This window comes from Natator depressus, chromosome 26 (genome assembly GCF_965152275.1).
Source record: "Natator depressus isolate rNatDep1 chromosome 26, rNatDep2.hap1, whole genome shotgun sequence".
Classification (NCBI taxonomy): Eukaryota; Metazoa; Chordata; order Testudines; family Cheloniidae; genus Natator; species Natator depressus.
Genome location: NC_134259.1, coordinates 294,816 through 573,420, shown reverse-complemented (window position 1 = coordinate 573,420; position 278,605 = coordinate 294,816). Strand labels below are relative to the sequence as shown.

Genomic DNA, 278,605 nt, shown 5'->3' with positions numbered 1-278,605 from the left:
GCTGATGATTTCCTGCACAAAGAATAGGTCTAGCACCCACTGCCCCAATAATGGGCTGAAAACCTCCCCCCCCCCCCCGCCCCCATCAAACACAGGATGGGGAGATGTGATCTCCCTGGTATTGCTAAGGTAGCCCATCCCCCTCAATGAATCACATGGAAGTAGAGTTACAGACCCCCTGGCTGCATGGATTGTGTTGTCCCCCAGCTGGGTTACTGCTGGGGAGAGTTGCCTTGCCAGTGTAGGTGGATGATAGGCACAAGCCTGTCTTAGGTTTCCTATCCCGCCCCTGAACAGAGCTCATCCCATTTCACCAAGGGAAGGAGCAATTTTGCAAGCCAGAGACATGGCAACACCTTCCTCCTCATCCCTCCAAGTGCACCTCCTGCTGGGAGCCTCTGGTCACTGCACTGGCTGTAGTCCAGCAGGAACCTCCGAGGGAAGCTCAGCAAGAGCTTTGAATCTTTCCCTGCCCTGCCTCCACCACTGTGCTCAGGGCTGGGTGCTTTGAGGCACGAGGAACTGTGACCAAAATCTCTCTCTCCCTTGCCCTAGGGCTGTGGGAAGAAATGCCAAACCCACACTGCCTCCTGGAGTTTCCCCCCATTGCCACGTGCCAGTAACTTCAATGGTGTGACAGAGTCTAGGGCTGTCCCAGAAGCCTCTTCTCCCTGGCTTTCCTGTGTTGCCTGGCTGCCGGTGCAGCCCCAGGGTCTCTTGCCCCTCTTGTGGGATGTGTGTCTGTTCAGGGTCCCTTTTTCTTATGCCCTTCTCTGCTCCTCACCTTTAGGTAGTAAGCTGCCCCAAGGAGCCAGGATTTCAGGGGCTTGCGTCATGGAACTGAAAGCCCGTTAGCTCCTGCATCCTTTGCCAGTGATTAGCAGGCAGCTGGGATTGGAAGGTGACATAGCAGTGATATCTATAGCTCCTAATTCCTGAGTCCATTACAGCAAAAGCCTCTTTGGTTGGACTGTGGCCCAGTGAGCACTCTGCAGCACCAGCACATAACTCACCCTGGGCCTCGGTAAGTTACAGCTCCAGGCAGGTACCTGGGTCCTAGGTGACTCACCTTGCATGGACCCAGCTCCTACCACCAAATACTGTCCCTTTCAGCTCCTTGCATGCCCCTTTGCAGCTTGCAGTCTTCAAAGAGGCCAGCAGCTGTGGTGCAGTCAGTGACAGGTGCATGCCGGCTCCTACAGCACAGTGCCCCCCAGGTAGGAGTCCCCCCAGGTCTGGCTGCCTGCAGCATATGCTGCTGAGTGCAGTGTTTGGTGTGTGGCTGGTGGAACGCAGAGCACCACCGAAAGCAACCCATCATGCTGTGCCTGTTACAGAACAAGGAGCCCTGGCCCTGATTTCCCCTTGGGCAGGTAGCCCCCATTCTTCTCAACAACTGCCAGAGCTCCCTGTGCCGTTGGGAGGAGCTGAGCAAGTTTAGGTTGATTCAGGCCCTTCCCCTTGGGAGGGGTGGTCAGTGGGGCTACCAGGGCTTGTCTGCACTGACAAGTTTTGTTGCCAAAAACTGCCTTTTGGTGACAAAACAGCAAGAGCGTTGGCCATAAAAAAAAAAAAAAAAAAAAAAACTTCCACCCCTATGAGAGACTTATCTTTTCCCTTCCCTTTATTGTCGACAAAGAGTGTGTACACGCTGCTGATTGTTTTGTCCACAGAACTGGTTTCCGCCAGTATCCCACAATGCCTGCCCTGATTGCTCTGCTCAGTGGTTTGATCTCTGCTGCCCTGCAGGCATGCGCCCCTCCCCTTTCAAAGCTCCGGGAAGTATCTGTGTGCTACTCCCTTTGGGGAACAAAGAAAGAGCAAATTGTGGGAATGCTCCTGTTCTGCCCTGCACTAGGAACACAGACTGCTGTGCTGCTTTCACAGAGCTACTCGTGATGCTGCTCTGGGCAGCTGAGGGGGCTGTGGGAGAACTTGGAGAGAATCCCAAGATGCACCGCGATCGGCTCTTCCTTCTCACAATGCTGCACTGTGGGATACATACCCACCGTGCATTGCTCACCCTGTCGATGACGGTGTCCCCAGTGTGGACACGATCTGTGGACAGAGGGAGCAAGTGTGAACACCCTGTGGCGATTTTTGTTTTGTTGACTTTTGGGTGTTGACGTAAGTTTTGTCAACAAAACTTGGTAGTGTAGACAAGCCCTAGGAAGAGCCTCAGATCTGCCATGACTGCAGCCTAACTAGCACCCCCCTACCATGTTACTCCTGTGTCCCCTGCTCAGGTGGGAAGCCAGACTTTACTGGCAGCTTGGTAAGTAAATTAAAGCACCTCTGCCTGTAATGGCCTTGACCATTATCACAAATCAACAAGCCAGGCTTGGCTGTGTGACTTGCAATCTGCAGGTTAGCAAAGGCAAAGTGTTCAGATGGTGTGTGGCTATCGAGTTAGGCCTAAAACCCTTAAAAGCCCCCAACCTTAACCCCTAGCTGGGAGATGCAAAGAGCAGTAATGTTCTCCTCTCATCATAAACAGCTTCTCCCCTGCCAGGGGTGGGTCCCGGACTGGGGCTCAGGGTTAAAGGGTTTTTGAATGTGTCCTAGGCCATGTTATATAGCTAACAATTGCCCCCTTAGTCTCGCTGCGTTGTCATTAAACCTCTTCCCTCGCCCCCCCATCAGCGCTGTTACAGGCCCGAGGAAGGAAGGGAGGCAGGAGGAAGGGAGATGGCTGGCAGCAGGTCTGGCACCCCGCTCAGTAACGGAAGTGGGGCTTTGTCCTGCACCCTGCACCCGCTACAGGGCCAGACGTAGTTCATCACGGCGTCTTCCCGCTGAAGGGCGTTTGCCTGGCTGGGTGGGGGGCGGGACGGGGTTGCCCAGGGTTGTAGTGACCACAGGAAAGGACCGTGCTCGGGCCGGAAACAGCCCGCGGGCGCCGTCCCCGGGCGGGCAGGGGGGAGCGCGGAAACCCCCCACCTTGGCACTGGGCCAGCGCCGGGCGGGGCGAAGGCCTCGCGGCGGCCAAGGCTCCTGGGAGCGCTCAGCACCTGCCCCTGCCCGAGCCTTGGCTCCCCGCCCGGGTGCTGCGCTGCCCGGCCGGCCCGCTCTCCAGGGGACCCCCCCATTCTGTGCGCTGACCCGCCCAGGCCAGGGCCCCGGCCGCGCGCAGCGCCACGGGCCAGGGCAATGCTGCCGCGCGCGCGCCCCCCGGAGAGCCTCGGCTACAGCGGCGCGTTGCCCGGGGCGGAACCCAGGCGTCCTGGCCCCGCCCCTAGCACGCCCCCGGCGTGTCCCTTTGCCGGGAGGCCGTGGCGCGGCCGCCCTCTGCTGGGCCGGAAGCGTCGCTACAGCGGACAGCTCCTGCCGGACAGGCCGGCACCCGCGGTGGGCGGGGCCGGGGCCCTCGTGCCGCGGGTTGCGGTTCGCCCTGCTTCTCTGACTACGTCACCACGTCGCGGCCATGTGACTGCCGTGACGAGGCTGTGGCGGCCCCGCCCCGCTCCCTCACAGCGGCACCCAGAGGGCGGGGCGCCCGCAGGACACGCCCCCGAGTTGCGCGGCCCGCCCCGCGCAGTCCCTGACGCCAAGGCGGCATGCAGAGTGCTGACTCGTCACCCTGCGGGCCGCGCGATGACGTTTTACGTAACACAGGGCGAAGGGCGGGCACGCGCACGCGCACGGTACGGTACGTGGTGGAGGCGGAGCCCGGGCCCGAGCCCGGCGGTAGCGGCGGCAGGTGAGTGACACTGGCCCGGTTCGGCCTGGCTTTACATACCCTCCCCGATCCCTGCGAGCTCCCTGCCGCCGAGCCCCGGGGAGAGCCCCGCGCGGCCGGGAACCGCCAGTCCCGCCCGGGCGGCGATGGAAAACCGTTATCCCCCACCCCCTGGCCTACAGTGAGTGCGCGCCCCCCCCGGCCGTCCTGCGAGATGGGGCCGGCCGCGCAGCGCCCTCCCCCCCCCCCCCGGCCGTCCTGCGAGATGGGGCCGGCCGCGCAGCGCCCCTCCCCCCCCCCCCCGGCCGTCCTGCGAGATGGGGCCGGCCGCGGAGCGCCCGCCCCCCCCCCCCCGGCCGTCCTGCGAGATGGGGCCGGCCGCGCAGCGCTCCCTCCCCCCCCCCCGATTGGAGACTCCCTCCCCGTGCTCCGTCCTCGCTGCTCCCCACGTGGGCCCTGCACCGCGGCCCCGCTGAGGGGTTCCCGTGTCGCGGTGGGTGCCCGCGCTCTCTGGCCTGTGCAGTGCCCGGCGCTGGGCCATTCTGGGCCACCCCACCCCCATCCCAACACCCCGCAACACTCCTTCCCTACGGCGCCGCCGGCTCCCAGTGCTCTGCGCAGCCCCGGGCTCTGCGTGGGAGATACTGGGGGGTCCCGGTCTGGGCCCATTCAGCCTGGTTCCCCCTCTTCTGCTGCGCTGTGCGGGCCCAGTCGGCTCGCCCAGCCGGCGCTGCATGGATCAGACCAGCAGGGTCACGGCTCCCCCTCCCGCCCCCATGCGGGCGTCCAGCTCGGTGTTACCAGGCGGCACCAGCTCCGCGCCGCCAGATACAGCCCCGCGTCCCATTTCGGGGAACGGACACCTGCACTGGCACTGCTGCCAAGTCCTTGAAACCAGGCTGATGCCCTGGGGCAGGGCCCCTCCTGCCTTTGGCTGTTCTGTTGTGTGTGGTGCAGAGGATGCTGTTACCTGTCCTGTCTCTGGGATGCCTCAGTGATTACACACGCTGCAGGGAATGGCTTGCTAGCACCTGAGTCCACTCTGGGCCGTAGAGTGGTTTCCCCTGATAGCATGGCACTGTTCTAGGAGCCATTGCTGAGGGGAAAGGGATTGCTGATCTCTCCTAGGGCTTCTGGCAGAGTCCCTGTGTTCACAACAATATGTTTCCCTTGTTTAGTGCTTAGAGCAGAGCTCTGAGGCCGGGGACTCCGGGGTAGAACCCCAGCTTTTCACTGACTTGCAGCATGACCTTGGGCTGGTCTCTTTGCCTCGTGCTGCTATTGCCCATGAGTAAAATGGGCAGAATGTGCTTCCCTGACTGGTTCCCAGGGGCTTGTGAGGAGTAACTGTAGTTTGTACAACATTGTACTATGAAAATCTGGTTGTTGAGGTAAAAGTTTTCCTCATCCAACCCTGCTGGTGGTGGAGGACAGGAGCCTGTGCTCTGTGGGTATCAGCATGAGATCCCTGCAGGGTGTGGACCCCTGGAGCTATCTTGGGAAAGCAGCCAGCTGTGCAGCCTGATCTGGGCTGTTCCTGGAGGGCCTCTGAGACAATCATTCCAGCAGTTGGGTTCCACAGGGAGTGTGCGAGGGTGACACCAGCTAGAGATCCCAGTGACAGTGTCACCACCCTGTCTAGAAACTTCTGTGGCTGAAGCTTGTGAGCAAAGCTGAACAGGGTTGCCTCAAATTATGCCTGGTGCTGTTGGTCATTGCCAGGGCATGATCTGAACTGGGCCATTAGGCCAGAACAGGGTGTTACATGGAAGGAATGTGCTAATTAAGTCCTATAATTCTTTCTCTTCTCCACCCAGGCACCTTCTGGTGAGTCAGGACGGTGGTGGGTAGGCTGGCTGGGCTGACTGGTTAGTTTGCCACATGGGATTCCTGGGTTTGGTGCATGAGGGGGCTGACATTCTGGGGAGTTAGGCGACTGATCAGCAAGGCTTGGCCCATAGGAGAGGAAGGCAGCAGCAGGGATAGGCAGAGAGTGTCTTCTTTGGGGAGCAGGGTTTACTGGTGCGGCATTCCATGCAGCACGGAAGATGCTCTTAGTGGTGCTGAGCCAGCAGCCAGAGCCTCCAGTGTGCTGTGGGAAGAAGCGGGAAGCCAAGCGGGGCTGGAGGGTTGTCTGAAAGGGGAAGGGAAGGCTCTCCTGCTTCCCCAGCTGTCCTGTGGTTGGGAATGACTCCTCCTGCAGAGCTGGGCTTGGTGCCCCCACCTATTGCCTGTCACTGTGTATCAGAGGGTCAGGCTAGGGCGGTAGGCGGATGGGAATTGCCCTCTCCCCCCACCCCAGTGATTCAGCAGGAGAAGCTCTCTATGGAGTGGGAATTGAGCCGTGTCCCAGCATGATGCAAAGGATGCTGTGCACCTGGAGGTGCCATCTCTCAGATGAGATGTAACACTGAGACGCTGACCTTGGTTTTAGTCACAGTCACCTGGCAAGTTCCAATTTGGATAATCATATTTAGCCTCCTTTCATTCTCACTGCAGGATTACTTCACTTCCTGTCCTAAAGTCCCTTGTAGTGCTGCCATGTGTCAAACAGCTGCCAAGCCCCACCCCAGAGAGGCTGTGTTCAGTGGTGGAAGAAATGTTTCTGGGTGTAGCTAGTAAAGTGCTCAGGGATCCCTCAGGATAGAGGTGCTGAGTGGTGATGTCCATATCAGTTGGGAGGGGGTCCCTCATTCCATTTGCTGCTCTCCTGCTCTGGAGACTCACCGGCCTTATGCAGTACCTCTGTGAGCCAGGGCAAGGTACAGAAGGCTCCTGCACTGATCTGAATTGCAGACCTAGGCTGAAAATGCAGGGACCAGGAGGGTAGCGAGCCCACTTCCCAGCTCTTTGCGCTGTACCAGTGTGAGGCAGGAGCTGAGGATTCAGATCTGCTGATTCCCAAACCCTGCACTGTGAGCAGTGTGTCCTCAGCTTGAACTCTGCCCTCTCAGATCCAGCGCCTCACTGCTCCTGGGCCTCAGGAGACCCTCTGTGCGTTGACGTCTCGCTACCTGATTTGCCTGACTCTGTTTTTTCTTTCCTCCCCTAGCACTGGTGGCATGTGAGGGGCTCTCTTGCCAAGAAGGCAGCTCACAACTCAGGGGCCCTCACAGGGGCAGAGGCACTGTCCCTTTCCGCAAGGACTCCAGCATGGGTGGATGCCAGAGGTCTCTGGAATGACACTTATTACAGGCGGCAGGAGAGGCCCCGAACTAGTGGTGGCAAAGACAGTAGCTCCGCACGTGGCAGGCTCCTAGAAATACCAATTTTTCCAGAGGTCCTCCAATGCGGGATCAGGAATGGACCCCACCTCACCCCTGTGAAAAGACCTCCTTATTCCTTCCTCAACAAGCCAAAGGGAATTCCACTGTCTGGCCGCGCAGGAGTCACCCTGCAACAAGACTTGTTTGGTGGGCCACAGGGGGAATCCCCGTTCACACAGCTGCCTTGTTATAGTGCCACTCGCAAACCCTCTAAGAACCCACGCTCCATGTTCCAGCCGCGCTGAGCCCCGGAGACCAAGCTGCTCAGTCTCGCCTGACCGTTCTCTTGTCTGGTTCCCTCGCATTCCTCCTCCCGCAGGCTGCTAGGAAAGGATGTGAACTTTGGAATGGAGTCTGTGACCTGCTGGGGACTCGGAGCATGCATGGGACTGTTGCTGTTTAGCAGGAGGACTGGCTGATCGCTGTGGACAGCCCTTCTCTCCTGGCCCCAGGGTCGCAGGGCGTTGGCCTTGCCTGGACCCTCCATCATGTTCCTCCTGCTCCCCTTTGACAGCCTGGTTGTTAACCTGCTGGGGATCTCCCTGACCGTCCTCTTCACACTGCTTCTGGTTTTCATCATTGTGCCAGCCATTTTTGGGGTTTCCTTTGGCATCCGCAGGATTTATATGAAAACACTCTTAAAGATTTTCCGGGTGAGTCATGCTTCCAGGATGTACTGTGCAGGAGCTCGGGTGCCCTGACCACTGTCCATGTGCCTGGGGGAGATCCCTGCCAGGGGCATGTGCCTTCGAATAGAGGGTGTCCCTGGATGGTGGTGGTGTGGGTTGCTGAATGAGAGTTGGGCTGTTGGTGATGCAAGTGTTGGTGCTAGAAACCTCCGGGGGATCCTTGGAGTGGCTCAGGCATCTTAGCCACACTCTGTTATTGAGCCAGCTCCAGCTCCATAGAGCTGTGCTTGTAGGTCATTCCAAAGTGCCCCCATGCTGAGGACAAAGGCCTTGTAAACAAGTGCTCCAGAGACTGTATTGTCACTGGCTGACAGCAGCAGAGCCCCTGTGGAGAGAAAAAAGAACAGGAGGACTTGTGGCACCTTAGAGACTAACCAATGTATGTGAGCATAAGCTCTCGTGAGCTACAGCTCACTTCATCGGATGCTTCATCGGAGCTGTAGCTCACGAAAGCTTATGCTCAAATAAATTGGTTAGTCTCTAAGCTGCCACAAGTCCTCCTTTCCTTTTTGCGGATACAGACTAACATGGCTGCTACTCTGAAACCTCTGGAGAGAGAAGGCCTGAGTCTCACACATGGCAGACCCAAGCAAGGGCAGATTTCAGCACCTCTCAAGAACAGCCCCGTGGTGGGAGGAGACCAAGGCGAACAGGACCTGCGGGCGGGGTGAGGAGCAGGCACCTCGTTCCTGGGGTTGGGGAGGGCTGTTCATCTGGGGCAGCAGAAACAGCATCTCTTCTTTAACACAAGTTTGGGTGAAGGAAGCTGGGTGTCAGCTGGGCTCTCTGCCCTACAGGGTCCCTGGCCACATGCTCTGCCCCTTGTGGTCAGAGTGTTCTGTGCTGCCATCTGCCCATTGACCCAAGGAAACATGCCTGGCACTGGGGCCTGTTGCCAGCTGTAGAGCCAGTGTGGAGCTGGCAGGCTGGGGCTGTTTCCAGAAGCCCTCTCTGGACCTCTGACGGGCAGCCAGGAGCCCTCACGGCGCTTCTTGGCTCAGAAAAGCCAAGTGGAATTTTCCAGTCTCTTCCTGCCGGCCCTTGACAGTCTGATCTCCTGGGCTGCCTTAAAGCTGGGCCTCCCCCGGGACAGGGTCCATGCAGGCCCAGGACTCTGCTGAGTTCCCAGGAGGTGGGGCTGGAGGAGGCCAAGGCCGCAGGAGAGTGATGCTGTGTCCTCTACAATCAGTAGTGAAGTTCCATGCAGGGAACTGAAGTGCAGTGTGACAATGCTCATGCCCAGCCATTGGTGTCTATAATAGGAAGGAGGGTGCTGCCTGGGGTGATGGGTCTCAGGTCTGGCCAGCATGCTTAGCTCTGCAAGCTCTGGGGACAGCTAGGTCATTCTCCCAAGTCAGACTGTCGGTCTGTCCAGGTCCAGCCACTTCTGTACTCGCCTCTGGCAGCAGCGGTGCTCCATGATGTACCTAGCCAGTTGTGTGGGAGGTTTCAGGGGAGACTCCTAGCCCAAGAGGCAGTGTTTCCTCTGACCTCTGGCAAAGCATGGGGCATGGCCAGGATTTAGCTCTTGGAGATTGGAGACTACCCTGGGACATGTCTGCCTGGCTGTGAAGGAGCTCTCATCAGCCTTTCAGGGCACAGGACTGGCTCAGTGCTGCCAGCAAAGCAGGTGTCATCAGAACTCTGCAAGGGCCCTTTCCCCCAAAACCTTGGTAACAGGGACTGACCTCAGACCGGAACCTCTCCAAAGGCTGCCAGGACACCAATTCCGGCCTCGCTCCCCTGCTGGGAGACACTGGGGCTGGAGTAGGTGTGCACATTTTGCTCTCCTTAAGAGTTTGTTTTCAAGGCCCAAATTAAAAAGGCAGGCAAGTTTGATAGAATTCTGGTTTTAATTTCTCTAATTTTGGCAAATGATAACAATGTTTGTTTTTAAGCATTTTTTATTTTTATCCATTTAATTTTTCACTGTTGTGGGAAATTGGGGGGGGTGGGCAGACAGTTATATAATGACAGTAGACATTGAGATTCATAAAGTTCAAGCTTTATAATGGTTAAAACACAAACTTGTCAATATCACAAGTCAGAATTTACAAAGTAAATCTCTGTAAGTTAAACTCTGATAGGTTCTCAAGCAGCCTTTTTCCCTTTGCTTAGCTGTACATTTTGATCGTTATCGATGGAATTATTTTTTTCTGTGGTTTGCATGTGTATGGTGAAATAGACATTTAGAGAAAAATCTAACCCTTCCCAGCCTAGCCATCGAGAAGGTTCCGTGGAGGGCAGGCTGACTGGCTGGAAATCCAACCTGTGTGTTTGTTTATCTGGTGCCCTTGGGGAGCAGCTGAGGGGGGAGATTTCTGTGAATAAGGGTGATCTGGGCATTGATTCTGGCTGTTGCTGCCAGATAGCTGCCTGGAGTCTGCTCAGGGCTGCTGTTTGTGAGCAATAGTGCACAGAGAAGTAGCAGCAGCTGTTAGCCAAGTGGGAGAAGGGAGGGGTCCCAGCCCTTCACACTATTGGCCTGCTGGTTCCATCAGCAACCTTGAAATGCAGCCTCTGATTCCATGAGGGAGGAAAAGAGAATCGGAAAATAGTGCTGGGTTAGTCACCTGATCACCCTGTGCTGGAGCCCCCTGCCAAGGGGTAAGAACAAGTGATCAGGGTCCATATGGAGTCCAGCCAATGGCACCCATGTGAGGGAGCAGCAAAGTGCCATGGGACTGCCTGAAAGCCGCAGAGCGTGCTCTGGGGCTGGGGAGAGGTGTTCCATAACGCCCTCCCCCAGCCCTGGGGTAGTTGTTGCTCTTCTCTGAAGTTCCTCTGCTCTGTCTGTATCTCTCAGGTGACACGGTGCCCAGAATGGAATGCAGATGCCTGCACAACAGTCTCTCCCAGTGGGGCTCTCCCCCCAGCTCCAGCCCATGCACCATCCTCATTAGTAGCCAGGTCCCGCAGCAGACAGCTGTCCTGGCTGGTTGCCTGTGTAGGCTAGTGGACTTTCCCAGCCCAATCCCCATTCTCTCCTTTCCACAGTATGCATCCGATGAAGTGAGCTGTAGCTCACGAAAGCTTATGCTCAAATAAATTGGTTAGTCTCTAAGGTGCCACAAGTACTCCTTTTCTTTTTGTGAATACAGACTAACACGTCTGTTACTCTGAAAACTGATCTCTGTAGGCTCTGACCTCCCGTCAGTGCTGTGCTGAGAACCCCTCTTCGAGCTGCTGGAATGAGCCCTACCTCTGTCCCCACAGCCAGGGACTTGGCGGGGAAGAAGCCCCGGAAGATGAGGGTGCCTAGGGGGTTGGAAGTCCTGCTTATCTAGTGTCTCTTTCAGTGGGCGACGCTGAGGATAGAGCGAGGTGCCAAGGAGAAGAACCACCCACTGTACAAGCCCTATGTAAATGGTGAGAGCCTGCCGTCCCCTCCCATCAGCAGCTCCATGTCTGTGTGTGCATGTGGGAGGTCCCTGTCATGGGTGGGTGGGAATGCCTCATCTCTGGGCAAGGGAGATATGTGGGGCACACCTGGTTTATGGGTGTCCCATGTCTAGGACAGGGCCCAGGGCTGGCCCCACCTGCAGGCAGGAGGAGGGAGGGAGGGACCAGGGCTGGCCCCACCTGCTGGCAGGGGGCGGGCCTGTCAGGCTGCCATCGCTGGAACACGTGGCCTTGTTGCAGGTATCATTGCAAAGGAGCCCACATCCCTGGAGGAGGAGATTAAAGAGATCCGTCGGAGTGGCAGCAGCAAAGCCCTGGACACACCTGAGTTTGAGCTCTCTGACATCTTCTACTTCTGCCGCAAGGGCATTGAGACCATCATGGACGACGAGGTGACCAAGCGGTTCTCAGCTGAGGAGCTGGAGTCTTGGAACCTGCTCAGCCGGACCAATTACAACTTCCAGTACATCAGCCTGCGCCTCACTGTGCTGTGGGGGCTGGGTGTGCTCATCCGGTACTGCTTCCTGCTGCCACTCAGGTGAGGAGCTGCTCCTAGCAACGGCCTCCCTGCCGGGCCCCCCTGGCACTGAACTGGCTGGCGCGTTGGCTGCTTCCAGTCGTCTTGCCTACAACAAGAGAGGGGCCAAGGGCTGATGGTTAGAGCCAGGGGCTGGGACTTGAGGCTCCTGCCTCTGTCTTCGGCCCTGGGAGAAGAGTGTGGTCTGGTGGTTAGATCAATGGCGGGGAGCCAGGGTAGTGTGAGCTGGGGTGGGGGATCCCAAGATGGCCACGTACATTCCCATGGGCCCATCCTCTCTGCAGCAGTCCCAGCTGGCTCAGGGGAGCCAGAGGTGCTGGGTCCTCCTGGCAGCACAAGGACACAGAGAGACACCCACCCTGCAGCAGGGTCCATTGAGAGACTGCTGCCTGGCAGGCAGGAGCAGGGCTTCACACCCACGGGGCTGCATGGAATTTGTTCACTGGCCTGTAACATCCCTCTCCCTCCTGCAGGATTGCCCTGGCCTTCACAGGCATCAGCTTGTTGGTGGTTGGCACCACAGTGGTGGGATATTTGCCCAGTGGAAGGTGAGTTGGCCCTTCACTGACCATGGAGGAGTATGGATGGAGGGGCAGGAAGGGGAGTCTCCCCCTCTACATTCCAGCCACTGTCGAGATGTATGTCTGTGGGTGAGGGGCCAAGGTGACTGGCACCTGCCTCCCTGGGGGGACGGACACAGCAGGATCTATGCCACAACTAAACCCCTGTGGCAAACCTCACAGCCCTGAACTCTACAAAGGAGCAAAACACAAAGCCCAGCTCAGATGAGCAAAGTGTCACTCTCAGTTCATGGGTTTCTCTCTCGGCTTGTGACTAGCTTGGAAAGGGGTCGGGCTGGACTGATGGATGGGATGGCAGCCAGCCTGCATGGTGTCCCATTTGGGCTGGGTTAGTACAGTTACAAACACCTCTGCCCTTCACGTGCTCCATGAGGGGAGGGGAAGTTGTTGTACACTCTTTTGTAGGGTACACAGTCAGGTCAGCCTTGTCACTCCCCCAGCCCAGTATACGTGCCAGCTCACCACGTGGCCCTTGCAGCAGCTCCTGGCTCAGGGTAGGGCGCTCCAGCATGGGTGGCTTGTGGGGCTGTCTGTGGTAACAATCTCTGCTCTGCCTCTGCAGGTGGAAGGAGTTCCTGAGCAAGCACGTTCACCTGATGTGTTACCGGATCTGTGTGCGTGCCCTCACTGCCATCATCACCTACCATGACCAGTAAGGGGCAGCACCGTCTCCCGGCCTGCCTTGCCGTGCTCTTCCCTAGCTCAGGCTGGGCTCCCGCGTCCCTTGTCACCCCATTTTGGTTTTGTGTTATATTTAGGGAAAACAGACCCCGAAATGGAGGCATCTGCGTGGCTAATCACACCTCCCCCATTGACGTGATCATCCTGGCCAGCGATGGCTACTACGCTATGGTAAGGGCCACTCCCTCCATCCCCAGGGAGGCCTTTGCCCTGGGCAGGTCGCTGTGCTGCTGTACGATGGAGCTGATGCTCTTCTGCCTGGGGGGAGGAAGGTGTTCTGAGGCTTAGGGAGTCTGCAAAGTGTGTGGACCTGAATGGGCTTGTCTGGGGCCCCGAGCCTGGATACCCAGCACTGCTTGTGTACACAGCCCCTCTCACATCTGGTTGATTCCCCGCAGTGGTTCAGCAGCCTCTGGGCACCCCAGTTGCAGAGGCCAGTGCTCCTTTGGTGTGGGGACGCAGGACTTCCAGAGGCCCCAGGACATTAGCCATTAGTGCTGTGGGCTTTGCTGGCTGTGGAAAGGGCAGGTCGCAGTCTCAGCCTGGCCACCCTGAGCACAAAGTGTATGATGAGGATCTGGGCTCCTCCCAGACTGTCCCCTCTGGCAACTTTGGCACATCACCCCTCAGGTGTGACCTTCCCCTAACAGCCACCTGGGAGGGGCAGGGCTGTCTCTCCAGCCCTCTGCTGGGAAGGGGGCAGAGGGGGAAATCTGTCTAGTTATGAGGCTAGGAGCTGCCTGGCGACTCCTGCAGGCCAAGGCAAAGACTTTAACCTGCATCTTCCTCTGGCTCAGGTGGGTCAGATCCATGGCGGGCTCATGGGCGTGATCCAGAGGGCCGTGGTGAAGGCGTGTCCCCATGTCTGGTTCGAACGCTCTGAGGTCAAGGATCGCCATCTTGTGGCCAAAAGGTAGGACAGCAGTCAATAGCTTTCTCTCAGGCAGGGGAAGGGAGGGCCTGCTGGAGACAGTGGGTTCTCCTGAACTCCATACAGGCATGGCTGGGGAGGGGGAGCCAGGGCTGTCTGGCTCCAGTGGAGGAGGAACCTGCTTCCTGTCAGGGTTCTGGTTGTCCCAGGTGGCTCTTGGGAGCCTGGGAGCTGTCCCGTCCCAGGGGCATTACATGCACCCAGCGAGTGCACCCTGACTGAAGGTTAATGGGTGCGCACTGTATGTTCAGGGCTGCTGGGTGCAGAACCAGCAGGGCGCCCCAGGGAGCTGTGCCAGTCAGTGACTCTCTCTTCCCTGCAGGCTGACAGAGCATGTCCAGGACAAGAGCAAACTGCCCATCCTCATCTTCCCAGAAGGTGAGCTGCAGGCCAGGCCACACTGACCCATGGCGGGTTGTGAAGTATGCCGTATGGCTGATGCCAGCATGTGTGTCATCCCCTCTCCTCTTGGGCAAGGCAAGGGGGGCCTGCATCCTCAATGTTGCCAGAGCTCTGAGGCTGTTCCTCAGGTCAGGGCTGAGCCAAGTGAGCCCGCAACAGTGCTGAGCACTGACTGCCGTGGTGGGGGGACCCCAGGGCACCTTCCTCGCATTCCCAGCCAGGACTCTGGCATATGCTCACAGGGGGAGGCTGAGGCAGCTGCACTCATCTCTTCACAGGCACCTGCATCAACAACACGTCTGTGATGATGTTCAAGAAGGGAAGCTTTGAAATTGGAGCTACAGTCTACCCGGTAGCCATCAAGGTGCGAGCAGCTCCCAGCCTGGGGCAGACAGCATTGCCCCTCTGGGAGGTTGGCTGCGTTGAGCCCATCCCGCTAGGGCTGCTTATGGAAGGTGGGAACAGGGGTGCTATAGAACAAGGCCCTTCCCAGTGGCCGTGCGGGGAACTGGAGGGGCATAGACCCAGCTTCCCTGCAGCAGGGCCCCAAAGCTGTGAAGCCCCGGTTGGCGTGAGGGGCTGTTCTCCGCTTTGAGTAGTGGGCAGTAGGGAGATGGTCCTGAATCTCTGGAGCTCATCTCATGAACCTGTGCTGTGGGTGTGGGGAAGCCGAGATCTGGCCATGCTTGTAGGCTGGGGAGCCTGACTGAGGCCTTGCCCGTGGTGATGCCCCGGCCAGCCCTGCTGTGGGTCTCAATCTCATGGGCTCTCTCGCCCTCTGCAGTATGACCCGCAGTTTGGAGATGCCTTTTGGAACAGCAGCAAGTACGGAATGGTGACCTACCTGCTGAGGATGATGACCAGCTGGGCCATCGTCTGCAGCGTCTGGTACCTGCCCCCCATGACCAGGGAGGTGAGTGAGGGGGCTGTGCCAGGCCTGTGGAGGAGCTGCCGAGGGCTGGGTCCCTTGCTCGTACTAAACAGCTCTGCTCTCCCACAGCCTGAAGAGGATGCTGTCCAGTTTGCCAACCGGGTGAAGTCAGCAATTGCCAGGCAGGGAGGCCTTGTGGATCTGCTGTGGTGAGTCAGAACCAGAACTTCCCCTCCCAGTGCTGGGTCCAAGGCCTCAGAGGTACCTGGCTTACCCTGCTCCCAGGCTCCAGCCCACAGGAGGGAGGGCCAGCTGCCAGAGCCAGCCTTCTGGCTGCCTGGTTCAGGAGGGCTGTGGTTGTGAGGCAGGCAGCAACTCCTAGGTACATGTCCATAGGCAGAGTGTGGGGGCTGAGGGCACACAAAACCCCATTGAACCGTGCAGGGGCACGGTGGAGTTTTCTAGGGGATCCTGGAAAGGGCAGGGCTGTCGGGTGCTTGGAGCAGTGCACAGAGCCCTGCCTGGAGGTGTGTAGGCCTCAGATCCATGCTGTAGAGAAGCATGTGCTGAGCATGCCCCAGCAGTGCCCTCTGGAGCCTGCAGCTGCATGTGCAGCCTAGACCAGCTGCCTCTTGCTCATGCTGTGTGGGCCTTACTCTCGAATGCCAGCTTGTGGTGGGACACCCTGCTTCTAAACAAATTCTCCCCTGGGTGCTGTCCTGGAATAGCAAGCCAGGCAGGTGTCCTTTCCCGATCACTGGGGCTTCAGAGGCTGAGAATGAAAGTTCATCAGCCAGGCTCCTGTATCACAGCCAATGGCTGAGCAGGTTGGTCCCTCTGCTGCCGGGGGGTCGGGTGGCTGAGCACGGCCAGGAGCCCGGGACTTCTGAGTTCTGGCCCTGGCTCACCAAGTCACGGGAAAATGAGGACAGTGCTCCCATCCCAGGTGTGTGAGAGCTGGTCAGGGCAGCCCGAGCATAACAGGGCTTGGGGAAAGGTACTGTGAGTCCAGGGCAGCCCTCCCCCACAGCCTGTCTGATCACTCGACTCTCCCCAGGGACGGGGGCCTGAAGAGGGAGAAAGTGAAGGACACGTTCAAGGAGGAGCAGCAGAAACTCTACAGCAAGACGATTGTTGGCAACCATGAGGACCGGAGCCGCTCCTGAGCTCTCTGCCTGCACGCTGTCCCCGGGCCCCTTTGGAGCCACGTTGTATCCTGGGACTCAGGCTGCTCCAGAGCTGCTCAGCCCACTCCTCCATCCTCTGGCTCTGCCCCAGAGACACTGTGCTGCCTGGAGCCTGCGGGCCCCGAGTGGCTGCTGGCAAAGATGCCTTCTCGTTACTGTTACAGCTCAGCCCGTTGCAGGGCCAGCATTAAATGGAACACTGACAGCTGTGCCGTGGTCTGTGGGGCCTAGTGGGAGGGGCTGGGGGGGCGAGTTGGTCAGTGCCAGGCTACTGCCAGCAGCCAGGAGAGGGGTCCCTGCTGCCACAGATACCTCAATAGCAGGAAGGGACCTTGTAGGCCCACCCCTCTGTGACTCTTCTGAATAGCACCTCAGAGGTGCACAGCTTGGGCGCGTTGCATTGCCCTGTGCCCCGATGGCTGCAGCGTCGGGGTTCCCTCCCCCGGTGCAGGAATCCCCTATGGCTGGATGTGTCAGCCCCCCAAGCTCTAACCCCTCTTGGGGAAGCCAGGGGATAGAGGGACCCACCTGCACTCAGAGCTGCTATACAGATACGTGCGCCACCCCACCCCAGCTTCTTCCCTGGACAGTGGGGTGGGGACCGTGTGGTGCAGGGAGGCAAGCGGGCCCTGCTGGTGACGCTTGGGCCCTGTGTCAGCATCAGGCCTTGCGGGGAGGGGAGTTCTGTGCAGACACATGCAGCTGTGAGCTCATGAGTGTAATGTCGAATTGCTGCCAGTCTCCTGTATCCCTAGTGACTTCCAGCCCCAGGGTTGCACCCTGCACTCCCTTCTTTTAGCCCCACACATGCAACCAGCTCTGGGGTAGAGGGCATCAGCCATTTCACAGCCCACAGCACCACAAGGAGAGCCTGTGCATGGCAGCACCGCCTCTCCTCACCTCTGGTCGGTGAGTCAGATGGCATAACCACCTCTAGGGTGAGAGGAGAGTTCAGTCTCCAGGGCCCCCGGTGGAGCCTGCCAGGGGCTGAGTGCTCCTTGTGCACTTGCCTCTGGCCTTCCCTGGAACCACCAGCCCCGCAAATCGCTGTCTGAGCAGAGTGCTGTGACCACGGCTGCCAGGGCATGGAGCCATCAGCCTCGCTCAGCTGCAGCCCTTTCTGCTCTGCTCTGGGACATGCATCCTCCAAGCTACAGTCTAGCACTGTCTCCTGCTTTCCTAACTGCAGGGGCCTATCGCCTGACTTAAGGGGGAGAGAGTCAGGGAAGGCTGGGCCAGCCATGGGTTGGAGAGCAGCAGCCAGGGAACGGGAGAGTGAAAAGTGCTGGGCTACTCTCCCTGGCCATTGAGCAGCCAGCCAGCCAGCCCCCTACTGCCCTGGCTCTGCTGCCTAAGCGGGGATTGGCTGGCTGGATTTCTGTGGCTAATTCCTCGGCCATGTGCTCTGAATATGTTCCATGATGGGATGAGGCTGCTGGCGATTATGAATTGGAAGTTAGGTGTCCAGAAGTTCCAGAAGTGCTGATTCAGCTGCAATGGGCCAGTGGGTGCTCACAGGATCAGCACATGGGTGGCATGGGGAATGCTGGCAGTGCAGCCTAGGAGTGGGCCTGGCAGGCTTGTGCATCCCCAGAGCCATGGGCTTAGTCCCATGGGAGCCTTAGAGCCATTCCCACCTGGGTGAGCCATCTGCCCACCAGGAGAGCTTGGTGTGGTCTCTGGCTCTGAGCACGCCCCAGGCCTCTGCTTCGCAGGGGCTGTTCTCCCTTTGTGCTGTGAGCCTGGGCTCAGGCCCACGTTAATCCTAAAGTCACTGCTGTTTCTGGGTGCTATGCTCAAGCCCCCAGATCTCCCTGGGCCAGCTGCAGTGGGTCCTGACTGGAGGTTGCCCACAGCCCCATTCTCCTCCCTCTGGGGCTTGGGCTGGTTTATTGCTCCTCCCACATGGGGCCTGGAGGGCCTGGCTTCTGTTTCCCTCTGCCCCAGTGCTGGGCCACTGGCCAGTCCCCTGCAGCGATACCACCAAATGCTGAGGCCTAGAGCCCCACCGTGAGTCCTTGCTGTGCTGGGTGCCTCCCTCAGGCTCTGCTTCAGCCAGCCTCCCACATAGGGTCTATGGCCCAGCCCCTCCGTACCCTGGCCTTTCTCCTGGAGCTGGGAGTGGGCTCTGCTCCAGCACCCTGGCGTGGGCACTGCACACACCAACATGCCTGCTTAACCCAGGCAAGGGGCTCCAGCGCTGCTCCACTGGGCCCCTCTAACCTGGAGGAAGGAACAGCCACTGGAAGTCACTCCAAGGGGAGTCTTTGCCCCCCATGCCAGGTTCTGGGCTCTCTCTGGGGGATCTCTCTACTCTCCTCATGTTGCGTGGCCCCCGCCTCAAGGCAGAGGCTCTAGCCCCAGCCGCAGCCTAGTTCCAGCTGCATTGCACGGTGTTTTGAAGCACTTCAGGGCCCATGTATGCACAGGGGTTGGTGTGAGCGTCAGGCCCACCCCATCCCAGGATCTGGGTACCCTGGGGGGTTGGGATGAGCACCAGGCTCCCCCACCATGTATGCAGGGGGTCACCATGAGCACCAGGCACCCCTAGCCAGGGCACTTATGTACTCAGAGGGGCCACCAGCAGCCAGGGTGACTGGACAGCAAGTGTGAACAATTGGGGCACTTTTTGTTTTTGGGGGGTGGGGGGAGGGAACTGCCTATATAAGACAAAGCCCCTAATATCGGGCTGTCTGGCCACCTCACCATGAGTGCCAGGCCCCCCATCCAGACTCCTGTGTAGTAGGCGGTTGGCGTAAGCCTGGGGCCCAAGTACTTAAAGGGGTTAGTGCAGATCACCCAGGTGCAAGGGGCAGGGCCCTTGCTGAGCAGCGGGGGCTGCTTGGGACCCCTTTGCTAACAGGTGTGAGCGAGGCCTTTGTCCCACAGAGGCTTCCTTACAAACGCTCAGCTCTCGCTGGCCATGCTGCTGGCTCTTGCTTGAGGCACCCTCCCTTGGCCTCTCACTGTCTACCAGGCTCCCCTGCCTGAGCTGTGAACTGCTGCAGGGATCGGGCCCTCCATGTGCACACCTGGTCATGTCACGCTGTCCGGGCCCCACAGGGGGCGCCCTTTCCCCACACGCCAGAGCCCCTGCCCTGGGGTGGTTGGGGAGGAGAGGGGACTAGCTGATGCAGGGAGAGGAGCATCCTCTGGGGGAGCAGGCACAGAGCCTGCCCTGCCTACGGCAGCACCCCGCATCCTGGCCCAGTCCCCTGCAGCTCCAGCCCTGGTGCCCACCCCCCTGCTGGGCCTCTCCCAGGTCTCTCCACAGCAGATCCCCAGGCCTGCTCCAGGCCTCCTGCAGCTCTCAGGCATTGCTCATGTGTGGGCCTGGGGCTGGGGAGCACAGTGGCTGGATCCTTCCCTCCACGCAGTGGGGCTGGGCTCTGAACACGTGGACAGCCAAAGCCTTCCAGTGCCACCTAAACCAGCGCAGTTACGTGGGCACCAGGGCTCTGGTGCCAGGCCCCAGCTGGGGCTTAGAAGTGCTTGCTCTCAGGGGTGGTAGGGGGCTCTTTACAGACAATGGCCTTGTCCCCGGGAGTGCCTAATCATTCTCCTCACTGTTACAGGGCCCTGGTCCTGCTCCTCCTAGGGTAAGGAGGGGAGACAGGACGCGCTGGTGATGTCTGGGTGTCCCCGCTCCTGCCCTCAGCTCTGAGGTGCTGCAAGTGTCTCTGTGAGTGCCCATGCTGCAGAGCCACACACCATGTCTTCCCCAGGCGGCCAGGCTGGCTGCTCCCTCCTGCTGCCTGGGCAGGCTCCAGCAGGCAAGGTGTGTGCCGGCCAGGTTAACATCCATCTTGCCGCGCTCCCCCTTCCCGTGGCCCCAGTCAATACGTCTCTCTCCGATGGGAAAGTTAATAAATTTAGCTCTAGATTAAAAGTATCGATCATTTCATTTGTAAACGATAAATAAACAGGGGGCGCTCTGGGCAGCCCACAAGGCAGCTGCTGCTGGCTCTGGCTGGTGCAGCAGTGGGGAGATGGGGACGGGGGGCGCTTGGCCCCTCATCTACATTCTGCCCTGCTGCCGGCATTGATTTCCTATTAGTCTCCCTGAACCACCCTGTAGCACATCATTCCAGGAGCTGCTATTAATGGCCTTTTGATAAATAATCACTTGTAAGTCAATAAATTTTTATTAAACAGTTTGGCGCTTTGATTTATGAAAATCCGACGGGGTTTGTCTGGGAGAAAAGGGATGTGGAATTGAAGTGGAGACGCCATCCATCTGCCTGCCAGACCGGCCTGCCTGCCCACACTCACCACCCGCAAACAATCGCCTTTTAACACAAACAGTCCAGCCGGCCAGGGAGCTGGGGGCCAGGGAAACTTTGTCTACGTCAGGGTTCTTTGCTCGGAGCAGCTGCCAGCCTGAGTTTCTGTGAACGCTTAACTTGGGCAGCGTCCGCGTCCCACTGTCCTGCTCTGAGGGCTGCAGGCCCAAGCACAGACAACTGCTGCAGCATTGGATCGGGAGGTAACGGAGGAACTGGCAAACTCAGGGAGAGAAAGGACTGACAGCCTGCTGTGAGCTCCCCCAGCACAGTGCCCAGCTCAGATGCTAGTGCTGTGAGCTTCTCTGCAGCAGTGCCCTGCACTGCCTCACTGGGCCTCCTGTGCTGTGAGCTTCTGCATAGCAGTGCCCTGTCTGTGCCCAGCCAGGCCCCAGTGTTGAGAACGGCAATAGGCTGTCCATGCCAATCTGGGATAGGGTACACCCCCCTCGCCTACCCCAGCAATCTGAGCTCCCTGTGGGTAACCAGTGGATGGTGCAGGAGCTGGGGGCCGAGGGAACCAAAGGGGTGACTAGTTTTTTCAGGGTAGTGGTGTGTCCCCCATTGGGGAGGCCTGCCTGGCTATGGATACTGTCTGAGCCCCATAGCTGGGGGAGAGGCTGGCACCCTGTTGGCCAGGTGTAACCCAGAGCAGGTAGAGCAGCACCCATTCGATGGCTGCGCTTCTAGATCTGAGTGTGTGTGTGTGGAGAGGCTTCTGGCCCCATTGTGTCGCCTGGCTTGGAGACATGAGCATGGCTAGGCCGGAGTGTGATGGGGGAGCCTAGATGGGGGGGGGTGAAGGGAGTGAGCTAGCCCTCCCTGGCAGCACAGGGATCTGTGGGGCAGAGCTGGCCCCCTCTGGAAGGGCTGCTGCAGAGGAGCCGAGTTGGGGCAGGCTGGTTACAGCTGCTATTTGTCACTCTCCCTGGCTGCAGGAGGCCCTTTGCCACCTGCTTTATTTGTCTCCCGGTGCTGACGTGGCAGCAGACAGGTGTTAAACTACTTAATCACTTTAAAATTGTTTTAATTTTCTGTTTTTTATTGATCTCCCCAGCACCAATTAATCAGCTCACTGGACCAGGCAGTTAGTACATTAAAAATTGTCAGCCACACCGGGCAGCTTAGAAAATGTCAAAAAAATATCCCGCCAGCTTCCTCGCAGAGCAGAGCCCAGGCTCCCAGCCAAGCGGCTACCTCTGGGGCTCAGGGCTGCTGAGACCCCCAAGAACCCACTGACCAGAGGAGTTTGCATATTCCTGGGGCCTGGCTTCTCCCACCACCAGCTTACCTGAGTCGCTGGACAGGACCAGGCCTTGATGCTCTTGGCACCCTGGTGTGAGGCCTCCAGCCTGGCCCCTGGCTCTCTTCAGGGCTGCTTCTTTTGCTGGCATTCCTTCATCCCCACCTGCCCCCCAGGAGGAGTCGGGGGGTGGCACAACCTGGGCAGTGTTGCCGCCCCTGGCACCTCTTCGCTCTGTGGGAGAGGGCAGGGGCGGCTGGGCCCAGACACCCAGGGGACCCCACTGAGGGGGTGGGGACTGTGCTCAGAGTGGGGCCAGCCGAGGGGCCTGCGCTTTGCAATGGCAGGGCTGCCAAGAGGCCTGCAGGACAGGGAGGGTCCCACGCTGCCAGGCGCCTGGCTTTGAGCTCAGCCCTCCCTTGAGAGGCTGAGGGAGCCGGGGAGAGGCTGGCAGCAGGGGAGCGAGGTGAATGCAGGTGACAGGGCCCGAGGGCGAGCGGGAGGGCTGCCGGGGCCAGCGGGCAGCCAGGCACTGCGGGCAGGGGGCACTGGCTCCGGGGAGGGGGCAGGCGGCCTGCGGCTCAGGAGATTACGTTGCTGTGGCCCAGCGGAGGGTCACGACTCAGCCGGCCAGGCACCTGCAGGCTCCAGATGGGGCCGTGCGGCCTGTTAGGCTCCGCACTGGGCTAGCCAGCGCGCGCCCGTGTGCCCGGAGCCTGGCGGGGCCGGAGTCCTCCCTGGCACCAGGGCTGGGCAGCCAGCGGCAGCGCCCTGGGGCCCGGGGCTTGGCCCGCGTGTGGCCAGGCTCCAGGCTCATGGGGCCCTGCTAGTCTCCACGCTGCAGGCCTCAGCCTGTCACCGAAGGAGCCCCCTCCCGCAATGGCGTACTCTGGGGCCGCCCCACGGGATCCCGCCCTGCTCCCCCATAGCATCAGGGCAGAGATTTTGCTATAGGTCATCATTCAGCTGGAAGGGCTCTTGTGCTGCCAGGAGCCAGGCTGTGCTGGGGGGGGGGGGGGGGGCCTCACTGTAGGGCCTGGGGCTGTATTGGGGGTTACTGTAGAGTCAGGTTGAGTGGTCAGGGGCTGGATTGCATGGCGGAGCTGGGGGCCAGGCTGTGGCATTGGGGATGGGGGATGGGCAGTGGCACTGGGGGCTGTGCCGTGGCACCAATGGACGGGCTGTGCGGTTGGGTGGGGGGCAGCCATGCCGTGGTGTTGGGGTGGGGACTGGGCAGTGGTGCTGGAGGCCATGCCGTGGCATTGGGGGTGGGAGGGGGCGGGGCAATTACGCTGGGGGAAGCATGCCATGGCATTAGGAGGGGCTGGCGGGGGCTATGCTGTGGCACTGGGGGTGGGCGGGCTGTATGCATGGGGGAGGCATGCCGTGGCGTTGGGAGGGGCTGGGGGGCCATGCTGTGGCATTGGGAGGGGCTGGACTGGGGGGGCCGTACCGTGGTGTCAGCAGACAGGCCGTGCTGTGACCCCGGGGCTGCATTGCATTGGTGATGGTTTCATGACAGTGGGGACTGGCGGACGGTGCAGCGCTGGGCTTTGATGCCAGGCAGGGGCTGCTGGAGGTCTGTTGGGGGTCCAGACCCCAATGGGTCATGGCAGCTGGGCTGGGCTATCTGGTTAAAGGTGCCCCGCCACACTAATCACTCTATGATAGGCCCACACCACCTTATCTCCTATTGATTTCCTCCCCAGGATGCTGCAGCTTGTTTGCTCACAGCTGGCCACCATGTAATTGGCTCTCACCTTTGGTAAGTAGGAGAGCTTATCAGGGGCTGGGTTATTTGCTAGCACACAGTGACGTGCACATGCGTGAGTTCGCACACATGGCTCACAATTGGGGTGCCCAGGCCCATCACATGTGGCCTGGCTAGGGCACCCTGTCCCCGTGCCTTGGCATGGCCAATACAGTGAGGCCCAAACCTCGTACCAAGGTGACCCACCAACTGCAGTTTGTCTTTTTTGCAATCCAACCGCGGGACAAATTTTTTGCAGGGTGGCACCTAAAATCAGGCCAGCGTCCTTCTCCACCATTGCCTCGCCCTCCTGGGAGGGGGCAGTGGCCACCGGCTGCAGCACCTTCTGCCCTGGCACGGCCACCTTAATCCCTCCCGGGCGGTGGAACAGGAGCCTGTCCCACCTCAGCCTGCAGCAGCAGCTCCTGTCCTGTGGGGCTGTGGCCAGCCCGCCAGCGATGCTATTGTGAATGACGGAGGCCAAATCTGAGTAGCTTTGCACCAGTTTGTGATGCCTGGCACTGAGGGGAAAGCCCAGACCCACGGGAAAAGAGCTACAGGGGGACTGGCTTGCACTACAACTGCCTCCCTCTCCCTCCCTCCCCACCCCAAAATACCCGCTCCCCCAGGGCTACCACACCCAGGCAGGGTCAGAGTCTGGCCAGCCCGTGGTTGGTGCAGTAGGAGCAGGAGAACCATGTTTACATGGGAACATGGCATGCGTGCACAAGTGCACACTCATCCCCTAGTGCAGGGGCTGTGCCCGTACTTCAACTGAACACATGTTATGTAGTCCCCCCACCCGGGCGCGTCTCAGAGCAAGCCTGGCTCCGGCTCTGAGCGCAGGCCAGCCCAGCCCAGCCCCTTGGGGGCAGCCCATATGCGCCCTACAGGCAGTGCTGTGCCCAGGAGGGGCTGGGCAAGCCAGCCTGGGGGCCTAGCATTGGCGAGGGCACACACAGGCTGCTCTGGGCACTCTCGCTTGTGACCCACGCATAGGGTGGGCGGAGGGCGTGCGCAGGTTGGAGTGGCAGTAAACACTCCTTTGCTATTGACACAGCATCAATCGTGTGGCTGCGACAGGTGAATGGGCTTTCACTCACCGCCCCAAGATAAATGGTATTTATTTGCTGCTAATAAGTTCCAACAAGAGGCCTAACGAGCGACTTTTGAACTGGTGCCTCATGCAGTAGCTCAGGGTACGCTGAGTACCTGAGAGCTACAAGTTGCAAAGAAACCCAGAGCTCCCCTCCCCCTCCAGGGCGCTGACCCTGCTCCCCACAGCACCCCGGCTAGGAGAGGCTGGCACTGGGGTAGCTTGGTGCTCCTGCTGCATTCAGCACTCTGCTGTATGAGGCGGGTCTACAACCGGGTCTCTGCGGCTGTTGGGCTAACCTCCCACCTGGGACTGGTCACGCTGCTCCTGGCCTGTCTGGACCCCTCCCCCAGCACCCCATGGCCATCGCCCCTTACAGCTGGGCTGGTTCTCCATGGGTCAGGGCAGCAGCCCTCACAGCGTTACTGCCTGTGCGTGAACGGCCAGCAACAGCTGCTGGCTCGGCCTCGAACACTAATGCTTGGACAGAGGGCTCCAAATGCCGCCTGCTGGGGTACCCGCCCTGCATGGAGCCGCGCAGGTCGGCTTCGCCTGGCCCAGGGAGCTGCACGGATCAGGTTCGCCCGGGCAAGTGACCAGCACAGACTCAGGCAGGAGCAGGGTGACAGCACGCAGGCCCTGCTGAGTCCATGGGGCAGAGAGCAGGGCTGGGCTAATGAGGAAAGATGGGGCAACGCCCCAGGTCAAACTTCAAATTAATTAATAAATAATGTACCCGCAGGAATCTAGTGCTGGTGGCTCCAGGACTGTGACCTTTTCCACAGCAGCGCTGTCAAGACTGTGTGCCAGCATCACCATGGCAGTGCCAGCGTCCTTTCAGCTGCTGCCCAGCTCAGCTACTGTCTTTCAGCCCCAGTGAGTGTCCCCAGCGCCTCCCCCTGGTTGCGTGCTGAGCCGAGGCCCAGGCCAGCCAACACTCAGTGCAGGTCCCGCAGGGACCCTTTGTTCAGTGTGGGGTTCAATGGGTTATAGCTTAACCCCCTCACCCCCCACCAGGCAGCTCAGCCATCGACACTCTGCTACCGCCCCAGCCAGCTGCACCCACGGACACGCCGCAGTCAAATAACTGCCCAAATGCAGAGGGGGCTGGGACCTTTATTTCATCACTGCTCATGGCACGGCAGGGTCTGTAACACCAACAGCCCGGGACATACTGGAGCCCGGCTTCCTCCTGCCCAGGGTGGGGGCAGCCCCCTCCCAGCATGGGGCAGGAACAGAGGCAGAGCCCCCCTTTCCCATTTGCAGCCTGGCTCTATGGCCCAAGGCTGCACCAGCAGCTCCTGTTGGGTCAGGGCTGCTCCTGTCCCCTCACGACTCAGCCGGGGAGGAGGCAGGCTCCAGCATCCCTGCTCCAGGACCCTGTACCTCACGGCTCGACCCCTCCCGCTCAGAGCAGCCCCTGCCAGCTCGGGCACTGCTCTGCGTGTCTCTGGCTCCGAGCAGGCTGGTGCAAAGGCATCTCGGGCACGGGGCCAGTGCCAGGCACTGCAGGGGGCCGGGGGCTCAGCCACTGTGGGTGCCCAGGCTGAGCACTGAGAACGCAGCCCGGTGCTTCCTCAGCAGCAGGCGGATCTTCTCGTCGTCTGAGTCAGGGTCCAGGGGCTTGTTGTACTCGTCGTCCTCGGTCTCAGAGGCGGCCCGCTCGCCCGCCACCCGCTGCGAGGAGGACGAGGGCTCCAGCGCGCTCTTCTTCCGCCATTTGGTCCGTCGGTTCTGGAACCACACCTGGCCGGGGATGGGGAGTGTGTTAGGGCTGCACTGAGCTGATGCGCCCCCCTCCCAGCTCCCTGTTCATCCCCACTGCTGCTGAGGGGTGACCAGCCCCCACTGCCCTGGCCAAGCCCCTCAGTGCCCAGTGAACCGGCACCCCCAACAGGCCAGTTTGCCAAAGGATCCAGCCCAGCCCTGAGGAGCTCGGGTCAGTCTCCACTGGCCCCTTTAATAAAACGGCCCTGAGTGGCCCGGCCCCTGAGTCCCAGCGCTGGCCCTGGCCCCTCACTCACCTTCACCTGCGACTCGGTCATGCCGAGGGAATAGGCCAGACGTGCCCGCTCGGGCCCTGCCAGGTACTTGGTCTGCTCAAAGGTTTTCTCCAGCGCAAAGATCTGGTGGCCAGTGAAGGTGGGGCGCGTGTGCTTCTTCTTGTGGATGCTGTCGGCCAGGTGAGCTGGGGCTGGCGGAGGGAGGGGACCGGTCAGTGCAGGGGGTCTGGCGCAGCTTGAGCTGACCAGCCAGGCACCTACTGCCCCAGAGGGCGCAGCTGGGCAGGACGCGCAGAGCCCTAGTGGAGCCCAGTGGGAGCTGTGCCTGCAGCCCCACCCCCCAACCCGCCGAGTGGGTTGTGCCCCACGGTCCCCCCTTTCCCTGGGGTGACAGTTCCCCCCACCCCATGAGCAGGACATGCCTCATGCCCCCCCCTGGGTAAAAGTAACCCCCAGAGGGGAATGTGCCCTGCAGCCTTCCCCAGGGAGCTGGTAACCCCCCCAGAGCAACAGTAACACCCCCCACAGGGTGACAGTAACACCCCCCCCCCAGAGCAGGCCCTCTCCTGCAGAGTGACAGTAACCTCCCCGGAGTGACAGTAACACCTCCCTCCCCCAGAGCAGGACACCCCCCCAGAGCAAGACGTGCCTCCCCAAGGGTGATGGTAACACTGCTTTTGAGTGGGATGCTCCCCACGCCCTGACCAGAGCAATAACTCCCCACCCACAAAGCTGGACATTCCCCACAGCCTCCCCGGGTGACAGTAACTCTCCCCCCACAGTGGGCTGCTCCCTGTGCCCCCCCGCCCCACAGGTGACAGTAACTCCCCCCTCCCAGTGGGCTGCTCCCTGTGCCCCCCCAGCCCCCAGGGTCACAGTAACGCCCTGTATTGGGCACGCTGTTCTGTCCCCTGAGTGGGGTCTGGCACCTGCTGGGCTTGTTTCGGATGCTGTCATCACAGCCACAAGGGATGGGTCCCCCATGCCTCCATCAGGGAAATGGAGGCCCAGCCCCACCCTCACGAGTGACATCAAATGCCCTTGAGAGGCCCAGTGGCCCTTGTGCCACATGGCACCCTGGTGCCCGGCAGCAAGTGGGGCACGCACGCTGCCTTGCCCAGCCAGCCAGGGGCATGGTGCCCATCCCGGCTGCTCCCAAGTCAAGGCCAGCTGCTATGGCCGGCTTAAAGCAGCCACTCGTGGCCCAAGGGCTTGTGCTAGCATGAGCAGTGGGGAAGTGCCCCAGGGCAGCCTGTCCCTCAGGGCCTGGGCTCCCCCCATGTTGGCCACCATGGGGTTCTGGAACAGGGGCTTGTGGCTACAGGGCCAGGCTTTCCAGGGCACCCACATGTCAGGTGTGTTTTGGGTGCTGAGCCCCTAAGGACCCCCACAGGGTTGGGGATCAATCAACTCACTCCTCCCAGCACTCATCCAACACATCCCTTGGAGGGGTGGGCAGGGCAGGCTGACAGGTCCCTGCAGGCTCTGCCCCAGTCCTGCTGTCCCACCCTCTCCCTTGAGCCAGGTGATCCCTGAGCCGGCACCTCTCCCTGCCCCGTGGGCTGAATGTAGCGCGTCCTGGAGCTCGCGCTGCTGGCAAAGAGAGCAGAGTTCCCACTCATGCAGGTGGGTGCCAGAGCAAGGCGCCCAGCTGGGGCAGGGGGATTCTGCCCCCAGCTCGGGATTCTGGGGCTCAGCCCCTCTCCCTGCAGGGGGCTCAGCTCTGTCCCTGCGGGGGTAAGGACGCTGATTTCTGCCCTGCCCTAGAACGGTTCTAACCTCTCGGTTAGAGCACGGGCTATGGGGCGCAGGCGGGCTGGGGCAGTTGGTAGGGGCATGGGGAGCATGGGCTAGTGGGGCCTGCTGAGCCAAACCTCTGTGTCTGGCCTCGTGCTGCTGAGCCCCCTGCCCCCCCCCACCCCCCCAGCTGCGGTGCCAAGCCAGGTACTTACTGCTGCCGCATGGTCGGCCTCCTCGCCAGTCCTGGCTGGTGTCTGCCCAGCAGTCCCTGCCACGGGATGGATAGTCGCTCCCTGCCTTGGAGAAGGGCCCCACCTGGGGTCCGTAGTAGACGGGCTGGGAGCCCAGGCTGTTAAAGCCGCCCGTGTGGGGGTAGGCTGAGAGCAGGCTGCTGTTTGGGCGGCTCAGGATGTCGGTGATGCCGTGCGGCGTGCCGGCTGCCAGCTGGGCGCTGAGTCCTGGCGGGCTGAGTTTGTAGAAGGAGTTCTGCACCGAGTACTGGCACATGGGGGCCTTCGCCTCCGGGAAGGGGGCCAGCGAGGGGCTGTTGAGCAGGAATGTCCCCTGCAGGTTGGTGTCCATGGCGCCGCTTCGCCCCGGCAGAGGCCGGCGAATGCACCAAACCAGCCCCTAGCGCCCCGGCTGCATGCCGCCTGCTAGCAAAGCCATCCCAGGCAGCCTGGCCTCGGTGCGGGGCCGTGCCCGCTGGCCACAGTCCTGCCGCTTCCCGACAGCCCTGCCTGGGCGTCAGCTGCTGGCACCGCCCGGGCAGCGGGCACCACGGCAGCCGCGTGCCCCGGCGGGCTCCCAGGGGGCAGACTGGTCCAGGAGCACCTTGCCAGGTGCTGGCCAGGGCTCAGGCCCAGCCCATGCAATGCCGGGGCCGGCTGACCTGGCTGACCCCAGGTGCCCCCAGAGACGCTGCGCCCAGGCCCCTGCCACAGAAGTTTAACTTCAAGAGAAGCAACATTTCTCTGATAAAGATGTGGGCCATTAGAATACTGGACCCCGATTGGCTGAGCTGCTGGGGCTAAGCTCCCATTGGCTGGGTGACAGGGCAGGCCCTGGATTGGCTCAGCCCAGACAAATTGCAATTTGAAAGATTAGCTGTAAAAAATAATCAGCTGCTTGCTGCGGGGCTCAGAGCCCAGGCCTGGGGCTGCCCCACGCCCCAGCCAGGGACGCTGCGCCAGGAGCCCAGGCTAGGCTGGGCTGGGCTGGGCGGGGCAGGGCCGTGCAGGTGTGTGCAGGGGCCACGGGGTTGGGGACTGCCTGGGCCAGAGGGTGCGAGGCCACGTGTGCGCGGCGGGGCCTGGGTGAGCGTGCAGGTCTGGCTATGTGCACGTATGTACATGCCCGAGAGCGCGGGCTGCCTGTGTATGGAGCGCCCCAGTCCCAGCCGTGGGGGTCCATACCTGTGCGTGCCACTATTTGGCCATGGCTGGCATGGAGACGGTGGTGGGGATGCATGTGATAGAGCGTGTGTGCGGGGGGGGCTATTGTGTGTTGTGCAGATGCGTATGGGGGGTATTGTGTGTATGGGGCAGGAGCGCTCATGTCTGCGGTGCAGTGCCCCGTGGCTGCTGGCTTGTGGTTGGTGGGCTTGCCTGGCCTTAGCCCATGTGGCACCCGGGCCCTGCAGGGGTTCCAGGGCAGAGGCCGCACCGCTCCCTCTGACCCCAGGGCCCATGCAGCCGCCCACACTGATGGACAGCAGCTGTGGGGAGGTGCAAGCAGCCAACAGGCCTGATCCCTTGGGCTGCAGCGCAGGGCTCCTGGTTCGTGTGATGTGTCAGCTCAATGAATGGGGCGGGGCAGGTGTGATTGCCCCAGCCTGGCGGGCTCCATTTTGTAGTATTAATCGTCCCTACTTGTACAAGCAGTGTCCTCCTGCTCCAGCCTGCCAGCCCCCGTGTGATGAAGTGGGACTGTTCTTAATGTTTCCTCTGAATAGTGTGGGGGTGCCTCAGTTTCCCCTATGCAGTTCTTAAGTATCTAGGTGGTGGGGTAAGGGTGTATGATCATTGCAGAGCCCTAGAGGGCAGGTGTGTGCAGGGGTCTGGACACAGAGGATGGCCGACACCCTGTTTCCTGGCACCTGATGGCCTGGGCCCTTCCCCCCTGCAAGGTGAGAGCTAAAGGGTTAGAGAACAAAGGAATCCAGTGACCTCCTGGCCCGGGAAAGGGACAAAGCCCAGAGGAGGAGGGGCTGGAGGGAGTTTCAGTTTGGGGCTGGCTGGAGACATGGAGTGAAGGGCAGACGTGGTTGTCTGGCTCACTGCCCCCCAAAATGGACCCAGCTGAGGGGTCTGGTTCTCTGCACCTACAAGCTCTGTTTTGGACCATATTCGTGTCGTCTAATAAACCTTCTGTTTTACTGGCTGTCTGAGAGTCACGTCTGACTGCGAAGTTGGGGGGCAGGACCCTCTGGCTTCTCCAGGAGCCCCGCCTGGGCGGACTTGCTGTGGGAAGCGCATGGAGGGGCAGAGGATGCTGAATGCTCCGAGGTCAGACCCAGGAAGATGGAAGCTGTGTGAGCTGTGTGTCCTGCAGACAGGCTGCTCACAGGAAGGCGACTGCCCCAGAGTCCTGACTGGCTTCATGGGGAGCAGTTCCAGAGCATCGCCCAGGGATTCCGTGACAACTGGTGGCAGAGGTGGGATGTACTGCACCCCGTGGACGGCACGTCCTGCAGTAAGTGACGGGGGAGCAGTAAAACAAAGGGGGATTGACGAGGACCAGGAATGCTGAAGGCTCAGAGAGGAGTGGTTTCAGGGGGCGGTTAACCCCTGGGAGTGTGTGACCAGCAAGAAGGACTGTGCAGTAATGGGGTCCCCCTGGGGACTGCGGTGAGCAGTCTCAGGGACGGAGGAGCCTGCGGCTTGGCCATGGGAGAGAGAAGGACTTTTGCAGTAACAGAGTTCCCCGGGGGATTGCAGCGAGCAGTCCAAGGGGCAGAGGAGTCTGCCGCTCGACCCTGGCAAAGAGGTGGTGACCTCGAGAAGGGCTGGCACATTAGGGGTTCTCCCTGGAAACCGTGGAGAGCTGACAGCACACAGGCCTGTGAGTCCACAACAACTTGGGAAGAGCGGAGTGATGGCCTGTCACCATCACAGGAGAAGAAGGAGAAGAAGAACATTGTAACCCTGTGCAGAAAGAAAGCGTTGAGCGTTGCAAAGTTCACCAAAGCACAGTTAATCGTGCAGCTGGAGGAGGATGACCGCTCTAAGGAGCAGATTCCTGACCCCAAATGGGGCTATAGCAGGATCTGGGAGCAGCTGGAGTGGTAGCCAGGCATCCCCAAGACTCCAGTCCCCGACCAGACGAGGGTCTTCACGATCAGGTTCCCCATCGGGGGATTGGAGACGGATGGGATTGGAGCTGAGTCCGAGAGAGCAAGAGGACTGTGAGAGACAGCGAGAGCCCGAGAAAGAGCTGCGGAAGCAGCAGCAGCATGAACTGGCGATGGTGGAGCGGAGAGGCCTAGGGGACCTCCCAGGGGTGAGTGGGGATAGACCCCGGGGGTGCCAGTTCCACAGGGAACCTCGAGACTAAATTGCTGCCCCTAGGTAAGTGGGGGGGGGATGTGGATGCAACCTCACTGCCTTTGAGCAGGCTGGAGATTTGAACCAGGGGGACCCTGTGAAAAAGCCCCGGTGTCTAGCTCCCTTGCTGGATCCCAAGGCCACAGACTCCGTCAGCCAGATGGGTGGGGAGGTGGACAGGCTCCCACTCCTGACCCCGACCTATATGTCTGTGTGGAGTTTCCTGGGGCCAGGCCCCTTGGACCTCCAGTGGGTGTGGAAGGTGATGGTCAATGAGGAGACATTCCTGGGGTGGCGAGATCCTGGAACAGAGAGAACTGTTGTTAGGACCTGGGTGGTGCAGCCTCAGATGCTGAGGGGCTGTGTGAGCTGGGTGAGGGTTCCAGGGACGAAGCCCCCCGCCCTGCCTATGGCCCAGATCCCTGTGCAGACCCAGGAGGGGTCGGGCTGGCTGGCTGTTGGGGTGCTCCAGGATACCAGCTGCGAGACCCTGTTGTGGGGTGACTCTGTCTCTTTGGGACAGGATCCAGGCCTTGCTCCTGTAACTGCCAAGGGTTTGAATTTGAATCCAGGGAACCAATCGGTGGAGAAGGGGCTCACGCTGGCTCTGATGCAGTGAGGAAAGAAGCGAGCTCGCTGCCTACCCCCACTGGGACAGCAAGGGCAGCGCTGAGCACAGCGGGAGCTGAGACCCCAGCTGAGTGGGGGGAGACACAGGCAGGGCAGGGGATCTGTGGGGAGTGGCAAGGTGCTTGGTAAGGAAAGTCTGGATGAGCCTAGGCAGCCTTGTGAGCTGATGGCTGTGTCTAGTCAGCAGGGTGGGAAGGCGAGGAGAGTGGAAGATGAGTGTCCCTGGACTTTACCTGTTAGCTGGGTGGAGAACTGGGACAGTGAAGGAAACGTGCCTGTGTCTGTCAGGGGTATTGACTTGCCTATGGAGGGAGCTACCCTGATCTCCAAGCAGTTGTCTGTGACCAGCCTTGTGTGCTGGGACAAGGGGAAAGAGATCCCAAGCTGTGTGTCTGGTCAAGGAGAAAGTGTGTCCGGCTCTTCTTTGTCTGTGGAGCAGACAGAAGGGGCCTTTCAGCCTGTGACGGTTGAGGGTCGTGCAGTTGTCTCAGAGTTTGTTCTGGATTCAGCTAAAGCCCAGGAAGGGAATGGCCCTAAGTTTGTGTCTGCTCGGGAGAATGGCCCTGTAACTAGGTCGCATCCAGTTAGTGTCTATGTAAAATCCCAGAGCCCAGACAATTCGGGTGCTTGTATTTTGCCTGTTGCTAGTGTATTGTTGGGAAAGGGTGTCGCAACTCTGATCAGGGTGAGATCCTAGCCAGGGCACAAGGAGAGCATGAAGATGATGTGATTCTGTTACGTACTGAGGGTGTGGAAACCTGTAGCAAGAAGGAAAAGATTCCTGAACTTGTGTGTGGCAAAGGGAAGGAGAATGCTTCTGACCTTTTATCTAGGTCAGTTTTATCTAGGTCAGGTCAGTTTGTCTGAAAGGGGATTGTGTAGGAATCCACCGGATGGGCCAGAGGTGATTCTGGATGTAAGGGAGACCCAGAAAGAGTCTGTTGTTGCTCAGGAAAGTGTTCCTCTAGAGCAAGCCTTAGGTAAAGAGGGTAAGAGCAGAATTTCTGTGAGGGGTGAATTGTTGCATAGAAAAGCCCTAGGGAAAAGAATCCTCATGGAGTCTTTGCAAGCAGTTTACTGCAACTGAAGGGTGTGAAAGTGATTTAATCAAGAAAGTTTCAGTTCCTAACAGCCAGAAATTTTCTGTTGTGACTGGATCCACTGACTTTCCTGTTGAAAGACCCAGTGTGGATAACTTTGAGAAGGTCTCGGATGAAGTGAAAGCTGTTAAGAAAGTTAAACAGTCCTATAACCAAGTGGCTGTGTTTGGCCAGCTTGTTGGGGAGAAGACCCAATCCCAATTTGACCCCCCTGGGGTTCTGGGGTGGCCAAAGGGCACGGGCCGCATAAACCTTCCCACATGCAGCCTGCGAGTGCTATTGACCACCCCCGACCTAAGGGAGGGCGTGAAACTGGAAGGGCTTGGTGTAACTCCTACCAAGGAATGGGAGAGATACTGGGGCATCAGTGGGAACGTTGGTGGCTTCCAACGTCCCCAGGTCACTGGCTAAAGTGACCCCGCTCAGTTCGATCTTGAAGGGGGGAGAGATGTGACGAAGCAGGACTGTTCTTAATGTTTCATCTGAATAGTGTGGGGGTGCCTCAGTTTCCCCTATGCAGTTCTTAAGTATCTAGGTGGTGGGGTAAGGGTGTATGATCATTGCAGAGCCCTAGAGGGCAGGTGTGTGCAGGGGTCTGGACACAGAGGATGGCCAACACCCTGTTTCCTAGCACTTGATGGCCTGGGCCCTTCCCCCCTGCAAGGTGAGAGCTAAAGGGTTGGAGAACAAAGGAATCAGGTGACCTCCTGGCCCGGGGAAAGGGACAAAGCCCAGAGGAGGAGGGGTGGGAGAGAGTTTCAGTTTGGGCATGCTGGGGACATGGAGTGAAGGGCAGACGTGGTTGTCTGGCTCACTGCCCCCCAAAATGGACCCAGCTGAGGGGTCTGGTTCTCTGCACCTACAAGCTCTGTTTTAGACCATGTTTGTGTCGTCTAATAACCCTCTGTTTTACTGGCTGGCTGAGAGTCACGTCTGACTGCGAAGTTGGGGGGCAGGACCTTCTGGCTTCCCCAAGACCCCACCTGAGCGGACTCGCTGTGGGAAGCACACGGAGGGGCAGAGGATGCTGAATGCTCCGAGATCAGACCCAGGAAGGTGGAAGCCGGGTGAGCTGTGTGTCCTGAAGACAGGCTGCTCACAGGAAGGCGACTGCCCCAGAGTCCTGACTGGCTTCATGGGGAGCAGTTCCAGAGCATCGCCCAGGGACTCTGTGACACCCCGCCACACACTTGTCCCTGCACGTGCCCCCCCCAGCCACACACCTGTCCCTGCATGTGCCCCCCCAGCCACACATGCCCCCCCTGCATGCATGCCCCACCACACCTGTCCCTGCATTCCCCCCCCCCCCCCCGCCCCATACATCTGTCCCTGCATGCACAATCATGCGTGCACACATGCAAATATGCCCTTCCCCTGCCCAGGCAGGAGGCAGGAAAACGATTAACAAACAGCACCAACTGGGAAGCTGGTTCCCATCTCCCTCCCTTGAGTCGGTGCTGTTCAATCCAGCCAGACACCTGCTGTGTGTGCAAACGGGGCTCGGTGCCCACATGGCCAAAGCCATGGGCCTTTCCCCACTGTTCTGTGACGGGTCTGGGGGCTGGGAGGCAAAGGTCACAAGCAGCCACAGTGAAAGCAGCCAGTGCACCTGGGTGTGCCTCCGGGTGGCCCTCCCACAAGGGGCAGCGCTCAGCTGTGGCAAGGCAGCAAGTGACACGGGAGAAGCAGGGGCGGTGATGTCATTCCCTGCACAGGGCTGGTGCTGTCCGGCTGGGTATTTCTACCCTGTGTTCCACCAGGATATCAAGCCTCCAGGCCTCGGCACATCCCCAGAGGATGCCACTGCTGGGTCCCACCTTCAAGGGGACAGCCCTGTGCTGGGGCAGCAGACCTGAATCTTTTGCTGCCCTGGGCACCTTTCTGTTTGCAGCTCTCCCTCCCACCCACCCTGGTGAGCAGGGAAGGCAGTGGTGTGCGTTCATGGCAGGACATGGACTTGACCACCAGATCTGCAGCCTTGTTACCCCTCCCTCCATTAGCCTGGGCAATGGGGACCCCAGGGAGGGAGCTGCTGTCTGGCCAGGACATCCCGGCCCCCCGCAGAAAAGCAGAGACAAGGCCCAGCTCTTGTTGGTTTCTTTATTAAGTTGTAGTCTGGTAGCTGGTGTACAGGGAGAATGGTCTATACATCAGCGGCTAAGATGGGGGCAGGGAGAGCCAAAAGGCTCGTCGTCATAACAGTAAAAAAAGGAAATAAAATTATTTTAAAACTTCTAAAAAGCGTCTAGTGCGCAGCCTGCAGCATTCTCTAGGCGTCATGTCGAGCGCGCCCCTGCCCCTACCAGCTCCTACTAGCAATCAGAGCGCGAAGCAACGGCTCCCGCGGGGCCGGTACAGTGCAGTGGAGCATTCCCTACGGAGTATAGAGGCCAAAGCAGGGGGCCTGCACTAGACTCTGCGGAGATGCTATCGAAGTCAGCCATTCTAGGGACATTATGTTACAGAGCGGAGGGTTGTGGATGGACGGTCTGTACCCTACGTGGTTTGCAGTGGTGTCGCTTTGCTCTCCGAGGAGAAGGCTGGCCTAGTCGCGTCTCTGCATCTACTCCACCTCCTCAGCCTGCCGGGGAGCAGAGGGCTTTTCAACGAGACATGCCCACCTGCCAAGGCCTGCTGGGCATGGCGGCTGCAGCCTGGCTCCAGTGGCGGGCTTGGCCTGGGCGTTGCCACCGGGAAACACGTCAGCCCCTTTGAGACGGGGCCATGGCGACGTCCTGGGGAAAGCGCAAGTCCAATTGTTTCTGCCTGGCTCCTTCCTGCACCCTTAAGGGAGGTGAGGGACGTGGCAGCCAGCACCCCCTTCCTGCAACCAGCCCGCCTGGGGTCACATGTCACATAGCCCAGGTAGCTCCCACCCCCCCGCCTCCTGCCAGGACAGAGCTGTTGGCAGGAACAGCTGAGCCAAGGGGCCAGCCTGGGGCAGAGCTCTGCTGTCCCCAGTTAAAGCTCCCGGGACTGGGACTCCAGGTCGCAGCGTGACCCTCTCTGTTCCGGCCAGACTGCAGCAGTAGGGTTTGTGGTGCTGACGCAGTGCAAGAGCCTGGGAGAGCTGCTCTGACGCGCCTCCTTTGCCCTGGGCGCTGGGGGTTGGTCCTGGAAGGGTCGGGGACACTGGAGCTGTGCTGATTTTGGCCTTTCAGAGAGGCCGAGGGACCCTGGAGGGCCTCACAAATGGTGCAGAGGACAGGGGTGCAAACCCCACTGCTGTTTCCTTGCATCTCTCCTGAGCAGCCATTGTGCTGGGTAGAGCCAAGCATGGGCTGAGGCAGGTGCTGGGCTGTACCAGTGCTCACCATCTGCCCATCCCGTGCCAGGGCAGTAGGGCCTGGTGGGAGGCTCTCAGCTCTGCCCTATCTGTAACCAAAGTGGGCAGGGGCTGGCACAGGTGTCCCAGCCCCCTGCCTGGCCCCGGGTGGGTGTCAGGAAATGAACAAGGCCAAGGGGAGTAAAAGTGCCAGCCTGACACTGGGAGGTTTGGCTCTGTCGCCCTCTGACACCACCAGCTTCCCAGCTGCACTGGGCGGAGCTCCTCCCTGGTGGGGGCTGATGAGCCATCCCTGTCCTACAGCCGGCGAGGTATGCGGGCACGGAGCGGGCAGTGCTCTGCACACCGCTGAGTGCCCTTGGGCGTTGCATAGTATTTATTTGTTCATATACACAAGGCTGAGTACTGTACAGTTTACACTTTCAACACAAGCGAGGAGCTCAGTGCTGCTGGGAGCCACACGCTCACACTGGGGGAAGCTCCTGGAGAAACAGGGGCAAGGCAGCCACAATCCAGTCCCCTCCCCCTGCCCTTGCTGGGGCTGCTCCCTCGAGAGCTGCAGTTCTGCCCTCCCCCCACCGCCCCCTTAGGCTCTGACATCCCCCCTCCCGACACACTCCTTGGAAGGGGATGAAGCAGCAAAATCCAGCCAGGAGACAACATGAGGGATAGGTGGGAGCCAACGCCCCCACCCTGGGCAGCCCTTCATAGCCGCAGCCTCCTGTCCGGAGTCAGGGTGTGCGCAGCAGAGTCACGTCCCTGCCAGAGAAACGCTGCCCCGGGTGCTGCTGGCTCCTGGGGTCCCCGTCCGTAGTCATGCGTTGGCAGTCGGTCAATCATGCGAATAGGACAGGAAGTAAGTCTCTTACAGAAATCATGCCATTAGCCTAGAGCAACATGTACAGCCAGCCCTGCTCCCGTCGCCTGTCCGCTTTCGCCTCTCCTTGCGGGGCTGGCCGCACGTGGCTGCAGTCAGTGGTTCGGGGTGGAGGTGAGATCCTGAAGGACAGAGAAGACGGAGCTTGGGTTACAAACAGCGCCCTGCTGGCTCCCCCGCAGGGCAGCAGGCCAGAGCTGGCGGCATGACCCAACGCTCCACTTACAGGCATGGCTACTGGACCAGAGGACAGCAGCTCCGAGGCACTGGCTGATGCTGGGGGCAGGAACAAAGGTAGGAGGCAGCTGGGAAAGCAGAAGCCCTGGTGCTGGATGTAAGACCCTCTGGCACCCAACGCTGCAGCACCCAGCAAAGGGCGAGATGCTGGCTGAAACCAGCCCCCATCTGTTCATTTCCAAGGGTCTGGAGTGAGGAGGGTGCTGGAGCCGCAGCTGTGAACAGCGGGAGTCAGCTGCCTGCTCAGAGGGAACAGGCCCCGGCAATGGCTGTCTGCATTGGAGATGTGCTCAGCCGGGGCGGCCGTCTGGGGGATGCAGAGGCATGAGGCAGAATGCATGGACTGGGGGTTACTGCCCTGTGGTGGTCTGGGAGCGGAGGTGGTCCCTGGGCAGGGTGTGATGACGAATGCACAGGGGGGTGAGTGTCCCCCACCCCATCACCAGAGGTTTAACTGTTACTTGCAGCCTTGTGCAGGGGCCAGATGGGCTCTCTCAGGTTATTTCCCTGCCACACCCGCCCACGAGCGCTCTGTGCAGGAACATACACCCCACCTCAAAGCCATCACTGCAGCCACCAGCCTTTGCCTCTCAGCCTGTGCTGTTCCAGGGAAAGAACCCAGGTGGCTGGGCCAGACTTGCAGCTCGCAGAGCACGGGTGAGGGAGCAGGGAGGCCCCACCCCTGGGGACTGCCAGCCCCAGGACCCCCTCCCCAGAGCACTGCAGAGAAATGAGCTAGGCTGGATACCTGTGTTCCTGCAGTACGGGCCATGCCATGCGTCTCATGCACACGTATGCACAAACGACAGAGACCCGAGGGAGCGCCTGTCCTTATGGGGCAGACACCTATCCCCCTGGCTGCGCTCTAGCAGGATAGAGGCAGCCAGGAAAGGGTTCCTGCTGCAGATCAGCCCCCTGGCCTCTCAGCAGGAACCGCAGCACTGCAGGGCTCCTGGGTGCAAGCGCGTGAGGGACAGCAAGGCACGCCGTGTCCAAGCATGCATCCAGCGCTGTCCGAGGGCCAGGAAACGACCCAACACCCAGTGTCACAGTGTCCAGCGCACAAGCTGCATCGAGGGCAATGTAGGAGGCACCCGTCCTGTGGTCGCCCCATGGCCCTGGCATCCAGCTGCCAATCTGGCTCAGCGCTCTGAGACCCGCGCAGACATCACTGCAGACAGGCCCTGAGCAGCCAGGAGATCCTGGTGGGACTGGAGCCTGGTACTTCCACCCCACCAGCAAAAACAACCATCTCTGTCATAGGCACGCACTGCCCGCTGCCCCATCTGCCCCTTCACCCCCCGGGCACAATGCCCTGGACACCCTGCCATGGGCATGCAGCCCCCCCCACCCCATTGCTATTGCACACATACCTGCCATGGGCACACTGACCTTCCTATTCACTCACTGCTGCCCGCTCCCTACACTCCACCCTGGGCACACGGCCCCCCCAGGCCACGGGCACACTGCCTGCGCCCTCCTCCCACCACGGCTCCCCCATCCCAACCTGCAGCCGCCTGCAAGCTGTAGGTTCTCTGCTGCCCTCTGGTGCCCAGAGCCCCTCATGACCCCACCAAGAAGGCCCTGCATGGCATGTTAGCAGCACTGCCAGGCAGCAATGCCCAAGGGGTGCTGCGGGTGAAAGCGGCTTATGTGGCAGGTGGAGGCGGCTGTGAGTTATGGGTGCCATGAGCAGGGGCTGGCCTCCCGCGGGTGCAATGTGCAGCTCCTTGCAGCACCCAGTCGCTGAGAGGGCGTTTGACGTGAGGCGGCGCCGCCGTGGGTCAGCCCCATGCTCCAGGACACTTGGCACCTCATTCCAGGAAACCCGACCCCAGACCCAGGCTCCAGGACAAGCTCTGGGGCACAGCTGACAGCGCAGGGACTGCCTGACAGGCTGGAATGTCAGCAGCTTGTCACTGGGGCAGCATTCAGGGGCTATTTATAGCTGCGGCACTGGGGCCTCTGCAAGGGGCAAGGTGCGCACGCAGAGAAATGGGGAATGGGGCAGCTGCACTAGGGAATGGGGTCCAGGGCAAAGCTCAGCCCAAGAGCTGGCAGGGAAGGACTGTGCCAAGGGCAATCTCCACAGCACTGCATGCTGTAGCTACTGGTTACAATCCCCTGGAATGCTGTCACTGTGGTAACATCATCGTGGCCACCACGGTACACTGTAACCTGGAGTAACAGTGCCCTTGGCTGTCGTAATTGTGGTGACACCATCGCAGCCCCCACAGTACGCTGTAACCCAGGCTAACAATCCCCCTGGCTGTCGTAGCCGCGGTGACACCGTCGCAGCCCCCATGGTACGCTGTAACCCAGGGTAACAATGTCCTTGGCTGTCATAACCATGGTGACACCACTGTGGTCCCCACGGTGCACTGTAACTCGGGGTAACAAGCCCCCTAGCTGTTGTAACTGCAGTGACACCATCACAGTCCCCACAGTACACTGTAACCCACAGTAACAATCCTCCTGGCTGTCGTAACCGTGGTGACAGCCTGACACCCTCCTCCCCTAGAATGCCATGTGAGCCAGACAGACAGGTGCTACAATGGCAGACTCCCCGGCATGCAGTGTGCAGAGAAGCCAGCCCCCTTCCCCAGGAGCAGCATGGGGCTCGCAGGCTTGGCAGCAGCGGGGAAGAGGCAGCCAGCGCTGGGCTTGTTCTCCAGCATGCCCTAATGGAGCAACCGAGTCTCCCCTCTGGGCAGGGGGAGCGCACAGTTGCTGGGTGGGCTCCACACAGGGCACACAGCACAGAGAGCTGGATCTGTAGTCAGAACAAAGGTGGCATTACCTCGGAAGAGGCCCTGGGAGGGGTCACTGCTTTCCCCTTTTCAGGCTGGCTCGTTTCACTATGTAAGCCCCCATCCTGCCCCCGATCAGCTCCGATTCTGGGATGTGCCCTTGCGCCTCCTCCTGGGGAGAGCAGCAGAGAGAGGAAGCAGGAGGCGTCACACAGACAGACAGACACAGAGAGGACAAGGAGGAGGACGGGAGAGCCGGCTGGCAAGAAGAAGGCTGCAGCGAGGGGGGGGAAGCATGGCCCCTCACAGCCCCAGAGGTACAGCAGAAGAAGAGCACAGGGAAGGAGAGGAGGCCAGGGAGGATCCAGCCAGAGCCCTCTAGGAGCCCTGCCTGGCCGGGCGCATGGCTGTGCTGCCCAGAGCTGGCGAAGGGCCAGGAGAGGAGCAGACACTGTACCTTGCTGCCCAGACTGTCCTGATGCAGGATGGCATATTTCATAAAGTGATCTGCCTCAGCTTCCAGCTCCTGGGGCTCCTGCAGAGAGCCCTCAAGAATCACCTCCTTCTCCTCATCGCCCACGCTGATCCGCCGCACCACCTTCCGGATGATCTGCAGAGAGTGGGCATTAGAGCTGCCTGCCACCAGCCAGGCTAGGCCCCACACACCCCCAGGGACTCAGCCACACCACCCCTCCAGTCCTACTCCCGCTCGGCCCTGCCCTGCCCTGCCCTCGGCACCCCAAGCTGGGGCATGCTGCTCCCCCGAGACAGAACTGGGTGAGGGGTGTTTCCAGGGAAGGCCCCAGAATATCCAGCCCTGGGGGCAAGGAGAGCAGGGAGACTGGGGGGCTCTATGTCTGGCCTGTACTTACCTTCTTGGTGACGATGTTGCCTTGCTCGTCAGTGAATTGCTCCTCGGTCACCTGCTCCCCCGGAATATCCTGAACCTGATTGCCCTGCAGCACCAGGGAGAGAACAGAGCGAGGCAGTGAGGGGGAGGGCAGGGAGCCAAAGCCCCACAGGCAGCCCCTTGTGGTCACTGCAGGGCACCAAGTGGGGCAAAAGCCCCAGCCCCTGCATAAGTGACACCAAATCCGACTTCCCCGCTGACTGCCAACCCCATGCGCCAACCCCCTGCACAACACCCCTGCACCACACCACGCCAGCTCCTAGCCCTGCCAGACCCCTCACTGGGAAGCAGCCATTGCTGGAAGCGCAGGGGCAGGGCCAGCACCAGGGCACACGAGTGCTACACTCCGGGCATGCAGGAACGAGCCAGGCTCAGAGCTCTGCATGGCTCCCCTGGGGCCAGCGACAGCCCCACAGGCAAGGCAGTGCCTGATGCCTCAGGGCTCCCACTCCCCGCCTGCGTTACCTTCACAATGACGCGCCGACGGACCACCCTGGTGGAGATGGACTCCTCATCGTCTGTCAGCCCCTCGCTCTCACCCAGCTCCTTGTCCAGTTCCTGGTGGACGTGCTTGAGCAGGAAGCGTACGGAGCCCTTGACAATGTGCAGGACATTCTGGCAGCTGACCAGGAAGAAGCCCAGCAGCACCAGGGTGATCAGCAGCTGGGTCAGGAAGGCCAACATGGTGCGTCTGCTAGGGCCACAAGCACATGGCCACTTGCCGAGCCCAGCGCCTAGATCCTGGCCATGGCGTCGCTCTGCAGTGGGGCGTGCACCCTGCCTCTGGCTCGGCTGCCCCCTGCTCTGTGCGCAGCCTGGGCAGGCTGCTGTAATTGTAGCCGCTGCATACCAGCCGGCTGCACCACTTGCCGGGCAGGCAGGTGGGTTTGTCCTCTGCACTCGGAGCTCTGTCAACGTCATCTGGCCTCAGACTGACAGCCGCAGCCCCTCCCCCCAGGCAGAGGGGAGCTGCCCCCCCGCAGTGTCTCTGTGGCGGGCTGCGGACGGGGCAGGAGGGCAGCGTGGGCAATATGAGCCAGGACATCTCACCCACAGCAGACTTGTGAGGAGTGTGGAGAAGTCACGCAGCCCCTCAGTGACTCCAGCCAAGGGGCCGCAAGCCGGCCAGCCCCCAGCATCGCTGCATTCACGGCAGGGCTCTTCCTCCCCGTCCTCCACCCTGGGGCTCCTGGGAAGTGCTCTGGGAGGATTGGTCCAGTGCGCCCCGCAGCACCCCAGGGCCTGCTACGCCATGCCCACCCTGCTCCACATGCCATCCTGCACTAGCCCTTCCCTGGCCCTGCCCAGCTCTGCCTGGCCATGGCAGGATTCCCAAAACCCCAGCCCTGCCCCTGGCCATCCGGGCCAGCTCTATTTCTGGACTCTCCATGCCTGGTGCTGGCGACCCGAAGAGGGCAGGCACCCTGGGAGCTACCCAATTAGGAAGCATGCAGGGTGGCTGTCTGGGTTATAAATGAAGAACAGAGGCAGAGGCTGATATGTGAAATCAAACCCTGGGCCTAGTGCAAGCCAGGCTATTCTGGGCCCCTTCCCCCGCAGGAGCCCGGGCAGGGAGGCTGGCATGGGGCAGTGCCCGGAGCTGGGGGCAGGGCAGCAGAAGGCACTTGCCCAGCACTCTGTGCCAAAGCATGGGTTATTCTGCTGAGGGACCCCAGCTGCTGGAGGGGGGGGCAGTGGTGGGCAGGTCACCAGGCTCTGGTGCCTCTGCTCAAGAAGCGGAGGCTCCCAGGCCAGGCTCTTCAGACAGGGCAGCCCGGCATTCACTCCTGTGTGCGCTCTGGCCCCCGGCAAGGGTGCCATTGTCCTCACACACAGCGAGGGGGCTCCAACCAGTGGCTCCATTGCAATGCACAGCCCCCGGGGGCCGGCTCTCGCTGTTACCCTCGTACCCTCGTTTGCCTGAAGAAGCTGCTATCCGCCTCCTCCAGCCGTTGGCTGTAGTCCTGGCTCCTCGTGTGCTGGGGCTGCCAGCCGCTCTCCTCAGGGGGGTCGATTCGCAGATGCTCGGGCGGGGGCCCCAGAACCTGCTCCTGGCCCCTCCCCAGGGGGGCTCCCCCAGGGGCTGCTCTGGGCAGCAGACGTGGGCTTCTGGGAACCCCCTCCTGCCAGGAGCCCTCAGGCAGGTCCTGCAGGCAGGAGACAAAGGAGCCTTCTGCATTCCAGTCCCTCAGCCTGGGCAGCAGAGAGAGGAACAAGGACAGAGAGAGACACGGTCAGTTTCTACCCTCTGGCATGCTGCCCCCTGTGTGGGCCCAGCCTCGCTCTCCTGCCCACACACAGGCTGCCGGCCCCACTGACCGGCCTTTGCACTCGGAGCCCCCCTTTGTAACGTGGATCCCGAACTAGCCCTACATCCCACCCCACCCACGGAGCAACAGAACGCCCTCCGGAGACACCCACGGGCGGCCCGGCCCTGTCTGGGCACAGCAGCAGGCTGATGGCACAAGGAGCGGGTGAGGAAGGGGAGGGAGCTGGCCTAGAGGCCAGCCAGGCCCTTCATGCTCGCCCTGCCCCTGCCTGCCCCAGGCACTATGGCAAGGAGCGGCAGGGACTGCCAGGCAGCCCTCAGCCCCGGCAGAGTACCTTCATCGGGAGCTCAGCTCCCTGCCAACGAGAGCACCACAGCCATCCCCGAGCCTGGAGCTGGGCTGGCACCCCAGGTGGTTGCTGAGGGATTCCCCAAAGCCGTGGGAAGCTCCTTGGCCGATCCAATCCTTCCCCTGGCCAAGCGTGCCCCCAGCTCTCTGGGGCATCATGCTCAAATGGTGGCCTACGGAGCAGCAGCTGCACTGCCGCTCATCCCTCCCCACCCTGCCCTGTGGCGTGGACACCCCAGGGGTCCCTCGGGCTGCCCTGTCCAGCTCCAAGCAGCCTGGCCAGGAAGCATTACCTGCCCTTGCTCCTCTCCATGACCCGGCTCACAGTTGGCGACTCCAGGATCCTGGCCTGCACCCTCTGCTGGCCTGAAACAAAAGAGACTTCATCCTCCGAGCCCTGCTCCCCCGCCAGCCCGGCCTGGCGCTCACACGCTGGCAGCTTCACCTCGGACCTCTGACCTTCCTCCTGCTCCAGCAGGTCGATAAGGCCATTCATGGCATCTGAATCCACTGTGTCGTCCTCAGCCAGATCCAGCGAGCCCAGGTGGTCCAGGCCGTGCACATCATCCAGCAGCTGCCCCGGGAAGCGGCCTTCACTCATGGCGTCCGAGTCCTCAGCCTTGCTGCACTCCAGAGAGGAGTCTTCAGCAGTCACAAGCGAGGGGGTGAGCCCTGAGGACCACACCTGCATGTCGGACAGCTCCAGCAGGGCGTCCTGCTCGGTGGGGGCCATGGGGATGGCATCCAGGATGGCCACCTCGTTCCAGTACTGGTCTGCACGCAGCGGGGACGGCAGCGTGTACTGCAGGGAGGCAGGGGAGAGGAGCTCATCCTGCAGCGAAGTGTAACCTACAGGGGCAGACAGAGGCAACAGCTCCAGCAGCCTTTCTGTGCAGACACGGAGAGGATGGGACAGGCCCACACTGTCTCCAGCCCCTGGGCAGCGCTGCGTTCCCTGCAACCCTGCCCAGGGTGGAGCGGCTCAAGGGAGTCCTTTCCAGGGCAGAGGAGCGCCCCAGAGCAGCCACCACACCAGCGCCCTGCACTGCTCCCCTGGCGGCACTGGGTGCCAGCAGAGCCCGTGCCCCAGTGGAAGGGTCTGAGACAGGAGCACAGGCCTCAGGCAGCACCTGGCGCTGGGCTGGTCCCAGTGAGTTAGACAACAGGACCCCCTTGGCAGGGTGAGCTGCCTCCAGCCGGGTTCCCGGGAGGGGTGGAGACAGCTGCTCATGTTTTACTTCTCTGGAGCCTGAGTGCACGGCGTGGTGCTGTGCCAGTGCCTCCCAGTCCCCTGCTAGCCTTGCCCTGGGCTCCCCTGCCCCACAGCTCTGCCGGTGCCCCTCAGCCCCCTGCTAGCCTGCCTGGCCTCCCCTCCCCTCCACAGCTCTGCCGGTGCCCCCCAACCCCCTGCTAGCCCGCCTGGACTCCCCCGTCCCACAGCTCTGCCAGCGGACCCCAGCCCCCTGCTATCCCCACCCCAGGCTCCCCTGCCCCACAGCTCTGCCAGTGCCCCTCAGCCCCCTGTTAGCCCTGCCCTGGGCTCCCCGCCCACAGCTCTGCCTGTGCCCCCCAGCTCCCTGCTAGCCCTGCCTGGGCTCCCTCCCTGCCTTTGCTGAGATCTCTCAATTCTAACCCACAGTGCCCCTATCATAAATATAAAGGGAACCTTTAAAATCCCTCCTGGCCAGAGGAAAAACCCTTTCACCTGTAAAGGGTTAAGAAGCTAGGATAACCTCGCTGGCACCTGACCAAAATGACCAATGAGGAGACAAGATACTTTCAAAGCTGGAGGGGAGGGACAAAGGGTCTGGGTCTGTCTGTGTGATGCTTTTGCCGGGGACAGAACAGGAATGGAGTCTTAGAACTTAGTAAGTAATCTAGCTAGATATGCCTTAGATTCTGATTTCTTTAAATGGCTGGTAAAATAAGCTGTGCTGAATGGAATGGATATTCCTGTTTTTGTGTCTTTTTGTAACTTAAGGTTTTGCCTAGAGGGATTCTCTATGTTTTGAATCTGATTACCCTGTAAGGGATTTACCATCCTGTTTACAGAGGTGATTCTTTTTTACTTTTTCTTCTATTAAAATTCTCCTTTTAAGAAACTGATTCCTTCTTTTCATTGTTCTTAAGATCCAAGGGTTTGGGTCTGTGGTCACCTATGCAAATTGGTGAGGATTTTTATCAAACCTTCCCCAGAAAAAAGGGGGTAAGATTTGGGAGGATTTTGGGGGGAAAGACGTTTCCAAACGAACTCTTTCCTAATAATAATAATACCGGTGTTAGACATTTGGTGGTGGCAGCGAAAGTCCAAGGGCAAAGGGTAAAATAGTTTGTACCTTAGGGAAGTTTTAACCTAAGCTGGTAAAAGTAAGCTTAGGAGGTTTTCATGCAGGTCCCCACATCAGAGTGGGGAAGGAACCTTGACAGGTGAAAGGGTTTTTCCTCTGGCCAGGAGGGATTTTAAAGGTGTTTACCCTTCCCTTTATATTTAAGACAGCCCCCTTGCCAGTCTTGTGCCTCCACATAGCTAAGCCTCCGGGCTCAACTCCGGTCTGGCTCTGGGAGAGACGGTACAGGATTCCCTTGGACTGCAGCTCCCAAGCAGATTGGGGCAGAGACAGGAGGGTGGGGGCTTCAGGAGCCCCTCAGATCAGGGCTGGCTGGTTTGTGGGCTGCGGGCAGAGCTAGCCAGCCAGGCCCCTCCTGCCCTATAGGCGCAGCGCAGTGCTAAGGGGTGGAGGCATGGAGGAGGCTGGGTGCACAGGGACCCAGCACCCCGGCAGCAGCTGCTCATTTCCCGAGCCACCTGCTGAGGCCCAGGTGGGCATTAAAATGGAGATGCAGCTGGGCAGCGGTGGAGCACGCACGGGCCATGCCCAGAGACCCTACAGGCATTGGAGGGCTCTGGATATCTCTCCTATCCAACAGCCCTGACGGCCAGTGATGGGCATGGGGTGCTGCATGTCCTGGGGACACTTGGGGGCAGGGTAGGGGCATCCCAGTAGCACCTGTGGTGGGCAGGGAGTGGGGCATCCTGGTGGCACCCCTGCTGCCATTTGCACACCCATGGAGAGCATGTCGCGGGCATTTCCACAGGGACCTGTGCCCTGGCGCTGTGGCTGCACCGGCACTTTGCCCTGTAACCAAACCGGCTCACATCCGTGCTGTTTGCACACACAGCCCTGGGGCTCTGGCCCGAAGGGCCCTGTCCTGGTCGCTCTGTGGCTGCGAGTGCTGCCAGGTCCTTGCACCTTGTGGCTGACTGCCCAGGGCAGCTGAAGAGGCAGAGGCAGGAGTGCCAGCCACCACGGCCCTGCACATCATGCCACCTCAGCCTGTTCATGCCCTGCTCTCCCCAGGTGCCAGGGACCCTGGCTCTGATCTGAACACGTGTCTGCAGCACAGAGACGTCTTTACCCTGCAGCAGGGCACTCACCAGCACTAGCCAAGACTTGCCCAATGCTGGGCACACGCTGACCAGACCTCCAGAGCCACAGAATCCCCACTGGTCACCTCTCGCCCAACCCAGGGTCGCTCCCTACAGACTGGCCAGTCTGCAATGGCTCCAGCCTTGGGGCTGCTCCATTCCCATCTCACAGCTCCCCTGAGCCACGCCAACCTCCTCTCCCCCAACGTCAGCACCTGGAGAACGTGTCACCTGCCTCCTCAGCCTGCACAGCCCCTGCGATTCTGCTGCCCACACAAACCCTCGGGCGTCTGCTGGCTGGGCCCAGAGCCGGTGCTGCCCAGGTCTCTGCAGGTAAACTCCCCTCTGAGGGCTCTGCTGCGCTGGCAGCTCACTGCTAACTGAGACACAGTGGTTCCAGGGTGTCCAGCAACACTTCCTTGTAGGGGGCACGACTCCCTATGAGGGGCGTTCGGTTATTAACCCTTCTGTGCCATGGGCTCAGTGCTGGGCACAGGCCATCTCCCTCTGGGCTGGGCACAGAGTGAGTTAGGGCCAGGCCTGGCACAGCACAGCAGCACCCGGGGTTCTTCGCCGGCCAGGTGGCTTTGCTCGCCCGGCTCCCACTCAGAGACACTGTTCCCTGTGCTGGGGTGCCGTGCGGAGCCGGCCCTGGGCATTGCTGGGGGAAGCCCACAGAGGGCCAAGCGGACGCACACAGCCATGAGGTGTTGGCAGTGCATGCACGCGCCCGAGCAGGACGGCCGCTCTCCCAGGGCTCAGCTGAGGTGGAGACAGTGGAGACAGGCCGTGGAGGAGGAGGCGAGAACAAGAGGTCAGGAGGAGGTCAGAGGAGAAAGGTGACAGGATGTGATCAACAGGAGCGGCCTGCACCCGGCAGCCTTGAATGGCATGTGTGAGAGAACAGAACAAAGGAGAGAGCATTCAGCATGCAGAGCTCACGGCCACGCCCCCGGGCAAGGCACAAGGGCCCAAAGGGACTCCTGCTGCCAAGGCTGGCACCCGACCACACACCCCTGCCTGGGCCCAAAGGGACACGGGACCACTACGCTTACTGCAGGCACCTGACCATGCCCCCGGCACCCAGCCCTCCGCGCCTGGACACCCCAGGCTGTCTTTATACATGCTGCTGCCCCGCCCAGGGTTGTCACAGGCTACAAGGGAAGTTGCATGAGCCCGGCTTGCAGCAGAAGGCAGGCAGAGGGCAGAGACCTGTCAGCTGGGTGGGAGGGGTGGGGCCGGCAGGGCACGTCTGCTCACTAGTAACATGCTGCAACCCGGGCTGAGCCTGAAGAGCCGTGCAACCTCGCGGCTGAGGGGCCAGGGAGATTGGGCATGAAGGCTAGAGAGCTGGGGTCAGGCCTTGCAGGGTACAGCATGTCTACACTGGAGCTGGAGGGGTCGTTTCCAGCACGGGCAGACGTATGGGCACATTAAAAGGAGCCATGTGGCGGCTGCAGCCTGGGCGGCGGGAGCGGCTATTCTGAGAGCCTGGTTGGGGCTGGCCTTGGGGCGTTTAGCTCCTTGCAGTTGCACTTTCCCCAGAGCGCTGGCATGGGCACACCCACCCCCCACTGCAGATGTCCCCTGCAGCCGCACTGCTCGCCAAGGCGTGCCTGCAGCATGGGAGGCTACAGACCGTGCAGACGCAGTGGTGCAGACTTCGGTATGGGCTAGCAACCCGGCTATGGACCTAGGGTGCCCGGTTTGGACAGCTCGCGCTGTCGCATTGACACCGCTTTCTTAGCTGTGCTGGGGCAGGTATGTCTACCTGTGTCGCACTCACACCTGGCCACAGCATAGAGCCATGCAGGCCGGGCCCTTGGTCTGAGACTGCTTTCTCTGCCCACAGTCAGCCAGTCTGTGGGCAGCCCAGACAGGCTCAACGTCCTGCCCCAGGCCCCCCAGCCTTTACGTCAGTGGGAACTCGGATTTTCTCTGCACGGCTGGAGCAGAGCAGCCTGGCAGGGCCGTTGGTCTCATTGATGTGTCTTGTCTCTGCTTGGCTGGCGTCCCTCCCCAGGGCAATGTCACGCCCGCCCTGCCGAGGGACTCACGGCTCAGGCTCACCCGCGGGAGCATGGGGTCCCCAGTGGGTTCACAGCCGAGTGCCAGGGACTCACCATTCATCTGGGAGGGCGAGAGGGAATAGTCCTTGTCAGCATAATGCCGGTCGCCTTTCAGGCTGTGGCTCTGCCGACCCGAGCCCTCCAGCATGTTGACAATCTCACAGCGGTCGATGCTCCTCAGGGCCGCGTACAGATTCTCCACTGTCAGGGGGAGCAGCTGGTGTCATCAAAAGGCAGCACAGGCCCACCCCTGCCAGGCAGATCTATCCCTGCTGCCCCCACCCACAACACGCCAGCCTCACCCACCCTCTGGAAAGAGGGCCCAGCCCAATGGACTCAGCCACCCTCAAACTGCGCTGCAAATCCCCCTGGGAACAGACATGCATGCAGACCTGTGACCCAGCGCAGGCCAGCTGTGCATGGGAGCCAACAGCGCCCATCTGCACACGTATGAGCCAGCGTAGCATGGTGTGTGCAAGGAAGCACTGCATGTCTGTGGATGGCCCAGCCTCTTCTGGGGGGAAAGCCTGGATAGGATATAGTGGTCCCCTCTTCCCCAACCAACCATGTGTATCCATGCCTGTCCCGGATCCCCGGCCTGCCCTTCCTACTCACGCCCGGCCTGGCTCTGCGGCCTCATGTGTGTATCCACCCCGTCCCTCCTCCCCGGCCTGCCCTGCCTACCCACGCCCAGCTCAGCTCCCCAACCCACCTTGCCTACCCATGCCTGGCCCGGCTCCCCGGCCTGCCCTGCCTACCCACCCCCGGCTCAGCTCCCCGGCCCACCTTGCCTATCCACCCCCCGCCTGGCATGCCTGCTAGAGCCCCAGGCTGGCGGCACAGACCACCTGTGGAACCCCTGGGGTGCTACCTGTGCCCTCGCCCCTGCAGAAGGTGGCAAATACCCACTCTTGGCATTCTTGCCCTCACGGCTGACCCACAGGTTGAGCAGGGCCACGCTCTGCTCCAGCAGGGAGTTGGGGTTCTCCACCCGGATCCTGTTGATATCGTCCACCCCAAACTGCAGCTCCCGGGCCAGCTCTGTAGGAAACACAGCGCATGCGTTAGGCATAGTCCCAGGCTCCCGTGCAGCAAAGAGAGCAGGGGACAGTACCCGCTCCCCAGCATCACGGGAGCAGCCACCTCTGCTCGAGACACCTCTAGGCAAGTAGCCCTGGGGATGCCACCCAGGTCCAGCTGTCACCCACGTGTCTCCACCCATGTCCACCCAGAGCTTGTACATCCCACCCATGCAACAGAATAATGGGGGGGTGTAAAAGGGCAGAAGGTCCCAGTTTAGTGTCACTGGATGTGAAACAGGGCCCGCTGGGCTCAGCCTGGCTGCCTGCAGCTGGGTCACAACTGCTCTGACCGGGAAGGATGGTTCCGGAGCCTCCTGGTAGCCGTGGCTGTAATATAACAAGCGATATCAGCACTGCCCCTGCTGGGTTGGGCCCCAGTGCCAAAGACCTTGCTGCCCTGCTTCAGGAAGCAGGAAAACTTACAAATGCAGAGCAAAATCCTGTCCTGGCTGGCACAGAGATGGGGTGTGTGTGCATGCTAGCGATGTGCAAGGTGCACCAGTGCATGCCTGTGTGTGTGGAAGAGGGCAGTGCACAACAGTGTACATCCATGCCACAGGGCGGTGCACAGCAGTGTGTGCATGCGAAGGTGTGTGTGCACATCCCCGCAAGGGGGCAGTGCACCAGTGTGCATGGGTACACAAGGTGGTGGTGCAATGGTGTGCATGCATACCAAAAGGTAGTGCACAGGCATGTGGGCATGGGAATGTGCAAGGGGAAGGTGTACTGGTGTGCGGGGTCATGTGAGGGGACGGTGCACCGGCATGCATGCACACTGGCTGGGACTGTACTCTCTTTCCTAGCCCCGCTGTCAGGGAGACAGAGCAGGATGTGGACCCGGTGCTCCCAGTGAACACACCCACCACCTGCTGCAGCAGCCTAGCCAGTGAGCTGCTGTTGGGGTGCACACAGATGTAGGAGGCTGCCCAAGCTCAGCCCCCAACTGCTCCACAGCCCCCAGAGCAGTCCCACCGCCGGACAGGCAGCGTAAACTCGTGCCTGCTGTCAGCCCAGCTACCTGATTCGATGTCAGAGTGAGCTGGGCCGGGCAGTGCCCCACCGGGAGCTGGAAGCAACGCAAGCAAAGCCTGCCCTGGTGCACTGAACTGCAGAGAGCAGGGGTCCGCACCCCCTCGGTGCAGAGAGCGCCAGGCACAGACTCACCAGCCCAGCTGAGGCCCAGTTGCTCCGAGATAACAGCCATCTTCACGTCAGCCTTCTCCGTGCCGCTCAGAGGCCCTAGGGGACATGAGCACGTCACAGCAGCGTCTGCTCAGGCCCTGCTCCTACTCGCAGCCCGGGTGTGGTCGCAGGCAGGGAACCCAGCCAGAACCCAGGGAAAAGGTGAGCTGCAAGCACTGCCCTCCCCTCAGTGTGGGGTAGGGCAGGGCAACCTAGCCACTGGGCCCAGCCCCTCCCTCTTGTGGCTCTTCCCAAGCACCAGTGGGCTGTGGAGGGCCAGGCGTGGATAGGCAGGGCGGGCCGGGAAGCCAGGACGGATGTGGATAGGCAGGGTGGGTGGGGGAGCTGCGCGGCAGGGTGGATAGGCAGGGCAGGCTCAGGGGTGGATAGGCAGGGCAGACTCGGGGGTTGGATAGGCAGGGCGGGCCGGGTGCCTGGCCGGGAGTGGATAGCCAGGGTGGGCTGCATACCCAGAGTGTTCTCACTGAGGATGCTGTATCTCTCTCGCAGAGCCAGCGGTGTCAGAGTCCTCCTTCGCTCCTCGCTGCCAGTCCCCTGGAGGAGAAGCCACCATGGGTCACCAGCCCCACAGGGAATGGAGCCATCCAGCCCCTCAGTCTGGGAGCTCCCTGGCGGGAACTGGCAAGACCCAGGGAGCCCAGCCCACCCCAGGGGTTTGGGTTGGATCCCCCAGTAACGCCCCAGCTGCCCGGGCCCCTGGCCCAGCGCTCACTGACCTTGGTGCATGGCGGCATGGTGATGTTCAAGTGGCACAGGACATGCTGCAAGTCCTCGTACTTCATGGCCTTGCGCAGGAAGGAGAGCGAGCCACCTGCCTCCCGGCTGCTGTCCCTCACCTAGACACCACAACACAGGTGGGCAGCATGGAGCAGAGACGGGCCCGCGGCCCAGCCCGGCCCAGCCGCTCAAACCCTCAGGCGGCTGTTACCTTGACGGGGATGGCCAGCCGGTTCTCCTGGAAGGACTGGAAGTGGAAGCTGCGCTGCTGCGTGGCCTTCTTGACAGGCACCAGGTTCCCTGAGAGCTCGACATGCAGGGGCATCCCCTCCAGCACCTGGCAGAGCGGGGAGGGGTCAGGCTCAGAGCTCCCTTTTCCCCTGCCCCACAGGGCCCCAGCGCGGTGAGGGGCGGGGGCTCAGGCAAAACTGGGTGCAGAAACTTCAGGCATTTTGCGGGGGGGATAGCTCAGTCGTTTGAGCATTGGCCTGCTAAACCCAGGGTTGTGAGTTCAGTCCTTGAGGGGGCCGTTTAGGGATCTGGGGCAAAAATTGGGGATTGGTCCTGCTTTGAGCAGGGGGTTGGACTAGATGACCTCCTGAGGTCCCTTCCAACCCTGATATTCTATGATATTCTGATATTATAGGGATGAGGAGTGATGTGGTTGTCTGGCTCACTGCCCCCCAAAATGGACCCGGCTGAGGGGTCCTGTTCTCTGTACCTACAAGCTCTGTTTGAGACTGTGTTCCTGTCATCTAATAAACCTATTTTACTGGCTGGCTAAGAGTCACGTCTGACTGCGGAGTTGGGGGGCAGGACCCTCTGGCTGCCCCAGGACCCCGCCTGGGCGGACTCGCTGTGATTCTATGACTCCTCCCTGACATCCCTTAGCCAGGGAGCAGGCAGGACCCGGCCCCCCCAAACCCCCAGCACTGAAGCTGGGTAAGTGGGCGGGGGCTGCACAAACCAGGCCTTATTGTGCAGTGAGCAGGGGAGGGCTGGGACACCCCAAGGGCCGTCCACGCACCAGGCGGAGGGAGGGGCGCTACCTCGATGTCCCTGCTGCGGGCCACTTCGCGGAAGTTCTCGTGCTGCTCCAGCGTCTTGTCCACCTTGTCGTCGGTCATGCAGTAGCAGCGCAGTCGCCCCTCCCGTGCATTGTTCATCTTGGCAAACACCACAAACTTGGCCATGTAGGGCACGGCCGTCAGCTCCTTGTACAGCATGGTGGCAAAATGGACGGCCTCGGCTGTGCGCGGGCAATCCGCCAGCCAGAACCTGCAGGGCATGAGCCGCAAGCTGGTCATTACGGCACAGCCGGGGGCCCCTTGAGCCTGACGCACCCACGCCAGGCCTCCCCCAGCACTGAGCACCAGCGGCGCTTGCTGGCTTCCCATAAACCACATCCAAAGAACAAAGATTTCAGCTATTTCGGGCCGTTCTGGGGCACCAGGCCGGCATTGCAGTGCATGGCACACCGGGCACTGGTCAGTCACGAGAGAGCGACAAAGGAAGAGAACAGAAAAATGGGGGAAACCCCATAAAATAAAATGAACTCCAACACAACCCTCCAGCATGACTGCAGGCTCTCCGCTCGCGAGCAGCCCAGAGCAGACTCGCGCTGGGGGACTGCTTGGCCCCTGCTTTTGCCCAGGGCACCCCCTGCTGGACATTGCTGTGTTCACAGAAGACAGGGCAGGCTTGCGTTTGCACGTATGTGATAGTACAAGCGTGCGAGGCTTGCAGTGGCCTAGGCACATGGGAATCTTTGTTCAGACGCCACCGGGGCTTGGTGGCCCAGGGGCTTGAGGTGCCAGAGGAGAACCCTGGGGAATACTGGCACGTTTCCCTTCAGGCAGCAAGAGCTGGCCTTGTGATCCAGGCTCTGGGCTGGGACTCAGGGGTGCTGGGTTCAGGTCCCAGCCCTGCCACAGCTTCCTCTGGGACTGCAGCTGAGTCACTGAATCACCTGCGCCTCAGCCCTGCTCTGTGACCTGGCACCTAGATGGGCTCTGGCCAAGCTCCATATGCCCCACAGCCCCAGCCGGGTCATCAGCCCCCAGACCAGACAAGGCGCCGTGCACCTGTCGCTCACCTGGCGGATACATTAGTGGTGAAGTTGGCACACTCGTTGGCATAGACCAGCTTCGTGGTTCCTGTGATATCCTCCCACTGTGCTTGGGCTGTGCCTCCTATAAGGACACAACAGGACCTGACGCACCGCCCCAGCCCGCAGAATCTGCCCCTGGCCCCTCTGCAGCTTGGGATCTGCCCCTGGCTGCTTCATCCCCTGGGATCTGTCCCGCGCTCCATCACCACCCAGGATTCACCCCCTTGTCCCCCAGGATCCTCCCCAGGCCCCTTTGCTGCCTGTGATCTACCCTGGCCCCTTCCGTCCCCTAGGCTCTGCCCCCTGGCTCCCTCATCAACTGGAATATGACCTCCCAGTGCCCCGTGATCTGCCCCCTACTCTACTGTGATCTACCCCTCAGCACCCTTACTGCCCAGGATGCACCCTGTTTGCCTGCCCCCAGCTTCTTTAGCTCCATCCCAGCCCCTCAGCACCTTCCCCTCACCACCCCCACCAAGCCACTCCCAGAGCCACCTGTCTGCACAGAGACCCCACTGCCCTGGAGACACCGGCTTCCATCCCCCAGCCCCCACCTAGCTGCGGAAGAGTGAACCTCATTTGCAGCAAAGCAGGGGAGCGCACAGGGAGAGGGAAGGACCCTGCGGAGCAGGGAGCAGTGCAGGATGGAAGGGGGAAGGACCCCAGGGAGCAGCGCAGAGGGGAAGGGGGAAGGACCCCAGGGAGCAGGGAGCAGCGCAGAGGGGAAGGGGGAAGGACCCCAGGGAGCAGGGAGCAGCGCAGGGTGGAAGGGGGAAGGACCCCAGGGAGCAGGGAGCAGTGCAGGATGGAAGGGGGAAGGACCCCAGGGAGCAGCGCAGAGGGGAAGGACCCCAGGGAGCAGGGAGCAGCGCAGGGTGGAAGGGAGAAGGGCCCCAGGGAGCAATGCAGAGGGGAAGGGGAGGAGAAGGAGCCCTGGGGCAGGTGGGGGAGCAGTGCCAGGGGAAAGAGCCCCAGCATGGCCACCCTGCACTGCCCTAAGGCAGTTGCAGCAGGGTGGGGCAGGTGCTCTCACCGACAACGCTGCAGAGCAGGCGCAGGCTGGTGGTGTCGCCCTCCCCGCTGTCCCGGGGATTGTCCTTCCAGGAGGGCGGGAGCGGGATGCGGAGCCCTATGGGCCGGTGGAACTTCCTGCGGCGCGGCTCCACAGTGACGATGGGACTGAAGGTCGCCTGGTTCCCCAGCAGCTTTGTCACCAGCTCATCCGGCACGGGCTGCGCCTGCGGGACAGAACAGGCAGGGCCATGAGGGCCAGCCCCCCACCACCCCCAGGTCGGGAGCAGTCACCGGCTGGCACCCCTTGCCCTGGGAGATGATGGAGTACTGCTGCCCAGCACGGCTGGCCTGGAACCAGCACGCTGCCTGGGAAGAGCCCGCCTCATCTTCGTCTGCCCATCCACTCCGGAGGCAGGGATACCCGGTACCGGCACTGCTGGCATAGACCCCATCCCTCTGTCCGTCTGTCTGTCCCCAGGGGCAGGGACACCCGGTACCTGCACAGCCTGCCCAGGCCCCGTCCCTCTGTCCGTCTGTCCGTCCCCAGGGGCAGGGACACCCGGTACCTGCACTGCTGGCATAGACCCTGTCCCTCTGTCCGTCTGTCTGTCCCCAGGGGCAGGGACACCCGGTACCTGCACTGCTGGCCCAGGCCCCATCCCTCTGTCCGTCTGTCGGTCCCCAGGGGCAGGGACACCCGGTACCTGCACTGCTGGCATAGACCCTGTCCCTCTGTCCGTCTGTCTGTCCCCAGGGGCAGGGACACCCGGTACCTGCACTGCTGGCCCAGGCCCCGTCCCTCTGTCCGTCTGTCTGTCCCCAGGGGCAGGGACACCCGGTACCTGCACAGCCTGCCCAGGCCCCGTCCCTCTGTCCGTCTGTCTGTCCCCAGGGGCAGGAACACCCGGTACCTGCACAGCCTGCCCAGGCCCCGTCCCTCTGTCCGTCCCCAGGGGCAGGGACACCCGGTACCTGCACTGCTGGCATAGACCCTGTCCCTCTGTCCGTCTGTCTGTCCCCAGGGGCAGGGACACCCGGTACCTGCACTGCTGGCCCAGGCCCCATCCCTCTGTCCGTCTGTCGGTCCCCAGGGGCAGGGACACCCGGTACCTGCACTGCTGGCATAGACCCTGTCCCTCTGTCCGTCTGTCTGTCCCCAGGGGCAGGGACACCCAGTACCTGCACTGCTGGCCCAGGCCCCGTCCCTCTTTCTGTCTGTCCGTCCCTAGGGGCAGGGACACCTGGTACCTGCACAGCCTGCCCAGGCCCCGTCCCTCTGTCCGTCTGTCTGTCCCCAGGGGCAGGGACACCCGGTACCTGCACTGCTGGCCCAGGCCCCGTCCCTCTGTCCGTCCCCAGGACCATGGAGACTGCTACCTGCAGAGCCAGTTTGACTCTCTTGGTCACGGCTGTCTCTGGGAAGGTGGCCTGCACCGTGGGAACCAGCGTACTCTTCAGACACCCCCCTTCGGGGCCAATCAGGTCACAGTCCTGGCAGACACGGGACATCACCACGAAGTAGAGGGGGAAATTGGTGCTGATGATGCGGCAAATCCTCTTCTTCTCCAGCTCCTCCAGGCTCTCCAGCTCTGTAACAGCAGCCCCACTTTGAGAAAGCAGGGCCCAGCCATGCACTGGCCCTGCCTCCACTTCACCCATCCCCATGTCACCCAGCCCCATGCCAGCCTTGCCAACACTCTGCACCAGCCCCACCACTAACCCACCCCATTTGGCTACCAGCCCCACCCCTACCCACCCTGCCTGGCCATGCCCCATCCCTGCCCCCACTCTGCCCGACCAAGCCTCAGCCCTGCCTGCATGTGCCAGCCCTGCCCAGGCACACTCTGCCTACCGCCTTGGCTGTCACCTGCAGCCAGGCACGGCCGCCCTGCCCCACAGGGAGCTGCTCTGCCGCGGCAGAGCCCCTCCAGCCTGCCCCTGGCCTAGCGCACTCACCTTCGTCCATGCCGTTGAGCACCTGGTCCAGGTAGCTCTCGCTGTAGCGGTTGTGGTGTTCCTTCCAGATGGAGCCGTTCTCACTGCACAGCACCACCAGCTCCCGATCCCGCCGCCCGTAGGACCCAAAGTGTGGGATCTCCACAATCACAGGGCTGCAGGAGAGAGCACGGCGCTGAGAGGGGCCTGGGGCTGAGCTGTGCCGCTGACACAGCAGGGAGCACCACTCAGCAGGGCCTCACCAGGAGGGAATCAAGCCGCCCAGACGGGGGAGGGCAGGGGAGCCTAGTGGGTAAAGCCCAGGAGAGGGAACCAGGACATCTGTGGTCTGGGACTCACCCTGTGGCCTTGGGCTAGTCTCTTTGCACTGATCCTCGGCCTCCCCCCGCCCCAAAGGTGCCAATCCTCCCTAGGGGTCATGGGACTGGCCGCTTGCAAAGGACTCCACAGGTCCCACTGGCCCATTATAATGGGGCCTGCTTGCTTGCGGCACTTGGTATCAGTGTGCTGGGCTCCAAGGGCCAAGCCCCTGCCTACGGGGTGTGACGCTGGCAGGCCAGGTGCCAGCTCGTGCCAAAGGCCCATGTCTCCGCTGCACACTGACAAATACATGGCTGGAACCCGTCCGACTCACCTGGGTGTTAGTATTGTTAAAATGGGCATTAGGATTCTTAGCATGTGTTTAGACTTTAAGAACGCTGGTAAGCGGCTGCCTGCATAGGTCTCATAGCATCTGGATCCCATATTGTACGGTAATATTTGAGCATTTGTTTTGTAAGTGTCTCTGCCACTGCAAAGCACCAGACAGGAGAGAGACATTAACTAGTGTAAAGTGCTGCTCTCCAACAAGAGCTGTTATGACCTGGCCAACAAGGAAGACTCATCGACACCAGACGGACTAAAGAGGGACATTAAAGAGGACAGAAGTGTTTGTAGCTCTGTTCTTCCCCCCATGAAGATGAGTCACACAAGTGGATTTCTCCCAGCAGCTGAGTTCTCAGCTCAGAGCACTGGGGGGAAGGGAATAAAAACCTCTGACAAGAAGGAACTGGATCTCTATGCTGCTTGAACTCTGGAGGCAAGGTTTCTAGGGCTCCCCAGCTGCTCAGCCTGGGTTAGCCCTAAAGGACGTACCGAGCTTGCTTATTATAGAAGCTTCTAATACTTTTTGAAACTTCAGACTGGAACTCTGTATGTGTATATCTATGTGTATCTGCTTTAACTTTGTAAATAACTCTCGTTTCCTTTCCCTGGTAACAAATCTATATATCATTTATTACAGGACTGGCTACAAGCACTGGCTTTGGTGAGAGCTCCAGGTGCAACTGATCTGGGGTAAGAGACTGGCCTTTGGGACTGGGAGTGACCTGCATTGCTGTGATTGGTGCTGTAAGGGACCATCAGCCACAGAGGCAGGCCCCCTTGGATGACAAGAGACCAGTCTGTGACTCATGGTAAGGCTGTTACAGTGCCTGAGGAGTTAACCTTGATAACTGACTGATTCTAAGGGCAGAACTCAGCACCAATGGGGGCTTGCACCCAGGTGCTCTGAGGTCAGAACTCACGCTCCCATGTCACTGAAGGGCAGCTCGACACGGGGTACAGACCAGAAGGTGTAAAATTCCTGGGCCTGACCGTCAGCTGGTGTAAACTGCCACAGTGCCACTGGCCACAGGGTGGTATGGCACCATTGGTCTGGGCAGCGCCTGTGGCTGCAGGGGGCTGTGCCAGTCGACCCCAACGGAGGGCCAGGCCCCTCTCTCTGCCAGTGCTAGCAGCAAAGGGAAGCAGAGGCCTGGCTGTCACCTCCCCTGCTCCCTCCAGGAGGGTAGAGATCGGGGCTCTGACTGGGAACTGACACCTCCCCACCGCTCACCTCAGGAACTGTGCCCCAGCGGGTCCCAGTGCAATGATCCTACTGGCCAGACCCTCCTCCTCAGCCAGGGGCGGTGGTGTTGTCAGTTTCTGCGGCTTTACCAGGCGGCAGGTGATGCGGGTGGGCGCAGCGCAGGTCCGGGGGGGAATGATCACTCGCAGCCCGTTGTGACGGCTGCCCCTCATGGAGCCGCCGCGGGCGTCCACCATGAAGCTCACCAGGAACCTGCAAGGACAGACAAACCCGGGTGTCCCACCGAGACTCACCAACTGCCTGGCATGAGGGTGTGCATAGGAGCTGGGCACTCACCCTGTGTGCACGGGGCTGGCCACAGGGCTGATGTTGTCCGAGGTCTCTGTCGCGGGGCTGCTGGGGATTAAGGAGTCTTCGTCGAACTCCTTGGACGGCTGAGCGAATAGGAAACAGCTCGTTAGACACAGCTTGCTTGCCCTTCCCATCTTGCTATGCTGGGGCTCCTGGCAAAATCCTGGCTCCCGTACGGTGGGCTATCACCACTCCCATGCCAGTTGAGACCTTGCTGGCGATAGGGCCAGGCCCACTGAAGTCCAAGGGGAGAAAATGTCCCTTCTCATTACAGCCCATTACAAAACCTCAGCCAGGGGCTGGTACTGGGACCTGGTGAGGCTCAGAGCCAGCTTGGGAAGGTCCCGAATATTGGAAACCTGAGGAACCAAGAGGCAGTGGCCTTGGACTCCTGCAGGCCCTGTGGCCTGGAACCTCAGCACCTTTATCGCCTCTGCCAGCAGCTCTGCCTCTCGCCACCAGCCAGAGAGGGCCCGGCCTCAGCTCCAGCCTCCTCTGAGGCCCCTGGAACCCAGCATGCACCCAGAGATACAGCTGCAGCACCCCTGTCTGCCAGAGGCCCCTCAAAGCTGCCCCAGCTGACCTCCCAGCCCGGGCCAGCCCTGCCCACAGGCATTGCCAGGGGTGCAGCTCAGGATGGCACCCACTCTGCATGGGTGGGAATAGGGACACAAGAGAGAGGGGGTCTGCCAAGCCCAAGCTGGCTGGGGAAAGCCCCTGCCCAGAGGACAGCTCTGAGCCAGACCCCACAAGAGCTGGATGGCCAGCACAGCATGAGGGCGGAGGTGCAGTGGCTGCAAGCCCCCTTTCCCCAGGGCAGGTGAAGGAGGCGGCTCCTCTGCAGCTCCTGCTCCTCATGTCTCCAGCTGGCTTCTGATTGCCCTCCCCAGCCGTTCTCTCACTAGACAAGGCGTTTGGAATGGACCGGGCCAGACCTCGGTTGTGCCAGGCATTACCCTGCAGTGCAGCCAGCCAGGACTCCCTGGCCCTGGGTGGGGCAGAACCCACCTGCTCAGGCTCCTCTGGTTTGATCACCACAGTCTCAGGTGTGACGCAGGGGATCCGCAGGATGGCTGGAGACTCCACCCTGGGCAGGTGACAAGGGATACGGTCACAAGCAGCCTGTGACAGCAACGCTTGTGTGCTACGATTCCCCTGTGGGCCCCAGGCCCTGGAGCACCCGCCGAGTGTGAGGTGTCCCTGAGAGAGGGCTCTGCACAGACCCCAGGCCCACGAGCACCGACTCTCGCAAAGGACCACGCCACGAGTGACCTGCACTCCCCGGCGCTGGCCTGACCCCACCGCTCTCTGGGGAGTGGGCTCCATGCTCCCAGCACCCCTGGTGTGAGCCACTGGCTTGGGGAGAAGGGGGACAGCATTACCCTGGGGACAGCAGCAGGGAGGTAAAGCTCAGGCTGGAAAGGGCCTTGTAGACTGAGCTAGGCTGAACCCCCTCACCAGCCCCCCCACGCCATGTCTGCCCCACAGCCCCACCATGCCACCTCTGCCCCACAGCCCCATGCCTGCCCCACCATGCCACCTCTGCCCCACAGCACCACACCTGCCCCACCATGTCATGGCCACCCCACAGCACCCACCTGCCCTGCCATGCCAGCTCTGCCCTAGAGCACCCCCGCAGCAACACGACACCTCTGCCTCACAGCATCTGCCCCACTATGCCATGACTGCCACTACACCACCGTGCAGTGCTTCTTACACTTGATCCAGCTTGGGGACAAACTCCATCTCCTTCTCCTCATCCTGCTCCCTGGAATCCTGCTTCTCAGGCCTGGTGTCAGCCAGCTCCTCCCCTGGAACCAAGACATGGCTCAGCCCACCGGGGCAGAATGGCAGAGGGCCAGACGTCAGGTCCTCTCCCTGCCCCGGCCTGGGCTAGCACAGAGCTAAGCTGGTTGTGCCCAGCTCCCCATGGGCTGGCATCTCCACCCCCAAGCCAGGGCTTGTTTCTTGGCTCCTGGTGTCAGCCAGCAACACTGCCCCACTTTTGGCCAGCCTGTCTCCAGGGGATGCTGTCTGCCAGCTGGGCTGCCTTGTCTCTGGGTGCGAGGCCCATGCCGCGGGTTAGCATGACATGAGCTGTGGTTGATGTTACAGCTGCCCAGGCAGCATGCTGGCCCCTCTCCCAGAAGATCCTTACCCTTCCTGCTGACGGGTGCTCTCCTGCCCGGCCTGCTCCCTGAGCGCCCTGCCGAGGGCATGGTGCAGCGGGATGAAGGTTGGTGCATGGGACGGGAGAGACCCGTGCTCCCCGATTACCAGTCCAATTTACACTTGGGGCAGGGGGCTCAGCCCACTCTGACAGGATTCCCCCGGGAACAAAACCCAGCGTTCTGGTGTCGGAGAGGCCAGAACCCCTGGGGCAGGAGGGGCCCGGACACAGCAGGCCAGGAACATCTCGGCATCCAGGCACCCAGATGAAATCAGGAGCGCTGCAGTGGGCAGTCCCTGCTGGGCAAACCTGGGCGCCCATCTCCCACAAAACACAGGCTCAGGCTCCCTTCCTCCAGCGAGCACCCCTTGCCCGGGCGCTTTGCCTGCCCCTGGCTGGCCTGGGAGCCCCTGGGAGTGAGGGGGTGGTTAGTAGGAGACAATGCCCATTCATGCAATCAGCACAAGGACGGCAGCATGGGCACAGACAGATGGGCAGGGCGCAATGGCGTTAGGGCCCCGGCTGGCTCCAGCCCAGCAGCAACCAGGGCCGATGGGAAGGCCCGCGGAGTGGGATGGGTCAGTGAGCGCGTGTGGGTGAAATGGGGTGGTGAAGCGGGGCCACAGTGACACACACAGTCCATACCCATGACAGTGACCTGAGTGGAGCCTGCAAAGCAAGAAGAGTCAGAGTTGAGGAGCGGGCGGGAGAGGCACGTGAGCCACATGTGACGCTCACTGCCCTGTGGATACCAGGCACGGCCCCTGCCACGCTCGTGGGGGCAGCTCACCAGGGCTCGCCGCAGCGGGGAACTGGGAACTGCTACAGCTGGGACCCCGACGGTGTGGCCTGACGGGGGCAGCGGTGTGTGCTGCCAGAGCCCACCCTCCTTGGGCAGCCTCAGCCATGGGTAGCTCTGCACCCATGGTGAGAGCCCCTGGGCCTGGGCAGGGGCTACAGGGGTCTGGGGTGTCTCTCCTTGGTGGCCTTGGGGAAGTGTGCATATCTCTGATGTCACAGACCCCCAAGAGCTGGCCCGGCACAGCTCCCCCCTTGATCCCAGGGAGACCCCGCCTGGCAGAGCTCCCCCCTTCACCCTCAAGGAGACGCCGCCCGGCAGAGCTCCCCCCTCACACCCGAGCGAGACCCCGCCTGACAGAGCTCCCCGCTTCACCCCCAGGGAAACCCTGCCCATCAGAGCTCCCCCCTTCACCACCCCAGGTAGATCCTGCCCAGCAGAGTTCCCCCCTTCACCTCCAGGGAGATCCTGCCTGGCACAGCTCCCCCCTTGATCCCAGGGAGACCCCGCCTGGCAGAGCTCCCCCCTTCACCTCCAGGGAGATCCCTCCTGTCAGAGCTCCCCCTATTTCCACTGGCACATCTCCTCTCTGCCCTCCAGAGACACTGTGCCTGGCAGAGCCCCCAGCCCGGGGGGGTCCCTGGCCTGCAGGAGCTCTGCTGTCCTGCCCTCACCTTCATCCTCGGACACATCCAGGATCTCATCCACCGTCTCAGGGAAGCTCATGCGGTGCTTGTCACTGACCAACTGTGAGAGGGAGAGAGAGTCAGAGCTGGGCAGGCCCCAGAGCCTCAGCCGGGCACACCCAGCCCACCCAGTGCGGCTTGCTGGGCCAGCCTGGAGCTAATGGAGCTGGGCCTTCAGCTCACCCCAGGGACTCAGACCCAGAAGCCTGGGTTCAAACCTCTCCACCAACGACCCACCCAGGGCGTAAGCTGACACCACAGCTGGGCAGCAGGAGCCTCGCCAGCCCGGGCCGCTGTGGGCAGCACCAGGTGGCACCAGAGCTCCCCGTGGCTGAGCCAACCCCCCATGGGATCCTCTCCCCAAGGCCAGGCCCCAGGGATCATCCCAGAGCGTATGCAGGGAGTGCCCCGCGCTGCGAGGGAGGGGCAGGGACTCACCGGGGTGCTGGTTTCTTCTGTAACTAATTTTAGCACGTCCGTGACAGAGATGTAGCCGAGGCGCTTAGCGATGGCCAGGGGCGTGGTGCCATTCTGCACAGGGAGAGAGGGGGCAGGGTTAGCCATGTGGGGCGGGACTGCACTGGTGTGCATGGCAGGATCCCCCAAGCGAGAGGACGCTTGTAAGAGAGAGCGCGTGTGAGCGAGGGGCGGCAGGGCATGAGCTGCAGGGCAGGGCAAGTGTGCAGGGCGAGTGTGAGTGGCACATCTCAGAGAGCAGCCTCGGGGCTGGCATCACCCGCGGTACTCACCGTGCTGACCTCATTGGGGGAGGCGCCGTGCTTCAGCAGCAGTGTGACGATATCCGTGTGACCCTGCTGAGCAGCCTGGTGCAGAGGGGTGTACCCTAGCTGCAAAGGGAGGCAGAGGGCTGTGACAAAGCGACGGGTTGCAATGTTTTTATGATCCCTGAGTGTGCCTCAGATTCCCTTATAAGCTGCACTGTTACCTGGCGGGCGATGGGATGGGGCAGTGGGGGACTGTGCTCTCAAGACAGGACAAGAGACACAGGCAGGAATGTCACCTCCTGGCCTGAAGCCTGAATGGGTCATTCGAAAGGACTGGCTGAGGCTAACCCCAGGTCAATGGAGCATCTATCTGAGAAGACAATGACAAATGCAACCCCCAGGACACTGACACCCAGCAGCCAGTGACCCAGAGGGAAAGGGATTTGTCCACCTCTCCGGGTGCCCGGGGTCAGAGAGGCATAGGGGGCTGGGCCCATTCTCTGGACATGCTGGATGGTCCCCAGGCTGCTCTGCCTTCTCCCACGCTGCCCCTCCCAGTCAGAAACACATGGGCTGCTCAAAGCAGCTGGGCTGTGGGGAGGTGCCCAGCAGAGCCGGCTGCTGGCTCTGGGCTCCCAGGAAGGCTCAGTCAGCCATAGTCTGTGCTGGGCCCGGCCACCACCTGACCCCTGCAAGCAGCAGCCACCCGGCCACGGCATGAGATGGAGCCAAACCCAGGTGCTCAGCCCCCTCCCGCAGCCTGGGGAGGCACTCCACAGAGCAGAGAGGTGGCGGACATGGCTGCCCACTGCAGGCAGGCGTGGCATATGGGCGCAGAGAAGGTTAGAGGGCTCTCTGTACCTTCGTCTTTGCATTGACGTCTGCCTGGTGCTGCAACAAAAATTTCACCAGCTTGATGTTCCCATAATGGCTGGCCACGTGCAGCGGTGTGTAGCCCATCTGAAAAGCAGACCAGGGACCCGGGCTCATACAGCCATCGCACGCCAACCCGCTCCCTCGCCCTGACTCAGGGTGCACCATCCACATGGGGCTGGGGGGCCCACAGTGCAGCAGGCACATCAGATTGGAGCCACTCCTGGCACCAACCTTGTGCCCTGGCAGTGCCATGCCAAGAGCTCAGAGCCATTGCAGAGTACCCCAAGCACCCCGCCCCCTGGCTGTGCCAGGAGCCCCCTCCTATCAGCATCCTTTGGGGCAGGAGGGGAACAGTGGGGCAGGAGCCCTGAGAGGTAAGCCGAGGAGACTGTCAGAAGGAGAAATGCCTTCTGCTGTTGGCTTTCAGGAACTGGGAGCTAGAGAGCAGGGCTGGGCGGGCGGGCGGGGGGGCTAAGCCCCTGCACGTCTGCAGTGAGAGCCTGTGCCTCCCTCTTTACCCGGGTCACTGCATCCATTGTGACGCCATGTCTGATCAGAACATCAGCGACTGGCACGTGCCCCTCTTGGGCTACCAGGTGCAGAGGAGTCAGGCCACTCTGAAAAGAAAGCCAGGTCACATACTATGGTCGGGCCACCCACCTCCATGGGGGTCAGGGCCGTGGCACCCTGCCTCTGTGGAGGGCAGGGCTGTGACGCCCCCCTGTCTCCATTGGGGTCAGGGCTGCGCCACCCCTCCCACCTCCATGGGGGTCAGGGTGACGCGACGCAGAGTCGGTTATTAACATGTCAGACATACACGACCGTGGGCACTGCCGTCCAGCGCAGCACAACACTGGAGGCAGGCGGCAGGCGAGTCCAGCCCCAGCGTAACCCAGAGAAGCTGGCGCAGCGGCTCTGGGGAACGTCAGTTTGAATTTGGCATCCAAATATATGGTTCAAACACAGCTCACCCGGCGACACCTTTAAAGCTCCCCTGGGGCAGGAGCAAGACAGGTCCCCCTGGACACAACCACTGCCCCTGCCCCATGGGAGGGCGACGGGGGAAGTGGGCTCCCCAACGTAGCCAGGTGCCAGGACTTGCCCAGAGCCAGCAGGGCAGTGCAGGGGTCAGGACTTGGGGGCCCTGCCCTCCAGCCACTGGCCCTTGCTGCCTCCTTGGCTCCTTCCCACCCTGGAGGGCTCCCCATGTGCCAGGAAAGCCTGGCGAAGTGGGTTGTTCCCAGCCTTCCAGGCAAGAGCCCATGTCCCTGGCTCCGCTCTGCTCACCTTGTTGCCCAGGTTCCCATTGGCCTGTTTGGAGATGAGCAGTGCCGCCATGTCCGCGTGCCCCTCCTGGGCAGCAAGGTGCAGAGGCATCACACCCTGCATGGACTCAGCGTTAGCAGAGGCCCCGTACTGCAGCAGGCTGCTGGCCACCTCCAGCTGGTTCTGCTTGGCCGCAATGTGCAGGGGGGTGTAACCGTTCTGCAGGGAAAGAGGAGTCACTCACCTGGCAGACGCTGGGCAGCCCTGCTAGGTCCCAACCAGTCCACCCACGGGCCAGGCTCCAGGCAGGACTGCTCCCCCCAGCACATATCCAGAGCTCCGAGGCTTCTCTCTCTCTGCCAGAGCCAACGTCTCCCTGCCGGGCAGCCGAAGTTCAAAGCAGGGCAGGGATCTGAGAGACCACCTGTTTCTACACTGACTGGGGCCAGCCAGGGGCTCCCCAGGACCTGGCAGTTATTGCTCCTGCTTGCTTCTGGCTCAGCCTTTGGCCAGTGTCCCAGGGATGGGGTGCAGACCGGGCCTCCCCGCTCGCTGTCCTGTGCTCTGCCATGTGTGAGCGTGGAGCGGGAGCCCGTCCAGTGCAGCACCCCTCTCGCCGGGGTGTCAGCTGGGCTGTCAGGCCAGGAGGGTACTGGCGTGCAGGCTAGGCGGTGGGAGAGTCAGGCATAGGAGGCCGCGTGCACACTCAGAGAATACTGCTTCTGAAATGACCCTGTCTCTGAAGTGGCTGGACTGGTGTATGGGGCCCCTTCCAGGTCTGGCTAGTGGCTCAGAGCAAGGGCGAGCCTGGCCCAGTGGCTGCCAGCATGGAGGTTTCTAACATTGGTGGTTCCCCAACGCACAGGCCACGTGCGATTCCCAAACTGCCAGACAGCAGCATGTCTAACAGTGGTCGCCATGGAGACCACATCCCTCACTGACGGCCTGCATGGGGCTCTCGTCTGTGGGTGATCCTTCTATGCAGCCAGCTCTCACCTCCCAGCCCGGGAGCCCAGAGCCAGTGAAGGGCTCTGGCCACTGGGGGGAGTGGCAAAGCAGGGAGCCCGGCAGGCTGCAGGGGAAGGAGGGGCAGAGAGCTGGGCAGGCTGTGGATGAAAGGGGAAGGGGGAGGGTGCCACGGGGCTGGCAGAGGGACAGGGCATGTTCAGGGTTAATTGGCTCAGCACCCTTTGCTCCCAAGTGGGCCTGCTGGTCCCTGCTGTGGCTCCGTGCCCAGTCACAGTGGAAGGGCCGTGGGCAGCCGGAGGAGGCCGGTCCTGCACACAACAGGGCTGGACCATGTGGGTTCTCCCAACCACATACAGCCCAAGGCCCCAAGGCCGCCAGCCCCAGCCCCGCCGGTGCCTTACCCAGGCTGAGCTGTGCGGGGAGCTCCCCTTGGGCAGCAGCAGTCTCACGATCTCCAGGTTATTGTGGTGGACAGCCACATGCAGCGGTGTCAGGCCGCTCTGGGGGGAAGCACGGACAGGTCAGTCGCAGCCCAGCCCCCCGGCTCCCTGGCTCCCATGGCCAGGCGGCACTCACCTTCCCTGCTGCATTGGGGTGGGCATCATGCTCCAGCAGCACCCTGGCCACATCCACCTTCCCGTATTTGGCTGCAACGTGGAGAGGGGTAAATCCTTTCTGAGGAGAAACACAGAGCGTCAGGGCCATGCACAGCTGGGGAGGGACCCGAGACGCAGCGTGGAGACTAGCTGGGGTACTAGGGAACCCTCCTCTCTCCCCTCTCAGGAAGGCACTGAGGAGATACATGGCCCAGGCTTCCCCAGCAGCGGCCTGACCCAGCCCCGCCTCAGCCCCACCCAGGGACCCCTGCCTGGACTGTGGGCACAGGCCGCACCAGCCTACCTTGGTCATACAGGCCTGCGAGGCCTCCTTGTCCAGCAGCACTAGGGCGGTGTCCACATGCCCCTCCCGGGCAGTGATGTGCAGGGGTGTGTGCCCAGCTGTGGTGGCCAAGTTGGGGTTGGCATTGTTCTCCAGCAAAAGCTCCACCATGCTTGTGTGGCCAATACGTGCAGCACAGTGCAACGGGGTCTGGTCATCCTGGGAGAGGAGCAGAGAGAGGTTAGGGAGGGACCCACTGCTCTCTCCCAGCCCAGCCAGGGGCATGGAGGGGAGCCCACCCTCCCCGGCCCGGCAGGAGCTGACCCAAGTCAGACCGGACAGGCCACAGGTCTGATCTCCTTCCCAACTGAGCTCTGTGCCTCGGCAGCAGGCAGGGTGGTCCTCGGGGCAGCTCTCGCTCACCCGGCAGGCGTCTCCATCAGGCCAGGAACAGCTGCCTCGGGGACAGATGTGCCCTGTCAGAGTCCGGAGCCCTTCCACTGAGTGACAGCCCTCAGGGCTCAGACCTGCCACTGGGGCATTGCATGGCACTCTGGAGAGAGACCAGCACCCATTGCCCCCAGCTCCCAGCCTGGCCTCAGGGAAAAGGGGAGACCCATAGAGCTGGGGACACCAACCTGCCCAGGGAGGTTGGCCTCAGTGCGCCCTGCCCCACAGGCACCTACTATGTTTGCAGCTCCCCATGGCAAGTGGCAGCTCCAACCACAAGGGGAACCCACAGACTGTTTCCTGCCATTGCACAGCCCTGTGGCCCAGCTCAGCCCCAGGCAGGTGGAAGGAGAGAGGGTACCCAGCTGGCCGGAGCCCCCTCCCTGCCAGACATACCTTGGCTTTTGCATTTACTTTGGCTTTGTTCTGCAGCAGGTACTTGGCCACTTCTGTGTGCCCAGCTCTGGCCGCCATGTGCAGGGGTGTCTCCACCTTCTGCATCCAGGGACAAGGGAGAGGAGAGTGAATCAGGGGTTCCGTGCTCCCCGGGGAGCTGCCCCAGTGCAGCCTGTCAGTCACTGCACGCAGGCTTCACCCCGCGGAGAGCAGCCTCAGGCCGGACACATGCGAGGGAGGGTCCAGGGAGACACCTCGGGAGCCTCTGCAGCTTGGAAGCCCAAATGGGGATGGCAGGACCCCACACGACAAGCCCTCTTGCCCTGATGGGACTCACCACATTAGAGACGTTGGGGGACGCGCCGCGCTGGAGCAAGATCTTGACGATGGACAGGTGCCCCATGAAGGCGGCCACGTGCAGAGGGGTCAGGCCAGACTGCAAGAAAGACAGGCAGGGAGTCAGTATAGCCGGCGCGGTGCCCGCGTATGGGGGACGAGAGAGAGAGGCAGAGAGTCAGTACAGCTGGAGCGGTGCCTACACACGGGGGACAAGAGAGACAGGCAGTGAGTCAGTACAGCTGGAGCGGTGCCCGCACACGGGGGACAAGAGAGACAGGCTGAGTCAGCACAGCTGGTGCGGTGCCCGCACACGGGGGATAAGAGAGACAGGCAGAGTCAGTACAGCCGGCGCGGTTCCCGCACATGGGGGATAAGAGAGACAGGCAGGAAGTCAGCACAGCTGGCGCGGTGCCCGCGTATGGGGGACGAGAGTCCACCTCCACCCCGCATTTCCAGGAGCTGACACCATCACCGACAGACCAGGCTCCTGCTGCCAGCTGAGACAGGCTAGCCCCAGGGAAGGGCTGGGGGGAGGAGTCCCTGCCCCCCTCCGCTCCCCCCGGTGGACTTATCCCCCGTGTGTATCTGATGGCCCTGGGAGGGGATCAGGGGGCTGGGAAGAGCCTGGGCAGAGTGTCTGAGCTCCTGCAAGCAGCTCTGCTCCAGGCCACCAGCAGCCCCTGCTGTGGCATGGGGGGGCCCTTCCCAGCTCTGCAGGGAGCATGGGGAAGCCCCCCGCTGACACAATCAGCAACGATGGCCTTGGCCGTTCCAGGGTTGTCACCTTGGCTCAGTGACGGGGAGTTTCCCACATACCCCAAGATCAGGCCCAGAAGCCCTGGGGTGTCTCATGCTGGTGCCCAAACTCACAGGCCACGGGTGAGGGAGAACGGTGTCCCAGTTCCCAGGTCCGGGAGGTGCCGCAGCCCAGCACACCCAGCCCGGCTACCCGGGGCCCCTGGCCAGGCTGGCAGAGAAGAGCTCCCTGCTCCCTCCCACCATGGGCAGTGAACCTGTGGCACTGCTCCAAGGTGCTGCTAGGCCATGGCCTTTCTGCTCACCGCATCAGAGATGGCAGCGCCACCAGAGCAAGGCACCTGGCAGGGCCGGGGCCACCACCCCATGGACCGCAGCCTCCCCCGGGCTGGCCCATCCTGCCGCATGCCGGCAGCAACACCCTGAACACAGGAAGGGCAGCCAAGGCAAGTGCGTCTCCGCAGCTGGGGCAGAGCCGCACCTCCGTGACAGCATCGATGGAGGCGCCAGTCTTCAGCAGCAGCTCCATCACCCGGATGTGGTTCTTCTTGCAGGCGATGTGCAGTGGCGTAAAGCCATTCTGTGAACAGACAGGGAGGCGTCCGGTCAGACCCTCGGCGCACAGCCCTCCCACCAGGCCCCCTGCCCAGCCCACGCTACTCACCAGTGCTCGGGCATTGGGCTTGGCCCCCTTGTCCAGCAGTATCTTGGCCACGCGGTGGTGCCCGCAGTGCGCGGCCACATGCAGCGGCGTGAGGTGGTCCAGCGTGATGTCGTCGATCTCAGCATTGTATTGCAGCAGCAGCCGCACGCAGTCCAGGTGGTCTCCCTGAGCCGCCATGTGAATGGGCGACAGGCCGTTCTGAGGGCAGGGAACAGCCTGGGCATGAGGGCAGAGCCAGGCAGGACACAGGGGTTTCCCCTGGGCCAATGGGGCACAAATCTGGCCCCTGCCGGAGACCCAGGGCAGGGAGAGGGACTGGGGGCCCTGCACAGGCGTTGAGATCCCTGCAAAGGGGCAGAGGATGCATGGTGCTGGGCTGAGGCCGGGGGACAAGCTGCAGCACTGCTGCCTGGCTGGCTGCGGTATGGGGACTGCACCTTTCTCAGAAGCCTTGTTCCCACTGCAGGGGATGTTCGTGGCCTGGCCCCAGGAGGCAGCAGGCGGGTGTGAGTGAGGGGCACTGCTCGGTGTGGGCTGGGGAAGCCCACACTGCCTTGTGCGTCAAATCAGAGCTCCTCTTCCCCACCCGCAGAGCGCCAGGAGCCCACTCCAGGCTGCTGGGGCAGGCCCAAGCATGCACTACAGCTCAGGGAGCCTCTGTAGTGTGGGGCATTCCCAGGTCTCTGCCCACTGGCAATGCCCAGCTAGCATAGGCCACTCAGAGCCCTAGCTTCCCCAGCACCCAGGGAGCAGGCCCAGCCTCCAAGGCAGAGCCAACCGGCAAGGCAACACTCAGAGCCCCACAGGCCAGGGCCAGGCACCTTGGTTTTTGCTTGGATGGGAGCCCCGTGGTCCAGCAGGATCTCCATGATTCGCATGTGTCCATTCCTGGCTGCACAGTGCAGGGGAGTCAGCTCGTCCTAGAGAACAGAGAGGAAAGTCAGGGTCTCGGGGCGGGCGGGTGTGGCTAGAGACTCTGGGGACCTCAGGGATGTGAAATCAAGCACACAGGGTACAGGAGGCTTGTCCCAGCCTCACACTCCCTGCACGCTCCAGGAGCCAGCCACACCTCTCCATCACGCTGCCCCCTTCCCAGGGCCCGGCAACACACCCGCTCACCAGACCGTCTGCACAGTGCACGCACATGGCCAGTGGCTCCCACTGCACAAGGGCTCTGGTCTGCGGGGGCTCTGCACAGCTCTGCCCCCGGGGGGGGTCTCTGGCCCATGCACGCAAGGTGGGGGGACACAAGCTGGGGACATGGTGAGTCTCACCTTGGTCCTTGTCTCTATCTGGGCCCCTCGGTCCAGCAGCAGCCGCACCATGATGATATTGCCCCGGCGAGAAGCCACATGCAGTGGAGTAATCCCGTTCTAGGGGCAGAGAAATAGCATCAGAGAGCGTCGAGCTGGGAACCCCATGGGCTGTCAGAGCCCACTGCCCCACGGAGCTGGAGGGAGGACAGTCAGCGCCCACTGCCCCACAGAGCTGGGGGAGACAGGTCGGCACCCACTGCCCCACGGAGCAGTCAGAGCTGGGAGACCCCAGGCCAGCGCTTGTCGTGAGGAGACGGGTCATTCGTGCGCTGCATGAAGACGGGGCTATGAGGGGTCAGTTCCCAGCAGAGCCGAGAGAGGCTGGAGGTTCCCAGTGGGGTGAAGGCGGCTGGGAGAGGTGGGAGGGGTTGGGGTAGTAATTGCTGACTGCAATTTGGAGCCCCTGGCAAGGCGGCCATCTGCCCAGCCCATGGGATCTCTGCCCTCCAGTCCGCACACCCCAGAGCAGCCGGGCAGACTCCAGGCGGATCATGCCATCCCGGCAGCACAGTGAGACATCCCCGAGCCCCTGCCCCTTGCTGCCGAGCGTGTGTGGCGCTGGGCTGCCTCTGACCTACCTGTGGGGTGAAGTTGACACTAGCACCGCGGTTCAGGAGGAGCTGGGCCACGTTGAGGTTCTCATAGTGAGCCGCGATGTGCAGGGGGGTAAATCCAGTCTGGGGAGAAAGGGCGGGTCAATGCAGCCCCCCAGACAGACCAACCGACTGCAGACAGGCTCTGACCCTGACTGCAGCCCCACTGTCCCAGGGACCTGGGCCAGCTGCCGATCCCCTGCCCCAGCATGCTCTACGGTGCAGTCTGAGCCAGCCCAGGTCTGGAGGGCCTGGAAGGAAATGGGACTTTCAAACCCTTTGGCACAGAGAGGGGAGCAAGGCGAAAGTGCTGAGCTCTGGGCAGCCTCTGCAGCATGGCTTCCAATGGGAGCGCCAGCTGACACCAGCCCTTGCAGGGGAGCCCATGGTACCTTGGAGAGGACGTCAGCGTTGGGGTCATTCTGCAGGAGCACCGCAGCCGTCCTGGTGTCATCATTGCGGGCAGCGATGTGCAGGGCGGGCAGACGGACCTTCCCCTTTGTCCCATAGTTGATGAGGTGGGCGACCACATTCTCATGCCCCTGCTGCAGAGCAACAGCCAGTGGCGTGAAGCCGTCCTGCCAGAGACAGAGGGGGAGGTAAGATGCAGAGCAAGCGGAAGCCTGTGTACAACATGATAGCCCGACAGCAGCACTGGCCACGGGCTCTGGGCACCACCCCCTGCAGGGTCTCACCTCTGTGGCTACATTTTGGTTGGCGCCGCTCTCCAGCAGGAATTTGACGACTTCCAGGTGATTTTCCTGCGCTGCCATGTAGAGGGGCGTGAAGCCTTTCTGCAAACACAGAGCCATGCATGACCGTCTGTGATGAAGCAGGACTGTTCTTAATGTTTCCTCTGAATATTGTGGGGGTGCCTCAGTTTCCCCTAGGCAGTTCTTAAGTATCTAGGTGGTGGGGTAAGGGTGTATGATAGTTGCAGAGCCCTAGAGGGCAGGTGTGTGCAGGGGTCTGGACACAGAGAATGGCCAACACCCTGTTTCCTGGCAACTGATGGCCTGGCCCTTTCCCCCCCGCAAGGTGAGAGCTAAAGGGTTGGAGAACAAAGGAATCTGGCGACCTCCTGGCCCGGGGAAAGGGACAAAGCCTGGGTGGACTCGCTGCGGGACGCGAAGGGAGGGGCAGAGGATGCTGAATGCTCCAAGGTCAGACCCAGGAAGGTGGAAGCTGTGTGAGCTGTGTGTCCTGCAGACAGGCTGCTCCCAGAGAGGAGACAAAGCCTGGGTGGACTCGCTGCGGGACGCGAAGGGAGGGGCAGAGGATGCTGAATGCTCCAAGGTCAGACCCAGGAAGGTGGAAGCTGTGTGAGCTGTGTGTCCTGCAGACAGGCTGCTCCCAGAGAGGAGACTTCCCCAGAGTCCTGCCTAGCTGCGTAGGGAGCAGTTCCAGAGCATCGCCCAGGGACTCCATGACATCATCACGGACTGCTCCTCACCCTGTAGGACCCAGAGCTCCCTGCAAGCCTGCAGCGACCCCCACCCCACATGGTGAAACACAGCAGGGGTGGGAGGAGGAGTGAAACTCCAGTGGCATTTGGGGAGCAGAATGGATGCTGGGACTGTCCCAGGAAACCTGGCAGGGGTAACACCCCTGCTCTTCAGAAAGTGCCATAGGATCTCTGAGGAGAACAAAGGGTCAAGAGCTTGGTCTGTACAAGATGGGAAAGCGTCTCTATTCGCTAGTGCTAGTAAATATCCACACCCCAGTAGCACCCAGCAGCTCCAGACAGGGCCCTGTTGTGCTGGGCACTGCGCAGACACAGCCAAGTTATGCTATTGCCCGGCAGGGCTCAGTGCCTCGCCAGACAGGTGACCAGTGACAGGGAGGCGATCAAATGGATACCATCTCCCTGTCACATACCCAGTTCCTGGGTGGTTCTGTGCATGAAGTGTGGTAACATGCTTTCCCCATCCCCGCCCCTAGTCATTAGGGGCCGAGTTCAAGCTGCGCTCAGCATGCTGGGTGTACGCTGGAGGCTGAGTACCTGTGGCCACAGAGTTGGGTGCTGAGCCCTCGGAAACCTGGCCCTGGATGTTTCACTTTCCTCCTTTCTACCCTCTCTCTCTCTCTCTCTCTCTCTCCAGCTCTTACTGACCCTCCAGGAGAGCAGCAGCTGCAGTCCACCACTGGTAGCATGGTTGTGTCCCCCTGCCATGACATTTCTAACCCTCCCCAGCCGGACAGAGGCGCCGTGTCTGCTCAGGCACAAGGCTTGCCAATGGCTCATAGGAAAATGGGAAGAGAAAAGCCAGCCAAGGAGTGGCCGTCAGCACTGTGGGGCTGGGAAGCGGGCGGGCTCTGGGGTATGGCTGCTCAGCACTGTCAGAACACCCCAGCTAGGAGCCCGCGCACCTGCCTGGGGGCTGTTTAACACCCAGACCCGGTTCCAGACAGCATGTTTTACCTGTGACTGTGCGTTGACATTTGCCCCATAGTTCACCAGCTCCCGGACCACGTCCTCCTGTCCTGCCAGGGCCGCGATGTGCAGAGCCGTGTTTCCCTTCTGAAACACAGCAGGAGAGGGTGAGTCAGGGCACGCCACAGAGCAGCCTGCAGCATACGGGTCAGGGTCGGAGGGCGGCTGTGCATGGGGAAGCCAGGCAGGTGTGCTTGGAGCTGGTGTTAGAGGTTGCAAGCTATTGGGGAGCATGCACCCTGTCCGCGCAGGCCAAGTCTGCGCTCATGGAAACATGTAATTCAACAAGCCTTAGCTGACACCTAACCAACACGTGCAGACCCCATGTGCAGACAAGCCATGGCATTTCCACACATGTCCCAAGGGAGGGCACATAGACTTAGTTAGCAAACAAGCACTCCAGGGTAGGCAAACCCAGCGTGCACACAGGAAGGCTGTGTGCACTAGCCATGGGCATGGACTCTGTACCAGGGAGGGGGACGAAGTGTGTATGTCTCTGTGTCCCTGGTCCTGGGAGCCGGGAGGCCATGCTGGGGCCACGTGGGCTGGTGGTTGTTTCCATGCTGGAGAGGTGCGTAGGGGGTGACTGGGAGGGATTCACTGTGTGCAGGCGGCTGTGGAGACCCTGCTTCCTGGGGAAGATCAGTGTGGGACAGGGGGCTGCTGAACGCCCATCTCAGGTGCCCCTTGCTGAGCTGGGTTTACCTGAGACCAGGGCTGTCCCTGCTAACTCACCCGGCAGGCTGCTCTCCCTATGCCCCCAGCTGCTCCTGCTGCCCTGACTGCATCTGCTCTGTGAGCAGCTCTGCAGAGCCACAGGCTGCCTGAGTCCCTGGGCCAGCGAGAAGGGCCCCGCTGGACCAGGCCGGCTGGCACCTTGCAGCCAGGGGAAACAGGGCTCGTGTGGGAGCAAGGCTGCAGCAGGGGAGTGGGACACAAGAGCCAAGAGGCAAAGGTGTGACGGGGGTCAGACAGCGCAGGGAGGGATGAAGGCAGTGCAGGGAGGGCAAGGAGCAGAGAAAGGGAGACAATAAACGAGAGAACAAGTGACTGGAGCCAGCCCACCAGCTGGCCACTAGTGACAGAGGAAAGGCAAGAGGGCCCCAAGTCAGCGGACAGAGCCAGCCGCCGTGGCTAGGAGCGAGTACTGGAGCAGGCAGGGCCCAGCCCTGCAGCGCTGGGGTGGGGAGGGGAGAGCAGGGCCTGGCCCCCTTGGGAGCGGATTCTCCTGAACCTGCTGTGCCCCGTGGATCGCCCTGCAGCTCCATGCAGCATGCACAGGATGCTTGGCCCTCACCCTTTTTTTCAGCACAAGGAGGAGGAGGATTTTGTATTCCCCATTAAATCAATGGCTGCGCAGCCAGAAAACCCTGAGTCAGGCTCAACGGGCCTCAACAGCCAGAGCCCTAGCAGGGGGGAGCAGGAGCTTAGCGGATCCATCTCCAGGCTCTGCTGCATCCCCTTTGCGGGTCTCACGCCACGGATGTCAGCGCCCTCCTAACCCCGAAGGGCTGGGAACGCGCCGGCAGGGAGATGCAGACACAGACTGTGCTGGAGGTTGCTCATTCATCAGCCTGTTCGCTAAAGCCTTTGTCCCGCCTGTCACGAGTGAGCACTGCTCTCCTCCGCGGTGACTTTCGGGTGAGGCAAGGTGACAATGACACATTATTGAACTACAACTGCAGGGAGCTGCCTCGGGGCAGCAGGGACCAGGCTGGGCCTGAGCAGCTCAGCCCAGGGCTGGGAGGAAGGGACTGTGGGGTTCTGCTGGACCTGGGATAGGAGATATGGACAGGAGGAAGCTCTCACAGGTTAGGTACCTGCTGCTGCCCTTCTCCTGGATGCGTAGTGACGTGGTCTCCTCTTTCCCAGCGTCAGAAAGCCCCTCGCTGCTCCTGGAGTGGGTTCTCCCCCTGTGCTCCCCTGCAGGCTCTGAACCCAGGCCTGGATTTCTTTTCACCTTGTGAGGATGTGACGCAGCAGGGAGGGGGGAGTGTTGACCTGGGAATGTGCCCTGGGGACGGGAGACCTGAGAGCCTGTCACCTGAGCCAGGAGGGGGAGGGGGAGGTGACACCTCTGCCCAGGAATGTGGAGGGAGGCTGCAGCAGGGAACCTGCTCGGTGGGTTTAGTTTCAGTTTGGGGCTGGGTGGAGGAACACAGGGAACCCCAGGGCTGGGGTCTAAGCTCCCTGCTCCCCCAGAAGGACTTCACTGAGGGGTCCTGGGTGTACCCACAAGCTCTGTTTTGGACTGTGTTCCTGTTGTCCAATAAACCTTCTGTTTTACTGGCTGGCTGAGAGTCTCAGTGAATCCCAGGAAGAGGGGTGCAGGGCCTGGACTCCCCCACACTCCGTGACAACTGGTGGCAGCGGTGGGATCTACTGCACCCCGTGAACGGCGCTTCCTGCAGTAAGTGACTGGGGAACAGTAAAACGAAGGGGGATTGACGGGGACCAGGCGTGCTGAAGATTCAGAGAGAGACGGTTTCAGGGGGCGGTTAACCCCTGGGAGTGTGTGACCAGAGAGAAGGACTTTTGCAGTAACAGGGTCCCCCGGGGGATTGCAGCGAGCGGTCCCAGGGGCAGAGGAGTCTGCAGCTCGACCCTGGCAAAGAGGTGGTGACCTCAAGAAGGACTGGCACACTAGGGGCTTTTCCTGGAAACCGTGGACAGCTGCCCGGCCTGCGAGTGGCCAGCCGGGAGATGTACGCTAAACGCCTCAAGAGCGACCTGGTGGAGCTGTGCAGGCAGAGGGGGCTGCGCGTCGGGAGGTCCACCAAGGAACAGCTGATTGCCCAGCTGGAGGAGAGGGATCGCTTGGATGACCCGATCCCTGTCCCTGAGGGAAGCCGCCCGGCGGACGCAGCGTGGGCCCTGGGGCCTGACCAGGCTGGGAGGGGTCAGACTGCTGCCCAGGACACCCCGAGACCCTTCCTACCTATGCCTGGGGGAGGGGTTGTGGGAAGCCCAGCGAATACCGAGGGCCCCCTGACCCCAGCAGCCAGCAGGGGATCCTCCCAGCGGAGCTCCCCATCCCTGGAGCGGATGCGGCTGGAATGGGAGAGGGAGAGGAAAATGAGGGAGCTGGAGGATCATGAAAAACAACGTCAACATGAGGAGAAACAACGTCAACATGAGCAGGAGGAGAAGGAGAAACAACGTCAACATGAGCAGGAGGAGAAGGAGAGGGAGCGTCAGGAGAAGGAGAGGGAGTGTCAGGAGAAGGAGAGGGAACGTCAACATGAGCAGCAGGAGAAGGAGAAACAAAGACAGCATGAACTGGAGCTGGCCAGGCTGAGGAGCAGTGGGGCCCCGGCTGCGGTGAGTGAGGGGGGACCCAAGACTGCAAGGAGCTTTGATAAGTGCTTCCTGGCCCAGCGGAAGGAGGGGGAGGACATAGATAGCTTCCTGACGGCCTTTGAGAATGCCTGCGAGCTGCACAGGGTTGACCCTGCAGACAGGCTCCAGTTCCTCACCCCCTTACTGGACCCCAAAGCCGTGGAGGTCTACAGCCGGATGACAGGGGCAGAGGCAGGGGACTATGAACTGTTCAAACAGGCCCTGCTCCGTGAGTTTGGGCTGACCCCCGAGATGTACCGGAGAAGGTTCCGGAGTCAGCGTAAAACGCCTGAGGTCACCTACCTACAACTGGTCAACAGGATGCAGGGATGTGCCCGCAAGTGGACAGCGGGGGCCCAAGCTAAAGAGGACCTGCTTGACCTGTTTGTACTGGAGCACCTGTATGAACAGTGCCCTTCCGACCTGAGGCTGTGGCTGGTGGACAAAAAGCTCGCGAACCCCCAGCATGCAGGGCAGCTGGCCGACGAGTTTGTGAACAGTCGGTCAGGGGGTAGCCGGGAGGAGTCCCAAAAGAACAGGCCCCCCCCGATGCAGAGAGAGAGTCACCATGGGGCCTCCCAGTGGGGAAATAGGGAGAACCCCCTCCAAAGGGGAACGCCTGGTGTCGGGCCCCTCCGACCCGTTCGAGGGGACCAACGTGACCTGGGCTGCTATCACTGTGGCCAGAGAGGCCACGTACAGGCCCAGTGCCCCGGGCTCAGGGACAAACTGAGCAGACCCAACCTACCCAGGGTTAACTGGGTAGGGACTCAGCTGGACGAGGGGCAGGCGACCCAGGAAAGGGGGGCTACCAGTTTGCCACCTGCTCAGGAGGGAAGAGTACCCCCAGCCAGCCCCGCCAGAGGGCTGGAGGCTCTGGACTCAGGGTGCTCGGTTTACAGGGTGGGTGCGGGGCTGTCCCTCCGGAGAGAGTGCCTTGTTCCCCTGGAGGTGGATGGGGGGAAGGTCAATGGATACTGGGATACGGGCGCGGAGGTGACGCTGGCCCGGCCCGAGGTGGTGGCCCCAGATCGGGTGGTGCCCAACACCTACCTGACCCTGACGGGGGTGGGCGGGACCCCATTTAAGGTGCCCGTGGCAAGGGTACACCTGAAATGGGGGACCAAGGAGGGCCCCAAGGATGTGGGGGTACACCACCATTTGCCCACTGAAGTTTTGATGGGGGGAGACCTAGAGGACTGGCCAAGCGACCCCCAGACCGCCCTGGTTGTGACCCGTAGCCAGAGCCGGCGAGGGGCACTGCGACCTGACCCTGGGGAGGGTACCACACTGGAGGCGCGAGACCCTACTCGGGTGGGGAGGGAGCGCCGAGGGGCACGGCTCAGAGAGGCTGCGGCCTCAGACCTGGCCACGGAGGGGGAACCGGGCCCCATCCCTTCCCCAGCCGCTGAGTTCCAGGCCGAGTTGAGGAAAGATCCCTCCTTGCAGAAGCTCAGGGACCTGGCCGACCTCAGTGAGGGACGGACCATGAGGAGAGGCTGCCAGGAGAGGTTCCTGTGGGAGAAGGGGTTCCTGTACCGAGAATGGGCTCCCCCAGGGGAAGGGGAGTCCTGTGGGATCAGGAGGCAGCTGGTGGTCCCCCAGAAGTACCGCCGCAAGCTCCTGTCCCTGGCCCATGACATCCCCCTCGCAGGGCACCAGGGAATCCGGCGCACCCGGCAGAGGTTGCTACAGAACTTTTACTGGCCCGGGGTCTTTACCACCGTCCGGCAGTATTGCCGATCCTGTGACCCCTGTCAGAGGGTGGGGAAGGCCCGGGACAAGGGGAAAGCGGCGTTGAGACCTTTGCCCATCATAGAGGAGACTTTCCAGAAGGTGGCCATGGACATCGTGGGGCCTCTCAGCAAGACGACCCGGTCGGGGAAGAAATACATTCTGGTGGTGGTAGATTTCGCCACCCGCTACCCCGAGGCAGTGCCCTTAGCTTCCATTGAAGCAGACACCGTGGCAGATGCGCTCCTGACCATTTTCAGCCGAGTGGGGTTCCCCAGGGAAGTCTTGACAGACCAAGGCTCCAACTTCATGTCGGCCCTGCTCCGGTGCTTGTGGGAGAAATGTGGGGTCCGGCATGACTGGGCCTCAGCGTATCACCCCCAGTCCAATGGGCTGGTGGAGAGGTTTAACGGGACGCTAAAGATGATGCTGAAAACCTTTATGAACCAGCACCCGCAGGATTGGGACAAGTACTTACCTCACCTGCTGTTCGCGTACAGGGAGGTGCCCCAGGAGTCTACCGGATTTTCGCCTTTCGAACTGTTATATGGAAGGAGGGTGAGGGGCCCCCTGGACCTGATGAGAGACGAGTGGGAGGGGAAGGCCACTCCCGATGGAGAGTCAGTGGTGGAGTATGTCCTGACCTTCCGAGAGAGACTGGCTGAACTCATGGGCCTGGCCAGGGAGAATCTGGCCAGAGCCCAGAGGAAGCAGAAGGTCTGGTATGACCGCACGGCGCGGGCCCGTGCCTACGCCACCGGGGATCAGGTGATGGTTCTCATCCCCGTGAGAAAGAACAAATTACAGGCCGCCTGGGAGGGCCCGTTCAAGGTCGTCAAGCAGCTCAATGAGGTAAACTATGTGGTGGAGCTGTCGAACCGGGCCCACCACCGCCGGGTGTACCATGTGAATATGATGAAGCCATATTATGCCAGGGGGAATGTGGTGTTAGCTGTGTGTGGTCAGTGGGAGGAGCAGGGAGATGACCCTTTAGTAGATCTATTCCCTGGGACCAGAGCTGGTTCCCCCCTGGAAACAATCCCCCTCTCGGATCAGCTCACCCCTGCCCAGCAAGCTGAGGTCAGGGGGGTGCTGCATCCGTACCGACAGCTGTTTTCCAACCAGCCTGGACGCACTAATCTGACTGTCCACCGGGTGCAGACAGGGTCGCACCCGCCGATAAGATGCTCCGCCTTCCGAGTCACAGGGAAAACTGCTCAGGACCTGGAAAGAGAGGTCCGGGACATGCTGGCTTTGGGGGTGATCCAGCCATCGGCCAGCCCTTGGGCCTCGCCGGTGGTGCTGGTCCCCAAAAAGGATGGGTCAGTCCGGTTCTGTGTGGACTATCGGAAGCTCAATGCCATCACTGTATCGGATGCCTACCCCATGCCCAGGCCGGACGAGCTCCTAGACAAGCTGGGAGGAGCTCGGTACCTTACCACCATGGACCTTACAAAGGGCTACTGGCAAGTGCCGCTGGATGCAGATGCCCGGCTGAAATCGGCCTTTATCACCCCTCTGGGGCTCTATGAGTTTCTGACCCTGCCTTTCGGCCTCAAGGGAGCGCCGGCCACCTTCCAGCGCCTGGTGGACCAGCTCCTGAGGGGGATGGAGAGTTTTGCCGTGGCGTATATTGACGACATCTGTGTCTTTAGCCAGACCTGGGAGGACCACGTGTCCCAGGTTAGACAAGTGCTGGACCGACTCCAGGGGGCTGGGCTGACTGTCAAAGCGGAGAAGTGCAAGGTGGGGATGGCTGAAGTATCTTACCTGGGCCATCGGGTGGGGAGCGGCCGCCTAAAGCCGGAACCGGCCAAGGTGGAGGTGATCAGAGACTGGCCCGCTCCCCACACCAAAAAGCAGGTCCAAGCCTTTATTGGGATGGCAGGATACTACCGAAGATTTGTGCCCCACTTTAGCGCCATAGCCACCCCCATCACGGAGCTATGCAAGAAGGGGAAGCCAGACAAGGTGGTCTGGACCGAGCAGTGCCAGGAGGCTTTCCGGGCGCTGAAGGAGGCTCTGGTCAGTGGCCCAGTTCTAGCAAACCCAGACTTTGACAAGCCCTTTGTGGTGTTCACCGACGCCTCCGACACGGGACTGGGGGCGGTGTTAATGCAGGAGGATGAAAAGGGGGAGAGACACCCCATCGTGTACCTGAGCAAGAAGTTGCTACCCCGGGAGCAACACTACGCGGCCATCGAGAAGGAGTGCCTGGCCATGGTGTGGGCCCTCAAGAAACTAGAGCCCTATCTCTTCGGGCGACACTTCACCGTCTACACCGACCACTCTCCCCTGACCTGGCTGCACCAGATGAAAGGAGCCAACGCCAAGCTCCTGAGGTGGAGCCTGCTCCTGCAGGATTACGACATGGACGTGGTCCATGTGAAGGGAAGTGCCAACCTGATAGCGGATGCGCTGTCCCGGAGAGGGGGCCCCGAACTTCCCCAGGTCACTGGTCACAGTGACCCCGCTCAGTTCAGTCTCGAAGGGGGGGAGAGAGAGTTGTCACGGAGTGTGGGGGAGTCCAGGCCCTGCACCCCTCTTCCTGGGATTCACTGAGACTCTCAGCCAGCCAGTAAAACAGAAGGTTTATTGGACAACAGGAACACAGTCCAAAACAGAGCTTGTGGGTACACCCAGGACCCCTCAGTGAAGTCCTTCTGGGGGAGCAGGGAGCTTAGACCCCAGCCCTGGGGTTCCCTGTGTTCCTCCACCCAGCCCCAAACTGAAACTAAACCCACCGAGCAGGTTCCCTGCTGCAGCCTCCCTCCACATTCCTGGGCAGAGGTGTTACCTCCCCCTCCCCCTCCTGGCTCAGGTGACAGGCTCTCAGGTCTCCCGTCCCCAGGGCACATTCCCAGGTCAACACTCCCCCCTCCCTGCTGCGTCACATCGTCACACACCTACTCACCCAGGGATGTCTCCATGGTCGTGCTTTGAGCAGGGGATTGGACTAGATGACCTCCTGAGGTCTCTTCCAACCCTAATCTTCTATGATTCTATGATTCCTCTAGCCCTGTCATCCAACTGGGAGTCCCATTTTGCTTTACACACGACATGGAGAAGGCCCCTGCGCTCCGGGAGGCAGGTCAGTATCACTCACCCCGGTTTATAGAGCAGAGAGGGGAAGGAACCTGCCCAAGGCTGCAGAGAGAGGCTGTGGCAGAGACAGAAACAGAACCCAAATCTCCTGCGCGTCAGCCCAGTGCCATTGCTACAAGCCGAGCCTCTCCCGAGTACAATGTGGGCAAAGGATGTGCTGAGCCCCCATTTCCTGCCAGGGCCAGCCCTTACCTTGGTTGTTGTTTCTAAAACGATTTCCTTGTGCAGCAGCTCAGCCACCATCTTCACGTGGCCTTCCTTGGAGGCCAGATGCAGGGCGTTCAGCCCGTTCTGGAAAGAGCAGAGTGGCGGGCTGGTTAGCCAGGTTGGGGAACACACTTGTGGAAGCTGTGAGCAGCAGAGGGGAACCCCACTGCCATGGAGCCAGGGCTGCAAACACAAAGCCCACGAGGCTGCACAGAGCAGAGCGAAGCCCTGGGCCACCAGCTGCTAACAGCATTGAGCCTTTAGATCAGCTACCCCAAACCCAATGCAGATCAATCTCGCTGCCCTATGATACAGATGGGGAAAGAGAGGCAGGTGTAACTTGCTCGAGGCCTCAGAGCTGGGACTATGATTCAGCAGTTGCTGGTGTCCAGCCAGTTCACTCTCCCTGTGAAATGCTCCTCTCTAAGCAGGGACATCAGAATCCCAGAGTGATAAACCCCTGTGAGGAGCTGCTGCCTCAGGAGATCAGCTCACATCAGCATCCAGATGGAGCAGGGAGAATCCGCTGGCAGGGAGAATCCGCTGGCTGCTGGTGTTTTGGTGCCCGCCATCTGCCCACCCACAGAGCTCCTGTGCCAGACAAACCCACCAGCATCTGGCAGCAGCATCACCACCCCCAGCATCGTTCTTCCAGCAATGCCCCAGTGCCAACGCTCTGCACAGCAGGCTGCTAGGTTTAGCACAAAACCCCACCAGCCAAGCCAACACCGGGACTCCCAGCGACACCCGCCACCCCAGTTGGGACGAACACCTTGTGGTGCTGCTCTGAGTAGCACAGCACACGGCTGCCTGTTCTGCTCACACACACCCTGCTGCCCGTCAGGTTCCCCCGGCCCCTGGCGTCTGGGATGCCACTGGCTGCTGCAGGGTGAACACAAGCGCCCCGACTGTTTTCCCATTGCCAGCACAATGCTCCCCTCCTCCAGGCATTCGCTCTTAGTATCAGCGCAGCAGCAGCACCCAGAGGCCACGCTCAGAGACCAGGAACCCTCGGGCTAGGCACAGTACAAACCCCAACCCACTCCCAGTACTCTGGACCCAGAGCTGTGGGCTCCAAAGCCTCAGCTGGGAGCAGCCCTCCCTATCCTGGGGAGCCCTGCCGAGAGCCCCTTCCCAGAGGGTGTCTTTACAAGGCAGGCCAAGGGCTGGTGCCGCAGCAGGCTCCTGCTGGGGAAGCAACGGGAGTGTTTGCCCTGCTATCAGAGCCCGATGCCGAGGCACCACACAGCAGCTCCTGATGCAGTCTTCTCCCTGCACCTTGCACTGGAGGATGAAGGCTGTGACGAAGTGGGACTGTTCTTAATGTTTCCTCTGAACACCGTAGGGGTGCCTCAGTTTCCCCTATGCATTTCTTAAGTCTCTAGGTGGTGGAATAAGGGCGTGTAATTGTTGCAGAGCAAAGGGCCAGTGTACATAAATGGCCGACACTCTGTCTCCTGGCAACTGATGGCCTGGGCCCTTCCCCCCTGCAAGGTGAGAGCTAAAGGGTTGGAGAACAAAGGAATCCGGTGACCTCCTGGCCCGGGGAAAGGGACAAAGCCCAGAGGAGGAGGGGGCGGAGAGTGAGTCAGTTGGGGGCTGGCTGGGGACGAGGAGTGAAGTGCAGACGTGGTTGTCTGGCTCACTGACCCCCAAAATGGACCCGGCTGAGGGATCCTGTTCTCTGTACCTACAAGCTCTGTGTTAGACCATGTTCCTGTCATCTAATAAACCTTCTGTTTTCCTGGCTGGCTAAGAGTCACGTCTGACTGCAGAGTTGTGGGGCAGGACCCTCTGGCTGCCCCAGGAGCCCGCCTGGGCGGACTCGCTGGGGGAAGGGCACGGAGGGGCAGAGGAGGCTGAAGGCTCCGAGGTCAGACCCAGGAAGGTGGAAGCTGTGTGAGCTGTGTGTCCTGCAGTCAGTCTGCTCCCAGAAAGGAGACTTCCCCAGAGTCCTGCCTGGCTCCGTAGGGAGCAGTTCCAGAGCACCATGAGGGGGCTCAACGAACGCCGGGAGCCATCAGCAGCCCTGTGAGAAAGAGAACGACTCTGCCACAATGCAGCTCTCCCTGCCCAGGGCTTATCTGCTCACTTCGGCGGTCCTGGCAAATTCCCACTCTGGCACAATGACATTAATACAATGGGCTCAGCTCAGTCCCCACAGCACACAATGGGGAATGACTTCCTGCCCCTGCTGAAGAGGACCCAGCATTAGGTGCTGCAGGTCAGCTTTACAGTGCATTGGCAGAGCGAAGGTGGGTGGCACGCGCCCACAGCTCGGCTAGCCGGGGGCTGCAGATCAGGACTGAGCTGCATCAGACCAGCCGGATAGGACAAGACTGCAGAAGCCCTAACATTCATCAACATTTAAATAAAAACTTAAAATGTAGCTTGGCACTCTGTCTGGGCCACCGATCGTATCAGAAACAGCAGCTGCCTTTAACCTTGGCTCCAGACACAGGCACACAAAACCCACCAGGTATTAGAGAAAATGCCCCAGGGGAACATTTTTCACTGAAGTTACTGTATAAAACATTAGGTGCAAATATTAGGTCATTTTTTTCATCAGCAGAAGAACCAGTTGCAGAGGCCTATGTCCAATGGCAAATGACTTTTACACGTCTCTGTTACCCTGCAGTGCCCGACACGATGTGCAGCTCATTCACCTTCCCCTTTGATACTGTTTGTTCTGCCCTTCACTCAGCTGAGCCCATTCCGAGCCAACCTTGCCTTGTGGTTCCCATGCACCCTCCCACACCCCCACACCCCCACACACCCCCACAGCGCTGCACTACTGGGGCTGCAAACTCTGCAAGGGGAGGCCAAAACCCAAACAAGCTGCTGGTTTCTTCCTTGCTTTGCAAGCTGCACAGGGAGGGCCCAGGCATGCTGCTCTCACTCAGTTACAGCTTCCATTGTCTTCACTGGTAGTGAGGAGTGCAGGGTCAGGAGGAGACTGTGCGGCTGTTAAGCTGCACACACTCCAGGAAACTGTGTCATCAATAAAACAAAACCCCCATGGACATTTCTATTAGTGCTCGGTTTGGCATTTCTCCTACACACAGCCTCGGTATGCAGCTAGCATTTCACCACATCCAGCTGTCAGCACAGTCAGCACCCAAGAGGCCACTGAGGCAGCTTCTGCTCTTATTTCTGGTGCCCAGTTCAGTATCCCAGGGGTGACCAACAGGGCTGAGGCGGCAGGTGGGGAGGGGCTTAAACCCTCATAGGCCGTTTCAACTGGGACTTCTGCCCCCAGAGAATGCCTCCCGCACGTGGGTGCTTCCTTGTTCCTGCAGCGGGGTGTGTGGAGCCCATCTGAGCTGTGAGCATCCCCTGTGGGGACACACTCCTGCCTGGTGCATCACACGTGCTGGCTGTCTGCTGGTGCTTCTCTAAAGCAGTAAAAGGTCACTTTAGGGCATTGATTTGTCTCCACTGAAATCCGGCTTGCGCGGGAAACACAAGGAAGGGCTCCCAGCAGCATCCCTGGGGTTCCAGCTCCATCCAGCTTCCGGGAAACACTCAACATTAACATTCAACTTAAAAAACCCCTCATGGTTGAGTAATTTTACTACAGAGTCTTTCCTTCTATCTCCTGCTAGAAAAGCCCCTTGCAAAGTACCAGAGCCAAGAGATGAATTTATTCCTTGTAAAATATTCTTCTGTTGATCTCTGGAGACAGCCCCAATCGTACCAGAGTAAAACCTACAAATCCACACACATCTGCTGAAAATTGACTCAAAAGACTTTCAGATCCCATGAGGGGAGAGGCATCATGCCAAGTGGAAATGCACCTAGCCTGGGAGGACGCAAAGCTCCTAAAAAACAAGCTGAAATGGAGAGACGGATATTGTGCAGTGAAAGCAGGTTCTGTAACACACACACAGCCATAGACACACTCATTCTGTAACTAACACACACACACAGCACATGGCTATAGACACACATTCTGAACGATTGCATACCAGACACATGAACATAGACACATAGGCACTCTGTCTGTGACACACACACATGGCAATAAACACACTCAGATTCTCTCTCTGTAACACACACATCCTGTCACGTTCAGGGTCAGTAAATATAGATTCATAGAGTCATAGATATCAAGGTCAGAAGGGACCATTATGATCATCTAGTCTGACCTCCTGCACAACGTAGGCCACAGAATCTCACCCACCCACTCCTGCGATAATCCTCTCACCTATGTCTGAGCTACTGAAGTCCTCAAATCATGGTTTTAAGACTTCAAGGTGCAGAGAATCCTCCAGCAAGTGACCCGTGCCCCATGCTACAGAGGAAGGCGAAAAACCCCCAGGGCCTCTTCCAATCTGCCCTGGAGGAAAATTCCTTCCCGACCCCAAATATGGTGATCAGCTGAACCCTGAGCATGTGGGCAAGATTCACCAGCCAGATATCCAGGAAAGAATTCTCTGTAGTAACTCAGATCCCACCCCATCTAACATCCCATCACAGGCCATTGGGCCTATTTACCATGAATATTTAAAGATCAATTAATTGCCAAAATCATGTTATCCCATCATACCAGCTCCTCCATAAACTTATCGAGCTTAATCTTGAAGCCAGACAGGTCTTTTGCCCCCACTGCTTCCCTTGGAAGGCTATTCCAGAACTTCACTCCTCTGATGGTTAGAAACCTTTGTCTAAACTTCCCGATGGCCAGTTTATATCCTCTCAGATGCTGGGAAACCTGTGAAAAATCATTATTCTCCGGCCCCAGAGTGATGAGGCTGTATTCAAGCCTCGAGAACAACGCAGTCTGTTCGAGCATTTGACCCAAACCAATCTGGAGGACCGGAGCCTGTGCAGTGACCTAAACGGAAAGGCATCCTGTTCCCACACCTAACTGCTGAGAACGCTGCCCAGAAATACTCTGGCCAGTGGCTGCATGCACAATACACTCAACCATTCTGAAAACACGAGAGACGGGGCTTTGATCTCCGCAGGGAGCGAGGTACAGGGCCTGGGCGAGGTTACAGATTAGGAGATTGACCTGGCTGCACACCTGGACAGCCCAGATGGCAGGAGGGCAGCAGGTAATGCTAGCTCCTATTGACCAGGAAGCTGGCAGCAACGGGCTTTGCCTGTTCTCAGATCTTGAACTGAAAGCGAGGGCAGTGAAGTGCCCAGGAATCGGACAGACACGTGGAGGAAGGAGATGCACAGTGAAGATGCTGGTACTGGTGCCGACGATGATGATGGAATCAGAAGGATGGGGATGAAGATCAGATGGCATGTTAAGGTCTCTGCATTTGTGTAAGAATACAGGGCCTGTGGGATAGGTCTGACCACATATATCCCCTTTATTATATACAGGACATGTGAGGTTGGACCTTTCCCACAGGTCTGATATTCCCCAGGAGGGAAACCCAAAGGTGCCATCTAACCACAGCAAGATGGCACAAAGCAAACGGGAACCAGTTTGAAGACATCACTGATGGAGGCTCCTGACTGCCGCAGTCACACGCTCCCAGGTCCTCCCAGTCCAGGCACTACAGCATCTCACCAGCAGCAGGCTTGGCAGGGCTCCCTGCACATTGCTGAATGGAGACTCTGGCTGATGGGAACCTGCATCCCCCACCGTGCTAGGAAAGGGACGTCCAGAACCAGCCGCGCGAGCTCTGCTCTCTGCCCGCACAGCCTCCTCCAGACCCCAGCATTCCTTCTCTCTGGGAATAAAGCGATGGGGCTGGACACATTCTCAGGTCTCCTCAGGAGCTTTCAGTTATTCTCAAAGGTGAAGTATCAGCATGGTTCAAGGCCCTCTATTCATGACTTCTCACACCTTGGAAGTAGCCACAGCCCCCTCAGCTCACTCTCGCCTGCTACCCCCCAGCCTTGGGGATGCCCAAAGCTGAGCACAGAGCAGGCAGAACTAACAGATCCCAGCTTCCCTTTGCATCCAGCGACACCGTGCTGCACTGGGGGGGAGCTCCAGAACGCATAGGAAAAGAACGTGACTCAGAATTAAATGTCTCTCGCCCCCTTTAAAAAGCCCCCCACACACATTCCCAGTGATCTGAGAGAGCAGCGGGCCTGTTAAATACCCTCACTGAGGAGTGAGTGAATGTACCCAGGAGCAGGGCGAGCGTGCCAAGTAACCAGCCTCATGCCGCAGCTCAATATCAGGGGCTCCGCTCCACCAGGGAGCCCACAGAAGAGAGCAGCAGTTGGGTTTAATGAGCGTGCTGGATTCGGAAACGAAAGCACAGCCGCTCGGAAGATCCTGCCTGGATTCGGTGTAAGTCTCTGATCTACTTAGCATGGAGCCTGGCACAAAGCCCAGGGGCCTGGCACTAAGGTGAGGGTGAACTGTTCAGATCTACAAATCCTTCACATGCCAGAGACTCAATAGCAGCATCCCCATGGAGACTTACACGGTAGCAAAATACACAATCAGTTCCTGCTTTGCGTACCTGCCAGGACCTGGGCAGGGGTCCGAGTCTCTGTCCCAGAGGAAGGAGCCCAGGAAAGGGGAGAGCCCAAGGGAACAGCTCTCATTCAAAGAGTTTAAAGGATCAGCAAAGGTAGAGACTTTCTACAGGTCAACTCTGGGCCAATTCACTTCTGACTTACACCCCTGCAAGCCCAGCGCAGTCACAGGCAGCATGTGAACATGAGCCGGATGGCTAGAGCCTCTCAGATATCATGGTGATGGGCATGAGAATCTGAGCAGACCAGAGCATGGGCTCTAGAAGCCTGTGTGTGTGATGATGGGCCCCGATGTGACTGGCTCACACAGCATAAATTGCAGTGACAATGCTTCCTGGAGATGGGTCCAAGTGTCGAGCTGGGGGCTGCTAATTTGATACTCCCTTGCTGCTGTGAGACAGGTGCCTTCGATGAACTCCCCGCTGCAGGGTCTGGAGCAGTGACGGCACAGACCCCAGCCCTCCACACTCACCCTCCTACAGCCACCGCAACTGGGGAAACCCTCCCCGGCTAACAACATGCCACCAGTCCTAAGCTCCAACGTGTCAGAGCAACAGCCCCCGGGGTGCCCCCTGAGCATGCAGAGATCACAGTTCCAGCCTGGCCCCTTCAACAGCCAGGATACAGCCATTACCACCAAGGAGCCTGATTTCTGGCCTTCTCTTTGCTGGCTTAGGAAACTCCCCTGGGACTGGGACACGAGTGGGGCTCCCTCCAGATACTGTTGGCTTGAGAGCACGTTGCTCTCACCTCCTTCTGCCCCTGCCCCCAGCCTTTTAGCACTTTCCCAGTGAGAATCTCTCCCCCCCCCCGGTTCCTTATATTCCCTGAATTGGTTTGGGCTCCTGTGATCATTGGCTGCTGTCAAGACAGCACCGCCCTGGACTCTGGCTACCAGACACACTGCAGCAGCCTCCTGTGCAGGGCACTGGATCAGACAAGCGCTGAGCAGGACCGCCTGGCAGCTGCCTTCAAACAGCAGCCACAGGGACAGGTCTCAGGCACAGCTGGGGCCAGTGGCAGGGTGCACAGGCACATGGGAGCAGCCAGAGCCCCAGACCTCGGCCCAGCTGAAGAAGCTGCAACCAGGCCACTGCATGGCAGGATCACGAAGCCCCATGTGAAGGCACCGTGGACTGCTGAACCCAGACAGCCCAACCCCCCACGCAAACACACACAGCACCGCACACCCAGCGCTACACACACACAGACACACAGTGCCATACATACACACAGCGACGCGCACACACCCACAGCGCCACACGCACACCCACACAGCACCGTGCACACAGCGCACACACATACACACCCACCGCCACACCCACACACACAGAGCACCATACACACACACACAGAGCACCATGCACACAGCGCACACACATACACACCCACCGCCACACACACGCAGCGCCATACACACACGCAGCGCCACGCACACACACACAGCCCCACACGCACACACACACACAGAGCACCATGCACACAGCGCACACACACCTCCCTAGCACCACACACAAACACACAACTGCGGGGAGCGTGTACATTTGCATGAGCCATGTATGTGTCTGACAGACCGAAGAGAACAGTGGCTCATCCAGCTGCGACAGAGACATTATAACTTTCGCCTTCCTCTGCCCACAGCGACGCTTGCTCTAACCTTCCAGTGGCCACATACCGCCCCTGCACTTGCTGGATGCCGGTCAGCAAAGGTGCTGCAGGGGCCCAGCCCAGAGCCGGATGCTGGGAGCAGAGGAGTTCTCTCCAAGCCGGGAGAGACAGCAGACGCCTGCTCCCCCTTAGGAGCAAACTCTGTTACAGAGAGCTGGGGCTGGGCTGAGGCTGGGCTGGGCTCTCAGTGACAAGAATTACCCCCTGCAGTCAATGGAGTTCCCCCAGTGTCACTGGGAGCAGAGCATGGCCTTTGATGTGCTTCCAGGGGCTCGCTGGAGCCAGGGCACAGCAGTGCTGTACATGTACCCCTCCACCCGGCGGTGTAGAAAAGGCATTGTCAGGTGCAACCTGCCTGTAGCCCCTGCTCCCGTAGCTGCAGTGGCTGGATCAACGGGAGTGGTGAGTATGAATGGGGCGGCTCTGGGGCTCAGCACGAAGCAGGCACACGTACACTGACACTGTCTGCAGAGTCTGTGCGTCAGAGCTCACCCCCCTCTAGCCCAGCCTCCTCTGAGAGCACCCACTGCAGTCTGAGCCATCCCGACCCCTCCCCCCCACCCACCCCCCCGCAGGCGCCTCCCCCTGCTCAGCCCGGGCCCTGCTCTTTGGCAGCTGCCCAGCTGTTGTTGACAATCCCTCTGGAGACTGCAGCTCTCACTGCCTGGACAGAGGAGCCGGGCCTGGCAGTGTGAGTGGCTCCGCCAGTCCAGCACCTCCAGGGAGCCCTAAGGGCCTGGCATTTTGGTAACACCCCTCTCCACCTTCATCTACTGCTGCTGAGAGCCAGGGGACCAAATGCTGGGGGTGGGGGAGGTCCATAAAAGGCCTTGAGGATGGGCCTCCCGGCCCACATACTGCACCCGCCACTGCTGATCTGCCCTCTATCCTGTGACAAGCACTCTGCGCCCCACCCAGCGGCCTCAGTTCCTCACACCCTTCGGGGGAGCCGCCAGCCACGCTCCCTGCCTACCAGTTCGCTCCCCTTGTTACCCAGCAAACACCCCCACTCTGGGGTGGTCATACATGGGCTAAGAGGGCACATAATTATAGGACCTCAGGGGCTGGTACCAGAATCCTAGTGACCTTAACCTACCTGATTGCAGGTGTTAATATCTACCCCATTCCTCAGGTGATCCAAGGCTTTGTCCAGGTTCCCGGATCTTGCAGCCCTCAGAAAGCTGGTTGCAGCATCGGCCTGGGAGAGAAAAGAGAGCACATGAGTCAGCATATACCCTGGCTCCGACCAGCCCAGGGTGCCCATTGCAGGGCTAGGGGCATGAGTCATTCCTAGCACTGGGCACACACTGTAGGGAACAAGTGGCACCAGCCAGCTCCAGGAGACCTAGCAGGGACCTTGCAACAACAGTGGGCTCAATCACCCCATCCCCCCAATTCCTGCTGCCCCCGTCCCACACCAGCACAGGGAACTGTCGCTAGCAGGCGGCCTTTTCAGTGCTGGAGCCTGGCTGGGGGTCTGTGCTGAAGCAGAAGGAGCTGTCTCTGAAATGCCCCGCAGCAAAGCTCCCCTTTATATGCAGACCCAGCTCAGGAACACAAGGGAAACGGCTTCCTTCCCCAATGCTCTCACCCCGCCTGGCTCTTACCGGCGCTGAAAGCCCTGAGCCAGCCACTGGATGTGCAAGAAAAGGGAGAAGGGCTCTCAGTGCTGCAACAACATGCATGCAATGCCCCATTCAAACCCTCCACTGTGCCTGTCCCAGCACCAGCTTCCCCTCCCAGCCCCTGCCAGCAGGGCAGGCTCCCCCTTGCTGTGCTGGGAGGGGATCGCATCAGGTCAATGGAAGGGATGGGAGGAGAGCTCTGTCACGCCCAGTGTGTTTGTGCATGTAGCAGAAAGAGGGCCTGGGGTGCTACTGCAGTGAAAACAATCCACCATCATCACAATCTTGGTGTGAGGGAGTTAAAGAACCAGCACCAGATAGCGGAGCTCCAGCAGCCTGCTCGGGGCTGCACCTCCCAGCAGTGGCGGCTGCACTGGGACCAGGAGGGGAGGGAACGGATGATGGGGCGCCATGAGGGACATGGTCCCTGGCCACTTCCTGGGTGAGGCTCCCAAGGCTGGCCTGACACAAAGCAGCTGGGGAGAGATGGAGAAGCTAGTAACACAGCCAGGCTTTCCACAGCTACAGAGTTTATAACCCAGCCATAGCCCTGCCCACAGCTGGGCACATCTGTCTGGCCCAGGGTCCTGTTCCCCTGGCCAGGAAAAGTCAGTGTGGGCGGGACATGGACTATTTCTCCATCCTTGGCATGGAAATCAATGAAAAATCCCTTGAAATAAAAGTGCCACGAATCTACAATGAACCCAAGCTTGCTACAGAGCCCTCCTTCTCCACACCAGAAATCTCACCAGTTTATCCAGAACCATTTCCAGCCGCTATTGGTCCTGCTTGGCTCTGCGGGGCCCTCTCCCAGCTCTGTGTGCTTGTCTGGGATGCAGCCCCTGGCCTTGGCCCCCAGCCTGAGCAGCAACGTAGTGCCCCTCAGGAAGCAAAGCAGGCAGAGCCCCCGGTGAGACATGGCTAACTGAGACACTTGGGCTATTATTAACCTTGCACTTCCTGTGCAGGGTGATGCTAATATAGTCACAGGTCATAAAGCAGGAGGCGACAGAGCACAGGGCAGGGGGGCAGGGAGAAGCGCTTCGCACACTGATGCAGACCCCGAGCCTCTGACCAGAACCCCCTAGGAGTGCACACATGGTGCTGCGGCTTGCTGCCGTGTCGGCATTTGGAAGAGAGGTGTATTAGCTAACATGAGGGAAAGACAAGAGAGCTGGTGAGCAGGTCAAACCCTTGGCTCATCCCATCCCCAGACCACACGTGGCGGTTTCCCTTGATACTAGAACTGCCTATGCGCATTAGGGTGCGTATTATGGCAGTACCCAGGGGTCTGAGCTCTGCACAGATACACAGTGAGACAGTCCCTGCCCTAAAGAGCTTATGCTGTAGACAGGCCAGACTGGCCGGGTGGAAAGATAACCACCCTTCCATCGCATACGGGGACCAGGCCTAGAGAGATTTGCCCAGAATCACACAGGCAATCTATGGCAGAGCCAGAAACCCAGATCTCCAGTGTTCCAGTCCAGAGCTGTAGGCTCACGGCCATCCTTTCTCTACGGACGAGCACCTATTTCCAGAGCTGGCAGGCCCTAGCCACGGTTCGGTAACATTTTCAAAGCAAATCATGACTTGTTAGCAGCAGAGCAAAGCGAGACTGGGGCGGAGATGCTCAAAGGATGTGAGAAGTGACTTGGGAAGAGCCGGGTCTCTTGGCTCAGAAACTACAACAACTGGTGTGGGTTAAACTACAATTATAATAAAACCAACTCTGCTATCTGGAGAAAACCCTTCAAATGGGTCTAGAAGGGATCACAGTGTCGCAGTGCTAGGCATCCGATGAAGTGAGCTGTAGCCCATGAAAGCTTATGCTCTAATACATTTGTTAGTCTCTAAGGTGCCACAAGAACTCCTGTTCTTTTTGCGGATACGGACTAACACGGCTGCTACTCTGAAACCTGTACTAAAGCAATGGAAGTAATGACAGTAACACACATTTACTGGGCGCCTTGCACCCCGAAGGATCACACAACACTTCACAAACAGGAACTAGGAATCCAGTCACCACTGAAATGCAGCCACCTCTGGGGTGATGCAGCAGCTGTTTAAGTAACACTATGCAACAACTTGGGATAGGAAGTAAAGAACAGTGAATCCAGCTGAAACTATGGGGCAAACACTCTGTGGCAGTAGGTGATGACCCAGGCTGGGATTTGCCCAGGACACCAGAGTTAACACACCTAGGGCCAGATACTCAGGTAAGCATGGCACACTGAGTCTGAGCTCTTAGCAATCTGACTCCTAGAGTCATCTTTCACAAGGTGCCCTGGAATATGTCTGGCAAGTGGGCAGGCCCACTCAGTGGAAAGGCAGCTGCTTCTGCAGCATAGCACCCCTCATGCCAGACAGGGGCACTGCTCTGTTCTGACCCAGCAAGAGGTGGCACATAATCACCAGTGCTGCTTCCTTCAGGGGCCTGGCCCAGCTCAGCCCGGTCCATGAGCTCCGTTGGGTGCTACCCTGAGACTGCAAGGCCCTCAGGGCAGGGACGGTTCCTTCTGGAATGCACAATGCACAGTGTTGGGTGCTGCTACACAAGCCAGTGGTACCATGGCTGCAGGCTGAAGCAGTGTCTGGGCCTGGGGCTCTGTTCTTCTCTCTCTGCAGTAGTTGTGGGTTCGCTCAGTAGAGTGAGGACATCACCCAGCTCTCTCTCCACTCCAACTGCAGCCTCCTGGTCCGATAACCCAGTACCGACTGACCTCTCTGCTCCCGCTCCAGGGAAATGCAGCCAAGCCCCGGCTATTGATCCAATCCCATGCACCAGAGAAACAAGAGTCTGATTACTACTTGGGCGGAGGTCCCGTCAAAGCAGCACTGGCTGCCCCCAGTAGCATCCAGCCCACCAGGCTCATCCAGTCCTTGCCACCATTCAGCCCCAAAAGGATGTGCAGCAAGATCCTCAGCCACATTTCTTGCGGGAGCCACTGGACCTAGCACTGGCTAACAAGGCTCCTGGTGTTAGCATACTTGGCATTACAGGGAAGAGGTGCTGGAGGCAGTGCTGTGGTTTCCGATCACAGCAGAGCAGCCTCCTCATGCTAGGCGAGCGTGTACAGTCTGTGTGAACCCCCCTGCTTGCTGGCTCCCTCCAGCCTTCCGAGGAAGACCCAACTCCAGGGACCGACCCGTTGTTTATGGTGCAGAGTAACGAGGAAGGCATCACGTGGCACAGAGATGCCTTCTGCTCAATCAGGTTTATCTACTGTGATAGACAGGACCTGCAGCCAGAGATGTCCCCGTGCCATGCTCAGCAGTGCACAGTTTGCACGCTGAGCCCGGGGTGCTGAGCTGGAGAGCCCACGATTCACAACAGGGCAGAGCTGAGCATTTTATGTTGCAGCCTCAATGCAGAGGGATTTTCCAGCTCTGAATCCTGCTAGAAGCCTCCTTTGCTCAGTCAGGAGCCATGGAAGGGCAGCTTGGTGTGGGCATTTCAGCCACTGCCCAGAGACCTTGCAGAGAAATCCCCTTGGAAGAGCAGAGCACAGTACAGCTTCCCTGTCCATAACTCACACATAGCGCTGCAAAGATTAAAATGAGATAACTCCACGGGCTCCAACAGCCCATGGCTGCCAAAGCCCCAGCACAGAGCAGAACAGGGAGGTGGCCAGGAATGCAGCTAGAAAGCAAACAGAAAAGCAAAGCAAAGCAGAGCTTGCCTGGTGCACAAAGGAGAGGCATGTTGAATACTCACAGCCGCATCTAGACCGGACCTGCCCTGTCGAACTGCCATAGTCCAGCACTTGAGCTGAAACCCGAACCTGGTCTCCCCTCTCCCCCTCCTTTGCTAGCTACTCCCCAGCTTTGTGCAAGCCAGTGAGTTACTCTGCATTCTGGCTAAAAATACAGGCTCCCTCCTCGCTCCAGCACGGGCCCTGCAGGGCTCGCCAGACACTAATGGAATTGGTTCATTTTCTCTCCATTATTCTGTCAGTTGGGATATTTACTACTGAGCCTCCTCCAGAAAGCAGCTGACTGCTGCCCAGGCCAGGGCGTGGGTCGGAGCTGCAGGTGCCCTCCTGAGAACAGCAGAGAGGATGAGCTCAGAAGACATGCCAAGGAGCCTAGCGTTCAATGGGCAACACATGCCACCAGGGAGGGGGGCTACGGTGTCCTTGTGGCCCCCAACTGCTGGAGGACAGGGCCCTGCAGACCAGGCTGAGGCCTGGGGGAGCCAGGCAAACTGTGGCTTTTCTCCCCACAACCCACATGCATGTCTCAGGGATGCATATCGCATCCTAGGATGTCAGACAGCAGCAGCCAGACAACGCGGACAGCCTGAGAAGAGAGGACAGCTCAGCTTGGATGTGAGTGGCACAGGAAACAGATCTGTGACTCTACTGTCTTCTTGGTGCCACAGCGCATCTGTCTGTCACTTCTGGGTGTCTTTTCATGGCGACTCTCTGCTACGTCAGTGAGTCACCATGTCAGAGGCCAGAGCAGATGAACTAAGCCATTGAAAAAGTACCAAGGGGATGACACAACAGGGCTAATTTCCAACAAAAGGAAATTTAAAATTCTTAAAATAAGGGCAGGCAGGTCGAGAGGAGCTCAGAAAGGTGTCTCTGCCCTCAGCCCTGCACACACACACACACATCTTAGTATGTTTGCTTGCCACTTACACAAGTGCTTGCACGCCCACACACACACACGCACTCACTGTCTCCATACACAGAGAAGCCATTTGTATTTTTCTGTCTTCAAACTGTTTGGACTGAGTCTCTGTCCCTTTCCGTCCCCCGGGCAGTTTTCCGGGACAGTGTAGTCCAATAGGAGGAGATATTCTTCCTGACTCCCTGTCCTGCACCACTTGCACTCTGAAACAGGTACAGAATCCTCCCCAGACGCACTGTGTTCCAGGGGATCATGCGTATGGAGGCCCTGATCCCATGAAATGCTGGGCACGGCATTGCCCACTGAATGCAACGACAAGAGAGACTTGATGGGAGAAGGATCAGACCCAGACTTTGCCAAGGGCTTTGCAACGCCCAGGATGAACGGCCAGAGAGGAGCACTTGACACTACTCTTATTCTACCTGCTTTCTGCTGACGATTTACTCTCACCCTTGTCCCTCCCCTGCGCTTGGCTTTCCCGTCCAGTCCCGAGTGCTGGGCTCTTCCAAGCAGTCCAGCCCAATGCAACACACACATTAGGCTCTCGGTTCAGACTCACTTTGCACTCACTGAACCAGCCTCTGTGGGATTCACCCAAATTGGGAGCCACTTTTGAAACGCAGGCCCAAGTATCTGCCCAAAGCCCGCAGTGAGCAGCTGGAAGAGCCAGTGGGGCAACCTCAGCCCTGGCACCTAGTCCCCTGCAGTAACTGCTGCTCTTGGGCACTGCTGAAGCTATCTGCAAACAGAAAGGCTAGAAACTTCCTGTAGTTAACAAGTCATACGTGAGTGACTGTGCAAGTCCCTAAGCCTGGGCTCAGGCTGGGTTTCCAGGCCCGTGATCAGAGGATGGCTGTCCCAGCTCACTGCTCAGGACACTGGACAGTGACGGAGTCCTGCTCTCATCTCCTCCCCTTCAGTCCTGCCCAGGCAGCTCTGCACAAGGCTGATAAAGGAAGGGAGGTTATTAGTAACTCCACCTTGTTCCATGAAACACAGACACATTTATATCAGCCCAGGGAGCCCGCTGCTGCCTTTGGAGCTCTGAGCAGATAATGTTTTCCAGGCAAACACCCAGCAACGTGAGTTCAGCCCCAGTTGCTAGGAACACTGGAGGCTAAGGCTGCTTTATCAATGTTGCCTCAGCCACTGAGCTAGGCAGGTAGCGCGTAGCGATCACTGCTCCTGACACACTAAAGGATAGGCATGTGTACGACACTTGTGACCCCATTCTCCCTGCCTGCTTGTCTGCTGGACTGTACGCGACTTGGGGCAGGGACTGTCACTTCTGAATGTTTGTACAGCACCAAGCACAAAGCCCCCTCCTCCCCCCGTCTGCCGGACTGCACTGGAAATGCTGAATAACAATGGCATGGTGCACATCTGTCATATTTATCGGTGGACAGCAGCAGCGGAATAATTGTTATAGCTTCCAGTTTGCTGAGGACCTTCCCTGTGAGGGAGGGGAGATGTGCACATAGAGGATCCAGGGAGATGACCTGGCTAGGGACATGGCGGAGAAGAGATCCCAAGGCCTGTGAACCGGGTCAGGGATCCCCCGGCCGTCCAGCACATCTACGCACTGCACTCTTCCCAGGCTGGCAGCCCCAGAGAAAGGTGCCTGAGGAATCCACCAAAAGCAAACCCCAGTGCTGCTTCCCAGTGCTGGGGAAAGCGCTGGCACCTGCCAGATGGCTCCCAGGGCCACTCTCTAGGAAGCAATTCTGCACCCAGATCTGTTTTTCTGGCGCATCCCCATGGGTTTTCTTTTATGACCCCAGTGCTTTGATGCTGCAGAGCTCCCCAGGCCCCTCCACCACCTGCAGTGGAATGGCCAGAGCACAGCAAGCAGCTAGCCAAGCCCGGCTCTGTGGGAAGAAAGAACGAGGAGTACTTGTGGCACCTTTAGACACTAACAAATTTATTTGAGCATAAGCTTTCGTAGGCTAAAACCCACTTCATAGGCTAAAACCCACTTCATCAGATGCATGCAGTGGAAAATACAGTAGGAAGATATATATATACACACAGAGAACATGAAAATATGGATGTTGCCATACACACTATAATGAGAGTGATCAATTAAGGTGAGCTATTATCATCAGGAGAAAAAAACCTTTTGTAGTGATAATCAGGATGGCCCATTTCCAACAGTTGACAAGAAGGTGAGAAGAAAAGGAGTACTTGTGGCACCTTAGAGACTAACCAATTTATTTGAGCTTAAGCTTTCATGAGCTACAGCTCACTTCATCGGATGCATTCAGTGGAAAATACAGTGGGGAGATTTATATACACAGAGAACATGAAACAATGGGTGTTACCATATACACTGTAAGGAGAGTGATCACTTAAGATGAGCTAATACCAGCAGGAGAACGGGCTCATCTTAAGTGATCACTCTCCTTACAGTGTGTATGATAACACCCATTGTTTCATGTTCTCTGTGTATATAAATCTCCCCACTGTATTTTCCACTGAATGCATCCGATGAAGTGAGCTGTAGCTCACGAAAGCTTATGCTCAAATAAATTGGTTAGTCTCTAAGGTGCCACAAGTCCTCCTTTTCTTTTTGCGAATACAGACTAACACGGCTGTTACTCTGAAAGAAGGTGAGAGTAACAGTGGGGGGGGGGGGGAATAAGCAAGGGGAAACAGTTTTCCTTTGTGTAATGACCCATCCACTCCCAGTCTTTATTCAAGCCTCATTTAATGGTGTCCAGTTTGCAAATTAATTCCAATTCAGCAGTCTCTCATTGGAGTCTGGTTTTGAAGTTTTTTTATTGTAATATTGCGACTTTTAGGTCTGTAATCGAGTGACTAGGCAGGTTGAAGTGATCTCCGACTGGTTTTTGAATGTTATCATTCTTGACATCTTATTTGTGTCCATTTATTCTTTTGTGTAGAGACTGTCCAGTTTGGCCAATGTACATGGCAGAGGGGCATTGCTGGCACATGAGGGCATATATCACATTGGTAGATGTGCAGGTGAACGAGCCCCTGATGGTGCGGCTGATGTGATTAGGTCCTATGATGGTGTCCCCTGAATAGATACGTGGACAGAGTTGGCAACGGTGAGCTGAGAGCCAGGTGATTTGCCGTCGATTTGAGCTCCGACTCTGAAAGGGCCTTTATGCTTTTCCCCTCACGGCCAGTGACGTGCAGCACAGCTGGAGCCTGCGCAGAGAGCTCCTGCCGCTGGCATCCCCCCCACACAAACAGAGCTGCCAGCAAGTCCAGCAGCGGCAGCACCAAGGGCTCTGTTCTGGGAATTGAGAAGGAATAAATGGGCTAGAGGTGTTAATACCGTTTAATACTGTTTGATGTTGAATGGTGACTAAATTATACTAATCCTGTAAACACATTTATTCCATCTCAATCAGTACAATTATTATAACAGTTTTCACCCATCTAGCTAAGCCCCTCCTCCTTCCCCCGGCATCTCTGTGATGCATCTTCAGAGACCCCAGCCAGCCACAGTGACAGTGGCAATGGACCCACTGCAACTTAAACATCTCTTCTGATGCTAAATATTCCCCAGACACCACTTCTCGGCCTCTACCCCCATGCCAGCAGACGAATGACCCACAAAACTGCACCCAGCCTTGTCCGCCTTGGGATCCGGGAACCCACTGTGACAGCCCCAGACTACCCTGCAACCTAGCAGAATGGGCAGATGCCTCCACACTCACATGGGGGCTCAGGAAAGGGTGAGTTGTGCAGGTGCCTGTGTGCTAATCCCAATCCCCCGCGAGGCAGTGGCTGCAGACGTGAAGTGGGCTCCACTCTCCCAGGAGTCCTCAAGGACAATGTTGGCACAAGAACAAATGGGTAAAAACTGGCCAGGCAGAAATTCAGATTGGAAATTGGAAGGAGGTTTCTCCCCATCAGAGGGTGAGGTTCTGGAACAGCCTCCCAATAGGAGTGGTGGGGCCAAACAACTAGTTTTAAGAGACAGCTGGATGAACATATGAGTACGATTGTCTGACAAGTCTGTGTGTGATGGAAGGGGCAGGGCTCAGCAGCCCTGGGGCTCACTTCCAGTTTGTCTTATGTTCCTAACAGCTCAAGGATCAGGGCTTCAGCCTGGGTCAGGAAAGGGTTCCCCCTGAGAGGGGGCTGGTCTCCTTCCACTGGAGCATCAGCAATGGTGACAGCTAGAGCTGGGACATTGGGCAGGGTGGGCCAGGGCTCTGTGGACTACCGTGGCACCCAGTATTCTCTGTATCTGGTGTTTGGTTGGCTGGTTCTAGTTCACACTCTCAGGGTCTCACTGACCCCATGTTTAGGGCTGCAAAGGAATTTTCCCCCAGGCCAGACTGGCAGTGACCTTGGGGGGGTTTCCCTTTCCTCTGCAGCATGTTGGTGTGGGTCACTTGCCAGGATTCTACCGTGCAAGTAGATGTACCTCATTTAATCATTTCCCTGCCACTTAGGGGGAAGGCTCAGGCACTGGGGCACCTTGGTCCTCCCTGTTCACTGCCTGTGGTGCACAGCAGTCTAGTCTCCTGTGGGCGGTGACACTTCGGTCTCACAAGTTGTTGGGTTAGTGTGCGGGTGTTGGTGAAATACAGGAGCTCAGACTAGATGACCTGGTGTCCCTTCTGGCCTTGAACTCTCGGGGTATGTCTACACTGCGATAAAAACCCTGCGGCACCAAGTCTCAGAGCCCAGCTCAGCTGACTCGGGCTGGGGCTGCAGGGCTAAAAATAGCAGTGTAGGCATTTGGGCTGGGCCTGGGCTCGGAGACCCTCCCCCCTTGCGGGGTCTGCAAGCCAGGGCAGTCATGGCCAGGCAGCAGTGTAGACACATCCTAGGACTTTGCAGTCCTTGCTGGCAAGGAAGCACACGCAGCAGAGCCGTCTCTATTACAGGGCTTTGCTGAGTGAAGTTTCCCTGGGCTGCTCTCAGGCGGAGAACTTGAAAGCAATTCAACCCAGTTAATCCACTAATGCACGTCTGTCTCTTGAGTTTTACCACTTGTGATAACATTACAGCTTCAAACTCCTGTCTCCTCCACTTCCTTTGGAAAGCCATGTGCTCCTATCAGCAAGGTACTTAGCGGCCCCTGCTCAGCGTCCTGCTGACATCTGCTTGCAAATCCACATGTCTGAGGCTCAGGAGCAGCATGTGCCGTGCTTTATCTCAGCTAAATCAGACACAAGACAGGATGTAAAGCTGCTTCCATCACAGGCATGAGTCAACCTGGAGGAACCAGGTCAGGACAGTCCACTGCCCCAAACTCACCTTGTCCCTGCCAGGTAAGCTGCTTGGCAGACAGACCGTGCATACCAGCGAAGGACGGGGCATGTAACGGAGTGGCCAATCGCAGGGCAGCAGCCCCCTCCCAGAGGCAAGCTGCAGTGCTAAGGGGAAGAGGCAGTTTTGCCTTTGCCTGCACGTGGGTATCCCCACTGCTCAACAGCACCAGGGGTGAGCGATGGCCAGCCACACAGCCAAGGTGCTGGACAGCCAACCCTGTGTGCTGCTGGACAGCGCTGGCCTTGGACACAAAGTGGCCGGAGAAGCCTGTCAATGACGTGAAACAAAGTCAAAGGTTTGCAGACTCGGAGTGAGAAACGGAGCAGGGGTAGGAAAGACTCCTGTCCACTCCCTGGAGACCCGTGCAAGACACTTCCCTCCAGCACATTAGCATGGGCTTCATCCCTTGCAGTATGGTTCATCACTGGCATGCAGCTGTGTTGTACAGAAAACAGACAGAGAAGGCCCCTGCTCCAAGAAGCTGACACCTGCCACTCACTGGAATACTAATTAACACTGGGGTTAAGTGGTCCCAGTAGCCGGGGCTTCCACCGCTTCCCTGGGGTATGACTCTGCCATCAGATAGATGGCTCCAGAGGGAAATGGTTTCTGAGGTTCAGCCCTTTCTTCATTTCCATCCAGTGCTCCTAGCTTCCTCCTAAACAAATCCTCTCCCCGTGTTCACCGCCTTCACCACCTGGCCAGTTATCACAGATCCCTTCGGCTGGGTCTATCAGCCTCTGCCCTCCAGATCGCCAGCACTGCCTCTCACAGTGCAGCTCCACTGCTTGTGGGGGGCTGTGCTGTGTAACTCTGCTCAAAGCAGACCTACAGTGTGGTGAACATGCTGGCAGCATTGGCCTATTGCTCCCTCCTTGGCTTTGGGGGGAGGTGAAGGCTAATGTAGCCATAGTCCCTGTGGTCATTTAGCCAAGTTAGACACAAGTAGCATTTCTAATCTTCTCCATAAATCCATCCCACCTGCTCTCTGACCTCATCACGCTCTTCTGCATGGCCCCTCCCTGCCTTGCTGATACCAAGGTGCCCAGATCAACAACAGAGTCCTTTCCCACCGGGCTGCTTATGCTGAGAAGCTGCATCACCTTAGAACACATGCTGTCTAGCACTCCTGGGAGATATGGGCTGTCAGGTCCTGGCTTGCCCTCTATGATCCCCCAGGGCTACACACAGCCAGCTGACAGAGTGTGAAACAGGTCAGCCCTTGTCTACACTATGCGCTTTGGCAGCTTTTACGGCCTGTTCTAAGGCAATGAAACTTCCCAGCACAGACAAGCCCCCACCGCCACCTCCTGGCTCTCAGTGCCTCCGCACAGGCAGCGCCAAACAAAGAGCATTGTCTTACGTGGCTGCCATATCACCCCAAAAGCTTCTCCCCCGCTGGCGCTCCACTGCTGTCCAGTGCACTGCCTTTCCGAGTGGCATGTCTGCCGTCCGGACAGAGCTTCCCAGATGTTGTAGCTGCACCTCCCTCAGGATGCTATTTTCTTCCCATGTTTCTAAGCCCGCAGTGGGTCCCTTTGTTTTACTTTGGCCTCCCGAGTGTCCACTCCCTCCCCCTGTAAACAGCGCTGAGAGGCTGCTTCGCTCCCTCATCAGGTTCCCTAGTACAGGGGCCTGACACCAACCTCCTTGGTCCAAACCCAGCATTGTGATCTTGACCTGGCACGCAGCACCCGTGCTAACGGGCCCAGGAAGAAATGGCATTAACACTGCTGTACAATGACAGGTTTCAGAGTAGCAGCCATGTTAGTCTGTATTCGCAAAAAGAAAAGGAGGACTTGTGGCACCTTAGAGACTAACCAATTTATTTGAGCATAAGCTTTCATGAGCTACAGCTCACTGCATCCGATGCATTCAGTGTAAATTACAGTGAGGAGATTTATATACACACAGAACATGAAAAAATGGGTGTTATAAATCTCCTCACTGTATTTTCCACTGAATGCATCCGATGAAGTGAGCTGTAGCTCATGAAAGCTTATGCTCAAATAAATTGGTTAGTCTCTAAGGTGCCACAGGTCCTCCTTTTTTACTGCTGTACAATGTATCCATATTGCACTTCCCCAACTATGGAAAATCATTTAGGGTGAAAGGGGAGCTGAAGCTTTTCTCAACCTCCAGACATTTTATTTTGCTGCTTTCGTTACCTTTCCCGCCATTTGTTAGGTTATAGGCAGCTTCTGTATCTGAAACTTTCTAGCCCCACATCTGCAGCCCGGGCGTTTATGCCAGCTGGGATGCCTTTTCATTCCCCTTAAATGCTCCCAGTTTAACCATTTTAATGGGAAATGGTATTTTGAACTGGCCCAGACACTAGCGTAAGGCAGTGAGGCTGGCTGGACTGGGGCATAACCGCTGTGGCCTGTCTGATGTTCCACAGCAAGCAAAGGATCACTGCCATCAGCAGCACTTCTCTGGCCCCCAGCACCCTCCCCTTCACAATCAGAGAGAGACATGTGGCATCAGCTTAATTCCTCTCGCACAGCTCCAGAACCAGAGGCAGCAAGCCGGGGGGAGGGACTGGCACAGAGACCGAGGGAGGCTGCTAGCTGACCCAGCTTGCTGAGGTCTGTGCCAAATAAAACCCAACCAGCTACTAGAGACCCTCTGGAGTGCATGAGCCAGGCTAGCCCCAAGGATTCTGTGTACTCACCAACACAAGAGAAGACCCAGAGCCCCAGATCATCCATTGACCACATTGTTCTCAACTACAAAGGGATTCCATTAATCCTTAGGGCTCCAGGAACCATTTAACAGCCAGCACATAGGTCAAGGATTAAGGCAGACCACAAGTCCTACAGGGATCAGGGATAAACCTTCCCAACTGTCCCGGGTTACAGGGGGAAGATCAAAGATAGAGACATGAAGTGATTTGCTCCAGGTCTCACAGCGGCTCAGTCACAGAGCCAGGAACAGAGCTCAGGACCCCTGACTCCCACTCCACCGTGCTCCCTCTCTCTTGGAACACAGACCCTGGCAGGGATGTGAGAGAGGAAACCATATTTCAAATATTTCATTTTGGGGCCAAATTCTCAGGAACCACCTCTAGTTTGTCACCTCAGTTGTATATGTGTAGTCACTTGCGACCACAAATAACGACACAGACAGCTCTTGGCGACTGCTTTCCAGCCTGCCATTCACCAATGTACGGCGCACTCAGAGCCCGGGTTAGCTAGAGCTCTAGTTAGCCATTTAGGATCTTAAACAGCTGCTGTGGCTGAGGATTAGAAATGATCCTCAGCTCCCCCGTGGGTGGGTCCCACTTGGCTGGCAGCTGCAGCCAGAGCAGCTTTGGGGACACAGAGCAGGAGGGTGCCACAAGCAGGGAACAGCCCACGCCGCAGGCATCAAATCCCTTTGATAAGGGCGTAAATCCTGCTGCTCTGAGCACATTTGTTCCCAGACTACACCCATTTGACACGAATGGGTTTTCTGAGAAGCAGGATTAAGAGTCTGTCCTATTATTCACAAATTCACGATTGCCCTTGATCAACAGCCGGGCAACCAGCACCAGCAGAGGTGTCAATGGAACAGCATCCCATGGTGTTTGGCCAGGGAGCTGCAGACTGGGGAGCCAAGGCTATGGAAGAGTTAACATGGCTGCAGCTCCTGTCAGCATGGGCCATGCACACCCCAGTGAAACCTGTCACTCCCTCTTGAGGCTAGCAGAAGCCCCCGCTCTTTGTGCTCCTGAGCGGGGAATGCTATTTTTATATCACCAGGTTCTGATTTAAGACAAACCTCTAGAGCTTGCTGTTCATGCATTACACCTCTTATTACAACCTACCAGGGCTTACAGCTGGTTAGAGAGACACAGCAGCAACGTGACTACTTGATTTTTTACCTCTTACTCTCCTAATGCACTTTCTTCCTGAACCATGACAGCAAATAAATGTAGCTGAGTCTGCGCAGATGGGGATGTGCAGAGAACACACCAGGAAAACCCAGTGCACAGAAGGTATGTGACAGATTCCACTTGCTGGTAAAAACCAGGGACAAATTCTGGGCCTGCCTGGTGCAGCTCAGAGAGTGGGGGCAGCCTCTCCAGCAAAGGGCACGTATGGTGCACCCAGCCTCATCTATCCCAGACACTGCACATGGCTCCCAGCACTGAGGAGAGGGGCTGGATTCCAGCACCCACCGACAGTGCTCCAGACCCAAATCCGGTTCCTTCCGAACAGATTCATTCTGTGCCCAGGGGAAGGCTTTTAAATGTTGCTTGTGAGCAGCTTCTAATTTCTACAATCTGTTCCCCCTCATTTTTTCTAGCCCTGCTTCAGCAGGACTAATTCGCACCTGCTCTGCCTGGATGCAATGGGCAAAGGCCTGAGCAGAGAACTGTCTGTTAGAATCTGTACAGCTGTGGCTGATCACTGTGCTGAAACTGCGGGAGAGGCAGGCGCTGCGCTGTAGCTGAAACACGCAGGGGCTTCATGCTGTCCCGGCTGCTGTGCGTGTGACGAGCTCTCTAAGCCAGTGGTTCTCAACCTTTTCCTTTCTGAGCCTCCTCCCAACATGCTGTAAAAACTCCACCGCCCAGCTGTGCCACAACAAGGGTTTTTCTGCGTATAAAAGCCAAGGCTGGCGTTAAGGGGTAGCAAACTGGGCAGTTGCCCAGGGCCCTATGCCACAGGGGGCATCGCAAAGCTAAGTTGCTCAGGCTTCGGCTTCAGCCCCAGGTGGGGGGCTCCGAGCCCCAAACTGCAGTCCTGCATGGCAGGGCTTTGGCTTTCTGCCCTGGGCCCTAGCGAATCTAATGCCAGCCATGCTTGGCAGACCCCCTGTAACCTGCTTGCAGTGCCCCAGGGGGCCCCGGACCCCTGGTTGAGAACCACTGCTCTAAGCCATCAAGGGAAGAAGGCCCCAAGGGAGGTTGCCTGCAGCACAGCTCTTAGAAAAGATCCCCCCTTGCACTGGCAAGGGGAGCTGTGCTAGGACCCTGTGAGCAACACCTGCACCTAGTGAAGGGAAGTTGCTGCTAGCCTGGCTCCAAAGGCAGCACAGCTCCCAGTTCATCAGCAAAGGCAGATGGAGCCTGCATGGAAACCCCACCCAGTGCGCCTGACCCAGTGCTTTAGGTGGGCAGGAAAGATGACAACTTGGCCGCTGCTGTTTACCGTTAAAAAAGAAAACTGGCAGCCAATCCCCCTCCCCCCTCAGCTATATCAGCTCAGAATACGCTGGCGTGGAGAGCAGGGATGGTCTTGCTACTAACTCTCCAGCCTGGAAACAAGGGGCTCAGCTCAGTTCCTGGCTCTGCCACTGACTCCCTGTGTGACCTTGGCCAAGTCCCCCATCTGTACAATGATTCATCCTGTGTCTCTCGTCTGTTTGGTCTGCAAGCTCTCTGGGGCAGGGGCTGTCTCACCATGTGCACACACAGGTGCCCAGCACCACGGGGCCCTGATCCCATGCTACCAGTTCCGACAGACACACATGCCAGACAAGATAGGTAAACAGCCTTCCAGCTATCCTTGCCCTAGGAATTGAGTTGCAAAAGCCCCCCGCTGCCTTTAGAGGCTGCCCGAGTACTCACTTTCCGTAGGTGCAGCAGGCCTGGCATCCCTATTGGTGAAAGGGAAGCCCCCATCTCCGTGCTTGGGGTCTGCACAGATGCACAGTGAGCTCTACCTCCAAAACAAGTGCCCAAGATCCCAGCAGGCACAGGGCTTTATCAGCAGCAGCAGACCTCTGCCCTATCGCCCCTCACACGTGCAGATGCCGAGGGGAGGCTCCTGCCTGGGGACTGGAGATTACGGGGGCTGCCCCATGCCAGGGCCCATGGTAAACAGCGGCTGGGCTCTTCTCCGAGCGTTTGAGAGGGCAGGGTGTCTGGAACATGCTTTCTAAACACGTCTGCAGGCAGGTGAATGGGGCTCCAACCTCAGGCACCTGAACCCTGCCTTTCAAACAGGAAAAGTGCAGGGCAGGTCTCGGAAACATGAGACACAGTGAGGACAGAATTCCTCGTCTGAAAGCTGCTCAGGGCCAGGACTGCCTCTGACCTTGTGCGTGTAGCACCATCACAAGGGGACCTGATCCCTACACGTTCCTGCAACACAATGAAACTTCCTTCTCCTAGTCACAGGGCAGATGCCAGCTCCAGCCTTCCCTCCTGGAGATTCCTGCATGCAGGGAGAAGGGAAGTTAGCCCTAAGCTACTTGGAGCAGGAAGCGGGAAGTCACGGCACAGCTCATGAGAACAGACCCCTTGGAAACAGCCCCTCCAGACGGTCTGTGCTCCAATACCATGACAATGGGTGCACTATGAACACTGACGGGGGAGCGTTTACTAGGCACTCCAGGCTGGAAGACCAGATTCTGCTCTCCATTAAAGGGTGCCAGTGGCTTTATTCACCCTGCTCAGGTGCCTGGTGATTAATTAGCTGGTGTTTGCAAAGCGCTAGGTGAACACAAGACAGCACAGTGCTCCATTTCTGTTTTTAGCTCCCATTCATCAGGAACCCATGTGCTGACTGCAGACCTGTGGTGATCTGGATGCCTTGGGGCCATGCCAACAGATGCCTCAGAACCTGACGTGACTACATGTGGGCAGGCCATTGAGCACAAACATGACTGTGGGGTCCTCACACCATTGGTTAGCCAGCTGCACCCACCTGGATGCTTGCAAGTCAGCTGAGCCCGTCCCTGGGAAAGCGCTCATCGCAGCGAGTGCTCTGGGATGTGCTCAGATGCAGGCATGAAAAATGGAGCCTGCCAAATGCTTTGCATGATGGAGAGATGCGGGTTAACCCCAGCAGGGACTGTGCTCCAAGTTACAGCACTGGCAGCAGAGCTCAGGCCTTATTAGAAAAGGTTTCCTTTAAAAAACAATCCCCTTTGGACATGTGCATGCACACGCCACGCCCCCACGGCTCTGATGGAATCACTGGCAGAGCCTTCACTCTAGCAGTAGGTGCCTCAATGCAGCAGGCAGGTTCCTAGAACCAGAATGCAATTCTTGTGTACGTGCCACCCTGACACAGGTATGCAGTCAGCTCAGGAGCTCCAGTTCCTCCATGGTAGGGGGTTTTATTCCCTTCCCCTCTTCTGCTTTGCGCTGCAAACTCAGCTGACGGGAGGGGGAGAGTAAACAAGACCCATTTTCATTGGAGGGGGAGAGTAAACAACAAGGTCTTTTGTCCTCTTTAATGTCCCTCTCTAGTCTGGCTGGCGTTGAGGGGCCTTCCTTGTGGGGCAGGATAGAACACCCTCTGTTGGAGACCAGCATTTCACACTCCTTAATCCCTCGCTCCTGTCCAGTGATTTACACAGCTACCAAGGGTCCCAATGCAAATGCTCAGATATTATCATACAATATGGGATACAGATGCTATGAGATCAGTGTAGGCAGCCACTCACCAGCATTCCATAAAGTCTAAACACTAAACACATTCTTATAATCCTAACATCTATCATAACAATACCAACACACAAGTGAGCCAGACTTGTTCCATCAATGGATTTGTCAGTGTTCACCTGAGACACGGGGACCTTGGCTTGAGCTGGCACCTGGCCTGCCAGCATCACATCATATTCCGTGTTCCTGTCTAGCCAAGACAGATGCCACAGTGCTTGAAATGCTGTCACTCGTGGACCATCTTCCCCCAGCTGCCCTGCATCAGTAACACCAGTGGAGATGAACAGTTGCTAGCAAGGGCAGGACCTGTTTGCATGGTTTCCCTGGTGCCGAATGTCTCCCCCTTTTGGGCCCCCTTTCAGATTTTTATTCCCCTCTTCATTGGCAGCTAATCCTGCTCCACTGACCAGTTCCAATTTCTCCAGAGATTAGCCAGGAATCCTTTGCAGACACTGCCACAGTCTGCAGAAGTTTGCAGACTCTCATGTAGACACAGAGGAGAGAGCAAGAAAGGGCTACAAAAGCCCTTTGTGTTCATTAACTTCCCAGGGTCAAATGAGCAGAAGACACTGCCCAGTTCTGCTGCCCAAGAGAGGTTATTGGGTGGAAGATGCTCTGCCAGATGCGGGCCTGATAGCTCAGGGAGACACAGGGGAAATGCATGAGAACCATTGAGCAAACCTTCAGGGAATGTGGTTCTAGGGAGCCCATTGTGGTCTGGGAGGCCAGAACCAGGGACCTGAAATTAAACCACTTGCCTGCTGCATAACATAACATACGTGCAGCTCTGAATCACAGCCCTGCAGAGTCCCTTCTGATGCACAGCGCTGTCACTGTCACCACACAGGCTGCCGACACCAGTGCAGGCTGGTGACCCCAATCCCTTCCATGGTGTCTAGCGTCCTGCGTCCCACATCAATCAATACAGTCCCACAGTTCAGTGACAATCCCCCACTGTGATACAAGTGCAGGAATATCCACTGTGTGTGAGTGGGGCACAAACAAAACAGTGAGTGGGCCTGTCCCTCAGAACCACGCCTTCCCCTGTATTCCATTCACATTCCTTTTCTTCTGTGAATGACTGGAGTACATTGATCCCTGCACTGACAGGTGCTGTAGAAGAAGCTAGCTAGCCAGCCATCCAGCTGTTACTGAACTGTGGATCTGCGCAGAGTCCTGTCCAAGGATTCAGGGTCAGCCCATTTCCCCACAAAGGTCCTACACCTGCATTTCTGAGTTGTTTGGTGGGAGGAAAAGCAAGAGAGAATATAAAGAGCAAAGGGGGACTGAGCATTCGGGACAGGCTTGTGGGGAAGTCCAGCTTTACCAGTGGCCACTGGCTCTTCTGTATACACACAGAACTTGGTAAGGTACAGACTCCTCCGAATACATAACTAGGTGCTGCTCCATGCTACACCATCCCCACAGTGTCCACCCAATGGAGACTGAAGCATGTTCTCACGTTAACGATGCACAGTGTGTAATTTCCAAGCTGACCGGTTGTGTGCAATGAGCGCTAGAAGAGCAGAGGAAACGATGGGATGCAGAGTGCCAGGAAGAGCGCTGCGGCCATAGCACGCTCCCAGCCCAGGGTGATGCATTGGTTAGTAAGTTAATGTCGGGCTGCTGAAAGATGTTTGCTTGAACGCCTAGGAGCTGAAGACCACTACCTATCCCGGGACAGATACTGAGCAGGCAGCGACACCGTGGGCATCACCCCCTCCCCCAACAGCCTCCCCCCGGGTCTGAGCCAACCACCTCTGGGGGGTGAGGCAGTTTGGGCTCTGTGCTCACTCTGCCAATAGGGATAATTTGTTCCCTAGCACACTTGGCCACCTGCCTTAAAATGCTAGAGAAGTTAAATGTATCCCGGAAAGTCCATGGTTCCTGCCTGGCGGTAGATGCTGCTGCCCCAAACCTAGGAAGCAATATCACAAGTTTATTCAATGCTGCATTTTTTTCTGCATAATTGCATGTCATGAATGTAGATCAGAGTCTGAAGGCTGGTGGCATCTGGGACGGGCCACTCCAAAACACCAGGAGTAGCCCCATGCAGACCACCCTTCTGCAAGGCCATGGCTACATGGACCCATGCAGAACACCCTTCTACAAGGCCAGGGCTACAACTGCATGTGGCTAGCTCTGTAGGCAAGCACAGGGGGTGAATGGCAATGACCTTAGAAACCTGCCATCAGCAGCCTCTCTCCACACAGACAAGTTAAAGCTTACTTTTAAAACATTTTTAAACCAAGTCACTTTAAAATCACTGCTGAAAGGGCCCCAGAGACAGGCACGTGCACATGGCTGGGGCTAACCCACCTGCCTCTAAGGAACACACCGCCAGCCATGCAAACATATCACCTCACACCATCCCTTTGAGCCTGCTCATTGCCTGGCCGCTACTCCATTGGATCCTCTCCTCTTCTCCTTTGCTGTGTCCTTTGAGAATGTGAGCTCCTCAGGGCTGGGGCCAGGCCTTTATCTGGGGTTGGTATAGTACCCGGCACATTATGGCTGCCACCAGAACCACTAACAGTCAGAAGAGCAACTTTTCCGCTGCTGCAGAGAGGCCCACAGAGGACAGGCCATCTCTTGGGTATGATTTCCTTGGTGAGGCAACTCATTCCTTAGCAGGGCACCAGCTGGAGACTGGGACACCAGAATGGGAGCCTGGGTTTTCCTGCTCGCTCAGGAAGTCACTTCCTGCATGATGAAGCACCGTGGCTGTACTGAGCAGAGTCACTGCGCCCTGCAGTTCCTTCAGGCCCAGTGAGCAGCTGGAAGCAGGGAACACCCAGCCTCCTCTCAGAGCCCTTCATCCCCTCGGAATTCTCTTAAAGGCCCACAGCTAGGGCACAGCAGTGAATGGGACGCTCCAGGCCCACAGTGCCCAGAGCAGGAAATAACTGTGGTGACTGTGTGGTATCTTAATGGTGACAACCGGATGGATTTGTAGAAGTCTCTGGAGCAAGCTGTGGCCAAGAGCAAAGTGAGGGTCACTGCTGCTAGCACCACCAGCTCACAAGAGCCTTCCTTGGGCTGCGAAAATGGGGAGGCAGCAGAAATTGGGTCCCACCCAGGGGCATTGGCAGGCTGAAACTCCTCTGAGAAAGCCAAGTGTTTCACCCCCCAGGCTCCGCGCTCACTGGGGCCTGGCATAGGATCGGGAGGCAACTCGAATTCCATCATTTGAATCTTTCATTCACCCCATTAAAAACTGAACCTCTGCCCAGAGCCAGTGCCACGTAACCTGCCACCCAGCCATCCCCAGAACCAGCCCCGTTCAGCATCGCACCCTGTCCTCCCGGGAGTGTGCCCCAGAACCAACCCCGGGCAGCTTGGAACCAGCCCTGCCGCTTCTATTATGTGCTGTGATTGGAGGAGACATTTGCAGACTCTTAGGGCCAAATCCTGCCATTATCTGTACTCCTGCTATCCTATGAAATTCACTAGGCATCTAGTGGTAACGGGTGATGGGCTCTGTCATTTTGTATCTTCCTGGCTCTCTCTTCTCACCAGAGTCAGCTCTGTGGTTCAGCGCATTTAATAAATTAATCCCTAATTGTTTTTGTTGCTATTTGTAGATGAAGCAGGCTCCGCTCCCAGTGGAGCCATTCTCCTTGCTACATTAATTGCATTCCCATTTTAATCACACTTCCTAACACTTCCCACTGATCCTTCAACCCTGTATTACACCTCACCTCACCCACTAGCATGATAGCTGCAACAAACTCCATCTCTAAACTCCTTCCTACCCTCACTGCAGATGGACTACGGCTGCAAGTGGCTAGCTCTGTGGGTAAGCACAGGGGGTGAATGGCAATGAGTCTTAGAAACCTGCCATCAGCACCCTCTCTCCATACAGAAAAGTTAAAAGCTCCAGTGCTGCGGGTTCTGGGGAAGGCTACCGTCCGCACAGGAGAGCAATCCCATCGGGACAGCCAGGGCTGAGAAGGGTTTAAACCTTTCACAATATGAGTGTCCCAATAAAGCTGGGGGTCTGAGCCTGGAAGCAATCTCCACCCCCATTCAACCACCCAACAAAGCCAGTGCTGGTGGCAGGGTGTTTCTCCTCAGAAGATTCACTAACACTGAGGGCGTGTCTACACTGCAGTGAGACCCATGCAACTGGCCCTTATCAGCTGACTCGTACTAAGGAGCTGTTTAATTGCAGTGTAGATGTTTGGGCTCTCGCTGCAGCCTGAGCTCTGGGACCCTCCCCCCACAGGACCCTAGAGCCCGGGCTCCAGCCTGAGCCTGAACGTCTACACAGCAATTAATCAGCCCCTTAGCCTGAGTCAGCTGGCCCAAGCCAACCGCAGGTTTTTACTTGCAGTGTAGACATGCCCTAAGAGGCCTCATCTGTCTATTTCCAGACCCTAAGCCCCATATGGGTCTGTGTGTGAATCCTTCACTAAGCTTCTATACAATGCCTCTATCTCTAGTGACTGAGCACCTGGAGTTCTTTTTACAGAGACCCTCGAGGAGTGTTTGCAAAGGAAAGCCATTTACAATGCGCACAACAAGATGCCCTTTACGGAAGGTCAAACTCGTGGCAGGAACAGAAGTTTAAGAAAACTCACAATTAGTACCAGCTATCATTTCCGGTTTACACTGTCCCCTCTGCCTCCAGACACTTCGCAAACTAGGATACAAACCTGGGCTAGAAAAACATGCAGTTCCCTTAATTCAGCCTTGGTCATCTGATGCTAGGATATAGCCATATTACACACACAGGTTTCAGAGTAGAAGCCACGTTAGTCTGTATTCGCAAAAAGAAAAGGAGTACTTGTGGCACCTTAGAGACTAACCAATTTATTTGAGCATAAGCTTTCGTGAGCTTGCATCCGATGAAGTGAGCTGTAGCTCACAAAAGCTTATGCTCAAATAAATTGGTTAGTCTCTAAGGTGCCACAAGTACTCCTTTTCTTATTACACACACACACAGAGGCCATACAACTTCACCCAAATTCATTTCTTCCCCCACTGAAATGCAGACACATCTGGGCTGAACACCGCAGCCGTTCTGCCACCTTTATGCTGCACTACAGTTTTAGGTAGGAAGTGAGAAGAATACAGTATTCCAGTTGCAACTGCAGGGGGAATATAGGGTAGCAGAAAGCAGTTACCAGATGAGGATTTGGTCAGGACTCCAACAATCAGATCCTGGCTTTTGTGACAGGAGTGAGAAGGAAAAGGTGACCTGCAAAGATAACTTTTTCTTTAGCTACAAAGAGTTTTTTAAAGCTGCAAAGTTCTGTCCCTGAGTTTCTCTTGAGAGACTTTGAAGAAAACCTTCAACTGTGCTCAGATATAGTCCCAAAAGAATGCAAGGCCCCTTCCTCTGACTGTGCTGTTATCGTCCACGTACTGTAACTAGAGCAGAGAAATCTGGCTCACTTTACTCACTTTACTGTTTGTTGCCTGGTGCCAATGTTCAAGACACCCTCCTCAGCTGTTCTTTTTCTTTCACTTAAGGGAATGGGGAGGCCATGCGGCAAAGAGCTCTTAAATACACTGCCTTGGGGAAGAGTAAATGCCTTCCTTTAACAGCTTGCTGTGGTATTTAGGGGAAGCCATGTGTTTTGCTGCACTGAGGGGAACTGGTATGCAGCAGCTTTCTGTATTTACATAAGAATTGCCCTATTGGGTCAGACCAAAGGTCCATCTAGCCCAGTATCCTGTCTTCCGACAGTGGCCAATGCCAGGTGCCCCAGAGGGAATGAACAGAACAGGTAATCATCAAGTGATCCGTCCCCTGTCGCTTGTTCCCAGCTTCTGGCAAACAGGCTAGGGCCACCATCCCTGCCCATCCTGGCTAATAGCCATTGATGAACCTATCCTCCATGAACTTATCTAGTTCTTTTTTGAACTATTATGGTCTTGGTGCAACCACAGCTGTGCAGATCTGAATCACTTGGAAGGTGATTGCACTTTTCCCATCAGGCATTTGCAATGGATCCTGGGTGTTGGGTAAGTTTGGGGCAGGTGACTGCAAAATGTGCATGTATTCACCATGCACCATGCATCAACAGCTACCTGGTCCCTGCACTGTATTACCTCTTCAATCCTGTCTGGTGATAATCCCTGTTTTCCACTCACCCGCCTTTGGCTTCAGGGAGCAACCGGCACCTCAGGTTTTGGCCACCAGGCTGTTACTGTAAGAGACATGCATATTGTTTTAAAGCTGAATCAGCAGCTGATGCTAAATAATTTAAATCCTTAGCAATTCCATTACTGCTGCCTAGCCCTGGATACAGAAAGGTACTCAGCTTGGAGTGCAGAGGGAGCTGGGATGGAAAACAGTGCAGCAGTCATGCAGGCAGGGATGAGCAGATCAGCAATGCCCTGCAGTGCTGCATACAGCCCCTTAATGTAGAACAGGAGGCTCTTTGCAGGCTGCAGGTCCTCTGCAGTTTGGAATAAGGTCCCACAAGCCTTGTCTAGCCACCTGCTTTGCTGCTACATTAGTTAGTCTTGGGAGGTGCTGAGAACGCATAGCTCCAAGGGACCACAATGGGTGTGGCCGCAGCTCTGCCGTTCTGACAACCAGCCCCTCCACTTCCAAAGAGCCGCCCAAGGCAGACTGCTGACAACGCGTATGGGACACCTGGCCCGTTCCACGTCTGTCGGTTAGCTCTGCATTAGTGCAGGCAGGCCAGTAGTCTGATGAACACACACACACACCTGCCAAACACAGGAGAGGCTATAGCTCTTACTACCCCTTCTTCTGGTCTCTTTCCTTTATGGAGAGAAAGCACCATGCAACAAGTGCCTCGGCCAAACCAGGCCGATTTCCAGCTCCCAGAAACGTGGGGCAGGCCACACCTTCCTGGAAAAAGCCTGGGCCAATCTTACTCACCCCAGCAAGTAAGGGGCACTTTCCTCCAGGGCCTGGAAACCTCTCCCCTTCTCCCTTTACCTAACAAACCCTTTTACTGTGCTTACTCCTGAGGGCATTCTGCACCAAAAAATTAAAAATTCTGCGCCAAAAAAAAAAAATTCTGTGCACAATATTTTAAAATTCTACAAAATCCTGAAAGTTTTATTTGTCAATAAATAAATGCAGAGGCTCCAGCATGGAAGTGGGGAGCACAGGCCACTGGCTGCATGAAGGTGGGAGATCACCCTGCAGCCTCCCCAGTGTCCCCATCCCCTACCCCGAGGACACGGACTCAGTGGTGAGGCTGCACCCAACCCTGACACAGCACAAGGCCTGGGCCTGCCCCAGAAACAGCCTGGGGCCTTGCCCCTCTGTGCCAGGTGCACCAGGTGTGGGGCAGGAAGGCTCAACCAGGCAGGATCCAAGTGTGGAGGGGCTCAGTGTGGGGGGATCCAGGTGTGGGGTGAGAGGATTCTGTGTGGGACAATCTGGGTGCAGGCAGCTCAGTGGGGGGTGTAGGTGTGGTGGGCTCTGGATGCACAGAGGCTCGTTGGGGGGGTGTTCCAAGTACAGGGGCAATTGGACTCTGCAGGAGCTTCCAGGTGAAAGTGGTTGGGGCTCAGCGGAGGGGTCTGGGTGCTGGGGGAGTGGGGCTTGGTGGGTGGGGGGTCTGGGTGTATCTAATTGGGGGTCAGTGGCATGGGGGTCTGGATGTGGGGGCTCAGGGTGGTGCAGGGGGTGGGGCTCATCAGGGTGGGGGTTCGAGTGCAGGGAGCTCAGTGGGGAGTGGTCTGGGTGCAGGGATGGGGGTCCAGAGGCAGGAGGTCAGGGGATAGAGGCTTCAGATGCAGGGGTTGAGGTTCAATGAGGTGAGGTTTGAGAATTGGGGGGCTAGAAGGGTTCTCGGTGTATGGGGTGAGGCTTGGCAGAGGTGTTTGGATATTGGAGATGCATGGTGGTTGGGCAGATGTGGGAGCAGCTCCCTGTACAATGACCCCTCGCGTGCAGCTGAAGAGCGATGGGAGCAGGAAGCAGGGGAGGGTGCTGAGCTTCCTGCAGCTGGGGGAGGTTTCTGGGGGTGGGTTTCTGACACAGCCCCAGCCACTCCTTGCAGGGGAAGAGGAAGTCCCATCCTCTCCTGCCTCCAGCCCAGCAGCTGATCCCAGCTCAGGGTAGGAGCCACTGGCTGGGGTGTCCCCAGCCCTGCATTGATTTACCTCTCTACTGGCTGCTCCAGGTTCCTGAAACGATGTACCTGCACTGCTAGGGAGTGGTGCATCACTGCTCTTGCAGCTTCCCTTTCTTCCCTGTCAGAAAGTCATTTTTCTGTGGGGAAGCAAAGAAGTCTGTGGGGGACATGACTGCTGCACACGTGCAGTGGCGCAGAATTCCCCCAGGAGTAAGCTGCTTTACATCCACCTTGAGGTGCTTGTGTGGCTCCCCTCCAAGTCAACCTCCATAAACCCCCTAGGAATCCCCCAGAAATAACCCAGAAGGAAAATCTGAAAGACACTCTGTGATTTGGACTGGTTTTCGGAGCCTCTTGCTGGCAGCTCACCCTGAACAGTGCAACATCCAGTGTGAACGCCCAATGTCAGAAACTACACATGCTGCCCAGCTGCTCTCCTGGGGGTTCTGCACACCCGGCAGATACCAAAGTTACTGCTGTGTTTGTCAGCTGGGCAGGTGGCTTGGTGCAGTGGCTCTCAACCTTTCCAGACAACTGTACCCCTTTCAGGAGTCTGATCTGTCTTGCACACCCCCAGTTGCACCTCACTTAAAAACTACTGTATTTTTATGTCTGATTTTGTAAGCAAGAAGTGCCACAGCACATTATTACTGAAAAATGGCTTACTTTCTCATTTTTGCCATATAATTATAAAATAAATCAATTGGAATATAAATATTGTACTTACATTTCAGTGTATAGTATATAGAGCAGTATAAACCAGTCACTGTCTGTGTGGAATTTTTGTTTGTACGGACTTCTCTAGGACTCTTTATGTAGCCTGTTGTAAAATGACACAAATATCTAGCTGAGGTGATGGACCCCCTGGAAGAGCCCTGCGTCCCCCCAGGAATACACATCCCCCTGGGTGCGAACCATTGGCTTGGAAGACTCAGGCTGACAGACGTTACCCACCTCATGCTGAATGCTCTGGTTACAGCAGAGCCAGCCCAGGAGTGCAAAGCAGAGGGTAAAAGACGGAGCAGGGCACAGCGAGATCTGGGGCTCACTATTCACCAGGAGTTAGCTCAGAGTGGTACCGCAGGGTTACCAGTTTCCCGCTCTATTTAGAATAGCAGATAGCCACGGTAACTGCACAGTCATTATCAGCAAACGCTGCTGTCATAAATATAAAGGGAAGGCTAACCACCTTCAAATCCCTCCTGGCCAGAGGAAAAAACCCTTTCACCTGTAAAGGGTTAAGAAGCTAAAGATAAACTTGCTGGCACCTGACCCAAATGACCAATGAGGAGACAAGATACTTTCAAAGCTGGAGGCGGGGGGAACAAAGGGTTCTCTCTGTCTGTGTGTGTCTTTTGCCGGGACCAGAGCAGGAATGCAGGTCAGAACTCCTGTAAAGGGCTAATAAGCAATCTAGTTAGATATGCATTAGATTCTGTTTTGTTTAAATGGCTGATAAAATAAGTTGTGCTGAATGGAATGGCTATTCCTGTTTTTGTGTCTTTTTGTAGCTTAAGGTTTTGCCTAGAGGGATTCTCTATGTTTTGAATCTGGTTACCCTGTAAGGTATTTACCATCCTGATTTTACAGAGGTGATTCTTTTACTTTTTCTTTAATTAAAATTCTTCTAAGAACCTGATTGCTTTTTCCTTGTTCTTAAGATCCAAGGGTTTGGGTCTGTGTTCACCTGTGCAAATTGGTGAGGATTTTTATCAAGCCTTCCCCAGGAAAGGGGGTGTAGGGCTCGAGGAGATTTTGGGGGGAAAGATGTTTCCAAGCGGGCTCTTTCCTTGTTATATTTGTTAGACGCTTGGTGGTGGCAGCAATAAAATCCAGGCACAAAAGGTAAAATAGTTTGTACCTTGGGGAAGTTTTAACCTAAGCTGGTAAAAATAAGCTTAGGGGGGTCTTTCATGCAGGTCCCCACATCTGTACCCTAGAGTTCAGAGTGGGGAAGGAACCTTGACAGCTGCCTTAATGGCTCTTGCAGTACCAGATCTGACTGTGCCGTGAAGAGTTCCCCAACTGCATAGTTTTTCTTTACAGCTGTGGGAGTAGAGAAGGCCTCTCCGTGAGAATAAGGCAGGCGAAAGGGTGGGAACAGCCCTTCCTAGAAATGGGCCAACCAGGTGCTTTGGGACTTTGGAGCTGATAGCAATTAGCTGGGACAATGCATGAGGAGCTGTGCGAGACATGCTGCACAGACGGAGGCATAACTAGATTGTGACAAGAAAAGGAGTACTGGTGGCACCTTAGAGACTAACCAATTTATTTGAGCATAAGCTTTCGTGAGCTACAGCTCACTTCATCGGATGCATCCGGAGCTTATGCTCAAATAAATTGGTTAGTCTCTAAGGTGCCACCAGTACTCCTTTTCTTTTTGCGAATACAGACTAACACGGCTGTTACTCTGAAACCTGTAGATTGTGACATGAACTCACAGGTTCCTGCACTGACTGATGTCCTGCAGCTAGACATAAAGAGCCAGTGGCAGGGACAGCCATGAAGAGACAAGAGAAATTTGAATAAAGTTTGAGAAATCAATCAGCTTTCACTGAGGTTTACAGCAAACTCTGTATGCAGTAACACAGCCTTAGAACATGAAAGCCAGACTTTTCAACTGTACATATACTGAGTCACCAGATCACATTTGAAAGCCAGAAACACATTACAAAATTATACAGTAGATAAAAGATATTAAAGACAGATAGATAGATATTAAAGACAGATATCTTTAAAGATATTAAAGATAAAAGATATTAAAGTAACAACTGAGAAACTTAAAACTGCAGGGCCTAGCTCAAGGGGTTGTGTTCTGGGTTGGGGTCCCAAGGCACTATCATAACACACGTAACACTAATGCAATATGAACTGATGGAATTAAGTGACATTTGACAGAGCTGAGTGTGGAGCAATTTCAGTGGTAAATCGAATCTTTGCCATTCACAAACCTTTCATTACAGCAAGCACCAAGAGAATAATGTCCCCTCAAGCACAAGATCTAGGGTCTGACCCTGCAAATCACTGTTCACACGAGCATCACTGATTCAGACAAACAGTCCCACTGACTGCAGTGAGTAAGAGCTGCCCTTACTTTCAGGAGTAAGGGTTTGAAGGGGCAAGGAGGTGACATCTCTCCAAGACAAAGGCTAACATGTAACTGTCTCCCATTCTCTGCTGCTGCTGTTTTCTCTCCCTCCATTGGCCTGGAGAGATCTCACCTCCTTAACCCTTCTAAAATCTCAGTAGATTAGTAAATTATGTATAATAAAAAGAACTGCAATAAATCAGACAGACATACAGACAACTGCATTTCCATGTCTGTGGACAACATGCTACTAGGAGGTAACATGCCCAGCACAATGTGCTCCTGATCTTAGCTAGGTCTCCAGGCACTCCTGTAATACACACAATACATGAATGATGATAATGAAACACCACTTGGCCAGGCTAAGCAAAAAGGAGAGTGATGCCTTTTAAATAGCTTTAAATGCTACTGTGATATCAAGGATTTCTCCAGAACTTGAGTGGAGTGAGGGAGGCCATCACCTCACCCCACTTGTGTACCCCAGAAGAGAGAGTGTCTAGGATGGTTAAAAATAATCCCAGCTGAAATACATATGATGGTATTCTTGTAGAACCAGTCAGGAGCAGCTGGGGCTTTAGGAGAGGGAATGTTGTGAGGCCAGTCCCCATTACAGTCTGGCTGACAAAGTCTATAGAAAAGGGACAGACCTCAGTGTGAAATTGACTGATACCAAATACACATGGATTGGAGGTCTGAAGTTTGAATTGTTTTTTAATTATTATTTTTTAAATCTTTTGACCAGTGTGTTTGGCTTCTTTTGGGGACAGTGGGCTCCTCACCAGCACCTGGCTGCTAATACATCATAGCACATTACACCAATTGGGTTGGCTGATATCTCCAGGGCCAAAGGAATTCTCCTAGAACTGAGCAAATAATTCACAACACCCCACTTCCTGGTACATCGCTCCTTTTTGTGCCTGTTCATGAACCAACTACAAGCAGACGGTGAAGTTTTCAAACACATGAAATATTCTATGTTCTCTGTGAATTTCTCTAGTGGATAGTTCTTGGTCTGGGAATTGTACGTACACAGCACATTGAGAATATGCACAGCATTGGCTTGTTACATGACTCACATTGCTATTCTCTTCGTTCCCTGACTGGATGACTTAGCTAACGAAAACTGTCAATTTTACTACTGCACATACCATCTGGGTAACATGGAATTTGTGCAAGTAAAACTCAAGCGCTCACATGTTCATAGAATGCAAACACAAAAGGGGCACAAACCCAGCTGCTGCCTGAGTCAAATGAATATTCACGGATAAGCATTTATGCCGCTAGCTCAGCTCTAGAGTCGCCCTGAATGGAGAAGGCAATTTTTGTAGTTGTAGAGAACTGTGCCCATTGGATCACTCCATCCCCCCATGGCAGGGAGCAGCCCACCCCCAGGTTTAACACCCACTGTTGTTTCCCAGCTAGAGGCCAGGCTAGTCAGAGAGCCGAGTGGCACCTGTCTCAGTCTGAGTCTCTTCTGAAAAATCCCAGCTCTGGGAACTTGCAGAGCTTGGCACTGTGCCCAGCAGCATGGGCCAAGGGCAAACTGCTTCTTAATTACTGCTTACAGTGCAGGTTTATGCTTTTGCTTGAGCAGCCATGAGTCTGAGAGACATGCTGAGCCCTTCATCAGCCTGCAGTTAATTGATCCCAGCTATTGATCCTGGTTGGATCCATTGGTCCTGTTGTAACTGGAGAGATTACAGCTGCACCTGGGTGCTCAGACAGCATGCCTGCCTGGGGAGCTCAAGACGAACGGAAGGCCAGCACCTTGCTCTTGGTGGCCGGGAATACTGTACGCCAGCGTGCAGGGCAGACTGGGAATCCTGAGGGTGCAGAAGGAACATGAGACGCCACTGCACCTGCTCCTCGCGCACTCCTGCAGAAAGGGGAGTGGGAACTCTCCACAGGAGCAATGGAGAACCAGGGTTCAGGACTAGTCCCATAGGTGGGCTCAAGCCCTTCCTAATATTCCTTTACTCTCCACACAGCCTCCTGGATTCTCTAGGCCTGCAACATGCCAGGATGTCGGGTCCTGCAAACCAGGGCCCCTTTATTGGGTCACATGGGCTCAAACAGCTGGAAAGAAGCCATCTTTATAAATATGGTGCTGCTTTGCATTTTGTCAAACCCTTTCCCACCTGGTCGTGCATCGGAGAGCAGGCTGTCGAAGCCCAGCCTCTCCACAGGGCTTTGCCACCTGGGCTGGGCAATCCCCACACACGGAGGGAAATACTTTCTCACACAGCATATAATTTAGCAAGCAGAAATAATTGCCACAGGAAACTCAGGGCAAGATTCACCAGGCTTGAGCCTGTACATGCACATGGATAACAGAAACACCCGGAGTCGTGACAGAAAATATTAAATGGATAAATAAGTGTTTAGAAAGGGCTACAAACTCTCCTATGGCAAGGCGTGCACCCCCTCTACCCACTGGAGATTAGGGAAGAAATGGCCACTGGGGGCAGGTTAGCCCATCACTGCCCCCGCTGAAGCTAGTGCTGGTCACTGCCAGACACAGGCTAACCGGAGCCCTGGTCTGATCCCGTCCAGAAACTTCTATGCTCCTATTGAGTTCGGTGGGTGAAATCTACTCCACTCCCATCCTGAAAAGCCCCAGCGTTGGGCACTGGGTGTGTGGATTGCTCAACATGGAGTCAGTAAGCAGGGCTGCTGTGCAGACCCCTCCCCTGCTACTCCAGGCTAGGAGCTAGAAAGGGGCTGCAGCTGCTCCAAGCCAGCCACATCCCCACCGTGTCCTTCCATGACAGCCCATGCAGGGCCGCTGAGGAGACCCTTTCCACTGTGCACAGCCCCTTGAGTGTCTCCCATGGCAGTGATGCAGAAGCCTAGCCAGGGTCTCAGTCGTGACCCCAGGCTAAAATCGCTCTCTCCCCCTACCCACCCGTACGCCTTCCTCTTGCTACCACCCTTCTATCCTGCCTGCTCCTCAGTCCTCTTCCTTCTAACCATCCGTGAGTGCCAAGGCTCTGTCACTGGGAAGTGGGGTTAGCACCCTTCTCTGTGGAGTGAAGCTGCTCTCTGGAGGTGCGTTGTGGCACGGTCCCTCTGGAGACCATAGCTCTGCCTTTCCACTGCTCGCAGCCACAGAGAACAGCAGTCAAAGAAAACCTGAGTTCGCATTTCCTGCAGGAGTACAGATGGGTGCCACACTTGCCCTCTGCTATAGGAATTGTTTAATGTCTGAGGAAGGGCTCAGATAGCAATACCAGGGCAGGAACGTTCACACCAGAAATTCAATTAATTCTAATCTATATTCAAACCACGGCATCTGCTGCAGCTTATTCAGCTCTTCACTTCTCTGAACGGATGTGACAAGTGGCTGGGCAGATGTAAAAAAATGATGATCTGCAGGAAACATTCTGGAATTGCAAGAGCCGCCTGGCCCTTCAGAGGCAGTGCTGTCAAGCGGCTAGAGCGCTGTGCTGCGCTGGGCATTGGAGGGCAGCTGGCCACAGAATTTCCTTCCTAATAAAAATTTGAGGAAAACAGTCATAAGGAATTTCCATTTTCTGGATAGCTGTAATTGACCCACCCTTCAGGCAGCCCCTGAGGCCAGCCGCACACAGCAATACAAACTGGGTGAATGCCACCAACATCAGAGGAGAACGAACTCCACAACAAACACTGCCCAGGATAGCCACCAAAACAATGAAGTGCCAGGGAAACCCATTTCTCACTGAGACACGCTCCCTAAGGCTTTATTCAAGGAGACTCCTGGAGGTCATTATGTCATATTTATACTGCAGTGGCTCATAGAGCAGGACAGGGCCCTTTTGTTCTCGGTGAGACACAAGCAAAGAGACACAGCCCCTGCACCCAAAAGTTTCCAGTCTTGCCTCTCTTACACCAGTCTCCCTCCTCTCATTAAAGACCAAACCCCTTCATCTCTTACACCCAAAGGGGCATGTTTGAGGGACTGCATGCCAACAAGCCGGCACATACATGCCACGCCGCTGGCACAAGCTTTGGTGCTTTGTAACTAACCATAGGTTCTGTTGTCTAGATTGCAATCTAGTATCTCCTGCCCAGTGCTGTGCTGCTATATGGCCAAATGTAAAGTCATACCCCTAGGAACAGAGACTGTAGGCCATGCTCAGAGGATGGGGGACTCTACCTTGGGAAGCAGGGACTCTGAAAGAGATTTGGGGGATTGTGGTGGATAATCAGCTGAACATGAGCTCCCAGGGCAACACTGTAACCAAAAAGGGCTAATGTGATCCTTGATGTATAAACAGGGGAATATTGAGCAGCAGTCTGTAGTTGTTATGTCGGTATTTGGCACCGGTGCAACTGCTACTGGAATACTGTGTCCAGTTCTGGTGTCCTCAGTTCAAGAAGGATGTTGATAAACAGGAGAGGGTTCAAAGAAGAGCCACGAGAATGATTAAAGGGTTGGGAAATATGCCTTATAGTGATAGGCTCAAGCTCAATCTGTTTAGTTTACAAAGAGAAAGTTAAGGGGTGACTTGATCATAGTCTATAAATACCTACACGGAGAGCACAACTTTGAAAAGCATTTCCAGTGCTTCAATTTAGCAGACAAAGTTATAGCAAAATCCCATGCCTGAAAGTTGAAGCTAGACAAATTCAGACTAGAAAGAAGGTGCAAATTTTTAACAATTAAGGTAATTTACCACTGGAACAATTCACCAAGGGTCATGGTGGATTCTCCATCGCTTGCAGTTTTAAAATCAAAATCGGATGTTTTTTCAAAAGCTTTGCTCAAGTCCAAACAGGAAGGAATTCAGGGCAGTCTTGTGGTCCATGTTATACAAGAAGTCAGGCTAGATGATCACAATGATCTCATTTGGCTTTATAATCTATGTCTATTCATCCCTTCCTTGGCAGCTACATCCAAAAAGAAGGGCAGTCACTTGAGAAGATGTTTCCAAGTCAAACAACCTGATTCTTGTGCTGGGTCACACCAGCAGCAGTGGAGCAATGAAGGGGTCTGGGCTGGGCTCAGGCTTGTGATCGAGGTGAATGGTCTGCTCCTCTTAAGGAAAAGACCAAGTGCCATGTATAAAATGGCATCATCTAGGCAGGATGACTGAAGAGCCATTTTCATCTCACACATACGAGGGGTCCATTCTGAAGCTTCACCCCAACCTACAGGTGCACATCCAAACTGCCTCATATCTGCTGCCTTGGTTGGTAATAACTCCTCTAGCCACAGATTTAGCAAGATGTGCAGGCTATGGTTCTCCCCTGCCTTGCATATTATGGTGTTACACACCCCTGTGCAACACCATTGCCTTCAAATGCTGCTCTTCATTACACCTGTGTCTCCCCCTCACCTACAAGTAGCTCAGCCCAGAATTAGACTCTGCAACTGGAACTCAGTCGGCAGTTCGGCCAATGATGCAACCCCTCGGCAGTTGTATGGTGTGGACAATACTAACAGGAGACCTGGGCTGTTCAGCAGACAGGACACTGCAGACATTGCACGGGGCAGCCTGGAGTAGGGCGGTGTTATTGTTACGGTCACTCTGCAGTGGAGAGCCTCACTTACAAATTAAAAACAAAAAAAGGAAAAACAAGGTAATTACTATGAATGGAAAACTGAAGACTTGCTGTTGACTGAAGCTTGGAGTAGAAACCTACATCTCGGTGGGGTCCTTGTGGGAGCACAAAAGCCAGACCCTGTCATTCCGTGGTCTTTAGAGAGAAATTCCTACCTGAACTGCCATTCTTTCAGTACTGAGGAAGACTCTGTTTCTAGTAATTAGATACAAAAGGAGGATGTGAAAAATTTTACGATTACGAAGTCAACCCCTGAAAAGTAACAAATTGCCAGAATTAAGGTTGTGCATGCAACCACCTTATGTGTGCGCATTATGAAATAATACTGTCTTTAATTACATGATCACACACTGCTCCCCAGCCCCCATGCAGTCCACACAGGATCCTGGTGCTCACTGAATGGGTCGCTATTCAGTATTTCATTTTATCTTCCCCATTCGGCATGCAGTCCTAGGCCTTATTTACCATACACCATCCAAACACTGCACCGACTACCAATTTATTAATTTTGTTGTGGGCTTTCCATGGTGCTCTCACCAGAATATCTGAGTATTCACAAACATTAACAAATGTATCTTCACAACGCCTTTGTGGGGTTAGAGGGCATTATCACCATTTTATAGGCAGGGAACTGAGACCCAGAGAGATTATGGCCTAAATTGTTAGAAGTGTCAGACAATTTTGGGTATCCAACGGGAAACACCTGGAACATCAAGCCCTAGAGAACTTAGCACTTTTATAGTACTTTATGTCTTCAAAGCCAGCGGCGCTGGAACAATTTGCATAGTGGGGGTGCTGAGAGCCATTGATCCCAACTGTAAACCCTGTTTATGATGGAAACCTCTTCAAGCCAGGGGTGTGACAGCACCCCCAGCTCCAGCACCGATATTCAAAGCCCAGCTCCCCTTTCCCTCCATTGTAGTTGTGAGTGCACCGCACTTCTGCAAATCTGGCACCAGGTGTTTCAAGGCAGATAACCAGAAAACAAGGCCTATGCAATTAGTGGCCAGCTACAAACATTTGGATTTAACTCTGTGGCAGAGGCAGGGATGGAATCCAGGTCCCCAGGACAGCTTTCAGCTGCCGTAGACAGATACCCCTCTTCCTGCAATCTCCTGCCTCATTCACGACATGCTTCCCCACTTCTGAAACAATTGAGACAGGGCTTCTAGGGACGACAGCCTCCTTTACCACACAACCCAGAGACAGCAGGGGAAGCATTGAGAACACTCCTGGTATTTCAATGCCCAACACCCCAGCAGTGCCTGTCTGCCAGGAGGAGGAACAATTGCAGAGAAAGTCCTGATCCGCTCCTATACCCTCGTAATGGTGCATGCTCACCACCTCTATGGGGATGGAATATGCTCTGTCTGCTTCTAGGAGCTGGGTGGGGATGGAGAATGCTCAAGGCAGAAAGACGCTTTACAGAATAATACTGCCAGCCTCACAAACCTCTATAAAGCCTGCGCAAATTGCAGTTTTGCAGAGGCTTGTAATTGGACACATTTTGATGGGGGTGGCAAAAGGCAAATTCCTGACACAAGGGCAAAACCTGCCGAATGTTGAGTCCCTTCTCCAAAGCATGAAGATGCTAGAGCTCCTCAACAAAATGGCTGTAAGAAGTTTTTTTTAAACATGGGCAAAACAATGTCTTTTCCCCAATTCTCATTCTTGGAAATGGACAAACTTTTAGTTGAAATTTTAAAATAATTAAATAAAAATCAGCCTGAGGCAGACCAGGCAGAGTGGGAGGTTTCAGCCCAGACCGTTAGAACTGGGCAAAGTACATGTGTCACGGAGACCCTGGGCGATGCTCTGGAACTGCTCCCCATGAAGCCAGTCAGGACTCTGGGGCAGTCGCCTTCCTGTGAGCAGCCTGTCTTCAGGACACACAGCTCACACAGCTTCCACCTTCCTGGGTCTGACCTCGGAGCCTTCAGCATCCTCTGTCCCTCCATGCGCTTCCCACAGCGAGTCCGCTCAGGCGGGGCTCCTGGGGAAGCCAGAGGGTCCTGCACCCCAACTTCGCAGTCAGACGTGACTCTCAGCCAGCCAGTAAAACAGAGGTTTATTAGACGACAGGAACATAGTCTAAAACAGAGCTTGCAGGTGCAAAGAACAGGACCACTCAGCTGGGTCCATTTTGGGGGGCAGTGAGCCAGACAACCACATCTGCACTTCACTCCATGTCCCAGCCAGCCCCAAACTGAAACTCCCTCCAGCCCCACCTCCTCTGGGCTTTGTCCCTTTCCCGGGCCAGGAGGGCACCGGATTCCTTTGTTCTCCAACCCTTTAGCTCTCACCTTGCAGGGGGGAAGGGCCCAGGCCATCAGTTGCCAGGAAACAGGGTGTCGGCCATCCTCTGTGTCCAGACTCCTGCACACACCTGCCCTCTAGGGCTCTGCAGTGATCACACACCCTTACCCCACCACCCAGACACTCAAGAACTGTATAGGGGAAACTGAGGCACCTCCACACTATTCAGAGGAAACATTAAGAACAGTCCCACTTCGTCACAACATGCAACAGAACACACGACTCCTAAAGAGTCCCTGGGAAGACTGGCAATTGGGGAGGGCACAGCGGGGGCGGGGGTGTGGCAGCTTAGGTACATGGAGAGCAAAAGACTCACTTCCCCTGTGAGGACTCCTCCTCAGCAAAGGAGAGAGCCAACCTCATTAACCAAGCAGCACTGACCTCGCACCCTAGTGTCAATGGTTTGACAGCCCCGCTCTATCCAGCCGCATCAAGGAGAAGAGACAGGCAAACACATGCATTTTCTGGGGCAGTCTGTGGAGCACTGGGCAGAGAAGGGGCAGGCTAGGACTCCTGAGCAGGGCCTCAGCCCCCGGACTTCAATGGACGAAAGCGTGCTCTGACCTTTCCTTTTGCTGCCATTCTGGCTCCGACTATTCTGAGGCTGCGTTATTGGGAGCAGCATCCCCAGATTTGCTCTCTGGACGGTTGTTTTTACTCTGACGTGTATTGAAGTTTAGGCATAACCTGAAGAAACCTACCAGAGGGGGCAGGGTACAAAACCATCCTGTTTTCTCCTGCTGGGGGAGCCTTCTCTGGGATGTCATAGGGTGTCACAGCTGGTGGGATTTTAGGATCTATCTGTTGAATTAAGACGCTTTGCAATCTGCAGGAGCAGGTCTCCCCTGCACCCTCACAGGCAATGCAGACAGCCTCTCTGGAAGGAGTGTTCCATGTGCTGGAGTGTTCTGTATTGCAAAGGGTGAAGCTGCTGAAGGATCAGAGCACCTGGCTCTAGGCACCTCAATGCTAAGAAACCGACCTGACAGATGCTGGTTCCCAGGCAGGCCTGCCCTGTGACTGGGTAGCCAGTGGCTGTGCTGTCCCTCACAGCACAGCACAGCACACACAGGTGCACAAGAGCAGGTGCCTTTTGCTTTCTTATTCTGGTAACACAAACCCAAAGGAAACTCTGCTGCTCCCAGTTAGTAAATGGCAGCTTTGGGCTAATTCTCTGGCCTCTCCGTTCTGCACAGGCCTCACTCCCATAAGTGTGTGGCCTGATCCAAAGCACTGAGGAAGGAAGATTCCCACTTGCTGCCCTGCGGTAGCTGCACAACAGGACTTAGCAAAGAGCAGCCACCACTCCCAGTGATCCAGGAGTGGGGAAATCTGTCCAAAATCCTGAGTGCACATGTGTACAGAGGGAGACGAATGTCTTCCTCCTAGAAGCAGACCCACACACCCCCCAAGCACTAATGGTTGTGCACAGCTTCCAAGCTGAATTAACTTTCCCACTGAATGCTGATTTTCCTTTAGCCAGCTCCCCTACCCCCCGGCCTGTGTATCACATGGTATAAACATTACCTCAAGAGCCCAGCCCTGTGTTACCAAATTCCACTTCATTAGACACTAACCTGAGCCCTTCTCCCATTATTGTAACATTCTGGAGGAAAAAGTGGCTCTGATATGGAGAAAATCTACTTTAAATCTGATTAAACCCTACACATTATAAGGCAGGGTAATTAATGAATGATCTGAGAGAGACGTGCACATTTCTGCTGTATACCCACAGCCCTGCTCTCACTGAGCAGCATTTAGGATGATTTCATCTTGTGGTAGCATTTCCTAAGATCTAATTCAGTTACTTAAGATGCCTCCGGATGTGAGCAGCAGAATCCCAGAAATACTCGCATAGACTCTACTTTGGGAAGGGAGCAATTGTGAAGAATAAAAGTGAGCACAAAGCTCTGCTGACCCAGCTGAGCTAATGGGAGCCTTGCTATTGTTCTAAAATGGAAGGAGATCGACTATTTTATTTCCCTCAGTTGACAACTTTTCACTGAGCACATGCAGCACCAGGGCTCTTCTCTGGCCTCAGGAACAAGACCAGAATGCATTCACTTTGGAACCAGAGCCTCTTCTGGAACCTGCCCCTTAACACACTACCAGCTACTGAGCAAGGGGGCAGGGGGCCATGTAGTGCAGGAAATAGTACCTTCCACTGCCAAATGCAAAATGCCACCACAACTGTTCCCATGCCACATGCAAGCACTATCTGAACTGGCATGAAATGGACAGAGGCTAGACTGAAATCTCTCCTTTGAAGCTGCTGCTTATGCTCCCAGATTTTAGCATTTCTGCTTTAAAAAGGAGTGGCACTCTCCCACTGCCATCCCCATCCTGTGCTGTGAATTGGCACCTCGGTTATGAACTTGTGCCAGGCAGCACCCGGGCCACTTCCCTGCACAACTCTTGCAGCTCAACTGCCAGCTAGTCACATGTTAACTCTTGCTCAGACCGTTGAAAACAGAACATTCAGTACAAACTATAATTTCCTATAGACAAAAGGAGAAAGTAAGCTATTTCTCAGTAACAGTGTACATTGACACTTCTGTATTTTTATGTCTGATTCTTTAAACAAGTAGTTTTTAAGTGAAGTGAAACTTGGAGGCCATAAAACAAACCAGACTCCTGAAAGGGGTACTAATCTGGAAAGGTTGAGAACCACTGGTTTAGGGGAGTGGACAGTCCAGGCACTGTACTTAATTTTCACTAGTTTGTGCATTTCACAGATGGGAAAACTGAAGGGCACCAAGGAAAAGAGACTTGCCCAGCAGAAAGTCAGAGGCAGAACTGGGACTAGAGGCCAGGCGTCCTGACCCCCTGCCTCCTGTTCTAACCTCTAGAGAAGGCTTGAACTGAACGCTGATAAAGATTAGAATAGAAGCTCTCTCCCTCTTTCTATTCTCACTTCAGTGCAGGGGCAGTGTTGGTGTGTAGCAGGAACAAATGAGGCTTCCAGCAGAGAGCAATGAAGGACCCAGCAGGGCTCTGATTAAGTCACATTGCATACCCATGGCTGGGTTCTGGTCTCCCCTATGCCTCAAGCAATTCCACTGCAACTAAAACCAGTCCATGCACTGTCACCATTGGGGTAAAGGAGGAGCAAGATGTGGCCCACTGATTTCAAACCAAAACCCATGGTCACAGCTCCATCCCTGCCTACTGCCTCGCTTGCTATGTCCCTGACATGCACTGTGTCTGCGTCTCCTGCCCTCCTGCCCTGCACCATCTGGCCCAAGTCTGCGAGGTAAAAAATGTTGTTTTCCAAGCAAATGCTGCAATATGCTGCAGCCTGGATTTGCCGAGAACTTGACCTTCCCAGGAGCTGGAGGTTATTGAACCTGAAGGATTGGGCCTTTCACAGGAGACTCTGTTGTTGAAAAGTTTCAGAGTAACAGCCGTGTTAGTCTGTATTCGCAAAAAGAAAAGGAGTACTTGTGGCACCTTAGAGACTAACCAATTTATTTGAGCATAAGTTTTTGTGAGCTACAGCTTATTCTCAAATAAATTGGTTAGTCTCTAAGGTGCCACAAGTACTCCTTTCCTTGTTGTTGAAAAGCATCCTCAACAATAGCACAGAAAGGTCTGCAGCCCAGGTTGCTGTGGGGACTGTTCCAGCTGTTGTGGACTCCAAGACCTTTTTGATGTTAGGTACCAGGCCAGGCACATTCCCAGAGGCAGGCGCTGTAGGCACCCTGAGTCATTCCTGTAGGTAACACCGCACTGCTGCTTCCAGGGGCAATCTGTGTCTCTCTGGGTCATTACAGAGCTCTGCTGTAACCACCTGGGCCCTTCGGGACTCCCCTGCACCCCACAGCACAGCACTCCTGCCCGTGCCCCCTGGCTGAGCCGCACCCTGGAGAGAGAAGAGCACAAGGGGAAACTAGAGAAGCAGAACCGGTAAGTGAAACTCCTCTGAAGTGAGGGCAGGTTTGTTCCCTCGCAGCCCCAGAACAGGCTGAGCAGAGACTGAGCAGCTAGGGCTGAGAAAGGGCTGGCAGGGCAGGAAGAGAACGTAAATGTCAACTCCATTAAGCGGAGGCTCTGCAGGGAAACTGGGCTGCAGGTGAAAAGCAGAGCAGCTGCAACCAGGGGCCAGACCCCAGAGCAACAGAAAGGGAGGGGAATCCTCATGGGAGCAGGGAACCAGAAATATTACTTACAGACATAGAAGCCCCAGGAAGGTGAACATGAGTGTGTAAAGGACCAGAGGCACACAGCTAAGGCAATGGGGTGGATGATTCCCATCACCCCTCCAGAAAGCTTTTGCTGGGCCACACACCAGCTGGCGAGGCGTTCTGAACAGCTCGGTGTCGCATTGAGACATGCCAGCGAGAGCCAGAAACACCAGGATGTTCCCTTACACGGCACTGGGGAGGAGGCAGGAGACACACTGAGGCCATCGCTCCAGACCAGGAGGGCTTGTATGGAGCAGCGTCCAGAGGTAGTGATGGCAGTCTCCATGGGAGATGTCCTGTGGACTCAGCAGGGACCTGTGGAGGAGAGAGCTCTGCTTCCCAACTCGAGCAACTCCTACCAGAGTCTGGGAAAGGCAGAAGGAAGGAGGGGAAAGAGCTGATCTGCAGGTGTGAAAACGTGGACAAGGAGAAGCAGTCCGCGGAAAGGCCTGTGCCCGGAGAGCTGCAATCAGCAGCCAGGCTCAAGCATTTACGATGTAGAAAACACAGAAAGAGACATGCCTACAAGCAAAGCCCGGGGACATATGTACACTATAGGCACCACAGCAGCACCATGCAGCTATGCTGCCGTAGCACCAGAGCGTAAATGCTTCCTGCAGCGATGGGAGGGGTTTTCCATTGATGTCGGTGGTCCACCTCCCCAAGCCGGTGGTCTCAAAGTGTCCTGTGTAGGTCTCCTGGCCTGTGTCTGCTTATGCCATCCTATCCCCGTGAGAAGCCCCAGACCAGGCTCATGGCACTAGGTTCCATGCAGCCAGCACCACAGATTAGGCATGTAATTCAGCATCAGAATCTACAATATTTCTGGGTACCCACCGCTGGCAGCAATAGTAGGAGCCCTAGTATAGACAGGACTCCAGGGGGCGCTGGGATTTTACGCACAGTGTTGTCCAGGTCTTCGTAACACAGCGGTTAATATTCCAGCAGCTGCTGACACCTTCTCTCTACTACCGCTTCCTCCATTATGAACCCTAGTGTAAACCAGACCAAAAAGAAACTCCTGAAGAATGGTATGTCTACACCGCGATCAAAGGTGTGACTGCAGCTTGGGTAGGGACACTTGTGCTAGCTTTAATCTAGCTCCAAAGAGAACGTGGAGAGGCAGCGGCATTCAGTGGCATGGCTTCAGAGTGGGCTCTACACACCTGCCCAGGACCTTGAGCACGTACCCGCATTGCTAGCCTGTGCTGGGGCCTGTGCCATCTCGTCTTCACTGCTATTTTTAGCCTTGCTAGCCAGATTAAAGCTAGCACGGATATGCTGCAATCCCACCTCCAGCTGCAGGAGACACACCCAGAAAAAGAAAAAGGACTCATGGAAGAGACTGTAGAATAAAGCAGGGAAGGCAGAGAGGAGAATAACGCTGCAAAAACAAGAGGGGAGCTGAGAAGTGAAGAAGGGTGCCAGGGAAAAGACAGACATAGCCAGTCCCCTCTGGGGAAATGGAAAAAGGCAACAGTCTATATCTGCTAAGGCTGGGAGTTTCAGAGGAGCTGAGAGAGTAAGGCACACAAAGTCAGTTTTGCAAATAGGCACCTAACTGCCTCCTCATTCTTTGCAATTCCAGCCTACAGGAAGCCAGGAATCAAGTTATTTGATTTTTGATAATTTTTAAATGGATATTAGAGTAAACTAAGAATTTGTGCCTCCTGTTTAATATTGATCTGGTCAGTACAGGAGCAGGGGCGGGCAAGAAGTCTTTATTTGTCTGAATTGAAAGCCTGGTCTCTATAAAATAAAGTTTTATATGAATTTGGACCCAGAAACACTTCTCTACAGAAGCATGGGAAGTTAGTATCTTGTGCACACAGTGTCAGTGACGAGCCAGAGCAGACAGGTTTGTAATTAATTCAAGTTATTCACAGAAACTTCATGGTAACTACCCTGTAACTCATGTGAACAATGGTGAGACACATGGTACCTGGTGATACTGCTGTATCTCCCGACAGCCATAAATGATTTCTGACACCAATGTGCCAGCAGATGTAACTGACGGCTGATTACAAGAAACACAGGGAAACAGGAGCTGAACATGGAGCACACCATTGCTCTCCCAAAGAGTGCATCCCACTCAGACTAAAGGGCCTGCTAAGCAGCTCACCACGGCTATCCCAGGGGACGGGTGTACAGGGTTTCTGATTAGGTCAGGTCGGTGTGCATATCCCCATATCCCCTTGGAGGTGATTAGCTATGGGTGCCAGAAGCACCCACAAGAGATTTTGCTAGGGCATATTGAATTCCCAGTGGCAGTTACAACAGAGGAGAGTGAGGGTCTGGAATTGGTCCAAGCAAACACAGAGTTTCAACGAGCTGGAGGTAACAGTAATATCCGTATTGCCAGGAACAGGCATATCAGTATCTCTGCTGTAGTAACGCTAACGTATGGCATGTGCACAGCACCTGTCGCCCCAGGACCTCAAAGGGGCTCACTCAGAAAGCAATTAAAGGCTCTGTCCTCGCACACGGAGCCCTGTCCCCAGCTGGGAGCAGACATGGGAGGAGGGGGAGCCCTGGAGCACACCTCATGATGACAGAGCTCTCCATGCACCAGACACTGCCGAGTGTGCAGTGCATACCAGCTGGAGGCGCCATTGCAACGCAGCTTAGCAGAGATGCTGGCACAGGGCTTGCATGGGGAGGGCAGCCACCCTGCCCCAAGGAGCCAGGCCTACAGAATCCTGCTTGAGAAACATGAAAGTCCTGTGAGCTGCTGTCGCTGTCATGGCAACGCCAGAGCGGGGATTTGCCAGCCTTTGATGTGATGAGCCGTTTAAAGCGTGTCAAATGGCACTGAAGGCTGGCAGCCATGAGGATGCACCTGCCCTTCCTGCTGACAGGGGTGGTCCCCCAGAGCAGCATCTACCTACCCACAGGCAGCCCCTCCCTGCCTACCCGAGCAGGCCCGTTGCATGGAGCACTCTGGGGCCTGCACTCCAGCGCACCCCTCGGCGGGTTAGTATGGAGCACCCGACAAGCTGGGCTTGCAGGCCAACCTGGGTTATTGCTAAAAAATCCACCATTATGTGATTCAGAAATGACAAAACTGTGTTACTTCAAATTCACACTGCGACGGCTGCGCCGCTCCGGGGGTGGGGCTCTGCCAGGGCACCTGCTCCAGAGGAGTCAATGCAAGCCAAGGGGGGCGCCAGCGATGCCAGGCAGCACGTGGTGTGGACCTGCCTCTGTCTCCCATTGCAGCAGGGAGGAGGAGGAAGGATCCCAAGTGACAAACAGGCTCTGAGAGCCCCAGGAAAAGCAGGCAGTTTGATCTCCTCTCCAAAGAGCAAGATACAGCTCTACAGAGAGCCCCCGCGCTACACGAACACCTTCAAGCTTAAAAGGCCTGCACAGCTGCTTGCCTTCAAAGCCAAATTCTCATGTAGCATTTAACTCCAGGATTCCCCAAGGCCCTGCGTGAAACCAAAGCTGTCAGCCCCAAGAAACATTAGCAGACATTGATCCATGCACCACCCTCACCCCTCCCCACTCTAACATGCTGGGTTAGGCTGGGACGATCCATACAGCCTGTGTCGGGGGGCAAGGAGGTGCAATCATTTATTTATTTCAATTTTAAAAATATTCCTAAGCAAGATCCTTATTCTAAATGCAGCCAAAATTAACTTTAAAATATGAGCCACGGAAACCAGAAATGGAGCAAGAGAAAACTCACATATACTAACCTCTGCCATATCTATCGCCGCGTTCATCCACACAGCCTAAAGACTCAGCCCTCTTACAAAGCACAGGCTAAGGATCATTTACCCCGTGCTTGAACTAAAGCAGCCACCTCTGGACTAAGAAGAAATAGCCTTCAAACATCCCACAGAAACACCACACAGCAATTCAATGAACCAGTCTCCAGTGAAAACTCCAGAGGGAATGAAGAAGGCAGAATAGAATTACCTGGGGTGGAGTTTGACCAAAGCAGCAGAGTTAAAAGGGGAAAGCACCACAGGAGCTCTGATAACCCCACTGGGCAGGGCTTTGGTTTCAAAGCTCATCCACACAGCCATAAATCACATTTTAAGCCAAACCCTTTGACCGTGTCTTTTAATGTTTCTGAATAGGAAGGTAACGTTGCCCTTTAACTGAGGACAGGGAAGGGACTGAGCATCCTTGTTATGCAATAAAGGCTGTGGATGTTTATACCTGCAAATAGAATTAACTTACCAATCGAACCCAGTCACTCGACCTTTGCGTTCCTTTGAATTCCTTTTAAAGGAAAGGGGGAAGCCAATCGCTCAGCCCAGCAACCTGGCAGCTCAGGGATGGGACGCACATCTCACTAGGACACGCACACTGAGAAGCGGAGGGGGAAATACACAAGTTTAGTTACTACTGGCATTACTGAGCCTTCTGCTGACCGCGCTTCATGCTTTGGAACAAGATACTCTTGGTAATGCTTCTGTGAAGGAAAGGAGACTGAGAGCTTGTCGATGCCCACAGCGCTGCAGTGGCACAGCTGCACCGGTGCAACAGCAGCACTTACTGAAGACGCCACCAACGCCGGTGGGAGAGCTTCTCGCTTCGTAGGTACGCCGCCTCCCCGAGAGGCAGTAGCTATGTTGATGGGAGCAGCCCTCTGTTGACAGAACTCTCTCTGCAGCGGGGATTGGGTCAGTAGAACTATGTCGCTGAGCGACGCTGCTATCCCTACATAAGTTGGTAGTGGAGACCGAACCTGGGTCTCCTGCTGCTTTGTCATAGGGTTTAGAATCAGAACAGTAGCTAACATCTTGCAGTTTGCAGACACAGCTCTTCAGTTACCACAGAATTAATTTCCCAACTGTTTGATCGGGTTTGCCATCATGGTTTAATGAATACATAGGTTATGGCTGGACAGACAATCCTGTAACCCATAATCTGAGCACACTTATAGGGAGAGTTTTACACATCCGGGGCTCCTGCAGACACTTCAAACATTTTAATATATTCTACATTTTGCTCATTCCTAAACGATACCGGTTATGAGGATCTGAGCCCTTCCATTCAGCACCTGCTCCACGGTTAAAATATGTGCATGTGCTCAGTGTTGATTTCCCTTTCTTTAATTTCTTCCCCTTACCTAGTGATGGCCCTTAGGATAAACCTAAATAATTCCTATCTCTCTTCTCTACACCGTTCAACACACAGCCTCTATAAACACACACATCAGATGCATATACACGAGTGTATAGTTTCCACAGCCTCCACAAACACACACGTTTATATATACACATTTCGGAAGTAGGCTCCTAAAGCCATACTTAGGCACGAACCGAACTGCTCTAAAGCTTGGCACTGACCCAGCAGCTCCCATTGACATCAGTGGTTTTTGTATCTCCTGTATCCATATTTTCATTTAAGCATAAACATGCCAGATGGATATGTTTTGGGAATTTTTGTTTCCCTTGTAATCACTAAGCAAACAGAATTCTATCCTAATAACCCTCTGCTGGCTAGGAGTGGTGCCTCCCAGGAAGCAGCTGCTGGCTAGAAAGGGGCAGGGAGTTAATGGCAGTGGCTGTAGCTATAAGCAAGAGGACAAAAAGCACATTACCCACTTCAGGCTTCTCTCATGTCTGCACAAGAGCATTAAATCGAAAACTCAGGAAGGAGCCCCGAAGCTCTCTCCTCCACCAGCTATCCCCCTTTTTCCCTGTATGATCTATCAGGAGTGGCCTAGTTTAACAAACTATAGACCTATGCCCTAGTGCAGGGCACCCAAACTTTGCCCAACCCAGGGCAACATCATACATTTGTTGACAGCCCACAACCTGCACAGAATTTCCAGATTGCATCTAACCACCATGGAAACACCTCTGAGGTTCAGGGAGATTATAGCTTCATCCCAGCACACGATGCTCCTTGCTGAGCTAGAGACCCAGCCCTGCCAGATGACGAGCTCCTTCGCTGACTTCCATGAGAACGCTCAGTACCTCCCATGAGGCACTGGGCACTTTTCAGGCTCAGGCGCTGACCCCATCAGTGTCATGTACAGAGAGCAGTGCACCACATGCAGCCTACTCTGCCTGGAACTCCTGGCCCAGGGTCTGCTGCAAAACTCCCATTGATCTCGCCCTTCTCTCTGCACACTCGACAGTGCACAGACTGCTGGGAGCAGCATGAGACACGTGTGGAACCAGGCAGCTGCCACCCCGAGGTGGCAAGAGGAGAGCGAGTCTGCTCCAAAGGAACGTGCACTGCACATGTCTGGTGCCTCCATGCCAATTACACTGGCAGCTTCTGAGCACTCCACAGCTCCAGCTGCTTCCTGCCCTCAGACTGGAATCACCCAGGTCTGAACTCCGGTGCTTGGAGAAATGCTAGATTGTGGCTGCCCACAGCAGGAGTCTGCTTTGACCAAGATTCCATCTCTCTGGTTCACTTGCTTGAGCTTCCCTGCCCTGTTCTCTTTTAGAGGTAGGTTATTTTGCTGTCATGGCTGCTGCTCAGGCTAGCTTGTCCCTTCAGCTCCTGTCCAGTCCTCTCTCTCCAGGATGCTATCTCAAGGTGAGTGTCGTGCTAGCAAACGATACCAAGGATCCTCCCTGAAGTCCTCTCTTACCCACACCGCAGGTAGCAGCCCAGGGAGTGGCAGAATGAGTTCCTCACTCTGCCCCCTGTGCTGCTGACATAAGATCCCTTGGCAGGCGCTGATCGAAAGATGGTGAGAACACCTGCCACCATGCTGCCTTGCTAACAGCACTGGCTGGGGGGAATCCTTGTTCATTCCATGTTCCAGCAATGAAAAAAAAGCAGGTAACCATATTAAAGTCAAACATCTTGGCAATAAGGAGGGTTGCTCCCTTGCTTACATGCCTTTGAACCTGCCCTTCCCTATCAAATCACTGCTGTCTTGAAGGCACGGGTTGGTATATTTGAGAAGCGTACTCTGGCTGTTCATGGGGATGAGTCCCAGGTAAATCTGGGTACCAGTGCCCGGCAGGCATTTTACACCTTCCCGCATCCTGTGATACTGCAGCTGCTCCTACTGCAATCTCAGTGCTGCAGAAGTCTGAAAGTGGTGGTAACAACCTGTATGTTTCAGCAGCACACACAGAAAACAGCTCAGTCTGTTGACCACTGTGTTGTTGCTTTATGGGAATGCTGTGTTATGTGCCAGCCTGGAGAGGAGTCCAGTCAGCTTGTGGAGAAAGCAGCCACGCCAGGCATCAGTGAGAAGTTATGGCTTGAACCAGCAAGCCAGTGTCACCGCTGGCAGGACTGAGCCTATTAGGAAGAATCTGAAAGACTTGCTTAGGGGATTATGGACCATGGGCCAAATCCAGCCCTGATACAGGCAGCACAACTCCTACTTATTCTCTTGGGCCACTTACTCCAGAGCTGCATTAAGCCCCACGTCAAAGAAGCTAACACAGAGACAACTCAGTACAGAAGGCTGGGAAGCAGAGCACAGTCCTAGCCAATATCTCTACTGGATCTAAGCAAAGGCCTGCTTCCATTGGGTATTTGTGCTACCCCTCATCAGCTACACAGGATGCCCTTCCAGCATCAGCAGCATGGAAAGGCAGGAGCTCAGACTAGTGCTTGCTGCAGCTCCTGTTCCGCCAGGGGATGCCCTCTAGGGAACCAGGAGAGTTCCCAGTCTCTGTGGCCAATGAAGCATCTGGCCTACGTGTGGCAATTAGTGCCAGTTGTTTGTATGCTGGTGCTGTGGTCACTGGCACGAGGCAGGAGAGGGGATTCTTGTCTGTGCTACAGCCCACATGGAGCCCCTCTCCCTTATGGTCTGGCAGGTTGGGCAGTGACGCTGCAGTTCACTGACTTATTTCTCTTTAATACATTCCCATCTGTAAGAACTTGCACCATGATTTTGACAGGCTTCATAGCCATCTAAACTCTGCAGCCCACCCATACAGCCCCAAACTTACCTATCCACTATAGAAAACGTTCCTCTAACCCACTTTCCCTGCGAGGGAAAGCCTCGGAAGATGAGCCTTGCAAAAGGGACTGATGGTCAGAAAGCCTAGCTCTGTCACAGCATGGGAGCTTTTTCTAGAGTGGCACCCTGCCATTGGCCCCACCCAGTTAAACTGGAATACTTTGCCTTACCAATAGGTTAATCAGGCAGAGACAAGAATGAGCAGAATGGGAGAAACTGAATGACAGAGTTCTGCAAGCTCAGCTAAGGATACTGTTCAAGTTTTGCACCCCAACTAAACCCATGGAACTCACTGCAGAAGGATATTACTGAGGCAAATAGTACAGCATGAACCTAGAAAGGGCTTAGATGTGTATAAGCACAAGACTCTGCAGTGCCCTTAGCCTGAATACAACCAGAGCTCTCAGTCACCAGGCTGCAGGCACCACTGATCCCCAGCAAGGCTGAGAAAGGACACTCCCCATACACTGATAAAGAGATGGGTTATAGGGTTTCCCTGCTCTCTTCTGAAGCACCTCACAAAAACTACTGATAGAAGCATGACATAGCCCAAGCTGGCCCATTAGTCTGCCCCATCATTGTGATCCCTATGTCAGATCTGCAAGAGGAAGCGCATCTCAGTTGTAGGAATTTGCCTCTTGTTGGAACCTGTTCTCACCGTCTTAGTCTAGTGGCAAATTGTGTTTCTAAACATCATTTCCCCCAACCAGTTCAGTCTTTCTCCGGTGTCCAAAAGGCTAGTCATTTCCGAGACTTTGGAACTTGAGTAATTCAGAAACAGCTTCATTTTACACACTGTTGTAAAGGACAACAGGACCAAATGGGAACTAGAGCATGTTCAGGGCTCTGCATTTTAAATGTCTGTGTGATGCTGGCAGAGCAGGTGCCAGCTCCTGACAAGGTCCCTAGGCCTTACTTAACACTGACACATGCATAGCTGGAAGCCAGTCTGACTCACGTGTGTGTTAGTATTGTTAAAATAGTCAGAGTTAGAGAGCTGTATTCAGTGTTTGGCCTTTAGGAAATCTTTGTGAGTCGTTGCAGGCATCAATTACACTTATAATCTCTGTGCCCCTCTGATAAGGTAATGTTTAAGTGTTTGCAATGAAACTGGCAATCCCCACAGTCAGGAGAGAAGCATTGCCAAGTGTGGAATCCTAGTTTACCACAAGAGGTGCCATTTCCTGCCCAACAAAAGAAGGCCTATAGACTCCAGACAAACCATTGTGGAACATAAGTGGACAGAAGACTTTGTTGATTGTTTTCCCCACACCCCTGAAGAGGGGATATGCACAAATGCTCGTTCCTTCATAGCTTGAACTCTGGGGGAAGGGAATAAAAATTCCTGCAAAGAAGAAATTGTCATCACTATGCTGCTTGGAATTTGGAGAGGGAAATATTTCTAAGCATAAGCAAGGGATACCCAGCTGCTTAGCTTAGGGACATATATAGCTTGGACATATACAGCTAAGGACATATACAGCTTGCTCATTACAGCAGTTTCTGTTGTCATTTAGAACCTTAGACTGTTACTCACTGGTGTGTGTATGTTTACCTGCTTTAACCTTAAAAATAACTTGTTTCCTTTTCTTAGTTAGTGAATCTTTAGTTAGTTTATTACAGGATTGGCTACAAACACTGTCTTTGGTGTGTGATCTGATGTGTAACTGACCTGGGGTAAGTGACTGGTCCTTTGGACTGGGAGTTACCCGAACAGCACTGTGATTTTTGGTGTAAGTGACCATCTGTCACAAAGGCAAGGTCACCCTGGTGGAAAGACAGACTGGCGTGCCCAAGAGGCCTGTCTATAACGCCATGTTAAGGCTGTTTTCTAGTGCTTGAGGAGTTCATGCTTGACACTTGGCTGGTGAAATCTAATTAAAGAACAGCAGCCAGTTAGGAGTTTGTGCCCTGGTTTGTAACAGTCTGCCCTGAGATTGGCACCCACGTGCGTGAAGCATTCCAGACAGCCTGGCAAGCTGAGTCAGTCAAGTTTTATATATGGCCACAGAAGCCCCCCAATAACGTATTTCTATGCAAACACCAATATTGCCACGAGAACAGGCCATGCTGCAGGGCAATAGGCTGTCTGTTCCAGTAGCACGGCCAAGGGTTAGCTCGGAAAGTGATAACACAGTCATTCCAAGAGTGCCTTGCTAGAGCTTTACCTGACCGTTCAGAAGGAGCCAGCATCATCTCGCAGGTGAATAACACACTTTAAAAACTGTCCAGCGCCCACTGCGTTAGCACAATGGACTCCAAGGGCTCCATCCTACCAGGCAAATAACAAGACTCAGAGCCACACACTAGCAAGGGAAGGACCCAGTAAGCCTCATGAACCACCAATCCTCCTTCCCCCTTCTTCCCCCTCCCAGCACAGCACCCTGGCTCGAGGCCATCACTGGACAGACTGCAGCACTTCCAAAGAAGGACGGCTTGCTGCAGGCTGTTTGTTTTAAATGGCAATGCATGTGGGCTCAGACTGTTATCCTCAACTGCTGGAGAGCGCACTGCTATCAGCAGAGCCCTCCAGGTCTGCCTCTTCTAGGCCAAGATGTCAGGAGACCTTGTGTGGTGACAGGAGGTGTCAGCCAGTCATGGAGCTAGGGAGAACCACAGGGCCTGCGTTTCTACACAGCTTCCCTGAAATGAGAATGTAGAGGGGACCCCACCCTAGTGAATCACCCAGATAGCTGGCCATGCCTGGGGCCACATCCCATGGAAGAACACACTGAATCCAGGCATCTGTTCGGCTGGGCTGAAGCCCTCAAATACCATGGAACCCCCAGATACTATGGGATAAATGTGGTATAAGAACCTAGAGATACTAATCACAAACCTCTCTGACGTCCAGAGCCTTTAGTGACACAGGTGCATGGCAGAGGGAAGCTGTGCTGCCTCCCAGCATGTACGTCACACAAAGTTCTTAGGGAAGGACGATATATTTTCTTTATAGATCTCCACCATGTCCTTAGCTCACCCCACCATGCCTGCCGACAGATTTGCACTGGGATTTATCCTATTCTTCATTGCTTGTTCTAATCTGCAGGTGCTGAGAAAGATGCAGTGTGCTCCTACGCAGACGTGGCTGCATGGAAGAAATAAAATGATCCCTGGATACACAAATTATCTGAAAAACACCTCAGGGTCCCATTCTTCTGGATGAGAGGCACTGAACAGATGCAAGATTATAATAGTACTAAGAAACACTGTAGGAACCACAGAGCAGTGGGCAACCTACCCCAGCCCATACAGCAATACGCAAGCACAGGAGGTTTCAGCCTTCTGCACTCTGCACTTCCTGGCTAGCATGCGCGTGCAACCCCTCCCCCCAGGCCCTGTGCAAGGCCTGTCACCACACTGCAGCAAAGGACAGTAACCTGCATGCCCACTCACTGCCTTGCTGCAGTACCTTTCTGCTGAAACAGAAGCCTTTTCAATGACCCGGACACACGCTCACTCTCTCTCCCCCCCCATCTCTCTGTATAAATATAGAAACCTTGGCTGTTGTCTAAAGGCTCCCCTGCTGCTATGTTCTTTCCCTCCACCTCCCCAGACTCTTTGCTCAATACCTGGTGTTTTGGTTCTACTGTCGATTGTGTTTCACTAACAATCCCAGGAACGGGACTGTTTGGAAACCCCAGATTTAATAGGCAGTTCCCCTATTCTCCCAGTCTCTGCACAAGCAGACAATGAGATTTATGGGTCTTGCGGGATTATTTCTGCCACTCAGCAAAATCCACCAGCATCCTGGCCCCTGAATGGAAAGGGACTTAGAATTCTGCTGCTCCCAGCTGCATTATGTCTGAAAACGTTATGTGGCTTAGCGGCGGAAAGGGAGCGCGAATCTGCACAATGTTCTGGAGCTTTGTGCAGTCCCATTATACTGAGGTGTTTGTCAGCCCCCAGGATGCCGTGAGCTCCATGGCGAGCATTGAAGCGCTGCAGCTCTGTGCCCACATGAGCTTCTCACATCAATGATCTTACCCAGGGCAGGACATTATCAGGGTCTTGTCAAGAGCTGCAGGCAAGTGCTGCTGCCTAGATGGAAGTGGGGCAGCGAGCCCAGACGCCTGTCTAATAACTGACCCATTCCTGCACCAAGCTCCCTGTGGGGCTCCAGGCTGGCAGAGCGGGTCGGTTTCTGAAGAACCTTGACATACTTAGGCAATTAAACCAAAGTAGCAAAATTCAAACAAAACTTCTAATTTTAGCATTCTGTAAATGCTTCCTCTGAGCTGTACTCTGGCTGCCATGCCTCTGCAGCAGCAGCCGTGACCTGCAGGCAGCTTTCTACAGCAAACGCAGAGTCCTGCACATGCACACATGGGTCCTTCAGAGCACAGCATGTCCCTTTGTCCCCCTTGCAGCACGAGACACCAGGGTCTGCGGGTAGGGCTGGGCTGGTATCCTGGCCCTGCTGACTGGAGTGCAGGATAGGGGCAAGCACCTGGCTGGGATGGGTGCTGCCCATGGACCAGGAATTACTCCGCAATCAGATTCCTGAACTCTGCAAGGTTTTAGACATTTTCCCCCTCGCTGTCCAATCCCCTCATCTCTGGCAGGCTCACCAGGAGCATACTGGAGCCCATTATTACCTGAATAATTTAACAGCCTGCATAGCAGCAATGCAGATTGGCATCACTACCCCTCCTTGGGCCCCCTCCTCCCAAACACTGGCTAAGTCCCAACATCCCTCCCAGTCAGACACCTATTTTCTGCTCAGGTTTTACCTACTAGCTGGTTCCTCTCTCCCCTCCAGCCCCCCATGCCATCCTGTGCACTCTGGCTCACTTCTGACTGGAAATGTCAGGAAAGGACAACGGAGCAGGCTCCTAGTCCTTTCATAGAATCATAGAATCATGGAATATCAGGGCTGGAAGGGACCTCAGGAGGTCATCTAGTCCAACCCCCTGCTCAAAGCAGTCCTTTACTGCTCTCAAATGCCTGGCGAGTGAAGCACGGGACAAGCTGCTCTCCACTTAGAACAGACCTCAGCATTTGCAGACAACTGGTTACAAGGAAAGAGACTGCGCTCCTAAGTAAAACACAGCCGTTACACATGTAGTTTGCATTGTGAGAGCGGTGGTGGCTCTAACGGGCACTTCCCAGGCACCACCCACGCTGTGAAGAGCAGGGCAAGGATGGAGGAGAAAGCAGGCAAACAGCAGTGAGGTTTTGCTACTACATAATTGTCCAGAAGCTGTGTTAATCTTCTGAACAAATGGAGTCTCTGAAAGAGGCCAGTGTCCCATGCACAGCGCAATACTCACAGCACCAAGCATGGGTCCTGAATACCTACGAGCCTCCTTAACCAAAACGGCTGCCGAGGAGGACCGAGCATGGTCTAGTTTCTACACTGCTCTCCCATCCTGCACACACTGATGCCATCCCGTTCTTGGCTATCCATCCCCCACCCCCCGTACTTAATGCAGTCACTGGATATAATACAGACCTTGGGAGCCCAGATGCTTCCATTATAACCAGCATTGCAGCCTAATGAAATGGCCAGAGGGTGACTGTGAACAGCAGTGTGTGAAATCAGAAAAACAGTTTAGTTGAGGGTGAGTTTGAAAGAGTCTCCTCCTGCAAGTCCTGCATCTCAGAGACAGAGCTGGAGACCAGCTGGCTTGGGGGGGCAGGAACCCTTTATAGGCCCCAGCCTGCAGTGGAAGGTAATAAAACTGAGCACCGATGCTGGCTTTACTCCTGACAGCGTCTTCATTTGTACAGGACTCGGCAGATAAACTGCATCACAGCAAGTCGTCATTCCCCACAGAACACAGAGCCCCTTCACTCCCCAGCCCAGCCTGAAACGCAGACTGCATATTTATTAAAAAGAAAAGGAGTACTTGTGGCACCTTAGAGACTAACCAATTTATCTGAGCATAAGCTTGCAGATGCATCCGATGAAGTGAGCTGTAGCTCACGAAAGCTTATGCTCAAATAAATTGGTTAGTCTCTAAGGTGCCACAAGTACTCCTTTCTTTTTGTGAATACAGACTAACACGGCTGTTATTCTGAAACCTGCATATTTATTGAGCCTCCCCAGTCAGAGGGGCTGACCCTTCCTGCTGTGCACCAGCCTACGTCATCCTCAGGAATCCTGATGGGACTCGCTTCACCCAGAAGTTTGAGAGAGGAGCCTGGAGTGTTACCATCACCTTGCATGACTCCTTTGCATGCCTGTCCATCTGAGAAAAGGGCTTGCTTCTCCCCGCAACCCCTCCACCTCTGCATAGCAGCAAGCTCATCCCGCTGCAGCACACACATACACACGCACTAGGCTCACATCCCCTCACCCCTGTTCACCAACACTCTGTGGCTGAAGCCACAGTCAGTCACCTACAGCCAAGCGCTCACTCTTCCAGGGACTGTGTGGTGCTAGCAGCAGTTGCACTGCTGGGTGCTGGTGCTCACACCTAGGTTAGCCAGAAATGATTAAGGATTTCTTAACACAGCCCCTTAGTTTGCAAAGTCCTTTTGAGAATCCAGCTAATGCCTGGGCTCTATCCAAGCTTACACATGATCGTATTCCGCACACGGTCTGAGCAGGATCTGGTCTGGCAGGTTTTGGACTCTGTGCTAGCGAGTGCCACATCTCCCCCAACCCCACCTCTCCACAGGAGGATCGTGGCAGACACCTCATCCTGCCCTCAGAGGTTACCAGGCGCCTCTGTGATACAGAGCTTGCCACATCCCCAACACTCATCACGTCGCACTCACACAGAGCTCAAACCGGGAGCCTTTCTGGGAATGCACCGAGCCCAGAGCACCCAGCTCAATCCCCTCCTCGCATCAAACTAGCAGGTGCCCATCACAGAACTATCCCTTTTTCACAGCCATGCCCTGAGCCTGGCCTGCGCCCAGCACCTCCCAGGCCCACGCCGTGCTCTCACTGGGGCTGTCTCAAGAAGCAGCCCCCAGCCCTGCCCTTCCTGGCGCAGCCCGCTGGTCCCATTCCCCTTCCTGCTTGCTTTCAGCAGCCAGGCTGCTCTTAAGTGCATGCCAGGAAGGCCTCAACCTCAGCTGCAGGCACATGCTGCTCCCTGTGCCAAAGGAGGCAGCCAAACGCAACAGCCAAGGTAGAGAGAACCAGCAAATGGGAGGCGAAGTGCTGGGCCTTGGTGCAGGCAGGGGTCTCTTTCCAGCCCTGGACCCACTACCCTCTCCAGCACCTTATCTTCCTGGGTGCTTGCTAGTTTCTAATTCCTAAGGAGACAAGGACCGTAGCCCTTATTCTTGTATGTGCTGCCAGCAGAACAATCACGGGAGCTGTGCTGCTCCCCAAGTGGGACTCACTTTCCTCCAGCGATGGAGGCAGAAGCTGCTTAATTCACCAGGTAACCAAGAGCAGCCCTTCCACTGGGTCTTTGTCTGGAGCATCTGCAGCTGAGCAACCACACAGTAGTGAGTGAATGCCATCGGTGCCCCAGAGTGGCTGAATACTAAGCCGCATCCGCTCCCTCCTCACGCTGCTGCTTATCCCACTTGGCTCCTGCTCGCCTAGGCTTGGATCACGGCATGTGCCCTGCTTTGCCCCCCAGCACTGTAGTTTAAACCCTTTAAAAGGAAATGCTACTTAAAACAAACCCACAACTCTTGCAGTTACCTGCCAGGACTGGAACATTCACCCTGCTGCAGGCGACTGGCCTCACCAGAACCTGCAGCACAAAGACGCCTTGACCTGTTTGGGACACATCGCACCACGGCACTGCCACAGGAAGAGCAAAGTCTAGTGCCTCCTGGGCATCAGCTGCTCCCAGGCGGAGAAATACAGAGCCCTGAGCACAGGTCTTGGCAGGGAAAAGCCTTTTCACAGCAACCGTCAGAGAAGGAAGGCTGAAGCAAAAAGTAAATATCCAGCCAGTCGGTTACTTCCACCATCCACAAAGCCAGCTTAGGGAACAATGGCTCCTTCATTCACTGGCTGCCACAGGGCTTCTTGCACTGTCCTTTAATGCCTCCACTACGGACAAGAGCGAGGAGACTGGGAAGACGGGCTGCTGTTTGGATCCAGCCTGGCAGCTCCTGTTCACCTCAGAAACACACAGCCCTCGTCAAACCTCCAACCCCAGCAGCAGCCGGAGACTGGCCCCGGGTGATGCTCAGTCCACTCAGGCCTGCAGAGCCTGGGGCAGGTTGTCCTTCCTGGTTTCCCGCTCAGAGTCAGGCTGATTGTTCTCTTATGGGGCCAGGCACGGTGGAGTTTGACTGGCAGCTGGACAGAGGGGAAGGGCAGGGAGGGAGGAAACAGGAGAAAGTGTAAGAAGTTCAGTTCTTTGGACTATTTGCTGTGCGTGTCGGTCTTGTCTACCCGCAAGTGGCGGGGCACATCCTGTCCTCTGTGCTGGTACAGCGCCTAGCGCATGGGGGCCTGCAATACAACGAATGACAACAATACCACTACACTCCAGTCTGCCCTCCTGAGTGCCTTCTGCTTCGGGTGGCGCATTTCGCAGAGAACGGAAAATCTCTCCTACCTCTCCAGTGCACAAGCAGAGGTAAAAGCCAGAGTTGGCATCTGTCCTCACAGCCGCCACCCAGCTGCAGTTCACAAGAGCCCTTGTGCATGGAGGGAGCATTGTGGTTTTGTTGAGCCAGGAACAGGGACTCCAGGGCTGGGACCCAGGCTCTGCACTGGGGGGAGTGCTCCTGAATAGTACGTTTGTTGTGTGGTGGCGGTGGGGGTTGCTGGCAGGAACCCCAGTGCCCTGGCACCCGCACTGCTACATTATCAGCTCAGAGAGGCCTCTCCTGACCTCACCTGCCTCACCATCTGCAGCATCTGATGGTGTCCCATTGGTGCCAGGCCAGAGCGAGTGCAGGAAGGAGTTTAGCCGATGGGAAATCTGAAGATCTCAGCCATGGCCCCCATGGCAGGAGCAGAGGAGAAGGAAGCAAAGCAGCTGCACTCTCTGAAACACACCAGGGAATGCAGCCCTGCTAACCATCACAGCCCCACACATGGCATCAGCACCAGGTGCCTGCGAATAAGATGTCCTCCATGGCAGGATCCGCTGCCACTCGGCGCAAGAACCCAGCCCAGGGGCCGTCTTCACTAGGCCCAACATCCACTAAGGGACACGTAAACTGTCGAAGGCCCAGCCGCACTCTGGGACAGCAGGGTGTGTTCTGAGCAGGGTGCAGCCCCAACTCAGTCATTCCCTCTGGCTTTGGCCACTGCAGCTGCTTCCTCCACAGCCTTCTCTGCCCCAGCACACGCTGACTGCCCTGGGAGATGTCAATCCAGGCACACACAGGAACAGTCCAATGTCATTTTATTGGCAGAGCTCCAGCCACCAGCTTCACGCTCCAGCAACTCGTGCACTCACCAAGTGATCCTGTCGGGGTGTCTGGCTTCTCCTGTTACAGCTGTACGATGGCCAGAAAGGACAACCCCGCCCCCCTATGCAGCTTTTTACATATGCAAAGAATGAGCACCTCTCTGCCTCCTGCTTGGCCTCACAGCTCTCAACTACTGCCTGCACCCCTGGCCTCACCTCAACTTACCTCTCACACCTCAGACTGGTCTTCACTCACCGTTTGACCTCAGGGGGCTTTAACAGCGGTACTACACATGAGGAAAACCATCAGCCCAGTCTCTCTCCCCTCTGCCCCTTTCACTTCATTTATCGAAGACTGGGCTCTGTTCCTTCCTAGAGTCTCATCCTTGGTCATGGAAGAGGCTTCTCCTGCCACATGGAACAGATTATCTCTATCTCTGCCGATTTCAGATCCCAGCTGACAATCTCTGGTCCCCCTTATCTGCTGCGTCCCTCTTTGTTTCTCCTGCTGTGATTTCTTCCAGGTTGTAACTGCATCAGCCACCTCTTGAAAGCATTTATTGCTGCAGCCTGCACGAAGGACACGACACAAAATATGGGGGCCAGCATAGCATGTGCTTAGAACGTGGCCGCAGGCCCCCAAGCTGCACTGCTTGTATCCTGGAAGCAGAAAAGTAGGAGCGTGGGTGCCGTAGATTTTTGTGCAGTAAGCTTCTTTTGAGGCTTTATTAGTAATACCTTGACCTTTGCATCGAGAGCCGCACGGAGACCCAATTGGGCTGGGGGCTGTACAAATCCATGGGCACTGAAGAATTTACCATCTAAGTAGATAAGACAAAGAGCGGGAGGAGAAAAAGAGGCAGAGAGGAGAAGTGACTGGCTCAAGGTCACACAGCAGGTTAGTGGCCAATGTAGGAACAGAACCCAGGGCAATGTCCTATCCACTGGCCCATACTGCTTCCCTTTATGTTCTAAGGGTGGTGTATGTCTCTCCCTTTGCCAGCGATTCCTGGGAATTGCCCATTTCAAAACAGGCGGAAGAGTCTCAGATACCAAGGAGGAATTGTTTGTGTTAACTATCAACTCCTTGCTAACTGGGGGCAAACTTGAAAGCAAACGGGAGAGACAGGGCTGAGGGAATTGCAGGTACAGGATCTTAAATAGAAACTAGGCCAAGCGGGGCAAAATGCAACCAGATGTTACTGAAGTTCCACGGACTTCAAGAGAGCTGTGAGTGCTCAGCACCTCTAAAAAGCAGTCCACTTAGTTAGGGGCCTAGTTTTAGGCACCCACATTTTTAAGCCTCTCTCTAGTTGGAAAAGAAGGTGGGTTGTGTTGCAGAAAGCCTCACAGAGAAACAGGTGATAAAATCAGGATTTGTATAAGGAGGAAATTACAAAATCCCTTTCTGGAGCCCTTGCTCAGAATATTTTACTGCCTGGTACCAGAGTGTATGCAGGATACTGGCCAGTAATGGCTAACCTAATCTTTGTTTCCCACTTTAAGAAAAAAAATTGAGTCAGTTCCACGTTCAGAGAGATTTCAGAATCCCATCGGCTCCCTCTGCTTGACCTCAGTAACCTAGTTGAACACTTACTGTTACTTGACTGGTAACGAAAGGCTCATGTGGGTGACCTGGGAGTCAAAGGGGATCGCTCTTAAATACTGTGATTAAAACAATAATATTTTCTTTGATCTTGTACATTTTATGTCGACACTTCGAACAGAATTTTTGTCTCTGAGGATGTCATTTCTTTTTCTAGCTATATTTTCTGTGGTTACTGAGCAGAAAGTCATCTTTGAAACATGTTTGCAGCACTAAATTCTCTGTAGACTTTATTTTAACATAGTAAGGGGAATAATGTAAGGGGAATGATGTAATATGAATATCATGTAATATAACATGATAACATGTTAACTTCAACCAAACAAAAATTCACTCTGAACATACTGGGTGAATGAAGAAGGTCTTTTACGGTCACCTCCCAACAGCTAATAATGGAGATCATTTAAATATTGATAAAGATTCTCTGGGAAATTCTGTTTTTCCTGATTTCTCTTAGTACAGGGGTTTTCTGCATGTTATTGGCATTGCTGCCCTTACTTTGAAGTGCTATGATTATTATTTATTTTATATCACTCAGAAGGGCACCAGGTGCTTCACGGAAACTGCATCAAAGGCCCTGCCCCAAGGAGCTTACAGGCCCAGCAGCACAATTACTCTCCGTCTTCAGACAAAGCCGTTTCTTTTTGCTCTTTGGATTGAGCCCTCGGCTCCCTCCCCACAGCAATATGGGACTCTGGTGCCAGCAGCATCAGGAACTTTTAACGGGGAGAAAAATTTATTGAAAATATAAATGGAATATTTTAAAAACGAGTCTCAGTTCAAGAAACCCAGAACCATTTATCCATCAGCATGAGGTGCAGGCGCGGCTGGCCCTCTGTCTCCCTGTCGTGTGTTTGATCGCATCACAGCCATTCACAGAGACACACATTAGATAAAGGGCTGACACGCACATCTGGGTCCCAATCTGATTGGAAGAGTTAGTGCAGCGTCATATTACATCATTTGTACCTTTTTACGCACCTAGTTTGCTGAGCACCACATCACCTCTGGGGTGCCCTTGAAAAGAGGGGCCGCTCCATTCATTCTCTTTTTGACATACAGCCACAATAACAAGCCTGCCTGATAACAGTCTGTCGGTACTACGGGTATGGGCTGAACCCACAGATACCAGACTCTGATTCACCAACCATCCCAAAACATTACATTGATTCCACTCTTACAAATGGGTGATTTAAAACAGGCTGCATTTGGGTCATGAGCCATCTCCCATGAGTCACTAGCAGAGGCAGGAGATCTACAAGAGCTATCCCATACTTCCTAAATGCCGTGGTGATTTCATATTTAGAGCTGTTTACCTCTCACGGCATCTCTCCCCGCTGGGCACAGTAAAAATGCAATGAAGGGAAGGAGTCTTTCCATTCACCTCTATCACGGTCCACGCAGAATCCTTGAAAACACCTGTAGAACCGAGTGAGTAGCTGGGAACACAAATCTGCCTGTTAACCCCTTGCCCCATGGCAATCGCCGCCCAAATACAGAGAACGCCCACAGGACCCAGCCACCAGGATCTGACAGACATTTATCTCGATATTCCAGCCCTCCCAATGAGTTTTACAAATACAGAATTGTCGGAAATCTGGATCTGGGGTACGACAGGAGCAGTAGAAAGCTGTCCCAGCCAGCCTGATTAATCCGTGCTTGGTGACTTCTCCAATGGAGATTAATTGATTTTATTATTTAATTGGTACCTTCCCTTGCTCACAGTCTCTCTGTGTCACACCTGTCTGTCAGCAAAGCCGGCAGAAAAGCCACTGGCACTTTGGCTGGACATCAACATGCCTAGTGGTTCAACACGTCAGCTAAATGTGTGAATGGAACACGCTGCTTGGAAATCCAGCTCCCAGGGCCATACTCAGACTCCCAGGAAGATACCAGCCTAAATCCCAAGTCACCAGCTCTGGAATCACCCTCTCAGAGCAGCCCAGCTGTTTAGCAAACAGCTCAGCTAATACCTCTGCTCAGTGCACAGCTGTGGTCAGGGTGTATATAGAATGGGACAGAGAAGAATAGTGAGAATGTTAGAATGCCATTGTATAAATCCCTGGTACGCCCTCTGCAGGCATCACGTGCTCAGAAATGGTCACCCTAACTCCAAAAGGATGTGGAGAGAAGGGCGGGGGGGGGGGGGGGGGAATCCAGGCGGGGTGACAACATTTTTAGAGTTCTGGAGAGACTTTGGTATGAGAAGAAATTGAAAAAATTGGTGGGACTTTTGAGGAGATGAATAAGGGGGCGACACAAGAGAGGTACCCAAAATGATGAATGGGATAGAACAGGTCAGTTGGGCACGCCTATTCACCCTCTCTCATAATACAAAAAGCAAGGAGATAGACAATGAAACTGAGAAGAAAAAAATGTACTGAGAAAAGGAAAAGCTTTTTTCAGACAATGCATGATTGACTTGTGGAACTCATTGCCACTGGATATCAGGGGGGCCAAGAACTTAGCAGGATTCAAACAGGATTAGACACTCATATGGCTAATGAAAATATTCACCAATACATCAGAGAAGGTAAAGAAATTCTAAAGGATTTAAAACCCTCCTGGCTCCAGAGCTTAAAGCAACCTCTGAGAGGGGCTAGGAAGAAACTTCTTCATGGGACATCTGCACCTTCCTCTGAAGTATCAGATGCTGGCCACTGTCAGAACAAGATACTGAAATAGACAAACCATTGGTCTCCCCTACTTCGTCAGTTCCTGTGTTTCCAGTTTGCCTCTCAATTACTAATGCTAACATTAATAACCATGTGTGTATCCAGACACTAAGGCACCACTGCTAGGCCCTCTGCAAACACAGAACAAGACAGTCCCCACCCCAAAGACAAGTGGATACACAGACGGGTGAGCACAGGGACATCAAGAGACGATACTGGTCAGCATAACTGGCACTGGTCACAGCACATCCAATTGTCAACCGTTTTGTAGGCCTGGCTGCAGAAGTGAGTTTGAAGGAGGGCAACGGTGTGGCCTTGCAGAGAGATAGGCTGAAATCCAAGACTCCCAGAAAGCCCAGCACAGACTCAAAAGGCAGGAACCTGATACCCAGACAGACACTGCAAAAACCCCAAGCATGAACCAGAAACCCAGAATGACCCCAGGAGCCTCCAGCCCAGCTCCACTGAGCTGTAATCAGACACCCAGACCTGTGTCTTTGTTCACGCTGCTGCTACAAGAGGCACAATCCTGGTGATGGGGCTGATGGATGTTGTAACATCTGTTATATCAAAATCACCTGACTCCAATTCTCATTTGCACCACGGCCTCTCTCACAGCCCTCTGGCAACGTAAACTGCACTGCCGCCTGTCTATGCACCAAGCAGTTACCACTTAAGAAGGCACAGTACCAGAGGGACACCCCCCACCGACCACAGGGCCCTTGGGTCTCCAGACTGCAAAGATCACGTCTGCTATAAAAGCCTCCATTGACCTCCTAAAAGCTAAGTGCTCCCAGCTGCCCAGGGCTGCCACTCACTGCTTGGCAGATGGACTTGCATTAAGTCCTGCACAGAGAACATCCTTGCACCTGGCCTGGTCTCCAAGAGGACCTAGTGAAGGTAACCAGGGATGCCATTCAGAGGCCTAGCACAGGACTGTAATCACAGATCCGCAGGCCAACCAGTTCCCACCCGCCCGACAGGCATGCACGAGAACTACTGCCTACAGAGAGGTGCCTGGAGAGCCCTTTAACTGCCTGGGCAATGCCAGCTGCTGCAGGGAGCCTCTCACATGATGCTCCAGTACCAGGGCTCTGCTGCTTTCTCCGAGGGGACCCTGCTCGCTGCTTCCCAGGCTGTGCAGGTCTCAAGCAGCCCATTACAAGGCTCTTTTGGAGCCACAGGATCTGACCTGCCCATGGAGCAGAGCTCTCTGCCTACACCTTGCTTGTGTTTATCTAGCGACCTGCTCCAGCTTCTCACCCCACTCCCACCACCTCTCCCTGCAGCCGGGGCAGCTTGTGTCTCTCAACAAGAAGGGTGCTTTGCCCTCAGCTGGCACCTGAGGAGCCCCAGGCATTTTACCGACCTGAGCAGCCCCTGCTGAATCCATCCGGCAGGGCCGAGCGACCTGCCCCTTATAATGGGCAACGCACAGGGGAAGCCACAAGTGAGTCAGTGGCAGATGCAGAAGCAGAACCCAGGAGTCCCAATTCCCAGCAGCCTGTGCTAGCCCCTAGGCAACAACATGCTGCTCATACAGAGTGGGATGGAGGCTGCCCAGCTGGAAGGCCTTTGAAGTCAAGCAGCAGCGCAGGGGAGAGCCGGTTAGCCCAGGCTAGCCCAGGCTGCTCCTTTCATCTCAGCAGGAAAACTGTCAGGAACTGCTGCCTTTCTGGGAGCAATTATTGACAAGCTGCTAGCTGTGGCTCCTCACAAGGGGGGCACAGGGATGTCTCTGAGCCCCAACCTCATGGCACAGGAACTCTCCCTGGGATTTCCCGCCTCAGTTTACCTCTCTCCTCACTGCTGCTCTCTGCGGTTGTGCAGGGTGGACACCCCAGGGCCCTGCTTTAAAAGCTCTGTGCAGCCCCCAAGGTGTCCCATTTAAATATACTTCCAAGGGGCAGCATAGTGCTCGGGCCACATTCCCTCTCCCACAGGAGGCAGGCAGCAAGCAGATTCAGGCAGGCAACTTTTCAAAGAGAAGCTGCATCCAGGCACATCTCCGGGGCTTCCGGGCATGCCTGGTGGAGGCAAAGCTAGAAGTCTGCACTGATCTATGGCCCCATGCACCCCATTGTGCCTGAGGCCAGCGGATGATGGACCCTTGGGTGTGGAATTCCCCCTCCCGCCCCTCGGGTGATGTGAGAAGGAACCCAGTCATATGTGTCACCATCCCTCCCCATCCTTTTCTCCTGGTTTTAGCCATGGGCCCCCTTTTGTTTCTGTCTGGTTGCAGAGTGCTGGCAGCACCCGGAGAGCGGGGGGAAGGTAGGGGTTGGCAGGTTATACATATAGTGCTTACATTGGGAGGGGGTGCGCGTCTCCAGCCCTCTCTGTTCTGCCAACAGATGGCAGTTTTCAGGTGCCTGCATGAAGCTACAAGCCAGAGTTTCTGCCCTGGAGATCAAATCTGTCACTGGCAGATCATGAAAGCCTTGGCTTGGAATGAGACCGAATGTAAATCCCCTGAATTCTCAGGGCAAACACCAAATACCTGCCCTTGAAAGTTGCTCTGTGTCTTGGCAAACGGCTCCCACTGCTGACAACACAGGGATCTGTGCAGAGAGCTGCCTACCCCAGCCCCACTCACCTTTTTCTTCCGGTCCCGGGAGCGATTCCTGCGCTTGCGGTTGGATTCTTCCTTCTCCTTTTGCTCCTGCAGAGCCTGAGCCTCGATATCTTTAATCTTCTTCAGCTGCTTGGCTGCCTGAGCCATGGTGGGTCACAGCTGGAATCCTCCCCAGCGCTCACACCAGCCCTTCCTGCCAGACACCCTCCACTCCCGGACAGAGAAAGTCCCTTCACCTGGCTGGAATGCTGATGACCCAGATGAAAACACCAGTAATGACGGGACGATGAAGAGCAGACTGCAAACCCGAAAGGGCAGCTGATGCCTCCAGCTAGTTACTAGATGAAGTCCAGGGCACCTTTATGAAGCATTAATAATCCTAAATCCAGCTGTTCCAGAGGTTCTGTGCACCATTGCAGCAGAGCCTGACTATACTGGCACATCATTCAGAGTCCTTCTTGTGGGACAGGAAACCTGGCCGGTGGTGTGCTCTCTCCCGCTCACTGTCTCTCCTGCAGCACAAGGGGAGATGCAGGCAGCTGGCTACCGGAAGGAAAATAACTCTCAGCAATTAATGCATGATGAGAATAAAAAGGCAGTGAGAAGAGGAGGCTGGTGCGTTTCATCTTGACTCCTCGGCTCCCTGGAGCAGTGCATTGCAAGCACTAACATGCATATAGCCAGTCAATGGCTTTACCACTGCAATGCTGCTGATGCAGGCACATTCTCCCATCTCTCCCATTCTCTCCCTTTAAGTCACTCTGCCTGCAGCAGCAGCATTGCTCACTCTCTAGGTTACATTCTAGCTCTTTTCAAGGAGAGCGACGGGGAAATCACTGCACACGCTCAGGAGACAGACAGCATCTCTGCCTGGAAAACAGAAGAGACTGCAAGGGATGTGCCAAGTACCAGAGCAGAGTGCGGCTCGGCAGCATCCTTCTTGAGCAGCAAGGGGAGGGGAGGGATCTTGACTTTTGAATGGAAGAGAGAAACCATGGTTTCTATCTGTCTTTGGCTACACAGCCTCAGAAAAGTAAACTGCAGTCCCTTGCTGGCGCCTGCCCTGCCAGCTGCCACCCAGCAAAGCACGAGCCCTGGCAATGAGTGCCGCTGGGAGCTTTCTGGGATCCCTGGGTGAGCACCAAATGGGTCACACCATTCGTACCATTCATAGATTCCAAGGCCAAGAAGGACCACTGTGACCAGCTAGTCGGACCTCCCGCACAACGCAGGCCAGAGAACTGCCCCATAATAATTCCTGCAGCAGACCTTTGAGATAAACATCCACTTGTGACTTCAAAATGGTCAGTGAGAGAGAATCCACCACGACTCTAGGGAAAATATTCCGTGTGCAGTTTTCACCTCTGCTCACCTGCCAAAGCTCGCAGCTGCAAGCATCCCCAGGTAGGGAGATGGGTCACCAAGCCAATCAGCCCCAGGACCTGGGAGCCCCTTAACTCAAGGCCTTGCAAACTTTTCCACAGTCTGGACTCACTTCTTAACAGAGAGAGTGTCTCGCGGACACCTCTGCTCCCAATCACCTGTCACTCCCCTACTCAAAGCTTCCCCATCAGCTCCCCCTTGCCTCTCTGCTGGTTCCCCCATTGCCTCCCGCTCCCCCTATCTCCCCATCCATCGCGTGCCACCCACCCCACTCCTGGCCTCTGCACCCCATGCTGCTCCAACACTACCACCTCCCCTCCTGTTCTCGTCTGCATGCCTGCCTGCCTCTGTTCACTATCACATGGTTATGGAAGAGTTGATGGAATGGAAAGATGCATAGCTAGGAGTTTTCCAGATGGTCTCTGCACTGCATGGGTATCTAGAGCGCACTGACTGACCTCCCAAAGTCCTGCCCCAGCCTGCGCAAGGATCAGTGTAAAACCTGGGATGGACCTTTTGGGGCAGCCTCTTGGGTTAGGAACATGGTGGTGACATTGCATACAGCAATGCACGCTTCAATGGTAGTCAGACACGCCAGCACTGCATACCCTGGTCTCAGTGCATACAGCCCTCCCCAACGCTGCACAAACCTGCTACCGTCATACACAATCACACTGCCCGCATACCTTCCCCATCACTCATTGCCCATTCTGAGAGGAACAGTCTCACCCTACCCTAGTCACAAACAACACTAAGAAGGGAAACAGTTCAAGTGTTTGGAGAGGTACCTTTCCCTGCCAAGGCCCTTGGTAAGTTTGGGTTACTGGCTGTTTCTCAGAGGTTATTTCTGTCAGTTACTCACAGCTTGCTCATGCTGGCAGGAAGCGAATCTGGGAGTCTGCAGAATGATGCTGAGATTCAAACTGCATCGGCTCAGCCTTCTGTGGGGAACTTAATGCCTTGGCAGAATAGATTTTCCTGCATGGAGCTGCACCTTCTGTGAATTTCTCTTCACTTTCAGGTCCAGCTGATTCTTCCCCTCCACACATGGCGGTGAGATAAAAGCAGAAAGAGGGACCCTGCCTCAAGGGTTCTCAGAATGCAGGGGGGGTGACAGTATGAGTTAAGTGGAACCTTTAGGGGCACTTCTAGATTGTGAAGAACAGGAATGTGGCTATCGGTGTATGGAGCTTCCGGAGAACAGCTTGTGTCATTTGCGCAGTGCTCACAAGGATAAAAGATACACTTAAATCTAGATAAAGCTGTGACTCCTTCTATAGCAACACAAAGCAGTATGTACATTGCATACAACATAAAAGTTAATGAAGGCTGCAAAGTCAAGCACTTGAAAGTTAGGAAACTCCAGATGCAGTGTTGTCCAGGCAACCTTAACTCTGCCCCTTGTGCGTTCATCCTATACATTGAATGAGGCAGAGATCCTGTGGGAAAAAACAGTATATGATCACATAATTAAAGACTGCATCATAATACATATGCACATGGAGGTTGAATTAAGTTTTCATGGATAACTGTGTATCTGGTATTTCCTAATTTTTGCATGCTTCATTTTGCAATCTGAAACAACTTTCTTTTAATATATGTCTTGTATGTAATTTCCAAGGTTTTTTAAATGAAATTCTATTATGTACAGTCATAACAACGCCCAGTCACGCATCATCAGCAGGGTTTGAATACTAAACTTTCAGTACTGCAGCACAAACTTCTACTGCTTGAGCTACAAGATCAACTAAATTAATTAGCACTGCAGCAGGAGAAGGCTGTTATCCTAGAGGTGGGAATGGCCAGCAGTGACACATGCTGTGTCCAGTTGTAAGGCAGTGCCCAGCCCCCAACCTGGTTCTCTCTTCCTTCCTAGAAATAGGGGGGCTCCTACCCCATGCGATGTGCGATGCTGGCAGAGCAGGTGCCAGTTTATGCCAAGGTCCCTGTGCCTCAATGGAACACTGACAAATACATGGCTGGAATCCGTCTGGCTCACCTGGGTGTTACTATTGTTAAAATAGTGATTAGAGTTATAAGAATATGTTGAGACATTACGGAATGCTAGTGAGTGGCTGCCTGCATTGATCTCACTTGTAGCATCTCTATCCCATATTGTTCGGTAATCTCTGAGCATTTTGCATTGTGAGCCTTTGTAGCTGTGTAAATCAACAGATGGGAGAGAGATGTTATTCCTATTGCAGTGTCCAGAGCAAGATGCAGGCCCTGGCCATGGCACTCAGGGTATGTCTACACTGCAGTTTAATACCCGTGGCTGGCCTGTGCCAGCTGACTAGGTCTAACAGGCTCAGGCTAAGAGGCTGTTTAATTGTGGTGTAGATGTTCGGGCTCAGGCTGTAGCCCAGGTTTCTAGGATCCTGTGAGGTGGGATGGTCCCAGAGCCAGGGCTACAGCCCAAGCCCGAAGGTCTACACCACAATAAAATAGCCCTGTAGCCCGAGCCAGCTGGCACAGGCCAGTCATGGATTTTTAATTGCAGTGTAGACAGACCCTCACAAGCCCTGCCCCATGACACTAAAAGGCAGGGATTGATTTCTCCATGATGGGCCAGGAAGCATTCAGAGAATTTTTCTGAAGATTTGTTCCTTCCACACACTCTTAGGTAACAGGCAGCATCTTCCCTTATTCCTACATGAGCCACAGAGCTCGGGTGTGAAACCACAGCCTGTGCTCTACAGGGAGCTGCTGGAATCAGCCTTCAGTCCTCAGCTAATGCTGCTGCACAGACACACTCCCCATTGCTAGGCTAGTTAGAGATGCTCTCCAAAGCAATATTCCCCCCTCCACACCCGCAGAGCAGGTCTGAGGCCCATCACAGGGAGTCCCTGTGCCTTCCAGAATGCTGGGATGGAGCGAGAAGGGGGCCAGGAAGGACACAAGGGGCCAGGCTTGGGGAAAAGAGATACGGGAAAGAGGAGAGCTGTGATTTCCCAAGAGCTGTGTTCTCCATTCCATGGCAGCACTCTTGGATTCTACCCCAGTCAGTTAGGCCAGGGGCCATGCAGAAATAAGACACAGCATTGGCACACACTTCTAAAGCTAGTCCTCAGCAGCTGTAATGACCGAGGTCTGAAAGCCCCTCCATGGAGCTGTCTGACCACCTAGGAACCCCACCGCGACACAAAGAAATCACGCTTTTGTCTAAGGGACGAGGTTGCACCAGCAGGGCCAGCTGAGGGGTCTCAGCCACAGGGGCCCTCAGCATGGCAGCAAACTACAATGAATGGGCTCGGTGCCCTTCTGCTTATGTCTCTGCTGCCAGATTGGCAGCGAAGCCAGTTCACCTGCAGACCTTTGCCTTCCCAGCTGTGGGTCCCCCGAGCTATCGCTGCTCTGTGGCACTAAGGACGTTGTGACATTTCACACCTTCTGGTGATGTCAATGGTCACAGGACAATGTCATCCTGATGTCATAGATGATGGATGGGGCAAAAAGGCAGCAGGAGCTAGTGGGAGCTCTTGAGACTTCTCATGATTTCAGGTGTATTTCTTAAAGCCCAAGTTCCTGGAATCAGGGGCTTGTACTAAACGGTTGGCTATCATTTCAAACAGAGTAGGAGTCTAGATCTCATGGTTGCAGAGGAAAGCTTACACGCAGGAAGCAAGTACAACCAAAGGGCTCAGGAACCGGAAGGCAAAGGAAAAGAACCCAATAGTTATTACTATTAAAAACAAAGTTTGTGATTTTTAAGTCAATCTTGTGCTTTTGGGGACTGACTTACAATTTGTGAATGCTGGGGGTTAGCAATGCTGGGTCTGAGGTCCTGGAGCGGACACCTGGGACATCTCTGTTCAGGCTTTTCTTGCCACAGAACCAACGCAGTATCTTAAAAGATTAAACAGAACCACAATAAAGACAGTGGCTGCAGGGAGATGGCTATTTGTGCTAAGGGCCGGGCCAATCTAGTTATGGGTAGTTCTGAGACACTCCCCAAAGCAGAAGCCCTGGGCCCCACAAACCCCAAACAGAGGCAGGTTAAAAGGTGAGCTCCAAGCAGGAGAAATGTTGTTCTTTGCTGCCTCAAAGCTAATTTCTTGTGTTTTCATGAGACTGGCTGGCTGGGCAGTGCCCTAGGGGCTGGAAGTGCATGTTACATCACCTCTGGAGGCTGGAATCTAGGCCCCAGCATTCCCAACACACAGGGGAGAAGCCTCTGTCTATCTCCTCTCTGCATGAACTGCCCCTGAAGGACTCCAGCAGGGGAATCGAGACCTGATCTCAGTCCTACACCACCAACAGGCAGCCCCTGCATGTGCGATTAAACCGGGGGGCCAGCTTCCATCTTTGCCCCCCCAGCAGGGGCTTTTCAGGGACCCTGCTCACTAACCACGGTAAAAGTGACAGATTAACCCTTCCTGGTACAGATCCTTTGCTGCAACTCCTAGATTCGAGCCCCTTTATCCAGTAGGCCTGGGCTCCACTCTTCAGAAGCAGTTCCCCCTCCTGGCTGCTCCCCATGTAGTCTATGCCCATTCACATGTCCCCTTCCCATGCTCTGTGGTGCAGAGGGGCACTGTGGACTGCTCCGAACCATGGGGTCTGCGTGTACTGCACTGAGAGAAGAGGGATCAAGACCTGCAGTCCTTGCACCTGTCTCCTCATTACACTTGGGCACTTCACAGACAAATGACAGGCCCCTGCCCAACCAGGAAACCTCATCCCTGGAGCCCACTGTCCCCCCGGCTAACCCTCCCTCCACACCTGGGTGCTGCCTGGCGCCTTTCCCTACCATCAGGGCACGGGTCACAGTGTCCTCAACCTCACAGCCACTGCCCCTTGAGCAGTCCTGGCCTCTGCAAGCCAGGAACCAATTCACCAGGGTGGGTAGAGTGGAGCCTCCATAGCACCAGCCCACAGTGAAATTACCTATGCAGGGCTCAGGCTTAGAAAGGGGAAGCATCTGCATGTGACTGTAGCTACTAGCAGCTGCAGGAGCAGGATGCTGCAAAGGATGATTTAGGGGCCTTCTGAAGAAGGCAAAGCAGAGCTGATTAACCCCAGACTGATTCAGAGCCTAAGTGTGTGCTGCAAATGGGCTCTGGCACTGTCCCTGCATTAGCAGCAGCTGCTTCCTGGTAACTGTTTAAATGAGAGAGAAAGAGTGAAATTGTCTCTGCAACAGTCACCATCCCCTAGGCCCTGCAGCATGAAGCTGGAGGAGCAGCTGCACCAGTTAGCTGCATTCTCACTTGCTCCCATCTCCTGCTGCAGCTGCCGTTAGCCTATACAGAGTCCAGGACAGGACTCCCTGAGCAGGCGGATGTTAGCAGCGTCGCTGAAAGAGGACAAATGGCCCCAGTGAGGCACCTGCAAGGCTGAATTGCAGTTCCCATCCTGGGCTTCCACAGTCCCTCTCCCCATCAAATGCAAGCAGCAATTCAGAGGGTTGCATTGGTTACAGAACAATCCCACAATGCATCATTCCACAATAACAGAAAGAGAAAGTCACCTGAGGCCAGTTCAGATGGAAACCTCTGAATGCTGGCACTAGTGCATTGGCGCTGGGCTCCTTGCACGTTCAGAGGTGGCCGGGTGAATCGGGGCAGTGGGGGGTTGTGACTGGACAAGGACAGAAATAGAATTCTGGAGACTCAGCAGGAGTCAGGGCTCAAACTGCTGAGGTCAGAAGGCTGAAACTCAAGATTTGTTCTCTGTAGCGCTTGTACTAGGTTTTTCCTTAACTGGCAAATAACCAGCAAATGATGAACGAGGCAGAAGCAGGCAGGCCGTGCGCGCTCACGGCCTCTCCTGGGGCTGGCTCATTATGCACACTCATCACATCCCAACAGCTGCAGAGCTGGCTCCCCTGTCTTGTGATATGCTCCTTGGGCTGCTCCAGAAGAAAAGCCCAATGTTCTCTCCTGGCATGGGGGAAGAAGAGCATCCTCACCCCTTAACTTGGGACAGAACGGGAAGGAGGCCCGCAGCGCCAGACACCTGCTGCAGGCTCTGTACAACCGTGAGAATGGGATCAAAGCAAAGCCAGGCTCAGCTTGATGCTCCTGCCACAGCGAGATGGCAGAGTCTCAGAGAAAGTTGCAGCAGGAGAGCTGAGAACAACCCTGGTCACAAGCTGTTTACTGAGACTGGAAATGTCCTTAAACACTTTTTATGTTTGCGTTTTGTAAGTCTGCTGGCCTCTGGTGGCTCTTGCACCTGGCCCCTGGGGCACCAGAACTTGCTTCCTCAGTCTGTGTCACAAGAGATGTTTGTATGGGAAAGCCACCCTGCTCCTCAGCCAGTCCGCTGCTCTGCTCCCCTCTCAGCAGTCTCACCATGCTCATGCTGCAGGATCCAGAATGCTCCTGGCATTGCAATTAGTGCTATAGCAACCCGGCATGACCCGAGAGGTGCTGAGAACCTGGAGCTCCCTTACACCTTCCCAGCCCCCACCTCTGCCCAGGGCTCAGCTCCGGTAAACCTGCCTCTATCTCTTCTGTGTCCCACCAGCCTCTGGCTCTCGGCTCCCTGCCCCTTCATACTGCCCCCTCCCCATCACCCGCTTGCCTCTCTGCCCATTGGCCTGTTAGAGACAGCTACTTAGCCTCCCTCTCTTCCTGTTCTTGCCATCCTACTGCCTACCTAAGGTGCCAGACACCTTCTCCCAGCAGAGCCCAACAGCTTCTTCTCCAGCCCTGTCCTTCCCACTCCCCCTGCTGCATTCAGTGCTGACAGGTCTCCTCCCCAATTCCCATGACTCCAGGAGCTCCTGATTGTCACCCCCATCATGCTGTCTTCTTCCTGAGGGCCTCTCCATTCGGTCAGAGCCCCTTCCCTCTTCACTCTCTGCCTTGGCAGCTTTATGCATGCCTCGGGCACCAGCAACCAGCTCTGTATAGCTAACATCAAACCCTGCCTCTCAGCCCAGCCTGAGAAGAGTGGGGCTGTTTGGTGCATCGATGTGACAGAGGTAAAGAGAATAGGCACTGGGACAGGGAAGGTCTTATTCACCCTCTCATGATAGATGAATAACAGGGACAGCTAATGCACTTAACACTGAACTTCAAAGGCAGCACATTTAAAACAGATGAAAGGAAGCATTTTAAACTCAGCAGTTACTCTGTGGAACTCATTGCCAGAAAATACCATGGAGGCCAGAGCTCTGTAGGTTCAAGAGCAGACTGGATGTTCACATGGACAATGAGATCACCTGGGGGGACATAACGGGATATTTTATAGAACAGATAAAACGCCTCTTGTTTCAGGGCAGGATTAAACCACTAAGTGACATGGGTTACTGACTGTATGGGCAGGTTCCACCAGCATTCAGAGCATGGGGCATCTTGCACCTGCTCCTGGCCACAGTTAGAAACAAGACCAGCCTGGATGCATCCCTGGTCTGACTGGGATAGCAGCTCCTATATGCGTGCACCTCTGCCCTCTCTCCAGTGTCTCACCTGCAGAGGCCACTGGCCACCTCTTCCTTCGATGCTCAGCTTCCATCGCACTGTCCAAAGGAGAATAAAACATTAACCAAAATAGAAAACAGGAAAGAATTAAACAAATTAAAAGAGAGTTAAAATAGAGCCAGACAAGGGGAACCTCACACACACGCGTGTGTAAGGGGCTAACACGCAGGTACACATGGGATGAGGCCTATAAGCCAATATGAGCTAATGTACTGAAAGGCAAAGGATAATAAAAATAAATGGGAAGAACAGGCATGGAAAGAGGAGAAAGAAGCACTGGAGCAGCTGGAAGCCTGACTGAGAAGTTCCAGGAACACAGCCACAGCTCGCAGGGCACCACCCCACACACTGCCACCTGAGCAAGGGGCTCAGGTTAAGGAGCTGTCCCCTGACCAGCAGTGTCATCAGAACCCTACCTACTTCTGTCACTGCACCCACCTCTACTGGTGGGGAGAGGAGCTTTCGCACTGCACAGCGCTCTCCTTCAGATGCCTGCTCCCCTGGGGGAGCCAGAGAGAGAGCAGTGGAACCAGCAGCCGGAGGAGCCCACACTCTCAGAACCATGATGTCAGTGGAAGAGTTAACTGCACCCGTTAGTGACCTGGGCTGGGGGATTGAGAGCAGCAGCTTGGGTGCATGCGGTGGGGAAGAGGGAGGCAACAGGGATCAACACCCTCGCTCGTGCTGATGGAAAGGGGGAGTGGGGGCAGGGCACAAGGGGGCATGTGAGGTCAGTTACAAAGATCTGACTTTGCAGATGTGCTGTCTGTCTGGCCAGCATATTTAAATTGTAGGTTCCTCCAGGCTGGAGCCATGTTTCCCTGTGCATTAGTGCCACATGGTGCCTTGTTGGGCCTACGGCACTGCTGGAATAAAAATGACAAACCACCCGTGCTCCTGGCCTGCCCCAAAAGCAGATGTCAAGACTCCCATGGAGCCAAGCCTAGGCTGGCATCTGGTGAGGCCCCAGGTAGAGAAAGAGAATGCACCAGCTAATGGCAGTGCACAGACTCTGGCACTGGCCCTGCCCTTTTGGGAGATGCTGGGAAGGTGGAGCATGCTCTCCCTGATCTGTCTGGCTCTACAGGGCCACGATACCACCTGCACCTGGGGCAGGACTGTCACCTCATGAGCCCAAGGAGGCCTCACTCTTCAGGCACTCTTCAGCTGTTGTGCCTGGTCCTTGTGTGGCAAAATGGGAGCGAGAGGGGCTCCTCGTGCTCCCGCAAAGACCTCCTGCCCCTGGGGCCTGGCCCAGTTGGGCCCCTCCCCGAAAAGATTCCCCCCAACCCCACCCAGGCCCAGTCAGGCTCCTCCCCAAAGAGGCCCATGCTGCAGCTGGGCCCAGGACCAGACTCAAACCCAGGTGGCCCTTCCCTCCAGACTCCCCTCAGGGGGCACAGACCCAGTCAGGCCCTTCGCTGTGAAATGAAGAGGAGAAATATCTCAAGGCCCAGTGTCCCCCTTGCAGGCTGATTTGTCAGCACTGAGGACAGAGTATCAACCTCATTCCCCTGCTGGATCACAGCTGTGGGTAGAGGGACTATGGGGCCATGTAGGCAGCCTGTCTCCCTCCCTGAGCCTCACCTGCTCTGGGGACAGGGACCGTATCCTTCCCTTGTGCGATGTGCCCGGCCTTGCATGCGAGAGCAGAGACACTGTCCCGACAGTGCCGTGCCGCCCTCTCTCTCCAGGCGCTTCCTGGAGGCCGCGTTCTCCGTGACCCTAAGCGTTCCCTGACACAAGCCCAAGCCCCTGGGGCACACTCGCTGTGGTAACGCCTGCTCACCTCGGGGCTCAGGATCCGTGGCCCTACGCAGCCGCGAGACCTCCCTGTCAACCTCCTCCTGGTGCTGGGTAAGGTGGCCAGCCATTGCACAGGAGGAGAGGCTGGACGTGGAGGTGCTCTGCGACTGCGGGGCCGACTTCGCTGCTCCCTTCACTCATGCGTCTGGGCCGAGCGCCTCTAGGCCGCGGCCGCTGGCTCCCTAGACACCTTGTGGGAGCAGTGGGTGCTCCTGATTTGCCCGCGGACTGCATGCCTGTCCCTCTTTTTCCTCCGTTGTCCCTTGAACTCGCTTGAGCACTGGGTTCAATAGCTCCTCCCCTTCAGCTGGTGGAGGGCCCTTGAGATGTGGGCAGGCTTGTGCCCTCCCCCTCCCGGATGTCAATGGGGTCTGGGCTCAGTGTCAGAAAACAAACTGTGAAGCTAAGAGGCTGCAAAGTGGCAGGCAACAGGCCATGGGCGACGCTTTGTGTTCCTCCTGCCCTGTTCTCCTGCGGCCAGACAGTCCCAGTCCCATGGGGGGCTGCTGGGCCTGGAAATGGGCCATCAGACGTTCCCTCACACAAGCCCCAGAAGGACAGCGAGGCTCCCACAGCCACCGCATCGCACGGGCTCAGCCCACGCCAGTAGCTGCCAGCGAAGCCACGGCGGCCTGGAACAGCCATTCTGCTGGGGAACGGGCCCCTCGTGGGCACAGTGGGCTGGAGCCCCAGGTGAGGAAATTGGTCGAGTGTTCACAGCTTAGCCCCTCTCAGGTAGAGCTGGGTGGGGTTTCAAGTATGCACACCCACAGCACTTCGCGCCCCCCACCCCAGTGCTTTCGGTCCAACGGGCCCACGCATGCGCTCCCCTCCTCCCCAGGGCTTCGGGTCCAACAGGCCCACGCACGCACCTCCACCCGCCTCCACAGTGCTCCAAGTCCACTGGGCCTACGCACACGCCCCCCACAATGCTCCGGGTAGAAGAGCCCTGCACATGCGCCCCCACCTCAGTGCTCCGGGTCCAATGGGCCTGTGCACGCACGTGCCTGCAGTGCTCCAGGTCCAATGGCCCCACACACACATGTGCCCCCACAGCACTCGAGGTCCAACAGGCCTGTGCAAGCATGTCCCCACAGCACTCTGGGTCCACACGCAGTCCCACAGTGCTCCAGGTTCGACAAGCATGTGCCCCCATAGTGCTCTGGGTCCAACAGGCTGGTGCTGTAAAGTTTGGAGGCCAGTGGTGCATTTGCAGATGGCTCTTTTGAGTCACTGACACTGAAGTGTATTTCTGGAACATCAGGTTTGCATTTTCACACCAAGCCTCAAGTGTCTGTTGTTTGGTGTATGTCTCCATGTCATTGGACAGGGCATTTCCAGAGTCTCTGATGCTGAGGGTTTATGAAATGCAACATCCCAGACACGAAGTAGTGGATAACTAAAATTGTGTTTCTTTTGTGCTCCAGCCTCCTGGTCTGGGAGAAGTGGGCCACAGGGGCTACTGTATGTGAGGGAAGAGGAACCTCTGCATCCTTACTACAGCATCATGGCAAGGATTGAGGAGTGAAAGGGGGTTGGACTTGCAAAGTGTGCTTCCTAGGAGGTCTGTCAGTCAGCTCACCCTCCTCCACTCTGCTCTGCCCCAGTGATTCCTCTGCTCAGAAGGTATTTAGACTGATGAAAGGCAGGGTAGAGCAAGGACTTAAGCAGTGGATGGCTCATAGCTTTTTACTGCTTGCTGTGACACAGAGACCCTTTGGCAAAGGACCCCCTGTTCTTTGCAAACAACTCTCACCTCGTAAAGAATACCATGTAAGTATATCTACAGAAAGCTAATCACTTGTCAAGCTTGACAATTGTGAGATGTATGTACAGGTAATATCTCAGGAATAATGTATTTACATTGAGAGTATGGTACATGGATTTGAAAGTAAAAAGTAAAGATTAGTCACCTGGAGGTTTCAGTAATGGGACATTCAGGCAAAGGGCGCTGTCACTTGGCCCTGTCTGGCCTGTGATGCAGAGCAGGGCACAGCTGTTTGGTCTGGGACACTACAAAAACTTTGAATGGGAAAGCAACAGAGGCAACAACAAACAGTCAAAACCATGTGAAGTAAAAAAGAAAATGTACAAATAGGACAGGTGTTTGCCACATCTATAATCAAAACCAAAGACTATTTTCAGTGTAACAGTGTGGGGAATGACGCTGCAACTAGTCACAGAGGAGACCCTGGGAGGAGCAGGGGGGCATTCATGAATGCTTGGATCCTAGTTAGTCTGTACCCAACCAGCTCTTCAAGAGACTGAACTTTTGGGGAAAAAGATCTACTCCATTAGACAAGAAAAGTAACCATCAATAAGTGTCCACCCAGGTTTGCGTGTTAGGTTTTGTTTTGTATAGTAACCACTTGCTTCCACCACTCTAGCTCTTCTAGTTAGTCATTTTTCTTTCTTAAATAAACTTATTTTTGCTGTATTATAAGTGCTCACAAAGTGCTGTGGAGTTTAAGGTAGAACTGGTAAGTTGGGGTACACTGCACTTTTGGGTGCAGAGGATCTGGAAATTTTGTGAGAAGCAGTGCCAGGGGCTGGATACTACAGGCAAGGGGGCTCAGGGATCAGGGTGCACCTGTTGTTAACCTACAAGGCATAAGAGGAGATTACTTGAGTGGCCAAAGGGCTGGCAATGTTTGGGAGCTGACACCCAGCCACTACAAGAATGAATCCCTCTTGCTGGAGGTAGGAGGTAACTGTTCTCACAGTCCTGGGTACCCTGAGACCCATCACACCGGTTTCCTAATGAGCAAACATAAGTGCAGGCTGGGAGGGAGGGGAGTTTGGAGAAATGAGGCAAACTTGCTTCTCTCCCTGGCCCAAACACACAATGTGCAAAAATAGCAACCTGTGGATGGCAGTAGGAAATTGTTATTTTACAGGAACATTTTGGGCTCTAATTCAGAATAAAACTTTTACCGTTTCCCCCCAAAATACAAAGTTTTGGGATTTATGTTGCAGTGGCACCTAGGGACCCTAATCAGAGGTCACCAGGATCTCAATGTGCCAGGCCCGGGACAAAGACAAGACAATGGTGTAAGCAGCTCCAATCACTGCTGTAGCACTTCTGTGCCCTGTGCTAAACCTCTCTCTAGTTACATCTTCTGTGGCTCAGCCCTCCATCCAGGTCTCCTTTTTTGTTCAGTCCCCTTCTGGAGTAACTATTCCAACTAAAGAATCCACACCAACATCCAAACAGAAGATCCTTCTGCCCCTGGGGAGCTACATGGAAATTCCCTGATCTTCACCACTACTCCCAGGGACTGTAGCATTCTTCTTTGCTCTTTCTGCTCAGCACTGCCTCTCTGCTTCTTACAGCCTCTATCTCAGGCCCTCTCACAGGAGCCTAACCTACTCCCTGTGGTTCTCTCCAGCCTGCCTCAACACCAGCCCTTCTCAGAGAGCACTCACCTTGTCCCAATCTCCTGGGTTTCCCCCTCACAGAGTTCTCATCCCTCTCTATGTAGTTCTTTCTGACCCTTTCACAGCTGGGATCTGTAACTGAGTGCAGATCAGGATCAACTGGGTTTAACTGCAGCGTCACAGGCAAGGCTGAGCACATCTCCCCTTAAAAAGAAAAGGAGTACTTGTGGCACCTTAGAGACTAAGCAATTTATTTGAGCATGAGCTTTCGTGAGCTACAGCTCACTTCATAGCTCACGAAAGCTCATGCTCCAATAAATTGCTTAGTCTCTAAGGTGCCACAAGTACTCCTTTTCTTCTTGCGAATACAGACTAACACGGCTGTTACTCTCCCCTTAAAGAGTCAGCCAGCCTGGGATGGATGGTCTTGAATGGATACAGTCAGACAAGGGAGTAAAAAGAAACAGACAAAAATGAGAAAGCCCAACTTGTGCTGCCACATACACTGATTTCCTCTGTGGACAAGAGCTCCTCTACTGGAAGAGGAAGAGGAGGAAGAAATTGTGCGGTGTGTGTTCAAGCTGCTGAGCAAATATTTAGTTAATTTTGCAACTTGTGAGAGGGAAGCTGTAGCCTTAGCACTGCCCTGCCTGGTAGGGAGCTAACTCTTTCAATTAAATTCCTAGGGTGCCCTGTGTCAGGGCAAGAGGCTTTTACATTCTAGAGCTCAATTTCAAGCTGTTATTTTTAGCCTAAATCATTCTGGCTGACATGTTCTGAAGATAAAAGATAAAAGATGCTGCAGGCCAAACCTTAGCTGCTGTACGCTTAGCCGGCCTTCATCTGTCAGCATTGCCCAATTACTGCAGTGGCAGGACCTTGATGAGGAGCTCTCTCCCTGAGTTGGGAACCTAATTAAGATGGTTCTGTTCTTTTTAGCCTTTCCATAATTATCTCACTGGTGAGATTTGAGATCTGTCAGCCCCCTTTCAGATCATTCTTCCTTTCTATTAGCCTCTTTCACACTATTGATATCCTGGGTGGAAGTTCATACCTTGCTGCAGGGTTGCAGTGCAGCTCCTCCCTGCATATTGAAAGAGTTGGGTGGTGATGGGTTTGGTCCACTTGGTATCAAAGTGATTGAGAGAAAACCTACTGACATCAAAGACCATCCACAGAGTGCATGTTTTAAATGCACAGCAATACACAGACTGCAGTTTTCAGAGTAACAGCCGTGTTAGTCTGTATTCGCAAAAAGAAAAGGAGTACTTGTGGCACCTTAGAGACTAACCAGTTTATTTGAGCATGAGCTTTCGTGAGCTACAGCTGAGCTGTAGCTCACGAAAGCTCATGCTCAAATAAACTGGTTAGTCTCTAAGGTGCCACAAGTACTCCTTTTCTTTTTACAGACTGCAGTGGCAGCTGATCAGGCCAATGCAGCAAGATACTTACAGTCTTTTACTTTGTTGCTGTCCAGTTTCAGCTCCAGTGCAGCTCTGGGTCCTGTGTGCAGGTCTGAAAAGCCTCCCTGATCTTCCTCTCACTGAAGGGTTTAATAATAGTTTGTACAATAAGATTCTAAAAGAAAAGGTCACCTGACAGAATCATAGAAATGTGGGATTGGAAGGTACCTCAGCAGGACATTTAGGCCTGTCCCCTGCACTGAGGCAGGACTAAGTGTTATCTTCTAGACCATCCCTGACAGGTGTTTGTCTAACTCAGTGGTTCCCAAACTTTAACAGCCCGCAAACCCCTTTCACTAAATTGTGAAATCTCATGAACCCCCTCCTAAAAATGCATATTTCTAGGGATTTAAGTTTAAATTTCCTCTGCACTCCGTGGGGCTCCTCCTGCTGGACCCCGTTGACCGCCCCGGTCAACTGAGCTCCACTGAGCTTGGGCTGCAGGTCCTGCTGACTGCTGGGGCTCAAGCTGCCAGCCCCAACTGCCCGGCCCTGCTCTCCCTGGGGCTCGGGCTGCCAGCCCCGCAGGGAGAGCTGGGGTTTGGGCAGGTGGCTCCCATGCTGACAGGGGCAGGGCTAGGGCTGCCAGCCCCAACTGCCCTGCTCCGCTCTCCCTGGGGCTCGGGCTGTCTGCCCTGCAACCGGGTCTCACCTGCTGCCTCCAATGCCCGGGGTCCTCTGGCTGCCATGAGTGACATTTTTCTGATGAACCCCTAGGGGTTCACGAACCACTGGTCTAACCTGTTCTTAAAACCCACCAACGACAGAGATTCCTACAACACAGCAATTTGTTCCAGTCCTTAACCACCCTGACAGTTAGGAAGTTTTTCCTAACGTCTCACCTAAATCTCCCTAGCTGCAACTTAAGCCTATTGCTTCTTGTCCTGTCCTCAGAAATTAAAGAGAACAATTTATCACTCTCCTCTCTGTAACAACCTTTTATGTACGTGAAGACTGTTATCATGTCTTCCCCTTAGTCTTCTCTCCTCCAAACTAAACAAACCCAGTTTTTTCAATCTTTCCACATAGGTAATTTTTCTAGCCCTTTAATAATTTTTGTTGCTCTCCTGTTGACATTCTCCAATTTGTCCACATCTTTCCTGAAGTATGGTGCCCAGAACTGGACACAATACTCCAGCTGAGGCCTCCCCAGTGCTGAGTCGAGTAGAAGAATTATTTCTTATGTCTTGCTTACAACATTCCTGCTAGTACATCCCAGAATGATGTTCACTCTTTCTGCAGCAGGATTATATTGTTGAATCATATTTAGTTTGTGATTCACTATACCCTCACATCCTTTGATGCAGTACTCCTTCCTAGGCAGTCATTTTGAATTTGTGCAGCTGATTATTCCATCCCAAGTGTAGTATTCTGCATTTGTCCTTATTGAATTTCCTCTTGTTTATTTCAGACCAGTTCTCCATTTTAAGATAATTTTGAATTCTAATCCTGTCCTCTGAAACGCTTGCAACCTCTCCCAGTTTGGTATTGCCCACACACTTTATAGGTGTAAACTCTATGCCATTATGCAAATAATGTATGAAGATATTGAATAAAATTGGAACCAGGCCAGATCCTCATGGGACCCATTCACTATGCCCTTCTAGCTTGACTGTGAACCGTTGGTAACTACTTTATGAATATGGTTTTCCAACGTACTTTATAGTAGGTTCATCTAGGGTATATTTCCCTAGTTTGCTTATGAAGTCCTGCAAGACTAGATAATACTTAGGCCTGCTGTGAGTGCAGGAGACTGGACTAGATAATCTCTCAAGGTCCCTTCCAATCCTACGATATGATAGGATTCCATGAAGACAATATCAAAAGCCTTGGGAAGCCTCCAGTCCCTGCTCCCAGGATCACCCAGTCTCATGCCCCTGAATGTAGTAATCATCAAGTTAACAAGAAGCAACCCCCTCAGCTGAGGGTCCATTATAAGAACCAGCACGGTTGTTTATAGAAAGAAGCCAATGCAGTCCATTTTGAAGTAGGAGTTACTGTTATCAGCTCATTAACTCTGGAAATACACGTTTCTGTAATCCTCTTTCAAAGATGTCCATAAACACTTATTTTTGTCCTGGGGGGCCACAAAGCTGGAGGGGAAGTTGTTACAAACTATTATGTCAAATACAGAGATTTGCTTTTCTTTCTAGAATTGATTGAACCACCTGGAGAACTGGGGAACACAGAAACAGCTGAATTTAAATTCACCATTAGCACTGACCCTCCTCATTCCTGACCTGTTTCTGATTAAGTACTGAATGGGTCTCATAAAATGAGGCAAGAGGTGTTATGTACCAGTGCATGTAGTAATAATACACCCAGACACAAGGAAGGTAGCTAAGGACTTGGAATGTCTTTACGCTTATCCGTTTTTGTTACAAACTTGTGTTACTTCAAAGTAACTACACATCGGACTTGGAAAAAGGGATGACTTTACAAAGGAGACGCTAATCTTGGCCATTTTAATTTAAAATACCCACAGCAATTGGACCATGTTTTGGCCTAATCGCTCATCACATTTAATTATTGAAGAAAAAGCCACTGAGAGTCGCTGGAGGGCAGATAAGTGTCCTCAATTGATAATTATTTTATTTTTAGATTTTATATTGTACCTTTAAAATGAATGATGGCTTTGAAAATTGATAATTCTTTGCAAACAACCATTCAACCCAAAGGACATTTTAATGGTCAAATTATAAACCCTGTGAATTCACATGATGCTTCGTACATAGTGCAAAAATATGCAACCAAGTAAACATAGAAAAATAAGAAAATTTTTAAAAGCAGCCTTGCGTGCGCCACTCAAAAGGTCCTGAACCAGTTTTGTTTAAAAAATGGGGCTGAGACAAAGGCCAAGAAGTTTTCTATAAGGAACATTTGTTGAGAGAGTGAAGGAAGACCGAAAAGATTGCTTTGTAAGAGAATGGCTCTTTCAACCTGAACGCTTGCACTGATGCGGGGACACTAAATATATAGCTGTATACGTGCACACACAGTATCAGCAGAAATCCTGACAGCTGTTAGCTGTAACATTACTGGAGCACCTTGCTAAAGACAAGCAGTTACTGAAAGCTGCAGTGAAAAACTTCAGCTCAGATCACCCTATTTCTCTCAAATCTACTTCATGTTTGACTAACCTAAAAACATTTGGAAAAAATGGAACAAATCTGTGTCCTGTAAGATTAATTTTTAATCTAGATCTTTATTAATTTATATCTTACAATCATTGTAACGAGTTTAAGGAGATAATCTGTGACTTCAGGGACTAGCAGCAATGCCTCATCCTATGTAATTCAGCGTTTGTTCTTATCAGATCTTCGAAGATACTGGAAAGTTTTATTTGAACAGTTTGAATAAAACTCCCAAAATCACTTTACTGACCCTCCAAGTCCTTTTTGTTAATTTTCCACAAATATTCACGAGAGTTTTTTGGTTTTGGTTTGTGCAAAATCATTCAGATACTTGTGCAAATGTGTCTGTGGAAATGTTGGGGTGGAAGTATCTGACCTTTCAGATTTCCCTACCCTATTTATGAAAGCTTGGCATCCAATTAGGGCACAGAATCCATAAATCATGCCATACGCAACTAATCACACAAGTAATTAATAGCAGAGCACTGCAGTAACTAGCGAACAACTCATCATCATAAATTGGTTCACATAGGATGTTCCAAGAATTTGGAGTAATGAACAGAAGTTTGAAGATAAAATTAAACAGAAAAAGAGGCCTAAATTAATAAAATTATTTTCTACAAAATTTGCACCTAGGTGAAATTTTCATTATAATCACAAAGACAGTTCCTGAAACTTTGCCTCCATCTAGTGCTTTAAAAGCTCCTTAGGGCTGCAGGGTGCTCATGACCAGAGCTCTTCTTATATGGCCACCAAATCTAGTAATAGACAAGCAGGGACAGACACTTGTTTAGGCCTCAGCACTCTTGGACTGATCTAATTCTGTCTTAATGTGTTAGGGTCTTTGTGTACAGCACATGTACAGTGCCAGTGATTTGCTTGGACAGGATTTCTGGTTTTCATATCCAAATTATTCTCAGTGTAAATCACCAAAGGAAACTTGGATCTTCATGAAAAGCTTGGATCACAGGTATTAAATTATTTCTCTCTGTACTGAGACTATTTTTCTTTTTTCCGCTCTTTTCTTTAAGCACAAATCAAACACCTCAAGATGATTTTACCACTGAAAACTGATTCTTGACCTCATTTTTAAACTCATTATATGCAAGCTTGTTTGCATCCTCAACAAAATCTGCTTGTTCTTACAAAACCCCAGCAAAGCTCTGAGTTTAAAATCAACAGTAGCCAGGGAGCTGAAAGGGAAGAGTCAGTCAAGAACCAGGGACTGTTAATTGAATGTTGCAGTTACGAGCCAGCTCAGGCCAGAAACTGGGTTCCTACTGCTACACTAATTTTTAACTTAACTTTTAGTAATAGTCTGAAAATCCCAGAGGCCACCATTATAGTGGAAGCCCCTTCCCCATCTTTCCAGAGTTTGCCAAGGTCTCACTGCTGACCAGAGACAGAAAGCATTTCCCAAGCTGTCACAAAGTACAAAGGTTTCAGAATAGCAGCCGTGTTAGTCTGTATTTGCAAAAAGAAAAGGAGTACTTGTGGCACCTTAGAGACTAACCAATTTATTTGAGCATAAGCTTTCGTGAGCTACAGCTCACGAAAGCTTATGCTCAAATAAATTGGTTAGTCTCTAAGGTGCCACAAGTACTCCTTTTCTTTTTACAAAGTACAAAAACTGGCAAAGTGTCAGTCAGGAGGTTGTTCTCTCCTGATAACTTTCCTGAAGAGGGAGCACTAGGCCCGGTCTGCATAAAAGAAATGGTCACATTTAATACACTTGTAAAAACATGGTCAAGTGGCAGAAGGGTACAGTCTTGTGGCTAAGACACCGTAGGATGACCAGATAGCTAGTGTGAAAAATTGTGACAGGGTGATAGCGGCCTATATAAGATAAAGCCCCATATACCAGGACTGTCCCTGTAAAATAAGGACATCTGGTCACCCTAAGGCACTGGGCTGTGACTCGGCTGATTTGGGTTCAGTTCTTGGCTCCGTTACAGATGCCCTGTGTATAATCTCTGTGCTTCAACTCCCACGTCTGCAAAAAGGGGGATAAGCAAAGCAGGGAAGTGTTATCCCCCATTTTGCAGAAGTGCTCAGATACTCTGCTGATGGGGGCTATGGAAGCAGAGATAGGTCTGACTGGTTTATAATTAGTTCATATATGTGGACAGAAAAAAACATTACCATCATGTTTTTATGGTATTAGCCTAAGTAATTTATAGGGTTAAAACATGGTTTCCAACATCGGTTTTTCTGTTCCCACAGGCAACAGAAAACATGTTGTAACTCAGAGGGGCCACACCAATATTTTCAAACTTTGTGTAATCATTGTTACTTTGTAGCTGAGACATATTAATACCAGGCAGCATGCAATGCCAGGGAACCAACAGGCAGTTTTTAATCTCAATTTTATCACACCTGTACTGTGGCTGACAACAAATATTTCTCCAAATAAAATGAAGTTGCCTATTCTGGTTTTTGCTTTTTTGGGATGCAAATGCCTGTGCAGATAGGCAGCTGGGGTGAACCCCTCATACACCCAAACTAGGGTGACCAGACATCCTGATTGTATAGGGACAGTCCCGATATTCGGGGCTTTGTCCTATATAGGCACCTATTACTCCCCACCCGCCTCCTGTCTGGTCACCCTCATCCAAACCACCTATTACTCCCCACCCGCCTCATCCCTTTGGGCAGGAAGAAAGAAGCTGACAATTTAGTCAAAGCTTTGGCAAGCTTGCAGTGAGGGGGTTTAAAGGAATTGATTTCCGAGAGCAGGCCTTACACTCTTGAGAGAAAGGTTCAGTTTTCTTTGATGTGCAGCTTCTACTCAGAGGAGGTAACATTATGGGCAGAGATTGTTCTTGGATTTAGGTGCACAGTCTCCCTAAGGTACTGTACCTCTTCTGGATCAACAGTCATACAAGAAGGAATTAAATCTACAGACCCTGGCAACAGTTACAGGATTAAATTCTAAAATGCTCTGGAGGAAGAAAAATTCCACATGCACAACAGACATCCAAAATGGCTCAACATAATTTATTTTTTTATGTTAAAATGTACAGAGTTCTTTTGAAAGTACTTGCTAGAAAGGGGAAAAAAAGTGATATTACATACAAGGAGAGGAAGGGAGGCCAGCCGGCCAGGAGCGCATGACATGGAGAATTACAAAGGCATCTAGGCCCCCCTTCCCCTTAGCTTACAAGTCACCATGAACAAAGTACAAAGAGGTTACAAAACAGGAAAAGCAAATATAAACAGACAGGAATAGACTTAGCTTCATTTGTACATGCGGCTTTTAGAGGCATCTGGAGCTCTATTCACACACTCTAGAGATCTCTTTAAAGAGAATTTTTATCTTTCTTAAAATAGTTTTTAATATTCTACAACAAAGATAAAAAATTTTAAAGATGGAATGAAATGAAAAAGCTCTTATTTTAAAAGGCATCAAAGTCACTAACAGTGATTTTTTTAAATTTCTTTTAGAAGATTACCCAAGTTATTTTGCTAAAAATACATTTTTTTTAAACAGAAGTGAAAAAATGGTAGGTACCAATATTACTTGTGTTGGATAATTTCTTTTATAATATAGAAAAGAACTTTTTTTCTACAATAGTTCTACAGTCACAAAGGCTTGTGGAAAAGGGAGCTGCCCAATTGATTAAAAAAAACATACAAAACCCAAACCAAACAGCAAACAAACTAAATTCACGGCCCTCATTTCAACAGCTTCTCCTCCTGTCTTTAACCCTCTCTCTCCCTGCTCCCCCGCCCTCCCTCCCGCAACCACGAAGCAATGAAACAGCTGAAGATCTAGGAAGGAGAGGGCAGCACGGTGCGCTTTCTACATGGATGAGTTAAAACCGGAATAGTATATACAGAGAAACGGGATCCTACACAGCCTCGCACATGCTCAAAACAAAGAAATAAGGAGTGGAAGTCCTTGGAATTCTGCCTTTTTATATTTGGCAGTTATTGAAGAAAGGTCCGTTTTAGTGCATCTGAAGAAACCTCAAACCTTCATTTGGATGTTTTTTTATTTTGTTTACAACTAATTGGTTTTATTATTGTCTGTATCTCTACAGAATATACAATAAAAGAGAACTTTACACTAAAGGGTAAATAATGTCCCTTCTTTTTGTATTTGATGGCATGCCAACAGGTGCAGTCACTCTCTTTTATCATACACAGTTGAGTAGCATAAAGAAAATGGGAACTGGGGTGTGCACAAGCACACTACAAAATCCTGCTGACTAGGTCCCACTGCGGTATGCTGACTGTCCCACTCCCATTTCCTCCCTTGAGGAGCTGAAACTCCCTTCACTTCCCACACAGAGACTCAAAGGTGATGATCTCAAAAGAAACTGGGAAAGCAGGAATGTGCCTGTTTTAACACCGTAACTCCTCTGGAAGAAGGACACACTCAGCAGTTTCTCCCCACACGCACAGGAATGGAATAGTGACACAGACTCTGTAGGTTTCTTGTCAAGTCACTTAAACGTACGCTTCATCTTCCAAGATTATGTGAGTAAAGGACCTTAGAGGCAGACCACTGGCAATGGCTGCTCGAGCTCAGTCAGACTCCAAGGCTCAGAACCAAGATCTTTAGCATTTCAAAGCAGATATTAAAGAAGAGTTTGGGATCTCAGAGTTATGGCTGATTTGCAGGTTGTCAAAACGAGACCCTGTAGCCATTTTCGTCTCTTTCTGATGCACAGTAACAATCTCTTATCCTTCTAGTGGCTACATTAGGATTCCATAAAGTTCTCCTTTGAGATGCTAATGCTAGTTCAGACTGACAATGTGTTTGTGTGCTGGATGGGAACATTTTAAAATGACATACTTTCAGAATGAAACATACAGACTGTATTTCAATTAATTAATCTATGAAGACATCGCTGTGAGAAGAATTTATGTTTATATATAATTCCAAATTGTACTAAGGGGTGAGAGGGTCAGAAAGGATTAAGAGGAGAAATTTTCCTGCCTCATTGGAATAAAGAGTTAGTTTGTCCTCCATGTCCCCTTCTGAGTCTCCCATAAGTGCCTCCTGCTGGACTTAAGTAGGAAATGCAAAGTGGGGACTAGAGGGATGGGTTTTGTTACCCTTTGAGATGTCTGACATTTTAATGACTGCAGCATTGGGAGCTGCACACAGAGGGACATACGGGAGGAAGAGGAAGGAGTGGGGAACATACACTTGAAAATAAAATTTAAAAAGATGATTCACTGTTAAAGATATTCTGTCTGTGTGGTCAGCAAAGTAAGGCTCTCTTTAAATTATGAAAAGATTTTTGTGCACATTTTCCCCCTAAAACCATTTGAAAATGACTTCAGCTTTAAAACGTTTCAGGATTCTGAAGGAAACAAAAACCCAAAATGAACGAACAAAAAAAGAATAAAGACCAGGCTTCCTAAAAAATAAAATAAACCAAAGAAAAACCCTCTAAATCTACAGCAATATTTTTAACTGGGAAAAGGTCCATTTTCTCTGGTTCGTCAGTATAAAAGGTTCCTTTATTTATATATATTTAAGTTTTTAGGTTGCAAGTTCATTTCGCTCATCTTCTCATGTACGGTCCGTTGAGCGACTGCTTGGGCACCCCAGCAGCATTCATGTAGCTGTGATGGGAGGGGCCAGTATACATCATGTTTCCATGAGGGTTTGGCTGCATAGGCTGCTGGGTATAGGCCTGGCTCCCCATCATTCCCATCTGCATCTGCATAGGATACTGTGCTGTCTGGTTCATGTATGCAGGGTTACTATGGTAACTGCTGTTCATCATGGGCTGTGTCATTCTGTAGCTGTTCATGGCATTCAGGGTGTTCATATTCATGGAATTGACATTGTAGGGGGGAGTTGGCATCAAGTTAACCCCCATGTTCATACCTCGCTGAACAGCTAGTGCACGAGGGCCAGCCTGCATGGCAACTGCCGGTGGGCTGCGGCCATAGAGCTGCTGCTGGTGTGCAGTTGCAGAGGGCAGTGGTGCTGATTTAGAACGAATGGAAATATGCCCCTTAACTGGCATTTGCCCCTGCAACCTTTGTGTGTGGGGGATACCAATGTTGGTAGCAGACATGTTACACTGAAGCAGAGGTGATGTGAGGTTCATGGTGGTGGATGCCAAGTTTGGTGGGGGTGTCATGGTGGCTTGTGCTTGCGGTGTCCCAGCTAATGGATGAGATGGAGCTAGCTGAGGCAATCCTGTGTTGGACAGAGAAACACTGGTTGCATAGGAAGTCACAGCAGGAGAATGGCTATAAGGCATGGCATGAGGGTCCATAATGGTGTTTGTCAGCTGCTGCAACTTGGCTAAACTGAATGTGGCTGATGGCTGAGAGTAGCTCCCAGCACCAAAATCTCCTGGAATCCTCTCATAGATACTTATGTTGCCAGTACTTCCTGATTCAGGTATTTCCATGATCATAGGTGCTGGGGTAAAACTATTATTCATGCTACACTGAGACAGTGGAGGCTGCTGCTGGGGTGGAGGTGGGGGCTGAGGCTGTTGTGACTGAGGCTGCTGCTGCTGCTGCGGCTGTGGCTGTGCTGCTGGTTGCTGGTTGCTTGGAGGCCTTTCTACCACACAGCTCTGAGGTGACTTAATGTTGCAGTTTGCAGCAGGCTGGACAGTGCTCTGTTGCATCATGCTGCAGCTGTTGCCAATGTTTGCCATTTGCTGAGTGACAACACAACTGTTCTGAGTTAGGCTACTAGAGGAGGACAATCCTCCATAGGAGCAGCTGCTCTGCGAAGAGTTATTTCCACAAATGCTGCCTCCCATAGTGGAGTCATAACTGCTGGGGTTTTCATAGTTCTCTGTGGTGCTCTCAATGCTGCCAAGGTCACTGAAGCCACTATCCACCACCTGCTGAGAGTGGTCTGATACAGAAGGCACATCCATCATGGGGCTGGTCTCCATGTTCTGCATAGAAGGTGCGGACAGGGATCCTTGTTCAGGGCTTATCTGGGTGTAACCACTCTCCAGAGCAGGCACATTGGGACTGCTGACGGAACGCACAGATTGGCTAGGATGGGACTGAACAGAGGATATTGGACTGTTGTGCTCTGAGGCATGGCAATCTTCAACCATTGATATTTGAGGGTCCTCATCAGCTTGAGTGTAACTCTGCAGAGTCTGACAAGCTGCAAGAGTTTCCTCACAGTCCTGGTACGCTACATCATGTTCATTACTTTCCTCCTGCGTCAAGGACTGGACTGCTTGGACAGTTTCTAGATCTAGTTCACTATGAGGAATCTCTTCCTCTTCTTTTAATTCAATTAACCTTTCTTTAGTATTTTGCTCTTCTTCATGATCGTCTTCAGAGCCAGGGACATGCTCTGAGCCCACTGACGTCTCATGGGAAGCCTGCTCTTCCTCAGAATCTGCCTCCGCTTCATTTTTGCCTTTTACCTCTTCTCTACTGCTCTGTATGCTTGTTTCTAAAAAAGACTCCTGGACATCAGGCTCCTCCTTTACTTCTTCTCTAATTGGCAGTTCCTCCAATTCTTTCTTCTTTGCAGATTCCAGATGACCATCATCTTCATCATCTGCATCATGGTCTTCATTTTGGTTTGTAACTACTGCAACCTCATCCTCCTCTTCCTCATGGTCATGCTCAGGTTCTTCTAATTCTTGCTGTTCTTCTTCTGATTGCCTTTGCTCTTCTAATACCCGTGGCTTCTCCTCTACTTCTTCCTCTACCTCAGGCTCCTTAACATCTGCTGCTGGACTGCTGCTGCTGTCCATAGGAGAAACTGCTCTCACTTCACTGCTGGTTGTATCTTCCTCTTCTCCCTCTCCCACCTCCTCTGTTTCCATATGCACATCTTCCTCCTTCTTTTCCTCAGCGAGGGGTTGCTCTTCTTTCTTCTCAAGAGGCTCTTCTTTCTCCTGCATTTTGGGTTTACGCCCTGGTTTTGAATTAGTTACCATAGCATCAACTCCCTCATCCTGAGCAGATACTGGCACCTTTTCCCGGTTCAGTTTAAACCCTGGTTTTCTACCAGGTCTTTTCTTCCAGTGGATTGGTTTGCGACTTTTGCCTTTTGGCCATCCCTTTTTCTTTTTCATGGGTGTGGAAGTATCTGGCTCAAATGGAGAAATCTTTGCTTCACATTTTCTGAGCACAGATACTGGCTTCAAGGTAGGGGTGCCTGGAAACACAAAACAAAAATACCGCTTAAACTTTTCATAATTACTTGAACGTTTCCTCTTTTCTGCCTTCAAAGGAATCCTCCCCCCATTTCAAAGTCCCAAGCATTCCACCCCATATATTAATTCAATGTTCATGAACAATAAAAGAGAACAAAGAATTTTTAACCCTTTCTCTCATTTAAACATTTGCTCATTAATAACACATTAAATTAATTGCATTTGCAAAGAACATCTTTTCAGAGTTTTGAGCCTTCAATATGTAATCCAAATTCAGTGACATACTATACGCTAGATTAGAAGAACTAGAAAGGACCACCATAACTTTGCAAGTACAATTAATGTAATGTGTTTTTAATAGGAAAATATTCCACTTGAGCAAGATACTTCCCATACCTATGAATGTACATTGCACATGTTTACATTTAGTTCTGCTCTTCAAAAGAGATCTAAGATCCAGAACTATTTCTCTTACCAGTCATTGCTGAAACTGATTAAAAATCAAAGTAATTATTTAGAGCCAATAGAACACCAGAGTTACGAATTCACCAGTCAACCACACACCTCATTTGGAACCGGAAGTCAGCAATCAGGCAGCAGAGACAAAAACAGCAAATACTATACAGTACAGTACTGTATTAAACATAAAATACTAAAAAAATAAAGGGAAAGTTTAAAAAAAGAAGATTTGACAAGGTAAGGAAACTTTCTGTGCTTGTTTCATTTAAATTAAGATGGTTAAAAAGCAGCATTTTTCTTCTGCAAAATAAAGTTTCAAAGCTGTATTAAGTCAATGTTCAGTTGTAAACTTTTGAAAGAACAACCATAACATTTTTTCAGAGTTACAGACAACCTCCATTCCCAAGGTGTTCATAACTGTGAGATTCTACTGTAATTTTATTTGGCAGCTGAAGAACACTTTGTTTCTGCATAAATAATAAAAGGAAGCCAAAATTTTCTCTCTTTTGTCTATTTTTTGATGGATCATTTTTCATATTTAAGCTACTTTCCAAATGTTATTATAGATTCATAGATATAAGGCCAGAAAGGAGCACTGTGATCATCTAGTCTGACCACTGGTATAGCACAGGCCCTAGGACTTCCTTGAATTAATTCATGTTTGAACTAGAGCATTTCTCTTACAAAAATATCCAATCCTGATTTAAAGTTTTGAGTGATGAAGAATCCAACACAGCCCTTGATAAACTGTTCCAATAGTTACAAATTTGCACCTTATTTCTAGTTTGAATGTATCAACCTTCAACTTCCAGGTACTGGATTGCATTACACCTTTCTCTGCTAGACGGAAGAGCCCTCTATTTCTGCTCCCCAAGTTGGCACTTATAAATTGTGATCAAGTCACTCTTAACCTTTTCTTTATTAACTTAAACAGATTAAGCTCCTTGAGTCTCACTACAAGGCATGTTTTCCAGTCCTTTAATAATTGTTGTCTAACTGATCACTGTATGTGGGGTTGGGAAGGAATTTTCCCCCGGGTCAGGTTGGCGGAGACCCTGGGTTTTTTTTTGCCTGCCTCTGCAGCATGGGCATGAGTCACTTGAAGGTTTTTAATAGAGTAAATCGTGAATTCTCTGTAACTTGAAGTCTTTAAACCATGATTTAAGGATGTCAGTGAAGGCTAGGACTATTACAGGGTTTAAAAGAGAACTGGATATGGCCGTTCTTATGTTCGGTAACTCAGGCAGAGGTTAGGGGTCTAATACAGGAGTGGGTGGGTGAGGTTCTGTGGCCTGCAATGTGCAGGTGGTCAGACTAGATGATCACAATGCTCCCTTCTGACATTAAAGTCTATAAATCTTGTGGACATCAGACCTGGACATAATATTCCAGTCGTGGTCGCAGTACCAAATACAGAGGTAATGTAACCTGCCTGCTCCTACTCAAGACTCCCCTGTCTATACATACCAGGATCACATTAGCTCTTTTGGCCACAGCATCACACTGGGAGCTCATGTTCAGGTGATTATCTACCATGAGCCCGAAGTACTTTTCGGAGTCACAGCTTTCCACGACAGACTTCCCCGTGCTGCAAGTATGGCCTACATTCTTTGTTCCTACAGTGTAATTTTATATTTGGCTGTATTAGCACACATATTGTTTGCTTAAACCCAGATAACCCAGAGATCTAGATTGCTCTATACCAGTGGCCTGTAGTCTTCATCATTTACCACAGACATCCTTGCTCTTTATGGGCCTGTTCCTACAAGGTGCTGAGCGCTGTCAAGTCGAGTTTGTGAAGCCAAGGGGAAGCTGGAAGTTTTTGACACTTCTATTAGTCTCTCAGCACTGTGTAGGACCCATCCTACCCGCAGTAAATCATTGAAAAATTATTAGTTGCTATATGTTTTCATACTTTGACTTTAAACCAATGGGGCCACCCTAAACAATTTCTCTCTCTCTTTAGTGTTAAATACTTCAAAAGTATTTGAAAGGTGTTGTCCTACTTCCCATTCAATTGACATTTAGTCATGCTGTCCCATTTGGTTCTTTAAAAAAACGGTTACTAACCTTCCATAACTGTTGTTCTTCGAGATGTGTTGTTCATGTCCATTCCATGTTAGGTGTGTGTGCTTGCCACATGCACTGGTGCCAGAAGTTTTTCCCGTAGTGGTATCCATAGGGGGGACTGGCTCTGGTGCCCTCTGGAGTGGTGTGCATGTGTGTCGGTATAAGGGACGCTGCCAGGTCCCCCCTTCCTCAGTTCCTTCTTGCCAAAACTCCGACAGAGGGGAAGGAGGGCAGGTCATGGAATGGACATGAGCAACATCTTGAAGAACAACAGTCACGGTGGTAAGTGACCGTTTTTTCTTCTTCTTCGAGTGCTTGCTCATGTTCATTCCATGTTAGGTGACTTCCAAGCAGTATCTGTGGAGGCGGGTAGGAGTTCATGGATGTGTTGATTGCAACACAGCTCTGCCAAAGCCAGTGTCATCTCTGGCCTGCTGGGTGATGGCATAGTGGGTCGTGAAGGTGTGCACCGACGACCACGTTGCTGCTCTGCAGATATCCTTGATAGGGACTTGTGCTAGGAAGGCTGCCACATCCAGCCTTGAATGAGCTGTCACTATCAGTGCAGGTACAACCTGTGCCAAATCGTAGCAAGTACAGATGCAGGAAGTAATCCAAGACGAAAGTCTTTAAAAAGACACTGGGAGGCCTTTCATCCGATCAGCCACTGTGACAGAATCGAGTCAATCTACGGAAGGGCTTGGAATGCTCTAAGTAGAAAGCCTGAGCCCGCCTGACATCTAGAGTGTGCAAACGCCTCTCCTCGTTGGACACGTGAGGCTTTGGGCAGAACACCGGGAGGAAAATGTCCTGGTTAACATGAAAAGGCAACACCACCTTTGGAAGGAAAGCAGGATGGGGAGGCAACTGAACCTTGTCCTTGAAGGACACCGTGTAAGGGGGCTCTGAGGAAAGGGCTTTAATCTCAGAGACTCGCCTCGCTCAAGTGATAGCCAAAAGGAAAACAACCTTCCACGACAGATGCGCAAGAGAACAGGAGGCTAGGAGGCTCGAAGGGAGGGCCAGTGAGCCTAGAAAGGACTAGGTTAAGGTCCCATTGGGGCACCAGGTCCTGGACAGGGGGGAAAAGCCTTTCAAGGCCCTTAAGAAATCTGATAGTCATTTCATGCAAGAATACCGATCTGCCCCGGACGTGAGGATGGAAGGCCAAAATGGCTGCCAGGTGCACCCTGATCGAGGAGAAGGCCAGGCCTTCATGTTTTAGGTGAAGCAGGTAGTTCAGAATGGACTGCAGAGATGACTGGGTCCTCCGCTCTGACGCCCAATAGGAGAAGCACTTCCACTTTGCCAGGTAAGTCATTCTAGTGAAGGGTTTTCTGCTCTCTAACAGAATGTGCTGGACTTGACTAGAGCAGGCCTGCTCCTTTGGGTTCAGCCACACAGCATCCATGATGTGAGGTGGAGAGAGGCGAGGTTCATAGAATCCTAGAATATCAGGGTTGGAAGAGACCTCAGGAGGTCATCTAGTCCAATCCCCTGCTCAAAGCAAGACCAACACCAACTAAATCATCGCAGCCAAGGCTTTGTCAAGCCAGGCCTTAAAAACCTCTAAGGATGTAGATTCCACCACCTCCCTAGGTAACCCATTCCAGTGTTTCACCACCCTCCTAGTGAAACAGTGTTTCCAAATATCCAACCTCCCCAACTGCAATTTGAGACCATTGTTTCTTGTTCTGTCATCTGCCACCACTGAGAACAGCCTAGCTCCCTCCTCTTTGGAACCCCTCTTCAGGTAGTTGAAGGCTGCTATCAAATCCACCTTCACTCTTCTCTTCTGCAGACTAAATAACCCCAGTGCCCTCAGCCTCTCCTTGTAGGTCACGTGCCCCAGCTCCTTTATCATTTTTGTTGCTCTCCGCTGGACATTTCTGTTGCTCTCCAATTTGTCCACATCCCTTCTGTAGTGGGGGGACCAAAACTGGATGCAATACTCCAGGTGTGGCCTGACCAGTGCCGAATAGAGGGAATAATCACTTTCCTTGATCTGCTGGCAATGCTCCTACTAATGCAGCCCAATATGCCGTTAACCTTCTTGGCAACGAGGGCACACTGCTGACTCATATCCAGCTTCTCATCCACTGTAATCCCAGGTCCTTTTCTGCAGAACTGCTGTTTAGCCAGTCGGTCCACAGCATGTAGCAGTGCATGGGATTCTTCCTTCCTAAGTGCAGGCCTCTGCACTTGTCCTTGTTGAACCTCATCAGATTTCTTTTGGCCAGTCCTCCAATTTCTCTAGGTAACTCTGGACCCTATCCCTACCCTCTAGTGTATCTACCTCTCCTCTCATCTTAGTATCATCTGCAAACTTGCTGAGGATGCAATTAATCCCATCATCCAGATCATTGACAAAGATGTTGAACAAAACCAACCCCAGGACTGACCCCTGGGGCACTCCGCTTGATACTGGCTGCCAACTAGACATGGAGCCATTGATCACTACCCATTGAGCCCGACAATCTAGCCAGCTTTCTATCCACCTTATAGTCCATTCATCCAATCCATACTTTTTTAACTTGCTGGCAAGAATACTGTGGGAGACCATGTCAAAAGCTTTACTGAAGTCAAGATATATCACATCCACCGCTTTCCCCATATCCACAGAGCCAATTATCTCATGATGCAGCAATCTCCCATGATCCTGAGAGCAGGTCTGGGCGGTTGGGAAGTGTCCATGGGGATGCTGTTGCCAAATCCACGAGCATGCTGAACCAATGCTGGGGCGATCATGACGACTTGGCCCAGTGCCTCTAAATTGTCAGGAGGGTCCTGCTGATAAGTGGGATCGGTGGGAAGGTGTACATCAGGTCTTCTGTCCAAGACAGGAAAAAAAGCATCTGAGCGCGATCCACTGTCAAGCCCTTGAAAGGAGCAGAACTGGTGGTACTTCCTGTTCCGCCTGTTGGCGAACAGGTCCACTTGGGGAGTTCCCCAGCTCTGTAAGATCATTCTGATGACCTCTGAGTGGAGGGACCACTCGTGGTGAGAAAAGAACGACCTGCTAAGGTGATCAGCCAGCATGTTTCGGATGCCAGGAGACGTAGAGCCTCGATTTATATGGGGTGCCAGACAGAAGAAATCCCACAGCCGGAGGGCTTCTTGACAGAGGACCGTGCTCCTCCTTGCCTGCTGACATAAAACATGGAGGCCATATTGTCCGTCAACACCTGTATCACCTGATGGGATAGTTGCAAAAGGAACACTTTGCAAGCTGAATGGATGGCCCTGAACTCCCTGACACTGATGTGCAATGCCAGGTCTTCCTGGGATCACAACCGCTGGGTCTTTAGTGATCCAAATTGGCTTCCCACGCATCCAACACTAGCTCCATTGTGGGTTTTGGGGTCGCAAAGGGTACTTCTTCGGGCATATTTACTGGGTTGGACCACCATTCCAGAGCAGTAACTACTCGTGGTGGAATGTGAGGACTCTGTCCGGGTGGTGCCTGGCTGGGGTGTAGACCAATGCCAGCCATATCTGGAGGGGTCTGAGACGTAGTCGTGTGCGTTGAATTACATATGTGCATGCCGCCATGTGCCCTAGCAACCTGATGCATACCCTGGCCATGGTGATTGCGTGACCAGTGAGTTGGGTGATGAGATCCGACATGGCCTTGAATCCGGGTTCTGGGAGAAAGGCCCTGGCTCGGATAGAGTCCAGAACTGCCCCCAATGAACTCTATTCTCCGTACTGGGATCAATGTGGATTTTTGTTCGTTTATCAACAGACCCAATGCTCAGCAAGTGACTTGGACAAAATCGACGCTGCGATGAACTTGTACCCTCGAACGACCCGTGATGAGCCACGAAGTACAGGTAGATTTGAATGCCCTGGCGCCTCAGATAAGCTGTGAACACCCATGCATTTTGTGACCACCATTGACACTGTAGCCAGGCCAAATGGAAGCACTACGAACGGTTAGTGAGCTCGTCCCATTACAAACCACAGAAACCTTCTGTGTCCAAGGAAAACTGAAATATGAAAATACGTATCCTTCAAGTCGAGGGCGGTGTACCAGTCTCCAGGAAGGGGATAATGGAGGCCAAGGAGACCATGCAGAACTTCAACTTTTTGAGATATTTGTTGATGCCTCACAGATCCAATATGGGACACAGGCCCCTTTTGGCCTTCGGTATCAGAAAGTACCAAAAGTAGAAACCTTTCCCTCTTAGATGCATGGGGACTTCCTCTGCGGCCCCTACTTGCAGGAGGGCTTGCCCCTCTTGGGTGAGAAGTTGCTCCTGAGAAGGGTCCCTGAAGAGGGATGAGGTTGCCCTCAGGCACACCCTCAAAATACCCACTTGCTTCCAGGCGGGTAGTGGAAGGAGCCCAAGTGGGAAGAAGGAGCTAGTTGTTGGCCTTGACTGCGCCTGTAGCCCTTGCCCTTCTTACAGCAGAGCTCCCGTCAGGCCTGACCACTTGGTCTTTGAGGTTGCTGCGGCTTAAACCTCTTTCTAGAAGAGGCTGGTGTATAGAGACCCAGGGAACGTAGAGTAGCCCATGACTCCTTAAGCCCATGTAACTGTTTCTGTTTGTTCTGCAAACAGGGCTAGGCATCAAAAGATGTGTTCTGAATTGATTGTTGAGCCTCCGTCGACAGCCGTAGCGATGGACCTGGCAGCTGAGTCTGCCAAGTCAGAGGTGGCCTGAAGGGAGGACCTTGCCACATTTCTCCCTTCATCTAAAATGACGAGGAACTCCTGCTTGGAGTCCTCTGGCAGCGAGTCTGCGAACTTGGCCACAGATTGCCACACATTAAAATCATACCTCCCGAGTAAGGCCTGATGGTTTGCCACTCGTAACTGGAGGCTGGCAGACGAATAAACTTTTCTGCCAAATAAGTCTAACCTCTTGCTGTCTTTGTTTTTGGGAGTTGGGCCAGGTTGTCTCTGCCTGTCTCTCTCGTTGGCTGCAGAGACCACTAGAGAGTTCGGAGCCGGGTGGGAATATAAATACTCAAAGCCCTTTACAGGGACATAATACGTCTGCATAAGGCTTTCACCATCTTTACTATTCCTTCGTGGATCGGGAATGCAACCCTAGACAAGTCCACCATGGCCAAAATGTCAAAGTATCAGAGGTTTCTGCCAGTTCCTCTGCTTCCCATCCCTGGTTTGCAGCCACTTTAGCAGCTCCTGGTATGCCTTGGCATCGTCTTGTGGCACTGTTTGGGACGGTCCCGCCACTGCCTTGTTGGGTGAGGGCGGGAGGTCAGTGTCCCCCGCATGGGTGGCCTCCACCAAGGTCGGAGGGTGCTCCTGGGGACCTTGCTCGGACCCTTCCTCTGAATCCGGAGGGGGGTGGGGGACTGTCGCCGACCTCCTCTCTGACACCCCCGACACTGAACGCTGCATCTGGGTTTCTGATTCCTCGGAGAACCCCCACGGGTTCCAAAAGTGCCACGAGTTAGGCCATTGACCCCGGGGCCATTCACCAGCGGGTAGCCCTGGTGGAACCCCTACAGATCTGGCTGGGTGTGCCTGGCTCGAGGAACCCGCCATCTCCTCAGCCTTTGAGGCTGAGGAAGAAAGTTTCTCCCTTGGGGACCACGGCGGCACTGACGCCACGTCCATGTCCCCTCCGCGTCTACCATTCCGGCGTCTGCGGAAGAAGTGCTGGGGCTCAGGGTCCCAGTGCCGCCTGTCTGGGGACTGGTGGCGGAGATCGGCGGATCGGTGATGGTACACCAGTGATCGACGCCTAGAGCTCTGGGAACGACGCTGGGAGTCTGGCGACCGACAATAGGGCAACAGAGAATGCAGTCTCGACTCTGGAGATTGGTGCAGCAAGTCTGGCAATCTGCGTCTCGGCCCCGGGGACCAGTCAGATGGTTCTGGGGATCAGTGTTGTGGTGCGGATGATCTCTGTTGCCCCGAGGAGTGATGCCCATGCTCTGGTGACCGTTGCCATGATCCCGGAGACTAGTGGCATGCTTCGGCTCTGCATCGACTGTTCGGCGAGTGATGCCACGCCTCGGGGGACCAATGCCAAGAGTCCAGCAAATGGTGCCAGGAGCTCTGGTTGTTGTGGGCAGGTCGGAAGTGCATCCCTGGGAATCGCTGCTTCGACGCCGACCGCTGTGGAATGATGCTGCACCGATGGAGACCGTTGCACAAGCCCCAGTGCCGGCTTCCCTCTGGAGATGACGACATCTTGACGGGGCATCGGTGGCACCAGCAAAGACATGATGTCTTTTGCAGCCTGGAAGGCCTCTGGCTGGAATCTCCTGGTGCCCATCCCTGGGCTAAGTCCCTTAGGGGGCTATCTAACTTATCTACAGTACTATTTCGCTAACTATTAAGAGAACAATGAAAACTACTTATCTAAGAACTATTTACACGAGTGATAGGAAAAAAAAACCATTTCCCAAAGCAAGGAGATGTTCTAGCACCATCACTGGCGGTAAGAAGGAGCTGAGGGAGGGGGGAGCCGGCGGCACCCCTTATACTGGCGCATATGCGCACCACTCCAGAGAGCGCCAGAGCTGGTCCCCTACAGATACCACTGAGGGAAAAACTTCCTGCACCGGTACATGTGGTGAGCATACCCCCCTAACATGGAATGGACATGAGCAAGCACTTGAAGAAGAACTTAAATTTTCCATATCAATAAGTTCAATATAGATTTACAGGTTTTAAGGGGCCTCCCACCACTTCCCTTACATTTTTTGAGAGATTGATGTAGGGTTTGAATCCATAAAAATGTTTCTTTAATTATAAATTGAATATTCCATATATTACAGCCTTCATGGTTATGAAATTTTTTTCCTTCATAAAAGCTGACCAAATGAATGGAACAATCCATTAAATGCAAAATGTCAGGAAAGTCAAAGTTATTGCCAGAAATGAAACGTTCTAGAAGCGCAGTACTGCCATATCACCTATACAATAACCCAGTTAAATTCACTAATATCATCCTCTTTTTAAAAACCAAAACGTCAAGATTCACAAATGCCAAAATTGAGTAAATGTGTTTTTCTTCCACTTCTGTTCACCTTTCTTATTAGTTACCCTCTTCTTGTGTAAGCTCTATAATTAGATTTTAATTTTAATTTCTTCTGGGCATGGACCTTTTATTTTTATTTGTACTGTTAAGGATCCAGAACATTTTTGGGCACTGTAAAAACAATAGTGAATCAATCATATCTTGGTCCCCTTATGATGATGTAACGTTTTCTGTTATAAGGATATATACGCATGCACATCTGTGTAGTATATGTGACTAATCGAAATCAGTGTCTACTTAAATCTAAACAGAAGGAGCCTGGTAGCAATCATACTGAAAATTGCCCTTCCTTGTTCTAACTGTAAGTTCTAAGAATTTTAGTCCTACATGGAAAAAAGATCACTCTGTTCCATCATGTAAACGACTGGACACTATGGTATTGGATGTTTTAGAAATGCTAGTAATTTAGAGAGCAGAGTACATTGAAAGGATACATTTTGTCTCTCTAGAGCTCAGACTTGCTCACAGAGGCATCTCTGAACCCAAGATCCCTTTTAAATTCAGGCCTTGGACAATGTACCACCCCTTTCCCCATTCTATCTAGTGGCCCCAATGTGTCCAAGACACAACTCACCCTCTGGCCTGAGACCAAATTTCAGACCGTAAGGTGATGTTTTGGGGAAGTAATAAAACATTTTAAATGTTTGTCTTAGCCTAAAGATAAATTATTCTGGAAAATTTGAGCCAAATCCCTCCTAGACAGGGCCTAAAAAATCCACTTGCCTGGTATGACATCAGTTTCTGGTGAATGACATAAGTTTCTGCAGAATCTGAGCTGTCGTTAAAAAACTTTCCAGCCTTTATGGTTGTGAAGAAAACCTTCTCAATGTGAACTGACTGTAAATGAATCCAATGTAGTCTTTCTGAGCCTGAAACCTCCTCCTGTGCACCTGCTCAGAGCTTTCTCAAACTGCAGCAAACTAAAAACTGATGCAAGTTTTTGATGAATCTATAAATTCTTCTCCAAAAATGGCCTGCACTGAACTAGTTATAATGACCTTTAAATTGTTATCTTGTTAAATGAGAGAAATTCACATTTTTCTTAAAGCCCAATGCCATTTTCTGCAGGATCTGCAAGACGTCAGCATCAAAAGACACAGGAGTACACAGTAAATGATTCCAGTGCAACAATATCTGATATAGTGTGCTCATTTCTGGGAACATATTACTTGAAAGATACTGACAAATTTGAGGCAGTTTGGAGAAAAGCAACAGAACTGACTGGGGGCAAGCAGGATTAAGTCACATGGGAAGATAAAGAAAATTAAATATATGTAGCTTGATTAAGCAACAACTGGAAGGACAGGAATTATTTGGTATGGTAAACACAGCCATAACTAGGAGACATGAGATAAAATTAAGAGAAGAAAAATGTAGGTCAAACATCAGGGGAAACCTGGAAATGTGATGTATTAGTTTATATAATAGTTTCCCAGGGAAAGTACTGGAAGTCTCATTGCTTAAAATGGACCGGATAGATCTTTTCTCATCTCAAGTTATTTTTTTTAATCTTAACTATTGCATGTTATGACATTTTGTTATTCTTTCTGCCCAATCCATGTTGCATTCACACTTTTTTTTGCATTTAATTTTAATGTAAATGGAGATTAGCACTGTAGGAACACAATGGTGATTGGTGCTATATAAATAGCAAAGATAGACAGAATTACATCATTACCTCTTCAACATGTAAGTACAATTAGGGCTGATTCTCCTCTACTAATGAGAGGCCAGTTGAGTGCTATGAATTACTTAGGAAGTTCCAGTAAGAATCACTGAAGGTGGGATGAGAACACCAAACATCTCCTCCTTATGGTCCTTTATTTTTATTTGGCTGATTCCCCTCATACAATGTAGGCAATCAAAGAGCTCCCACAGGGTATATGCAATGTATTAAGCAATAGTGGAGCATATAACAACTGTGAATTAGGTTATTAGTGAAATACTTGAATGAGAGATGCTACATCTATAGTGTTACAGCACACTAAATGCCACAGTTCAGTCCAAATTTATTTTTCTTGTCTGTATTAAAGGTTTAGTACCAGAGTACTTTGGGGAAGGATGAGAAATTGAGGGCAAGTATACCCAATATAAATGAGGAACAGATCCCAAATAGACCCTTTACTGTCTATTCCTCCTACTTTATTTAGTCACTGTAAGGGGAGGCTGAGTAAGAGGTTGCTGCGATTTGCTTTGCTTTTATTTCTCTAAGTGATACATTTGCGTAACCTTTACTACAGCCACATATATTTCCTTCACTAAGGAAGTTGAATAGGTGAAATGTGAAGATGACCTGTTATCTCTTCGTATGCTGAGATGATCTTTAAATATAAAAATACATTTTTCACATGAGTTATAAATATCAGAGGTTGGTTTGATTGGTCATCTGTGCCTAATTAGATATTTTATCTGGAAATTACATGACAGTGTATACACTTCCTGAGGGATTCAGGCTCATCAACTCACTCAACACCCTCAACTATATCAAGGTGCCAATTCACAGCTTGCTCATGAAACATACCGTTAGTGTCATCAGACTCCTCTTCATCTTTGGACTTCCTCTTAGAGGAGGGTCTGCGCCTGAGGGTATCCTGGGGGGGTAAGTGGCGAAAGTAGCCCCGGGTGAACAGTTCACTCTCATCCTCTTCCTCTTCCTCCTCGATCTCAAAGGTAGGCTCTAATCGGGGCATTGGTCTCTCGGAGTCAGAGTCCTCAAAAGGTTCATCTAGCACCTCTGTGGTCTCAGAGATTGTTTCAGTGACAACACTGCTGTTGTGGTGCTTGCGCTTACGGACTCGCCTCTTCCGATGGAGAATTGGTTTCTGGGAGGAGGGGGAAAAGGCATTTGATCACATACAGCAAAAATAAACCACTGAAAAAATGGAAAAAAAAACGTCTGAACTCAGTCTGCGTTGGCTCAGCCTCCAAAATCTAGACACTCCTGAAACCACGGCCCAGACTCTCCCCTCAGTGACGAAGGTGAAAATACAGAGGAATACTGCTACTACTACTGCCCCACTCTTGTACAGCAATTTTGTCAGTAGATCTCAAAGCACTTTGTAAAGGAGATCAGAGTCATTATCCCCATTTTACAGATGGGGAAACTGAGACACAGAGCAGTGGTATTAGTTGCCTAAGCTTACCCTACAGGCTAGTAGCAGAGATGGGGCTAGAACCCAGCTCTTCTGAGTTCCAGTCCAGTGTTTTATTCACTCGGCCACACTTCTATGAAGTTAACTGGATTTACACCAGTGTAACAGAACAGAATCTGTTTGTAAGAGCTGAGGATCACCAATCCATCATGGCCTGCTATATAACAGTTCGGCAGGTTTACTGTCCAACAGGATCACAGCTAACTAACATCATTTCAGCACATATGTATGTGAATTAAAACCATCTACACAGATCATGCCGAAAAGATGACTTCTACTTTTTGTTTGCAGCATCCTGCCACTAAACACAAGGCTTTCTTGGTCATGTTTATAGAATTCATATCTCCAAAGTCAGGCATGGTGAAGTCCTCACATTGCAATTTATTTTAAACTTGCTGATTAGTTAACATTGTTTTGTGAAGCTCCTTTTCTAATGAATGCTATTTCCATGTTTATTGTGTTGTATATGACATGACATAGATGTATTTTGTAACAGAAGGGACTGGAAAATCAAAAGCCTAGGGGAACGGGGAAAAGTGAGCTATAGCTCACGAAAGCTTATGCTCAAATAAATTGGTTAGTCTCTAAGGTGCCACAAGTACTCCTTTTCTTTTTGCGAATACAGACTAACACGGCTGTTACTCTGAAACCTCTACTAAAAGAGTTAGCAAAAGTGTTCTCCACACATTGCCTTCTCCACACATTCGAGAAACAAGGACAGTCTCTTAGATTCTTTGAAAAGAGGCAGATCAGATGCTATATTGTAACTTGTGTAGCTTTAAACCAAGTATCTTCAGCAATGTACCCCAAGATGGTACCAATCCAGGGAGAACATGTACTGCAGCACGCAGCCAGAGATGAAGGAGCACAAGAAGCACGTACCTTTCGTTTTAATGTTGGCTTGGTGAGAACCGGTGGAGAGTTTGAACGAGGACTCACAGGCTCATCCTCCTCGTCTTCGCTACTCTCACTAAAGCACCTCAGGAGAGTCCTATCCCCATCACTATAGCGCCGGGGCAATCTGTCACACTCCTCTGTGAATCTGCATTTCAGGGGCTCGGTGCTGTTCTTTAGCTGCCCCCTCCACATTTCCATGCCTTCACTATATCGCCTCCGGGGTGCTGATGACTTTTCAGCTTTGCCATACTGTCCCTGAGGGACTGCAGACTTTTCCTCATCTTCACCATAGCGCCCCCGTGCAGCTGGAGATTTCTCCTCACATTCTCCACATCGCCCCTGGGAGGCTGCTGACTTCTCCTCGCATTCTCCACATCGCCCCCGCGAGGCTGCTGACTTCTCCTCGCATTCACTACATCGCCCACTGGGGACTGCTGACTTTTCCTCCATGAGAAGTTTCTGTTCCTTCTCACTAAAGGGCTCCTGCAGCTTTTTTCCTTTTCGGCTCCATCGGCCTCTCCGTGATGTCTGGCTGTTTGCAGGAAGACTGTCCAGGGGAAGAACTTGTTTATTTGGCCGTATAGAATTGTTTGGAATTACGTCTGGCTTTTTTTCTCTCTCTGTAGGAGAATAAGGCTCTTGCTCCTTCTTCTCCCACAATACAGATTTTACCACCTGAATTAAATAAAAACAAATAAATTTCACATATTTTATTTAAATTATGTTTCCATCCTGAACCCCACCCTAAAAAAGCTCTTGACCAAGACAAGGGACAGTACTGGAAACTGAAGGACTCAGAACAAGGTATCAGGGATGACTCCTGGGAACTGTAGAATGGCAAATAGATAGATCTCGAAGGGCTGCAAAGGGGTTCCAAAATCCCAGTTTGATAATGTTCTCCCACAAGCTGCCTGACAGCTTATTTCTGTTACCAGTGACCATATTAGTTTACTGATACCTGCTGGAATGAAAATATAATAATCTTACACCAAAGCCCAGTATCTGTTAAACCTTGGAGGAAGTGGGATGTAAAAGCCCTTTTTTCATATATTGCATATGGTCAAAGACAACAGAAGTAATTTTCTGTAGCAATGTAGAGTCAAGTGTATTTCACAGTTTAAATGCTATAGCAGTGTGCAATCAGCTTGTCAACAAGAGTAAGGTAATCTATTTAGGTCACTCCTCAATGCTGTTACTGACGTGACAAAGTGAATTGCTTGAGGATATGATGGCCTCCTGGTTTCCCATGCTTTGTGGGCAGTGATACAAGGGCAGAGTCACACTGCTTTGGTGTTCTTCAGTGTGTATTTCCATACTGGCTAATGTCTTCTGCGTTTTTAAATGTAAACTTATCTTTGAATATCTAGGTTGTCTAATGTTTTTGAAAAAAACAAATATTATTTAAGGGAAAAAATCCATAGGAGAATTTCTAAATTATTACAACCTTGGTTCCATTTTTACAGTGTGTGGCCTGAGCATTTCTGTAGGTTAAAACAAATTAGTAATTGTTCAGTGACAGCAGTCCCTGTGGAATTTCTAACCACGCTGCACCAGGATGGGCTCTACTTCCCTCCAGACTATGCCCCATTTGGATTTCACTTTTCTGGTTTCTGATCTGAAAATAGACAAGCAACCTAACCAAATTCTGATGTCTTCTACCATTAAATAAAACCCCATAGCTTCCTACTTAAATTTCTAGACTGGAAACAAAACACCGTATTGTCTGGGGAGGTACAAGAGCTGTCCAAGTAGGACTCAAATGGCACACTATGGTCTATATACAGAGAACAGATTCACTCTTACACTGACCTCTCTCTCCTTCTGCTGCTGCTCTTCATTTTCTCCTTCCTCAGTCTCTTCGTCTTCATCCTCAGAGACAACAGTGTTGGAAACTATAACAGGTGTCCAACGCAGACATTCTGGATCTACGTCTACAGGCCGGAGATTCACCTGGAGCTTTGCCATATGATCCTGGATAAGTTTCTCCCGACGAACAATAACAAATCTGTGAATAGAGAAAAATCCTTCAGTCTGCCATATGTGTGGTGCACACTTTGAACACAGACAGAGAGAAACTGATGCAAAGCAAGATATGAAAGAAGGACTCTGTACCCTCAATCGATGCCCATCATGTCAGGCTTCAGGAAGGAAAAGTAGCAGAGGACAGTCTGAGGGGACAATATTCTATCATCTTAGATACCCTAAGACTGAGAGGGAGGACACCTTCAGTCTTTAGAGCAGCGGTTCTCAACTTATTTATCGTTGTATTAGCTGGGCCACAGGTTGAGAACCACAGTGCCCCCCACCTAACCCCCTATGCTCAGAGCCCTCCGCCCAGAGACCTCTCTACAGAGTGGGGCTAGGAGAGGAGAGCCGGTCGTGTGGCAGGGACCTGACCCCAGACCCTGCTGCTTGGCTGCCCGGACCCAGCGCGTGAGGCCAGCCGGCAGCCCGGACCCCAGAGCCCGCCCCGACGCAGGGCCACCCGGACCATGGACCCCGCCACACGGCAGGGCAGCCAGCAGCTCAGAGCCTTTAGCACACAGCTGAGCTGGGCCGCAGCTGTGCGCTAATTGGGCCGCATGTTCAGAGCCGCTGCTTTAGAGAGACAGCACTAATGTCTTTCCATTCCTTGCCACTGCTAACAGTGATATTGTTAGCTACAGAGCAAACTGCAAGTTGAATGTTACAACCTCATTTGATTTTAGGGGTAATAGTGAGGTGGCAAAGTTTGCAGGTGATACAAAATTACTCAGAATAGTCAAGTCCAAAGCTGACTGCAAAGAGTTACAAAGGAATCTCACAAAACTGCGTGACCAGACAACAAAATGGCAGGTGAAATTCAATGGTGATAAGTACAAAGGAATGCACATTGGAAAACATAATCCCAACTATACACACAAAATGATGGGGGTCTAAGTTAGCTGTTTCCACTCAGGAACGAGATCTTGGAGTCATCGTGGATAGCCCTCTGAAAACATCTGCTCAATGTGCAGTAGCAGAAAGAAAAGCTAACAAAATATTAGGAACCATTCGTATCAGGATAGATAATAAGACACAAAATATCATAATGATACTATATAAATCCATGGTATGCCCACACCTTGAATACTGCCTGCAGTACTGGTTGCCCCATCTCAAAAATATATACATTATAATTGGAAAAAGTAAAGAGAAGGGCAACAATGATTAGGAGTATGGAACAGTATCCATAGGAGGAGAGAATAAAACGACTTAGACTGTTAATCTTAGAAAAGAGACAACTGAGGTAAGATGTGACAGAGATCTATAACATCATGAATGGTGAGGAGAAAGTGAATAAGGAAGCGCTATTTATCCCTTCACTTAACACAAGAACCAGGGGTCACCCAATGAAATTAATAGTCAGCAGGTTTAAAACAAATGAAAGGATGTACATCACACAACGCACAGTCAACCTGTGGAACTTGTTGCCAGGGGATGTTGTGAAGGCCAAAAATATAACTGGGTTCAAAAAAAAAAATTAGATAAGTTTATGGAAGATAGGTGCATCAATGGCTATTAGCCAAGATGGTCAGGGATGCAACTCCATGCTCTGGGTGTCCTGAAGCCTCTGACTGCCAGAAGTTGGAACTGGACGACTAGATGGATCACTTTATAAACTGCCCTGTTTTGTTCATTACCTCTAAAGCATCTGACACCGGCCACTGTCAGAAGACAGGATACTGGGCTAGACTGACCATTGGTCTGACCCAGTATGGCCATTCTTATGTTCTTAGATGAGGGTATTAAGACTGTGAGATTGGGTGTATATACACTGGGGGAGAGGCAGCCTAAAATGAAGGGAAGGAAAGGGTGAGAGAGACACACTCATTACTTAGGGTACATATCAAAGGCTTAATGCTACTCAAGAACACAGTCAAAAGGCTAAGTCCCAACTACAAAAATGTGCTTTAACTGTGTTCGGGGACATCAGTGTTATAACTTGAGCCGCTGACATGGTCATTTTTATAATGTAAACAAGACCTTTGTTGCAGGACAAAGAGTACCTTTACTCATGTGATTTTGAATGACACCATACCATACTACCTCCACAAAGAAATAGGAAAAGTAAAAAGACACATCACTACTATTGTGTAAGAGCTGATGGTATGTTACTTGGCTTTGATGCTCAGATTATATATTTGCCCTTCTCAACATTCACCCTGGCATATTACTGTGTGATCTGTCCTGCTAGTGCTGTCTGAGCAGTCAGAGCCAGCCCCTGGGGAGCAGGGGAGATGTTACATCACCCAAGTGTATGAATATGACCTCTCCCCCTGCTCTGTACAGTTGTATCTGGATCCCAGCTGAGAAGCAGTGCGATTGCTATACTCACTGGTCCTTGCGGAAGTCAAGCATTCGCAGGTGATGCAGAGTGGAAGTGATGTCTTGAGGGCAGATTCCAGTGAGTTTGCTTAACTTTTTGATGCTGATTTGCTTGTCATTTTGATGATAAAGGCACTCCAATATTACACTTTTCCAATAAGCCATGTATGAGAGACGGCCCAGATCAGACAATGGCTTCTCTGGGGACCCTGCTTGGCCCTCACGCTTTGATAGCAGATAGCCTAAGGAAACACAAAGCAACTTCTCACAAGGACTGGCATATGTAGATACCAACTGTTACATCCTATCCCAGTGCCAACATTATAGAGAAGTTTGTACAGTGGCATTCTTCCAAAAAAGGGACGGAAAGTGTTTGAAAACCAAGACTATATCCTGCATCTACAGGAGACACCGAATAATCGGTCAGATCTTTTCCATCTCTAACCTCCATTATTCTATAGTACATTCAGAGATTTATAAACTGCATCCTGCTTTGATTACAGATTATGAGCTATTACCACTAGATGGCATAATCTGCCTATTTTGAACCTAGAGAGACAAGATGGGTGAGCTATCTTTTATTGGACTACTGTTGGTGAGAGAGAAAAGCTTTTTAGCTTACACTGAACTCTTCTTCAGGTCAAGAAGGACAATATAATGAGAAAGTGCCTTGGAACTGTTATCTGGATATTGAGTATGCAGTTAAAGTGCAGAAAGCCTTCTAAATATCCTTTTCAAATTTATTTTAGAGTACACTAATATAGTAATTACAAAACAGTGTACTGTCACTCTATTGTCTTTAATCATTAATGAAAGACAAGAGGGAAAAGAACTATTTCATAACCGACTTCAGCCTAAAACAGCAGTAACCTTCTCCTCAGAGCACACCCAGATATTTTTGTGCTTGTGAAATTGAATATTCAGGCACAAAACGTGATTGAAATGATGACTGAGGATTTCAAGGGGAAGCACATATTTCCAGCACGTGGCTAAACCAAAAAAACCCAAACTTTTTAAAAAAATTATGATGTTGGGAAACTTCAGTTAGATCCCTGAGCTTCTCATATTCTGGTACTGACCTATAGAGCCCTAATGGGCCTAAGACTGCCTATTTTCCTGTGATATACTACCACAGCTGTGATCAGAGGAGGCAAGGATGCTAGATAGAACAAAGAGGCAGTGGTTGGTAGACAAGTCATTCCCTATCAGAGCCGGGGGCTCCCACTCCTGATCTGAAATAACCTAGATTTGTTGATTTTCAGGGCATTTTGTAGGGCCCATGTATTTTACCTGGTCCTTGAAGAGAGTTAGGACTGGTCTACCCAGGGAAATTTATTGGCAGAACTATTCCAGTATAGTTGTACCATTATACCAACCTGTATGGACACTAATTCCAGAATAAGAGTGGCCACACAGGGGTTACCTCGGTATAAGTAAAGTGGTTTAATTATACCAGTATCGTTGTGCTGGTAAGTGCAGACAAGCTGACAGTGGAGACTGAGGTACTGGCCAATGTAATGGGGTGTTATTGTTTGTATTTAGAGCTGCTGGTCAGTAAGAGGAGCTGACTGAAATTTGTATTTGAGTTCGTAATTTTATACAAATTACTGAGTGCTCAGAGCCTGTGTATAGATGTTTTTGATTACTCTAAATCAAAAGATAAAATAAACAAACTATTATTAGCATCTGCTTGAGAAACTATAAGTCTCTTAGTTCAGCTGCTGACAGTTTCAACAAGCAATGTAGTTTTAGGGTTTACTTTATTTCAGAAAGAACTACTAAAGTAGGGTTAACTTTTGCCAGAAACTCTGCACTGAGCATCTCTACAGCTTTTGGCATGAGGCACTTATGTGGTAAACATGGGAATCAGAGGGAAAATCATGTATTTGTTTTCAGCATTTAGCTTTCCACCAGTTTAAAGAGCAGAGCCCAGAAGCCTGGATGTTTTCTGGTGCTCTCAGAATACAGCTAATTCTGGAGAAGGTATTTCACCCAAGAAAGTTCCTGGATACCTGTACATCTTCCCCGTCTAAAAATATGAAAGGCCAAACAAATATGAAAAGGTGAAAAAAACATGAATGTGAAAGTGATCCTTACTGAAGTCAATGAGGAACCTGCCATAGCCCTTACGCTGGTACTGGGGAAGAATCATTATACAGGAAACGTTGTACTTCTGTTGGCAGTGCTTCTCCTGATAGAGAAAAGAGAAAGAAACTTGAAAAACAATGGTTTAGTGAGATAGAAAAGAAGCTGCTGTGTGTGAGCTAGTAATTAATCCTGAACTAAAGACTAAGAATGAAAGCCCCAGTCACAGCTCCTTGGGGACAGCAACGCGCAGCAGTGAAGCACAGTCCCCAGTGAGTTAAGATGGAACAGTACCAAGTCATTGTCATTACTACTGAAACAACCACCCCAGGAGGGGGGAAAGAATGAGACAGTGACATCTGCTATCTTCTTTGACTTAGAAACAAAGATAAATTCCTACACTGACGGTCATTTTTAAGTCCCCACCAGTCACTCAAAAGCACCAAAATGGAGGTCCTAAAGACATAGAGATAGATTCGCATATCCAAGTAACACTGGTGTAAATCTAGAGTGAACCAAGATTCACACCACTGTAACTGAAATCAAAATCCAAGCCATTGTGTGCTGGTCTAGAAGTTGAAAGATGACCATTGATTACTGCCACTGGGGTTTTTTTGTTTGGTTTTTGCCTTGTTTCTCTGATGGCTAGGATTGCAAACAAAACAACTACTGCTGTGACAAAGAGACTTGAAAATGTAGCTATTTGAAATCTTATGTTTGGCTTCCTATGCCTGGCTTCTATATGGGGAACACTAAGATATATTCAACATCAGTGGACTCCGCATTCCTAGCATACAAAATAAAAGGTTTGAAAGGAGGTTCAAATTGCAGACCAAGAAAAGACATTCTCTGCCGAGGAAGAGCTTAGATAGCTTTATGTGGGTAACAATGTTTACTTCACAAGCAGTTCTACCTATCACCATCAAGGGAATAGGAAGTCATTTAAAAACTTTTCCCTTTGAGCTGCTAAGTGCTGTACTAGTTCCTTTGAGGATATGCTCTGTTCAACAATATGAAGAGGAAACTCGGCTTTATTAGTTGCTACACGTCCCTGAATTCTTCATACACGGTCTAAGACCAGGACTGCCACAACTAACGAAAGACCCTTTGGCAACACTATATTTCAAACCGACACAGAACAGGTCCAGCTCCAAGTCCGAATCCAAGATTACTCCATGCTAAAATACTTACTTTCGAGAAATAGCCTACAAGGTGGCAGCCCTTGACATCATTCTGTGTCAGCACATAGAAAAGAAATGGCTCCACATCATAATAGAGTGTCTTGTGGTCCAGGAAGAGTTTTGCCAGCAAGCACAGGTTCTGGCAGTAAATGGTACTGACATTGCCATCAACCTTACAGAAACAGAGAACAAATGAAGTCATTACACTTATCACCATACAATTATCTGATTCTGTTGGATATCTCAATTCATTCTAACCCTCAAACATTAAAGAAAGGATTGCCAGATAATGCATAGTGGCTCAGATGATTGTCAAAGTGGTAGGGTACACTGAGGGGGCACTGATCACTCTGTTATATTAATATATCAGCCTGAAGGAGAAATTAATCCCATTTATGGCTTTTAACATATTTTGAGGTCACTAATCTACTCATGAACTTAGCACTATGACACGCAGGGCTATCATTCACTTCCTCATTCTTTACAGAGCTGAATGATTTAAGGACAAAGAGAGGGCAAGATTTTTAAGGGTATATGAATCCCACATGATCTATATGAATGTTGTAAAGGCATCAGTGTCACATTTTAAATGACACAGAAAAGCAGCAGTTATCAATCATTTTCCTAACTTACCTCAAAGACTGAAATATTGTTCTTTCTGTAAATTTCATTGGCTGGAGGATGAAACCAGCCACATTTCTTCATGTGCTGCTGGAGGATAGTTCTACTTTTCATATACTTTAGACAGAATTCACAAAGGTACAATTTAGGTAGCCTGTAAGTAAAGGTAAAGAAAATCAAAATCTATAAATACATTGTATGCTTTTGCTTATTAACTATAACAAAAGTACCAAATTCCTCAGTCCTGCTAATACAGAACTTGAGGGAAAAGAAAATGATAAAAGCAGTCTCACTAACCAAACAACTTAACCAAATATCTACTTCAGCCAAAAATATAAAATAAGTCTCAAGCCACCCCATTTCTTTATTCTATAATGAATACACATTTTACATATACAGTGTTCCACGTACTGAGCTCTGCTAAAGTGTGAAACAGTATCCAATGGAAGTGGTGAAGGTCCCATTGTGTGTGTCAGCTAAAACTCTGGAGAAATACTATAAGGAACTGTTCTGCATTGGGGGGAGGGCTTTGTAATTTTCAATCTCTAAAATTCAATCTCTAATTTCTATGAAGCCTTTCTCTGTTCAAGTCATTCACTGTGATGGGGTCGATGGTGAGCCTGCTATTATTGACTTGACTCCAATTACTCTCTCCAGCTACAGTGTTAATTACAGTTATTTTAACTAATCCCACAGCATTTGGAAGAGTAAGAATTATTTTTTACAGTGATCCCCGTGCTGCATGACTGGGTGAGAGAGCGTGTTTTGTGGTTTCATTCTTTCCCCTCTATGGTCTTATTTAAAGCTGGTCCACATTCTGAACTGACTTTTTTTCTGAAGGTTGGACAGCTTGTGGTTTAGACAGTTTGCAAGGTTTTCAGTGAATAGAAAACAATATAAAAGCGACCAAATAAATTTTACTCTCTCCTACATGGCAGTCTCCTAGGTCAGGAAACAGACAAATTTACCATATTTGGGTTTGGTAAATGCGAGGCATTATGCTGATGACAACTGTAAATAAATATCTGGAACCAAAAATAATTTAGCAACAGTTCATATAGTGTAATTTTAAACAAATTATTCTTAGCAACTTTTCTGCCTATTTCTTTTTCCATTTCCTTCAAGAATGCATCCTGCCATTTCACAGCTCTAAATCAGATTATTTCGAAGTTCACCTCAGCACAAGCTTTAACAGTTTATATTGTAATGTATGCTAATGAATATTGTTTATATTGTAATGTATGCTAAAACTAAAGAACTGATGAGACCTCAAACTCAACTTCTCCAGTCATCTACATGTTTAGTAACAATGTATTGCCAGATCACTTAGCCTGGGAGTGCTCTCCCCCTTGGGAACACAGCACCTCAACTCTCTGCATATCCATCTTATATACCTTTCAAAAGCATTTGTAATACTTGCAGTATATAGGGACATGAGAGAATTTATCAATTTTTTGATTAGGCCTAAATGGACCCCAAGATACTCATTTCATTATTTATCATAAATCACATATATGCTCTTTATATGCTAAAATTCCAGTTCACCAGCCTGGGATTTCTGCACCTGCCAGAGTAACTATCACACAATTTGTAAACACCAATGAAGGTGAAGAGTTTGCACAGTGTACCTTGAGTATTCCTGTGGGTATGGGGAGGAGTACCAGGTGTGGATTTCATACTTCCCAAACTCGATAACCGAAGGGCAGCGGACTTGTGGATCAGGAGGCCCTGTCACCCCTACTTTCTGTTCAAGAAAAAAATATTTTTGTAAATTAGCAAATCAAATACTTATCAGTTTCAGGAGTACGGGGGGGAGGAGGGGAGGAGAAATATGTTTATATCCATCTAGTCTGTCTTCCTCTACATGGCTCCACAGAGAAACAGGAAGATGCTGACATCCGCTTTTAAAGCCAACAGCAATACCACTTACTCTTCATGTATGGCACCCAATCCAGAGACGGGAGAGCTAGCAAACACCTTCATGACAATCAGATGCATTTAATATTACCCACATTTGCTGCAGGTCATAGCCCCAGATATAGCCAGCACTCAACAAACACTCTTATAAATCACTCAACCTAATCTTCTTTCAGTCTAGGTGCTTCTGTGTCCCCATCACTGCAATATCTAAGCAGAGAAATAGATAACTGCTGATGGTGTTTGGACATACACATACATATATCCAGTGATAATGTATACCCACACACACCACATGCACTGCTGTGAGTTACAACAGTGGCAAACAAATCTCTATTCAGGGTATGGTCATTGGTTTAAGATGTTACCCAAACTCCTATTGACAGTTCCTTATCTGAGTTCGCTGGCAAACATTCTCCAGGATATAAGCTTTGGAATCCAGGAATTGCACACCCTCTCAATTTTTTTCAACTTGTCAGTCCATGATCACATTACTTCAAAAGGCTCCAACACTCACATGGTTAAAATCCAAAGGTTTTCAGTGACTTTGCATTGTCACATGTCTCAGCATGGACTGCATAGCTATTAATAAATGAGACCACTTAGCAGTAGGCTGTCAGATATTAATATGAAGAGTGTCAGTGAAATGCCTATAAATAAATGTATTCCAGTAGAATGAAATAGCTAAAAACATCCTTGGCATTTGGGTTACGGCATAAGATGCTACCATCCCAAATCCAGATTTTTCCATTTAGTATAACTCTATCTGTTAAGTAAGACTAATGAAGAAGGAGGAAAGTTCAGATTATTATTCATTCAGCTCTCCTAGGCGTACACGTTTGAACAAAATACCTCAAGATACAGAAAAGAACAAAAGCCTCCTGTCCTAGAGTTTTATCCAAAAGCACCACATGCGTTAATCAGCAACGGAGGTGCTCGGTTCATATTTCCTTCCATTCTTATCAAGGCTAAGTTTTTTCAGAGGTTGATCAAAAAAAATCTCAAAAATTATAGTTTGGTATCTGTGTATGATCAAAAGTTCCACTAATTGAAAAAATGCCTTTCCCCCTCAGCTTGTTGATTCCATAGGCCCTTCCCTTTTAGGAAAAGGCCTGGGGGGTTGTCTCAGGTTCTCTAATAGGAAGGGAGCTAAATGAAGGAGTGAGTTTACCTTCCTTTGAACAGTAAAAAGGTTTTACTGAAAGACAAAAAATCCTGTGCTAGCTGGATTAAAACAACCTTTGGTGCTAAAAGCTAACACTAGTGTTAGGCTAGTATTTGGATCCCATGGTGAAATGAAAGTGCAATCACCCAACACTTTTCAGAATGGGATATATGCAACATGAAAATTTCACCTGTTAACAAAAGCCAATTTAGAAAGAAAGGAGTAGGGATCTTTTTATATCTATGCAAATCCATAGTGAAGAATCTCCTACACTGTATTCTGATAGGAATCTCTATTCTTGTCTAGTCGAACACTACTGCATACTCTTCCTCCACTGTTCCTGAGAGCAACAATGCAGAGTTGCCAGTCAGTCACCAACACAATCATCCCAGGCATCGCCAGGCATGTTTCAAGGAAGAACAAAGAGTAATGTGCACCTGTGGCAATGTCTCCTGCGTCTGTGCCCTCGCATCAACAATCAACCTCTCCTCCAAATGAATGCCCAGTGTAAATGTGGAGACCCAGCTCCAGTACAGCTGTTTGCACATTGCAGTGGTCAGGAGAAAGCTCCCACCAAGAGATGTACTGAACAACTCGCAGGCTTGCTGTGGTCTGCCCCTACACTACTTCCGTCTCACACACTTACAGATTCAGTCTCTTCCCTGCGATACTTCATTCGGCTTGTGCATTTCCGTTTGCTCAGGTGCAGCATTTAGCTCAGCTCTACACAGGCACTTGCATCAACTGCATCTCAACCACTGTTTAACCCAATCCCTGCCAAAACCAATCCACCAGCTACTTCACTTTAAAATTACATTTGCCTTCACCAGATTATTTGCAATATCAAATACATTACATCTAAAGTTTGTTTTTCAAAAACTTGTTCCTTTTCTGGCCAGCAACTGTTTGACAAGGGCATCTATTTACTAAATTTCTGTCCAAACTACTGGAAGATTAGATTCAGATTTTCATTTACTTTTCTAAGCCAAAATTCTCTGACTGAAAAAGCTAGTCATTACAGCACTTTATTATGGGGTTTTTGTTTTTTAAATCACCCATGTAATAGTATCAGAAATAAGCAATTATGTACAGCATTGCTGCATTTGTGCTGGGATCTGAAGGGTTAATGGCTCTCATATTAGTTTGGTTTATCTCACTGCTGTGGTTTAGTGCAGACTTATCACAACTCATTATTCATTAAGGCTCTTTGTATATAGTGACTATATTTAGGTTGGGTTCATTCCAATTACTATGGAACAACAAAAGGTAAACAAACAGAAGCCCAAATATCTGGAGTAAGGGGAACAAACTGTGTAGGGATAGTTATACTTAAGGAAAGAGCAAAACTTGTAGTTTTAGAAGGAATAGATCATTCAAGACTGTGAAAACTATAAAACTGAACAACACAGAGGCCCACAGGCAGATGGTGATTTTATATAGGCTAATGCAATTTTTATATAGGAAAACAGAGTTCAGAGAGCTGGCAATTTCTCAAGGAGACAATATTGAAAGCACAAGTACAAACTATCCCCATGCAAAGGAAAACTAGAAAGAATAGTAAGAAGCCAATATGGCTCCATTAGGAGCTCTTTAATGACCTGAAAATCAAAAAGGAATCCTACAAAAAGTGGAAACATGGATGAACTGCTAAGGAGGAGCACAAAAGAATAGCAAAAGTATGTAGGGACAAAATCAGAAAGATTAAAGCACAAAATGAGTTATACCTACTAACAAGAGAGATAAAAGGCAATATGAAGAGGTTCTTTAAATATATTAAGAGCAGGGGAAAGACAAAGGGAAGTATAGATCCTCTGCTTAACAGGGAAGGAGAGATAATAACCTATGACATTAGGAAGGCTGAGGTGTTTACTGTCTATTTTGCTTCAGTTTTCACTAAAAAGAGTGAATGATGACCACATACTTAACACAATCAATATTAACAGGGGAAGGAACAAAAGCCAAAGTAGGAAAAAAACAGGTTAAAGAATATTTAGAGAAGATAGATGTATTCAAGTTGGTAGGGCCTGATAAAATTCATCATAGGATACTTAAGGAACTAGCTGAAGCGATTTTAGAACTGTTCAAGAATCCATGGAGGATGGATGAAGGCTAAGAGGACGTGAGAAGGGGCAAACATAGTACGTATCTTTAAAAAGGGGAACAAAGAGGACCCAGGGAATTATATAACAGTCAGCATAACTTTGATAACTGGAAAGATACTGGAACAAATTATTAAACAATCAATTTGTAAGCAACTGGAGGATAACAGGGTTATAAGGAATAGCCAGCATGGACTTGGCTAGAGCAAATCATGCCAAATCAACCTAATTTCCTTCTTTGACAGGGTTACTGGCCCACTGAATGAGGGGAAAGCAGTAGATGTACTACATCTTGATATTAGTAAGGTTTTTGACACAGTCCCACGAAACAGTCTCATAAGCAAACTAGGGAAATGCAGTCTAGATGAAATTATTATAAGGTGGGTACACAACTGGTTTAAAGACTGTACTGAAAGAGTAGTTATCAACTGTTCATTGTCAAACCTGGAGGGCGTATTTAGTGGAGTCCCATCACAAGGGTCAGTCCTGGGTCCAGTATTATTCAATATATTAATTAATGACTGGGATAATGGAATGGAGAGTATGCTTATAACATTTGAAAGACAGGATTAGAATTCAAAACAACCTTGACAAATTGGAGAATTGATCTGAAATCAACAAGATGAAATTCAATACAGACAAGTTCAAAGTACTTCTCTTAGGAAGGAAAAATCACATGCACAACTACAAAATGGGGAATAACTGGCATGACATTACCTCTGAAAAGGATCGGGGGGGGGTTACAGTGAATATGAGTCAACAATGTGATGCAGTTGTGAAAAAGGCTAATATTTTGGGGAGCATTAACAGGAGTAAACATAAGACACAGGAGGTAATTGTCCTGCTCTACTTGGCACTGGTGAGGCATCAGTTGGAGTACTGGGTCCAATACCAGGCACCACACTTTAGGAAAGATATGGACAAATTGGAGAGACTCCAGAGGAGAACAACAAAAACTATAAAAGGCTTAGAAAACCTGACCTATAAGGAAAGGTTAAAAAAAATGAGACATATTTATTCTTGAGAGAAGACAACTGAGCTGGACCTGATAACAGTCTATGGGTATGTTAAGGGCTGTTATAAGAGGTTGGGGATAACTTGTTCTCCATGTCTACTGAAGTAGGACAAGAACTAATGGGTTGAATCTGCAGCGAGGGTGATTTAGGTTAGATATTAGGCAAAACTTTCTAATTGTAAGAGTAGTTAATCTCTGGAACAGGTTTCCAAAAAAGGTTTTAGAATCCCCATCATTGGAGGGTTTTTAAGAACAGGTTGGACAAACACCTGTCAGGGATGGTGTAGGTGTACTGGGTCCTGCCTCAGCGCAAGGGGCTGGATTTGATGACTTCTCAAGGTCCCTTTCAGTCCTACAGATCTATGATTCTATCATCACCCTGGGCCAGAAACAGAGCAATTACTTACAGAATACCATTCTAAGGAAGCTAGAGGCTCCATGCAATACACTTCCTAATATTTAGGCTCCAAATTGCTACTATTTAGGCAGTCCAAATATACAACAGCTCTCATCAGCCAGTCCTGCTCTACTCTGACTCTTCTAATGCAACACCCTTCAAGGCCATCCACAGCTCTATTGTTACCTGCTGCTCATCTTGTTCGCCAGTATTCTTATGTTCATGTCCTATGACCTGCCAATTCAGTGCATTTTTAGCTCCCTCAAAGATGAAACATAAAATATAAACAACAAGAGATGTATGCATCAAAAGTGTTTTATAATCTTTTACTGCAGCTCTCACCTTCCCTATTTTGTTTGCTGCCTCCATCTGACCTTTGTCTAACAGACTGTAAGCTACTCATGGCAAGAATCTGTCCTTTCAGTTTACCTGTAAAATGCTATGCATGCCTAATGATTAAGGCTGTGAGTCTGTCACGGAAGTCACAGATTCTGTGACTTTCTAGTACCTCCAGGACTTCTGCAGCCGCTGGTGAGGCTCGGGCAGCCCCTGGGCCAGCCACACCGGCTGCTGCTGTGGCAGTCTCGGGCCACCGCTCCCCGAGCAGCAGCAGGAGTTTGGCTGTGGGAGGGGGCTCAAGGCTGGGTCAGTGGATTGGGGCACGGGAGGGGATGAGGGCTCCGGGCAGCGCTTACCTTGGGGGCTCCCTGGAAGCAGCAACATATCCCGGGGCGAAGGGGCGGCCAGGCGGCTCCGTGTGCTGCCTCCGCTCACAGGCACCACTGCCCCAGCACCCCCGGGAACCATGGCCAATGGAAGCTGCGGAGCCGGTACTCAGGGCGGGGGCAGTGCACTGAGCCCTCCTGGCCACACCTCCACCTAGGAGCCAAGGGACATGTCGCTACTTCCGGGGAGCCGTGTGGAGGCAGGTAGGGAGCCTGCCACCCTTCCCAAACCCCTCCGCCATGCAGCAGCAGTACCCCCAGGTTCCCACCCCCAGAGCACTCAAGATTTAGTCAGGGGTATATAGTACAAGTCATGGGCAGGTCACGGGCTATGAATTTTTGTTTACTGCCTGTGACCTGTCCATGACTTTTACTAAAAATGCCTGTGACTAAAACATAGCTTTATGAATGATGCTATAGGAATAACTGCACTACATTCAGTTACAAACTGCATATATGGACAGAGGTCCTGAACTAATCAGATAGGGCAGGGCAGTGCCTGACAGATACAAACCCCCAAAGCACTTAGTATAGATTTCCTATTTCCTTAGGCCCAGATCTCAAACTCTGCAAAGAATGAAGATGGGGACATGCAGGAAAAATACTACTAAAATGTTCAAAGATATTCCACACAAGATTGTTTTACAGTATAAAACAGACATTGCTTATATTTTTTTATATCAGTCTCTCACTCACTCCGAATGGGATCTTTCTCAGTTTGACTAAAAATATCATTGGAGAGACAAGGTGAGTAAGGTAATATCTTTCATTGGACCAACTTCTGTTGGTGAGAGGAACAAGCTTTTGAGCTTACACACAACTTTTCTTCAGAAGCTCTGTGTAAGCATGAAAGCTTGGCTCTCTCACCAACAGAAGTCGGTCCAATAAAAGACATTACCTCACCCACCTTGTCTCTCTCATATCCTGACACCAATATGGCTACAACTACACTATATACAACAATAAAAACGTAAAAAGAAAAGGAGGACTTGTGGCACCTTAGAGACTAACATTAGTCTCTAAGGTGCCACAAGTCCTCCTTTTCTTTTTGTGGATACAGACTAACATGGCTGCTACTCTGAAACCTGTCAATAAAAATGTAATGATTTTTAAGTCCAATATCTCAAAATCTTCCAAAAATAGAAGCTATGATGATCTCTCCTTTTCGATGCCAAAATATTTCAGAGTGTTTGAGGGGAAGGGAGGATTTCCTTATTTGGGGAAGAGAACATTTACCTTGCAGGTGGTGGTTGTTTTTTAATGATTGCTGGATCTTAGAATGTTAGAATAAGTCTCAGGAGGTGTGCACTACTGAGTGGACAGAGGGCATGTAAGATGGTCAAAGGTGCATGATTAACATATATTATTTTAGAACATTAACCTCTTCTTCTCATGAACTTTTTGCAATTTGTGAAGCTAATCAGTCACAACGTTCAGCCTCCTTGAATCAACTACCCATTACTATGCATTCTCTCAGAAAGGGGGATAGGGCAATTAGCTGTTCTGACAGACTGATTCAGCAGTAGGAGTTCTTTTTCTCTCCGTTTATATTTATAGCACAGGTTTAAGATTTCCCAGACACTAACAGTTTGACTTTACCTGCAGCGCTTGCTCCTGAATATCTCGGAACAACTCCATATCTTTTTCAGTCATGATATCCTGGCTCCCAAGAAGCCGCTCCTCATTTTCCTGTTTTCCATCCCAGCCATCCTGATTGTCTGTGAATGAGAGAGAAATTTCTCACTGATCATTAGCAAAGCTATAAGTGCATTCTAGTAAGAAGAGGCTCAGCTGCATTTAGGCTACGTCTACACTAGCATTTTTGTCAGTAAAACATAGGTTGCTCAGGGGTTTGAAAAAAGACACCCCTGACCAACATAAGTTACACTGACAGAAGCAGCGATGTAGAAAGTGCTAAATTGGCAGGAGACACTCTCCCGCTGATATAGCTACCGCTGCTTGCTGGGGTGGTTTAATTATGCCGACCAGAGAGCTCTCTCTACAGTTGGCATAGTGCGGCTACACAGGAGACCTTACAGCGGTGCAGCTGCAGCAATACAGCTGTGCTGCTGTAAGGTTTCTAGTGTAGACATAGCCTTAGTCACTTTGCCACGTTTCTGATGTTTGAGACCATACAGGAATAGATAGTTTTGGATCAATGGCCCTGAAAGAGATAATGCAAACATACGGGACCTGGTTAAATAGCTGGTCTCTTAAGTTTTCATGTTATTATAATGACATGCACACAATGAGAATTTAGAAACAAAGGAAATTACATATGGCTTACTGCTTTGTTTCTGGTAAGCAGGGATCCAGTCAAACAAACATGGGCTTTCTCTGCCCCTCCCAAAACAGACTGGGCTATACACCCCTCAACCACCAGAAAAGATATTCCACTTTATGAAAAATCTGAGTGAAAATTGTAAGGCTTGCATTTTGCAGGAAGCACCTTTTCCCATCTTTTCACCAGCACCAGAGAAGGCACTTGAACTCCACAGAGCTACAACATTCTTGGTTCAATATTCAAGTAACCATCCCTGCAGCCACATCAGCAATTTAACAGCCTGCTTGCTGGGGATTATTTGAGAGTGGTGGAGATTACATCAAGTGCCCATTTTACACTTCCAAAGTCAACCAGTCTGATGTTCATAATTAAGGATACAATTTGGTCACAGAGGTCACGGATTCCATGACTTTAACAGATCTCCATGACTTCTTCAGCTCTGGCTGTCAGCGCCGTGCATGGTGGGGCTCTGGCTTCGTCTTCAGCCCTGCTGGGATCATATCCTGATTCTGTCCTTTTTTTCCCCGCCATGACTGTTCTGTGAATTTTGCTTAATTTTACTGTGACAAAACTGTATCCATATTAATAATTATTTCTAAAGATAGATTTCCTGCATGGCATTGCTGAATATTATCCACTGGTTATACAGGGCCAGTTAAAGTAATCAGTGACTAAGTGATCAATCATCTTATTGGTTTCTGGTGCTTTGGAAAAGGGGATATTACTTGACATATAATACAGGAAATTACACAAGACTGAAAAGAGCATAAACACTGTCACTTGATTTGCAACCCAGACAGCATTCTTTAGCTGAAAAAAGTGCTTGAAACTTGGAGATGGAGTGAGGAGATGACAGGTTTCAGTGAGCTGTAGCTCACAAAAGCTTATGCTCAAATAAATTTGTTAGTCTCTAAGGTGCCACAAGTCCTCCTTTTCTTAGGGTGAGGAGAGTTAATGCCCTCCAGAGTGCCATCTAGTGGCATGTAAGAATGTGTCCAGGACTACTCAAAGCAGAACCTCTCACATTCCAGAACGGTACATACCTTCTACATGTGGCCTATGCCACACAAAAGAAACTGACAAGGGTTCTTTCCATCATACAAGTTTGTTTTTAGTTGTTCCCTGTTTCATACTTTCACCTCCCTATTTATAAGAAAACTTTTATTAAGTTAGCCCCTGCCTCCGAGTCACTCACTCTTCCCGAACAATATTTGACATGACTTTACAGATTTCTCAGGCCACCCTTAGCCCCTTCCTTTTGGACTGGAACTGTATCTATCTATGACCTTCTATGCTTTTTTTTAATATATATATATATATATATATATACACACACACACACACACACACACACACACATACACATATATATACATATCTTCCATTCTCCAAGTTGCTATTCTATCATGACATCATTGCAGTGTTGTAGCCGTGCTGGCCCCAGGATATTAGAGACACAAGGAAGATGAGGTAATACATTTTATTGCACCAACCTCTGTTGGTGAGATAGGCAAGCTTTCAAGCTTACACAGAGCTCTTCTTCAGGTTTGGGAAATGTACTCTGCATCACAGCTAAATACAAGGTGGAACAGATTGTTTAGCATAAGCAGTTAACACACATGCCAAAGGACCATTCAAGGTGAAGTGGCCCATTAACACCTCTCCAGTCATAGGATGGAAAGGAAAACAAAAACAAAAAGCAAACAAAAAAACAGGGGGAACCTGCATAACACCTTCAAAAGACAAGCCTGGGAGCTTAAATTCATAACATTGCTAGATGCTAAAAACAATGGACTGAATAGAGACACTGGATTTATGAAAATAATAAGGAGTCCGGTGGCACCTTAAAGACTAACAGATTTATTTGGGCATAATCTATTGGGCATATTTGGGCATAATTGTTTTTGTGGATACAGACTAACACGGCTACCCCCTGAATCATAGAATATCAGGGTTGGAAGGGACCTCAGGAGGTCATCTAGTCCAACCCCCTGCTCAAAGCAGGACCAATCCCCAATTTTTGCCCCAAATGGCCCCCTCAAGGATTGAACTCACAACCCTGGGTTTAGCAGGCCAATGCTCAAACCACTGAGCTATCCCTCCCCCTTGTTGGTTTATTACAACAATCTATAACCCACTTAACCCCCTCCCTCCCCGCTTCCTCCCCTGTCCCCCCTATGACTGGAAAGGTGTTAACTGGCCACTTCAACTTGAACAGTCCCTTGAAATATGTCTTAACTACTTATGCTAAACAATCTGTTCCATCTTGTATTTAGCTGTGACACTGAGTACGTTTCCTAAAGGAGAGCTCTGTGTAAGCTCAAAAGCTTGTCTCTCTCACCAACAGAAACTGGTCCTATAAAAGATATTACCTCACCCACTTTGTCACTCTATTATGATGTCTAATTCATTTTTGCACTTGAATCTGTTACTCTCTAGATGAAATTTCTACCATCTACCAGCTCTGTTCAATATCTTCTACCTCAGTGAACCCTTTCCTGGCTTAAAAGAGGCTGCCTTGACTGACAAGGGGACAGATCCTTTACCTGTGGGCCAGTCTGAAGTGCTAGATCTTCTGGTGCCCTTTTTCCTGATCCTATATTGCTGAGAATAGTCCACCATTTCCCCTCGGGCTTTCCGCCCATCAGGGGAGGGGGTGAAGAATTTGGTAAGGCCATCAATGAGCCCTTTGGTTTTCTTGTTAAATTTCAAGGTGGTGCTGCTGTCTCTGTAGAAGTCCAGGGCATCTATCCGTTCCAGGTATCCTCCTTCTGCCGATGACGCTGACTGGCTGGATAGAGTGATCTTGCGCTTCCGGCCCCGACCAGGGCCAGTTCGAACTTTACTGAAGGGGCCTTTCGATCTAAAGAACCAGGAGGCGAAAAAAGGGCCAGACAGTAGATGTGGCAGAGAGAGAGAGAGAGAGAGAGATTTAGGTAAGGTAATAAACTGGTTTAACATCTATGTACCACGCCAATCACCACGGTATCTAGACATCAACTACACAATTCAGTAAGTGGTAATCAAAGCCCTGTTTACTGCATGACAGTCTGGGCCTAAGTTCCACAGCAAAATTCCTAGACTATTCCTGCTTACTGGAAATTCTCTAGCAGATTATTTAAATATAAAAATGTAGGTTTTTACTGAATGAAAAGTGAAATTGAATTATACAATCTGTACTGCAGCCACATTATTAGTAATGTTCATGTTAAAGTCAGTTTATTTATGCTGTCCCCACATCTTCATTTTCTGATATGCCAAAGATTTTATATTGCCAGCACACCTGCATTGTAGAAACCATCAGGAAGAAGCTGAAGGCTTTGACAGCTGAGCGAACAATTAAGGACTGTGGGATATGCACATTAGCTGGCTGTTTCTGCTAAAACAATCACCAGTGAAAAAATTAAGAGTGTTGAGATTTAAACTGTCATCTTTTAGGTTTTAGACTTAAAAACCCATTGAAACGGATAAGACAGTTCATTCTTCTCAGAGCTGTTGTTTCAGAATATCTGTTGACTCAGGCAGACATCAATGGAACAACTGCTATTTTCTTCACAGGTTTACTTTGCAACCTAATGGTATGTCTACACAGCAAAGAAAAACTCGTGGCTGGCCTGTGCCAGCCAACTCGGGCTCACGGGGCTCTGGCTGCAGGGCTATTTCATTGCCTGCCTCCTCCCTGTCTGGTCCCCTCCTCCAAGGTCCGAGAGCCTGGGCTCCAGCCCAAACCTGGAAGTCTACACAGCTGTTAAACATCCCCGCAGCCCAAGCCAGAGATGGTTGGCATGTGTCAGCAGCAGGTTTTATTTTGCTGTGTGGACATACCCATAGGGGCAAGAAACATGTTTTTTTAAATGCAAGCTTGGTATCTGAATGTTGCAACTAAGTCTGCAGTCATGAAATTGTGAAATACACATGACCTGCCTTTCTTGTACTCTATTAGGTTTAAGAGTGGTCTCATCTAAGCCCATTATGTTGTAGAACTCCCCACTACAATGAAGGAACAAAAGAGAATGCTCCCTCCACTGACCTAAACATCAGTGCCCCTTTAAGACCCTCACAAAATATCATTTTAATGGGTTGCTCATATTCAGCAACTTCTGTTTCAGATTTCTCATTCATTGTTGCAGTGTATGTAATCTACAACTTTTCTAACTCCTAGCAATATTTCCACAGGACTAGAGTGCAACTAGCCTACATTGACAGGAGCGGTGCCTTGCTGCAATAGAGTCTTGCTGTAAACCAGCAAAGCTAGTCTGAAGTAACGAGGGCTAAATACTTTAAATCTAAACCTCTAGTTACAGCAAAGGGAGAAAGAAGAACTGAACAAATGCCCCAACACTCCTTGACTGTACACAGTAGTCTGAGAAATCAAATTCTGTATAGAACAGTTAATATTAGTACTGTGAAAAAAATTATGTACCAAGGGTATGCCTACACTTAAAATGTTACTGTGGCACAACTGCAGCTGTGCCACTGTAGTGCTTCAGTGTAGACACTACCTACACAGATGGGAGGGATTCTCCTGTCGATGTAGGTAATTCACCTCCCTGAGAGGTTGTAACTAGTTTGACAAAAGAATTCTTCCATCAATTTAGGGCAGGGGTTAGGTTGGTATAGCTACATCTCTCAGGGGTATGGATTTTTTAACACCCCTGAGACATAGCTATACCAATGTAAGTTCCTAGTGTAGACCAGGGCTAGAGATATTCACCTTAAGTAGGACACTAAGCCCTCCACAGAAGTCCCATTTATTCCCCCTCCCCTGCCCCTACTTTCTTTTTCTCCTTAAAGCAACTTACGTTGTGTTTTGGTTCTTTAACCTGTTTTTGGGACGTCCTATTGGGTTGGCATAGCGTCGTTTTATCTGTGCTGCCTTCTTGTGTAAAAGTTTTCTTCCTTTCTTCCGTGGCCGGCATATCTGACATATCCACATACCTGTAAGACACAAAGCCTCATCACAGGATGAATGAAAAAAACAGAGGCAAGAAAGAGTACAGGTCCCCTCCAGATGGAGTGAAGAACAGTCTGACAGACCCCCATTACTATAAGGTTGTAAGAAAACTTTCTGTCCTAGCAACCTAAACTCAAATCCTGCCTTGGTGGAAGCACTCACTCCAGAAAGGCTCTATAGGTAAGTTTTTAAGCATGCTTCCTGCAAGCATAGAGGAGCCCACACATCAGATTATCAGAAGAATAGTACAGAAGGAAATCCATTGAATGAGTTCCTACTTTACTTAAGGATAGTGCCTCCAAACTAGGTGGAGACATCACCACACCACGTGGGAAGACTTCGACATAGACTTCCCTTATACATGGCCTTTGAGGTATGAGAAGAACAGAATAAATTGAGCTTATGCTCCAGGAGCTACTCACTGCACAAACAGAAATATCTGCTGCCACTTTAAGGACTGCATATCAGTTTTTTTCTTCTACACAAAGCTACTCATTCACCCAAAGAAGTTGATAATGATAATCTGCTACCATAACCTCCATCCCCTCAGACCTCTGAAAACTTTTAAACCAGGAATTTAACATTTTGATTCTTTCTACTGAAAGCAGAAAAGGAAGAGAATAAAGGATTCTCATCTGAAGGTTACATGGAAAGTACATGCTCTCCTCACTCTATGGCTTTTAATACTGGAAAAGTGGTGCAATGAGTGAGATAAAGATAGGTAAGGAGGAGACGGGAATTCTCTTATTTTCTGATATGCCGATACTTTCAATTCGCCTCTCTCCCAACATCTCTTTTAATTCCCCCATTTGTTACACAGAGTCCTCACCTTTCGGCATCCTGGTGAGAGGTGGGTCACAGCACTCCATGTGAAAACCTCGGTCACATGAGTCACAAAATAGCATATTATCCTGTGAAAAAGACAGACAGCTCTGGTTAGCTTCACACCAGAGGACTGCACCAGGTCCAGCTCTCAGTTGCCACTGACCCCAGACAGGCTATGTCAAGTTCCCAACCATAAATGTATAGAGTACTAGTTAGTTCTGAGTCTCACTAGGTAACCAAAGATAAGCCAAGCAGAAGCTGTAAATGTATGGTTCCAGAAGTACTCACTGCATTTTTGCCCTGATCTCGACAGGAGCTGCAAGTTTTGCACTCAATGCACTGCCATCGTAAGGCCTTCACTCGAACTGTTAGCTCTGGAGAGAACTTCAAACAGGACGGATGACCTATGAAAAAAGGACAGATAACCCCAAGGAAGCAATTCTGCTGCTATCATTGCTCTGGGACAGACATAGAGGAGGCCTAATTAGTCATATCTTTCACATACAGTTTCAGATACCCAGAAGCGCCTTCTATTTCAACACAGATCTCACCAGGACTTGGTGCTCCAGCTCATATAAACTTACAGCTCAAATCAGATATATTGCATGAAGTTTGGCAGCCCCTTTCCTAGCTGAATACATTTGGACTTAACTGAAGAAATTTTTGTGAACTGATTTATTCTTTCTCATAGAGACAAATAAAGATCTTTTTTATAGCTAAATTGTCCTTTGTCATTTTGAACACATGAGCAGATGACTAAAGTGAACTTCTAACTTGATATTTTTTGTAGTCATTGGTAACTCGTTTTAGATCAGAGCCACACTGCAGGCACTTTATAACTACATAACAAAAAGGCTGTCCCTGCCACCAACAGTTTACACTCGAAGTACAGGACAAGGTACAGCAGATGGATACAAATAGGGAGCACAAGGAAACAATGAGACAGTAATGGTTGCTAAGTTAAGCAGTGGTCACAGTACATCAGCTACCTAACCACTGTCAAGTTTTTTGCAGGCATCATGGCAGAACAGAGTTTTAAGGAGGGATTGGCAAGGGGACAACGAGGTGGCTTTGTAGATGTTTAAGGGGAAGTTCTCTGAGGCATATGGTGCAGCATGAGAGAAAAATTTTCAAATAAGCATATCTGGGCTAACAAATGGACCATGAATGCTGGCATCATTGGTAGTAGAGGAGACAGATTATAGGTGGTGAAGTGAAGATAAGTAGTTTGCATTTGATGTGGTGTAGAGAAGAAATAGCAGTGAGTCTGAAAATTGATGTTTCCAGCAAGCGTTCTGACTGGATATAAATGAGGCAAGACAGGGAAGTTTGGGTCTTAGAGAAGTTATGCAAGAAAAAGTGGCAAGATTTAGAGTGGCCATTATGGTCAATGGGAGAGCTGATCCAGTGCTGCAGGTAAAATGAGGTGAGGGCAAGGAGTCGAGCAGCTAAAGGATCAAGTGAGTCATCAACATGGAACAAAGGCACAGAGGATGACTGTGGGAAACTAAGATGAGAGACAGATTTTGGAAAAAGAAAAGGAGTACTTGTGGCACCTTAGAGACTAACAGATTTATTTGAGCATAAGCTTTCGTGAGCTACAGCTCACTTCATTGGATACATGCATCCGATGAAGTGAGCTATAGCTCACGAAAGCTCATGCTCAAATAAATTTGTTAGTCTCTAAGGTGCCACAAGTACTCCTGTTCTTTTTTGGATACAGACTAACACGGCTGCTACTCTGAAACCACAGATTTTGGAGAAGTCCTACAGCCTGTGTTATACAGGAGGTTGGACCCGATGATCACAATGGTCCCTTCTGGCCCTGGAATTGACGAAGAGATCACTGTGATCATCTAGGCAGACTTCCTGTGTAACACTGGCCATAGAACTTCCCCAAACTAATTCCCAGAGCAGATCATTAAAAAAAATATCCAGTGCTTCATTTAAAAATTGCCAGTGATGGAGAATCCACCATGAGTCTTGGTAAATTGTTTCAATAGTTAATTACTCTCATTGTTAAAAATTTACATCTTCAGGCCGTCTTGGATAAGTGTGGTATAAATGCCTCATTTAGCAAAGCACTTAAGTACCTACTTAAATGCCTAAGTGCTTTGCTGAACTAGGGTCAAAGAAATGACAAAATTAGCCATAAAGAAGACAGCTTTCTAAAAAGTTTACAAAGGGCTTACTGAACTAGTTATGTGGCACTTAAATGCAACTGTCCCCCAAGCTGAAGGAGCACAAAGATCAGCTAGCCAAACCCTATTGTTCCCCATCCAGGACAGTCATGTGGGCACATCATATTAGATCAGAGGTTCTCAGGACAAAATTTTTGGTGGCCACTCTCACACTTTTTCCTAAAATACTTAATTAGCTTTAGGAAAACCAAATAAATATGCATAAATTATAATGATCTGGATATGTATATATTTACTGATAGCTAGTAAGTCTGTTGTGAAAAGTGATATTAACAAACATACAAGTATCACTTTTCACAGCAGACTTACTCAGCCCTGGCAAGCCTGGGGACAAATTAAGCCCTGGATGGAGGGTCAGGGGAGGCAGTGGGACCAGGGGAGATGGGGGTTGAGGGAGGTAGCGGGGGGCTGGAGCCTGAAGCCCCATGTCCAGAGTCTGCCACCCCGCCACCCCAGGGCTGAAGCCCAACGCCCCTGGGAAGGCGGGGAACTTGTTGGCTGCCTGCTCCTACAGCGTTGTGCCCCAGGTGACTCCAGAGGGGGCAGTGCCCAATCCCTGCTGGTAGCCCCAGCAATCAACACCAAGGCAGTGCATCCAGGAGCAACAGGGAGGGGAAGGGGGTGGAACTTTGCCCTTCCTACCCCACTCATCACAGCTCAGGAGGCTGTGGCCACAAGGAAGGCCCATGGTGGCCGCATTTGAGAGATACAGTTGTTTCCAGGAGCACTATAAGTGGTCACCTACCACTGTTGCCACAATCAGCACACGAGATGAGCTCCTCAGGTTTTTTCTCACGATTCTGTTCTTTTGTACCAAGGCAGAAACTGCAGATGGGAATTGGTTCAGCAACCGGCTGTGAGGGAAAAGCAGAGATCAAAGTGCTCAATAATTTATCAAACTAATTATACAACTTACATAGCATGGAGAGGAAAAATTATATAGAATTATATACAAGTTAGTGCTAACCCCATGATACAACATATATTGTATTGATGTGGCTGGGAATTGTAGCTTTAAGAGGAAATTAACATACACATAAAATTCCAGTAAAAAACTATATCAAGAGAACTCTAAGGTTGCAGCCTTAATTCAACCTTCATTCTGGCATTTCCCAACTTTAATTCTGTACTTTCAGTGTGCCTCCCTTTGTACATCTGCATTAAGATACAGTTTTTAATTACACAATCACACACTAAAGTGCTCCAATATATTATACAATCTTAGATGTTCATCACATCTACTACTGGATGCAACTCTATGCCAGAAAGAAATGTGCAGATCTCATTTATATACAAGATGCTTCAATGTGGCTGGACCAATCCAACAGTGGTCTTTTTGCAAGCAAAAGACTGATTTTATGTAGCAGTAATACAACTTGGGGGATGCTATTCTCACTTCTCTCTGTCAGTCAGACTTCAGTGCACACCACACACCGGACAGAGACTGGGTTGTGTTTTCCACAGTGTCCACCAGATGGAAGCACTCAAGACAAATGCTGTAGAAAATTCCCACAGTGTGTATCTTGGGGCTAGATGCTAACTGCATAGCAGGATCTGGAAAGGAATGACTACTTGGGGGAAAAAAACAACAAAAAAAGTATGGATAAAATCAGAAGTTTTAATCCTCACCCTCAGATTAAGGAGATTTTAAGAGTAACCTACTGAGAAATGTCCAAGTGGCTATCCCACTGGTTCTGTATCTAATTATGTCCCTGGGATAGCTAAGGAATTCCCTTCCATTTCCTCCATTCTTGGTTAGAATTCTGGATAAGAGACCAAACAACACGACGACAGATGGACTCAACACACAGACACTTTCTTCTCTTGTTTGAAGGAGGAAGCTAGGCAGGGTTTGACATGTTTCTTGATGGAAAGGAAAACCAGGTAAAATGAGCCATGTGTAAATATCTCCATCCACAGTTAGGATGGTGATGTGCATGGATCCCTTGTCTTCATTTAAAATTGCGAGAGGAGAGGATAATACCAGGCACCCACAAACCTTATCTTTTCATTCCTGGTTAGGCTTAGGATACCAGACAGTTAGTTGTTCAAGGTTAGTTCTGGGAAATATGTGAATTGAGACATTTTAGTAAATTGCCTTTACTCTCTTCCTTTTGTATTCTCCTGTCAGATGTTTTTATCCCACTGCCTCTCCTTAGCTGCAGTGTCCTCTTTCTATGCAGCATTTATTACTCCAAGTGCAAATTATCTTATTATTAAACAAACATGATCTCTGCCATAACATTACCACCTCTCTCTTACACAGCTATTTTCATCAGAAGATCTCACAGCACTTTACAAAGGAGGCAAAGTATCATCATCTGCATTTTACAAATGGGGATACATAGGCACAGAGAGGTGAAGTGACTTGCCCAGGGTCACTTAGCAGGCCAGTGGCAGAGCTGGAAACAGACCCCACATCCCTCTAGTCCTAGTCTTGTACTCTGTCCTCTGGGCCACTGCAGCTCCTACTCAATAAGAATCCCAACAAGAATAGCTATTCTCTTTCAAAGCAATGGTACATGCAGTACAATCCTTTTAGGGTTTAAACTCATCAAAACAACCATTACTGACATTTTTAATTCATTATTTATAATCAGTGATAGATTAGATCAATCTAACATTTTTTAATCAGAAAATATTTCTCATTCATGAACTTCTTTTAAAACTAGTATGTTAATTTGTTTTCAATTCTACCTGTCTAATTCTGCCAGCAACCTGATCACTAAAAATAAGACCATTTCACATCCTGGATTTCATTGTGCCCCATCCTCTCATCTCCCCTCCAAAGGGAGATTTTGTTTCAGACTAAAGTCCTATGGTCCATTTGCATAATGAATCTGAACTACATCAGAATAATCTTTCTGACACAAGTTAGTATATGAAACATAAATGCTGTTGCTAACAGAAAATTATTTTACATAACTGACCATTAGACAATAAATAATGATATCTCTATGCCAACATCTGAAACTGTATAGATTTCCAGTTCAGTCAGAATTAAGGGCTATCATGATGCTAATGTTCCTTTAGTTAAATTCTATTTGACAGAAGCAATGTAACTAGAAGAGAGCTCTACAATTACATCCAAGTTGTGATTTTATATTATGCTACTTTGTTTCAAAGGTGGCAAAACACCACCAACGCAGAAAGCAAAATTTAAGCAATTAAGGGTACTTACAGATTTGCTTTGAACATAAAAGTTCTGTTCTGTTATAACAGAGCTGGGATAAATACTCAATATAAACAATAAACTTCATCGTTTTAGGACTGAATTCTGTGTCAGATCCTAATCTCAGTCACTCACATATCTCAAGGAAAACTTTACAGGCTACTGGTAGTGAAGCCTCATCATTTTTAAAGGACTGTAGGATGATAAAATTACTTCATACATTCCAATAAGCCTGAAGGATTTCTGATCTACTCTTCAAAGCCATAAGAGTGTTCAAGTCTCACACTAAGATGTCATCTGGAAATATGAATTGCAATGCAATGAATGCAAATCACATAGAAAGAAGTCACCACTGCAAGAGAATACAAGGTCAAAAGAATGCAAAGCTGTAATTAAACTACTAGCAGCCTGCTCTCCCACTTGTATGTATATGTGCATCACAGAGGCACCAGGAGACTGCAGGTACATACATCACACAGGATAAAGAAACAGGAAATCACAACTGGAACACTGTGCACGGTTCTGGTGATTACAGTAAAAATCCATGTATTTCCCCTGACATTCAGGAGTTACATCAGGGATGTATTTGGCCCAGGGTCCAAAGCTGTGGTCTAATGGACTAAACACCTGGCTGAGAGTCAGAAGACCTGTGTTGTATTCCCATCTTTGCTACTGACCCATAGTATGGCTTCGAACATGTCATTTAACCTGTTGGTATATTAGTTAGCCCATCTGTAAAACTGGGATGCCACCACCCACTTTTAGAAAGAACTCTGAGATCTATGAATTTAAAGAACTATACTCACAATATATTGTTAAAGCAATATCCAAAAAGTTTCACTAGTAATAATAATCTTATTTTCTCCTCAGTTCTAACTTGTCCTATTTCCATAAATTTATAATGGAATGATTCAATCATTTTGATCAGAGAGATAAATTATATTATACAACTGGAATATTAGTTTTGAATTCATTTGTATATACAATAGTTTGAGAGAGATGTATTTTTACAAATAATACAGCACCGAGAGTGCTAGGTGATTTACAGACAAGAGACAATTCTAACCCTGAAGAAATTACTCTCTGAAGAGACAACATAGACAAGGGAACAGAAGCAACAAACACAGGTGATGGAGCAACACATCATGCCACAGCTCTGCTATCAGATACACCAGCATGAATCCCTGCATATGTGCGATGTCAAATCAGGGTTAGCACATGCACAAAGGTCCAGGTACACAAATCTAATTGCAGAACTGAGATCTATGTTAGTTCATTCTTTCCCATGTATTATAACACTATAAACAGAAGTGGACTAAAAATTTACAGCTATTGATTCATTGTACTGATGACTGGTTGCAAAACCGTTTCAAATAAAGACCTTGGTTGCTTTCATACACAAAAAACTTCTTAACACTGTAACCTTGAATCAAATTTTCTGTACTTGATCTCTGCCCAAAACTGCACGTTTTTGCTGCTGCTGAAGGTTTGAGCAATATCCTTTCAAACTTTCACCATGAAAAAAAAATTGTCATCACACTTAAGATAGGTCTTTGGCCAAACAGCTAAATTTGAAACATGAAACAAAGGAGATAATCCTCGAATGAAAACCAGCAATCTAGACTGGTTTTGTTTTAATCAAGGTATGGCTATTTGAAAACTGCAAACTCAGTATATACAACAGAAAACTACCTTAAACCTACATGTGCACATTTAAACAGATCAACTGCACATGCACAACTAGTTAAGTGCACGTTAGTTTCAAGAATTTTCAAGCCCTCTGGTGAAGCTCAAAGAGAATGTAAGTGACACAAACCAGTAACCCACAGATTTTAATTCCTTCCCCCAAGACATTAGTTTGTCCATTTTGCACGCATGCACTGCAGTATTGGCACTGAAGTATTTTCTCTCTCTCTCACACTTGTTAAATGCAACATCTTACAGAATTACCATGAAATGTGCTAGATGTGCAATATGGTCAAGTTATTGTTGCCAGAGAAACTTTAATTTTGGACTTTTCTAACTTTTGAGTGTTTGATCTCAAAACCTTAATGTTGCATTAGTGTTAGTTTTGTATTTACACATGCCATAGTTCGGGGACCTTTGGTTTATTCCAAAGAGCCTATCATGTGGACCACATACATATATCAATAGGGCCAGATTAGGTTCATGGTATATGGGTGTTAGGTGTCATTGTTCCCTTCTACTCCATCAGTCTATCTGTATCCATTTGTTGTTTCTTGTTCTATACTTAGATTGCAAGCTCCATGGGGCAGGGACTGTCTTTTTATTCTGTGTTTGTACAGTACCTAGCACACTGAGGTCCTGGTCTCTGACTAGAGCTCTTAGGTGATATGATTATAACAATCATTGACATTTTAGGGCTATATTTGACTTAAATACTGAGACTAGAAAATAATTTATTTTAATGATGTAACCTTTTCAGAAACTGGTAAGATTTTTATTTAATTTGGATGTTATATATACTTTCATCATGCTCATGTAACTACAATTAATTGAAGTTACTAAGTGACAAGACTTAAGAGGAAATAGATAGAGAATGATTAAATAGTGAACTCCTGTTTGTAATACCTTATGCCCTGATTCTGCAAACACGTGCTTAATTTTAAACACATACGTAGTTCCAATGAGATCAAGTTCAAACTAAGCATGCACATAAATCTCTGCAGAATCTGAACCTGACTGAATATGTACTGTGAGTTATTGCCCACTTTGATAGAAGATTTACTGACTAATAATAAATTAGAAGATTGCAGGTATCCTAATTAAACCTACACAATCTAGATAGAGGTGATATGACTAGGTTAACAGTAATTATAAGATACATAAGGGTTGCAGTCTATTACAAACACTAATCTTAAAATGTAAAAATATCGTAAAAATCATGGCACAATTTATGAGCCAATCATAACAGTTCAATCACCTTTTTATGTTACTTCTTGTGCATCCTTTGTATGTGTTTTGTTTTTTTATTAAGGAATCTCTTTGGGACAAGGACATGTCATCTTACATATCTGTAAAATGCCTAGTAAATTTTGGGGCACTGTATTAAAATGAAAACAGATATGGCCCTAAAGAAGGCAGATATTTGCTGAAATATCAGCTAACGGTTATTTTCCTTCCAAACATAAATTGCTTGAAAATATGTAAAGGATATGCGAGCAATCTGGTTGAGGACTGTGATTAGAGCTGGGAAAACCCTGCTCCAATGACTATTTATAAAAAGTAGAAAGAAAGGGAGTACTTGTGGCACTGAGAGACTAACAAATTTATCTGAGCATAAGCTTTCGTGAGCTACAGCTCACTTCATCGGATGCATTCAGTGGAAAATACAGTGGGGAGATTTTATATACACAGAGAACATGAAACAATGGGTGTTACCATGCACACTGGAACGAGAGTGATCAGGTAAGGTGAGCTATTACCAGCAGGAGAGAAAAAAAACCTTCTGCAGTGATAATCAAGGTGGGCCATTCCCAGCAGTTGACAAGAACATGTGAGGAATGGGGGGGGGGGGGGGGGGAGATAAACATGGGAAAATAGTTTTACTTTGTGTAATGATCCATCCACTCCCAGTCTTTATTCAAAGCCTAAGTTAATGGTGTCCAGTTTGCAAATTAATTCCAATTCAGCAGTCTCTCGTTGGAGTCTGTTTCTGAAGTTTTTTTTGTTGAAGAATTGCCACTTTTAGGTCTGTAATCGAGTGACCAAAGAGACTGAAGTGTTCTCCGACTGGTTTTTGAATGTTATAATTCTTGACGTCTGATTTGTGTCCACTTATTCTTTTATGTAGAGACTGTCCAGTTTGACTAATGTACATGGCAGAGGGGCACTGCTGGCACATGATGGCATGTATCACATTGGCAGATGTGCAGGTGAACGAAGAAACAGATTGACAGAGCCAGAAGAGTACCCAGAAGTTACCTACTACAGGACAGGCCCAACAAAGAAAATAACAGAACGCCACTAGCCATCACCTTCAGCCCCCAACTAAAACCTCTCCAATGCATCATCAAGGATCTACAACCTATCCTGAAGGATGACCCATCACTCTCACAAATCTTGGGAGACAGGCCAGTCCTTGCTTACAGACAGCCCCCCAACCTGAAGCAAATACTCACCAGCAACCACACAACAAAAACACTAACCCAGGAACCTATCTTTGCAACAAAGCCCGTTGCCAACTGTGTCCACATATCTATTCAGGGGACACCATCATAGGGCCTAATCACATCAGCCACACTATCAGAGGCTCATTCACCTGCACATCTGCCAATGGTTATAGGGAGTCTGCTTTCTCCTTCCCCCTACCGTTTTATGAATCTAGTTCTCCTTTGTTTTTGTCAAATTGCCCAAAATTGAAACAAAAAATTTTGAGTTGGGTCATCTTCCTCTGCAGCATGTGGGACACTTGCCAAAATTATCTGGGTGGGTATATCTCACTTAATAATTTCCCTGCCATTGCAGGGCCTCAAGCACTTTGCACTGTAGTCCCTCCTATTTTCTGCCTGTGGCACATAACAGCTAGATGAGAGGAAGAACAGTCCCCCACTTTCTCACTTCACCCCACTCTAGAGCCTCCTGGTGGGAGGCCTGTGTACATCTGGTGTACATGTCATTGTTACAATACTTCTGCACAGTGAATCACTCCAGGGTCAGTCTCCGCTGCTGCTCAATTTTCTCAAGCTACACAAGTTTTGAAACTGACTTAAAAATATGAGTTAGTCTGCAAGAGTAAAGCTAAAAGGAAAGGAGTTCAATTAGGAACACAAGGAATTAAGATAGTGAATCAGACCCATAACCCAGTTAGTCCAAAATCTTGTCACTGACAGCAGCCAGTACCAGTTATTACAGAGGAAAGTGCAAGAGCTCTGAAGTGGGGTAGTTATGGGACAATCTGACAACAGGAAAGTTTCCTCCTAATCCCCAACAGCTAGAAGTTGGTGCCTGCCCTGAAACAGGGTTTATAACCCTTTTAAACAGTTCCCTGCTCCCCCAACAACTCTGGATATTCACGTTAGAGTGTGTGTGTGTACATTCATGAGAGAGAGAGAGAGAGAGAGAGAGAGAGAGTGTGTACAGACACACACACACAAAATCCTTTTTTAATTCTGCTAAGATCTTGGTCTCAGTGATATTTTATGGCAAGGAATTCCACAGGCTAATAGAGTGTTGTGTGAAGAAGAGTTTCCCTTTCTCAGTCTTGGATTTGTAACCTTACAATTTCATTGAATGTCTCTTTTTGTATTATGGGATTTGGTGAAGAGAAGATCCCAACTGGCAATCTCTATACCATTCATTATTTTGTATATTTTTATCATGTCCCCTCTTAATTGTCTCCTCTCCAAAGTAAACAGTTCCAACCTTTTCAATCTCCCTTAATATATGAGTATTCCCATGATCCTAACCATTCTTGTTGTCAGACTCTGAACCCTCTCTAATTCTGTTATCTTATTTTTTGAGCTGTGATGACCAGAATAGGGATATAAATACTGTTTAAAAAGTTAACCGTTTAAACAATTAAAATTATATAGTTTAAATGCTTAACTGATTAAAAGGAGGGGGGGCGCCTGGGCTGGGGCTGGGGTCGGCCAGCGCAGAGCCACTGGGGTCAGCCGGCCGGCCTGGGGGTTAACAGGTAAGGCAAGTTAACTGGTAAGACTAATGCTTATCGGCTAACATTTTACATCCCTAGACCAGAACTGAACAGTTAATTTAGAACCCAGTAAGGTGTATGAGAAGTTCAAATAATTCCCTCCAATATGTATTACTTTGCATTTATCCATACTGACTTTCGTATGTCATTGTGCAACCATTTTACTTAGCTTAGTTAGATCTTTTTTGAAGTTCTTCAGTCTTCCGTGGTCTTAATTAACCTCAATAATTTGTGTCACCTGAACATTTTGCCACCTGACAGCTCATCCCCCTTTACATATAATTAATAAATATATTTAACATCACCCCACTATTAACTTTCTCCCCTGGTGAAAACTAAACATTTAGTCCTATTTTTTGGTTTTTGTCTCAGTCAGTTTCCGATCCATACAGAACTTTGCCTCTCACCTGACTGCTTAGTTTCTTTAGGAATCCTTTGTAAAAGACTTTTTCCAAGGTCTTTTGAAAATCTAAATAAATGTCAGCTAGTTCCCGTCTATCCACCAATATCCTGGCACATTCAAAGAATTCGAGTAGATTAGTGAGGCATGATTTTCCACTGCAGAATCTGTGCTGGTTAGTCCCTATCATACCACGATTTAAGTACTTTATAGTTCTATTTTTAATTGTAAATTCAACTGGTTTACCAGGAACAGCAGTAAGATTTACTTGTATAATCCCTGGGTCACCCCTACTGTCTTTTTTAAATATAGGTACAACAGCTGCTACTCTCCAATCCTTCAGTATTGTAGCTGATTTTAATGAGATTGGCTATTTTAGCTGGCAGCTTTACCACTTCATTCCAAAGGGATGTGTGTATTTCCTGCTCCTTTATTTCTCTGTCCCCTCACCTCCCACAAAAACATGCTGACACCCAGGAAGGGAGCCAAAGCATAAAGAAATGCAAAAAGCATACAGTATTTTTTTTTAAGTAGAAATTAAAGCCTTGTTTTAAATAAAAATCACTCACACATTTTAAAACAAGAAGTCAGCAGCAGTGCATTCTAGAACTCATGCCTGCAAGAGGTCTGCCAAAACCCAAACCAGGTAACCAAAATAACAGAATAAAGAGTGATTCCCTTTAATGGTAAGTGCTCGACTCCCCTAGAGTACACTCCCAGAAGGCATGCACTGTTTTTCTGGAACAGAAAGTGAATTCCCTTCTACTTACTAATGGGAAAGATGACAAGTAATTTCACTAGTCTCTGGTTCCGTTTATTAATACATAAAATGGGGATAACACTTACCTGCCCTCATAAAAATTTGCAGAATTCTTCAGCAATGGTCTAGACTCACCATGTTATCCAGATTCACAGTGTTACGACAACATTTTAGACCGTAGAGTAGTGCGTAAGCTTGAAAACTTGTCTCTCTCACCAACAGAAATTGATCCAATAAAAGATATTACCTTACCCACCTTGTGTCTCTGTCTTTTTGATTGTTAAATATGACACTTTTATGATATAAAGAACACAAAGTCCAGATTTTTAGAAAAGCTGAGCACCCAATACTCCAACTAAAGGCAACGTGAGCTACAGGAACTCAACACCTCTGAAAATCAAGCCCACAGTTACTAGGATGATGGATGCTTCATACATACATACATGTAATTCAGTGCTGAGTAATTCACAAAACTGGGTGACGAGGCAACAGAATGACAGCTGAAATTCAATGATGATAAATGCAAAGTAATGCATATTGGGAAACATAATCCCAATTACACATACAAAATGATGTGGTCTAAATTAGCTGTTACCACTCAAGAAAAAGATGTTGGAGTCACTGTGGATAGGTCTCTGCAAACATCTGCTCAATGTGCAGTGGCAGTCAAAAAAGCTAATACAATGTTAGGAACTATTAGGAAAGGGGTAGATAATAAGACAGTAAATATAATAATACCATTATATAAATCCATGGTACGCCCACACTTGAATACTGTATGCAGTTCTGGTCACCCCATCTCAAAAAACATACATTACAAATGGAAAAGGTACAGAGAAGGGCAACGAAAATTATTAAGGGTATGGAACAGCTTCCGTTTGAGGAGAGATTAAGAAGACTGGGACTGGTCAGTTTGGAAAACACATGACTAAGGTGAGATACAGTAGAGGTCTATAAAATGATGAATGGTGTGGAGAAACTGAATATGCAAGTGTTATTTACTCCTTCACATAGCACAAGAACCAGAGGTCGCCCAATTAAATTAATATGTAGCAGATTTAAGACAAACAAAAGGAAGTACTAGTCACACAGCGCACAACCTGTGGAACACGTTGCCAGGGGATGTTGTGAAAGCCAAAACTATAGCTGGGCTCAAAAAAGATTTAGATAAGTTCATGGAGGATAGGTCCATCTGTGGTTATTAGCCAAGGTGGTCAGGGATGCAATCGCATGCTCTGGGTGTCCCTAAAGCTAGGGCTGCCAGATGTTGGGACTGGATCACTTGAAAACTGCCATGTTCTATTCATTCCCTTTGAAGCATCTGAAAAGTTCTCCTTTTTCCACAATTTTTTTTTTGGGGGGGGGGCAAGTTTCCATGGATAAGTATATCTAACTAAGTGGCCTCTCCCCATTCAACTTTTACGTATTAATGATAATACAGTATTCCAAAACTCCGGGGATGTATATTACATTAACACCATTCAGCTGTTCAGATGCTGTGCCTTATACTTCCTTACACAGTGGGATGACTAATATCCACAACACGGAAAATATTTCCTTGTCAAGGGCCCTATGCCCAATAGTATTTTCATTCACAGAATTACATTTCCACCTCATAACTCTTGTTTTATACAAATACATATGAAAAATGTTACTTTAAAATTTCACATTACGCATATTGCTTTTTTCATAAGGCATCTGGGGAGGTAATATTTAAAATCAGCAAGGGACTGTGGAAATCCTACCTTTCTGTAATTTTAAAATCCTACATAGGAGAAAACTATACTCATTCCTCTGCAACACAGTGAAATAGACATGATCCTTGCTAGAATCAATTATTTGCCAAAGAAATGTGCTCTAGAATCATGGGCCGCGGGTACTGAAGGCAGGGGAAGGCCGAGCCTCCCCAAACAGCCTTATGTGGCCCTGCCCATTGCTCCCCCCTCAAAAGCCCCTTTCTGCTTCCTGGCACTGTGTTGCGGGGGGCTCTTCCCCCTGTGGCCGGGGCCAGAGGCTAGGGTTAATGGGAGCTGGCCTGCGCTCTGGGGCTCAGGGGAGGGGGAGGCCCGTGCCGCCCGCCCACCCGGCGCTCCGGGCCACGCCGCCCGCCCGCCCGGCGCTCCGGGGCTGGGGGCCACGCCGCCCGCCCGCCCGGCGCTCCGGGGCTGGGGGCTATGCTGCCCAGCCAGTGCACTGGGGGTGGGACGTGCTCGGGCGGCCTGAGCCTGGGGGGCTGGTGGCTGCGTGGGGAAGGGGGGACCCCTGGGCTTCAGTGGAAGGGGAGGGGCCTCGGGCAGAAGGGGCAGGCGAGCCAGGGGGCTAGCCTCCCTGAGCCCAGGGTTCACTCACCGCCCATGTCTAGAATCTAAATTTTTGTAGTCATCATGATTGAGAGAAAAGACTTTAAAATCTGAATCTCTGACCTAAGGCAAAATTTCTTTTCTAAGGACTCTACCCATACAGTGCATCTGGTGAAGACACTCTATCCTGACAGGAGAGAGCTCTCCTGTTGGCATAATAAACCCACCTCCATAAGAGGCAGTAGCTATGTCGGCGGGAGAAGCTTTCTCATGGACATAGTGCTGTCCACACTGGCGTTTATGTTGGTGTAACTTACGTCACTCAGGGGCATGGTTTATTCACACCCCTGAGCGACATAAGTTCTGCTGACAAAAGCTGAAGTGTAGATATAGTCTAAGCATGTGAACAGTCTGTCTAAAGCAATCACTGACAGGTGAAATGTGCCAATTCATTTCAGTATAGTTTTTATGCTGAAACCTATTGACAGTTTAAAGGCCATCATTGCTATTTCACTGTTCAATCATTTTAGCAAAAACAAGCAGTTAATGTTTATCCATCATTGCTGAATGTAGTAGTGGCATGGGGATAGTTGGTTTATGCCAAGGGTTTCAGGGGCAGATAGCTCAAGCCACCACTCAAGTTTCTAGTCCTCTATGCTCCTACTCCAGGGCCAGGAAAGATGGATATGCATGTCCTCTCCAGCTCAAGCATATTCTAAGTGCTAAAATCCCAAGCCACTTCTCCCCATGTCCCCAACTAGCCCTTTATCCAGTAGCCAAAAGCTACATCTTTCCTCTGACAAATTCCTGTGTTTCCTGATTGCTTTTCCCTACCAGGAACGTTGCCAATACAAGTCCAGTGTCACATCATCAAGTGAATATTGGGGGCAGCGGAGGAAACGTTATAAAAACTGATCTGAAATTAATTTAACATGAAAATAAACACATGGAATACTAAATTGATTGTAGTATTTGTTTTCATTTTTAAATAAAAACCTGTTTCTGAATTTACTTGAAGTTGTCAAAATGTCATAATATCTAGTGCAGTTGACTGTAAGAAATTGAGGGTGGTTACTGCAGGATTTAGGTCCAGCAGGCTACACTATGGCACTAAGCAAGCAGGAGCAAACAAGAGAGGTACAATCTAATGAGCAAGGGTCCAATTAACTAATAGGTGGGTGTGAGAGGCATGTTCCAGTGAGTGTACTTCATTACATTGTTTATCCCAGCATCCTCCTCCCAAGGAACTAACTTCCAAGATCACCTCCACAGAAGAGAACTCCCACTTTTACATGTGCTTTTCTCATACTTTACCCATCTCAGAGATCACTTCTCAGTGATTGGTAACCATGCCTTTATCTTTGCCAGGGAAGCAACTTTGTTTTAAAATATTTCAGGAATACTAAAGATCTGGGGTGAAATCCTGCCCCTACTGCAGTCAATGGGAGTTTTGCCATTGACCTCAATGGGGATTTCATCCATAAATGAAATATAGTTGAAACTTCCTGTCAGAGAGCCATACACTATGTCAACGGGAGTTTCCTGAGAAGCTGAAAAGGGCCAAACCTCATGTAAAGGACAAACTTTTCTGCTGCAGGACCTTCCTATCCCCCATATTACAACTGAATCTAAAACCACTCATTACCATTAAAATGTGCATATGCATCATGCTTCTGTTTATCTCCTACACGAATTCTCAGACAGATGAAACATAGTGTAAGATGAAAAAAGAAAAGGAGTACTTGTGGCACCTTAGAGACTAACCAGTTTATTTGAGCATGAGCTTTCGTGAGCTACAGCTCACTTCATCGGATGCATAGCATATCGTGGAAACTGCAGAAGACATTATATACACACAGAGACCATGAAACAAAACTTCCTCCCACCCCACTGTCCTGCTGCTAACAGCTTATCTAAAGTGATCATCAAGTGATCATCAAGGAAGGCCATTTCCAGCACAAATCAAGGTTTTCTCACTCTTCCCCCCCACACACACACACAGACACACATACAAACTCACTCTCCTGCTGGTAATAGCCCATCCCTCTTTGAAACCTCTCTTTATAATGCGCATGATAATCAAGGTGGGTCATTTCCAGCACTAATCCAGGTTTTCTCACCCCCCCCACACACACACCCCCCCTCCAAAAACCACACACACAAACTCACTCTCCTGCTGGCAATAGCTCATCTTACAATGTGCACAGCAATAATCCAAGTTTAACCAGAACGTCTTGGGGGGGGGGGGGTTTTGTAGGAAAAAAACAAGGGGAGATAGGCTACCTTGCATAATGACTTAGCCACTCCCAGTCTCTATTCAAGCCCAAATTAATAGTATCCAATTTGCAAATGAATTCCAATTCAGCAGTTTCTCGCTGGAGTCTGGATTTGAAGTTTTTTTGCTGTAAGATAGCGACCCTCATGTCTGTGATTGCGTGACCAGAGAGATTGAAGTGTTCTCCGACTGGTTTATGAATGTTATAATTCTTAACATCTGATTTGTGTCCATTTATTCTTTTACGTAGAGACTGTCCAGTTTGACCAATGTACATGGCAGAGGGGCATTGCTGGCACATGATGGCATATATCACATTGGTGGATGTGCAGGTGAACGAGCCTCTGATAGTGTGGCTGATGTTGTTAGGCCCTGTGATGGCGTTCTCTGAATAGATATGTGGGCACAGTTGGCAACGGGCTTTGTTGCAAGGATAGGTTCCTGGGTTAGTGGTTCTGTTGTGTGGTATGTGGTTGTTGGTGAGTATTCGCTTCAGGTTGGGGGGCTGTCTGTAGGCAAGGACTGGCCTTTCTCCCAAGATTTGTGAGAGTAAGATGACAGCCTGAAGCAACCCAGCATGTTACTAAAGATGAACTGCAAAACTAAAATAAAAATTGAATCCCAGATGTGTACTAAATACAGCCAACCATGTTTTAAGGGGCATTCCACAACTACTATCCTAAAATATTAACTAAATCTTCATTTAGTTTTGCAGTTCACTTTTGAATGGTTTCAGACAATCTCATTAACAGTTTCTGTTTCAGATAAAAATAAGCATGTCAGATTTCCAGCTATTCTATTCAAGTTCTTATATCATGCCTATCAAAGGGGTATCCGCATGCTTTCCAGTGGTGCATGAAGTGATGTGAAGCTTCTGTCACATGTGTTTTTCTCTTTCCTTCTCTCTCTTCCTCTCCCCAGGAGGGAAAATGTATGTGGCTGCATGTTTGGGACAGGGCAGGAGGACAACTGGCAAAGCTTAAGAGCTGGATGCACTAACTATCTTGCAAATTGGGGTTTTTTTGTCCTTAAATACAATTTTTTTCTGCAGCCTGGAGTGGAGGAACTAAGTGGATATCCCTCCACTGAAAACAAGTTCACTCAGGATAGTTGTGCTCAACCAGCAGCCACTGCCCTCTGTGGATAATCCAATTTGGCAGCCACGCCGTGCCATTTATTAAAGTAACCCACTAGTACAGCAGGGGAAAGCGTTATGGTACTTCCTTTGGGAATAAGCATTGGTCTACTTCACACAGCTGATGCCTGCAGAGAGTTCACATAGAACTCACTTATCCTAAGAGAATTTTAAGAAGTCTCAGTACAATTAAAAACCTGAGTTATCTCTTTCTTGATCTTCTGTGCTGTTCTTATCACTGATTCTTTCACCTTCTTGCCCACAGTCTTCTACAGTAAGGGATCTTGTAAATGTAGCACTCTTTCAAAGAGAACAGAAAGAATTTAACCCTGCTCCAGCAGCACAAGGTGAAAATTTTTTTCCTTCACAACTAGAAGACTTCCTGTTTTCATCAATTCTGAGACTCAACAAACAAGACACTAAAAGCAAACACTTTTACATGTCCAATCAGCTCCAATTTTTGTATTTAATATCCCACCCTATAAAACATTTTTAATATTATTAAGATAATTATAATAAGGCTGAATGGAGATGGGAGCCTCGGGAGAGTATCCCTGTATCAGAGAAAACATAATTGTAAGGAGGGAGAGATCTCATTGCTGGTCTGTTTGCTCAGCAAAGAAAATCCTGGCAAGTGAAGAATACATGCACACAATAAGAGATCCGGGAAAACAAGATGAGAAGCAGCCAGCTTAGCTTCATGCTGCAGATTTTTGGCAGACATTCAAAACTCCTTCTGCTGTTTTTCTTGCAAGCACATCTATCTGTGTAATGTCATCAGATCCAGAGAGGGAGGGAGGCAGAGAGAGAGAGAGTGACAGTGTTTTATAGGCTGCCAACCTCTCAGCACATGCTGTTACTATACAAAGGATGTCTAGAAAACCAATGTGCTGTACAGATTCTAGGAGGGGGTGCAGTCTCTGAAACATCTGCAGGAAGAGAACTGCCTATGGAAAGGAAAAAAGCCTTTAATTAAAAAGACTGTTTTCAGCCAGTGAGACAAGGTGGGCAAGGTAAGATCTTTTATTGGAACAACTTCTGTTGGTGAGAGAGACAAGCTTTCGAGCTTACACAGAGAGCTCTTCTCCAGACCTGAAGAAGAGCTCCGTGTAAGCTTGAAAGCTTGTCCCTCTCACCAACAGAAGTTGTTCCAGTAAAAGGTGTTACCTCCCAACCTTGCTTCTCTAATATCCTGGGACCAATACGGCTACAAAAACATTGCATTCTGCTAATGTTGCTCAATTTTGCAACTCGCATAATTCATGGAGGAAAAAAATCTATCCTATAACCCCACAGAAAAACCTCCTGGGTTACACCAGTGACCCATAGAATCAGTGCAAGTCATGGTCAACAACGTGAATGTGCTCCGCTTCCTACAGACATTTCAGTGCTGTCAGATGCTCATCAGATATCAGCACCACCTCTACTGCATATATGTCCACATACACCAGAAGGTTTAGTACACAATCCTGCTTTGGGGAAGAAGGACCTACATAGTCATGGAGCTGGGAAATAGAAGTACTGAAACGTTGCAGGCATAGAATTAAAATCACATTGTACAAACATACACTTAGGTGTTTATGTTGCTCTTGTAAGAGAATGTATAACCTACCACACAGTGACTATTAAGAGAACTGCAACAGCTATAGTATATTACATTTACCAGATAGGACTAAGCCACAACCCATTTATTCTGGTTCAAAATACTCAATGCTATTTCAAAAGGTACTTGCTGCTCAAACTGACCCAGTATCTGCTTCATGTGACAGCAACTGCAAGAAGAGGGGAAAGTCTGGAACCAGAGAAGTAACACCCGTATCCTGTGAAGAAAATTATTTGGAATGGAAGAAACCATGGTCCTGTGGGCAGGACAATGGATTAGGGAGCCAAGGGACCTGGGAATCTATTCCCAGCCCTATCAATCTTGGCAAAGTCACTTCACCTCTGTGCCCCCAGTTTCCTCCTCTGTAAAATGAAACTAATGATATTTACCTTCCCTTGTAAACAGCTTTGAGAACTGTGGCTGAAAAGCCCTATAGGGCTAGTAGGCAAAGGTCATTTTATAAGACTGCTTTGGACCACAGTTGGGTGCAGGTTTAGGAACTGCAGAATCAGCCACCACGCCTCCTCTCACTGAGTGCCAACAAATCACAATTCCTGCTGCTCTCTGCAAACAAGGTGATCAAGGGGCAATCATAAGGCAGCATGAATTGAAAACACCAGAAACTACTTAAAAGACATTTTTGTGCCCAAGGAAATAGCCTCAGCAGTTTATTTTTAGAAAGTATTTGAAGGAAAGCTCCACTGCAATAATCTATTCCTCTGTGTACCTGCATGTTGGTGGGCATTTTCATTAGAAGAGATTCACTGAAGTGAGTCACATTTGATAGACTGCTGCCCAAAAGCAAAGTGATTTGGCTCTTCATGAGAGAGACATACAGCTTTGCTCAAGCTAGCATATTAAACACAGCCGCATGGATGCAGAGCCATGGGTTAGCCACCCGGATACAAGCCTGCCCAACCCTGTGGGTCCATATTTGGGCAATGACTATGGCCCTACAAAATTCACAGTCCATTTGGGTCAATTTCATGGTCATAGGATTTTTTAATTCGTCAATTCATGATTTTAGCTATTTAAATCTGAAATTTCACGGTGTTGTAATTGTAGGGGTCCTGACCCAAAAAGTAGTTGGGGGGGGGTCCACAAGGTTATGGGGGGGGGGGGCGGGTTGCAGTACTGCTGTCCTTACTTCTGCGCTGCTGTTGGCGGTGGCTCTGCCTTCAGAGCTGGGCACCTGGAGAGTAGTGGCAGAGCCAGTGCCAGCAACAGCGCAGAAGTAAGGGTGGTAATACCATACCATGCCACCCTTACCTTCTGCACTGCTGCCTCCAGAGCTTGGCCCTCAGTCAGAAACCACCACTCTCTGGCGGGCCAGCTCTGAAGGCAGCAGCGCAGAAGTAAGGGTGGCACGGTATGGTATTGCCACTCTTAGTTCTGCGCTGCTGCTGGCGGGTGCCACCTTCAGAGCTGGGTGCCCGGCCAACAGCCGCTGCTCTCCGGACACTCAGCTCTGCAGGCAGCGGAGACGTAAGGCTGGCAATACTGCTACCCCGCTGCAGCTTCCTTTTGGATCAGGACCCCCAATTTGAGAAACGCTGGTCTCCCCCATGAAGTCTGTATAGTATAGGGTAAAAGCACACAAAAGACCAGATTTCATGGGAAGAGACCAGATTTCATGGTCCGTGACGTGTTTTTCATGGCCAGGAATTTGATAGAGCCCTAGCGATGACACAGCCTAGCCACCTGAGCATAGATCTAGGGTCCTAGGGTGTTGGGCAGGCTTGTATTCAGGTGGCTAGCCCCTGCCACAACGTCTGTGCTGCTACTTTTCGTACACTAACGTGAGCAGAGTTACCGCATGCATGTCTATCTGGCCTAGGAAGCACTCTCCCAGCTGAAGTGCAGACATTCTCATGGAGGCCGAATTATTACACTGCACTACTAAGAAGATAAAAGAAAATACAACATTTGTCTTTATGGCATTATACAAATAGACAACACATCCTGACCTTAAATACACTGGTCAAGTTTGGTCACCTCATCTCAAGAACTACACCTGAAAAAGCAGGGGTCCAAAGAAGGACAACAAAAATAATTTAGAGGCAGGAAGTGAGGACAGGGATTACATACAAGAAAAAGGAGAGATGGCAATAGAAATATAAAATAATAGTCACACAAGCTCTTTTAATTTATCTCTTCTCATAATGTAAATGTAAGAGGCATCTGAAGCTAAAAGGAAAAACAATACAAATACCTGCTCTTTTTGTTTTTATGAAGGGGGGCTTATGTCACACTGGAGGGGACATCTGAAAGAGTGCCATATTTGTGGGGCTGAGGCGAGATAGGGAAGATAATTGCTCATATTTTAGCATGGCACATCAAGGCTGAACTCATGGCAGCTACGTCATCATGTGAAAGGCCAACTGAAAAAACGGCAGAAATGGAGTCAGGGGATGAAATTTCAAACATATAACAAAGAGAAACAAATTTTTATTTTGCAATTAAAAATTTATTAGTAAGTCATCACAAAGGAACTTTATAGCACGATGGGGACAATATAGATATCTAAGTAAACAGAAAATGTTTTTTCATTTGCAATTCACCTTTGAAACACACCAATTCTAAACCCATGACATGTGGCAGAGGTGCTTGGAGTGCTTGTTGATAATGGGCCTTTGTCTCATACGACTGAGACTCCCAAATTACCATCAGCACTATATAGCTCTGGATACATCTCCTGAACCATTCCAGAACCAATAGAAGATCAGCTCAAATGCTGACAATCTTGTAGATAGTATGCCTAACAGAGGAGAAAATCCCAGGCTCACGCAAGTATAACTTCTCCCAGGACCAACATGTCCTTGATTCAATTCTGAGAGTCGGGGACTTTGTTTGCAGAGGTCAGATTCACCTGGAAGAAGTCTCCATCTCCAAGTTATCAGCCAATGAAGTATGGAGTTGGGTTCCAATTCCCCAATCTGCATGCAGATCATATCTGGCCCTTTGATTCAGGACTCTTAATACTAGTTACTGATAATAATATGAAGTTTTCTCTACCCAAAGCAGCATTCTGCAAATATCCCCTACCTTGCTCTTGTTGCAGGTACTTCCCCAATTTTTCACGAAAGCTATGGTGTCATCTTTACGCGTGAGGAGTCTGAAAATTGTAGCTGGTCATAACACTCCTTTTCAGCTAGTGAGATTTTTCTCCAAGAGGCCATAGCTTTATACAGCCATGGCAGAGAAATACATCAACCAAACCACCAGCATTATGTTGGTTCCAAATCCCAACCCCTGCTGAACACCAGTAAATAAATGTCTTTTTATCGTTTCTAACAATAACAAGGTTTCTTCTGGTCATTACACAAATAATTTCCACAATCAAAGTGACTCTTTCTAGCTTTGGGTACTATTACAGCTTCAGGCCATGATTAGTCATTCCTGTCACAGGTAAGAAACAACACCTTGATCAGAGTCTGAATCTGAACTGCCATTAACACAGGAGCATCCAATATGATACAGCGCCCTACACAAAAACACTGCCTGACAAAGACAGAGTGGTTACAAAGGGATTAAAAAGACATTAGAATTCACTGTCTGGTGAAAAATTTGAACTTAAGAATTCTATTTCCAATTTACTCAGCCCTACCACACAGGTGAAACTATGGGTTTCAGAGTAGCAGCCGTGTTAGTCTGTACCCGCAAAAAGAAAAGCAGTACTTGTGGCACCTTAGAAACTAACAAATTTATCTGAGCATAAGCTTTCGTGAAACTATGTGATCCAGCGTCACAACTATAGTTAAGCTCTGTTTACCTAATTATGCAATGCAAAGAACTAACTCTACATATACCCCTTCTCTACCAAAAGCCACTATAAACAGCTTTCTCAGGCCTCCCTTCACAGCAAGATTTAACCAAGTCTCATGTCCTTGAGCCATAGTCTTCATGAATATGTTCAACACAGCACAAAGCCTTCAGACTCACTCTCCTTCCCCTATCCCATGTACTGACTGGACAAGCATAGATCAGTTCTCCACAGCACGACTGGAAAAAGCCCCGACACATACAAAAAGATCCCCTCCACCACCAGCAAACATGTTTGCTGCTGATAGACTGGATATGCACAGGTATCCTGTTTGCCTTACAGGCAGATGAAAAGTCCTTGCTGACTGAGAAGTAAGCTAGTCACCACAGTTTTACTGATGGATAATTAAGAGAATATACAATATTGTAACACATCCAAATACAATACAAGAAATATCTTTCTATTTTTCTCTATGTAGACTAAGATAACCCAGATACCACTATCTCTCTTTTGTATGTATATTAATGGTCATCACATCCTGAAGCTTACACAGACCATTTAGGAGCAATATTCCCTCTTTTTCTTTCATACACTCTCCCAGGGAGTTCACTCCAATCATATAAATTGGCAGACACAAGGCTTCATTCAGAGCCCACCAACATTAAACACTTAGGAGGAAGCCTTGAAGATTTTAAGAATCCACATGGCTGAGAATCCATTCTTTAAAAAAATCTTAAAAAAAGAAAAAAATCCCACAACAAACAAGTTCACAACCCCTCAACAGGAGGTGCTGTGCAAAAGAGTTGAGACTTCTAAAACCAGACTGGACCAAACACTAGAAAGCAAGGACAAGGAGTCAGAATGGGTGACCCTTTCTACTATTCACAGAACCCCTGTAATTTCAGCAATATCCATTTTACAGGTAAGTAAACAGAGTGGTGGATTAAATTGCCCAGGGCCCAGTAAAGGAACTAACAAGCCAGGAGAATCCGAACTCCCAGTCCCACATTTAAGTAACAATACTCTGTGTACATAGCAGTACAGTGAGATATGGAATTTGTTCTGCCCAATTAATTCTTAAAAATGTGCTGAACTGATAAGGGAGTATGCACAATTAAGAAAGCATAGGTGATTCAGAAGAATTCTAGCATGTGTGGTACACATCTAACACTGCCTACACTACCTATAGTGAAACTTCTTAAGCAGTCTACAGGCTTTAGTGTATTATGGATAAATACCGCTGGATCTCTGGATAATGAACAGGCTTTAAACTAACACCATTCCTACAGTATCCCACCTGATGTGGGCAGCAGTACTGGCATCTGCTCCACAGAAAGGTATTCACGTATCCTCCAAGATCCCTTAGGAGATAAGGATTCTCACTGTAGTCCTCAGATTTGGAAAATAAAGGGACAAAGCGCTCTGCTAAGTAAAACAGAGTGGAGATTAACACTACTTATAACAGCTCTCTAGGTCAAATTTAGTTCATGATCCTTTGGAAATGCAAACAGCAATACACACCGACCTACCTTCTCTGCAGAGAGAGCAGAGGTCAAAGGAATTCTGTCACACACAGGATTTGTATTGCTCTATTTTCTATTGCTAGCATATCAAGTATTTCTTTTTTAATAAGAATTCAGAATTTTCCTTTGGCTAATAGGCAATTATTTTATCCAAAGTTTAAACCATTCTTAACTAGCTCATTTCAACCACAGCAGCGACATTCAGGGAGTGGAAAAACGAAAGCAGTGCAGCAACTTAGCCAGGAACCTGGAGGCGAGTCGGTGACCTGCTGTCATTCTCAGTGCTGTTTGTTCTCCTTACATAACAGCTTTAACACCAGAATCAAGCTCTTGTGTACTTAGCAACGTACTCCAGCATCCACCCTCCCAGTCTGTCCATATTTTAAAGCTCTCTGTGATAAATAAGGTTCCTTTATTAACTGCACTTCAGGGATGTGCCATTCCACATCCGCCAACAGTCTGCTGAATAGAAAGTACAAACACTAGGGTTCCAGCCAACATGCTGGGCCAATTTCATTTCATTAAAGGTCGGTATCCTGTATTCAACTCCTATTGAAACTGTGTCCAAATATGCTGTTTAGAACCCAATTTTTCTAACGTGCACAGCTGAGACAACTCTATCACCACAACACTCCAATGTCTTTGCATAGGCTCACCAACTTTTGGATTTTTTTTTAGCACCAATATTCCAGAGTCAGCCACGCCCTTTGACAAAGTCCCACACAGACTGTGCCGCCCTCATAGTGCATTGTCTCCTGTTACTATCAAGGAAACTCAAAAACGGAGTCCATTTCTGACACCTTTGTTATTAGAAACTACTTCACCTGTTCATTAAATCAAGCAAATCAAGCTTACAGTAATTTTATGACACTTGGGTTTCCAGAGTTAAACAGAGTGCAGATGGAGGCCATCTGTTAGAAGCCATGACTCTCCTGTCAGAGGAGAACAGTCTCCCCTTTCCAAGGAACAAGCTGGAACAGAGCAAATCCTAATCCTGCTCCAGCTGGGAGCCAATGCCAGCACAACTAGACTCTGAGTCTAATTACATCACTGTAGCTGCTGCAGATCCTTTGTGCACAGTCTCCAGCATGTGAATAAAGCCCCCTCCTCCCCAGACCATCCACAATGCATATCTGCCTTTGACAAGTGAGTTTTCTTCTTGGATAAATGAAGTTTAGCTTTAACTTTGACAATCCTGGCCTAGAGCTGCCTTTGAGTTTTTTGTGACGGGGCAGGAGAGCCCCACAAGAACAAGACCTTAAGGATGTTGTGTCCATTATATTCTCCAATACAAGTGACAAACCTATAGTGCAATAAATATAGACGGATACAAATAGCAGCTAGTTTGCTTACTAATTTTGCACAGCCATATCAGATATGCTCCTTATGGCAAATAGATTATTACTGCACTAAAGTAAACACTTCTCCCATGACACTATTCAATGATAGAAACTCTCCTACCGTTCAGCACCAGAATTGCTTGTGCATAGTTCTGTGATTATAGGAACATCTCCTGCAGGATAGAGTTTAAATATTTTCAGAATAACACAACCCTCTCTACTTTTAACTGACATAATAAAAATTCCATGGAAAGTAGAAATGGGAATCAAATCAGAAAGTAGAAATGGGAATCACAAGGGGTACAGGTCCTTCCAGATGATTTTAAAAAGACTGTCCCACTCTCATTCATGCTGGAAATGCCCAGCTTCCTCACTAATATGTTGATAAATGCAAAGTAATACATACTGGAAACCATAATCTCAACTATACATACAAAATGATGGGGTCTAAATTAGCTGTTACCACTCAAGAAAGATCTTGGAGTCATTGTGGATAGGTCTCTGCAAACATCTGCTCAATGTGCAGTGGCAGTCAAAAAGGCTAACGCAATGTTAGGAACCATTAGGAAAGGGGTAGATAAGAAGACATTAAATATCATGATGTCACTATATTAATCCATGGTATGCCCACACTTTGAATACTGTGTGCAGTTCTGGTTGTCCCATCTCAAAAACATACATTAGAAATGGAAAAGGTACAGCGAAGGGCAACAAAAATTATTAAGGGTTTGGAACTGCTTCCGTATGAGGAGAGATTAAAAAGACTGGGACTGTTCAGCTTGGAAAACACACGACTAAGGTGGGATACGATAGAGGTCTATAAAATCATGAATGGTGTGGAGAAAGCGAATAAGGAAGTGCTATCCACCCCTTCACATAACACAAGAACCAGAAGTTGCCAAATGAAAACAACATGCAGCAGGTTGAAGACAAAAAAGGGAAGCACCTCTTTACACAATGCACAGTCAACCTGTGGAACACGTTGCCAGGAGATGTTGTGAAAGGCCAGAACTATAACTGGGCTCAAAAAAGATTTAGATAAGTTCATGGAGGATAGGTCCATCAATGGCTATTACTCAAGATGGTCAGGGACGCAACTGCATGCTCTGGGTGTCCCTAAGCCTATGACTGCCAGATGCTGGGACTGGAAGACGGGATGAATCACTTGATAATTGTCCTATTCTGTTCATTCCCTTTGAAGCATCTGGCAGTGGCCACTGTTGGAAAACAGGATACTGTGCTAGATGGACTGTTGGTCTGACCCAGTATGGCCATTCTTACATTCTAACTACTCAGAAGAACATAAGAACGGCCATACTGGGTCAGACCTTTCTAACTATAAGACAAAACTTTCTAACTACCGTATAAGACAACTGGACAATACTGTCAGGAATAGTCCAGGTTTACTTGGTCCTGCAATAGCACAGGAGGCTAGGCTTGATGACTTCTCAGGGTCCCTTCCACCCTTACATTTCTATGATTCCATAGTACAGTTTAATTCCTGAAAACAGGCCATCAGGACAGGGACAGTCTCTCCGCTAAGCAATATCATTCCTCAGGACAAAATAAAAGTTAACTGTGAAAACATTATTCGGTCAAGTCAAATAGTAATACTGGTTAAAAATAAGGCACCCTGCAATTTCTTTATGACTTTTGGAGAATCCTGAATTTTGGGAATCAGGACTTCAGGGTTCTATAAGAACTTTGCCACTAATGTGCAGTGTAACCCTGGGCATCAGTTCACCTGTCTATAAAACAGGGATAACATCTACTGTATCATAAAAAGACTTAAAGTAACAGTCCACAGCACCACATATAATTGTACTGCAACCTTTAGCACCATTAGGGTAGAATATTGTATCTTATTAATGAAAAAAAACTACATTAATGGAATCTTAAAGTTACATTAAAATCAAGGTCGTACAGCAAAAATAACTGACATGTTGCATATGAGATGAGTAAATTTTATTCCTGTTGCTTGTTAAACATTTCTGTTATGTTTAGTAAATACAATAAAATATGCAACATCTGCTATGTGGCCAACTTATAGTTGCTGTAATAAGATTATCTTCTGCATTTGACTTTTTTTAAACTATGCAACCTTAACACTGCATTAATAAAGTAATGCAATATACTTGAGCTTCTCACAGGTTGTTTTAAGCGTCTGCAAATGAAAAAAGGCAGAAAACCACTGCACTAGTTCAACCTCCGTCCTTGCTCCCAAATCCTTCAATCACACACTAGGCAACTTACAGATCGTGCCAAACAGCCCTCACAGCGGCCTAGGCTTCACCTTCTGTCAGGCTCAATCATGATAGAATGTGTCCGCTATACGTTTTGAGATCTTGGAACTATGGATGTAGTGTTTTGCTCCCACTGACTCTATTCTATCCTAGCAACAAAGACTCAGCTATGACTCGTTTCAGAGTAGCAGCCGCGTTAGTCTGTATTCGCAAAAAGAAAAGGAGTACTTGTGGCACCTTAGAGACTAACCAATTTATTTGAGCATAAGCTTCCGTGAGCTACAGCTCTCATCGGATGCATTCAGTGGAAAATACAGTGGGGAGATTTATATACACAGAGAACATGAAACAATGGGTGTTACCATACACACTGTAAGGAGAGTGATCACTTAAGATGAGCCCGCTCTCCTGCTGGTATTAGTTCATCTTAAGTGATCACTCTCCTTACAGTGTGTATGATAACACCCATTGTTTCATGTTCTCTGTGTATATAAATCTCCCCACTGTATTTTCCACTGAATGCATCCGATGAAGTGAGTCGTAGCTCACGAAAGCTTATGCTCAAATAAATTGGTTAGTCTCTAAGGTGCCACAAGTACTCCTTTTCTTTTAGCTACGACTAGGTAGCTAGCGTGCTGTGAAGGATGCTTATCATACAGATTAGAACAATCTTACTGTTATCTTGTGCTTCCCCCCATGTTTGTTGTAACCACCTGTTCTATACTTAAATTGTAAGCTTTTTGGAGCAGTTACCTTATTTATTATGTGTTTTTACAGTGCCTAGCACAGGGAGTCTGGGGCCTGCAGGAGCTACCACACTAGAAGTAGTTAATAATGAGTTCTCCTGTGACAAATGTTATCAGTTGATGAAGAGCCTTTAAACCAGAAACCTGTGGTCAGATGTGCAGATTTAACAGGTGCTTAGAATACAATGCAGTCCCTTGGCAAGAAAAATTAGAAATCCCTGCTTTTTGATGCAAAGTTGCTTATTTTGAGATTTTCAATACCCAGGGAAGACTTTCTTTTGAAATACTGCAATTCCCTCTACAAACATCCAGAATCTCCCAAAACCTCTAGGAAATTTCCCAGCATTAAACACAGTACATAACAAATACTTCATATATGCAAACTTACTTAGGTATGAATTACTGTTTACGTTTCACAATTCAGTCAAATTAACCACAGAGCTCAAACACAAGTAATCTTACGAGAAATTAACATTTATTGCCAGACACTTGCAAACTTTTGTACCTGAAGTTAAGCACAGAACTAAAAGTATTGCTGCACAGATATATGAAGTAAAGAAATAGCAGGTAGGACAGAAACTTATCATGTAAAAACTAAAACAATCTTAAAACAGCCATGTCAACCACACCCCGGTTATCCCAGAACATTTCAGCCTGTTGCTCTCCAATTTACTGTACAAGCCTACCCCAACAGAAAATTGGGCCAACAGAAGCTACAGAATAAAGCATAGAGAAGTGTACAACAATAACAAAAAAGACAACACTTTCCACCTACTAGAGAACAGAAATGAGGGCAAGCACAGCACTTTAGAACTTTAAGGTGTCTATCATTAACTATCATCATAAACAGATAACCAAACCTCAGTGCTGAATTCTGCATCGAAAATCCGTTTCAAAATCTAGATAATGTTTCTGGGAGACTTCAGACTTAGCAGTTGGGAGGGTGTTTCTATTGTATTAATCTCTGAAGCCAAAGTTTATGTTTTGGATTTTTCCTTGCCTTGAATGCTTATGCGGTATTAAAAGGACATTCAGCTAAAATTTGGCATAAAAGTTATATTTTACAAAAAGAGGTTTTCTTTACATGTCAATAGAAACATTTTTAAATAAACCTTCCCCTGGAGTGTTTGCAACCCAAACATAACTGTGCACTTAACATGAGAACCTGAAAGTGAAACTGACTAGAAACTAGTTATAGACAATTGATACTTGGTTTTCAGTTTCATTGTTCAAGCTAAGAGAAATGCACATACTAAATTGCAAAAGACATAAATTAGATTTGTCAAGCGTCCTGTTTCTAACTTAAAGCATTATTAATAGTATAGCAAAGAAAGTTCACTGAAAAATTCCTGGGTAAAATTTTCTACATCAAGTGCCCACACTTGGCTCCTAAATCCACATTTAAGCACCTAAATAAGTATGGCGCATTCATCAAAGATGCTGAGTACTTGCAGCGTTTACTGACTTCAGAGGAAACTCTTATTGCTCAGCATCTCTGAAAGTCAGGCCAGCGTTATTTAGATGACTAAACATTGCTTTAGGATCCTAAATTTGAACCATATGATTCTTTAAACTGGCAACATCCCTTTAACAGTTATTTAAATACAGTGAAAGGTTAAGAGAAAGTGGCAGTGGGGAAACCCAAATGATCTCTCTTTTATTCATGGTTTTTCTAGACTGATTGAGGTTCATCTGTTGCAAATAAATGTTAAGGTAGGATGAACAGCTCAGGGGATTGATTATAATACAGTGAGCCTTTCACATCTGGATTGCTAGTTCAAATCCAGCCCAGAACAGCAGTGAGTGAAAGTAACCACCAACTAATGGCTATTCCACACATGGTCTACAAAGGAAATAAATTGTGTCTCAGGTCAATTCCTACTAGACAGTTCTTCGCACTCAAAGGGTATGATAACACTACAATTAAACATCCACGGCTGGCCCATGTCATTTAACTCTGGCTCGGGCTATGGAGCCATTAATTGTGGCGTAGATGTTCGGGCTCGGGTTGGAACCTGGGCCCTGAGACCCTGCTCCCCTGCAGGTTCCCAGAGAGCCAGGGCTCCAGCCTGAGCCCAAAAATCTACACACATTTAAATGGCCCCAGAGCCGGAGTCCAAGTCAGCTGACAGGGGTCAGCCTTAGGTTTTTAATTGCAGTGTTGACATAGTCTCAGTTATGGTCTTTGGGTAATTAACCACCTTGTTGATAGTTTCAGCAGCAAATCCATGCCCTGAATTGGATACAGAGACTGAGCTCTCTTCTCAACCTGAGTCATCTCACTATATCACAGTCAAAGGCTATGAGGGGAACGCTGTACTACCATTACTCGTACTGTATTTGTTCTGTGAATAAAGGAACTAAAGTCTCCAGGGCTGACAATAAACATCAGATTCATTAAAACAAAAGGGAAACAGAAACAAAGAATATCTTTCTCAACCTTTAACATTCAAATAAATTACAAAAAGTTGGATGCCCTGCCTTTGTCACATCACAAGTACATCCCTCCCCGTCACGCAAATGCCTATGGCTTTAACTATGTCATAACCTGCAGACCAATTAGAACTGGCAGTAATGACCCTAGTGAAGCAGGTTAGAAACTCAGCATGGGTCATGCAGTGTACGCCAAGAGTATTTGAAGAGAAACATTGTGGAGTTCAAGAAGGAGCATAGTTAAAGTCAGCAGGATTGGTCATTATAGTTTTCTTCAGTACATGGCCAGATGAACTTTCTGTCATAGCTCCAGTGCAGAGGTTACAGGAGAAATCTCAGATCTGAGCAGTTACAAGGAAGTGCATGTGTTCGTTATTCCAGAGGGGGTTGGGCATTTTTAATCATCTTTATTGAAATTTTCATTAATGTTTTACTGGGGGATATACTTGGGGGACAACAAAAATAAGACACAGGATTTGTGGTATTCCATATTCCTTCACTGGATTTACACACCCTCATTTTAAGACACTGCCATGGAATAATCCCACTGAAGGATCATACTGGTGCCACAGTATTAATACACAACCCGCTCCACAGCCTAGACATTCTCTGTCAGACAGCTGACACTAAGATGTGCTACGGTTTCCCACTGTTACTACCATCAGTTCAGCTGCTACTGGTTTTACTGCTTGTGTACACACATTTCCATACTGCTATAACTATTTTGGTTTAGTAACCAATATTGTTAAAGTAGTACAAAAACTGTGTAGACCAGACTTTACTAATAGTAAGAACATTATTTTAGACTTGAGTAGACAGAGCTCCAGGAAGCCACAGGGATTAAGTATACTGTTCTCTAATCCTACTCAGTGCAGGTCTACGTCCCACAGTGCTGAAAGTAACAGTGCTCTGGTTTACAATAGTGCTCTCACCTGTACAGTCATTGATGGATTTTCACTAGTGGTAGCAGTAGTGGGAAATTTTAGAAAAGAAACTTCCTAATGCCATCAAGGCCTCAAAGCTTTTTAAGACCATAGGAAAGAACCCTGCCTGGAGCATGAAGCCGATTAGAGAGGCATTGAGATCTCATCAGTAACAAAAGGACATCAGCAACAAGACCCCTCCATCAGAGTTGAAAATAATTTAGCCAGTAGCGTGGATGGGACAAAGACACTTTCAGCACTGTTGCAGAAGGCATTAGAGACTTGCAGTGCAAAGAGATCCTTTGTTGGCAACTCTTGTCTTTACTTGAAAATAAACTCATTGACATAACATCCCCAGTGGTAAAACAGGGGCAAGAAAGAAACTGACTGGGTGTCAATTTCACTCTGCCAACTTGATATTGAAGTTGGAGAGGTCAAAAATCTTATACAGAGAGAGGAATAGAAAGAAACAGGCCAAAAATATGCACAGAAAAGGAGACACTAAAATACAGAAGATGTTTCATTTTACAATGAGTCTATACCTGAGTTTCTGTATGACACAGTAAAAATAACTTGGTTTCATTAAGATACATTAAAAGTGTTCATTCCACTATTACCTTCCCTGTACCCTATCCCTTCCCCCATTTGCTCTATCCAACTGTTGACTTTTCAGAAGCTAAAACTTAATTCTTTGAGGCAAGAACCCCCATTCATTATGTGCGCTAAAAAAACACTTAGCACAATAGGGTTCAGATAGATGATTAGGGCTTCTAGATGGTATCAGAATACAAATAAATAATAAAATAATGGGTCCGAAATAGTGAATTGGGCTGGTAGCTAAATGAAACTTAATCCAATTTGAAAATCCATCCAATTTGAAAGTGTGTGAGGATAATTCTCTGCTTTTCCTATTGATATAAATGGAGTTAAACATATACATACATACACAACCTTGTATTCTGGAGAGTCTCCAACCAACCCTTTGATTCAACACCATGAATATTGGGGAGGGAAATTTGTCATTTGCAGTTTCCAAGCGGCAGGCACAAATTACCAATCATGAGGTTTTCTCTGCTCTTGCTCAGAAACTGGGAGGAAACAGAACCATTCATTTGCTGTAGAGTTCTCAAAGCCTCCTGCCCATTTTCAACTTACCAGTTACATATTAAAGAGAGTGACCTCAAATTTTGAGCCTGTATCACCATGTTTCATCAGCTCCAAGGAAATGTTGGTGTATACTTGGCTCTTACCTTATCCTTTTCATGAGGAAGGAGCGACACTGGAGGCAGACAGGAAAGAGACTCACAACTCTCTTTCCCATCAGCATTGATGGCTGCTTTAGTGTTGAGTTGGTACAAAGGTCCATCTTTAAGGAGTCTGCCGTGGCCAACAGCACGCTTGACAGCCAGTCGCAATTGCTGGTGAAAAATGGAAGTGCCACTACCTCCAAACAATGCAGACACATCCTTCTGACCTTTCAAAAAGCGTTCAATATTCTTCAAGGATGAACCACTGGACTCTGCCAAGCCCTCAATTGCCCGTTTGATCAGTTTATTCCAGTCCACGTTTGGTTTACCATCCAACTTTCCATGGTTTCGAGGTTTAGGAAGTGCTATTCTCCCAGGATTATCAGGATCCTTGTAGGAATTGAGACCTTTGTTGGAGACTTTTAATATAGTTCCATCTTTAACACTCAATTCTAGTTGTTCCAGAACAGTTTTACGGTCCAAACCATGGGACGAAGACACTGCATTGCATATCCTCTCCTCTGAAGGGCGCTGTTTTTGCTTCTTCACCTTTTTGATCGCCTCCAAAATCCACTCCGTATACAGCGGGTTAGCGAGTTTTACCATGGTGAAGAATTCTGTATATCCATAGAGTCGTTATCCTTTATCCCGATGCTGAATAAGTTTCACACCGTGCGAAAACAGATTTTTGGAGGATGGGAACCAGTTAACCATAGCATACACGTTTTTGGAACTGAATTACTCTGTTTCTCAAACATTAATATTTTTAAACTGAAAGCAGAAAAATGATATATTCTGTTAGGAATTTCTTCATGCTTTCAATAAATCCATCAACAGCTCCAGAGCAAGGTTTTCTCAAAGTTGTAAAGAACTCAGCACTTCTCACCTCAGCTTTGGATTTCCAATCTCACATCAGCAAAACTGGAACATTAAATCTGAAAGAAAATGAGAAAATAGTCACGCCCACAAAGAAAGTCACAAGTGTCCCATTCCAGTTTGTATATTCACAAATATACAAGAATATTGTAAGTTCTTCTAATCTATCACTGAAGTTTTGAAGCACATTTTATAACAATACTGAAGTAACATTTAGGCTATGTCTTCACTTAAAAACAAAGTTTGGATTTTACATCGAGACATCTAACAATGTAAAATCCTACTGGAGACAAAGCACTGTAGTTTCTGCCTGGATGTAGCTAGTCAACATAACTCCCAGGTGGGAGATATACGGTTGACCTCAGTTAGCTACATCAAGGTAAAAACTACCTGGTGCCTTACCTCCATTACAATTTTACATCATGACAGCTATCCTGATGCAATAAACACACCTAATTTTGCAGTGAAGACATAGCCTTAGCCTGAGACTTCAATACAAAGTAACTAAAGGATTCCGACTGCCACAGGCAGATGGTACTTTTTGCCTCTTGCATTGACATTCAAGGAGTTGTGAACAGTTTATTGCAAACATCACCATTTTTATAGGTGAGATTTTATAAGTTCCAAGTTAGTCAACATATTACCTAGCTCTTCCTTCCCGTACCCTGCTTTCTAGTAACTGTTAGAGAATCTGTCAGTAACAAAGGATTTTAAAACACCAAAATTAGATCATCTACACTGTCCCCCACATACAGGTTTAAGTTTAATAATTAGGTAGAAGTTGAGAACCTCTGCCTAAAACAAAATCTACACAGAAGGAAAATAGTATTTAAATAAGGGTTGTATTACCATTATAACATACATAAGGGTAGATATGACCACACATACACCTGTCTGCACTTTTCTATTTAAACTGTACCTGGCAGGGGATGCCCCGAGCCACCCCATACCTGGACCCCGGGGAAGGGACCCTGCGATCTGCCATCAGGACATTTCACTGTCCTTGAACACTCTTAATAGCGAGGCCAGGCTGAGGCTGGTGTCACACAGGGGTGATGGCACTCACTCATTCTCCAGCTGCATCACAAGTACCCCTGCACCTGTCACAGCCGCTCCCCACCCGTGCTATGGGGTAGCCCACAGCACAGAAGTGCCCACGGGATGGCGCCCCCGGCCGGACACCCCGGACTCTGTTCCCGGGGAATCAGGGCACCGGCCCCAGCGGCAGAGGGCACCCCGGGGGCACGGCGCTGCCCTCCCCCTAGTAATGGGCAGCCCAGCCCGGACCAGTGTTCCCGCATCGCCGGGCCCGCCGGAGCCGCGCGACCAGGAGCCGCAGTCGGAGGCCGACTCAGCCCAAGCGCCGCGGCCCGCGCCGCCGGCCTCATCCGCGGCCTCCCGTGGGCGCCGCCTGCTCGGCTGCTGGGCTGGAGCGCGCTGCGGGGGAGCGCGGCGGCCGGGCCCGGGCTTGGCGCAGAGCGGCGGCGGGGCCGGAACAGGCCGCGGGGCCTGGAGCACCCAGCGGGCCTCCCGCTCCCTCGGGCGGCAGGGCCCGGCCAGCCGCCGGCCCCCGGCCCCCGCGGCGCCGGGCACCCGAGCCAAGAGCGGCCGAGACGACGCCACTTACCGGGGCCTGCGAGAGACGCAAACCGCGAGCCGGAGGCCGGACGGCGGCGAAGCCCCAAACTGACACGGCGGCCATCTTGGGTCCGGAGCGCTGCGGCGGGGGGAGGGGGCGATGGAGGGGAATCGCCTGCGGCGGGAGGGGGATTCGCCAAGAGAATAGCCTGGCTGCGCGGGGTCGGGGAGCCGCCGGGGTGCCGGGCCGAGAGCAGCGCGCCTGAGGGGAGCGAGCGGGCCAGCCGGAGGAGGGAAGGAGCTGGGGGAGGGGTTGTGAGGGGCTGGGGAGTGGTCTGGGGGGGAAGAGAGGTTTGGGGAGAAGGGTCTAGGGGAGGGTAGAGGGGGATGGGGAGGGGCGGGGGGTTTGGAGGGAAGGAGGGGGTTTGTGAGGGACGGGGGGGTGGGGAGAGGTTTATTTATGGGGGAATGGAGGGGGTTGGGGAGAGGGCTGTGGGAGGGATGGAAAGGCTTGGGTGGTGGTTGGGGGGGTGGAAGAGTTTGGGGAGAGGATGAACAAGCAGGAGGAGTGATAGGGGTGGATGGGGTTTGAGGAAGGGTTGACAGGAATGGGGCAGGGGATAATTGGAGGGAGGGATGGGGGGTTAGAGGGAGAGGGGATAAGGAATCATGTGTGATCAGATAATTAGCGGGACTGGAGGAACCCCGCAGTGATCTAGGCCCAGTACTAGGCAGGGATGGTAAAATGGACAAGTGTTCAATAAATATTTCTGTCCTGTATTTGTAAAGAAGTGGCATGGCATATCCATATCTTACAATATTAAAGAAATACTTTCTATTTCAACAGTAACTGTGGAGGATGCTAAACAGCATCCGCTAAACTTGGAGCTCATCTACGCTTGAAATGCTACAGCGGCACAGCCGCAGTGCTTCAGTGTAGACACTCACTTCTGCAACAGGAGAGGTTCTCCTGTCACTATAGTTAATCCACTTCCCCCAGGAGATGGTAGCCAGATCGACAGAAGAATCTTTCAATTGATTTAGTGCTGGTCTACTCCAGGGGTTAGGTCCGCTTAACTACGTCACTCAGGGGTGTGGATTTTTCACACCCCTGAGCGACGTAGCTGGGTTGACTTAACTTTGTATAGACCTGACCTTAAACTTTTTAAATATGTAGGAGTGGGGCCATGTTTACACTACAAACTTACACAAGTGGTGTTGGCATAAAGCTGTCACAGTTAGTATGGCACTTGTACTCACGCATACTTGGCTTCTTGTGTCAGCGCTGTGCATATTCACCAGGAGTGCTTGTGTCAATGCACAGTGCAGTGCTCCATGGGTCGGTATCCCAGTGCGCAACCTGACACCATCCAGCACACTGTCTTTTGGAAAGTTTTGGCAATACATTGTGGGGCAGAAAGGAGTTGTTCAGGGGTGACTGGGAGCAAGGGGTTAACCTCCCGCCATGCAACTGTCTCCGTCCCATAATGTCACTTATATCCCATACTTTTCAGACCTTTTTTAAAAATCCCACAAACCCACACAGCCTTCCTCGCTGTCAGCCATCTCTGACGGACTCTCCACTATTGTCATAAGCATTACAAGGACAGGACACGCATTCCTCCAGTATTTGCAGAGCTGCAAGAAGAACTGAATGAGCAGGTAACATGGTGAGTTATTGGAGGACAAACTGCTGCGGGACATAGAAAGAAACAATTCAAGGTTGTTGATGGCATTCACAGAGCAGCTGCTGCTGATGGAGCACTGCACCTGCATGGGATTGCATTGTAATACAGGTTTGGGATGAGGAGCATTGGCTGTAGAACTTTCAAATGCACAAGCTCCCATTTCTGGATGTGAGTGCCGAGCTCGCCCCAGGCCTCCAGTGCCGGGACACTAAAATGAGAGTTGCACTGGCAGTAGAGAAGCTAGTGGCAATTGCACTGTGGAAACTCGCAGAGTTGGATTGCTACCAGTCATTGGGAAATCATTTTGGAGCTGGAAAATCCGCTGTGGGGTCTGTTGTCATGCAAGTGTGCAGGGCCATTAATCATCTCCTGCTATGTAGGACTGTGACTCTCGGCAATGTGCAGGACGTAGTGGATGGATTTTCAGCAGTGAGGTTCCCAAACTGCAGTGGAGCAATAGACAGCACACACATCCCTATTTTGGTACCAGACCACCTTGCCACAGAGTATATCAACAGAAAGGGCTACTTTTTTATGGTTATGCAAGCATTGGTGGATCGCTGGGGTTGCTTCACTGACGTCAATTTTAGCCGGTCAGGGAAGGTCCATGATGCTCATATCTTTAAGAACACAGGACTGTTCAGAAAGCTACAAACAGAGACTTTCTTGCCCAACTGGCAAATTAACTACGGTGATGTTGAATTGCCAATAGTGATCCTGGAGGACCCAGCCTACCCCTTGCCCCCGACTCATGAAGCTGTAAACCAACCAACTTGATAGCACCAAGGAAAGAGTCGACCACCAGCTCAGGGGGTGCAGAATGACAGTTGAATGTGCTTTTGGTAAATTGAAGGTATACTGACGTTGTTTACTCACAAAAATGGATCTCGATGAAAAACAAATCCCAATGGTTCTAGCTTCCTACTGTGTCCTGCATATTTGTGAAGCAAAGGGGGAAAAGTTGCCACCAGGATGGATGGTTGAGGTGGGCCGGCTGTCTGCTGAGTTTGAACAGCCAGACACAAGGGCTATTAGAAAAGCTCAATGCAGATCTATATGGTTCAGGGAGGCTTTGAAAGAGCTCTTTAATGGTAAGCCACAGTAATGGATTTTGTGGTACTGTGCTCTACCTGGTCCTTCTCTTTTGGGGCCTGTTAGGAATTATGTAGTGTACATTTATGAATATAATGCTGTTAATTCACCTATGAATTTTTTGATGCTTGCTGTACATTTAGGATTTTTACACTGTTACTGGTCATATGAGTTATGTCATACCTGTACAGTAACAAGTGGGTGCTTTCAGAACTGCTAGGCACTCCGCAGCTTATGCTGTGAACTAATAAAGATTAATTTCCAAATAATAGAATTTTATTCAGTAACAAAACCAGTGCAAAGAAAAGTTTGTGCAGTTTAAAAACAAATACATTAAAAGCTTAATACATTAATGGAACAGACCTTAACAAAGGGAAAAAATATTCATGCCATTTTACCTATACATATAGCAACCATGGCTTTCACAGGTCAATGCCTGTGAAGCTGTGATTGTCCTTAATGTCCATGGGGTGGAATGGCAGGGGTAGATATGTGGCCCCTGATATCAGGTGGAATGTTGAGGGCGCTTTAGGGAGATGCTGTAATAAAGTTCTCCATGGACTGCTATAGGAGGTGAGCCTATGATTGTTGAACCTGTAGGTCCACAAGAGTCTGCAGCATCTGTGTTTGCTGCTGGAGAAGCTCCATTACATCCTGGTGCATCTCCCTCTCCTTTTACTGCTGAAATTTCTGGTCCTTTCTCTTGTCTGCTCTTTCCTTCTCCAGGTTGTTTGCAGTGTTCACTCTCCAGGCCCTGTGCTCACAGTCTGATGCAGCACGGGCTTGCAGGATTGCACTGAACATGTCATTCCAAGTCGTCTTATTTTTTCTCTTTATCTGACTCCCCTTCCCACAGGTGTGGAAGGGGAACCCCTTAAGGCCGCAACAGCAGCAGCTACAGATAAAACACATAGAGGTACCATTGTCAATATAGTCACAACAGAAAGTAAAAGTTAAGATTCAGAGCTCCCTTCCCTTGCTCCTCTAAAGATTTAAACAAGACATGCTTATTGACACTTCTGCTTCAGAATGCTTGTGCACGTCCCCACTCACAGCACCAGTCGTGGTGAGTATAGCTTACCAGGAGTAAGGGAAATGAGGAGGGAATTGTTTAGTTGCATGCTTCTATGAGTACTAAGCAGTGGCACTGAATACTGGCACCATTTTCCACAGGCAGAGTTAATTTTAGCTGATAATTCACTCCTGAGTGTAACAAAGGCATAGAGAACACAGCTGCTGCTGGCATCCCGAAGCTGCCTGGGCCTGTATGCTGCTAGCCTGTGTACTACAATGGTGCCTGCCGAAGTTGCAGCTAACTAACATTGGTCAAACTGGACAGTCTCTACGTAAAAGAATAAATGGACACAAATCAGATGTTAAGAATTATAACATTCATAAACCAGTCGGAGAACACTTCAATCTCTCTGGTCACGCAATCACAGACATGAGGGTCGCTATCTTAAAGCAAAAAAACTTCAAATCCAGACTCCAGCGAGAAACTGCTGAATTGGAATTCATTTGCAAATTGGATACTATTAATTTGGGCTTGAATAGAGACTGGGAGTGGCTAAGTCATTATGCAAGGTAGCCTATCTCCCCTTGTTTTTTTCCTACAAACCCCCCCCCAAGACGTTCTGGTTAAACTTGGATTATTGCTGTGCACATTGTAAGATGAGCTATTGCCAGCAGGAGAGTGAGTTTGTGTGTGTGGTTTTTGGAGGGGGGTGTGTGTGTGGGGGGGTGGTGGGTGGTGAGAAAACCTGGATTAGTGCTGGAAATGACCCACCTTGATTATCATGCGCATTATAAAGAGAGGTTTCAAAGAGGGATGGGCTATTACCAGCAGGAGAGTGAGTTTGTATGTGTGTCTGGGGGGGGGGGGAAGGGTGAGAAAACCTGGATTTGTGCTGGAAATGGCCCTCCTTGATGATCACTTTAGATAAGCTGTTACGAGCAGGACAGTGGGGTGGGAGGAAGTTTTGTTTCATGGTCTCTGTGTGTATATAATGTCTTCTGCAGTTTCCACAATATGCTATGCATCCGATGAAGTGAGCTGTAGCTCACGAAAGCTCATGCTCAAATAAACTGGTTAGTCTCTAAGGTGCCACAAGTACTCCTTTTCTTTTTTCTTTTAACATGGGAAAGTGTCCTACCCTTGAGGAAGAAGTAATGCTGCCATCCCTAGAAACCTTCAGGAGAGGATTGCAGAGTACCTCCATGAACATTTCATGAAAATCTCTCAGGAGGATTCAAGGGACCACCCCCATGTACACAGGTGAGAGGGGGCCATGCAGAGCAGTTTGTTTGAATGAATGAATGAATGATATATGTATGTAGCAGAATGTACAGATAATGCTACATCTCTTTGTTGTACCACTACCTCTTCTAGCACGAGTAAATTAATGAAAAGTTGATAGGTGTGTCCTGTTTTGGGCAGGGCGGCGGGCATCAAAGTCAGGGGAAGGCTCAGCCTACCCAAACTGCCTGCGTGGCCCCACCCACCCCCAGGCTTCCTCCAGCTTCCCACTGCACTGTGCTGCGGCTCTTCCTTTCCCTGTGGCTCGGGCCCTGGGCCAGTGGCACCAGAACCAGGGGGTCATAGCCCTCCTACTTTTTGAAAATGGATGGGCCTGGCCCTCCAACTTTTCGCCAGGCCCAACCCCGCCCCTCTCTCCTCTTCTTCCTCTCGAGGCCCCACCCCATGGCCAGGCCAGTGTGGAGCCTGGCCGGGGAGCCCCGGCAGCTGTGGGGAGCCACCGTGGACCCTCTACCTGCTCAGGGTGTGGGGGGCTGAGAGAATCCGGGAGGCAGGGACACGGGCCAGGGGCTGCTTGGGCCCCTCACGCTGCGGGCAGGTAGAGAGTCCGCCACAGCTCCCCACACCTTGCAGCGCGGCTCTTATCATGGCCGGGCTGCGGCTCCGAGGCCCCCTGCTCCGGCTGGAGCTCTGGGGAGAGCTGTGTGGGCAGCGGTGGGAAGCCTGGGTCCTTCCACCTGCCCTGGGCGGGGGGCCTGGGATATGGGCAGGGAGCTGCCTTCGCCTCCACCTTGGGTAGGGGCTCCCAGCTCCCCCCAATTTTGGGAGGGCTCCAGTGCCCTTGCTACCTCTGAGGCTAGTGGGGGCCGGCCTGCAGCCAGGTACTGTGGGCGGCTGGAAATGCTGCTCATGCTGCCTGCCCTGTGCTGTCCAGCCCCCTCGCACTCTGGGGCGGGAGAGCCGCGTTGCCTGCCCACCACGCTGGGGGCCTGCGCTCAGCTGCCTGCCGCTCCAGGGCTGGGGGTGACCCTCTGGGCTCTGGCGGGGGAAGGGGCTTGGGAGGGGGCAGGGCCCCGGGGAGAGGGAGGCGGGCTGCCGGGGGCTAGCTTTCCCAAGCCCACGGTTCACCCACCACCCATGTTTTGGGGTGCCATCAATACATCACTGTAATGGGAAATACAAATACACATTTACTTAAGATTTCTTACGCTGCATTGGGCTCACCCATGCTTTATTGCTGGGACTGATTGGACTGCGGTGGAGTCTCAGATAGGTCCTGGCTCACAACATAACTGGGCCTCTCCAGTCACATGTTTTCCTCTTCCTCCTCTTCTCCACCTCCTTCTTGTCCTCGCTGTTCACACCAATGGCCTGTGACTCGGCTTCTTGGAGGTATCCATGGTGGTGTGCAGCGTAGTGGTGGGATCTCCACCCAGTTTGGCATGTAAAAATGGTAGGTCTGTGGCTTGGTATCGGATTGACTGTTGGCCTCCTTGGCCCTTGTGCTTTGCCTGCCACAGTTCCTTCACTTTCACGTGGCACTGCTGCTGGTCCCTATTATACCCTTTCTTCTGCAACCTCTGTCCCTTCTGTGCAGTCTGCTCGTATGATGTCCACATTTCTATAGCTGGTCCATAGCTGTGCTTGCACAGCCTCTTGTCCCCTCAGGCCCAGGAGATCCAATATCTTCTGTGTACTCCAAGCCAGATCATTTCTAGAGTGTGTATCTGGCCTGGTCAGCTTGGCAGTTGCACATAACACTGGAGAGCTGCTAGATGTGCTCACCAAGCTGGACAATCGTGAAAAGGCATTTCAAAAATTTGCAGGGCTTTAAAGTGAGGGAGGCCTCCTGGTCTCTCACACCGAACATTGGAGTTCACAGTTGTGGCCAGAGCGGTCAGTGGCAGGCATTGTGAAACAGCTGCTGGTGGACTGTTAGGGTCAACATAAGTAACGCAACAGCTATACGCACGCTGCATTGACCTCAGTGTGTCAACCGTGGCTCCATGTCATTTGGAGAAGTGGTGTCACTGCATTGCTACAACGGGGCACTTACATCAGTGGGAAACAAATTTAAGTGTAGACACATGCACAGGTAGATTAACACAAGGCAGTGTGTGTTGACCTAATTTTGTAGTGTAAACCAGGATTGGATGACTTGCACCCAAGAGTTTTAAAAGTATTGGCCAAGGAGCACTCTGCGGGCTGGTCTCCACTGTGAATTTACATCAGCATTGCTATGTTTCTCCTGGGTATGAAAAATCCACATCCCTGAGAGACATAGCTATGCGGATCTAACCACCAGTGTAGACAGTACTAGGTTGACAGAAGAATTCTTCCTAGCTACCACTTCTTGGGGATGTGAATTACCTATGCCGTTAAGAGAACCCTTACCTAGTGATGTGGTGGATTCTCTAGTACTTGAAGTTTTTAAATCAAGATTGAATGTCTTTCTAAAAGAGATGCTGTAGCTCAGCTGGAAGATATGGGCTTGATGCAGGAATTAGTGGGTGAAATTCTGTGGTATGCAGGAAGTCAGAATGGTTCCTTCAGGACTTAAAAATCTATGAATAAAGGGCTGCATGTCATACATGCACAAGGAGGCACAGTTAAAGTTGCACTTGCAACTTTAATTTGGCATTTTCTGGCTTCTGAATGCTGAACTGGTATAGAATTTTTAAACTATAGTAAAGCCTAATTTAGCTTGGGCGGCACCTCTGTCTAGCCTATACCAGTTTTGTTGATTGAGGGTTCCCTTCTATTTTTAGTGGGTTTCTTCCATGGAATTGTTTATAGCTAATTTCAAAAATATATCCCCTAAAATTGCTATAAAGTTATTCTCTTGACTCTTTAATTAATTTACTTAGAATCTCTTTGGCAGGAGGAGCTGAATGCATGAGATCACTAAGATGAACACTGACATCTCTTAGTTTCTTGCATGACGGAAGATATGCAGTTCAAATGAATGCAGTTCCACTCTTCTTAATTTAGATCAATGTGCAGCAAGTCAGGACTTGTCTACGCTGCGAATGCTACAGGGCCATCACTATGTTGCTGTAACCCCGTAGTGTAGATGTGGACTACAGTAGCAGAAAGTTTTTTTCCGTCACTGTAGGAACTTCACCTCCCTTATTTAATTTAGCATGTGCATAATCATCTAGCCAAGCGATGCCATCTTCAGTGGCGTGATGCATAGGCGCCGACTCTGTGGGTACTCCGGGGCTGGAGCACCAACGGGGAAAAATTAGTGGGTGCTCTGCACCCACCAGCAGCCAAGCTCTCCACCCCACTCCCCCTGCCTCACCTTGCCTCCGCCTCCTCCCCTGAGCATGCCGCATCTCCGCTTCTCCTTCCCTCCCTCCCCGCGCTTGCTGCCGCCAAACAGCTGTAGCAAGCTCTGGGAGGGAGGGGATAGGAGCGGGAACGGGGCACGGTCAGGGGAGGAGGCAGGGAAGAGGCGGGACCAGGACAGGGATTTGGGGAAGGAGTCGAATAGGGGCAGGGAGGGGGCGGAGTTAGGGTGGGGACTTTGGGGAAGGGGTTGGAATGGGGGTGGGCAGGGGTGGAGTTGGGGTGCGTCCGGGGGCAGAGGGGGGTTGAGCACCCACCGGTGCCAGAAGAAGTCAGCGCCTATGGCATGATGCAGTTCTTCTAGGCCATCGCTGAACTTAGTCAGCAGGCATTCATCGACAATGTGCGTCATCGTCTGTGTTGTACCACAGCTGCACAAAGGGCTGTCATGAAGGCCCCAGCGATACTGGTTGGCTGCAAAGAGACCTTGCCTGGTCCGGAACCTGTTCAACAGGGACCATTGGCGATGGGGCAGGTCAAAACCAGGTGGAAACATTGTGGGGTTGGCAGCGAGGGACTGGTTGGGGATTATAACAGATATCCATTCCTCTAGCCAGAGTGTTTCTGCCCTAACATCCTGCCGTGGCAGATGAGACCATAATGGGCAACATGACAGCAAACATGCAGCTAGTGGTTTAAAAAGATCATTGTGCAGCAGCAGGCTTGAGTTGGCACATACTTTCTCCACTAACTTGCCAGTGGCAACCTCTTGTTTGATATGAGGAGGAGCAATATTGCTCAGAACTGGAAGTGGAGTGGAGTCGGAGGCAGGGTGCCGGAGATGATACGCATGGCAGCATGTAACTGCGTATCCACCAGTTAGGTGTGTGATGATCGACTCCAAACTGGTGCACAGTACTCCACCACCGAATACGAGGTGGAAAGAGCTGACGTCCGCAAAGTTGGAGCACGAGTACCCCATGACGAACCTGCCAGTTTGCTAAGACGATTGTTGCACTGTTTTCTTCAGGTGGGTATGGTAACGCAGTGAGTGGTCTAAGGTCACACCTAGATAGACTGGTTCTACTTCATGCTTCACCTTCTGACCATTCAGATAAACTTTCAATTCTCGGGTAGTGCTGGAGTGGTGAAGATGGAATAAACTGGAGACTGTTTTTACCTCTCTGAGCAAGGGTAACTAGGTCGACGAAAGCATTCTTCCATTGCCCTACCTGCATCTACACCAGGGGTGTGCTCGGCATAGCTATGGTGCTCAGAAGTGTGGATTTTTCAGACCCTCAGCAGCCTTGCTGTGCCAGCCTAAGTTTTAAGTGCAGTCTAGGCCTCGGTTTTTTGTTGCAGTGGGTGTAAAAGAGTACGGCCTGTTCTACAGTTAACTTTTAAGTCGACACAGGTAGGGCACTTAGAGGTGTGAAAAATTCACACCCTCAGCATCATAGTTAAGCTGATCTACCCACCAATCTAGACATAGCTAGATCGACAGAGGAATTTCTCTGCCAATCTAGCTACCACTTCCCTGGGAAGTGGAGTACCTACATGGATGGAAAAACCCTTTCCGTTGCTGTAGGAAGCATCTACACTATGGCACTACAGTGGTGTAGCTGCAGCACTGTAGCGCCCATAGTGTAGATGTGGCCTAAGAGTCACAATAGGGAATGTTTTGGGGATGCTCTCTAGCTCAGATATTTTGGGACTCTAATTTGTGTTGAGTTTCTGACATCTCATCATCCTCCCCCCCCCCCCCCCGAAAAGGTAATACATTACAAGCTTTTGTGTGTTACCAGAAAGACAAGCCTTCTGTCCTGGAAAGACTCAGGATCTGTATACAAACTTAGGTCTCAAAGTTAGTGGGGCTCTGTGTGAGTACAAGGGCTCTTCTTCATGGCTCTAATTGCAAGATTGGGGCTTGGTTCTTCTCAGCGCTGCACCTCTATGATGCTGAACCAGCACATGTAAGATTTGAGGAAAATCTCATTTTCCAGGATTAAGGACATTCACTCTAGATAATGTCGTTTGCCTTTGCAAGTTTGATCTGCTTTTTTGTTTTGCATTGCATGTACTGTATATTCTCATTCCCTGTGTTATTCACAGTTCCTTAGAAAGTTTAGTTTGCTTTAGATCTGACTTTTGGTTTGTATCCTTAGGCAAACACAATTTTATCTATACAGTGTTATAGGCAGTTTTGTGATTGTGATCAATAACTTGCAGGACAGGTGTCTTCTGTAGTTTTGGGTGGACCTTCTTGTATTTAAATGTATATTTTAATAAAAGCAAGAATAGGTTTGTCCTATTATTGTAAGCTGTTTTGAGACAGGGAATTAGTAAAGTAAACTTGTGGCTTTTTCTAATTTTCTTTCCGTTTAATGTCTTGAATTCAGAAACTTCTCTTTTGGGGCAAGAGGAAGTTGTTTAACATTAACCACAATAATTTATCCAAGTTAAAAGGGACTGTTTGGGTGAGTTACTATTTATTATTTGCATTATGGTACTGCCTCAGGAGCAACCGAGAACAAGTTCTCATTGTGCTAGGCACTGTACAGAGTACTAGACAGTCCCTGCCCTGAAGGGTTTTCAGTCTAAATTGACATCACAGGCAAAGGTTAGGGGAAAAGACCAAACACACAAGCAGAGTGATGGTTTGCAAATGTCATGCTGGTGTCAAGATTGTTTTGTGGGGATCTGATGGGTTGTTGTTTAATTCTTTGGGGGAATTGTTATGGGATTAACTAAATGGAAACACAGCGGACAGGCGAAGGCAGGGAGGGGAGCATGCAGGGCAGGCAGAAGAGACAGAAGGGGGCAGAGGTTGTTGGAGTAAGCAGCTGAAGGGCAGAGTCCGAAAGCAGAAAGGAGTCTGACATCCGTGTCCACAAGTCCCTGTTCCAGCGACTTCTGCATCTGCTCCTGCAGGCTTAAGAATTTCTCGGCCTCCTCCCTTTCCTCTCCCCTCCCTGCTCCAAGCTGGCTCCTTCCTGCAGTTTCTTTTCCCCCAAACCCACATGGCTCAGGTGTGGGGGTGCTGCACAGGTCCTCTGGTCCCAGAGCTGTGATGATGAATACGAGAAAGATAATGAAGAGGTGAGGATAATTTCCAGGAGTTGAAGGTAAGGAAAGTGAAACTGAAAGGATTGAACACACAAACGTGAAACTGAATGATGCCTTCCTCTGATTACGTTAGGTTGGACTTATTAGTATCAAATTAGAAAATGTTCAAAGTGATACAATTAAAATAAGGAATTTTTTCAGAAGTCAAATACTGCCTGTTCTCCCCCTCGCCCCACTTTCCGTTTTCACAGCACAAGCTGACAGTTACACCAGCAAGATCATTGCATATGGCATGCTGCAGATAATAAAAAGTTGTTTTACTCATTGAGATAATGTACACTTTGGCAACATCATTTCTCAAATGCCCAGTCCTTTGGCTGTGGCTGCACCGATCTTTCACTGGGCTATGCACTTCTTAACTCAGCTGTGGCTTTTTGCTGACTTTTGATTCCTCAGGCTCTTCCTATACTAACCAACAACACTCTGAATTCAGCGCTGGAAGCATCTTTCACTGGATTCTTCTCCTTTTAGTTTCCCCTTTAGGTTTATAGTAAAATCCCCAGCAATCCTGGGAAGAGCTTTTATTTAGTTTAGAATGAAATATGGTCTCCACTTTGACAGCTCAGAAGCAGTCAAGCTGTGTTTCTGCAGCAGTAAACAGTTGTGTAACTGCAAATTTCTCTTCACAGGTACTAGCAGGACACCAGAACATTCTTGGAAAAGTTTGAATTTCAGAGTAGTGTCCCAACTGATCCAGGTGTCTCTCAAAGGCCAGAAGAGCTTACAGGATCTTTTCAAGGTATCTTACATAATAATTTTATGATTAGTTTTCCATAACTCCTTGGAAGCTTGAAACAGAAATCTATTTCCTTGACAAAAACTGTTCTGTTGTGTGCTCATTAGTTTACTGTAGGGTTGCTCATGAGTTGGCATGAGAACTTGTGCAGATAAAAGATGTACAATTCTTTTTTTGTTTTAAATGCAGAAAGAATAACAAGATTTTGGAAATAGATGAATGGAAAATAGTAATATTAACATTGCTTTTCTTTGCCTGGGCAGGACTCTTTAATTATTGTTTAAAAAAAAAAAAGTTATCTAGGGAAAGAAGAGTCCATGATTTTTCATGACAAAGTTATAGAGAAGAAAAGACCTGTACAGAGCTGTTTACAGAGTTTCCTGCTGTATTTTCTGTTTGGCACGGCTCTGTAGCAGGCTTAGCCAATGCAGGAAAACTTGTTTCTTTTAAAAAGGGAAAAGTATTGTGATAACAAATATCCCATTTGTTTAGGGGTTTACCCAAACCAAACAAATGGTATTTATTTAATAGTAATTTTTATAATAATAATATGCATGGCATCATTAATGCCACAAATATTATGGTGATTAAAAATAACATGCATTATTATCCATTCCTTGTTGTTTTTCAGCCATTTTCACCTGGTAATAATGTTGCTTTTATTCACATAGATCCTTATGTTGAATATCAAATGTTTACGATTTCTCCCTCAAATAAAATCTACTAGTATAAACATATTATCTATTAGGATCAATTAACATCCAACTCTCTCAAAATCCATGTAAAGGTGAGATCTGTGCAGACATAGAGTTCTCAACCCATTGACCCACAGCTGTGCTATATTAGAGGCATAATGATGATCTGGCATTTAAATTGGCTCTTTCTTCTTCCTACTCCAGAGAGCTCTTTTTAGCCACGGATCCCAAATAGTTTACAGACTTAAACAGATACACAAGCTCTAATCAAGGATCACTTCACCCAAAACTAACATGCATCTGCTTTGGGGTCAAAGGCAGCAGCTGTCTGACAGTACACGCTAACACTGCATACCCGTTTTGGAGAGGAAGTGAAGGGGAATCCTGTATCCAACTGCAGAGGGGGCATTTAGGAAGGCAGGATGTAGTTCCTAAGCTGGAAGTTGGCCAGGCCATCTGGGTTAACATCCATAATGTTATAAAAAGCATCACAGGATCTTTAATGTTCACGAATGGTCAGGACTTTAATGTATAATAGAAAATATAAATATACTATAATAAATAATACATCTTTACTTTTAATCTCTCCTTGCTGAAGGATTCTGGATGTTGTACAATGAATAAACTAAGGGCAATTAATAAGCTTTAGGACATTGGCTCATCTTCACTGCTTCAGGACTGGCCAGTTCCTTAGGGGTTGGGGAGGCCTGTGTGGTCTTTGTATTAGGAAAGGGATGAGGGAGAACCGTTCATTTTGGTTTTCCTGGTCAAGATTAGTTAGGTTACTGTGAAAATGTCAAAGTCTAGAAGGAAAGGCTGAAATTTCTGACCATTCTAGAGATGAAAAACCACTGCGGAAAAGATGACCTTCTGCATTCAGCTCACAATCACAAAGTCTGTAGACCAACTCATAATATTTGGGGCAGACTTCATCAATACAGATAAGACCCTTTCAAACTGCAGAGACTCTCAATTTTATCCAATAGAGAGCAGAAGATAAAAGCCCTAATGATCCCAATTAGACACACTGATTTAATTATGTTTGGGAAAAATCATGAACTTTTTACAGTTTGTTACAATGCGGTTATGTGGCCATGTCTGTGACATTTCATGCTTTTTTTCTAGAGTTCATTTACCTTTTGGCCTTTTATCATAGCAATGCCTCGGTGTTCCCAAATGCCCAGCACGGCTGTTGACTTGTGCAGAAAATAGGGAATGGTTAGAGCTGCCAAGTTTTGTGCAGTTCCATGTGAGACTTTTTATGCAAATGATTTAATTAGCTAAATTGTATATTATCTTTGGCTTTAAAAAATTGTGCAGATTTAGTGCTGATGAAAGGCGTTGGCTTGGTCTTCTATTCAGCTAAAGCGGAACAGCAGGACAGGATTTCCACAAACACTACCCATCCAGCATGCCTCACCCCTGATCTTGGGGAAGGGGAAAAGGACTTTCCTGCAGAGATAGTAGGGATAGTTCTTAAAAGGGAGTCATATGTATTCTCAGACAAAAAAAACCCCTACATCAAGGTGGAACTGAGTTTGAGAATACATACTAGTAAATTAAGGGTAAAAATATAACTAATGGGGATATTATAATTATCCCCAAATGAAGCATAATAAATCCACAAAATTCCTAGTTAAGGTTACACTTGAAAGAAATCCAAAGATGTCAAGATAAGAAATGTTATGTGCAGTGTAGTTGTAGCCATGTCAGTCCCAGGATATTAGAGAGACAAGGTGTGTGAGGTCATATCTTTTATTGGACCAGATTCTCTCCCCAACAGAAGTTGGTCCAATAAAATATATTAGCTCACTTACCTTGTCTCTCTCGGGTAAGAAATGCACAATTAAGGCCTGGTCTACATTAGGAATTTACAATGGTATAGCTATGTCTCTCAGGGAAATCCATACCCCTGAGAGACATCGCTATACCGACCTAACCTCCGGTGTAGACCAGCACTAGGTCAACGGAACAATTCTTTCATCGACCTAGCTACTGCCTCTTGGGGAGGCCTACAATGATGGGAGGACTTCTCCCATCAGCACAGGTGGTATTTACACTGAAGTGCTACAGCTGCAGCAGTGCCACGGCAGCATTTTAAGTGTAGACAAGTCCTAATGAATTCAAACAGCATTAATTGTCAAACACATAGATGAACATAATTTGTTGGGGAAACGTCAACATAGTTTTTGTAAAGGGAAATCATGACTCACCAATTTACTAGAATTGTTTGAGGAGGGTCAACAAGCATGAACAAGGAGGATCCAGTGGATTTAGTGTACTTAGATTTTCAGAAAGCCTTTGACAAGGTCCATCACCAAATGCTCTTAAACAAACTAAGCTGTCATGGGATAAGAGGGAAGGTGCTCCCATGGATTGGTAACTCGTTAAAAGATAGGAAACAAAGGGTAGGAATAAATGGTTAGTTTTCAGAATGGAGAGAGGTAAATAGTGGTGTCCCCCAGGGGTCTGTACTGGGACCAGTCCTAGTCAACATATTCATAAATGATCTGGAAAAAGGGGTAAACAGTGAGGTGGCAAAACTTGCAGATGATACAAAACTACTCAAGATAATTAGGTCCCAATCAGACTGCAAAGAGCTACAAAAGGATCTCACAAAACTGGGTGACTGGGCAACAAAATGGCAGATGAAATTTAATATTGATAAATGCAAACTAATGCACATTGGAAAACATAATCCCAACTATATGTATAAAACGATGAGGTCTAAATTAGCTGTTACCACTCAAGAAAGAGATCTCAGAATTATTGTGAATAGTTCTCTGAAGACATCCACTCAATGTGCAGCGATAGTCAAAAAAGTGAACAGAATGTTGGGAATCATTAAGAAAGGGATAGATAATAAAACAGAAAATATCATAATGCCTCTGGATAAATCCATGGTGTGCCCACATCTTGAATACTGAGTGCAGATATGGTCACCACATCTCAAAAAAGATATATTGGAATTGGAAAAGGTTCAGAAAGGGGCAACAAAAGTTATTAGGGGTATGGAGTGACTTCTGTATGAGGAGAGATTAATAAAACTGGGACTTTTCATCTTGGAAAAGAGATGACTAAGGGGTGATATGATAGAGGTCTATAAAATCATGACTGGTGTGGAGAAAGTAAATAAGTGTTATTTACTCCTCAGAACATGAGAGCTAGGGTTCACCAAATAAAATAATAGGCAGCAGGTTTAAAACAAACAAAAGGAAGTATTTTTTCATACAACGCGCCGTCAACCTGTGGAACTCCTTGCCAGAGGATGTTGTGAAGGTGAAGACTATAACAGGTTTCAAAAAAGAAATAGATATGTTCATGGAGGATAGGTCCATCAAAGGCTTTTAGCCAGGATGGGCAGGGATGGTGTCCCTATCCTTGTTTGCCAGAAGCTGGGAATGAGCGAAGGGATGAATCACTTGATGATTACCTGTTCTGTTCATTCCCTCTGGGGCATCTGGCATTGGCCACTGTTAGAAGACAGGATACTGTGCTAGATGGACCTTTGGTCTGAGCCAGTATGGCCGTTCTGATATTCTTATGTTCTTAACTCTGCCCTGTAGTGGTGTCATGTGGAAAACATAGGGTTATAATTAAGGGATTTTAGTTCTTGTGGTCCTAGATTAAGATTAAAATGATTTTGATACTTTTCTCACCTTGTGGTATATTCAAATTCTACAGAATTTAAATTTTCATTTAAAAAAATATGTAGCTCTTATGGTTGCAAAGAGAACCTTCCAAATGTGAAACAAGTAACTAGATTCAATATTTTCTTCGTGGGTCTTCACACAACATGAAACAACTACTCTGGGAAATGCAAACTGCCTTGCTCCCTTAATCTCAATATGGTGATAACTTTAAAGGCCAATGATGACATTTTAAGTGTCTGCATTAACTACTTAATTGTTTATAAGTTTAGTGGTGGAATGGGGAAGAGGGTGGAAATTGGGTGTTACTGCAGGGAAGGAAGTGCAGAAGGCAAAAAAGAGGAGAGACACAGTGGGCACAATTTGCAGTGGTATCACAGAGAGCTGTCAGAAAGTGACCATAAAACTACTGTAAATACCTCCCAATGGGTGTAGAGTTCCTATATCCTAGCTATCAGACTCAGAGGTCCATGTTTCTGCCATGTATACCTGGAATACACCTCTCATTAAGGAAGCCATTTGGCATGTCATTTAAATTTATTCTGCATGTTATTTGGAATATATTTAAGGCAGAGTTAGGATACTTGTGATAAAATAGCAGTATAATGATGAGAAGCTGCTCCTCAGGGCAGAGGCACATATTATCTACTGAACAGCTCCGTGTACGTCTTTGGTGCTATATTAAGTATAATTAAATGTTGTTGTGATACAGTAACAACTCCTTTCATTGATATGGTGCTCCAACAGCTCACCAGGTGTGCATGTTGCATTGCAGAGGGTAACAGTCATTGGACTAATTTAGAAGCCTCATTGATAAAGGGTGACTTATATTCTGGATTTACAAAGGAAAAGAAAGAAATATTCCTGGCATCTCCAACTCTAGAGCCGAGATGGGGAAAAAAGCAGCTGACATCACCATAAGGAGGGAGAAATGATCTTCAGACGGACAGGTAACAAAGGGCTGTGTGAGTTTATGTATAATTAACTGGCCTGCACAGTGAAGCAGGTAGGTGTTTCTCTGCTGCATATATTGCATGTAAGCAGCTCATTCAGAAGGCCAGAAAGGGTGCCCTTCTTAAACCAGTATGTTGTAAGAGAAAGACAGTACCCAGGGGTTTCCAAAAGCAAAGGCTACTTGAACACACTTGATTAATTGCTTTTGGAAAGTGACAATGAGAACAGACAGTAGTGAAGCAGCAAAATAAAAGGCTATCTAATATTAGCAACTGAATTACTCAATTGCATAACAATTGACTTAGTAACAGAGATGAGAAAATTATAGTAAATGGTTACAGAACAGGTAGCAGAGGAGTGACAAATAACATGTTGCAGGCATTGCTGTTGGGCCCAGTTTTGCTCACAATATATCAATGACACAGAAAAGGGAATATGCAAGGAGTGCAAATTTGCTGAAGACATAACTAGGAAGGCCAGCTGGTACCATAGAGCAGGGCATTGGATTGAAAGGCACTAAATGGGGACTGGAGCTGACAAGGGACTTTTGCGTTTTAATGTAGAAAAATATAATAATATAATAGTGATAGGACTGAAAAGGACAAAGTGGATTCTGCCCTAAATTATCCCTATCAGCAAAGCACTGATTAGAAGAAGGGTCTGGAGAACAATGATAACAGAAAACTAAACTTAGCAGCTCAGCCAACAAGAAATCAAAGCACAAAAAGGAGAGAGTGATAGAGGGATAAAGCAGAAATGAGAAAGGGTCACAGGGTCAGCGAGACCAAACCTGGAATGCTGGACACAGTTCAGGGTTCCATATAGCAAAGAGGATACTGAACATTACTCTTGTTTACAGTAGTGCTCACGCTATGCTAGGCACACCCCCAAGAGGGCAGTGAGGGTGCTAAAATTCTCAGAGGGTACATACATAAGCCAAAGTTAGAGGAAAGGGTTTGTATTCCCTGGAAGAGAAGAGGGTATGACTGAGGGATAGCCATTTTTGAAGGATGGAGGGAATGCGGGTGTCAGAAATGCATTTGTCGGGGTAACAGGCTGAGAAAGAAAAGGGCATAAACTGAAGCTAAGAAATGTGTGAGTACTTGTTGCCAAAATCTGTTTAATGAGCGGTAAAATGATGTGTTCCTTTCTGCTACTTGTCTCTGATTGAGAACGGATTAATTCAACATATATTTAAACATAACATAATCAAATCATAGATGAAAACACTTGAGTCATCATTTACATTTCATCCATACCCTTTTTTCTATATTTTTGTTTTGTTGCCCGTGCTAGAAACCCAATTGCTAATCTAGGGTCATTCAGATTTCACCATCAAAGGCCACGTTATCAATTTGCCAGGAGCATGAGAGAGACAGGTAATTTGCATCTATATACTTTTACAACTAAAAAGTAAATGTACTCTAGTATTTGTTTGTGTTTTTATCTTCCTGAGTAGATTAACAGAAATTTCTTCCTGGCTGAGTTTACCTGCAATGGAAAAACAAAACCGTTCTTAGAAGGGAAAAGCAGAAATGAGATTTGGCCTAATAGATATGTAGTGTCCATGAATGTACCTCCAGGCTCCTTTATTGCAACTCATATCTAGGAATGAAGCTTCACACCTGGAAAATCATCAACCAATACAAAATGCAGTTGTCTTCTTAGTGAACACATCACCCCAGTGTTCCTTCCTCTGTATTTGGCCCTCACTGAATAGAGTCTATTTCAAGGTATCGGTTCAGATATTCAAAACCATCCATGCAAATGGCCCTGGCTACCCAAGAAATCATCTCTGTGTCCACAGTGATGACCTCCCACAACAGATGCTTTCCACAAAAACAATGAAACTGTTGACCAATAGTAGGAGGCTCATGAGCGTGAGGGACAGAACTTTCACAGCAGCCAGACCTACACGATGAAACTCACTTCTGCAAGAGATGAGTGACACCAAGCCTCACCCTATTCAGAACTAAGATCTTGTCTACAAGAAAGTTGTACCAATGTAATTAAGTTGGTTTCTAAATGTAAATCTCATCTCTTCAATTTAGTTTCCCTTCAATAATTTCTTCACACACAAATGGATACCCAGGACACCCACTCATGCACACAAACTGCCTATAAACTAATCAAATTATTTCTCTTACAGGCTGGAAAGGAAGAGAGACTTTTATTATCCTTTTAGTTTGGGAGGCAACAGATGCTAAGGCAATGGGGTTTAGAAAGTACCTAAATAGAAAGGTAGATCTCCCAATCCAAGTGTGCATCCACACTAGGAAGAAAAGGTGTTTTACCATATATTAGCTAACGCATGGTAACATCCTAGTGTGGACAGGGCAGTCTTAGTTTTCACATGTTAGCAGGTTGAGGTAAATGCTAACTAGGGGAAGCCTAAAGCTAATATATGGCAAAATACTCCTTTTTTCCTACTGAAGACAAGGCCTAAGATAAATTAAACTGGAGGGTAGCCAAAGCTGCACTTACTCCACATTCTCCACATTGAGCCATTAGAGCACTCTTTTGGGACTCTTCTTCTAACCCCTCTTCACCATAAATTGCTTTCTGTCTGTCCTGGTTCTCAGCTTTTGGTTGCGAAGCAAGTTGGAAGATCATTTGTATTTAGAGTTTTTAACAGCTGAAGTCCAACCTAAGCCTCTCAGTTCAAGCCTTTACTGCATTTGAAAAGGGGAAGTAAAATCCCCGAAAGAAGTCCCTTGAACATTGACAGGGAAAGTGAAAACTTATAAATAACCGATTACTTGGTACTAAGTGCATGGATGATCCCAGTAAGGACAGATGCTGTGGTTACTGATTTATGGCTATGGAGGACTTAAGAACAGTTCCAATGTCAATGGAGTTTCAGACATGCTAATAGCAGCTCTTTGCTGCTTGCTGCCCAGAAGCTGCTTGGCAGGGTCTCATTTCACATTACTTAATT

At 51.2% G+C, this 278,605-nt stretch overlaps 5 protein-coding genes and 1 long non-coding RNA gene across 19 annotated transcripts; 3 read left to right on the top strand and 3 right to left on the bottom strand.

Annotated features, from left to right (window-relative positions):
• Positions 1 to 3,561: 3,561 nt before the first annotated feature.
• GPAT4 (glycerol-3-phosphate acyltransferase 4) lies at positions 3,562 to 16,432 on the top strand. The gene is made up of 13 exons (XM_074939986.1): positions 3,562 to 3,700; positions 6,732 to 7,598; positions 10,934 to 11,003; positions 11,277 to 11,574; positions 12,048 to 12,122; positions 12,718 to 12,807; positions 12,914 to 13,007; positions 13,634 to 13,749; positions 14,090 to 14,145; positions 14,448 to 14,533; positions 14,954 to 15,082; positions 15,170 to 15,249; positions 16,098 to 16,432. Exons 2-13 carry the CDS (start codon positions 7,434 to 7,436, stop codon positions 16,204 to 16,206), a joined length of 1,368 nt encoding a protein of 455 aa, XP_074796087.1. The 5' UTR covers positions 3,562 to 3,700; positions 6,732 to 7,433; the 3' UTR covers positions 16,207 to 16,432.
• Positions 16,433 to 25,944: 9,512 nt separating this feature from the next.
• On the bottom strand, positions 25,945 to 28,939 carry NKX6-3 (NK6 homeobox 3). Its single transcript, XM_074940092.1, has 3 exons — positions 28,555 to 28,939; positions 26,624 to 26,793; positions 25,945 to 26,345 (listed from the first exon to the last, which is right to left on the bottom strand). The coding sequence occupies exons 1-3, from the start codon at positions 28,922 to 28,924 to the stop codon at positions 26,124 to 26,126; spliced, it is 762 nt and encodes a 253-aa protein (XP_074796193.1). The 5' UTR covers positions 28,925 to 28,939; the 3' UTR covers positions 25,945 to 26,123.
• An 8,575-nt stretch (positions 28,940 to 37,514) lies between these two features.
• On the bottom strand, positions 37,515 to 158,933 carry ANK1 (ankyrin 1). 14 transcript variants are annotated; one of them, XM_074940127.1, is made up of 45 exons: positions 158,078 to 158,930; positions 92,997 to 93,098; positions 83,762 to 83,860; positions 75,380 to 75,478; positions 73,653 to 73,751; positions 73,350 to 73,535; positions 72,943 to 73,041; positions 72,323 to 72,421; positions 71,870 to 71,968; positions 71,049 to 71,246; positions 70,866 to 70,964; positions 69,627 to 69,725; positions 69,290 to 69,388; positions 68,465 to 68,662; positions 68,141 to 68,239; positions 67,966 to 68,064; positions 66,617 to 66,814; positions 65,848 to 65,946; positions 65,315 to 65,413; positions 64,478 to 64,576; positions 64,167 to 64,259; positions 63,717 to 63,789; positions 62,889 to 62,912; positions 61,791 to 61,884; positions 61,082 to 61,160; positions 60,059 to 60,156; positions 59,750 to 59,974; positions 57,874 to 58,028; positions 57,292 to 57,506; positions 55,937 to 56,141; positions 54,889 to 54,985; positions 53,843 to 54,071; positions 53,005 to 53,130; positions 52,793 to 52,912; positions 52,526 to 52,610; positions 52,038 to 52,112; positions 50,701 to 50,832; positions 49,846 to 49,992; positions 44,755 to 45,144; positions 44,589 to 44,661; positions 43,588 to 43,870; positions 41,640 to 41,723; positions 41,225 to 41,377; positions 40,818 to 40,939; positions 37,515 to 37,902 (listed from the first exon to the last, which is right to left on the bottom strand). In XM_074940127.1, the coding sequence occupies exons 1-44, from the start codon at positions 158,201 to 158,203 to the stop codon at positions 40,841 to 40,843; spliced, it is 5,748 nt and encodes a 1,915-aa protein (XP_074796228.1). In that variant the 5' UTR covers positions 158,204 to 158,930; the 3' UTR covers positions 37,515 to 37,902; positions 40,818 to 40,840. The 14 variants fall into 14 exon arrangements, with proteins under 14 accessions (XP_074796228.1, XP_074796221.1, XP_074796232.1 ...); XM_074940120.1 differs by having other exon boundaries at positions 44,589 to 45,144; XM_074940131.1 differs by lacking the exon at positions 44,755 to 45,144 and having other exon boundaries at positions 158,078 to 158,929.
• LOC141978213 (uncharacterized) lies at positions 78,031 to 84,819 on the top strand. The gene is made up of 3 exons (XM_074940135.1): positions 78,031 to 78,712; positions 83,482 to 83,555; positions 84,205 to 84,819. Exons 1-3 carry the CDS (start codon positions 78,095 to 78,097, stop codon positions 84,227 to 84,229), a joined length of 717 nt encoding a protein of 238 aa, XP_074796236.1. The 5' UTR covers positions 78,031 to 78,094; the 3' UTR covers positions 84,230 to 84,819.
• Positions 158,934 to 180,409: 21,476 nt separating the features above from the next.
• KAT6A (lysine acetyltransferase 6A) lies at positions 180,410 to 258,351 on the bottom strand. The gene is made up of 17 exons (XM_074940211.1): positions 258,228 to 258,351; positions 255,728 to 256,659; positions 224,930 to 225,038; positions 222,272 to 222,387; positions 221,988 to 222,069; positions 221,007 to 221,142; positions 218,751 to 219,067; positions 215,520 to 215,638; positions 208,231 to 208,346; positions 206,615 to 206,756; positions 205,992 to 206,153; positions 204,813 to 204,906; positions 202,726 to 202,957; positions 200,178 to 200,373; positions 198,354 to 199,043; positions 196,841 to 197,141; positions 180,410 to 184,769 (listed from the first exon to the last, which is right to left on the bottom strand). Exons 2-17 carry the CDS (start codon positions 256,328 to 256,330, stop codon positions 182,170 to 182,172), a joined length of 6,015 nt encoding a protein of 2,004 aa, XP_074796312.1. The 5' UTR covers positions 256,331 to 256,659; positions 258,228 to 258,351; the 3' UTR covers positions 180,410 to 182,169.
• Positions 258,352 to 263,102: 4,751 nt separating this feature from the next.
• On the top strand, positions 263,103 to 278,276 carry LOC141978129 (uncharacterized). The gene is made up of 3 exons (XR_012636336.1): positions 263,103 to 263,233; positions 270,262 to 270,371; positions 275,489 to 278,276. It is a non-coding gene; the product is annotated as an uncharacterized LOC141978129 (long non-coding RNA).
• Positions 278,277 to 278,605: the final 329 nt, after the last annotated feature.

Bases quoted from the DNA above. Each gene is read 5' to 3' on its own strand.
- GPAT4 (XM_074939986.1), top strand. From the start codon at position 7,434: ATGTTCCTCCTGCTCCCCTTTGACAGCCTGGTTGTTAACCTGCTGGGG. The intron at 12,808-12,913 runs GTAAGGGGCAGC...TGTTATATTTAG, and splicing joins ATCATCACCTACCATGACCA to GGAAAACAGACCCCGAAATG. The intron at 14,534-14,953 runs GTGCGAGCAGCT...CGCCCTCTGCAG, and splicing joins TCTACCCGGTAGCCATCAAG to TATGACCCGCAGTTTGGAGA.
- ANK1 (XM_074940120.1), bottom strand. From the start codon at position 158,203: ATGGCTCAGGCAGCCAAGCAGCTGAAGAAGATTAAAGATATCGAGGCT. The intron at 64,577-65,314 runs GTACAGAGAGCC...CTCCCTTTGCAG, and splicing joins ACGTCAATGCAAAGACGAAG to CTAGGGTACACCCCTCTGCA. The intron at 41,378-41,639 runs GTAAGTACAGGC...CACTCTCTGCAG, and splicing joins GCAACATCGTCACCAAGAAG to ATCATCCGGAAGGTGGTGCG.
- NKX6-3 (XM_074940092.1), bottom strand. From the start codon at position 28,924: ATGGACACCAACCTGCAGGGGACATTCCTGCTCAACAGCCCCTCGCTG. The intron at 26,794-28,554 runs GTAAGTACCTGG...TCCCTCCGCCAG, and splicing joins AGGCCGACCATGCGGCAGCA to CCCCAGCTCACCTGGCCGAC. The intron at 26,346-26,623 runs GTGAGTGAGGGG...ATCCCCGGCCAG, and splicing joins TGACCGAGTCGCAGGTGAAG to GTGTGGTTCCAGAACCGACG.
- KAT6A (XM_074940211.1), bottom strand. From the start codon at position 256,330: ATGGTAAAACTCGCTAACCCGCTGTATACGGAGTGGATTTTGGAGGCG. The intron at 222,388-224,929 runs GTAGGTGACCAC...CTTTTTTCATAG, and splicing joins TGCTGATTGTGGCAACAGTG to GTCATCCGTCCTGTTTGAAG. The intron at 208,347-215,519 runs GTAAAGTCAAAC...TTTCTTGAACAG, and splicing joins TTCAGGAGCAAGCGCTGCAG to AAAGTAGGGGTGACAGGGCC.
- LOC141978213 (XM_074940135.1), top strand. From the start codon at position 78,095: ATGTACGCTAAACGCCTCAAGAGCGACCTGGTGGAGCTGTGCAGGCAG. The intron at 78,713-83,481 runs GTGAGTGAGGGG...TGATTCCTCTAG, and splicing joins GCAGTGGGGCCCCGGCTGCG to CCCTGTCATCCAACTGGGAG. The intron at 83,556-84,204 runs GTCAGTATCACT...CTCCTCTCTAAG, and splicing joins CCCTGCGCTCCGGGAGGCAG to CAGGGACATCAGAATCCCAG.